The 288,358-nt window shown below is 33.5% G+C and overlaps 12 protein-coding genes across 14 annotated transcripts; 7 read left to right on the top strand and 5 right to left on the bottom strand.

Annotated features, from left to right (window-relative positions):
- Positions 1–16,672: 16,672 nt before the first annotated feature.
- LOC147065231 (uncharacterized) lies at positions 16,673–37,646 on the bottom strand. Its single transcript, XM_085956382.1, has 11 exons — positions 37,243–37,646; positions 35,578–35,728; positions 34,239–34,453; positions 32,730–32,829; positions 31,839–32,036; positions 28,378–28,539; positions 25,759–25,847; positions 24,044–24,129; positions 22,066–22,158; positions 18,333–18,451; positions 16,673–16,919 (listed from the first exon to the last, which is right to left on the bottom strand). Exons 1-11 carry the CDS (start codon positions 37,354–37,356, stop codon positions 16,699–16,701), a joined length of 1,548 nt encoding a protein of 515 aa, XP_085812508.1. The 5' UTR covers positions 37,357–37,646; the 3' UTR covers positions 16,673–16,698.
- A 12,703-nt stretch (positions 37,647–50,349) lies between these two features.
- LOC147065232 (uncharacterized) lies at positions 50,350–57,318 on the top strand. The gene is made up of 6 exons (XM_085956386.1): positions 50,350–50,742; positions 51,257–51,406; positions 53,356–53,518; positions 55,158–55,445; positions 56,519–56,606; positions 56,982–57,318. Exons 1-6 carry the CDS (start codon positions 50,470–50,472, stop codon positions 57,166–57,168), a joined length of 1,149 nt encoding a protein of 382 aa, XP_085812512.1. The 5' UTR covers positions 50,350–50,469; the 3' UTR covers positions 57,169–57,318.
- A 5,715-nt stretch (positions 57,319–63,033) lies between these two features.
- LOC147065233 (protein SGT1 homolog) lies at positions 63,034–74,717 on the bottom strand. The gene is made up of 7 exons (XM_085956389.1): positions 74,530–74,717; positions 72,336–72,467; positions 70,514–70,724; positions 69,534–69,634; positions 68,935–69,039; positions 64,088–64,453; positions 63,034–63,088 (listed from the first exon to the last, which is right to left on the bottom strand). The coding sequence occupies exons 1-6, from the start codon at positions 74,572–74,574 to the stop codon at positions 64,346–64,348; spliced, it is 702 nt and encodes a 233-aa protein (XP_085812515.1). The 5' UTR covers positions 74,575–74,717; the 3' UTR covers positions 63,034–63,088; positions 64,088–64,345.
- Positions 74,718–79,059: 4,342 nt separating this feature from the next.
- NitFhit (ntrilase and fragile histidine triad fusion protein NitFhit) lies at positions 79,060–93,578 on the top strand. Its single transcript, XM_085956378.1, has 9 exons — positions 79,060–79,209; positions 80,357–80,638; positions 82,434–82,592; positions 83,181–83,509; positions 83,717–83,941; positions 84,847–85,068; positions 85,185–85,299; positions 86,066–86,143; positions 92,472–93,578. Exons 1-9 carry the CDS (start codon positions 79,183–79,185, stop codon positions 92,649–92,651), a joined length of 1,617 nt encoding a protein of 538 aa, XP_085812504.1. The 5' UTR covers positions 79,060–79,182; the 3' UTR covers positions 92,652–93,578.
- LOC147065235 (uncharacterized) lies at positions 87,015–91,644 on the top strand. Its single transcript, XM_085956375.1, has 3 exons — positions 87,015–87,287; positions 88,425–88,952; positions 89,119–91,644. Exon 3 carries the CDS (start codon positions 89,328–89,330, stop codon positions 90,957–90,959), a length of 1,632 nt encoding a protein of 543 aa, XP_085812501.1. The 5' UTR covers positions 87,015–87,287; positions 88,425–88,952; positions 89,119–89,327; the 3' UTR covers positions 90,960–91,644.
- A 4,360-nt stretch (positions 93,579–97,938) lies between the features above and the next one.
- ifc (delta4-sphingolipid-FADS-like protein ifc) lies at positions 97,939–127,565 on the bottom strand. 2 transcript variants are annotated; one of them, XM_085956388.1, is made up of 8 exons: positions 127,122–127,565; positions 120,200–120,376; positions 109,673–109,812; positions 108,713–108,926; positions 108,211–108,276; positions 107,926–108,071; positions 106,402–106,577; positions 97,939–98,734 (listed from the first exon to the last, which is right to left on the bottom strand). In XM_085956388.1, the coding sequence occupies exons 1-7, from the start codon at positions 127,201–127,203 to the stop codon at positions 106,437–106,439; spliced, it is 966 nt and encodes a 321-aa protein (XP_085812514.1). In that variant the 5' UTR covers positions 127,204–127,565; the 3' UTR covers positions 97,939–98,734; positions 106,402–106,436. The 2 variants fall into 2 exon arrangements, with proteins under 2 accessions (XP_085812514.1, XP_085812513.1); XM_085956387.1 differs by lacking the exon at positions 97,939–98,734 and having other exon boundaries at positions 104,308–106,577.
- Positions 126,945–179,348, top strand: LOC147065237 (uncharacterized). Its single transcript, XM_085956351.1, has 31 exons — positions 126,945–126,991; positions 132,527–132,620; positions 133,008–133,154; positions 134,351–134,471; positions 135,741–135,848; positions 135,977–136,115; positions 137,044–137,136; positions 138,614–138,720; positions 139,695–139,826; positions 140,097–140,232; positions 141,428–141,622; positions 147,895–147,972; positions 149,782–149,953; positions 150,404–150,555; positions 151,292–151,448; positions 153,877–154,053; positions 155,904–156,070; positions 156,900–157,065; positions 160,880–161,052; positions 161,391–161,598; positions 163,004–163,135; positions 163,841–163,963; positions 167,214–167,320; positions 168,066–168,221; positions 169,655–169,762; positions 170,684–172,290; positions 172,458–172,685; positions 174,074–174,269; positions 175,180–175,280; positions 175,613–175,786; positions 179,145–179,348. Exons 2-31 carry the CDS (start codon positions 132,566–132,568, stop codon positions 179,224–179,226), a joined length of 5,697 nt encoding a protein of 1,898 aa, XP_085812477.1. The 5' UTR covers positions 126,945–126,991; positions 132,527–132,565; the 3' UTR covers positions 179,227–179,348.
- Positions 179,349–183,976: 4,628 nt separating this feature from the next.
- LOC147065238 (phospholipase DDHD1-like) lies at positions 183,977–199,056 on the bottom strand. Its single transcript, XM_085956361.1, has 12 exons — positions 198,483–199,056; positions 196,428–196,726; positions 194,887–195,056; positions 194,561–194,636; positions 193,051–193,181; positions 191,734–191,868; positions 191,462–191,603; positions 189,466–189,676; positions 188,634–188,801; positions 187,330–187,511; positions 186,659–186,768; positions 183,977–186,016 (listed from the first exon to the last, which is right to left on the bottom strand). Exons 1-12 carry the CDS (start codon positions 198,798–198,800, stop codon positions 185,376–185,378), a joined length of 2,583 nt encoding a protein of 860 aa, XP_085812487.1. The 5' UTR covers positions 198,801–199,056; the 3' UTR covers positions 183,977–185,375.
- Positions 199,057–199,330: 274 nt separating this feature from the next.
- On the top strand, positions 199,331–212,157 carry LOC147065239 (uncharacterized). Its single transcript, XM_085956852.1, has 9 exons — positions 199,331–199,555; positions 200,327–200,672; positions 202,683–202,918; positions 204,028–204,149; positions 205,532–205,625; positions 207,647–207,792; positions 208,489–208,638; positions 208,895–209,535; positions 211,973–212,157. Exons 1-8 carry the CDS (start codon positions 199,519–199,521, stop codon positions 209,057–209,059), a joined length of 1,296 nt encoding a protein of 431 aa, XP_085812978.1. The 5' UTR covers positions 199,331–199,518; the 3' UTR covers positions 209,060–209,535; positions 211,973–212,157.
- Positions 212,158–216,280: 4,123 nt separating this feature from the next.
- On the bottom strand, positions 216,281–223,909 carry LOC147065240 (uncharacterized). Its single transcript, XM_085956395.1, has 2 exons — positions 223,427–223,909; positions 216,281–217,568 (listed from the first exon to the last, which is right to left on the bottom strand). Exons 1-2 carry the CDS (start codon positions 223,775–223,777, stop codon positions 217,407–217,409), a joined length of 513 nt encoding a protein of 170 aa, XP_085812521.1. The 5' UTR covers positions 223,778–223,909; the 3' UTR covers positions 216,281–217,406.
- Positions 223,910–224,097: 188 nt separating this feature from the next.
- Positions 224,098–236,792, top strand: LOC147065241 (tumor protein p63-regulated gene 1-like protein). 2 transcript variants are annotated; one of them, XM_085956384.1, is made up of 6 exons: positions 224,098–224,479; positions 226,900–227,083; positions 227,741–227,917; positions 228,566–228,739; positions 232,129–232,262; positions 233,904–236,792. In XM_085956384.1, the coding sequence occupies exons 1-6, from the start codon at positions 224,203–224,205 to the stop codon at positions 234,116–234,118; spliced, it is 1,161 nt and encodes a 386-aa protein (XP_085812510.1). In that variant the 5' UTR covers positions 224,098–224,202; the 3' UTR covers positions 234,119–236,792. The 2 variants fall into 2 exon arrangements, with proteins under 2 accessions (XP_085812510.1, XP_085812511.1); XM_085956385.1 differs by lacking the exon at positions 228,566–228,739 and having other exon boundaries at positions 224,129–224,479; positions 233,904–234,209.
- A 19,020-nt stretch (positions 236,793–255,812) lies between these two features.
- LOC147065242 (facilitated trehalose transporter Tret1-like) lies at positions 255,813–274,074 on the top strand. Its single transcript, XM_085956381.1, has 8 exons — positions 255,813–256,071; positions 258,481–258,710; positions 264,742–265,065; positions 265,375–265,489; positions 267,730–267,867; positions 269,863–270,080; positions 270,589–270,771; positions 272,570–274,074. Exons 1-8 carry the CDS (start codon positions 255,996–255,998, stop codon positions 272,843–272,845), a joined length of 1,560 nt encoding a protein of 519 aa, XP_085812507.1. The 5' UTR covers positions 255,813–255,995; the 3' UTR covers positions 272,846–274,074.
- Positions 274,075–288,358: the final 14,284 nt, after the last annotated feature.

A 288,358-nucleotide genomic window follows, 5' to 3' on the forward strand; every position in this document is an offset into this window, starting at 1 on the left:
TTAAAAACGTGGTATATAAAAAGTTCTTTTTATCTTGTAATTATTTTAAGTTTCAAATCGTCTGCAAGTTTGTTATATTGTATCTAAGTATATCCTTATCTATCTTTTTATGTGTATTCGGCGATCTTAAACAGAGAATAATATACCAACAACACAACCACAGACCCTTCTAAACCAATCCGCCTCGCGCTCTCACTCTCAATCGCGCGATCACGAGGCCCTGCGTTTGGATGTGAAGCATCAGCAGTTTTCCGCTCTGGTAATGTCTCAGAAGCAGATCTCTCTCAAGTGAGCTTTGACTGATGATGATGATTAATGATTTTACTCTAATACAAAGTTTAGTGCGTGATAGAGAATTAATAAAAAGTAAAGGAATTTAATACCATACTTATAACAAAAAAACGAAGCTTATCAATACGGACAGCAAAATTGTATATACAAACCAAAATATAGGTACCAACAATCTTAAATTGAAATTGATACGAAACCTATTATCAAACAGTGGTATTTTTTTTAGCTAAATACGTGGAGGTTTATGGCGCTGACAGATTCGGAGGCATTTTGAGGAAAATTTTACCTATGCGATAAACCGCCATGACAATATGGACTATAATGGGTATTGTTACAATACACAAATGTTTCGATTATTTTTTTTTTTAATTAATATCCTGATATTTTGTAATCAAGTGACAACATCGTATATCTACTTCATGTACATACTTCACTCTACTTCATTTATGCACCTAAAATGTAAAGTAATGCAATTACACTAAACACGTCCCCACCTGTAGTTAACAAATAAGAAATAATATGTACAGGTAGGTGTAACCTACGTTTAAGAATATATTATATTGTTAGATATACACCAGCTGCCTGTGTACATTATTCAGTTCGTGCAAATTCGCACGCTTTTCCGTAAGTAATAGATACTATTTATTACCAAAGTATTGTTTTATCTTATTATGCCAATATTTTAGCTAGCATATTGTTAAATTTGTACATATAACATCTCCACGTTATTGCCAAAGTTAAGTAAATTTTACTTTGGAAATACCTACCAGTCAGATAAGATCAATAAATTCTCGAAGTGAGGCAGAATGATTTTACGGAACGACATTAATATGTTCATTTCAAAATCACCATGCTACGATTGCCTTTTTCGGAATGATTGTTTTAATTTCAGAGCGTTATAGCGCCTGTCCTGTACCCGTGCATGGATTTACTGGTAGCAATAGTGCGTATTTTAAACTATCGTGACAATAACTGTTTACGCGTAAAAGAGCTGACTGTCTCTCCAATCTCATTCTTCAAGAGTAAACAAGACGCGATTTGTTGTCATTATGATTGACAGATAGTGAAAATCGGTTATCCCACCGCCATCTTTAGGTTGATAAAGCCTGATCATAACTTTTTGCACATGCAACGAGCGGTCCACTTCCATACTATTTATTAATAATGACAGGTCATCCATAGAGAACGGGAGGGGTGGAAAGGTAGGACCAGTCGTGAAATGTATCGGCTTTCCTCTTCAGTCGGCAATGGTTATCCTCAAAATGAGTATAGTTTGTTTTTTTGCCGGCAGTTTTGCCACTATCGTTCTACCGCGCAAGCGCAGATCTAAACGATCCCTACTGTCGCATGAAAATTCAGAAGCTTCCAATTTTTTTAATAGGTATATTTTTAATAAAAGCTAATAATATTTTTTGCAACTGCAGGATAATACCGACATGTTTATCCATACATCTTCTTGTTATGGCCGCGATAATACTTACTGTCAACAGTAAATCCTTGCACGTGTAAACGGGGTTAATGGGGTTAATATATTTCATAAACAACGGAGGTAACAATTATTGCAGTGACGTCCCGTGAGGGTAGGCAGATTGAGCGTCACCTGGGGGCGGCAGTTACTCGAAGGGCGGCAAATCGAGGAGAATCATTATGTATATCTAGAAATAGCTACCTAAACTTAGTAATAACGGAAATATCTTTCCGTTAAAAAAAGCCAGCTCACTGTTTGGAAACAAAATGTAGGTAATTAATCTAATATTTTTGCCAGTCACTCTCGAGTTTTGGAAGTTGACAGGTGTATTTTTAATGAAACCGTGGACTCGCAATATTATCTATTGAAGCAGAGATGGCATTTAAATTAGATTTAGTGGTAAGTAGGCACCTATATATTTTGTTAGTACTTAATGTATCTATACAGTACATTTTGGCGCTGCCTAGGGGCGGCATTTTGTCAAGGGGCGTCACTGAATTATTGTATAGTCTGTTCAGGGCCGTGTCAAGCGGGGGTGTTGGGCTGTGCTAATACCGGGCGGCTGGCTTCAATGGATGGCAAAATATCCGAAAAATATTAAAAAATAATATCTAACTGACCACTTGTTAGGTTGAAATATTGTCACTACCTACGTTATGTTGTGTGGACGAAGGGCGGCACTCAGCAAAGGATCATAAATCAAAAATTTATAATAATTTATATTTTAAAATAAATAGGTACCTACCTACTTGATAGTAACCAAAGAGGTTAATCTCTTTGATAGTAATTTTATTTAGGAGCTTCATGTTGTGATTTTACTTCTTATGACCTATGACTTATAACCGAATTGAATGGGTTCATTCAAATATGTTAAAATGTAGATCGTAAATTATCTCTATGAATTTAATTGCTCGAGAGAAAATAATGCTAAGTGACGGCCGATTTTCCGAAAAAGAAAATCGTGTCTCATACAACCAAATAATACAATGTATAATTTAATATAGCGAATATGAAATATGATTTTTTTAGAAAACTAGTATCTTACTAGTATCTCTGATCAGGGCTCGAAATGGACCGGAGCGCACCAGAGTGCCATTCCGGCTCGTGGAAAAAATATTTTGGCCATCTGAGATAGGCCGTAGAATAAAAAATATTACACACTTATTTTTTTAAATATACATAAAATTTGAATGTGAATGTGAATATGTAAATATCTTCAGAAAATTGTCTAGCGCTCCGGTTCGTAAACTTTCCCATTTCGAGCGCTGTCTCTGATCAAATAATATTACTCCCATAGTTCTCAATTTATTTAAGTACGATGTTGACCCAATAACTGTCTATATTATATTATTATATAACGACCTATATAAGTTTCTATAAAATTTTATTCAGTTCTGAATTATGATGTTCAGTGAAATTTTATCATAAGAGAATTAATAAACCCTTTCGTAAAAATTAAACTATTTTGAAAACATTTAATAAAACAATGGTCGATAAAATTTTGGTGGGAATTATTATGTTTATGTACTTACCTAAATACAATTGTCTGCAGACAGGAGTACGCGATGTGATAGCGGTCGTGAAACAGATGAAATGGCAATAGGCTAGCATGTATATACTCATAAAGTTCGGTGGATCTACGTGGCAGCGAAAAACTGAGGACCGAAAAGAGTGACTGAAGCTAGGGGAGGCCTTCATCCAGCGTGGAATGACCTCAAATTATGATGATGATGATGGCCTAAATACTGGATTAAAGTTGACTTTTAGTGTCTGAGATTTGAATTCGTTTAGTGGTTTAAAACTTCAATAGTGTGAAGATTGGGCGTTGTAGTCGTATCATACTTGGAAAGTCCCCAATAGATTTCAAACTAAAGTAGGGTATACTCGAGACAATGAGGTGATCTTTGATAACCCATCTGCTTTGTTAAAACTTATCGTTTGCAAGACATACCCACTGAAACGCAACTTCAACGACATCCTAAAAGCTGAAGTTTTGTTTTGACGTTTTGCAGTGACGATTCCGTCACGATGAAGAAGACAAACTATGAATCACAATGACGTGTTATGTAGGTCAGGTTAGGTTAGACCGAAGTGAATTTTGATTCAATATACCGCTAAGCTATTTGAGGTGCAATGCTGTCATATTCAAATTTTAAATTTATTTATGTGTAGATTCTGTATCAAAAACGATCGTCGTTATAAAATTATGTTGGTAAATGTGCCGCAGATGCCGTCATGAGATTTTATAACTATCTTTTCAGACCAACCCAAAACTAACCTAACCTAACCCGACTTAATATTACCTAATATAACTTTAGTTTGTGATAATGATGCATCAAAATGTGTGAAAATTTCAAATTTTAAATTAACAATTATTGTATCGAAAAGCCGATGCACCGATAGAAAAGGGTATTTATTACATTGTCTATATGGAATAAACTGTTTTCGTAAAAAAAAAATATAGAAACTCATGACGGCACTTGCGGCACAATTACCAATTTATGTTGTATTATTTCAAGTGAAAAAAGATTGGATTTCTAATTCTACCCGTAATATGAGATGCGTTTGGAAATATGCACAGTTTTAAATTGCAACAATACAATAAAATGACTAATAACTGTAGAATTTATAAATTTGATAGGTAAACTGAATATTAATTATTATTTTTGACTATCGAATCTATGTACTAAGTACTTAAGATAGTAGAAGGTAGAAGTGATACATCAATGAAACGGCAAATAATTTTCAACTATAGGCGCGACGAAATTTTGAACTCGCTGGCATTCAGAGAGCGAACGAAGAGGTGTGAATACGTCAATTTATACGAATACGTGAAAACAGGCGACGGGGGTATTAATTCTTAAATCGTGTAAAGATGACTAAAAACGTTACCCATTTACTTGAAAAAGAAAACATGTCAATGAATATATTATTATTGTTACTAATAGAACAATAATAAAGTGCCCACCACCACCTGTCATATATGCACAACCGTGGATATGCACGGCCGCTTCCTATGACGCTTTAAACGTGTCTGAAAGAAGTGATTTTAAGTGCTCATTCCGTCCCGAGACGGAGCCGCCCGGGACTGATGCTGCAACCATGCACCGTAGTGCTTAAAGAAGAAAGTTAAGAAAGAAATAGAACAATAAACAGAACATTAAATGGACGCATGTTGGATTTATATGACAAATTATATTTCGTTCGGCATGCGTCATTAGCACCCGCGACCCGCAATCCGCGCATCGCCGAGCCACGATCTTTTTAGACCATTCCTCAAGTGAGGTATAGCCTTAATAATATTTGAAAGACAAAAACCTTACTTACAAACACCTAAGAACAATAATTAAAACTGCGTGAATGTATCACAATTTTTCAAACACACAACAATAACACGATTTAAAAATTAATCATTAACGATTTTTATTATTAAATATTTTAATCAAATAATCAGTTTTTAAAATTCCACATTAATTATATAAATTATAAAAAAACACGGGCCACTTTCACAGTTTAAATAATATTTCATATTATATAAAACATGATTTAAAACTTTGGACTGCGATGTTTTAATTAAAACAATTTTAAAATACGTTGACTGCAGTTTTTGTCCACAGCAACTCAGCGATCCTCATACGAAGGTAAATAAGGACCGACTGAATGAAAAGTCTCAATTTAGTTGCATGTTGCATAAACTTTTTGATTCTTAAGTAGGTAGGCAATAGTTTATCTGTGTTTTAACTTAACGTAGATAATTTATAGCAGCGCTTCTCAAAGTACTGTCAGTTAGAACTCAATGGCCGCGGTCTGGACGATGGTGATAGGTAAGTATAATAGATGGTAACTAGGGAATACAAAACTTATATCTCTTGAAAATGATCGTTTATCGTGGAATATTTTATTCTCAGAAAAAAAATAGTTTGATTTTGGACGTCATATTTTCCTTCTACAGAAATCGTCATATTATAATACCAGCGCATCTATTCTATACACAAAACTGCTTTCGGCCGCTACGGCAGCTATCTAGGGTAGGTTTTTATCGAAGTATTATCATTTATTATAACAATTACACAATTACAACACCTCTTTTGGCTGTGGTAAATTTAAAAGCGAGATAGACAGTTTTGACTGTTTAGACGGCTAACTTATTATAATACAAACCTACCCTAGATAACTGCCGTAGCGGCCGAAAGCAGTCTTGTGTATAGAATAGATGCGCAGATCACTACCCTCCAATTACGATGTGACGTCATATTATATGGACGACCCCATTTAAGATTATCAGATTAGCCGATGACACAAATAATTATTATGGAGATGCATGTATGCAGGGTCGGTGCTGGGGAATGCGAAGCCCGATTCTAGAATGTTGGCGAGACTCTTTTTAGAGCGAGATAGACAGTTTTGACTGTTTAGACGGCTAACTTATTGTAACAATTATAATACTTCAATACAAATATGTAATAAATACTATCACTTTATCACTTTAGCGGTCGATAGTCGCCTTGTATATAGAATAGACCCGTAGTTTTCATTAACTCTGTGTTCCCTAGTATTTACCCAACATTAATTACGTGCATTTCCTATAATACCGATAGAGACTGAAATATTAAATATATAATTAGTTTTGATGCGTGATTTTTAAAAATATAACAGCTAGAAATAATGAGCATTATTTAAAAATCATATTATATAAATTAGTATATTTTGTTGCCCAGTTTTTATGAAAATATCAACCTTCCTTCAAAGAAAATTGTGAATATGCATCTAAATAATATGTTAATAATATGTAATTTTACCACCTGCTGTTTTTAGAATACCTACTGTTTCTCATAACCAGTTGAAATATATTAGATTAGAGTTCGAGACAATACTTCAGTTTGTGAAGCCCTGATCTAGTCTATCAGTTACGACAGTGATAGAAGTAGGTAGGGTTGGCAATCGACCAACAATAAACTTTATTAATCGTTTTTAGCCTTATAAATTCAATAATAATCCAAAAAATGAATAAGTAATAGGCATCTATCTATGTATGTATTTACAACTTTTATTTTTGACTAATTAATGACACGAATTGTTGAATTAAAAACAGTATTATCGTTAAATAATTTAAAAATAAATCTCAATATGTGACTTTTTGTCAAAATGAGACGATTCCTTACAATCGAAACCTTAACCTAGATCTGACACTGCACAGTTTGGAAAACATACCCAACCACCGGTTTTTGTGTGAAGGACTAGTCTGACTTTGAGAGCTGATGAATAACAGGAATGTATATTATTTAAGTACCTCTAAATAACACTGATAGTTAATATATTTGATGTGAGATTTTTTTATAATTCAATTTGAAACGAGAAAGAGCGAATCAATATGTCAAGCAATCTAGGATCTGATTTTGACAGCTGAAAAGTGGACCACCCGTTGCTTCTGCAAAAAGTTATGCTCAGGCTTTATTAATCTAAAGATGGCGGTGGTGTAGACACATCCTCAAAATTACTTGGACTGACAGGGTGACAAATATTGAGATCCTCAAATTAATAGGAAATGACTGAGTCTGCGTAGTATCAAAACCAGAGAACTACAGTACCTACTTCAGTCATATTATGAAAGGACAAATAATAAAAGCACACCATTCCCAAGTCGTTATCCAAGGAAAGATTAACAGGCAATATAACTAACGTGATCATACGTCCCGTTTTTGGGTACCTACTACCAGTACTACCTAGCCTATCCCGTTGTCCCCAACAACAGTTTCAGGACGCCAAAATGTCCCGTTTTCATAAAGAGAGCCGATCTACGGTAAAAAAACGGTAACCAAAAAAGGCGCGAAAAATAAAAAAAAAACGATAGAAAAGCACCGGTAGAAAGGGTCTTTTCTCTTATTTAAGAAAAACACAGTTGCAAGTCGCAGTTCTTAAAGCAATGTTACGAGTAATTATCAAAGTCCAGTCACGAATTTCATTATTATTTGAAATCAAAACCAAATATACTTACATTGTTCTTCAGAAAAATATAAGACCACATAAATTATTTATTTTCACATGTTCATAATTATGATTAATAAATAAAAACTATGAAGAAATATGCATTTTATTGAATACACACGACCTATTACCCAAAAATTAGTAATGTCCCGTTTTGAGGACAAAATAAATGGTCACGTTAAATATAATAGAGGACGACGCAACATTTCGTGACTAAAGACCCGCCCATTTAGTACGAGTGCAGCTAACCTAACCTAACTATTCCGAACCTGATGACGGCCGTCCCTCCATAGGGGATGGAATGATAAGAAAAATAATCGTAAATTCATCGTTCACAAAAATATCTCGTGGGTGGAGTCCGTAAGAAAGTGCCTACAATGGATGAGAGAGAAAGGAATAAATTATTAAATATTAAATAATAAGAACTGAAATACCTAGCTGGTAAGGAGAAGCAGGCAACCGATCTCGAGTGCGGAAGAATACGGGATAAACTTAAACACGTCTCAAGAATACGTCGTGCATTGAATACTAACAACTGCTCTCAGTTTATGCATTGACGCGCATTTAATAATAGTGTATAAGCGTGGTTCATTTTCGTAGGACACTCACAACATTCAAAACCCTGCGTCAAAATGTAGTGTATTGAATATAGCCTATCGGAATTCTGTTTATTAATCTGTTCTGTGAGAATAATAATACTCGAATATTTTGATTTAGATCATGCAATGAAAAGTAGGATGTAGACTGGTGACCTATGGCAAATGTGCTGGTATTTTGATACTACGGCCCATCGGTCAGGGGGGTGGAGGGATGATTTCTAGGTGGTTGCTGAAATTAAATTCTGATTAAAAGTAACATTTTTTTCAAACCCTTTTTTGAAATATTTTTCTATAAACAGTAAAAAAAGTGTGGTGCTATTTTGTTTCACATTAATATTTTAAAAATTCAAGATTATGCGATATGTGCTAGGTAGAATGGTGTCAGATTTTTCTGGCACTGTATGCGACTTATAAGTTAGCGTTGGTATAGTTACTTTCAAATGACACTAATGCCATTCCAAAGAGATTTCGTCGTGGCCGTAATGCCAGAAGACCTTCCTCTACCTTTTTTAAATTTGTATTTAATAACGCCTATCTGTAGTGGATAAAAAAATACTTGATTCATTTGTTTTGGAATGTTTTATTTTATCCAGAACAAAGCCGTTGAAGAAAATGTTCTCTATATAGGTACCTACATGGAGTTGAAAAGGGGTTATTCTAATGATTAAATTAGCTGCAAGTCATTTCGCAATGTAGATGCATCTGTAGTAAAACTTCACACAATCAAAAATGCTTATCGTTTTAGAGAAGTATAATTGTTGATGTATAGCCGTCTAATATAACAACATAATTAAATATTATAAGTAATAATATAAGAATAAAATAAATACGTGTTTAACTCTGGCACTGGCTGCGCGACGTGGTTAAATACTAATTACTGTTCTATGTTCACTTGTGTGTACGGCGTGACACCAGTGAGTACTCGAAGGTCTGTTCTAACGCGCTCATATAAAATGTAATCTGTCAACTCTGTATATTATTATTCATGAAGTTGTAAATAGAAGAATAAATAAAGTTAATCATATATATAAAAGTACGTTGATAATTTACGATCCTTAAACGATCCACTATTCCCAACAATAATTGACTGACATTATTCAGATTATTTAAATGAACAATCATATTGAACCGTCTATGTCACACTTACATACAATGACGTATCTTACATAATAACAAAACGTCAACGGTGTCACAATGTCGGTTGAAAGTAAAGAGCTTCTCAACTAAGGGTCTTGCCTTTTCTCATCGAGAATTGACCGTAATACATTATATCGAAGTAGGAATCACGCACACTCTAGAACCCAACCAAGGTCTTCAGAAGTTGCTCCTGGGACACTTTCGACACAAATTTGAAGAGCGCCTAACATTCGTTATGCCACGGTATACGCCTGCATAACGGATGTGTAGACGTGGCGAGTGGTGGAGGGAAAAGCAAGGCTATTAATACAATGAAACTAAAAATGTTTAGGTATCACCATCAAGTGATGTAATAGAAAAGTTGACAATTAATTCTATCCTATTTACATTCAGATATATTATATAAGTAAAACTACTTGATTCAACCCTATATATTAATAATGAGATAACATTTCTACATCATTTTTTTTTAATAATTTTGTTTATATAAACAATAAACAATGCTATCAAATGAGCTTTTTTTAAAATTGGGTCTCCTGTTATCAAAGAAAAATATGTGTAAATGTAGTTAATTGTTTTGTTTATAATAATTATTATTTTTGTTTGTTAAATATTTTTACATACATCCATACAAATTACTGACACAATAATACTGTACTAGTCTTACTGGTTAGCAATATTATTTTAAAATACAATACTTTACAGTTAATTAATTTGTTCTAGGTATTATCAGAAGTTTGAAATCTTTTGAGATGCAGGTAGGCTGTTGTGATTCGACATAACTAGTCCACAATAAACATTGTCAGTCTTACTTATTTGTTTTCATAGAACTAATAATATAAATTACAGATGTTGTTGGTTAGTTTTTAAAATTCAATTAAACCTTTCCTAGACCAAACTATAAGCCGGCTCGCACATCTAAGCTTGTCTCGTCTGCAACTTGTCAAACACGTTGATGTGACATCATAGTTATTCACAAAACACACGTTGCCAAATGTAGCTCCGCACATTAGGTGGCCATACACAGCGAGTTTGACTTCCACGTTGAGCCTACCACAGACAATAACTGTATGTTAGTGGGCGCATCACAGATCAGTTCAAACTACCCCATTTAAATCTTTAGAACTGTTTACGGACGTGTCCATATAAGGTGGCCATAGCGTAGCAGATTTATCTACCAAATGGCCACCATAAGTGTTGACCGGCAGGTTCAACCTGCTACTCAACCTTGCCGTGTATGCGACTTTTCAGTCTAGTGCTGTTAGCAACAAATTGCATGTGTCTCGGGCTGCAGGTTGAAGCCACCAGTACGCATATGGCATAAGCACACGCTACGCATTGGTTATTCCTATACAGGCTCGTCAGTTGCAGTAGCCCATACATATCCACGCTTTGAGAGGTTACGCGTGACTGTTGCCAGGCGCCTATGTGTGCGGTCTTCATATGCAACATAGGTGCGACGTTCTTAGACGGTTTGGAAGGAACTGTATACTTCGGCCATATTATCTTCGACAACACAAACATCGGCCCCTCCAAACTAACCCGCCCCACACTACACTCGGTCTTAATCGAGCATATCAAGAGGCCTTACGTTTGGCTGTGAAGCATCAGCAGTTTTTTACGCCTGGGAATGTCTCAGGAGCAGATGCCCAAGCCCGCTCTCAAGTGAGCTTTGGCTGAGTTAACTGAAAGACATAATTTAATAAAAAGTGCCATGTGATAGAAAGGCAAGGAGACTTAACAGCAATAAATGAATTTAATGATATATAAGATACAAGGGGAAATACAATTTACTACAATGTATAGTGAGCTGTTGAGTAGGTAAAAAAAGATTGCCTTAATCATGCAACCTAAATAGTGGGCCATGTCGAAGGAAATGAATAAATTAACTGTAATTTAATATTAACCAAGGATGTTTTTAATTACTTTCAAGATTTCGTTCCCGAGGAAAAATCAAATGGAGTTAGGTTCCATCAAACCGAAATTGAAACCTTGATTTAGGGGTTCAGTTACTGTTTTTTAAAAAACTAAAATACGGTATCGGTTAATTATGGATATTTAATTTTAATTTTAAATAAGCCTCAAAAAATAGATGTCTATATTATTCAAAGATATCCTTACCAGCTGAATAATGGTGCATACAACATAATAAGTATGTATTTAATAACACGAGTAAAAAAAAAAATTGAAAAACAATAGGTATTTTTAATTAAACCTGTCATTTTTAAGGGATTCGGTTCAGTATTTTCAAAATTTGGAATCGGTAGTTCTCATTCCGGTTCCACAGTAATTATGCGGTTTTCGAAGTTCGTTCCGGTTCCATTTCTAGCTCTGTTACCAACCTTCAATAGAAAAACTAGTGACATCCTGTAACTTTAACACTATGTAATAATATTATCAATTTTCCGTTAATAGTTATCTATTTACTAATATAACTTTTTGCCTGTAATCAGTTACGGAAGTTCATGAGTTTACTGTGTTTATGATAATAACCAACATAAAAATATAAATATTAATCAAATAATTATTGTATTATTATAAAAACGAACTTAAGATATTATTTAAATTAGGTCATACAATAAATAAATGCATTCTTAACAATGCTTTCAAATAATTATTATATTGATTAAAATAAAACACAGTATATCCACATTGAACTGCTAATTAAAACCTCAATGAAAATGAAGATGGATTATCCCTTTTTCTGTCTCCGAATAACTTGATTTATCTAAATCAGGCAGTGGGGCATCATCGAGAGTTTGTAATTGCTCTGATGTGATGATGACGTACATTGGAGTTATTATGGCCCAATTAAAAGAGACATGTTAAATCGGATCATTGGGAGTTTTATTCGAATGTGTGAATTTCGATCGTAGTGCTAGTTATTGCTCATTTTTCGAATGAAATATGTTAAACTATTTGTGGAAAATGATTGTTTCATATTGAAAGGAATGGTAATACATTAATCAATTTGAAAAACATATGTAATCGAAAGTATTCATTTATTGTCAACAGGTTACTGCAATCCATTTGAAGTTAAGCAATAACTAGTACTGTCAGGTGCGCACACAAAAAGGGGGGGGGGGGGGGTTTTGGCCCCACCCATCCCCAGAAACAGAAAAAAATACAAATTATTTAGCTAAATGGAATATTACTTCTTTATTGAAACCTAACGACTGAGGATCGTGACCGGAATAATTTGGCTGTTGAACAGCCTTCTCCGGCATTCTACGACATGCAAGACCTGTGGACACTGGAAGACCCACAGAACTCATTTATTGCAACCATCTGAGCCATCCAATGTTTGATTTAATATTCCGATGCGACATGTCTAAATGCGCGGACGACACAAACGGACATTAAAAATTCTAATAATTATGACCGTTAAGCAATACGTATTCGATAACGACTTGTGGTTGCGACAGCTCGCAATAACTCTTAGGTGAACACCCTTAGTTATACCTGCAGGTCAGGTGTTTATTGATTGAAGCGACTAGAATCTAAAGGTAAATATGGAAGTCAGTGGCACCTTTTTGGCACATGACGAAACTATTGACTAAATTTTCGCTGCGGCAGCGTGACAGTAGGCGACATACACGTCAATGTGGGTTCCGCTTTAGTCACATGACGAGCTACAGTTGAACCGCTTAACCATCGATGTGCACAGATCCAATTTTTTTCAAGAAATATGGAGGGTTAATGTGATTATTGTCTATGGTTGCTATCATCGATTGTCAGCAATCACACTTGTTGTATCGTGTTCTCCAATATGTCGCACCATACACGCTTTCTTATTTCATACCAAAACTATCAAACGTTACAGAAATGTAGTTAGTTGATTTATATGTCTACTCAGGACAACAGATAATATATATTATATATTATATAGATATGTTGGGATGATATTGTCTGTAGAATGGAGAGTTTTCCCGAAAAATGTCTTCAAACCTCCTGGCATAGTTACCTCACCGCAAGAGTAAAAGTATTAGTGTCTAGATAAGGAACCCTAAATGTCAGGCCTTTGTTGGTTTCCTATTTTATAACATTATACATTATTCGAGTTGCTACTATCATTCTACTCCGCCTGTAGCCATAGGATTCACCTAGGTTGCTGCTGGTCCCAAGCCCGGATGAAGGAGGAGGGTTCATCGTAGGGCTAATCACCCTACATGGTAAAAACAACCGATTACGAACACCAACACAGGAGCCTCCGAACACAGGACCTCTATCAATGAAAGACCCCGGCTACAAAAAGATGGGGAGGGCTGGAGACTGGAGAGGAGCAGCCAGGGAAAGGAGCGTGTGGAGGACAATAATTGTAGAGGAGGCCAAATCCTGCCCCGGGATGTAGTGCCGAGAAAGAAGAAGAAGACTATCATTCTACTGCGCATGCCGCGTGAATTGCTACTGAAGCCGCTAAACTTCTTTAATTCATGCATATAGTTTTTGGCGATGCTTTTGAAACTGTGGATTTATTTGTTTATCTAGGTTCCCTTGTTTCAAATACTAATAACACAAGCGACGAAATAAAACGCCGGATCACCCTCACCAACAGGTGCTATTTTGGTCTCCAAAAGCTTCTAAAGAACAAAGCACTCTCAAGGAAAACCAAAACAACATTATCTACGCCCGTAACATATAGATCAAAATGCTGGGCTCTCAGCAAACCAAATAAGAGAAATATGGATATCTTTGAGAGCAGAGCTGCGGCTGTTCAAAAGTGGCATTTGGAGGTCAAATTATAACGAGGAGCTGTACACACTCTATGGGGGCGAAACGATCACATGGCATATGAAAATGCAGAGACTGCGGTAGATCGGCCACGTGCATAGAATGCCGGAGGATATACCGACGATGCGGGTTATTTATGCAACCCTCGATAGCAAGAGAAAACCTGGACGGCTGAAACTGAGATGGCTGGACTGCGCCACGGAAGATTTAAAAATGCTCAATCAAAGCAACTGGAGTGTGTCGGCGCTGGATCATCCAGGATGGAGGAACTTTTTGTAGGAGGCCAAGACCCGCCAAGGATTGTAGTCCCATAAAAAGTGTTACAGTTTGCATGACAATAAGTGTTTACATTTGCCTTTTATTTTTATGGTTGCAACAATACTGCCGTACTAGGCACAGAGGCCGTATCTGCATTTTAGGCAAGTGGGAGATCTGAGCTTTCATATTATTTTACTTTTCCTGCTAATACTGGGGAACTTTTTATTTATTTTATTTGCCTATAATAGTTAATTTTGGTTTAAGATTTGTTTACATACCTTGAAAATTTGATTTATGTTATTATTATTATTATTAATATGTATTGATATTAGCCATATATATGTCAGATACGGCTAATATGCCTTAGTAAATGATAGTTACAACCAAATCGCTTAGTATTTATCGAGTTTATTTCTCAAACTCCGTAGATACGGCTATTAAAACCCTTGATTTCTCCGTAACTATAGCAGTTACGGCTTGGATTTATTCACCGATCTTATACAAAAACTCTGCAGAATCCAAATATCTAAAAACATGAAAATACCTAAATACGTCAGTTACGGCCTCTGTGCTTAGTACGGCAGAATATGTACTGCCAGCAGTAAATCCACACATGTGTAAAAGGGCTATAAGTACAAATAGAATGTTAGCTAGTGATTTTTATGAAAAAAAAATTGCAAAAGTGATGGGTGTATAATCAAAATAAAACAAAAAAACAGAGAGAAAAATAATGTATTTTATCTATTGTCGAAAAGAGATACAATTATTTGTGATGTTAAAAATATGATATCTTTTCAATGCTTAACGGCCCACGTGCTTGTTGTAGGTAAAAATTGAGTTTTTATTGTATTTTAAAACCATGATCCTGGACACTCCTTAAACGTTGTAGATAATCTATTTATATAATTTTAAAGCCTTATTATCCTTTATAGTTATTTTAAACATTTGATGACTGCATAAAGTATTTTTGTTACATAAAATAGTATTCTTTTAAACCTCTCGCTCTAATGTTTTAAAATATAGTCATATTTCGGTACATAACTGTGCAGTGGTGTTAAGATTTTTTACATTTATTAATTTTTAAACGCATTTATAAAACTATTAGTATAATTTATTACGAGATAATTTTTGTAAAATATCCACGATAAAAAATTATATTGATAATCTCTGTGATCCCAAATTTGACAAGAATTAGGCATTTTATTATTCAAAAAATCGGCAAGATTAACACATTTGAAGATAATTCTAAAGATATTTATTATAAGCTATGTCTTTGACCATTCAAGTGTGATAAACATCTTGTGAATAATGATTGCTTTATAATAATTATTGACCAAAGAATAAGGTAGTGTTTTTTTGAAATACGCCATTTCTTTTGTCATTCCCCAGTAGTTAAGCTACAACATACGGCCGTAGCCATAAATTGACAAACTATAATTGAAGTAGGGAGTAAAATGATATTGACGCGCGTGTTTGAACATGTACCGTTTAAAAAAAAATTAAAAAAAATTCGGTTAGGTACATGTTCAAACACGCACGTTAACATAATTTTACTCCCTACTTTAATTATAGTTTGTCAATTAATGGCTACGGCCGTATGTTGTAGCTTAACCACTAGGGAATGACAAAAGAAATGGCGTATTTCAAAAAAACACTACCTTATTCTTAGGTCAATAATTATTATAAAGCAATCATTATTCATAAGATGTTTATCACACTTTAATGGTCAAAGACATAGCTTATAATAAATATCTTTAGAATCATCTTCAAATGTGTTAATCTTGCCGATTTTTTGAATAATAATATGCCTAATTCTTGTCAAATTTGGGATCACAGAGATTATCAATATAATTTTTTATCGTGAATATTTTACAAAAATTATCTCGTAATAAATTATACTAATGGTTTTATAAATGCGTTTAAAAATTAATAAATGTAAAAAATCTTAACACCACTGCACAGTTAGGTACCGAAATATGACTATATTCTAAAACATTAGAGCGAGAGGTTTAAAAGAATACTATTTTATGTAACAAAAATACTTTATGCAGTCATAAAATGTTTAAAATAACTATAAAGGATAATAAGGCTTTAAAATTATATAAATAGATTATCTACAACGTTTAAGGAGTGTCCAGGATCATGGTTTGAAAATAAAATAAAAACTCAATTTTGACCTTCGACGAGCATGTCCCCCCTTAAACGATCGCTGACAATTATTTACAATGTTTATTTTTTAGTCAATTTCTTTTTGCCTCGTTTCGACAGTTGCAAACCATCTGAAACATTCCCCTTTGCGTCAGTTTTTGTTGACTGATCGGTGAGAGTAGAAGTGCCAGCATTTCCTTGTAAAGAAACATCAGCTTTATGAAACTTTCTTATATGTCTCGATAAGCCTTGAGACCAATTGAATTTTTTCTTGCATACATCGCATGAGAATTTTTTGTCAGCTGAAAAAAAAAGAGAAATAATAAGAAACAATGAGAAATAAAAATGAATAAAATAAGAAAAACTGTGAGAGTATGAATAATTGTGAAAAACTAATATTTAGCATATGAAATAATAAATAAATGAAGTGACCAAATTGTTATTTGAAAGTTGCCACCTCACAAAAATATTATTATCTATCAGCGATTTCCGAATACATAATCGAACACAGGTAAAATAAAATTGTGATTGTAAAGACAACTTACGGAGAAATTATGTAAATTACCTTAACATGAAGCGCTTGTTAGATTATAGATATATACTAAAATACAAAATAATGAAAGAATATGGTAGTAACTTGATTACCTATTCAATTAAACAGTGATGTAAGTATCCTGAAAATCAAAAGTGGACGATCTATAGATTGTCCAGACTTTTAATGATTATTATTTAACTTATGATGCTTTTTCTGTCATTACTAATTATCTCATTTTCTGCAAAGCATTGTTGGTTGATATTTATAGGTGAATATCCAAATTCCGATGTGATAGGTGGTGTCCGGTGTTAACCAAATTTACCAAGGACGTTCTTGCATTTGCGAATATTTATTAAATTATTATTTTTTTTATTCAATACTAAATCCGTGTATGGAGTAAATATGAAGTCTAAAAAACATAAATTCTCAGGGCAGCTATTTGTATGGTTGGCTTTCTGTGGTAAATCAGATTATATGTTTTTGATTCTCAACAAACTAAAATTTAAAAGTATTCCTAATTCATCACAGAAAGCCAAACGTTCAAATTATTATTTATTATTTATAAAGTTGGTCACCCTTCCAGTGTCGGAATTTGAAAATACCTCAAATAACATAGGTACATGTCGGAATCGATTCGCTCATGGAAGGATCAGTAACTTAATGGATCAGACCACAAACCTGAACAGTGAAATATGTGAGTTTGAATCCCACATTGTTTCCAACATATTTTTAGGGTTTTTTCAAATCACTATCAAAGGTTTTTTATAAAAACCATATTTTAAAGCAACATAATTGTGATCTTCCAAATCTTTATTTTTGGCCATGAGAGACTAGCTTATTTAAGTTTACTTTGAACTCTGGGAGAGCGGCTGTAAAATCTTGCATTACACCCATTGCAATACCTAAGCCGGAGAACGATTAATAATGGTACTGCCATTATTTAATTTAACTATTTGTATTTAAGAATTTAAGCGGTGTGTTTTTTTGTATTAAATGTGTTTCATTATTTTCAATTTTAAAGAGACATCTTTCAAGCTGGCCGAGTATCAGGAATAGACTCCGAAAAATTATGACAATCCTAACCATCTATCATCAAAATTTAGCACAGAACGCCATAAATATTTGTCGTATTGTCTGGACAATCGAGATGCTACATTGAAAAAATCAATCATTTACTTACTTCGATGAAGCGAAGTGTGCTTGTCGATATTGGACACCCACGTCTTGCAGACTTCACATTTCTGTTGATCGGCCGATCTCTTGTCATGTAGCCGTTTATGCCGCTTAAGGTGACCTTTGCTGTAACATAAAAAATACACTACCTAAGTCATTTCAATCCAAGTTACTAACAAAAACACCCAATGGTGAAGATGGGTTGCAGATTCGTGAGGCAAATTATCTATCCTTACACCATCAATAATTGATCTAATTTTCCTATTAGTTGAAGTATGAAGATTGAACTAATATTATAATAAGTTTATCAGTGACCAAATTGAGTTGATTGACTTCAAAGTTAAATATGCAATTGTAAATTCTACATAACAGTTGACAGCATCCTGTAAATATTATCTTATTCTTAAATGATCCATTATTACTATACGAGGAACGAATATTATATTGTCTTATGTTTATTAACCGGATGGCTGCCAATGACGTCTTAAGACGCGAATTTTTCCGTGAACGGAACGCCGCTCATACAAAAATGACATCTTTAGACGTCCCGCTTTAAGCGGGATTTTACTAACGTAAATCAATTATTTTAAACATACAAATATGTTGAACACACAACGACATATATTGGGAATATCGTCACATACAATTGAAACCTAATTCTTTTTTACCACTTGAAACATAAATTGATTTTTCTTTTTAATTTTTGCAATAAAATTCGCAGCGTGCAAGGTATCGCCATACATACACCTACCGGCAGTAAAAAGGTTAATGTTTTTAGTGCTTAAAAGACGACAGTTCAAAATATTTATACACAGTTGCATTGAAAACTATAATGACATTTTAAACACCATGTTCATGATATACTTTGGATGGTCAGATTTGGGGAATGTGAATACGGGATATTTTTAGATGAAACAGTCATTAGAATCATTATGATATGTAACTGACATCTATGTTATCCAGTCAGCAGTCAATGTGGTTCAATTTTTTTTTTTACTTTTTTCATTTTTGAAGTAGTAACATTTTTAATATAGTTGAGGTTTTTCGTCTTATTTGTTGCAAATTGTGGAAGAAAAATAGACTTTGTAGATATATAGCTTGCAACATTTACATATCCACACATTTTGAAATAATATTCTCAATAACATGTTATGAATATAGATTATTATCGATAATTATGTAAACTTGGGACATTTAAGTGCTTTGACCATCTTTATTGGGACAGTGAGGCAAAACGTATAAAAACTAGACATGTCCTGTAAATACCTGCCCACACAGAAATGCTTATAAAAGGATATAATATTATCCACCTCTTGGTATATGTGGATACTAATATTATTATAGTACCACTCATATAAGAAAAAAATATTTATTTGAAAATATTTATTTTCATTATAAAAGATTATCATATATATCAATAATGAATATTTTGTAAGCTACATAAAACAATATTTTAACATTTTTGCATTGACAAAAATAACTTTAGAGCATACATAAGTGAAATGGCAAATAATTTTCAACAGTAGGTGGAACGAAATTTCGCACTCGTCGCCAATCGGAGACTGACAGCGAGGCGTGAGCACTTCAATTTATTTTGTGATGGCGTCGGAGGAATATATTCTTAAATCGTGTAAAGATGACTAAAAAACGTTCCGCATGTACTTGAAAAAGAAAACATGTCAATGAATATATTATTATTATTACGAATATAATAATAAGCATAAAATTAAAAGGACGCATGTTGAATTTTTATGACAAATTATATTTCGTTCGGCTCGCGTCATTTGCACAATCCGTGCATCGCCTAGTCACGATCTTTTTAGACCATGCCTCAGCTGAAGTATAGCCTTAATATAAAGTCTTATCTAAAAATATCAAATCATTTTTTTTAATATTATGTAGCTAAATAAATTTAAAAAAAAATAACACCGAATTTAAAAAAAGAATAGCCTGGAAAAAATTTTAAACTACCAGACAGCTTTTGTTTTCTTTTCAGTGGAACATCATTATTCAATAGGTACTTCGACCTGTTTTGGATGCCAAAATTTTCATTCAGTTTTAATTTTAATTTATATTTTTACTTTCATTCCAAATTATTGTGAAAAAAATGGGTGTCTCAAAGAGAAATCCAAAACCATCTTCACACAAGAAAAGAAATCAAAAAAAACGAACACAACCAAAATTGAAGAAAACTATGAAAGCTGGCAGAACGATCGAATTGAAAGGAATATCCCCAAAAAGTGTAGAAATAATTAAATTTCTTATTAAAAAATGTCAAAGAAAAACTGTTTCTGCAGCTGTTATAAAAATACCAGAAAACTAAATCCAAAAAAGCTGTTTTTAACTGTGCCTATTAGCTAAATAATATTATGTACAATCAAGTCCCATAAAACTACCTAAGCTGCTGAAAGTTACCAAATTAATTGTGAAGAAAGTGGGAGATTGAAACAAATTGAAGACACAAGAATATCCAGAAAAATACATGTACTTACTACCCTGAACCAGAATTTACCCAACCAAAATTAATTATTAGTCCATTAGCCTAATGCAATCTTAAATAATACCTGTTAACGCATTTTGTGTGTTTTATAAAATTGATTTGTCAACAAAGTTATAATAGGGCATTTCATATTTTCTATGATTAAAATTATTTGAGATTACATTTTTTGTTTTTTGATTGAAACAAATGAATTTGATTATGTCATGACATGTCACACCCATAACACATCTTTGAATATTTTGATGTTAACCTATAAATTAATTACATGTTCTCCCTGTATACCAGTCTCTCTCAAAGTGGGCGATAACGCCCCCTTGTGGGCGCTGAAGGCTTTCAGAGGGGCAGTAGAAGGCTCAAAGAAAATTAGGGGGCGTTAAGGAAATCGAGAGGGGCGACGGCAGACAAATTCTATCTATAAAAATCCAACGGAATCTAGACACGACTACCTACTCGAATGCTTGGAGTCCCGTATAGACGGTTAAATTAGAGTCGCTTATGCATGTAATAATGTGGATGCAGCTTTATATTTCGTGTACGTAGTCTATGGTTAAGTTAACTAAATAAAATTGTCTGTGATTTCCGATATTTTTTTTCATACAAAAATCATACAAACTCGTTGAAATGCATCAGATTCATCCTTCACATTAGATAAGTTTTAAATTCAAAGCCTTCTTTTAATGTTCATAAAAACACTTCTAAATATGATTAAGTATGAGTTTTATTTCATCTCATTGAAACATTCTTTGATCTCAGAATCTAATAAGATATGGGTCACACCCTATCTATCCTATCCATATAATAATGCATGTTTTAAAATTATATTTGCAATAACTGTTTTTAAGATACGCAACAGATGGTAATGTAAAAAGGTAAGTTAAAAATATGGGAGGCACTAGATTTTTTTTAAATCTCAAAGTGGGCGGCGGTCGAAATAAGTTTGAGAACCTGTGTTTTATACAAACAAAACCTAGGACAATGAGAATAAGCTAAACTCAATAAACTGTAATGTAATGTAATAAAATTCAGTTAACTAATGGTTTTACAATACTCTCTGAAGCGCTTTCTAAATTGAGAAAAAAATTGAATAAGTGCAATAAATATTTTATTTGATCATTAATAATGTTGATTTGCATGAGAAAAGAAAGAGCTTCATAATGACATAGGTATGTAAATATCTTTCCCTAATTCCAGTTCCATTAATAAATAATCTTAACAATAATTATATAGAAGCATAGCTTACCAGTAAAAACTTTTATCGCAGCATTCACAGATATGCGGCCTCAATCCAAAATGGCGATTTTTGTGAACATTCAAACCGTCCAATTGCGTGAAACTTTAAAACAAATGAAACATCATGTTAATGAAAATTCAACCTCTTATACATATTGTGGGGTTGACGGCAAAACCTCAGGATTTGGAGCTTATTAATAAGGTTTATTTACGTCCTGAGCTATAGAATGTGGAAGCCGAACTATATAATGATCCAAATATGAAAAGACTAACTGTCAAAGCTGCACAAACGGCTGGATCTGGAGCAATGTGAGCAATTGAAGAGTTGAACACCCTGAATAAATGCTTTTAACTCCTGTATGAGTCTCCAGTTGCCAAAAATTGCAGAGTAATAATCGGTAGTACCAATTGTAGTAATCGGTCTTGCTTTCTTCATAACTGTACGTAAATAATGTATTTTTCTTCGCACTAATCATTTTTAACAAATACCTACTCAAAGTCAATTTTTGACATTCTTGTAAAGTTTTTTAATAAATAATTATCAATAACTAATTCCTGGTTTATATTCCTTATTGTTTCACGTTTGTTTAAGTAGGACCGGACCTCAAATCCTTCTTCGATTGTTGATTTGTTTATGTGATTTTTTAGGACGATATAAATGTTGCAGAAATTTCATTGTCGGCCGTTTTTGCTTTGTCTCAAGTCACGTGTACGCACAAAATACATTGGCCTCACTTCCCCAACACTAATGTTGGGTCATACATAGCCCAGCAACAGGGCAATAGTTGTACCATTTTTTTTTGGCAATTGTATCGGTAACCTGCAATTTTTGATGCTCGTTTACGAGCCCTTAAACACAGTTTTCATTAATAAACAAAAATCTTAAAAGAAACTTCTATTGTTACCATAAAAAACCACCATGTAATTATAAAATGAATATTGAATATCAGTACTTATATAATAATTATGTAAGTATATATTTTTGCGTCTTGATAAAATATAAAAATATACAAATTCAATGTCACCATAAACCCAATTTAATTTTTTTCTAATAAATGGTTTTACCATGGACAGTATACATGGGCTTTGGTAGCTATGAGAAACATAAGCAATCTCTACCAGTACTGAGTACGTATAAGGTTATTTCAGGAGGAATCGTGAATATTTTGGAATGTGGATTTATGGACTACTTCAAGTAACAAATCTGAAATAAACATTCGACCAATTTTAAAAAGGTGTGTAGGTACTTATTAACAGCTGTCCATGGTGCAATTTAAAAATCCTTTTTTACACAAATGTTACAGGGGATTGCAGGTAACTTGGTTATTATAAAAATTAACACATCTAATATGCAATGTATATAGCAGTGGAGAAAGGTGGAGGTAGGCTGTTAAGATCCGACATAAATGGTGCAAACTGAACTTTGTCAGTTAAATGTATTTGTTTTCGTTAAACTAAGACTACAATCTGTAGATAGTGTTTGTTAGTTATTAAAATTCAATTAAACCCTGTCTAATCCAAGTCATAGCTAATTGTCAAAAAATATTATTTATCTATAAAATATCTAAAATTATTCCATTAAACCATACATAATTTTAGATATTTTGGTAGAAAAAAGAATATTTTTTTATCGATTATGGTTTGATTTAGGCAAGGCTCAATGAATTTTAAAAAACTCACTAATACAATTTGTAATAATATTTATTCTTAATTCAACGAAAACAAATAAGTATGACTGAAAAAGTGTGCAATATTTTTGTCGGATCGCCCATAGGATACCTAAACTATTATGGTTTGGTTTATGAAGGGATTAATTGAATTTTAAAAACTAACCAACACCATCTGCAAATTGTATTAATAATTCAATGAAAATAAATACGCATGACTTGATAAAGTTTAGTGTGCACTATTTATGTTGAATCTTAGCAGCCTATCTCCACCCCTCGCCACTGGTATATAAAATAAAAACATAAAATGTTATGTCTCACCTCTTTTGACAGATGTCACATTCATATGGTTTCTCTCCAGTGTGTACCCGCATGTGGACTGCTAAACTACTAGTACTTGAGAAATTCTGAAAATAATATTAAAAAGAAAACACAAAATATAATATTTGTATGTAATACCTAAAAGTCTGGAAGTCACATTATTATCATTTTTTTAGTTAAGTATACAGAATTAAAAGATTTAAATGTTTTTTCGGACAGGCAACAACCTGAATGATAAAAATAATATATCTACTAGGCTTGACACATCACTGAACAAATCTAGTCATCTTGTGGTACCCAAATGGTAGAAAACATCCTGACCAAAATACTTGAGTACGGCAAACTAATGCACAGAACCAAGAGGAATGGAAACGGCATGTAGAGGGCTTCATCCAGCAATAGATAGATTCAGACTGACGAAGATATTAATAATATCTAATCTTAATATAGTAAAATATGATCCTGCAATATATCCTTGATTAAATTGTGTTCTGTCCCTTTGATTATAATAATGGAATGCAACAGTTTGATCTACACATAATTATTAATCTAATAACAAAAACCAATAAGTCTTACATATAGTCAAACAAAAAACATGTACATATTCTATGTGCAATTTCACACAATATGTAGAACGCAAAAATCTTATAAAAAAATATACATATTGATAACAGAAACTGATTATTTAAAGTGATTGATATAAATAAATTTTGATATCTACATAATATGTACAATTTTATTTTATATATATTTATTGCAAAAAGGGATTTATCTTGTTCTAATTCAAAAAATATTTTAGTGTTAAAATAGACCAGTTAAGCGGCGATTACATTTTGATCACGTCACATGCTGAAATATTTTGAATGATGACTATCTCTATAAATTCTATGATGGATAGTACCAACTCTAATGTATTAGTATTTTGAATTATTATTCATTAGTCATGGTAATTTCAATTAACCTAACAGTTTCTACATGTGCGTACGTTAAAATTACTTGCGATATTGCATCCATAGATAATATTTTGAACAGAACCCAACCTGCAGATCATTGATAATAGTCATAAACACAAAATCCAGAGAGATAACCACTAAAAACAAAGAACACGCGATTTTGACGTGAGTCGAAAATATGTAGGCCTGCAGAAAATAGAAAAAAACGTTCACTGACTAGTGCGGTTCATGATGTAGCGCAATACGCATGAGGTGACCTCATTATTGTTCTGGCGATTTTGCTAACTGACAATGTTTGTTTAAAGGCTCAAAATGTGCTACAGGATGAGAAGATCAGTCTGATAACATTTTAAATACCAAGAAAAATGACTTTACATTTTTCCCATAGCGCCAGCTTACTGTGACAGCATGTAACGTGATGATAATGTATTTAAAGTATTACGCTCAATACATAAAAACATCGTTTACCACTAGTACTGAACTGTAAACTTATCGGTTTTTGTAATGAGACATCTCATATCATCGGTTTATTTTATAAACATCCTCATATTTACAAGGCTTGTAATTTTTACAGTTGCATAGAGACAAATTGCGATATTTTTGTGGATTGGTTATGAAATAATCTGATTTATTCGACAATACTAGTGTATTCAATAAAAATCATGTTTTTATCAAAATAGGATATAATATGAGTTTCACAAAATAGATCGACGATATGTATAGAGTCGGTTCCATTGATAAACAATTGATAAATTGGTTTACCTTCTCACAAATTTTGCACTTGTATCTCTTCTCTTTAGTATGAGTTTTGTGATGATCGGTCAAGTATACCTTACATGCAAAAGCTCGCCCTAAAAATAATCAAATCAATCGATTAGATATCATAATAATTTTTAGCCTGATTAAAATAGGTAAAACAGACATGTTCATTGAAGAAAACCTTATTCTATCAAGTATTATTGAAGAAAACCTTATTCTATTCTCGAGTAAAACGGTATTTTTAAACGATCAGTTTTGCTATCCAATCAGTCTCCGTTTCCATCGAGTTATCAGATAAACTGAAACGAAAACGGAGACAAGACAGGATGGATTTCCTATCAGTTTTCGTATCCGTTTTTAGAGTTTCCAGTTAAATTGATGTGTAAATTACTATGTTGCCATATTTTTCATGCTACTTTTCTAATTTGGATTGAAATATTATAATTTATTTAAATATAGGAACTGCATTACACCAAGTTTAGAAAGTAATTATAAAAATAATATTCATCTTCAGTGGATAAAAAATACGTAAATATATACTGCCGTTTTCAAACAGACCTGGCAACTGAAACCTCGACTGAATAGACAACCGATCGTCTAAATACACTGCCATTTTAAAACTGAACGGACCAAAACGGAAACCTAGACTGAACAGACAACAGAACTGACGTTTAAAAGGACCTTATTACATATTATACAAGATGCATGCTGTTATATTTAGGTTTTTAGAATAGAAACAACGTGCTGGGCTGTCAAGACGAAAAAGTAAAGAGAGTTTATTTACTTTCATAGACAACACAAGTCAATAAGCTTACATCTCTACATCATAGGTGGCGCTAGTGATAAGTAAAGACATGGTATTTTGAGCATATTATAACACATGCTAACAGATCTATCCTCCAAGTGAAACTTTTAATATGATTTACCTAATGAGATTTTAAACATTTCACCGTGCTTATAGAGACGTCTTAAGGCGAAGTCTTCATTGAGCCTTTTTTAAAGAGGCACCTAGCGGAAAAATACGAAGCTTGCAATTTGAGACATTTTTTTGATAATTTACAATTTCAACTGTAATAATGTATAAATATGTATTTGAAAACATTAAAAATAAAAATATTTTTTATTTTAAGTCAAAGACAAACTTGCAATTTTAAAAAATGTAATAAAATGTGAATTTGTTCTATCGGTCCGCACCCTATTATTACATATATTTTATGGTCATATTTATTATTAATATTTAGTTTATTAAGTTTTCTAAGCATCACCTAAGCGATTTTTGACAAATTCATAGTTTTAATATTTTTTATATCTATTTTAAAAAACATCGATTTTTATAAAAAATATAAATGTGTATAACTTGAAATCCTTTTTATTTATATCAAATCAATTATTTTTATAAATATAAATAAAATATTTATATTAATATAAATAAAAAGGATTTCAAGTTATACACATTTATATTTTTTATAAAAATCGATGTTTTTTAAAATAGATATAAAAAATATTAAAACTATGAATTTGTCAAAAATCGCTTAGGTGATGCTTAGAAAACTTAATAAACTAAATTTTAATAATAAATATGACCATAAAATACATGTAATAATAGGGTGCGGATCGATAGAACAAATTCACATTTTATTACATTTTTTACAATTGTAAGTTTGTCTTTGACTTAAAATAAAAAATATTTTTATTTTTAATGTTTTCAGATACATATTTATTCATTAATACAGTTGAAATTGTAAATTATCAAAAAAATGTCTCAAATTGCAAGCTTCGTATTTTTCCGCTAGGTGCCTCTTTAAAAAAGGCTCAGTAAAGACTTCGCCTTAACAAGTGAATATCGTAAAATCCACATTCAGTAGTGGCCAAAGACATTGAAAAAACCTTAATATAGAGATGGAGCCTAAGTGAATGAAATTGAAGCAAAAAAAGGACCCCTGTTCCACTCAAGAAGTTAACTACAAGTGACTTCGTATTGCAGGCTCATTTGCAGAGAACTTGTTATTTTATAGATAGAAGAATATTTTTTATCTATTATGGTATGGTATATGCAGGGTTAATTGAATTTCAAAATGTAACCAATACCATCGGCAATTTATATTCTTATTTCAATGAAAACAAATAAGCATGTATGACTGACAAACTTTAGTGTGTACTATTTACAACAGATCTCCACAGTCTATCCCCACTCTTCGCCAATGGGGTAAACATGTAGCGTCTCGCTAACTTAATAATTACTCAGTCCATCGAAGAGCTTGATAGAAGGCACACACATTACAGACTCACTCACACACGTCAAATTACATCTTTATTTAATCAACCCAAATAAACCTAATACCAAAAGGACTGGGACACCAATCCCACACACATACAAGTGATTATCATGTGCGCATGATCAAAGACCCAAATTATCAGGATCGTAAAGGTCTATTTGTGTTGTCTGTGTCGAGCTGTCTCTCCTTTTAGACATACTCTTTGGATTGCACACGTTGTGTTGCACTGAAGACCGCAAACCGTTGACATCCTGGCAGACGAGAAGATGGCTGGGACTCAACTTCAAAAAAATCTGACCAGAACAGATCAGACAGTCTACAATTAGAACATGAAGAAGTTACTAACCGCAAAAACTGCAAATGAATGGCTTTTCTTTGGTGTGCATGGTGATATGTATGGTAAGCTTTCCCTTCTGAGTGAAACTCTTTGGACAATGAGGACATGCGTGCGGTTTGATGCCTGTGTGGGTTCGACTGTGATTCGTTAGATGTGATTTGTGACGAAAACCTGCAAAACGCACAATGACATATTATATAAATCAGTATCTTCATTTATTAATTAAGTTATTTTCAACCTTGGAACCCTTTCATATTTTAATAATCTTTGAGACTCCTTTACTTGAGGTTGAATGGATACTATCCATGGCTTTATCCAACTGGCTTCCTCTTAGGTATGCTTGCATACTGTAGTTTCAACACTTCTAGACAATATTTATATTAAATATTATATAATACTAGCTGACCCGGCAAACGTTGTTCTGCCATATAAATTATTTCTAGTGAATATTTTGGTTGTTAAATAAAAAATACCGAATTTATCGTAAGTGTGTGGGGATGGGATCGATGACAGAAAGAGGAATGGAGCGCTGTAAACGATGACTGCCGATAAAAACAAAAAAACACCAACCATTCATTTTCTCAATTCAAAATGAGTAATGATGTTCATAATGAATGAATTATCTGTGACAGGATCTCGTTGTTTAATGTCTATGCAATATCCGTCTTGTCCCTTCCAGAAAATTAGCGGATATTGGAGAGCGTCGTATAAATGGTGTGCGTCAGCGATGAACTTCAGATTATTGTTTCTTCTTCGAATCACGATTTCTCGCGTCGTTGTGCGGTCGCCAAGCATGATTCCAGCAATGTCGTCAACAACAGGCGCATTGAATCGACGCACATGCTCTCCAGCTGGTGTTTTATCAGGATTGATAACAATAGCGTGATTGTCACTTTGCAATTCGTGCATGTGTGCTTTGAAGAATTTCAATAATTCATTGTGCTCATTCAATATGGCGTCCAGTTCGCCGACGATGCGCCTGGCATTAGGCAAATTGAGGTTATTGTAGCCGCAACGTGCATCCACACGATTGTTGTCCTCACCGCCCATGAAGTAGATTTGTAAAAAAATATGTGGTTTGTTTGGCATTGGCAGCAATGAGACTACTTTGTGGTATACTTGGCCTTTGATTTTGAACGTAGAATGGAATTGTTGACCATTTGCCGCAGTATTGTGAACTATTTCTGTTGCTCTGAACGAAGTCATTTGGAAGCATGAATTGAATGTGCGAATGGACTTCAGGAACAGGTTTAAATCTGGAACCGTGCCGATGAGCAAGCCGTTCAATGGTTCTGGTGGTGTCTCAATTTCTGGTAGTTGCACTTTTCCTGAAGCGCAACACATCCCGGCTGACCCATGTTTGAATTTGAGCGCATGACAATGGGGACATTCTTTGTCCATAGCACCAATAAGCACTTTCGGATGAGCGGAATATTCAATATCTGGCTCGTACTCGAATGCGAAACGAAGGAACGAAGCGGATGTAAATGCTCGATGTACTTATTGGCGTTGTCAGTCATTTGCTCTGCGTTTGTTAACTACGAACCGGCACGCTTGGCTCCGTTCCAATTGTCGTTGTTGATTTCGTTCAGCTCGTGCCTCTTGTGATTGAGATGCACGAAATTGTGACATGCTCACACGCACGTTTTTGTTATCTAGTTGGATTTGTCCGTCTGTTCTTTCTGCTCTACTATTTCGCATGTTTGTTGCTTTATTCGTTCGACGGCCCAAATGGCCCCCCTTGCGTCTTGCTGGCATTGTGCACTGTAATACACGCACACAAAAATAGATAAATTAAAATAAATCGTACAAAATTTTGCACGCACTGCGTTGTGATATGCCGAAGGAAATGTCAAAATGACGCGATGCTTCTCTTGAATTCTTCTCGGACGTAGCGCCATCTGTCATTCAACACCATAAATAATTTCGTTCTGTTTGAAATATGAACGACGGTTAAATTTGTTCATACAAAAATAATAAAATCGCGATTAAAAAATGGGAGGGTGGGGGTAGGAGGGTGAAAATTTGGGGTTATAGGTATTTTTTGATGCCAAATAATAAAAAAAATACAAAAAAAAATTGTCAAATAAATAAAAGAAAAAAAATTCTGGATAGAGATACCCTAATCACCTAGCGGTATGAAATATACTTGTTGACCTATTCTCATACCTAACAAATATACATAAAAAAATTCATAAAAATCGGTCGAACCATTTCGGAGGAGTGCGACCACAAACATCGTGACACGAGATTTTTATATATATAGAGATGAACAAAAATTCGAATTATGAAATATGAAATGTATGGGAGGAAAAATACTAAAATTTTGAAAAAAAATAAAAATTGATTTTCATTAATTTCGTTTACAATCATAGATGTGCCTACAAAATTTCCGATACAATTCTTTCAAATTAAAATCTGTGCAAATACCATGCGTTATTAATCCATTAATTGAAGTTACCAAGTAATATAGGTAGGTATTTACCACGATATGTTGAGCTAGAATTGTAAAAAAAATACGATTGACGAAAACACAATTGTTTGACATTGGTTCTCTAGTAAAACTATGTGAAAAACCAATAAACAATCAACAATTAAATACCTACAGCCCGGAAACATGTGAGTTATTGTTTTCCCTTTGAGTGGAGTGAGGTTGTGATAATGATGTTAATGGGTCATATATCAACGATATTATATTGCAAGTATATTCATACATGCTTTTTATATTTTCATGACTAAATTCCTATGGGCCTATAGTGCAATTAGAGTTCGGTTTCGGGATTTTCCCGACAGGAATTCTCGAGAAATTTTCGAGATTTTCCATCCGGAATCTCGAGAATTAAATTTTTCAACATTTCGGAAAATCACGGATCTCGAGAATCTTTTCTCGTGATGCGGAATTTCTTTATTATCAAATATTAATTGAAAAAACGATTTTCTATATGAAAAAATAAGCAATTTATGATGTTTTAAAAAAAAGTCTTTCATAATTTACAATGACTGAAATTGACTCATGAAATAGTGTACTTCATTATGATTTATTAAATATTTTTATATGCCAGGACTCTGAAATCATTTTGTATTATGAAATTCGAATTAAAGGTATGGTTTTATATGAAAATAATGTTCAAGGGACTTTTTTTCACAATTCGAATTATCAGTGTTCTTATTAACGAGGTTTTACTGTACCTATTATTTAATTTGAATGTTTTGCCTGGCATGTACCCCTTCAAACAGAAAGAAACACTTACCAATATTTTTTCTTGGAATAATACAAAAGATCATTTGAGATCAAGATCTAAAAGTACTAAGTAATACACTACATAAATTAAATCCAACTGTTTTAATACAAAATTTTCATACCACTCCCTCTTGGGCCAGTCAAACTCTTTGGATAAAAATGATTCTACCACCAGAATTGAAACAATTCAAATGAATATGGCATGGCTTCAGTGAAAAATGTAACTTACTGCTCCCGCATTCGTGACACGTGTACGGCTTTTCCCCCGTGTGCATCCTAGTGTGCACCTGGAGTGTGCTTTTGATGGCAAAGGTGGCGGGACAGTACTCGCATTTGTAGGGCCTTTCACCCGTATGTACTCGCAGGTGCAGTTTATAGCATGACAGCGTCGGACACACCCTGCCGCAGTCTTCACATTTGAATGGACCTGAAACAGATCCATATGTTATAATAATGCATATGGTTCTAGGACAATAACCCCCTGAACAAACACCTCCTGGACAAAAATCTAGTACTAAATACAGTTGTGAAAAAATTTTCAAGTGTTCAAAAGTGATTATGAACAGTCCTCATACAACTTCCGATGATCAACTATTACCCTCGTAAATTGATAATGCATAAAATCCATAAACATCATTTGAAAGTTCAGTGTGATGATGGTGTCAACAAAGATACTTGGCTCTTTGATGTCCCAAATAGATGTATGGAAACGGAGAATTCTTGATCTTCGGGTTGCTTGAGGTAACCAGAACCAGTTTCATAAATTTATATTAGTAGGCCCTAGACTAGTTTGTGTCATGCGATAATCATTTTGATCAGACCGAAATCAATAGAACATGTGATGTAGCTTATCGTAATATGTATATAATACAAAGATGTTGAAGAAACCCTTTTTCTAGATAGATGGAACCTAAATGTATGAAAGTGAAGATAAAGAGAGTACCGATCAACTAATTTTCATACGAATTCCCAACACATTGTTACATTGAAAAATGGCAATGACAAACTGAAATACACTTTAACAATTTTGAAAGGGAAATGACACAATGACTTAATCTGGAAGAAGAATTTCTTCAACATATCAAATATGTCCTATATTATGTCTTGTGAAGATACATACCTTTCTCTACAACTTTCTTTTTTGGTTTGGTCTCTGCAAGAAGTGGTGAAGTGGAATCAGGATGGGTGTCATCATTGTCTATTGTAAATAGTGTTGTATCCTGTAAATAATATTGCAGACTTGTATTAGTAGGTGTTGGTAGTAGAAATTTTGCCACTTTACCACACAATTTTTTTTTTGACGGGGCAGGAGAGGAGCGCAGGTCAAGCAGTTTATACCGCTGGAGGCTTGGTTAAGCTACTCGGCTATCTTTTTTGTTATTGGTGTTATCGATCTAAATTTTCTATTGTACTTAATTCTAATTGTATACGGTCAGTTTTTAAATTGATATGTAAAAGAAAAAATATGTCATTGTTTTACTTTCTGAGATAATGACAGGCAAACACTTCAATTCTTCACTACTAACATGGGCAGTCTGGGAGGGTATGCTGAGCAATGTCATTTAAACCCATCGCAAATTTCACACATTGCTTCCTAAGAGCATTTTGCCTTAGGGCCTGTGCATAGTCAAATAATGTAAATAAGAAAGTTTACACATTACTTGAAATCAAAATGCGCCCAAGTAAGATTCCATAATATTCATTCCATAGATCACGTATTTTCATATTATGGCTATGAACATAGCCCTTAGGCTCAGATGCATAGAATGTTGACGTTACGTAAATCAAAGTGTAGATGAATGACAATCATAAATCAAAATGGAATGACAGATGCAAAAATCTTAATTAACAAGGCAATGTTGCTATCAGCGTTAAAAATAATGGTGTCTGTTGACGAAATAGATGTCAGTCTGATGTCGACACATGAAGCGCCTAGTTTCAAAAACCCCTAAAATGGTTTTTGAAATTTTTTGAGTTAGATATCTATTTAGACAGATATTTTTGTTAGCTATATGATGGCCAAAAATTGATTTTTAAAAAACACCAAAAACCGTCAATACGTATAATCATAAATAATGACCAATTTCAAAACCCGCTAAAATGGTAGAGTGTGGTGTTCAAATACCTCTAAAATGGAAAGCCAAAGTACTCTTTAGAATATAACGAATTAAAAATAAATACATAAGGTTCATAGATTTAATAGATATGGTTTTTTTCTCATTTTTTTCAAAACTACATGAAATCGTTTTAGGGGCTTTTGAAAGTAGGCGCTTCACATGTCGATGCCTTGAATAACATAATAATACATATTTAATAATTCATTCATTCATGTTTGCATAGATAATCGGTAGTCCAAATAATTTTACTTTGTCAGAAATAAGTAATGACAATATAAGTTTATTTCATTTCTGGTTAAAAAATGTAATTATATGACAGTCAGACTTCAATCTTTTGCCGATAGTGGTGCAACTGACACATGCATACCTGTTGTATAGCAATCACTAGTCACTCGAATATTGGGAGATTAGTGAAATTCTATGGGGCCTTAGAGTTGCATAAACAATGACTTGCTATAACATGAAATGTAGATACAAAATATAAATGAGTAAATAAACAGCATAGTTTTTACCTGTTTTGTGTAACGTGTTCTTTTCTTTTTATCGATTTCATCTTTTTGTTTATATTTCTTGCTCGATTCGGACAAAATTTCAGTGCTTTCCGATTCTAAACCATCTTTAATGTCACTATCCTGCGATGTGTTGTCGAAGCTAGTACCATAATCATGGTCATCATTCTCCCCTTCAATTTTTATTGCCAGCATAGATGGCGAAGACCCGATCCCATCTTGAACACAAAATACAAATTTATTCTGTCCATGATATCTAAAGATATGAAATCGTATTTTCATTTTGAACAACTTCAATATCGGTAATAGTTATATTGTGTAAAGGGCCGTCCATATATGACGTCACGCTTGGGGAGTCAAAGAAAATGTGAAGTCAGAAAGTAAACAAAAAATATAAAACGATCTGAAAACACAATATTGGGGATCGGGGATTTAACGATAAAAATCTTTTTTAACATTTAGGGGGGGGTGTCAAAAATGTTAAGTTTATGTGACGAGATATGACGATGGGGGAGGGTTAAAAATAGCAAAAATCGTGTGACGTCATATGCGGCATATACTAAGAACAACGTTACGTACAAGAACAACATACAAGATATGTATCATCTATGAAGTTGAGTGTTCTAGTCGTCAAGACTTGTTGTGTAATTGGTCATCAGAGAGATATATATAGAATTACTTAGTAATAGAAATAAACACTTGAAAATCTTTAGTTATAATGGTATTTTATTATTAATCCATGGTCAGTCCCAGGTAACCTTAGTGAAATATAATAATTATGGAATTACAGTACGACAGCCGACCAGCTTAAACATCAGCGTATAGAGTCGTGGGTCCCAATTTCGAATCCTGGGTCTGGCAAATACACATATTGTTTTTCAATTTGTGTTTGAATTAGAGTATGAACCTGGTAGGTCCATACATCCACTTTTCGTAAAAACAAAATCTGTTAATACAAACCTCCACTCTGGAGGCCCATATGATTTTATTAGGATCGCACACGATAAAGTAGAAAAAAATAGTAATAAAATGATAACCAAAAATTTTGGAGTGTTTGCTATTTTTAATCATTTCATCAAGAATTCAGAACGGCCAGAAAAATTAATAACAAGAACATACATAATTTGAAAACATCTCATGCATATACCTACTATAAAAAAAACTTTTTTTAGAAGAAAATACGAAACCCGACAGGACTTGAACCTGTAACCGCTGGCAGTGGATATATGCATGAGATGTTTTCAAATTATGTATGTTCAATATATAAAATGTTACAATCTTAAATCTTGTGAATTATTCGTTGAATAAAAGAGATAGTTTATTAATAACAACAATTAATTACCATTGATATCTTCCTTTTTGATAGATAATGTTATCATTTGTCTCATTTCAAAATCACTTGTCTCACAGATAGTTTTAAATTCATAAGCTGACTCCAGCTTAGCGATGCAGCTGTCACAGATGAAAGATGGAAGGTCATCATCAAGATGTATCTGTAGAAAATATTCTTTTCATTCATAATCGTTCTTAACCACTTTGATGATCCTAACTGAGCTCGCTTAAACAAACTCTACATAACCATTACAATTTAATCATTCATTAAACATAATTTGGAGAACTTTTAAAATATACCTATTCAAAAAATAATGTACGGTGTGGGACTCCAACCTGCATCAATCAGATCCTGGCCAATATACTTTGACAATTAAGTAACGTGTAAAATACTAAATATGCAGAAATTTACAAAAACTATACATCCGAGGTGTGATCACAATTTCCGATAATATTGGCGATCATTTTTTGTAAGATTTTTTAATTGTTAATTTATTGATGATGTGATATCTTGAGTTTTTAATAAAATAAAGTAAAATTCATATACAGATAACAATATGTATGTCTGCCCACAATGGACGAGTGGCTTAAGTGTCGGCTTATAATGTCATAGGTCCCAGGTTCAAATCCTGGGTTTGGCAAATACACATATTGTTTTTCAATTTGTGTTTGGAGTCAGAGTATGGACCTTGGTTGAGCAAGTGGCTAACATGCATTTCTATTAAGTCTATTAAATAGTCTAGTAAATCTATTAAGTAATACAGACCTCCACTGTGGAGGCCCATATTATGGATTATTAGAATCTTCTTTTCTTCTTTCAACTATGTCCGATCCTAATGGGATCATATGGGCCTCCACAGAGTAGAGGTTTGTATTTGACAGATTTTGTTTTTTATGAGAAATGGATGTCAGCCACTTGCTCAACCTATTAGGTCCATACCCTGACACACACAAATTGAAAAACAATATGTGTACTTGCCAGACCCAGGATATGAACCTGGGACCCACGGCATTATAGTCCAACGCTTAAGCCGCGCGGCCACCATGGGCTTAGTCATTAGGATCAGACATGGTTTAAAAAAATTTTTTTTTTAGATAATATGGATAGTATGGAATTAATAGGTTAAGCAAGTGGCTAACATCCATTTCTCATAATAATAATTGAAATGAATTGCAGACAGAAGTGTGCATTTTTGCTATGTATACACACGGCTGCAGTGCCCAAGGCCAAGGTTACACAACGTGATAGGTGGGGGATCTTTTGTTTCAGTCAATCAGGGGTGGGTATTGTTGGTCATTTTGCTTTTAGGCTTGAATGTTACAGTCACCTGTTGCTGACATATTTCGTTGTCACTGTTTATATAATATCTACGTTTTTTTTATTATTTTTTTGGTTATAAGACCTGCGTAAATAATATTTAAAGAAAAACATTGTCACTTCAAGCGAAAAGGGACATTCTCAAAAGATGAAAGAACACAGTAACATAATTATGCTCCAAACCAGTTTGTATAACGTTTAATGAAAAATAAATTTATTGTTTTTTAACTAAGTTACATTATTTGATTGTGCATTGAGGTAAATGACGATAACTTAAATAATCGATGATTATGACATACGATAAAATATCTAACTTAAAGGTTAAAGTTTAACCCAACTAAAAAAAAGATGTCAAACCTGAAGATTTGTGCAAGCCATTATTTTTTCGGCGTAGTTTAAAGATGCACCGAGATCGAATAATGATGTATTGGCGTTTTTTCCTACACAAACTCGGCAAACAGTAGGAAACATTACTGAGTATCAATTTATTTTAGCAACCGCTTAATAAATCGATTTTTCACATCCTTCCGTTATTGAACAACCGCGCTGTCATTTTCACCATTCACTTTATCACTATGCTTTGTCTAACATCATATCATAGTAAGCAACCGTTTGTTATAAATACTGTCGCAGTTACCGACATTCAATTTTGTTTAACTGTATCGATTTCTGACAGTAATGATTTTTATGTACCTATGATAGCCAATTATTATAATTTGACTTTTCCAGCTCACAGCTGACTTTGACGTCCGCAAAAACATAATATTGCCATATATAATAATACATATTTTAAAGTTTTGTAAGCATACTGGTGAGTGAACATGCCATCATCTACTCTCGGCGTTTCTCGAATTCTCCATTATTTTTCCTGAGAAACAAAAAGCCTAGGTATTCATTTTCAACAGATGACAACGCGTACTACCTATACTTTTTCCCCAAATACTATAATTTTGGAGACTCTCTCAGTTTTGCCAACCGTACAATTTTGATTTCGCGAAAAATGTAAAATCCTATAATTTTACGCCAAATACGCCAAAATACTATGATTTTAAACGATTCTAGACGATAAGTGTTCTTGTAATATATTTTATACAGAAATACTATAATTTTTATGCCTTTGTTCTGTCAGCATAGAAAAGGATGGCAGCACTGGGCTCTATACTATAGGTTCGTATCATTCAACCTGTATTGAACAAATCAAATGGCACATTGGGTTTGTTGGATTTGAGACGGTTTGGTAGAATGTCCACGGAAACGCTTTTCTGACGTTTGACAGATCGTTATTAGTCTATGAACGGTCCAAATCGGTTTAACGTTTCATATCAAACCATTTCTGATGGTCTGAGAACGGTTTGATTTTCAATGATACCTACACTGAACCAAACGTCAAATCTCAAACCATTTCCGGTGTATTTTTTTACCCATACAATTTGTACGTGTATTGTCTATGGTTTAGTTTGATTTGTTTGATTCAAATTAAATGATACGAACCTATAATTCCACTTTGAAAATATGGCAACACTGATCTAGAATAGGATCAATCTGAATTGCTGGCCACAGACGTACAGTTTTCGTAACAGGTTGAATATGCCAGTTAATACGTAATGGCGGCCATACAGTTATCTTTGGTAGATAATCTGCTGCGCCCATAAGCTGGCCATATACGTACAGTTTTCGTAACAGGTTGAACATGGCACAGACAATAACTGTTCAATAACATGTACAATACTAATCATGCCGAAATTTACTAACAACTATACGTCCGAGGTGTGATCTCAAATTTCAATAATATTGGCGATCATTTTTTGTAAATTTTAATTAAGAAGATTTTTATATTGTTAATTTAAAATGAGTTTTTAATAAAATAAAGTAAAATTCTTATACATATAACAACACGTATGTGTGCCCACGAGGGCCGAGCAGCTTACGCGTCGGCTTATAATGTCGTGAGTCCCAGGTTCAAATCAAACCTGCGTTTGGCAAATACTTACATATTATATTGTTTTTCAATTTGCGTTTGGTGTCACAGTATGGACCTTGGTTGAGCAAGTGGCTAACATCGATTTCTATTAAGTCTATTAAATAGTCTAGTAAATCTATTAAGTAATACAAACCTCCACTGTGGAGGCTCATAATAATATGATCAAATTAGGATCAGACATGGTTTAATTTTTTTTTTTTAGATAATATGGATGGTATGGAATTAATAGGTTAACCAAGTGGCTAATATCCATTTCTACACAGGATAATAACTGAAATGAATAATTGCAGACGGAAGTTGCGTTTTTTTCTATTCATACACATGTGAGCAGTGCCCAAGGCCAATGTTACACGTGATCGATGAGGGAGCTTTTATTTCAGTCAATTAGGGGTGGGTATTGTTTGTCATTTTGCTTTTAGGCTTGAATGTTACAGTCGTACTTGAATGTTATAGTACAGTTGCTGACATATTTCGTTGTCACTGTTTATATAATATCTACGTTTTTTTTGGTTATAAGACTCGCGTAAATAATATTTAGAGAAAAACATTGTCACTTTAAGAGACAAGGGACATTCTCGAAAGATGAAAGAACACAGTAACATTGGTAATTAATTATGCTCCAAACCAGATTGTATAACTTTTAATGAAAAATAAATTTATTGTTTTTTAACTAAGTTACATTATTTGATTGCGCATTGAGGTAAATAATGATAACTTAAATAATCGATGATTATGACATACGACAGTGGTGCACCCAGGATTTATTATTGGGGGGGGGGGGGTTGGCCAAGGAGGAGAATGTAAATTAGTCCCATAGGCTCTTTTTCTTCTTCATATAAATATTTTTACATATTTTCACAATACACGGCGATATATTTGTACAGTTTCTCCTAGTTTTTATTAAATTGGAGGCATAGTGGCGGTAACCGTTGAGCGTGTCATCAGCGACTGGCGGATTGGAAGTGAACAGCGACCATGCTGGACATGTGTACCTAGTATGCTAAAAGATTACTTAAATAATATAGGCTGTGCTACCCGCTTGGTCTAGAGCAGTGTTTCCCAAAGTGTGGTACGCGTACCCCCTGGGGTACTGGAAGAGTTTGGTGGGGGTATGCGCTGCACCGGGTTATGGCTACGCCTGGTGTAACTATCATTAATACAATATCCATGCTAGAAGGTTTATCGCATGCATCGCATATCGCATTTATTATGAATGAATTTTATTTTTCGTTTATTATTATTTTGTTTATGTACTACAAAAGGAATATATAAATATATTTTGATTGTTATTAAAGTACTTATATGTATTTTTCTTTCACGAGGAGTATTCAGTGTTACGAAAATTATAGAAGGGGTACACAGATGTCGAAAGTTTGGGGAACACTGGTCTAGAGCTACAATATTTATGCCGAATTCCACCGAAAAAAATGTTCTTTTGATTTACACCACCACCGTAGTGGGTATAGTCGTTCTTTTCGCCGAATGTTTATCGTAGATTTTTGGTCTTTCAATATTGAGGTTCCAACATATTAATCGAAAATGGACAAAAAAGTATTATTGCATTTAAATTATACACAACCTACTCAATACAACACAGCCTACTATCTCGTTTATCGGTCTTTTGTCTATTGCACTCGGTATACCTACACCATGGCCCCCACATCCTGAAACGGGCCCTCAGGCTAGGGCAGTGGTTGGCAAACTGCGGCTCTTTGGCCCCTTGAGTGCGGCTCTGCCACAGATGCTCTCTGCCATATTTGACATGGCTACAAAGAAGAAGCAAAGAAAATGGAAGAGGATAACCGTAAATGTAATGTTGAATAGACCGAGACTTCGCGTTTATTCAAAACTTAAATGGCTTACCGACCTGTATTTATGTGTCGGGAAAAATTGGCGCTTTGAAATTTAGAAAGATACAACTAAAAACTCGTAATTTTGCGCTAAATATTCTGTCGATGATGCAAGGAAGAAAGCAGCTGAGGAGAAAAGTCAATAAAAAAAAAGTTCTGTATTTAATTAGGTACTGAATAAAATCTGTCAACAATGTTAATATTGCAAGTTTTGTGGTTAGTAAAAAGATTTCCAAGAGAGGAAATCAAGAGTAAATTAAGAAATCGATTTATTGATGAGAACCTGGAATCGTGCTTAAAATTAAATCAACAACATATGAACCTGACTTACCCAAACTTTACAAGGAGATGCAAGGTCATTATTCACATTGAGTTTGTCAGTCATTGTGATGATTCAATTTTATGGATACCTACCTGACTTACAATTTAATTTTTATTTATAAATAAGATCATTATTACGTATGATATTCAGTTTTATTCAGTATACCTACCTATAATTTAATTAGGACTTAAAACTTTAACCAAAGTTTATTAAGTAAATTAGCAGTGTACCTACATACTACCTACCGTCGTGACCCCGAACATCGCCTAGTTTTAGTGGGATTTTGCGTAATATCATAAAAATTAAAATGTTTTCGTAACTAGTAATTATATCCAATGAAGTATTGCGTTGTCAATTTTGTACAAGTGACATGAAATTTCACATTTTGTAGGAAAAACATTAATTTTTGATCATTGAAAGACACCAGGCGAAGCATGGTGTACTTACCCGAACTTCGCCCAGCGTTGTATTTTTCAAATGTAGCCATATATATAAATAAAGGAAAAGATTTAATAGTAAATAGATGTGTTCAAAACAATATGAACCATAGTGATGGGTGTATAAGGTTCAATTTAGCAAGATATTGGTAGTAGGCGAAGTACCGAACCTGTTCTGGCGTGTTTTCATACATTAGATAAACTTCTGTCAGGGTTGTCAATAAAACTAATGTGGAATAATTTTAATAGTTATTTATGAATTTTTTCCAAAATGAAATCAAAAAATCAAAATTCCTCTGGGATGTGATTTCGGTTCGCTTAGAACCAAAACAATATCGGTTTTATTAATTTGACAAATATCATCTACCACCGGCCAGCCATATCTGTTTCTTCCTTTATTTCTCAAAAATTTTATCGTATAAGCTTCATTTATTTTTTTAATCACTTGCCCAATATAAAAGCGATCCGATTTATGGACAGGAAATTTGACCAATAGGTCCATTTATTCGCCACTGGTGAAATAAATGTTCCGCTTTATAAACCACATACGGTGGCAAGCAAACACCACCTGCAGATATGGCAAACATCACAGAAATTGATCATTTTGTGTAATTCACTACACGTTCTGGATATTTAATACCGCGGCGAAAAATGCACTTGGACGCACCCGGGTCATCCACCAAATTGGTTTCATCATAATTTAATATATTTTCCAGTGGTACATCTTTCAATGTCTCTTTCAAGTTTTTGAAATACATTTCGATTTCACTTGAATTTTTTTCGGCGCGTGATCTTTTTATATTTTGAGTGGATCGTGTTGTTAAATTAACTTTTTTACGTTTAAGAAAAGAATATGCCCATTTTTTCCCTGGCGGATTGCCATCAAATAAAAATTGTCGCCCATTGGACAATAGGTATCGATGCACCACAAGTCTTAAGTCCAGCAGAGTCAGTGGACAACCGTAATCCCCAGCAGCAATTAAAAGTTTCACAATTTTGTCTTCTTCTTCCTGAGTAAGACGGGTTGGAGAACCAACTGGTTTTACATGTTTACCATGTAGCCTATCCAGCAATGTTCTTCTTGGAATGCCAAATTGTTTTTCCGCTTGATACGACGATAACTTTTTATTTCGCATTAATTCTAATGCAATATTCATCATCTCCTCGTCGTGTTTGGTGGTGTAATTTCTTTTTTTATTAGACATTTTCTTCGCAAGGAATATTTTATCTGAAACAAAAAATATACTTATGTAGTTAATAAGTAATATTTGTTGACAAGATCATTCAGACATATTATTTTAATACAGATATTTCAAAAACATAATTCATGGAATTTAAATAATAAAAAGTACACATGGTGGTGCCAACCCTACGCGTAGGCGAAGCTGGGATCACTTTGGCGGGAAAAGGCTCGAGTCTCTTATTAATTCAAATTAAATGCCTATAATCAAAGATAGAGTTAAATGTTTTCAATTTATAAATATAAAACTTCACCTATAGAATACAAAAATAATAACTTACCTTCAACAGATTCTTTTTACAGACAAATTTTTGTAAGACAATTCGTAACTCGACACTCCCGCATCACAAACAAACGTGTTTTCCTGACACATCCACATGAAGTTAGATTCAAATTTTGGCACAAATATTACCACTATAAAAAAATATATCTTTGGAAAGATAGTAGGAATGCCATTGTCAAAGAAAGAAGGGTAATTTTTAGGTTTAACTAAAATAGGCGATGTAAGGTACTGCAGGCGAAGCTCGGGGTCACGACGGTACGTATATAATTTAAGTTTAAGAAATTTGGCTCTCAAAAGAAATCTCAATCGTTGTACTGTTGATATTTGGCTCTATTGATTAATGAGTTTGCCGACCACTGGGCTAGGGTATTTGAAGGGCCCCCTATCCACCGCTTAGATTAAAGGCAGTGTGAACTACTACATTAACGTTTTTCAAATTGTGTTTTAGTTCAAATTGAGGGTACTTATACAGTGAATTATTGGCGATTTTCAATACATCTACTTTAATAATAGAGCTGTCGAGTATCGACACATAATAATCAGAAAATATATTGGACAATTATATAAATTAAAATGTTCATAGTCATGAAGTATAATAGCAACGCAGGCGACATTTTTTTACTAATAAAGCTAATTTATGATGTGTGTTTATCTCACTTATCTGGTCAACCCGAAACGCCAGGCCCCCCACAGCCCGGGCCCCCAGGTTAGAGCCCTGTCAACCCTCCCCAGCCATGACCTATACCACTCCGGAATTCGGGTGGACACCGAGAATTTCATTAGGGAACGGGTTTCTAAAAAAACCTGACATTAGTGTTTCGAAATTTTTGTGTTAGAAATTAAAATCTAAGAAATTTTAGTAAAAAGGGTGCTGGAGAATTACAAATCATTTTTTGCCGTGTTGTTTGTCTAAGCCCAATGTATAGTTTATTGGCTTTCGATTTCAATGTGTAAAATCATTCTGATGATTTTCATATTTTGGAGGGGGCCAAGGCCCCCTGCCCCCCCCCCCCCTGGGTGCGCCACTGACATACGATAAAATATCTAACTTAAAGATTAAAGTTTAACCTAACTAAAAAAAAGACGTCAAACCTGAAGATTTGTGCAATCACCGGATCGGGACCGCACTGTCATTTTCACCATTCACTTTATCACTTTGCTTCGTCTAACCTCATATCAGAGTAAGCAACCGTTTGTTATAAATACTGTCGCAGTTACCGACATTCAATTTTGTTTAACTGTATCGATTTCTGACAGTAATGATTTTTATGTATGATTGCCAATAATTATTACTAGCTGAGCCAGCTGGCGGTCGCCACTCTGTCTTGCAAGGTTTTGCAGACGGCTTGGCGATGTTGGATTTTAATATAATTGTGAAGTATGCATAGATGGCGCCATAGTTTTCCCTTCGGGATAGGTTTATTATTCATGACAGTTTGACATTTCGCTGATTTGTCATTTTTACGATTTGCAAATCGTCACTGCCAATATAAATTTGGACTCATATGCGTAGTCTATTCAGGAATCTGGCCTTCAGAATATCGTCTAACACCGCCTTAGGCTGCTATGCCTAGCAGAACACCTGGCAACCACCGTTGGCTACCACTGACATTTTAATTTTAATACAAGGTATGTGCAGTTAAATATGCTAAATAAGTATACATCTCAATCATTCGAATATAAAGCAATATATTATGTGATTATCATAAACAACGATCCAATATGGGTAGGTATATAAAATCACAAATTTAAAAAATATAGCAATTTATATGACCAAGTAGAGTAGAATTAGATTGGGATAACCTTCATCCAGCAGTGGATTGATCTTGGTTGATGATGATAATGACGATATTACGAACGGGTAAATATAATTGCAACAATTTTGACAAATATAGCAATCATTTAACCGCTAGTAGTAGAATCAGGTTGCGGAACCCTTCCAGCAGTGGACTGATCCTGGTTGATGATGATGATGATTAGGATGACGATAAGAATATGTAGATAAATAACATTAGCATTTTTAATAAATATAGAAATTCAATACTGTCAAGAATACAATCAACGTAGAGAGGACTTCATCCAGCAGTGGACTTATTGAGGCTCGTGATAATAATGGCATTATATATAGATAGGTAGATAATAATGTCACTGATAAATATAGCAATTCAAATGACAGAAAGAAATAGAATCAGGCTAGGGAACCCTTCATCCAGCAATCGATTGATCCTAGTTGATGATGATGATGATAACGATATCAATATATAGATAAATATAATATCACCGATTTTGATAAATACAGCAATTCAAATGACATAAAGCAATAGAATCAGGTTAGCGAGGCCTTTATCCAGCAGTAGATTGGTTCAGGTCGATGTTGCTAACGAAGATAGAAATAGGCATAATATCACAAATTTGTTTAACCGTTAGTAGTAGAATCAGGTTGCGGAACCCTTCATCCAGCAGTGGATTGATCCTGGTTGATGATGATTTAAATAATATGTGTATTATAACACCAATTATTGTTTAATGCCTTTTAAATATTTTTGGGTTATAATGAGCTAATTGAATGTATATAAGTTTCATTGGTTCAAAAAAATTTTCATTCAACAGCCGTACAAAAAAAAGTGACATCAAATTTTGAAATGTTATTCCTTGGTATCGTTAAAACGCCGATATGTCGTGCGCCCGCGTTTTAATGAAATGATCAGTTTTAATCGGAATTCGTATAAATGTTATTGTTTATTTGAATAATTATAGTTATCTATGGGTACTTGTTATAAATGTGAGTTATTATAATATAGTACTGTGCCTTTTGAAATCATTATGAGACGTAAATAATATCACCTGTCGTTTTTTACATAAACAACAAATGACGGATGGTAGTTTTTAAAAGTAATTTTTTTGTGACTGTATTTATAAAATTGTGCTCGCTTCGAATTATAGTCACTCGAATGCATCGGATAAGTAAATATGTGGTGAGTCAATTGAAATAATGTGGTTTAGTATATATAGCGTGATAAATACGTAGTGTCAAAAGACTAGATTTCCATCAGAGGTGTAGAAACTTAACTTAAAACAAAGAACTTAATTCATAAAAATTTTAATAAATCAGTTCTAATATGTTTATCGGTTAATCTTATTATGATTAGTTTGTGAAAATTGATTGTATATATCGGTTAAAACGCATTTTAAATTTAAAGCGGCCATCTTTGGTGAGTTGGTTTGAGTGTTGCAAACATTGTGAAAAAATAAATTCCCAATCAGTTGTCAATAAAGTGGCGTGTCGCTGGAAAATGTATCGGGAAATGAAGAAAAATCACCGACTTTGGTGGAATTTAACCAAGCGGCTGTCAACTATGGAAAACCGATTTTAAACGATCCGAGAACCGATTTATTTTTAACCCATCGGACATGACGAATACGGCACACAATCGCTCACCAAAACCCGGGAAAGCTGTAGGATAATAATATATAGGAGACTAGCTGAGCCAGCTGGTGGTCGCCAGTCTGTCTCGCTAGGTCTTGCAGACGGCTTGCCGGTGTTGGATTTTAATATAATTGTGAAGTGTGCATAGATAGCGCCATAGTTTTCCTTTCGGGATGGGTTTTTTTATTAACGTCAGACAGTTTGACATTTCGCTGATTTGTCATTTTCACGATTTACAAATCGTTACTGCCAATATAAATTTGGACTCATATGCGTAGTCTATTCAGGAGTCTGGCCTTCACAATATCGTCTAACACCGCCTTAGGCTGCTATGCCTAGCAGAACGGCTGGCAATCGCCAATTGCTACCACTGACATTTTAATTTTAACACAATATATGTGTAGGTATGTGCAGTTAAATATGCTAAATAAGTATACATCTCAATCATTCGAATATAAAGCAATATATTATGTGATTATCATAAATAGCGATCCAATATAACGTGATATTAATCTCCTTCGGGTCCCATTGAGTTATAATAGAAGAAGGTTAGCAGTGTAAAAAATAAATTTAAACATTATTTTGTTTCATTGTCTATGAAAAATAAATGCTTGCAGCCATAGAATAATATTTAAAAAATCAAAAATTGAATTAAAAATTAACTTTAAACAATATAGTTTCCCGGTGCGGGACATTCATATCGAGACAAATGTTGATAAACAATGAAGCAATACATATTATATCTGAGAGGAATAGAACAATTCTGATAGGAATAGGAATTTATAAGACCTAAAGATGTGGAATCAGCTTAAAGAGGCCTTCATCCAGCAGTGGCTTGATACAGGTTGATGACGATATAAATGGGTAGGTATATAAAACCACAAATTTAAAAAATATAGCAATTTATATGACCAAGTAGAGTAGAATTAGGTTGAGATAACCTTCATCCAGCTGTGGATTGATCTTGGTTGATGATGATAATGACGATATTATGAATGAGTAAATATAAAATCAACAATTTTGATAAATATAGCAATCGTTTAACCGCTAGTAGTAGAATCAGGTTGCGGAACCCTTCATCCAGCAGTGGATTGATCCTGGTTGGTGATGATGATGATGATTATGATGACGATATGAATAAATAGATAAATAACATTAGCATTTTTAATAAATATAGAAATTCAATACTGTCAAGAATACAATCAACGTAGTGAGGCCTTCATCCAGCAGTGGATTTATTTAGGCTCGTGATAATAATGGCATTATATATAGATAGGTAGATAATAATGTCACTGATAAATATAGCAATTCAAATGACAGAAAGGAATAGAATCAGGCTAGGGAGGCCTTTATCCAGCAGTGGATTGGTTCAGGTCGATGTTGATAAGGATGATAGAAATAGGTATAATATCACAAATTCGTTAAACCGCTAGTAGTAGAATGAGGTTGCGGAATCCTTCATCCAGCAGTGGATTGATCCTAGTTGATGATGATGATGATAACGATATGAATATGTAGATAAATATAATATCACCGATTTTGATAAAATACAGCAATTCAAATGACAGAAAGGAATAGAATCAGGCTAAGGAACCCTTCATCCAGCAGTGGATTGATCTTGGTTAATGATGATGATGATAACAATATGAATATGTAGATAAATATTATATCACCGATTTTGATAAATACAGCAATCCAAATGACAGAAAGGAGTAGAATCAAGCTAGGGAGGCTTTTATCCAGCAGTGGATTGATCCTGGTTGATAATGATTTAAATAATATGTATAACACCAATTATTGTTGAATACCTTTTAAATATTTTTGGGTTATATGAGCTAATTGTATGTATATAAGTTTCATTGGTTTAAAAAATTATCATTTAACAGCCATAAAAAAATGTTACGTTATCAAATTTTGAAATAATATTCTATGGTTGATCCAGTGTTGCCATGTCTACTGAAATTTCAGTAGATCAACTGATATTTTTTGCCAATATACTGAATTTTTGATTTTTTTTTGAAATTCAAGAAATCTACTGATATTTGTGTTTCTCCATAATTGTAAATTAACTGATGATTCTTTTAATAATAAACTTGAAATGATTTACGCATGACCTTTTTTGATGTTATACACTTCTAAATTGACATAAAAAGCATTGTAACTCTACCCAAGAGCGCCATTTTACCCATAAATATCATCATTGTTTACAATAAATTAATATTATTAGTTATTGTTATTCTTATTTGTTTTAAATCATATCTAATAAACCACATTTTTCAAAATCTACTGATATTTTATGAAATCTACTGAATTTTTTTTCAAAATCTACTGAAATTTTAAATTTTGACTTGGCAGCACTGGGTTGATCGCATAGTCGGTGTTGCCATGTCTATCTACTGAATTTTTAAATTTTGACTTGGCAGCACTGGGTTGATCGCATAGTACCAGTGTTGCCAACCGTACTATAATTATAGTACAATACTATAATTTTGATTTGGCGAAAAATGGAAAATACTATAGTTTTACGCCAAATATGCCAAAATACTATAATTTTAAGGGATTCAAGACTAAAAATGTTCTTGTACTATATTTTTTTCAGAAATACTATAATTTTTACGCCTTTGTACTATAATCACCATAGAAAAAGATGGCAACACTGCATAGTACTGAAATGCGCGCGGATAACCGGATAATAAAATGAACAGTTTTATTGGAAATTTGTATAAATGTTATTACGAATAAACGATTTTAATGTGTTCAGTTATTATAACAGGATACATTTTTAAGTCACGAAAGTTAACAAAGTGTCAGTGGAATCGTGAGAAGTCATGAATGATAAAAGTGTATATAGATTATTATTATTATGACATCAGCTACCTATATCCTGCCTAATAATATGAAATATCATTTCCTTTTGTTTTAAAGAACAGTGTTAAAAATGACGATTGTTTGTCATACTCGTTTATAGAGACATTAAAAATATAATGATTATTAAGTAATTAACGTAAATAATGATTACAATTACAATAATTGGTCGATACGGATATTTTTAGGTTATAGGGGTATAATTTTTGAGACGACCTTATGAATAAATTTGCGAATGAAATGTCTCGGGAACATTAATAAATAAAATAAAATATGTCTATAAAATATAATATAAATCTGTCGATTCGTTTAAGAAAAGTTTGTCAAAAACGTATTTTAATTTAAAATTGGGGATGATATTAAATCAGTGTTGCAAGTAAGTGATTTTTTTCCCAATCTAGTGCCCGGTCAATAAAGTCGCATGTCGCTCGAAAATGTATTGGGAAGTAAATAAAAATCACCGAAATCGACTGTAAATAAAATTAATCCAGCGGGTGTCAACTGTGAAATTATGATATTAAACGATTCGAGAACGGATTATTTTTTTGAACCCATCGGACATCACAAATAAGACATACAATCGCTCGCTAAAACCCGGGAAAGCTGTAGGATCATAGACTAATTGTAGGATAATAATATATAGGAGATAATTTTACTTTTCCCAGCTCACAGCTGACTTTGACGTCCGCGAAAACATAATATTGCCATATATAATAGTACGTATTTTAAAGTATACTTTGTAAGCATACTTGGATAAATATTACATATATCTCTAAATATCTGCAATAGCCTTTTCCGATCATTTTTTAGTTTTTATAATAAAAATAGGTATTACATCTTCGTTTAAAAATAACTCTATTTCAAATAGATTTCAGTTTACGGTTACGAATGCTAGGACTGAAAAGAATACATCGTATGGTACAGATATTATTAAAAGGTGCAGACGTACACATAAATATTATAAAAATTTAAATCTATTTTTATCTATTATGTCCGTGACTTTTGACAAAACGTCTATTTTTGGAATATAAATTGCGTCATATGCAAACACTTTACAATCGTTCGCGTAACTTATCAATTGCATATTATTATAAAAATATATATTGATAAAACCGAAACAGTATACATTTTATTTGAAATATTTTTATTTATCATATTGATAAATAATGAAATGAAAGGATGGCCAAACGAATCACGTCTTTCTTTAGCAGCCTCCGAGGATCTGCAGAAACTAACCTAAAAAATGGGAAAGTTGAAATTGCGGCTCAAATAGAAGATTTGAAGAGTCGTATTCCATCGATCAAAGATGGGATGAACGCTGTGAGGTCGGTGCCGCTGAAATTGCCAGATGAAATGGTACAAAACAAAGTTAGAGAACTAATAACGCGATATGAAAAATTTACTGGAGTTGACGAGATTATGGTGCTGCAGAAGACTGTTGTCGAAGCACAAGTTAGTAATATCCTTCTTTAATAGCTGCTGTCATATCTTAAGTTCTCCCTGTTCCCATAAGATTTCAGACTACCTCCTCAATTTATATTATAAACTTTCTGTCAGGAATGTTCAACCTGTCAACCTCGTATAAGTTCACTTTAGTACCTGTCGTGTACGTACTGGGCTGGCCTTTGACTATTTGGTGTCTGGACAAATTATATTTTGGTACTCCCATCCCATAGGATATGTACTGTATGTCCGTTTACTATAGGGGACCCTCCTCAACCCGTGGGGATGCAAGCAACCCCTGATTTTTTCTTAGATTAGAATTAGAATTTATTAAAAAAAGTTGATAAATAACGATTGACATGTTATTTGGTGTTCTACTCAGATAGGATTAAGTAAAATATATTTTACTGAATGGAATAAATAAGTACCTCCCGGTCATAAGTTTACGATCGCCTATCACTCGTATCAATGTCTAAAATAATATCTACTCCGTTTCTAAATGTGTTTAAACTATCTTTTATAGGAAAAGTTCATAGCAGCCCAAGAGCAGCGTCGCGAAGCTGGTCACAAATTGATGAGCATCCAAAGACGGCTCAAAGAACTCCACGATGAAATGCAAAGCACACCCAAAGGAGATGAAAAATATCTAAAGCTAGTCACCGATGAACATAAGGTAACATACTAGTCATCTCTCCCACGGTTCAATGCCAAAACCCCCACTGCTTCCTTCAATTCAAATTCAAATGTATTTATTTTACACATAAAGAACATGACAAATTATAAATTCAAAGCATTCACGACATAACATAAAGTAAGTGTTACTAATTTTCAAATAACAATACAGGGTAAGTAATATGAGTAAATAATAAGTTCAATAATGGAATAATAAAAATAAAAGTACATGGAAGCACACAGAGTGAACTAGGTTGATAGACCCTATCTTAAAAACTTATAAAACATTTTATTCGACCATGTCTGATCCTAATAAGATCATATATGGGCCTCCACAAAGTGGAGATTTGTTTTAACAAATTTAATTTTTTTACGAGAAATGGATGTCAGGCACTTGCTCAACCTATTAGGTCCATACTCTGACTCATACACAAATTGAAAAACAATATGTGTACTTGCCAGACCCAGGATTCGAACCTGGGACCCACGACGCTTAAGCCGCGCGACTCCATCCACCTTAATTCACCCTCAATAACCGAAGCGATCTGATTAAACATAGTTATTGATTGCCCTCCCAATTGGCATTACTAATGGCAGGGTAGTTTTGCACCTTGGGAATACAAACAACGGATGCCCCCGATTTCTAAGATAATTATCAAAGACACACAACAAATACTACCAAGAATGGCAGAGTTTCCATTATAAAACTGTAAGTCGGAAGAAATATGTAACTAAATAAAGATCCCTTCTAAAGTTTAAGCTATAGTATGTCAGCATACCTAAGAGAAAGTCAGTCGGATAGAGCCATGGATAATATCAATGTAAAAGCCAGCAGCATGGAAGTCTAGTACTGCTGCAAGGTGAGGGAGGGTTTTTTTTTTTTTAGAATTATTAATAACCATATCCTTGCTTTTTCGTACAAGGTGGTTGTTAGTAATTTTGAACAATCACAAACACCCAGGCTTTGAGAAAAACACATAAATGTTTTTGTCATGACCGGGAATCGAACCCAGAACTCTCGGGTGGAAGGCCAGCGCCTTATCCACTGCACCACGAGAGCCGCCGGTGAGGGAGGGTTAACCAGTAGCATAGTCCTTTGTGAATCTTGTATGGCTAATTAAATTTGTAGCTCACGATGGACAAATTGTAACTTGTCCAGTGTAAGTTGTAGGTCTCTCGTGGTGCGAATTCTCATATTGTTTGGATTCAGAGCACGGACCTAATATGTTGAGCAAGTGACTAGAGTCTGTATTCTATAAACTGGCGTAAACGTCACACAGCAAGCCCTGTGCCATCGCATTCAACTGTTGCAAGTTTTCAATGGGAGGGAACGAGATGGATACTGAAGCAGGGCGGAAACCGGCACGCCAGCTTATAGAAGACAGTCTCTAGCATCCATGTCTCATAAAGAAAACTCTTCGAGGCGGACTATAGACCCTTTAAATTTTTTTTTTGCATAATCGAATTACTTCATTTAATTATCTGTAATTAAGAAAACATTATTTACTTCTGTAGTGATTGTTACTTGTGACCTGAATTGTGTCAGCCTCTTCAGGCCTGTACAAAGTATATAAATGAATACCTAGGTAAAAAATATGTTAACAAATGTTAAATATGTACTTATATTACATCGGGGGTGTATCTTGTAAAAGCCATAAATCCCTTTTTGGTCAAAAATTTGATTTTTATTGAAAAACACTAGTATTAGGTATCGAATATCTACCTCTGTGTAAAATTCCTGCTCCCAAAACACATATAATTATTTAAAAAATGAATCCATAGAAACATTTTGAATAAACAGTTTTTTCTTTATTTAATTTCAAACTTAATTAACAAAACTTATTATACGGTTTTTACTGTCTCCTGAAAAAGATGTTGATTATTTTGTTCAGTAGGTATTGATACCATTGTCTGTTGGAATGATGTGTTCTTTTTTTGATTTACTCATAGATAATTGTAGAGGAACAATTTTTGCGGAAAGATTTCTCTATAATAGAGAGAGAAGAGAGGGAGCAGTTCAGCACAATGTCGGCTGCCGTAAAACTTAGTCATGAAAGAGAACGGGCTCATGCTGATAGAAACAAATACTGGTACGTCGTTGCGTCACTTATAGGTGAGTAGAAAAGGCTGTCTTTTAACAATTTATGGGTATAAGTATTATATTCAATTCATTTAGTTTAAATTCTGTCATAACTATTTTCAAGAGGTTAGCGTTTACTTGGTGTAAATTAGAGTAGATAATTTATAAAATTTATCTTCTTTACCACGATACTTTCCCTTAAAATAAAAACATGTGTTGCACTCACATACATAGTAAGCTTTATCAATCATAAATACCAAACTTTTACATTCATATAATTTTATAATTAAGGTGCTGAAGATTAAACAAATACAAGTGCACCGGTTACCATGTTGAGTAAATCTACTTCAAAGATAATTATTATACGATTGTAAATTCTAAATACTTACCTGTTTTCAACATTATGTAAGTAAATGAGGTATTGTTCTCGATTGATTCATTATTTGTTAGGAAAAAAAGCTTCATGTATATAATGTGATAAAGGGAGAGTTGATATAATTTACAACTTACAATTTTATTAATAGAGGAGGTAGGATTTTTTAATGGAAAATTGTGAGTAGTGAGGGTGAAAAGCAATTAGGATTTAAAATGTTGTTAATAAAATAATGTGTTCTTGCTGTGAATATTTTTTTTTTCTTCTATGAATTTAAACTATTCATTACAACAGCGGTTTCCAACCTGGGAGGCGCGCCTCCCAGGGGAGGCGCGATCTATTGCCAGGGGAGGCGCCAAAATTTTTTAATAAATTAATTTTTATACCATAATATCTACAAATAAATAAAACTTCATATCTTAACGTAACAGTGAAAATTCAGTGCATGAATGTTTATTTTAATATATAATACATAATACATATATTTAAATCCTATTAAAAAATATTTGGAGCGGAGAAATTTAAAAATGGCGCTTTTGCAAACGCTCTGTTTCGGTAATGCACAAAACGACCGCTGGTTGCATGAAAACAATAACCTCAAATTTAAATGTCACTCGTAGCTAAAGTGTCAACTGAAGCGTGTAGGCAGGGTGTGATATTGTTTTTTTTAATTGTTTTTGACGTGATTTCTTTAATATAATATAACAATAATACATGTCTCCACTTTTAAATGATTTCTACGCCAGATATATTGAAGCAAACAAAAATCTATTTCCTGAGTTCTTGGTTAGTTTGCTAATGCATTTTTCATATTATTTTATTATTAGTAAAAAAAGTCGCCTGCGGCGCTGCTTTGTTTCGGGGCTATTAAATATTTTAAATATATGGGTGAAAGATCCTGGCCTGTGGGCCCTATTCAGAATGTGGAGCCCATGATAGAATCCATTAATTTTTGTCAATGAACGATGATGAATTTGGTTGACTTCTATTAAAATTGATTGTGGTAATAAACAAGCTCATTCGTCGCATGAAAAAAAAAATTATTAAAAAATTAATTTAATATAAGTAAGTAGTAAAAACTTGTGTGTTAAAAAAGTGTCTGTATTATTAAATGAAATAAAGGGGGGGGAGGCGCCAAGATTAGATTTTTTTTAAAGGGAGGCGTAGTAACATAAAGGTTGGAGACCACTGCATTACAAGCTTATCCACGCAATATTTGTGAAGTTTTTGCAAGATGCATAGGCAGGATTATTCCGATAGTAATATTACGATGAAATAATAAATAAATTTAATAAACAGGTACTGCAATTGGAGTCCTCGGCTCTACAATGAACAATAGAATAAAGATGGCGGAGTTTCGCGATATGCTAACTGAACAAATGGAACGATCAAACAACGTGCTGATGACAGTTGGGGCGGGTGAGAAGCAATTGCGTAACATTCAGCCAGGACTGTACGCACAGTCTGCCGCATCTGCAGCAGCAGCAGCAGCAACAACAGCTCAAGAATCGGCAGCTAAAATGCAACAGTTAAGAGATCTGGAGACAAGGGTTGCAGCTTTGGCCCATAACCAAGGAACGATATTAGGTAAAAATAATGATAACATATTTGATTTTTCTAATATGCTAAAATTTCAAAGATCTTCGTTTCGCAGCACCCATAACATATGCAGACTATTTCACGATGCCCTGTAAAAATTATGTTCCGAGCAGCTGATTGACCACATTAATAAGAACACTGATAATTCGAAATTCAAAATAAAAGTCCCTTGAACATTATTTTCATAATTAGACTGTGTTTAGGAAATATGGCGTAACCCTCACAGAACAAATTTTACAGGAGGAGCAAAATACGTTTTTTTGAATGATTTTGGTTTAATTCGAAATGATTTCAAGAGTCCTGGCGCATAAAAATATTCAATAAATCGTAGTAGAGTACACTATTTATTTTCATGAGCAGTCAATGAAAATTGTGACATACTTTTCTTAAAACATAAATTACTTATTTTATGAAGGTAATAGAAATAATCCTGACATTTTATGACCCCATTGACACACACAGCAGTATGTCACCAGAGGCACAACTGCAACTCACATGTTTCAGGGCTGTAGGTATTTAATTGTTGATTGTCTATTCACATAGTTTTACGAGAGAACCAATGCCAAACAATTGTGTTGACAAATTAGAAAATTAAAAAATATTTCATATTTTTCTATAATTCTAGCTACTTGGTAACTTCAATTAATGGATTAATGACGCATGGTATTTGCACAGATTTTAATTTGAAAGAATTGTATCGGAAATTTGGTAAGCACATCTATGATCGTTTTTCCCCCATACATTTCATATTTCGTAATTCGAATTTTTTTTCAATTTTCGGTTCCGTAGAATTCGTATTAACGAGGTTTTACTGTACAAATCATTGTGCGTAATAGTTATGTATTAGTTTAATAACCAACAAAAAAATATTTTTCATACCTCTTCCACGGGTTGTATTTTTTAAATCAAAGACGATTTTGTCCGTTAAGGTATGTTTGCCTGTTCTCCGACTGATAACCAACAAAAATACAAATTGTGAATATTTATTCATGATGCTCTTCTACCAAGAACTTGCATCAATGAAATTGGCGGTATCTAATAATTTATTAATTTTGTTACAGAACACATAAGGCATGTGGACAAGTCACTCGATGTTCAATTCAGAGAAACAAAACGCCTTATCGTAGCAGCGACTGCATCAAGTGCCAGGTACCTTTAATAAATCATTACATTTTTTAGCATTTCACACTAGATACACAATCAAGTTAATGTCTTTTAAAGCTAGCTCTTTTTTCTTCAATTGCCATTAGTAAGTCAATGGTCGAGAAAGATGGATACATAATGTTGCCTTAAAGTTAAGTACACTCCCATATAGGCAACTAATACTGACAAATCACATTGCTCTGCAAAATATGATAACAAAATTGTTCTAGTCACAAAATTGAATATGAAACATTCCTTAGAAAACAAAATTCACTAATAATTAAATTATCACTTTGACACCATAATCGAATTCAATTTTTAATAATATTTAATCTATGTTGTTGAACTGGCGATACTAATTATTCTTCTTTTCTTCTACAGATCGGATAAAGCATTGCAAGAAGCGATTGCTGTGACATCGCATATTTTGATGGAGCCTTCCCAAGATGCCACCGTTCTCCAAAGGATGGGCTGGTCCAATCCGGAGAACGAAGAAAAAGTAAAAATGGCCATATTTGTTGGACTAGTGACTATCTTTCTCTTGGGGGTTTTATCCAAATTAAATTAAGCAACAATGTTACATAATTTTTAGACAACAGAACATGTTATGAGTTCAAATCATTGACTATTTCTAAAATATTACACTCGTATGTGATCTTATTCTTGCAGTGGCTTTGATTTTAATGATTACTTTATTGCATTGACACAATATGCAAATACTATGGTCTCTTATTTGAAAAATATTGCCAATGCAAGGATTGTCTTTCTGATATCCGAAATTATGATTTCTTAAATAACATAATCCAATTGAAATTAGCAATGATGTACTTAAAGAGAAGGCAAACTAAATTATTTATTAATTTATTATTATATAATGTAATGAATCGTTTTTTATTTCATGATATTCTCCCTTTGAAAATTAAAATACCATGCGACATAAATATCTGTGTAAGAAAGGGGCAACGAGTCTAGAATATTGAAAAATTAATTAAATATGCCAAATTAATTAAAATAAATTAACCATTGTGTGGAAAGCGAATGGGTCGAATTAACACTTTTGAATTAGTAAATTTTACATAGAAACATAGTTCTCATACAAAGCTGGACAAAACTCAACCTTTTAGACATATCTCCTTTTTCCTTTCGGTCACAGATACTAAACAAAAGAGAATTTAAAATGTTTTAACATACAAACTTCCTCATGTATTTCAGGTGACTTCATTCCGAAATCAGTTTATCTGAATGTGTGCACTAATTAAAATTTGGATTTACCATTATCCAATTTTAAAATGGTCACAAAAATAAATAATTATTGGACCACATTATACTTTTGTAGATCAAACAATGTTTTTAATAACTTTTGTATTTACCCACGGGAGGCCTAGTTGGGTTAATCATCAGCAATAATTCCAAGAAAAGATACAATGTTGAGTTCTACGCTTTGTATGAAGATTAGAATGCAGTGCAATCAATAAAAATCGGGAGACTGTTGGTTTGGTCATATGCACCGTATGAACTGGCAAAAAGAGTAATCACAAACTGGCAGTTAATGAGTAATGATGAACAATTAGACGCAGAGGAGGAAGGTCAAAAATTCACTTGTTAGATGGCCAACCAATGACTGCCATTAACTTGGGGTACTGAACTGGTAAGTGGCCACAATGGATAGGGACAGATGGAGAAAAAGCCAGGACATACCCCAGGTTGTCGCGCTTATGATAATTGTGATCTAAATTGGTAGAATGGCTGTCTCTAAACCTATGGGTCACGGATTGGATCGTTTTTACAAGATGTCTGATTCACTGGAAGAGCCCAAAGCATTGGGTGAATGGTTAAAAACCGTTCCTCAGATAAAAGCCAGCGTCACACAGTCTGCAGATCCCCATACATGATCCGCTCAGGAGCGAACATACCTAGTTATTTTTTTTTTTTTATGTATGAAGTCGTCACAATGTCTTTTATTGGTTTTATTAGAAGTTTCTTTGGATATGTCGGTTGATCTACAAATGCATAATGATTTCTTTGAAATGTCCGTAGAGAAATATGCTGACACCATTTTGATTATATCGGTATATATATTATGATATACATAATGTTTATAGGCACTCTTTATTGTGCGAAACCTTCATGATTACTTTTTGATAATCATTTGTATTATTTTATTTATTTGTACATATTATATAATTTAGCAATAATTCTTTTAGTGGTGAATTTATGAATAGAAATAATTTAGGTTACGGTTTCAATAACTGGAAGTTCTGTTGAAAATATAGAAATATATATATATATATATTATAACATATAGAAAATATAGCTTGCTTACTTTGGAAATAATATCACTAGAATAACAGTAGTTTTTAATTATTTTAACTTTGTTTATTATCTGTCGGATGTTCAGCTATATTTGGGCTACAAAAATTAATAGGATTTTTTCTTTGAATATTGAATCAATGTACCTAAATTATTTTATTCATTGCAAAAGACATTTATGTTGGTTGTGCTTCTTAATAATATTTGTTTGTTGGATTCAACATTAATATATTTCACGTAATAAAGAAAATCTAAACATTTCATGTGATCATGCTATATGTGCAGGCGGCCCTTGACTTTTGAACGTTCTAGTTTCACACAATTCGCTATTTCGTACATATATTAAAATTTGGATTGTTGTTGATAATGCAAAAATTGTATTCTTATTATTGTCGCTCCTCTATCCTCTGCTCCCCGTCACCTTCTCAAATATGTAAAAGGGTGGTATTCAACTGTCTCTTGACAAGTTTATAAAGAAAACACCTCATTGCTAATACGTCTCGTCAACTTTATTATACATGTTTATGTTTTTTTTACATCCCTCTACTTTCGAACACATTTTCAGAAACGAATTACGTGTGAAAGTCGTGGACCGCCTGTAGAGGCGTTTATCATTTTATCTGTCATATGTTTCTAGGTATGTTGTATTGAATAATTTCTTTCAATGACAATATTTGTCATAATTTGTTAGAGACCATGAATCATGTTATGATACATTCACAGTACAAAGCATAATTATTACAAATTTAATATATTAGACAAAAAATATATTTTTGATGGCAATAAAATATGTATAAAGATTGTTGCAACTGTCTAGGCTACATTTACATAGTCATATTCACTGTTTACAAAGATCATGCTTTTCCTTGTATATCGGTGTCTCATAAAATTTGGGAAAGATAAAACATACTTACATAATATTATGTAATTACATAATAACTTTGTTGTCATTCTTCAGTTATTTTTATTTAAATTTCATATCTATACCATTGTGTATTGAACTCTTGATCAATGAAGAATAAAATATTATATTTTTTATAAAATGAGTTTATCACATAGCGTATAATATAACACGTGTCATAATTAGAACATTATATGTGCTGAATACCAAGAAATAAACTCATTCTATAAATTACCAAGTAGATACATAATTCGATACACCAGTTCAATAGGGGAGCAACTCATAAAACCTTGTTCCGAGATAGTGGCGTTTGAATTTTTTGCAGTAATTCTTATTTTAATTTTAAAGCCTTGATTTCGATGAAAGTGTATGTTTTTTTGTATTTGATTTAGTGGAATTCATCAATGCACAATGAAATTGTACATTTTAATAACGAATTAATTTGATTATATAATGGAATTACTGATTAATCTTAGAAAGGATTATTCGATTTTATGACACATTGAAGAAATTTTTAATTATTTTTTTTGCTGAATTATAAAGAGAAGACCTTTCTACATCAAATGGCATTCTTAACTCAAAACCTTTAAATTTTGAGTTGTTCCCCTATTGAACTGGTGTATCGATATGTAATGAATCTCTCAAAAAGAAAACATATTGTATTCCAAAATGCCCTTCTGCCTATAAAAGGGGCATCACACTCAACTGCAAGAGGATTGATTGTTAGCTATTCTCTCAAGTATATTGCTGTATGTGCTGGATTCAAACACACATATCGATAAGAAAATCTGACTCAGCCGCAGGATTTTAATGTGCAACGCATGGAATAAGGGTAAGTATTGTAGCGTCTACTCCACAGTTGGTGCTTCACCTGTCTATGGTTATTTAAAAAAATAAACCAAATATTAAGTATATAACGTAAACTTTCAATAGGTAGTTTTCTTAATTTGCATTATGAAAATGTTAGGTAACTTATATAACACGTAATAATTCTATATTTTCACATGCAAAGCCAACTATGTATTAATATTATTACATAATTATTTATGTTAAGGATTGTTGAAATTTGAATTGATACCAAATTTATCAGTGTAGATATTATCATTACACATTATATATAAATTAACAAATATGTTTATGAATCAAGGAAAGAGTCGATTTCCTTCCTGATAACATTTACATCAGTCATGGACAACTTGTAACTCGCGGGCCAAATCTTGCCCTTTGACTGTTTTCATTTGTCTCCATGTATGTTTATAATTATATAATTAATGTTAATTTTTATATTGTTAAATATTATTGCCCTTGCCTTATCGCATTCTTGTTATCTGTGGTAGTTTTGCACTACCAGTCATATATCTAAAAAGATTGCTCATGCCTGAATTACATAATATCTGTAGTAAGGATGGCAAAGAACGATATGTCCATTTTTCTAAATTGTTCAGGAGAGCAATTATAAATTTCGAAAGAAAGACAATAAATGGATATATCACATATTGACACAGTTTTTGATATCTTATAGATTTCACTGAGATGAATCTGGAAATCATGTTTTGCCATCTTACTAGAGTGATACATATTATGTAATTATAGTAAAATCTCATTAATTCGGAATTGAATCACAAAATATAAACAAAATGTTTATTATCAATTATAATAAAAATAAATATTGAAAATCCGACATTAAGTACATAATCAAGTAAATCAATTCAAATTTTGTGGTTATTTGATGATGTTAAAACTTCGGATTATCTGTGTTCGAATTACTGAGGTTTTACTTGTTTTTATTGTTTACGACTTTTACAGGCTACCATTACACATAGCATTAGGACATTTTTCTGTAACTTATTAATTATACTGTATTAATTTCTTATCATGTTTATGACTGAATGTTATTTTTAGTTGAATATATAGAACAATTTTTACTTATCGAATCATTATTACTGGGATTATATGAATGTTCCAAGCAAATTAAAGAATTTTTTAAGAGCATTGGTATTTATTGTTACTTCCTTCTGTCTCATCAATAATAATTGCTATACTGAAGCCCATAAGTATGTAATTATCTAAAGTGGAACTGACCTACACTGCCTCAAGATAAGTTAAATATGCACAAAAGATGAGATAAGATACGTCATACGATTCTTTGGATCTTGAATTTGACACACACAATCGAACTCGGTTATTACGATCACGGACATAGCGAGATCTCGGATGTAATGAGGAAACATTCGTTGACATTTTAGTTTATGATTACGATCGTGAATGATTTCTTTGGATCTTGAATTTGACACACATACAGTCGAACTCGGTTATTACGATCACGGACATAGCGAGATCTCGAATGTAATGAGGAAACATTTGTTGACATTTTAGTTTATAATTTTCTCCATACATTTATTCACTTTTATAACGAGCTACTTATCAGATAGACAGCAAAAATTTTCTTAAAACTATTAATGTGTCGATCGTTTAAAAACATTTTCGACCCTAAGCAATAAAATCCGACCGTAGACCAATGCCGCCGAGATCGGATTACGTTTATGACACTAGTTAATTGTCCCCAATTGGTGTTTTCGCCGACAATATTGAAAAAGTATCCACGCATATGGTTGAAATTTCATGTAAAAAATCCAAGCTGAAGTCAGTAGGTACCTACCAGCATTCATTACAGCGAACAACTTCTTTTGTAGTTTATGAATGCCATGCTTGTTTCGGGGAAAAATTCTAATTGTGTATTTTTGTTGTGTGACCGCTCATTTAAAAATACCTATTCTCTGATATAATGAGTAATGCTCATAATGAGCAAATTTAGTCGGTCCCATCTTCCTCGTAATAACCAAGTTTGACTGTATTTCAAATGAAAAACAATAGCATACTTATTTTGTATAATATATATGTATTTGCACATGTTATGTAACATGTAAAAAACCGATACTTTTTTCGGTTCGGTTCCAGTTTTTGTTCCGACAAAAATAATGGTTTTTCTGATTTTCGGCTCGAAGCCATGTGCAAAAAAAGAAAGAGGTCCAGTCATCTGGATACACAATTATGTGCAATAATTATTTCTTTTTGCATATCATGTTGGTAGATGAGTATCTATCATTATATTTGGACTTATATGTATATGTCAATGGTAAGGGGTGGAGGTAGGCTGTTAAAATTTAACATAAAAATGGTATAATATGTAGATGGTAGGAAAATGTGAAAAAATACAAAGAAAACATTCAGGTAAATGAAGGTTTATTAAAAATAATAAAAAACTGGTTTATTAACTCTTTTACTCCCAGCTGATTTAGCCTAGCATATGCGAAAACTCCCAAGCGTTTTTTGACAACAAATCGTCGATTTAGTTTTTTTTAAATAACTAATTCTACACATGTTTTAAAAATTTGAAACTTTTTTTGTGTGTTCTCAATGGTGTATAAAGCAATAATAAGTAATAATATTGATAGTTTACATCAATAAAACAAAAGAAAAAAATAATGTATCAATATTTATTTAGAAATGAACGGATAAAACTATGTTTGAACAACAAAACAAGTGTGACAACATTTTTTTATTTATAATTGATTTATCAAATTTTATAATATAATCTATCCTTATGTAGTAACAGAAAAAAAAATAAACAAATTATTATTTATCTATGAAATAGAATTTTTATAAAGTAATCAAAAAAAAATCGTATAGTGTCCAAGGTATTCAAGAATATTATTCAATTCACGAAATCGCAAGAGAATTCGATATAGTATCGACGACTAACTGATATGAAATGAAGTAATTTCAAAAAATAAGTCTCAAAGCACTAAATCATTTATAATAATATTTATATTCATGTATTTTTTCACCATCTTACGAAAAGTACAGTGGCATCCATTGTTAGTTCAAAAATTACAAACTTCATTTTGTAATGTGATATATGAATCATAAAACAACTAAAAGAAATATCAGAATTTAAAATGTGTCATAAAAATAATGTTTTATTATTTTTATGACCCTCTTTGGTCTCAAGTTCGACAGCAGAGCAATTATGACTTGTGAGTTAATAGGGTGTGACATAATTATAAATAAAGCCGACACTAAAATAAATGTTACTCACACTCAACACACAGTGAATACAATGATTCGTCCACACGAGACGAAATATGACGGGAAAAAATTTGGAATAAATCGTAAATTTGGTTCCAAACTTTCGGCCGATGGATCGGCCCAGATGGAGTTTTCGCATAGGTATGGTGGGCCGAAATATCGGCCCCGTGGGAGTAAAAGGGTTAACATTACTCACAATAAATTTTGAATTTATAGCATGATAATAAGACTGATTATTATTAAATTGTTTTAAAATTAATTATGTATCAGAGTACATTATAGGAGTATGCAAATAGCTTATATGAATGTTACGTTATTCAATTGCGCAGGTTAAAAACAAAACATAATTACTTATTGCGCAAGAGCGTGGATATGAATTATCAAAATGTAATGTATGTATATTAACTTAAACTCTAATGCCGCAAAAAGTAATATTAACATGCGGTTAGCTGTCCCACTTTTTCCATTCCATACCGTCGGGAGGTTTAATGTCCACCTTGTCTTTGGAAACCTCTCCCCAGTTTGTGCTGAGGACGGTTCCGCCTGATTCAACCTGAAATATTTACCAATATGTATAACAATTTTATTAAAACTGAGAAAACCCTTTCATCAATCCATTACTGTACAATAAACTGTTACAGATTTGTCAGTGACTGGCCAAGTAAAGAAGGTGTTAACCTATTCCTCGCGAGCGTCATGTAGAGATGCCGGTAAACGCCGTATACGTAAGCCGCGAGCGTCGCCTGGAGGTGACAGTATGTTTCTACTGTTGTATTTTCGTTATTTGGTAAGCAACAGAGACGAAATTTGTTTTACGAACTTGCTTCATTATTATTCTACTGACATCTGTTGATTTCTGTCATCCAAACATTATGAAATAGTTCGTAATATAGCAAAGACGCGACCCATATCGACTTCCTTCAAAATACAAATAATCAGTTTTGTCGATTCAAATATCTCCGCTAGTTGTTTGCGCAATATGCGCAGGCGCGCGATGTCATTTCCGACTTCGGCTTTGTTTGGAATAGTGCGGTGATAGTATTTTAACAGTGTGTGTCTGGTTTCATACGGTTATCGATACCATTCAGTTTCGGTTTTTATAAAATTACTTTGAATACGCGATTTTGTGATTAACTCATTCGACGCGGATGACACGGCTGCCGTGTCCCCGTTAAGCGGCCGATCGATCCAATTAACATGTTATTTAAATACGGTAATTAAAAAGTAATTAAAAGTTACGCAGCGATTGTGTTAAGTGTTATTATTTTAATCATAATATTGGAGATTTTATGCATTTTACCCATTGAAATTAGTGTAAAATGTGATTTAGTAGTATTTTAAATTTCAATAATATAATTTCAAGTTCACAGATTCTTCATATATATTTTTATGTACATTTGTAATAGTGACAATAAGTTCGTGTAGGTAATTCATTGTGTAGTGAAATATTTAAAGTTAATTTTTGTACATTGCGATCAAAATGTCCGCGTGGTAGTGTATCCGATGAGGAAGCCCAAGAATCCATTGAATACTTGGATTCCGATTATGAGATGGAAACTGATGATGAAGGAGAAACAGGGCTGGCAGAACCACACAATATTGACGACCCTTCTGATGTTGACCATGATGTGGGAGAGGCTTCCACTTCCACCTCTGGACATGAAGCACCAGAGGCTCCACGTCAATCGTGGACCGCGGGACCATTTGTGCCAATTGTGTATGACTTTGACAGTTTTAACACTGGTGTTAATCCAAGTGTAGGCTTGATTGAAAATTCAAGTGAAATGGAGTTTTTCACACACTTTTTAAATGAAGACATAATGGGTAAAATAGTGAACTTTACCAACGGCTATCACGACCATCTGACCAACACACAAGTCCCAACACCTAACGCGCGAATTCATAACTGGTATGATACTTCCATAAGTGAATTGTACATATTTTACGCTGTTACCCTATTGATGACAAGAAACCGCCGTCTTACAATAGAGGAACACTGGAGCACCGACCCTTTGTTAAATGCAAAAATTTTTAGCCAAACGATGGTCAGAGATCGTTATGAGCTAATTTTGCAAATGCTTCACTACTCTGACAGTGAAACCCCTGCCGGTGATAGACTTTACAAAATTAGAACACTTCTCGACCACTGCAGAAATTTGTTCAAAGACTCGATGTTGCCGAATGAAAACCTCTGTATAGATGAAAGTATTATAGTATTTAAAGGACGACTTATATTTAAGCAGTTTATACCTTCAAAAAGACATAGGTTTGGGATTAAGTTATTTGTGATGTTGAAACTGGATATATTTTAGATTTTATAATTTATTGTGGCGACGGAACGGAAATTACCGATAGTGAAAATTTGGGTGTGTCTGGGGCTGTTGTGACCACATTGATGAGGGACTATTTTGGTAAAGGCCATAAACTATTTTGCGACAATTGGTACAGCAGCCCAGAATTATTTGAACATTTATTTAAACAAAAAACAAATGCGTGCGGGACAGTTCGCAGCAATCGGAAGCAAATGCCGAAAATTCAAAAATTAAAAAAGGGTGAAATAAAATCTTTAAACCGACACTGTCATGTTACATTTCACGTGACATGTCTACTTTTCAAACGCAGATATTAAATAACAAAATTTGGCACAACCTTGTTAAAAAGTGTGTGTCAACCCTTGTTTCCAAGACAATGACGGTTAAAAATAGGCCAATCGGGTTCATTCCCGCTTTTTTGAAAGCGTCATGTCAACAAATAAATTATTTCCGCCCGCAAGATCCTCACTCCAAGTTTAGATTCAGTGCCGAACGGATGTCACCGGTTAAAGTATAGAGACAGTTTCAACGTAAGATGACGCCTTCTTCTTTCGGACGAGAAGGTAGGAGATAAGTCGGCAGGTTCCAGCCATTATAACATAAAGCTAAGTAATTATTACATCTTAAAAGATATTCTTATGTTCCATACCAAGTAAACGCTTCTCAAAGTTGTATTAAAAATCTGTATTTGTTTTAGTATGTTTTTAAGTTTCAATGTAAATTGTTTTTGTGTAATTAAATAACACTTTTCACGATTAGCTGTGTTCTTATTTTTATACTGTTATATTTAATTTGTAATTACACATCTTTCAAGGCGCCCAAAAATTATAATTTAATATTTCAACGAGTTTACAAATGACATTTTATTTGAGGTAGATAAGTGATTTATAAAGCATTCTTTACACAGGGTTAAGTTGGCAGAAGGCCGAATCTTATAAGCTGTGAGATTAATAGTATTAAATATTTCATGTTTTATTGATTGAATTAGTTGGCACTCAATGTTTAATAATTGTGCATTACAATTATTAAACTTCTTTTACTATTATCATTATAACGTTACTATAACTATTTTACTCTTTTCCCATTTTTCTAATATGACAACACCCTTTGCTTGTGTTGAAATGGCATGACAAAAGGGAGGTACACATGATAACTACCATGCACGACGACTCAATGGTGCCCACACATAAAACCAATAGAGCCACGAGACTACCCATTATAAAACCGAAGTGCGTTGTCGATTACAACAAAAACATGGGCTCTGTCGATAAAGTTGACATGATGTTGAGTAGTCTGTCGTGCATGCGAAAAACAATTAAGTGGTACAAAAAAGTTGGTTTCCACATCATTGATTTATTTTTATTAAATGCTAGTATTATTTACACAGTCATAACCGGTAAAAAAACTTCTTTGGCCGATTTTCAGATTAAAGTAATTCGTCAATTAATAGAAAAATATAGTAGTGCCTCAAAACCTTCAACATCATTAAATGTACCTTCTTCCAGTAATGATCCAAAAAGAATGTTAAAAACAGAACTTTTAAAACATTTGCCTCGTCAAGTTCCCCCAACTGAGAAAAAAGTCAAAGCATTTAGGCGGTGTCGGGTATGTTCCCAATCTACCATTAAAAATACAAAAAGAAAAATGACAAATATTATGTGTCGAGAATGTGATGTAGCTTTGTGCCCTCAGCCCTGTTTTTACGATTACCATGAAACTATTAAATTTTAAATTCTTGTCCGATAAAATTTTATGTTAAGCGTTTTGAAATAATCCCTCAATAATAAATAAAGTGATTTCGTAATATTTTTTATGTGCTCTGTAAAATATTAATTTGTTCTGTGTTTGAAGTGGGGTTCCCACGTATCGTGCCCTAATAAACTTGTCATCGGCGCAAGTGTCCATGCCACTTGAAGTACGACAGTGGCCGCCTGGTATGTACCTATGCATGGTTTTTTTTACTACGGGACGTGTTTGTTCAAGCTCTGTCGCCTCATTTAAGTCGTATTTGTTTATTTTTAGATGTCGTAAAATTATTAGGAATGTATATTTATCGGTTCAATCGCTTCTCGGATTTTTAATGACAGTTTTTAATGAGTTATGATAAGATTTATGATTTGTAAAAATCACGCCGCCGACGAATGATATACATTGGGGCGACCATTGGCGCGACGAAAAGGTTAACACACTCAATTAAAAGCTGCATTTAATAAAATTTAAGACCGGTAAGAATGGATACAGATACTGCCATTAGCTATCCTTTATGCCTCAATTACATTGAGCTACTTTACGAGCTGTTTGTTGGCGAATTTAAAAGCGGGCGATTCAGCTACTGCGATTGTGATGATGACACACAAAACTTTCCATTCGCTGAGAAGCCAACAAGCTAGCGACTATTTTGACAGAACGTAGTTCGTTTTTTACCGAGAGGTCGCTACCACGCTCTACTGCGCAGACGCAGTGGGCTCACACGCCGGCGTGTAGCGTGTAAAGTTGACCGGCTTTCAACTTTTCTCAGTAGATTCTTTACAATCTGCTTGTTAGCTTGTTCGATGACGACATTGTGCGACTTTACAGGCAGATTGTAAATTCGCCAACAAGCAGCTCAATGTCATTGACGCATTAAGTACTAAAATGTGTGTTATGTCATTTGAAATATTCATTCAAACATATAATTTTTATTATTCATTTGAGATATATATTTTCATGAATTAATGCTTACAAAACTTTTATTCATAGCTTTCCTGACTTCATCGCTTCCTTTGCCATAGATCTGTTCAAATAATTCTTTAAGTGCCGCTTCTCCTTCAGGTTTCTCCTCAGCTTCCTGCAAATGAAAACCTTCAGTATGACAACTGAGCCAAGCCACGTAACAATTTTAATTTACCCAACACATAATTACAATTCAAATACATAATCATTAAAATAAGTCTCTACGCTTCTACAGAAACAAATATGTTCCAAGGCATTCGCAACCTGTTGTAATTTTTATTATTGTGAACTGATTCAGATAGTAAAATAATAACGAATGAATACTTTATGAATTGCAGTCAATAACATACAAAATAAAGACAACGTCCACATAATTCAGCGACAAGTGACAGCGTGAAAAGGCACCTTCACTCGACCACACTGTATTTTATCAACGTTACCACACGATCACTCCATTGAAAAAATTACCTATCCCCTCCACAAAATAGCTAACGTTTCTGGTGACATTACTGCACTTAACCTATTTCCACTTTGTTTTTTGTTACATTTTTCTGAGATTAATTTTTTGGGGGTGCACATCCTATTATATTTATCAATCAAAAGCTATACCTGTTTAATGAGATCTTTTTCTATTTTGCCCCAATCCCTTCCGGGACACGAAGTCGGATATTTGGTGGCACTAGGAGATGGTCCTGACGCATCGATAACAGCTACAAATAAAATTCAAAAAACCAAACATTGTACAACAATATGTCACTAGATGAAGAAACAGTGATTAGTATTGCCGTATAATAGGTGAAAATATTGGGTACATCCAACAATTAGAAATGGCATGCATCCAATGCTGTTGGGAGGATAATTGAAAAAGCAAAATCTATGAGGTCGGACTAATAATTATTAGTCCGTCATCAATTATTGATGTTGACAATCAAGCCACTAAGATAGCGCTTAAGTTTCTTTACTGAATACATTTTTATTGTATGTTCTTTACTTGAAGGTATGCAGTATTTCAACTGCTTCAACGAAGGTAGTAGCCATAAAATGATAATGGTTATCGTGGGAATGGGACGATTTGGCGCCACTGGACGACAGACAACTGGGCACTGCACGGATGAATGAAATGTGTGAAAAAATACACATACGTTACAATTTGATCCAGCAAGTAGACAAACAGGTCAAGGAAAGTATTTACCTGCAACCACAGCAAGGTTTATGATTATTGCTAAGTCTCATGATGAAAAATATCACACAAACCTTCTATAAAATGACCAAACGATTAAGAATACATATTGCCCAATATTTGGTATTGATCAACATTGCTAACAATTATCAACTGTATTGCATGATCTTGTTGATTATTATATTGAAAGTTTGTATAATATGTTGTCCCAATCAATTTGTAGCCTGTTGATATGTGTCTAATAATTATTGCACAATATCGCCGAAATTCATCATGATATTGGAATGTGCAATCACACCGTAGACATGAATCTTTACAATAATCATAATACTCATTCATTTGTTACGACATCTAATTGTCGTGGTGTCCAGTTGGTGGGGGTGAATCATCCTAGAACTGTTATAATTACCTTGCGGTATAGCTTTAATAACATCAGCTTCTCTAACGGCTCTTTCGCCTTCTAGTTCATTCCACCTCAGTCCATCTCTTTTCTTCAGCTTGACCTCAATTTTGGAAGCGGAGACGGAGTGAGTACACATATCGGGGACTATTTCATGTCTCAGCTCAAGCTCAAGGCTATATTCGGATACTGAATCTGGTAAAGGCGATGAAAGGGATACCTGTAAAAAAGTTACATTTTTTTATATGTGATCTATTCGCTATGCTTGACCAATTTGTTAATTATCGTATAAACATGATTGGAAGTCTCAGATGGCAATGATTTTCAATAGTTTCCCTTTTTTCTCAATGCTGCTCGCGTACCCAGCTTTCCAGAGGGTCACCCACAAGTTTACAATAATAATTAGTCTTCAAAAGACTAGAAAAAGTGTAATCTTTGACCGTATACTTACAGAGACTAGAAATGTGATGATAACGATCTCATAATATATGAGGCGTCTAATTCTAAAAAGCGATAAGTCCACATTTGGTCAAAATCGAGAAAAAAATACGCACGTATTCTTTGTATAATTTTACACAATATATATTGATCTATAAATTCCAAAACGCGACATAACCCTACGAAAAAAAATATTTTAAGTTTCGATTTATTACAAAATTAAGTCCGTGTTTCATATTATTTAAAGCTTGGTTGACTTCGCGCATGTTTACGTCAACCAATAAGGGAACGTTCAATATTGAAAAGGGCGTCTCCCATGCTGCAACATCTGGTAAACTCATGACAGTGCCACGGAAATACGTACCTTATGCGGAGTAAATTAAAAAGTGAGATACAAATAGCGCTAGGTCCAATTTTATTTTGCCTGTATTTATTACATTTAAGAGTTTATCGGCTAAAATAAATTGCCATATGGTTCTAATTTTGACATAGAATACGACGGAAAAAATAATCTCACGTTAAAACAGATAATTGAAGCTTGAAACATAAAAAGTTGTTTCCCGAAAATATTGAATTGTGGACTTGTCGCTTTTTGTAATTAGACGCCTCATGTAAAACATAGACAAAGTAAAAGGAAGTGTGTGATTAATTATCCTCACGTTAAATTTTATTAAATTATCATTCTTAAGGTCCTTTTCAACCCATTTAAAAATGCCTTCGTGCGCACATGACAGAGGGTTGTAGGTTACTTGGCTTTTATAAAAGGAGGTCATAGATGATGAAAGGTTTACACCCCATGCGCATGATGGTGTAGGATATCAACACTACCTATAATCAGTAGTCTGTAGTAAGTTAGCAATACGGATGCGTATCTTGTGTTACCCTCATCCGACCACAAGTCAATTACAAAATCCAATAGAAAATTTTCAATAACTATATTAACACTTTACCTACCGATATATTTCAGTCAAATTTTAAATATCTACTGTCACTAATCTATCAAACACAGCTATTACTGTAATCTCTCTATCTTTGAGACATGCCATGTCAGAATAATAGAGCAACCAATGCCCTCTGATGGTTGCACCAATTCATGAGTTCCACCTACACAGGTGTTGCGTTGAGAAGGCTGTTCGACACTCAAATCATCCAGGTCACGATCATCAGTCATGAGGTCCTGACAAAGAAGAAGAATTAATATTCCATTCAAGTTAAAATATTTTTTCATCCCCTGTGTGTGCGCCTGATATCGATGATCGCACTACCGAAAAGGTAAGTGCATCATAATGTCTCTTTCAATTATTAGAGATTGTTCAGGTTTAATCCCTAATTTCAGCCACAATTCTTCATTTGCAGCACCACCCTATTTAATAACGAACATATTATATCTTACGGATGTTGTTGTATAGCTAGTCTTCACCCGATCCTTGGGAGCATTCTTGAGCAAGACGGTGATGATGACATGGGAGTCAGTCTGGTACCAATCGTGTTTTATCTTTGGTTTTACTATCTGCACGGGAGATGCCTGAAAAATATTTATCCATTGTAGGAGGTACTTGTTATTAAAAAGCATACTGCGTAATTGCTAGTGCAAACAACTTGGTTCTAGACGTTTATTCTGGATACAGCGGCAAACATTTTGAAAATAGCCGATATACTAGATTATTTGTTAGTTTAGGTTAGGTTATTCTAACAAATAATCCAGTATATCAGCTATTTTCAAAATGTGTTTGCCGCTGTATCCAGAATAACCGACTTGTACCAACAACTTTTTTCTAATCAACAATCTGGGGTAACACTGCTTGTCTGTACATTAACCCTTAGAATGCTACACAATGATATATCGTTGTTTTTGATAATGGCCAGAAATGCTAACAACGATCGTCGTTTTACTTTTGATCCCTGAAATGTTAAGTCAATTTGGGAACATACTACTCCACCAGTGGTACGAAACATTGTTTTATCTATTTAGTTTTATTGTTGTGTAATATAACCTGATTCATATATGTTTTGTGCCTGGGTAGGTTTAGAACTTATAACTATTATATTTTTCACCTTTTTACAATAAAAACAACTCCAAATACAAATTTCAGTTTACCATATAAAAATGTGTTTACAGTCAAATTCTTGGTGGAAGGACAATGTTTTATTTTATTTTATGCATATGAAATAATGGGAAAGACTTTTACTCAACTCAGTGTTTAAAGTAGAGTGGATTTGTGCTATATAAAAACAGTTTCATTTATAAAAAAATAATGAAATAAAATCATTTGCAATACATATTTTAAATGTCCCAATAAACAAACACCATGAAGACCTTTTTCACATATCACGCATATTGTACGCGATCTTTTAACGAGGCCACCATGCAAAATTTTTCTTTTCAGCCGGGTAGTTTCCTAATTCCACTACTTTGTATTATCCCTCGTGTGGGATAACCGATTGTTTCCAATAAATGATAAAAATCAAAACTCTGTGTGCGGATCGTGCATTTCACTCGCTCTCGCAATCGCCCATATGATAGAGCGAAAAAGAGATATGTCAATTACTTGCCTCGTTATCTATTCAAAACGATAAATTAATTACGAAACGTGTTTTTATAATATTCCGATTTCGCAGAATCAATTAGAGTGGTAAGGTGACTAAAAATAATACAATACTTTAATTTATCGACAATTATTGGTAGCAATCCTCGGCCGGATTTTGCACAACATCGTAGCAGCCAAAGGGTTAAGGAACATTGTCGCGTTCTATCCTATAAATCTTCTAAATTCAAAGCCAGTTTCTTTTGAGACAGTAAAAACCACGAAACAAATCAATAAATAAAATTCAGATAGGCTATACCTATATAGGCTACAGGTATTTCAGTTCCCATTAATTGTGTTCCCTGGTAAAAAAAACTATCTAATTTTCGTTTTAAATAGGAGTTAGGAATACAAAAAATGAAAACACAGAACAAACTGTATCAGTTCAGATCTATATTGTAATTTGGTTGTTAAATGTTGTATATTGTATTTAGAAAACATAATGGTGCAAAAATGTTTATCTCAAAGTGGTAATGGCGATAAGCTAGACATTTTTAAGACAATAATTTTGTTGCATACTAAAAAACGTGTGTTGACATATTTAGTACACATTTTTTTCTAATCTATTTAACGTTTCAGATCTTGTTCTCTTGATCTTTGTTCATGTTTGTATGATTTCATATCAATTTGATGTAGACATTGGATACTTAAATAAAAATACATTTTGCTTTATTAACAAATCATAATATGTACCATATCTTCGCTAGTAACCAAGTGGGCAGCGATTCATCAACTGTTTTTTTCCTAGATTATAAGCATAGGTACTAGGTATTCACATAAATTAAATTTCAATTCTTACAAAATGGAAGGAAATTGAAAAAATGTATAACACTTTTACCGCCTTACTGTTTTAGACCCTTCGTATACGAGATAAGCGAAATGAAATCTAGGCATTCGCTGTAAAAAAGCACATAATGGTTTTAAATGTTATCGAAGACATCATTACAAAGCATAAAACAAATGAAGATGCTAAAAATATTTCTCAACATAACCTAAAAATACCTCAGGTGAGACGGGATTTGTGGTACCATCAGGTGAGCTCGCCATTGTATTAATTTGATTTAAAAAAACACGAGAATTAACCACAGTTTTTATTCCAATAGCCTAGTATTGTAATTTAGGTAAACACTCATTTTCTTCTATCAAAAACAAACAGATACAACAATCTGCCAAAACGACTAGATTTTTCTAATCGTTGGTAGCCCTGGTTTTTAGAATCATTGGAAGTGGCAGCAGTGTTGCCATCTTTTCAACATGGAATGATAGTACAGAGCCTCCAAAATTATAGTATTTGGGGAAAAAATATAGTACACGTCGTCTTCATTCTGTTAAAAATGTATAGGTTTTTTGATTCTCAGAAAAAAAATAACGGAGAATTTGAGAAACTCCGAGACCTCTTTTTATTTAGGTACCTCTTCCGTCCAAAATGCTTACCGAATAATTCAAGAAATTTCATTTTAAACCAAAGTCAAGGGTTTTTTTACGTTTTTCGAGCAATTTTTTTCCAAGTTCTCCAAATCTTATGTTGTAAAATTATTGTACTTTGCACCAATTTATCGAACGGAAATATCGAAATTTTAGTAGGTACGAGGGTGGGTCAATAAGTCCTTAGAAAAGCCGACAGGTGGCGCGACTAGTACTGTAAGCGGTTTGTTTTCATGCAGCGGCACTACCGATTCAGTATGCTGCGAAGTTTCAATCAGATTGGTCGGTTTGTTGTGTGTTTCTCGTACATTTAAAAAAAAAATTTGCTTGTGGAAAATGGAAAAATGGAAAATGGAGAAAATTGAGTTTAGAGCTGTTATTAAACATTTTAATATAAAAGGGTTAACAGCAAACGAAATAAAAAATGAGTTGGATTTAGTTCACGGCATATCTGCTCCTTCACTTGCAACTATTTATAACTGGTTAAATGAATTTAAACGTGGTCGTACATCAACAAAGGATGAACCACGCTCAGGACGTCCTGTAGAGGTGACTACACCAGAAATGATCAATAAAATCCACGATATGGTGTTAAGTGACCGAAGATTAAAGTTGAGTGAGATAATTGAGGTTACAGGGATCTCAAAAGGTAGCGTCATTTCTATTTTACATGACAAATTGGGCATGAAAAATATTTCTGCAAGATGGGTGCCGCGTTTGCTCACAGTCGACAATAAACGCAATAGGGTGGTGGCCTCTAAAGCCCTGTTGTCGCTCATGCAACGCAATCCGGATGAATTTTTTCGTCGCTTTGTGACTGTAGATGAAACATGGATACACCACTATACTCCCGAGACGAAAGAACAGTCAAAGCAGTGGATTGCGAAGGCAAACCATGTCCAAAGAAGGCGAAAACCGTAAAATCAGCTGGTAAGGTTATGGCTACTGTATTTTGGGATGCACGTGAAATTATTTTCGTTGACTATTTGGAAAAAGGAAAAACAATAACAGGGGATTATTATGCATCTTTATTGGACCAGCTAAAAAACAAAATTGAAGAAAAACGGCCTCATTTAAACAGGAAAAAAATCCTCTTTCATCAGGACAATGCCCGTGTTCACACATGTTTACGATCAATGGCTAAAATTGAAGAAATTAAGTTCGAATTGGTCGACCACCCACCGTATTCGCCAGATTTAGCCCCCAGTGACTTTTTCCTTTTCCCAAACTTAAAAAAATGGCTAAGTGGACAACATTTTTTTTCAAATGAAGAAGTCATCGATCGGACAAATGCTTATTTTGAGGACCTTCCGAAAACTTATTTTTCTGACGGTTTAAAAAAAATTGAGAAACGTCTAACCAAGTGTATTGAGCTCCAAGGAGATTATGTTGAGAAATAAAAAAAAAATACAAAAATAAAAACTGTTTTAATGCTTTTTTCTAAGGAATTATTGACCCACCCTCGTACCTACATTTTACATATTTTTTCCGATATTAAAAATTATAGTATTTTGGGCGTACCTACTACCTACCTATACCCATTGATATACTATGCCTATACCTGTTTTATATCGTACACAGTACGCTGAACAAAATTATAGTACGGTTGATCTAGATCTCTAGATCTATCAATACCTTGATCGCCAGAAAGGCACCCGGACGGGACGATATCACAAATTACATGTTGAAACGACTTCCTGAGAAGGCGCGGATACATAATGCTAAGATCTTCAATGCATGTCTTCTACGTGGATACTTTCCAAAGACCTGGAAAACGGCTCACGTTGTCGCTATAGCAAAACCCAAGAAGGACCACTCTTTGGCTATAAACTACAGACCTATAAGTCTACTAGATGGCATAAGCAAACTTTTCGAGAAAGTGATCCTTCGACGCTTTCTCCCATCCCACAATCAAGTCCTCCTGGACACCAATATGGTTTCAGGAAGGGCCTATTAACGACCCTATAACTCTCCAGAATTACCGGGATTGTGATGGCCGATATGAGGCAGCGCAGGACCACTGGCATGGTCCTGTTGATCCTCGAAAAGGCATTTGACACGGTCTGGCATGAATCACTACCTGAGCGGTCGAGCGCTTTTTGCAGTGGTCAAGCGGGAGAATTCATCTCACCGCACTATCGATTCAGGGGTACCACAGGGTAGTTTGATGGGGCCCAGGCCCTTCAATCATTTCATAACTGATATGCCAAACCCCACCAATAGCACACTGGCGCTATAGGCAGATCTGATGACACAGCCATCCTTTCCACCAGCCGCCAGACTGACATGGCGATTAGGAACTTAGAAAGGGGCACTCGACAGCTATCTGATTATTTCAGTCGCTGGAGACTTAAAGTTAACGCGGAGAAGACGGAAGCGATTCTCTTCTCGCGGAGCCAAAAATCCTACAAAGGAAAAATTACTGTTTGTTACATCCCCTGTTCACTCAGTAACACTGTGAAATATCTCGGGGTATACCTACCTTTACCATAGATTGAACTGGACACCTCACTTATTAGAAGCCAGGCAAAAAGCCTTTATGGCGATGGGGGTTCTTAGACCCATCTTCAACCGTAGAAGTTGTCTCTCAGAAGAAAACAAAAAGGCACTATATAGCATGGTTATTAAACCAACCATGTTGTATGCTTCCCCAATTTGGACTACTGACATCACCAAATCCAATTTAAAGATTCTGCAAACAATAGAGAACAGATGCCTTCGAATCGTCTACGAAACAAACAAACACGTCAATATAAAACACGATAGAATCGACATTGCCGAAACCATAACTGCATATAGAGAGACCTTCTTGAATAGACTGACAGAAGGGCCTCATAAGAAACCTACACTATTTGCCAACAAAATGCAAAATTTTAAGTACAAGCGCAAGGAAGCTAGGCTTTGTCATATAAGATGCCGCCTGACTCTCCAAATCCTGATGATCCACCCCCTCCTCACTCAATTACAGGTACCTCTTCTACAGCGGATGCGGCCGGCAGTTAGTACTCTGACCCCGCCGGATCCTTTCCAGGGTCTAGCGGTAGAAGTAAAAGAATGTTTGGAAGCCCTAAGAGTTAAACTAGGTACCTAGCTTTAGAATGTACATCAGAATAAGACTCGAGCTCAAAGCCCAGGTGAGAGCTAAACTTGCAGAAAACAGAAAACGGGGTATAGGTACCCCCTAGGGATTGGGTGAACATCTTTGATGTTATAAAATGATCCACACAAGATCATAAATTTAAGCCGAACATCCCGCTAAAGGATGAACTTTTTGTTTGTTGGACCCATAAGGACAATATTCGGAAGAGGGTTTTTCTTAACTGTTTTCCCTCGAAAGACTTGTTCGAAAAGCGAAGGTAAATGTAAATTCAACAGCTCAAAACTTAGCTAGATTACATGTGGGAAAGGGCATTAATGTACTTACAAAACCCAACCCTAGAAATTATAGTCAGGAAACCGAGGTCTGCCTCTCAGACCTCACAAGGTCTCAATTAAAACGTTAAAAGAAAAGGTAGGAAAAAAAGAGTGGCAGCAGTGCTCCCATCCGTACTATAATTATAGTACAATATCATAGTTTTGATTTTGTAAATAACTATAGTACCTACATAGCAAAGACATTGCACATCTAATCTCTTTGCTACATAGTCATTTTTCAATTTTTCAGTATTTAGTATTAATTTACAAATTTCCATTTTACGCGAACCAAAATCATAGTAGGTACAATACGTAGTTGGCCATACTGCTACCAAGATATTGTACTATTTTCACTGCAATACAATAAAATCACATCCAGAACATCGATGTTTTGATACACTTGATTACAATAATAATTGAATATTTTTTATTAGATGAGAAATATCCGGTAAACATATTTAATACCACCATACCTACATAAAAGCAGCAAAAGTATTTTCATTCCATAAATTGAGTGAGAAAAGTGATGCGAAAAACTTAACTATGTTCATATTTTAACCCACAACCAGTTTTGGTACTATGTAAATATTATTTTATTTACCTAAACTGTTATAAACATGAAAGTTTTAACAGTGCCGCGCGGGATGGACGTTACTACAAGATGTTAAGCAAAAGAAATAAAAATATTAAATTGAGATTACTGCACAACTCCACAAATACTAGATTCTAGTAATGTGATGATACTATATTGTCAGCTGTCAAATCGGTCAAGGGCCAAAATAAAATAATTCAAAAGCTTATTGACGACTTGTCTACATGATTTGCGGTGCCAATAATATGCTGGTAATTTTATTTTAAATTTGATAATATAATGGTATTTCGCTACATTAGGTTGTCTATCTTATCTGTGAATAAAATTAAACGAATATCGTCTTCTGAATTATTTTACAAAGCAGGAAAATCAAAATACACATTGAGTGAATTTTTTCCAATCAGCAATAATTATAATATTATATTTTAATTTTGTTGTTTTTTTATTCTCATGAAACATATATACTTTTGGGTCGTCCACTGTACGTATTATGGCTTTTAGATATTTGATTATCACACCTTAAGCCGCTTTGACACGGTCCAAGTACGGATCCAAGTACACTTGGATCGAGTGCCATCCAAGTGACAGCTTCATACTATTTATTCCTATCCAAGTGCACTCGTATGAGACATCTTCATACTAATTATTCCTATCCAAGCTACTTGGACCGCGTCCTACTCATCTAAGTTAACTTGGATAGGAATAAATAGTATGAAGCTGTCACTTGGATGAGAAATCTTCGGTACTAATTATTCCTATCCAAGCTACTTGGACCGCGTCCTACTCATCTAAGTTAACTTGGATAGGAATAAATAGTATGAAGCTGTCACTTGGATGAGAAATCTTCGGTACTAATTATTCCTATCCAAGCTACTTGGACCGCGTCCTACTCATCCAAGTTAACTTGGATAGGAATAAATAGTATGAAGCTGTCACTTGGATGAGACATCTTCATACTAATTATTCCTATCCAAGTCTACTTGGACCGTGTCAACGCGGCTTTATCACTCTTATCAATCAATTCATTATTTAAACTGCTTTGCAAATTAGGCAGGTAGGTAATGAAAAAATTCTATTTGCTGGTAAATTTATTCACTCATGCGAATTAAATGATCCAAATTCATTTATGAACTATTGCTGCTAGGTTAAATAATTATTCTAATGTAAATTAAAAGGAATGTATGAAATGCTAAAAAATACTTTTTATGAAAGTTTTATTTAATCTTCCGAATAAAATTAGGTGTAATTTTAGGTTTTGTTTATGCGGATATTTATTGTATTAAAGAGATAAGCCGATTGAAACATTTATTATTATTTTTAAACTACGATGCAATCACAAAACAAAATAAGTGGAATGCACTTAAACACAATATTAATATGTTTTTGTTTTTTTTTCAGCAATATTCATGTAGAAGTTCAATTCTAAAACCTTTAACATCAAACTACTGCTTATTACGAATTGAACTAATTCAGAGAAATTTGTCTCCACCATATCGCATAAGGGTTGCCAGTCAATACCCGAATAATATCTCCAACAAAAGAAATTATAGCGATACAAAAATGGAATCAGGAAACAAAAGACGAATAGCAGTTTGCCAGATGACATCAACCAATGATAGACAGAGAAATATGTCAGTTGTATCTGGATTGGTTGAGAACGCCTGCAAGGAAAATGTTCAAGTTGGTACTTATTTATGGTTAATTCATGTTAATAAATAAATAAATGGTGAATTCGTGGATGAAAAAGGTTGTAATATTATAGCGGTGGTGAAGCTATGACATGTGAAAGAATTATTGTATATGAAATCAATTACATAATTATATACCATATAGTTATACAGTCGAACCTGGTTATTACGAGGAAGATGGGACCGACTGAATTTGCTCATTATAAGCATTTTTCGCGCCACATTCTATTTAAGCATAGAACATAAAAAATCTGAAAACCATCGTAAAAATCCCCGAAATAAGCATGGCATTCATAAACTACAAAAGAAGTTGTTTATTGTATGAGCCGCCGGCTCTGGTAGGTACCTACTGACTTCACAAAGCATGGATTTTTTACATGCAATTTCAAACATATGCGTAGAAAATTTTTTAATGTTGTCGGTGAAAACACCAATTAGGTACTTAGACACTTAACTAGTATCATAAACGTAATGTGATCCCGGCGGCATACTGCCCGGTCGATATTTATTGCTTAGGGTCGAAAATGTTTTTAAACGATCCGACACATTAACAGTTTAAAAAAAATCTTGGACGATATTTTTCCTCGGTATACCCAATAAGTGGCTCGTTATAAAAGTGAATAAATGTATGGAGAAAATCCTAAACTAAAATGTCAACGAATATATTTTCTCATTACATCCGAGATCTCGCTATTTCCGTGATCGTTATAACTGAGTTCGACTGTAGTTATATAATATATAAAGAAAAAAAATGTTGCTTAGGCTTCATCACACATTTAATACTGGACACCAATTCTATATTATGACGAACAATGATTTTGTAATACGAGTATCTTATTTACATTTTTTTGTTAATTTTTTTTATTCTGGATTACTTTTTAGGGCTATGGGGTGCATGCTAATAAAATATAAATTTATGTATATTTGAAAGGATACATCAATGTTCCTAATGTGTACATAATTCTGTTTCTGATTTATAATATTTCCTCAATAATACATGTTTGCACGCCATTCATTATTATTATTTGTCATGTTTTTGGCACGGAAACATAAAAAGGTTTGCCATCGCTGTTATAGTAGTTATCTTAAAAAAAATTTGCTCGTTTGGGAAATCAGATCAGAGTGTATTTTTGGCGTGTGACATGTAACACAATTTATTTTTTCACACGAAAAAAACGCACTCGATTGGATTCGAACCACCGATTGTTCAGTTATCAACCGAACGCACTACCTTTACGCCACAGTATGATACTGCAATCGTGACGATTATACAGTATAATATTATACTTAGTTTAAAATTGTTCCGTTGCCTAGGCAGCGATTTTATTATTGTCAACTATTTTGCAATTCCTTACGTAAACAAACGATTAAACGTCAGATTGACATTTGGTTCTAAAAACAACGAGAAACCATTGTATAATTTAGTAATATATGTTAAAGTGTATAGAAATAAACCAAAGGCGTTCCAATAAGCGGTCATTTTTCTTGAGTGTGTAATTTAACAAGATAATTAAGAGCTAGTCAAAGAATCTAGTTTATCACAAGTTTTGTTTTTGTTTTGTTACGCCAAAGAAGTATAACTTCTAATGCGTGTACATAAGTACACACATCGATTTTTTTAATTTATACAATCAATATTGTAAACTGTACACCATCTGTCTTGATTTGTAAAATATAAACCATTCTCTACCCAACTTTGATTATTGGTCTCGTCCCACTTTCAAGCCGTAAAAATGCGTTGCGAATAAAATAAATCGTAATTTTACTAGTCATCATGATTGTTTCAGATGATCTTCTTCCCGGAGGCATGTGATTTTTTATGTGAAAGCAAAAAAGAAATGCTAGAATATTCGGCACCAATAGTCGGCGGGAGTATAGTGAACCAATACAGAGAGCTTGCCAAAAAACATAATGTATGGTTGTCTATGGGTGGCATTCATGAAAAGGTAACATATTAAAAATACTTACTTTTATACACGAAAGTTCATGGAGTTAGTTATATCTTTGATTTTTTTTTACCCATAAATCCGTACCTATAATAATATAATGATTCTGCTCTAATCTGTTATTTTTCTTATATCGACTGCTTAATTTACAAACCAGCTAACTACACTTTTGACCAAAAATGAGATTTTGATGTCATTTTGTTATAAAGCATGTTTTCTATGCTCACACAAAATTTCAAATTTCTAAACCTATAAATAAATGTGTTATCGTTTTTCACACAAAACAACCAACTGCAGGTGCCAAATTTCCAATATCATAAATGGAACAACTCCGCTCTTTATATAAATTTTCTTTAATATAAAAGGGAAGCTAAGATAGTGTATTAATTCATAGTGCAGCTTATTTGTAAAAAAAAATTTAACAAGTGTATTTTTGGAATTGTTAAATTCCGCTCGATAGTTAAATTAAGTTTTTTCTCCTTGAACAATTTGCCGAAATGCAGTTAGCCAGTTTGCAGATTAAGCAGTCGATATGTCATTTAAACTCCTTTAGTCCTCAGCCCCTCATATTATTGTATCGATTGATAGGACGCTTCGGCCGATAACAAAATGTTCAACACCCACATTGTGATATCGTCGGACGGCCATATTGTCCAATCCTACCGCAAACTCCATCTCTTCGATGTGGATATTCCCGAGAAAGGCGTTAGGTTGAAGGAGTCGGACCTCGTAAGCTGTGGCAATCATTTCGTACGGCCGTTTGAAACTCCGGCTGGAAGTTTGGGGCTCGGTGTATGTTATGATCTTCGATTCCCTGAGATGTCTGCTCAGCTGGCAGCACTGGGAGCCGATGTATTGACATTCCCGTCAGCATTCACATACGTTACAGGGAAGGCACATTGGGAAATATTGTTGAGGTTGGTAAAAATGTGTCGATAAATAATACAATTCATTTCTTTCAAAGAGCAAAAGCATATCATCACACCCAAACGTAGAGTCCGTGCCCCCCATAAGAGATGGGCTGACAAGGCTCTAAAGCGTGAAGGAAGCCCAGCATGGCGTGTCAACGAGCTAAGTGAGATAAACACATATCACAAAATTTCTCAACTTCAATGTTATTTCAGGTGTCGTGCCATTGAGAATCAATGCTTTGTAATTGCTGCGGCACAGGTGGGACAGCACAACACAAAGCGCAAGTCATGGGGACACGCCATGGCCATAAGTCCATGGGGTGAAATTCTTGCCACTTGTGGCTCCGACGATTCACAGCCGGTCTTTGCTGTCGCTGAATTTGATTACAATCAGTTGAAAGAAGTCAGAAGGAACATGCCCGTTTCCCAACATAAAAGGTAAATAATTATGTTTTTCCAATAATTAAATCATCTGTTTATAAGGCAAATACGTATTACAATGACACCAAAAATAACTTTCCTGAATTGATTTTGTATGTAATTTTCAAGATATTCTATTTAGGTCGTTGAGTACTTAATTTTATTTTTTGTATTAATTATAAAATATATTCAATAGAATTGTAGGCAAGCCGATATGATCAATGTAAAAGGCTTTCCAGACGGTCCAATTTTGTTGCGATTGAATGTAAAATGTCATCTGTAGATGTGTCTGGTGACATGAATCTGTCGGTGATATAGAGTTGCCATGCCATCTAACAGTCAGATGGCCCAACCATAGCAGGTTGTGTGTAGCATTGTAAGGTGGTTTTCCGTCAGGTATAAAAGTTAGTGCAAGTAGGTACATTTCGATATGTAAGAGACACATTTTAAGGTTTTATTAAAACAATCCTTAAATGGGGATATGTACGTTCTGTTTAGGAAGTTAGAATCAACTGACTAAATCAATTGGCTTGTGGCAGCACACAATTTTTTTTATGTCACATTTTCTAGGACACCCTATCTAACCCTTTCATCAAAAATCATCAGGCCCCCTCCCTCCCTTAAGGTGTGACATCATATAGATGACCCCCTCACTTTCATTGTGGTATCATTATATTATCTAACCGTTTCTCAACTATTTTATGAATTTCAATACAATACGCTTTGTTCAAAAATAAATGTGTAACAAATCCCATCATCCCAATTTTATCAATTCTGGATGTTTAGGAATATTTAGATGAATATGCCGCAGCCCTAAGATATAGGACTTACAGTATACAGTGTGTAGACTGGCAACGGGTCAACTTCTCAACTGGCAGTACGTACATATTATAATAACAATGATTTATATGTTTAATTTGCAGAGATGACATTTATAAAATATTCTCATACGGTGTGCGGCAACATCAGATCCCTGAGCATGTAACCTTGGAAACGGGTGACAACTTTAGCGAAGTGGAAAAGGTGCAATCGAGAACAGAAGATAGTTCTGATAGCGAAGCCTACTACAATTTTGCCCAACATAAAATTAGAATGTCTAACATTTTCTACGAGACTGAACTGACCTACGCCTTTGTAAATATTAGGTGAGAAAATGACATCTGATCACGTGTTTGGTAGATTTATTACAAAGATAAATTACTTATTCTTACTAAGTATTTTTGTAGATATACTTTTAAATATGATCATTTTACATTTGCAGATGTGTTGTGCCCGGTCATGTTTTAATCGCACCGAAAAGAATTGCCAAGAGAACGGAAGATCTCACTCTTGAAGAGACCAATGACTTCTTCCAGGTTACCATCAAAGTGCAAAAGGTATAAAATATTGTTGTTTTTTTTTATATTTAGTAGATAGATTGTTTTTCTGCTAATAGCATCAATTGAGCAGCTGGGTAGATGAGTGGTGTGAAAAATGCATTTTAATCAGAGCTGTTAGAACCCTCAATTTGGTTCCATCAAATCAACAATCGGAACCCCAGTTCCAGTAATACCTCCGGACCATGCCCGATCCTAATAGGATCATATGGACCTCCACGGAGTGGAGGTTTGTATTGACAGATTTTGTTTTTACGATAAATGGATGTCAGCCACTTGCTCAACCTATTAGGTCCATACCCTGACTCATACACAAATTGAAAAACAATATGTGTGTGTACATGCCAGGCCCAGGATTCGAACCTGGGACCCACGGCGTAATAAACCAACGCTTAAACCGTGCGGCCACCGTGGGTGGGTAAGTATGTATTAATCGTTTTTTCAATTAATATTTGATAAAAAAATCCCGAATCCCGAGAAAAGATTGTCAAGATCCGGGATTTCCCGAGATGTTATATATTTCTATTCTCGAGATTCGGGATTGAAAATTTCTCGAGAATTTCCGAAACCCAACTCTACTTAGCCTCCTTTTCTATACGGATCCTCAATTATTAAGCTTGGCTTACTGGACAGATTTTCATGAATTTGTTTTGAAACAATCTTGCATTTGATCTTTTTCTTCACATTGATTTCCTCTCATCCTCGGATTGCAAGTGTGTATAAATAATTTAAGTTTATTTGAAATATAAATATCGTTTTCGTTTAGGTGATGGAGAGAGTGTTCAAAGCCAAATCGTCTACTGTCACAATTCAAGATGGACCGGAGGCTGGGCAGACTGTGGAGGTATTTATTCGATGATAATAAACTATTTTCTGTGGCAGACCACTCAATTATTTCCTCAAAATCAATTGGGATATATTTTCTTTATTTTAAAACACATTTGGACTTCATAAACTGCCAATGATTTTGGGCATAATTAGAGGAATACATTTAAACATGTTGTATTGGCTCTACATTCCAACGTGGGTTTTGGCTACGTCACAAATAGGTTTCGTAACATATTCTTTTTATGAGAAATGGATGTTAGCCAATTGGTCAATAAATAATTAATATGATATTAAAAGACAACATGTGAATTTACCTGACGCAGGATTTTGCCGCCTGCGATGCTACCACTCGTCCATTATACGTGAACTTTATGTAGGTATCATTAAATTGATGACGATTCCAAAGCATTTTTAGTATGAATTAGTGGCCATAAAAAAATATTCTGTATAACGTCGCTTAAGAAACAACACCGCGGAAGTCAATTAATAAAAATTTTCAGGGGAAACAAAAAACGTCTCAAAATTGAAAATTAATACCTTTTAACTTATTTTTTTTGTGTTTAGTTAAAAAAAATCATTTTTTCATTCAAAAAGAATTTTTCCATAGAAGGAACACGGTGTAGGATTTTTTTACCTACCGAATGTTATTCAAAACTCAAAACCGCCAAATGGGGACTTACGCGGTGTTGTTTCTTAAACAACGATAACGTTCATTGAAAGATGCCAGCTACAAATAAGATGACAGTTTAGTTATAATGTACGTAATAATATGGAATACTATTGTTTGCGATTGTTCATCTAAATATTGACGCTTATAATGGTAATTCAAGATGTTTTTACCTGAGTACTGCCCTGGCAACTAAATCTCAGATCACAAGAATGTGATGTGAGGCGCCGAGTGCCAAAGGAGCTTAAGCGCCAACTTTACGATTTTTGACATTTGAATGTAGGTTTTTTCTTTATATCGATATGTATCATGCCACAAAGTCTTATCGCTGAAATAATTATAGATATTTTACAATCGAGATTTATTTTCTGTGGCAACACTGTTTTGGTTGTTATGCTGGCACGCCACAGAAGCTTATCCGCCATTCTTCTATGGAGAGTGCGAAACCGAAACAGGTGTCAGATTTGTCTAGTTCAATAATACGTTATAACCAGTGGCGGCTGGCCTTATAGGTCAAAAAGTCAATGACCTCCCAAAAATAAATATCTTATAATCTATATACATTAAATAATGTCAATTGTCTCCTATATATTATTATCTTACGCCTTTTCCCGTTTTGGCGAGCGATTGTAACGTGACGCACACTAATGTATATGTACATGTATCTAACCACCATAAACACACACGTATCTCAACTCTCACAGTCATTCGCTGCTCGGTCAGTTTCATAAATGCCGAGATTCATATTTTTTAATAATATTTCTTTCTCTCTCATTTGTCATATGTGAGACAGAAAGAAAGCACAAAACACGCCTTTTTTTCATATTGTTTTATCGCTTGCATACACAAAATTTTGGTCATTGCTGGAAACGAGATGGCTATACTATTTTCAATATGTAAAATGAAACAGAATGATATAAAACATCTAAACAAATATTTAAAGAGTTTTGTTCTGTGGTACAAGGTCTTATTTGAGCGGTAAACCTTTTTATTCTTATTTGTTATCGCTTATTATTTCAAACTGACCATTGTTCTCTGAAAGTTTCATATGTTATTAATTGTAGTTCAGTTTAAATCCAACCTTTGAGTAAAACCCATCGACTGCATTTTCTGTATTAAACCATTGTATACAAGTTACCGATTAAAATGTAATCTGCTATATTAATCATAAAGTTACCTTCTAATAAGAACAGTGGAAATATAAAAAGTGTTTATATATAAATGATCCCGCCATTCCATGACACTAGGTATTATAACTGAGATTTTATTAAATATGTTTGATTGTTTTAATCGTATGTACTTAAATAGTATTAAGTACAACAGTTATTAGGTGTATAATTGTACACACAACGTTTGGTTTTTGACCTAATTTACAAAAAAATATAACGTGTTGGGTGCAATTTCGGTTAACGATGAGTTGACAACTTGTTACTTGGACAAATTGAAAAATGGAAACTTTTTTAAGGGTAAGTAACCTACCTATAACAATTTCTAGCACTTCTTTTATAATGTATAAAAAGCTAATTTGCAATATGTCTTCTAAGTATACAACGAAAAGGCAAATTAAAATAATATATTCAAAATTGACCTACTCCGTTTTCAGGCTTAAAGCCGCCAATGGTTATAACAGTGAATAAAACTAAAAATGAGCTCAAGAAGGGCTAGAAAAATAGTTTCGATGTGTGTTGGACCTGTAAACGAGGAAAATCACGGTAAGTTTAACATGTTTTATTGGATTTTCTTTCACATACACTGTTGTTTAAAATATTTTAGGTTACTTTTGAAGTATGGTTATTAACATCATTTTAGTAATTATTTCCACCAAACTTATACTTCCATGAAGGAAAATAACTCTTATTTCTAATTTCATCTTGTTTTATATCCAATTTCAATTGATTTACACTAAAAAAAGTATTAAAAAAATCACCCGAATCCTTGACAAAAAATGATTGTGCTAAATTTGAATAATGATTTTGTTATTTTGGCCAGTTTGGAGTAATGATTTGATTTAGTATTATTAATAATATTGAGTAGAAAGACGGTTTTTACAACAAAAACAATCCAAAAGTTTTGAAATCCATTGCTGTAATGGCAAAAATGTATTTTGTGGCGGTTAGGTTTCTGTGGCATACTGTTTTTTGATAATGAGGTTCTTATGGTACGTTTACATTTGACACTAATATCGTCATATTTATGTATGACACCATATTCACTTAAGTGTAAACAGTAAGTATATTTGTATCTGCCACTTATTTTGCGTGTGTCGACTCTCACCTACCACTTATTCAATCTACTTATATACGCAAATGTAAACACCGCGTTAGGTTTGTTTGGCATACATCTTTTGTGGTGAGTGGGACTCTTTGGCATGGAGTTTTGCAATAAATAGGTGGTTAAGTTTATTTGGCATGCATTTTTTTTCGATTTTTTGTGTTCATAGTTTTAATTTGTAATTTTTCCAGATGCTGCTGGAGATGATGGAGTTAATGATCATCATAAAACTACTGCGAATGCTTCAAACAACTCAGAGTTGATGGAAGCACTTCAACAAGATCTTGTTTTCGAAGCAGAAGTCTGGGATGAAACGATTGCAACCCGTATTGGAGAAGATATTGAAACTGTTGAAGTGACTGTGACCGAGGAAGCACTTCAAACCGAGATCATACTTGCAGTAGAAGCCGTAGATGGAATAAATGCAGCTTGCAACGGAGAAGATATTGATATGCTTAGTCAAGATTCAAACAATCAATTCGATCCTGAATCGAGAAGATTTGTATCAAGAAAACGTGTCAAGGATGTGGATGGCTGGAAAAAAAACATTCGGAAGAATTTAAGAGACTCTGGTAAAAGTTATGTATCAGTTCGGGGTAAAAATGTGTCTGCTAAAGAATTTCGATTCTATGAGTGTACTTGTTCCAGGAAATGCCAGGAATCTTTCCCATTCGAAGAGAGAAGTCGATTGCATGATTTGTTTTACAAATTAAAAAACTGGTCACTTCAAACAGCTTTCATACGAGGAAGTATAAAAATTGTAAATATCAAAAGGAGACGACAATCAAAAGATGGAGATCAACATAGAAGAAATGTTACACGATCCTATTATTTTACGCATTCTGATGGTCGTGATATTGAAGTTTGTAAAATGGTTTTCAAATTTACATTAAGAATTTCTGATACCCGCATAGCTAATGCAATAAAAAAAACGAACGTGCCAGAAGACTTAAGAGGGAAACATGCACCTCATAATAAAACAAACACCGCTGATACAAATATTATAAAGACTTTCATTGAAAAGTTTCCATCGTATACTTCTCACTACAGCCGAAATAAAAATCCAAATAGGCGATATTTATCTCCTCATCTGAACATATCGATTATGTATGATGAATACAAAAGATATTGCAAAGAAGATCTCACTCCTATTTCACCATGCAGCCTTTACATGTTTCGACATGTATTTAGTACTATGTTTAATTTGCACTTCCATGCACCATTAAAAGACACATGCAAAACATGTGATAATTTGACAAATCAAATAAAACATGCAGATGCTCTAACAACTAGCCTATTATCTCTCCAAGAAGATCTTCAGAAACACCAAGAGATTGCAGATTACACCAGAAACATGATGGCCACCGATGCTGATAAGAGCAAGTCTGATAGCAATGTGCATGTAATTGCTTTTGATTTGATGAAGACGTTGGCCACACCAAATCTCACTGTTGGAATTGCCTACTACAAAAGGTTGCTGTGGACCTATAATCTAGGGATTCATAACTTGGGTACAGGGGAAGGGTATATGTATATATGGAATGAATCTGTAGCATCAAGAGGACCAGAAGAGATTGCGTCATGTCTTCTCAGTTATATAAAAGACTATGTGAGAAGTAAAACAATAATCATGTACAGTGATCAATGTGCGGGTCAAAACAAAAACATTGAAATGGTGTCTATTATGGACTACGTTGTTAATAATCCATCAATTATTGTTGATAAAATTGAACATAAATTTCTTGTCTCCGGTCATTCTTACATGGCATGTGATCAGGATTTCGGCTTAATTGAGAAGCAGAAAAAATTCTTCCCACACATATACGAACCTAGGGATTGGATAACTGTGGTAAAAGCTGCAAAAAAAGAAAGCCCTTTTTTACTCATGAAATGACCAGCAATAATATTTTTTCATCTTCTGATCTTGAAAGAAGGATAACCAACAGAAAAAAGTCAGTAGATGGTGAAAAAGTGGAATGGCGTAAAATGACGTCAATCGTCTTAGAAAAGGGCAACGATTTAGTGATGAAATATAGTTATGATTATAATTGTGACTCCGAGGACTGCACTTTTAAACAAGTTAATTTAAAAAAAAGAATTCCTGGTCCAATGCCGGATTCATTATCATGCCTGTATCCACGTGGAAGACCCGTCGATATGGCTAAAATTAAAGATTTAAAGGATCTGATGCCATATATTCCGCTAGTTAACCAGGTGTTTTACGAGTCGTTGAAATCCAGTTTGGAAAACACTGATAATATTGATATTACCGATGAGAGTGATGATGACTGATTTCTTTTATAATTAATGTTTTTAGTGTTCCTACTACTTTTTATACTTTTAAACTTCCAATACTACTTTTTAAACATTTCTGCTAATTGCTATAATTATTTTTATACTTAAAAATACATATTTTTAAAATTGTTCCAATCTTATCTCCTATTTTTTCCAAAATTATGGGTAGCATACTGCTCAAGTGCCACCTTGTATAAGGAAAATTTTATGCCAAACAAACTCATGTAACAATCATAACAAATTTGACCATTTTTCAGGATTTATTTAGCTTAATAAAATTTGTTTATACCAAAATGTGTTTTTATTGCTATCCAAACCTTTACATTAAAAATTTTTTTTAAAAGGATTTATTTTTTTAAATTAATTCCATTATTTGAGTTTGTAAATGTTAATGCCACAGAAGCTTATGCAACAAAAAAAAGTATCAAGTGTCACATTTTTTCATTTTTCTATATGCCAAAGGGGCTCAAACACCATTTTTTTTGGAATCCAATAGGTATTTTTCATTAAATTTTATTGTAAATAATACTTTGATTTTTTAAAAATTGCTTTGTTTCGAAAATAATTGTCCATTTCAACATTCAAGTTTAAAATTAAAAAAATAAATTAGTTGAAAACTTGTCGGCCATTTTGTAGCACTTTTGTTAAATGGCGCTTGAGCTCCTTTGGCGCTCGGCGCCTCATGTATGCTACAAATGAATCTGTAACTAATTTAATCATTAAGAACCGTTTTTCAGCTTCAATTTCATGTATTCCATCTCCATAGTACAATGCAGGAAACTTGAGTGTAGAGAAATCTGGGATAAACTGAAAAATGTGTTATATATGGAATATTATTTTCAATATAGACGTCTGTATCATGCAATAAAGTTTGTCATGTAAAGACAACGCGCATTTAACATTGGTAATATTTGAGAACATTCAGGGGGTTTTGTATTTCCCTAATTAATGACTTGACCCTCATTAAGTCATAAACCATAACAACCATCAAACTTTTGGTCTATGGCGACTGGCTTTCGCATTTTATTTATCTGTTTTGTGGTACAATGTTTTGTTCAACATCTGTGGTAAATAAACTTTTGGTCCTACATTTACATGTTTATTGTTTCAGCACGTCCACTGTCATGTGATGCCTCGACACAAGGGTGATTTCAAAGATGTAGACTTGATTTATTTGGAGCTTGCTAAGCACGATGCAAGACCCGGCCATGGGACCGCCGTCCTCAAGCCGCCGAGGTCAAATCAACAGATGAAGGAAGAAGCGGACATGCTCAGGGAACACTTTCTGTGATAACTTTCGGATTATATAAATATAATATGGATATCTGTTAAGTTTGAATTAGGTTAACTTTAAAATAAGCAATTTATTGTGTTCAAACCAGAACTGTTAGAACCCTAGATTTTTTTAAAAGTTTTGTTTCACTGGAAAAATCCAATGGGGTTACATCAAATCAAAACCTTGTTCACAAAACAAAAGTTCCTAGATGTCTAGGTGTAAGATATTTTTACTACATACATGGATACACGGAAGTAAAAAATATGAATGGACTATTGGCACGTATAATATTTATTTATTATTAGAACTGGTTCCTAACACTTTTAAGAGGCTCCATTTCTGGTTCGAGATCAAGGGTTCCGTTTCCAATATAATTAAGATATTTTAAGGGTTCTACGGTTCGGTTCAGATTCCATGTCCAGCTCTGGTTACTCAATAAAATAGTCTTATACTACTGCAAAAGACAAACTCTACTATAATTTTTCTAGAACTTATGTTGTGTAGCTCAAGTCTTTTACAATTAACTATAAATATATTTTCAATGATAACTATTTCTTTTGGCAGCCATATTGGAGACAAAACTTCTACCGGCAGTAATTACATGTTAATACGGGTAAAATTCCAAAACTCCGTGAGAAGTGTGCTGTTGAAAATTGCTATATTTTTTGTACTGTTGTCCAAATAATGACGAATCATTGTTAAACTTTTAACATTGATACATAGAATCGATAATTACCTTTTATAAAATTATTTTATTCTGAAATCAATTTATTAACATAAACTGCTGTGAATATGTACAAATTTTTCTTACTTATCAATAAAGCAATGTGTATATATTTTAAATAACATGGGTCATATAAGGGAAAGGATAGTTTCCTTATTGTTACATTAAAAAATGATTTTGTTATACAAATATGTATATTTTAATAAAAAAATACTTCCAAAATGTTGTCTTTTATTCCCATTACTTAGCTGGCCTTACTCAGGTCCATGGTTAACTGCACAACCGTTCTCCAGAATCTCTTATCACGAGCTACCTCTCCAGTTGGTCACACTCAGTCTCTCTTAATTTTTATTTCCTTAGTCTAAATAAAAGCTATTAATAAAATTCAACCCACGGTGAAATAGTACCAAAATGTTGTGGCTTACTTGTACAAACCCTGCATTATGCGTAATTCGCACGTTTGATAAAGAGCAATCTGAATGGAATCAAGTTCGAAGATTGTATGCATGTAAAATCACCACTAACATGTTGGCGTATTAAATAAACCAATCCTAAAGTGACAATATTATAATATGTAGGTATCTCTGTTCAGAGGAAGGTAGGGGATACGAGGGCAGTTCCATAAGTTCGCGGAATGGGATAGAAAGAAAAGTATGTTATATATATTTTTATTTTTCAATATAATCTCCTCGGACTTGAATGCACTTCTTATATATATCGATTAATTTTCCTAAACCTTCATAAAAATAATTTTACGATTCGCCTTCACTTCACTTCACTTCCTTTCCGCGTAAGTCTTTCTTGAGATTTGCAAACAGGTAAATAATCACTAGGTACCAGATCAGGACTGTAAGGTGGGTGAGGCATTTTTTGGAGGCCGCATTTCCTGAAAGCAGCCATTGTAATTTGAGGCTTGTGAACAGGTAGGTGCGTTGCAATGAAGTAAGAGCACACCTTTTGTTAATTTGCCCCTCCTTTTTACTTTAATAGATTATTTTAAGCGACTTAAAATATTAGTGTAGTACTGTCCTGTGATGTTAGTGCCTTTTGGTTTATAATCTATTAACAGGATTCCTTGTAAATCCCAAAACAATGTTGCCGTCACCTTCCCAGTCGATGGTACGTCCTTAAACTTCTTAGGGGCTCTTTTTTTATGCCAATGCATGGACTGCTGTTTTGACTCAGGGTCATGATGAACCCACTCTTGATTGGTGCCAGACAGCTTTAAAAACTGGTTAGAACATTCCACATGGTAACTTTTTTGATGAGGCATAAGCATTCGTGGCACCCATCTTGCGCTTACCTTTGACATCCCAAGATTTTCGTGTATAATTCTGGAAATTGTTGTTTTGGGTAGATTGAACCTTTCTGAGACTTCGACTAGTTTTAACTGACCATTTTCCAAAAGGGCATCTTCGATTTCAATACATTTCATGTGTAGTGACGTCATTTGGCCTTTCACAACGGTCATCATCTTCTAATGACTCTCCACCTTGTTTAAATAAATGTGACCATTTGTAAATCATGGTTTTACCACAACAAAGAGTGCCATAAACCAATTTCATTTCATTTTGGATGGTTTCCACACTTTTTCCCTGATTTGTGGGGAATTTAATTAAGGTAAATGTACCAGTAGTTGACCATGTACCAGTAGTTGACCTTTTTTCAATAAAATGCCCAAAATAAGAAACGTAGACACGGGATTGCTCTAAATTGTAAAGTTGAGACAAGTGAAGCCATCTGTGGTCGGATTGAAGAACTAACACATCACCATATGTCATAGGAGCGTCATAGCAGCTATTTGAAAACAACACATCACGCCGTAAGCATTTTATTTTTAATTTCTTAAGTAAATTGTTAAGGATATCAGTGGATGTAAGCATATGGCAATTTAATATTTTTAACTTCATAATATCAAGTTAATGGATTACGGGCAGTCATAATATTGAAGTATCGATATCATTTGTAATTTTTAAGTTATATTTACAAGGAAGCAAGTTTGTGGGGGGGTCAACTACTCAAACTTTTTTTTATACTTTTTCAGTAGTTGACCTAGGTGGTCAACTACTAGATAAATTAAATAAAATTATTTCACTTAGTTTTGAACAATTTTTACATTCATAAGTATGGAACGATGATTATTTATTAATTAGAAGTGTCTAGGGTGGTTCTGTCCAGTAGATGACCTAGGCGTCAACTTTTTTTTTTGGTTTGTGTATTTTTTCTTCGGAAAACAAAAATTTCTTGAATTATAGCCCTGAATATATAGCAACTGAATGAAGCAGGCCAACAATAGCCGACAACCTACGAGAAATAGCGACGCGATAAAAAAAATGCATGATTTACTTTGGTCATTATAACATACCCATATAATTAATAATGTTAACGTTAGTTTTGCCGCAAATTGTTTATCAGCCTACCTCACCATACTTTTTTATATAACCTGCCTGCTTCACCATACTTTCATATAACCTGCCGCCCCTAGGGGAGCAGGGTCTTAGCCAAAAAAGGAATAGAGACAGTGTACCAGCAGGTAAATGCCGAAGATAAAGAATGCATAACATAGTAACAGGGGAGTGTCGGTGGGGCTGTCACACCAACGACAGTCCTCTACAAGTACAAAAGAATTCCTCAAGAAATTTCCGAAAATGTGGACTTTGTCCATGGAGCCCTTAAGCTGTAACAGTACCAGGAGAATCGTAAAGTGTGCCTTCAATGGTTACATCAGAGGAACCCAAGCGGTATTTAGAGAGAGTTCCTGAGTAAAAACATTGATGAGGAAAATCTTGAATCATTCCGCAAAAACAACGAACCTGATAAAGATGATAAGTCACTGTTCGCACTGTGACGAAAAATAAAAAATGAGTTGGAAAATATCACTCCACCTGACCCGGTCAGACTGATCGATGAGGCATTGCAAGAAGAGGAATCCGATGATATGATGTCTTTGGCCGCCTGGAATACTATAATTATTATGATGTTTCATCTCCAATCGCTAGGGCACCTGTGGCTGGTCTAACGACTTGTGATAGTGATTCGTCTCCAATCGCCAGTGTACCCAAGGCTGGTATAAGGATTTGTAATGATACTTCGTCTCCAATCGCCAGTGAACCCGTGGCTGGTCCATCAAATATTCGTAGTCCATTCAAGAGACCTTTTTTCTTCCCCAGTTAAGGGGAAGAAAAATTCAAGAAGAAAGCAAAAAAGGGAAAAAACCCCCGCCCCACTTGCCAGGAGTATTTCCTAAACAAAAAGAGGAAGAAAAAAGAAATGGAACGGTTGAAAAAAGAACAAGCTGCAGAGAGGCAAAGAAAGAAAGAACTAAATGAGCAAGCAAAGGAAGAAAAAAAATGGGGGAATTGAAAGCAGTCAAGAAGAAAATGCGTTTTTCTTCTGAGTCTTCTAACCCAAGTGTTGACATTTCAGACTCAGCGGAGAGTGAATGGCATAAGTCTAGTGATGAAAGCTTTAAGCCTAAAACTCGATGGCTGCCCGTTATGAAAGTCATTAATGAACATTATATTATAATACTTCCCGGGGAAAATCGTCCATATTTCTTAAGTAAAAGCTACTATTTCATCGATGCAAAAGTACGGGAGACTATAGAAATGGCCAGATCGACCCGATGTACTTAGCCATGAATGGAAGGCGGTAGTATCCCACATAAATGACCCGACACAAGTAAGCAAAACTCGTAATGTTTATTTAGTTCCAGAATTGGACTTTATTTGGAATATCTAAGGATTTTTATGTTAAGTTTTATTTTGGTAAGTACTGAGCCTATGCATTACTATGCAGTATGTATGTACTTAGTTGCTAAAATAAATATATTTTTGTATTTTTAGTTTGAAGTAACTAATTTTGCACCTTTTGTTACCCGAACATAGCTGATGATTGGCTGTCAAACAAAATCCTCTCCTATGTAACTTGTTACTGAACCGGCCATTGCTACCAAGTTGATTCAAGTAGCTATGGGCTAGAGTGGTCTGACAGGAAGCCCTGAGGCAACTCTGATGACAGATTTGCCATAAAGCCTTCTGATTAGACATGGTCAACTACTGAAACATATAGTGGTCAACTACTGGAACTTTCAATTTTTTGGATGGTCAACTACTGGAACAAAAACATGGTCTTGAAAAATTGAACACAATTTTTTTGTAACAGACCCTTTCTTAATTTTTGTCTTGTCATATTAATTAAGACATTTGATCCATTATGAGTAGACTTGCTTTGCCAACATTCGGTGTAATGCTAAACATTAATCGTTATTTTTGTTGAATTTTTTTCTTAAATGGTCAACTACTGGTACGTTTACCTTACTGCACGGAGCTCAATATTTGACATTTTTTAAATTATCATCGATTTTCATTTGCTCTTGAATATTGGAAGTGATTTAATAAAACAATCAACTTGAAATTGCACATGTATACCTAAAAAGGATTACCTAACATTAAAAAATAATTTTAACCCCAATACTACTTTCATCACCATTCCGCAAACCTATGGAACTCCCCTTGTACATACTTCACCAGGACATAATTCATTCATAATTTCAAAATAAAACAAATACATTATAGTAAAAGGATTTCAAAATATATATTTTCGACATAATGCTTTTTCATTTTTGATAATCATATTAACAACAATGATTTGAATATCAATTTAAATATCGTTAGAATATTATATGACAAAATACAATGTTACACAAACTCTTACAAATTACCGCAATCATTTTTACACATTCGTATAACAAAATAGATAAATGGCATAGGCCACCCTAGACATTTATATTTCGTATGGTTACAACATTAAGAAATTAATACATATGGAATAATGTAACTCTATTACCTAAATAATTAAATAATATTTTAATACATCACAATAAATTACTATTAACCATGAATAAGTACACCAGCGGGTCTATTCTATACAAAAGGCTGCTTTTGTCCGCTAAAACCGCTAACTAGGGTATGTTTGTATCAAATTATTAACACGTATTGTAACAATTATAATTAGCCGGTATTAATTGTTGCAATAAATGATATATTTTAACGGCATGCCCCCTGCCTGTGCTAAAATTTAGAGCATGAGCGATAGAGAGACAGTTTCGACTGATTAACTGATTACAATACAATTACAATTATAATATTTCAATATAAAATGTATGTAACAAATACTAACACATTATCACGTTAGCGGTCGATAGTCGCCTTTTGTATAGAATAAACCCGCAGATTATTATTACATAATATGTAATTATAACATGCAATGACTTTACCATAAATTGATAATTTCTGAATATTTTAAATAATAAATTCTATATCCAATAATATATATTATGCCTTCTTTATACACCAGAGACTCCTCGATTATCCTGTAAAATGGTAAAATAAAAAAAATTAAAAACTGCTATGAAGAAATCCGGAAGTAAAAGATTTATTATTTTTTTGATTATTGGAATTTATTGTTATCCAGACAATCAAAATCCCCAATTATTTGAGACAGTCGAGATTCTACTGTACCTAATTATAATTCGAATCATTCAGTTAAAAGTTCAGATTTTAAAAGATAATATACAAAAAACTGTATTTAATTTTGAAATTGAAGATGTTTTTTTTATAAATACCATGTTCGATCCTAAGATTATATGGACCGTAATTCCGAGAAATAGATGTTAGCCACTTAGTCCACCTATTAGGTCCATACACCAAACACACATTGAAAAACATGTGAATTTTTCCAGATTCAGTATTCGAATCGGGACTCTCAACATTATAAGCCGACGCGTTAACCGCTCGGCCATCATGGGATCAGTTTACTACAGTAAAGCCCCGTAATTACGAACACGATTAATTCGAAGTTTGTCATAAATCAAAATTTTCGCAAAAATTCATATCTATTATTTATAACGATTTCGAAGAATTTTACATAATTGGAACAAAAAAAAACTACTGTTATTTTGTAATTCGATTTTTCTGTCCTGTCGATTTCGAATTAACGAGGTTTTACTGTATGTATATTCAATATGAATTATGCAATAATATTATTATTTTTTTAATTAAAGGAGTCAAGAATCAATTACTAATAGCTAAAATTTATTCCTTCTAATATTGTAGTTTGTTGAACACCAGTTCAAATAATATGATTCTAAATAAAAAAAACTCACTAAGTTGGTTGTCAACATCATTAAGATCTCTTCAACACCATTGCCATAAAGTTTAGTATTCTCTGGTAGTCATTTTAAAACACAAAAGGTCAAAGAAAATTATTTTTTAAACATACGCGGTTGAAGTTAGTTCACCACAAGCAAAGGTATTACAACCTATCCATGGTTAATACAGAAACATTTTGAACTAAATGCAGATTGACAATCCATATTATCATATTATGAAATGAAGTTTAAAACATCTATATAACATAGATTTACATTATTTATCTATATAAGATAATTATATCTTTGTAGTTATCACAATGATAGCTAATGCATAGAATAGACAATATGGTTATGCGTTGTATTATCAAGAGTGTCTATCATTTGAACATTATTTCATTAAAAAGATATACCATAGATCAATAAAAAAATGTCAGTAGAATTTTAGTTATCTGGATTTATTGTAGATTGAAAAAATCCGGGTAATGATTAATCTGAATAAACTAAATAAACCAAAAAAAAATAAAATTTTTGAAAAAATATTTTTTCATAAGATTCATTGGAAAATTCCCTATTCATCCAGGCCTTTTTTTGGTATAATCTGTATAATCAAGTTTATACGGAATTACTTCTTTAGTAATCGGACCGCATTATATAATTGAGGAGTTGGATAGAAGAGGGAGTAAGTGCTGAATGATAATTTTAAGAAAAATGTGTTTAACAGTATGTCTTTAAACCACCAGTAATTATCAAATCAAAATGAATTCCTGACAACATGGAAAAGAAAGAATCGCAACACACACATCTTACAGCAAAACATCCTAATTTCCTCATCAATTCAGCTTCTCAATATTAATGTAGTTCAAAGAACGTTTTTGTGAAACATAGTTTAGTGTGGTAGCGTTTCATTTAACCTCTCAAAAAAACATTAATGTTTACTTTGTTAATGCTTATTCGAATATATAAAATTATATCTTATATTGAAACACTAGAATAGCATTGAGAAAATAAAGAAAATTTTCACTACAAACTTATCTGAATAATTATTAACTTGTCTCACCGTTTTTTGTCAATATTCAAAAAGAAACTTGACATCTTTGAACTTTTGATATTATTAATAACTAATTAACTACAATACTTAATTGTAAATAAATACAATACATTTTGTAAACGATTAATGATTTTTTCAAAAGCGTAAAGTAATGTTACATACCTTTACATGAGATTCTATCAAAAAACCTGTTTCAAACAATATAAATTAAAAATTTTCAACAATTTTCTCAAGAGTACGTATTTAACTAAATTTTGATAGATTTAGATATAATGCAATAATTTAAAATACTATACCATTTTGTTGAAATCATCAATTTGATGAGGTCCTAAAAATAAACATTTAAAACTTCATAAAGTTTTCTGAAAAGTTGTAAATAAAGCTGAATTTTTAACTAGAATAAGCTTGTAGGTTTTGTGTGACACGACTTGTTGATTTTCGACTATACAAAAAATTGGGTTCAAATTCGAAAACATGTGAGGCATTTGTAACATTTATAATACTTTGATATTATCAAGAAATATTAATAAATAACGTAACAGTAAAGATGCTTCAATATAACTCTATGAGGTATTATACTATATATATCAAATTTGCCATAGTACAAGACTTTTATTTGAAATATTTTATCTGCCAAAATAAATAAAATATTTCAATAGGTATTCGTATAAGATATTGTAATTTAAGACACAAAAATCGGTAGAAATTAAATTAGTATTATAGTATGACCAGAATGCCCTGGCAATATGCCTCACATTACAGAGGAGCCAAAAAACTGAAAGAAGCATTTATGTAATGTAAATGTTCTTTATCAATTGTAATCAGTTGATGTAATTATTGTAGTATAAATCTTTTTTACGATCAATCTCCACCTTAATTGTTTATAATGCAGATAAGAATGAGACAAATATAAGATATTCATTACATTTATTGAGCATCTACAATCAACTGCAATAGTTGTGTGACATAGATTGGCTATCTATACATGCAAAATCGGACATTCGTGGGGTGTTACTGCCAAAAGTTGGTAAGTTTTAAAATAATTTTATGGAGTAATTGCAATTTGAAGTTTGACATGCCCTCTAAAATCAGGCGAAATGTTATTATTTTTGTGCTTTATGTGCATGTTTTATATATCGGATGACCTTGATTTTTTTTTCTAGCATACATTAAATTTATATATAGACGCATAATCCGTTAACTCTAAACATCTAAATTATCGACTTACCAACTTTTGGTAGCAATAACTACAATATGAAGTCACTGCAGTGTTTCACATTAATAACTCTTGTAGCTTTTTGAAATATTAATAATAGATACTTCTAATTTGCTGAATACTATTTGTTTGTCCTAATAATACGACGAATATATTCATTTGGTCTACTTTCAACAAAGGAACAATTGGAATTAATTACTTTACAAGATATAAAATAAAAAAATTTATTACTTAAATAATTAACATCCATTAATTAAAGACTGGGAGAAAGAGCAGTCTGGAACTGAATTAACGATTTTGTGACACATACATACAGTAATGTTTTGCTTGATTGACCAAGCCTCACTGTTTTGAACATTTTAATGTGGTCTCTATTGAAATAATAAAGAAAAGCAATTGATATATTGAGTCAAGAATAACACAAACGAAGAAACGCATACTGAGCGTAATTTGAAAAGTTCACGCCAATAAAGAGATTCTAATAATAATTTTATTCATTCGTTTCATTACAATCTCTAATAATTATGGCATTTATTCTAATTTCAACAAAAAAATGTTATCTACAATGTTGCAGTCGGAACTTTGTATACAAAAGTTAATTGCTTGCACATAGCGAAGCAACAGCAATGTAATATATCTACATACTTATTTGTAGAGTCAAAAATGGTAAGTCATTTACAATCACTTAACTTTGTATAGAAACATCATAAAAAACTTGTCTGACCCTAAATGCAGAAATATTGTATTAAGATGTTTACCGTGGTAATAAACATAGCGTATACTCTCCAAAAGGAATTCATAGAAGTGTCCAGCAATCACTGAAGCTTAGTACAGACCTATATAAATTTACTCGCAAACAAATAAACAATGTATAAAAACTGTTTACATAAATTTTACTCATACAAATCCCCAAATTTTATATTCGGCCCATGGAAAAAAAAATGTTGCGTATGGCAATTTTTGCAGGAAATTCTTTACTATTTCATTGGAAGTAGTCTTGAGGTTTTGTGGAGGGTTATGATTAAAGTGCACAAATTTTTACGACGTAAACTGTTAAAACTACATTTTATTTGATAGCAATATTTACGGGTGTGGACATGCGTTAAGTTTTAACTACTGTTTGTGTACGTGCATTTGTGTAGTGGAAAAAGTTTACAAAGAATTAATTCAGTCCGTCTCCGGATAAGTAGTATTATTCTAAAATCTGTGTTTTGAGATAATAACGTTTAAACACGACGCACCACAATAAAAATTATATATGTGTTGCACGTGTCACCGCTGTAATATTTCTAGTTCCATCTGTTATCGAGGTTAAATAATAATTTTTCAAGTATTCGAACTGTTTTACCAAAAACTAGTATTGCGATGACGCTCTTTTTCCGGAGAAGGGCTCAGTTGTATAATTTGTTTGAGAGAATGTATACGTCGGTCTGTACTAGGCTTAATACAAGCTAATAAATGCTAGATAAAAAAAAATTATAGCATAAACATTCTGCAACAAAAATAATTTATTTAAACAATACACAATATTTATTATATTTTTTCATAAGTGTATTATTTTCATTATAGAAGCTAAGTTGGCAAAATACCTTATCAGTTAGTTATATGAAAATATTACAAAGCTACTATTATAATAAGTCTCAACTACTAAGGTTTTATAAAATTATAAATATATTAATAGTACATAACAAAGGCACTTAGGCAATATCTAATAAGATGATAATCTAATAATATCATTGATCGAAGGTTCGCTGTTGATCTTCATTTTTAAATCAGACGATAAGTAACACGTTTCAATAAAATGTAATGCCTTTAAGATAACTTACTATTTTATGATATTATTTCTATTAAAACTAAATGTTTTAATAGCAACGACTTTCGTACATTAATGTTTATACATTTTACACCATTAAATAAAACTAATTTTATAGACAATTATGATACTTATCATCGGATTCAATCATAGACAATCTGTTATGGTGTTAAACTTCTAATTGTCAATTTATTGCCAAGCCATGACGCTGCCATAATGCTAAGCTGTAGTTATCTACGTCACAATATTATGCTGCTATCGTAATATTAAATTAGACACACACAAATATTATTTTAATAACATACTATATCTGACAACAATAAATTATCTATTTTCTCATTTAAAATTGGCAATGACATTAAAAGTATGTACATTTATGGCTTGGCACCCTTCAATTATTGATACAGTAATAATGGTCATTCTAGCATGTCATATTTTTATACACTGAAACAGCCATACAATGAAATAAAAACAAAAAATAGGTACAGTATTATACATAAATAAATGACAGCTTTTGCTAGAACTAAATGACTGATAAGTTAAAACCCTGCTCGATTGAAGACGAAATCTTCAAAATGGCGGATAAAACTTCGCTATTCAACAATATGTAGGAATTAGTTAAACTGGTTTAAAAAAAGATACAAAAAATAAAGCATTTCTTTTCAATTTATTATAATAAACATAGAATTTATTATTTTTAATGATAAATGATAATTGTATATTAAAATATTGAAAGTAGAATTTTAGCAATGCAAAGCAAAGCATGACTTAGTATAGGCTCTTACAAAATTTCACCATAAAGTTTTTACTAATATAATCAGTGCAGAGGGATTTGACGAATTTTAAGTCAGGTTGAATGGGATAGTCGTAGTAGGATAATGTGGTGATTAGATTTTCAAGACAAGTACATAGTAAAACCTCGATCATTCGAATTTAACCCAGCCAACAACAATAACTTTAGAAAACAAAATTAAAAAAAAACCTCAGAATTTTTTTGAAATAATTTACACGAATCATAGATGGATCAATAGCTTAAATGATGGAGCAGCACTGATCCGGAAAGTGAAATAATATGTGAGTTTGAGTCCCACTTGGTCCATCTTTTTTCTGAGGTTTTTCAAAATCATGATAAACCATCATCGTGTCAGTTGTTTTTAATATTCATGATTACTGATGATTAAAAATGCGCATTCTGAAGTAGCACAAGTTTTAGGGTTTTATCCTTGGTCATACTTATGTAAATAAATGGACTCATGCATTACTTTGAATGGAAAAGTACCTTATATCAACGCATTTCCATTTCAAATAACACAACACATAAGCCTACTTATTTACATAGGTATGACTATACATTATCGCCCTTGCACACATAGTGTGCAAGGGCGATAATGTATAGTCATACCTATGTAAATAAAATAAAATAATTATATTTCTAAGTAATAGGCACAACATTCTGTAATTCTTAATTTGATTATATTAACAAATTTTGGTCCTTTCGAATTTAGAATCAACGAGGTTTTACTCTGTGTTGTTAATATACTGACAAACTGTAAGTAAGAGATTGTTTCAAATTGATAACTATTGGCTACTAGTAGTTTCTATACAATTAATATTAAACAAGGAGGAATGAATGAGATATTATATGATACTATTTGATTGAAAGATACATAAATTTTCTAGTCAACAAATATAGCCGATTATTGTGTTGAGTTTGGTGATACTCTAAACGTGTCTTGTGGCCAACAACCTACTCACTGAAAACTTTGTATTCCTTGACTGTAGACCGATTATTGTTTAACTGATATTTATTATTATTGATTGTGTTATTTTTGTACGATTTATAAGGGACAAAAGCCACAATACAACAGAAAGCGAAATGATAATAAGTCGACAGTCCAAAGACACTGTATTAAGCCGTTTACCATGAAGATGGAGCCGTAACTGAGGCGGAGTCACACATAAATTTCAGGTTCAATTGTGCACTGAGATTGCATTAGTGTGAAGTCTAAAAAATAAACCATCAGTATTTAGATAACCATGCAAAATCGCAAAAAATGTTACAATGACATATCATCGACAGCAGGCGGCCATTTTTGTCAATGTACGTATAAAGATAGTATCAATTGTGAGAATATTAATTATTCCAAGTAACCAATTCAAAAATGCTAAAAACCTACTGGAATCACTATTGAGATGGCAATACAAACTTTTTTAATTACTCCTTCTCTATATTAATCTGTTTGCCACAGTAGCAATATAAAGTTTCCAGCTGTTGTTACTCTTTTGTCACTCAATGATTTACTTTCCGTAAAGGTAAGATATAGTATCAAAGTATATTTGAGGTAGTGAGGATTAAACAAATACAAGTGAAATATCATGAAAAAACATGATTCAGAACTTTAACTGCTTCCTATGAAAAGATATGTATAATCATTTCATTTCCATACCAACCGTGTATAATTAGATTGTTTTGGCCAGACATCTTCCTTCAAACACTAATAAATGTAAATAAATATCAATATCCTTTCGTGGAATAGTAATAAAGGATGATTTAAAAATGGGATCTCATTTACAGGATATTTAAAATAGTTATGAAGAATTTATAATTGAATATTTAACTTCGACGTTGATTTATTTAATGTGGTCACTAGCGCCCTTGTATTCGTTCAATCCTCGGTTTCCCTCATTTATATCCATTGAAATAAAATAAATATCTATCTTGAAGTCTGAAAAAACTTTCACAATCGCTCAAACAATCATTATAACACAACGAACATTTCAATATTATCATTTTAAACTTTAAGTCTCACCAGTTTGTTGAATAATGAAAAAAATACGCTAGCAATTAAGAATCTAATCCTCTACTTTTTCTCTTCATCCTCGCATAGGGACCAACGTCCGGGTCGGTGATGAAGTCATAGAGAACAGACGACCAAGAATTATGCTGCGGCAGATCGTCGTAGAATTCGCTGGCTATTCGTTTTACCTGTGCCAATAAGAAATATATAGAAATTATTTTAGTATATTGAGAATAAAAGTGAGATAATGGCATTGAATACAAAATATTATAATTGCTACTAGGGATGTCATATTCGATTTAATTTCAACTTAAAAGGTTTAAGGCCTTATACACAATCGTATTTATGCATATAACTGATATTCAGGGGCATCACAAAAATAATGCAATAAATCAAAAGTCAAATGAATGACTCGCCTAGTAGGATAATTTATACAAAACTGATAACTGTTAAACAAATGCGCCATGTGTTTGTTTCGTACACATCAAAACTGTATGAACGCATCTGTTCTATACACAAGGCTGCTATCGGCGGCTATCGAAGCTAGTTTACCATATTTATGTATTGAGGTATTATAATTGTTACAATAAGTTAGTTGTGATTGTTACAATAAGTGCTATGTTTTAACATCACCTCTCTTGGCTGTGTTAACTTTTAAAGTGAGATAGACAGTTTTGACAGTTTACACGGCTAACTTATTGTAACAATTATAATACCTCAATACATAAATATGATAAACTACCCTCAATAGCCGTCGATAGCAGCCTTGTATATAGAATAGATGCGCAAGTACCGATTATTAGAAGGCCAAACTATTGCAACATTTCTTAATGAAAAAATACTTCTATAATTTTATGTACTTATGTATTTTAATGTACTTTAGTAAGATGTGGTCGATAGAGTGAAATATGGATATAGTTTTAATTTCTTGCAAAAATTAATAATATTGAGGAATTTTCAGTTTATAGAATTTGGTGTTATTTTATACAAACTATTGAACAATTTTATAGTCACAACAATTCATTATTTATTCAATGTTTATGTAATGTGTGACGGAGAAAAATAATAAGTACCCATGTGGGGACTAAGTGTGATTTTACTTGTGCATGCAAAATGATTATCACACTTGATTCTCCATTTTGTGCAATTTACTATGCATTTTGACTGAAATATCGCAATGGTCGATTTTGCTTATGCGATAACATAATCGATAACAACAATTATCTACAGAAACACCCCCACCAAAAAGGATCAATAATTTGCATGCATTTAGTATGTAGGTACACACAAGACTTGTGAACAATGAATACAAAGAACGTATTGCCGTTCTAATAATAAATAAAAATAATACTGGGGACACAATATCCGCCGTGCATGCATTTATTCAAATAAATCACTAGTACAGCAACCGTTTAATTATTTAAAGTTTATTTCAATTATTGATTCAATTTATATTGTGCACTTTCATACTTTCACCGCACCTAGTATGAAAACAGATTTTTTTAAAAAATATGTTAAGATGGAAAGATTTTTTACCTCTGGCAATAAGCTACCGGGAACATAGGGAAAATCGTGATGTTCATTGTGGTAACCCACATTGAATGTAATCCAATTTAGAGGCCCGTAATACGAATACGTCTCGTAACCTTTCTTGAACATGTAGTGCTCCGATATAAAGTGACCTGTAAAATAAAATATTACTGTCTTATCAATGACGTTTCCAATGCGGAAGAGAAACATAATAAATACTCAATGTATTTCAAAGTGCATAATTCTATAGAATAGGAAAAGTAGAAAATACGTTTGAATTAAAATAATTACCCGCCACTGGATGTAGGCCCATTGCCATTACAGATCCGAAAATAAGATAACACAGAACACGGCCACCTATAACATAAAAACAAAAGCATTATTTTAAAAACAAAAAGGTAGATGACAGCGACATCTGTTATATTATTTTATTAATACATCATAAATATGTATCTGTTTTTCTAAAGTATTAAAAGATGGCAGTAATGATAAATCAATATAGACAGCTAGGAGAAAGTTAATTGAAATCAAATCAATTTTAATCAGGTACTGGGTACAATCGTTAATAATAATAATAATAATTGGTACAAACCATATTACCTCATTAAATTTTACATTGCCAATAATAATTAGACAATAAGTTTAATATTCAATTGTCATTCAGATTGATTACAATATAATAAGTAAATCAATATTCCATATATTATGATATAACGATTGTGCAATATATTACACTAAAAGTATTGCATAAAGGTGTTGTAATAATCTAAAAATCATATGTTGAAAGACTCACCGCAGAAATACCAAACGATGGTGTCGAAAATGAGCTGTATGACCAAATTGACGTACTCCCACTTCGAAGGCACTTTGGGATAAGTGATCAACGGTCTGAAGGCGTAGAAAAATGGCTGCAGGATCACCCAACAGAATTTGCCGAACGTAGTGCAGAATAATTTGGCTTCGATCAACGTCGGTAGATCCGTATCTTTTTCTTCATCACCTTGATACTGTAAAAACAAAAACAACGCTGACTTGAGTATAAAGATTTTTTTACATGCATAGTCTACGTGGGCGTTCTACCTTAGCGTTTTTCTTGCCAGATCTAGCATTTTTTAATAGGCATCTAGCTTGCAAAAAATGCATGTAGCTCATGGCGTTTTTATTAGCTTTTTGTTGCCTTCAACAGCTTTAAATGTGCTGAAAATAAGCTAGGTATTTAGTTTATTTTTTCAGACATTCAATGAAGGTCGGTACTTGAGAAATAAAACAACAAAATGAAAAAATGAAAGCATTCTTGGCGTTATAGTGATAAAATGGTATCAGATATTATAATTTAATGTATGCTTAGGCATGTAGCATCGGAATGACGATTAACAGGGATTCCATTCTCTGGTATAATCTAATTATTGCTTATCGTAGGTTGTTAGATTAATTAATTATTTTTTTTATCAATTTTGAAAGGAGTATATGGGAAAATGTGGTGTGATTTTTACTAGTAAACCCATTTTTTTTTTTCAATTTTTGGTTTTTGCCCGATAGGCAAAATAGGTATTGTTTTGTTGGCAACACTGGTTCTACCGCTGGATTGATAAACTCGTCAACTTAATAGATTAGTAAAGTTATCTCTAACAAATTACTGTAGGCAATAATTTTAGCTGGAAAGTTAATAAAACATAAAAATTTATGTTGACATCTTTCAATGGTATGGGAGAAATCGAAGAAATTTATGTGGTTAATTGAAAACAGTTTTTACCCTATGGTGTTCGAGGTGGTATTTCTTAAAGCTGATTGAGATTGGGATTCCTATTGGCAGGTTGGCGAAGAATCCAAACAGTCGATTGTGCATCGGCCGCGAGATGCCAAACGCAAGCCCGTGTGATATTTCGTGTATAGCTGCAAAAATACAAACAAACATTATGAATGAGTGAGGTGGTGAGCCTTGAACTAACTGTATGACATAAAGCAGATCTTTCCAGGTCAGTGTGCCGCAAGATATTGTTGGGTACAATAAAATTAAAGCATCTACTCAAAGTCGCACGATTCATTGCATTTATTTCATGCATCAGGTTACCAGGCGAACTGGCCCCAGTAGTTTTTTTGTATAGGATACAATATGCCATATATTATAATCTACGCCTACTTACAAAACTCGGCTTCTCACCAAAAACACAATATTTCCACAATTTTATTTTATCTTTCTCTATGGATGTTACATACAAAACTGCCTAAACGAATATTTGATGGCTATTTCATTCCGGTAACTAAAAGGTTTCTACTAATGAATGCATCTCCCATTGTTCAACGGATCATCACATTATCATTGACATAAAAAAATGATTTGGGGGGGTTCCATTTTGGAAAAATATACATATTTTTTTAATGATAATTAAGGCGGCGGTAGGGGGTGAGGTTTCACATTTACCCTGCCTACTACTTATAGTTTCACTCGGCTTCAACTGGCAACCCCCCCCACTTTTCCAGATACATTCCTCATACCCAGACATTTCGCTTTTTGACCAGGGTGCTCATCTACAAATTATTGCAATCTGTCGCATCCACAAGTGGTTATCGAATGAGCATGTCTAATGAGAATGTCTAATGGTCATAATTATTAGGATCACTAGTGTCCGTTTTGTCACAATATTAAAGCAAACATTGGATGCCTCAGATGGTTTTGCCAATTCATGACGCAAGCCTTGCGTGTCGTAGAATTACAAGAAGGGTCAACCCATTGAGACAACTATTTTTTTTTTTTTTTCGACCATGTCCGATCCTGATAGGATCATATGGGCCTCCACAGAGGAGGTTTGTATTGACAGATTTTGTTTTTTACGAGAAATGGATGTCAGCCACTTGCTCAACGTATTAGGTCCATACCCTGACACACACAAATTGAAAAAGAGACAACTATTCGACAGCAAAAACTCGCACTCATCCGAGTCGCAATTCTCAGAAAAAGGTATCATATTCTATTCACCGCAATAATTTGTATTTTTTCAGTCCTGAAAACCCCCCCTTGTGTATGTGCTTGCATTATCACTAAGTTCCCAAACACATGAACCCAACAACAATTTGAAGTTACATTTAGAAAAAATAATATACTAAACAGAAATCAATTTAATAGCTGATTGTAATATGCAGCATTGCATGTTTCCATCAAAGACTGTATTTGAAATAGTGTAGACACAAACACATGTTAAATAAATACGATCAATAATCATCTATTGGTTGTTTTATGTACTACAATATATAATTGATGGAAATAGCATGACATTATTATTGAGTATAACAATTGGATGCATGCATGATAAGCTATTATATACAATGAGCAATTGTTTACGTAAATGTGAAATTGAAAGTCAAATAGTTAGGATAATAAACAATTTATATTCAATGAATACACAATATTTAAGAACTGTGGGTGTTTATTTAAGATTTGTAAAGTGTTCCATCGCAGGAAAAGTTTGGGAACCCTAAATCAACCAACATCCTATTAATGAGGTCTTGTTCTCAAATGATCCATTATTAGTGTCGGTTCAGACACGGCGGATTGGACTGCGCGATTTGACCCGCACGGAGTCATTTTGTACTAGCTTCTATATCCGCTAGTCAACCGCAAAAAAATGGATCCCGGCGGAATCCGAAAGCTAGTACAAATTGACTCCGCGTGGTTAAAACCGCACAGTCCAATTCGCGCGGAATCAGCTGTGTTTGAACCTAGCCTTAGAATTCCAGGGAAAAATATTCATGATTCCTAATATTGCTAATTGCTTTGAAAATATTCATTAAATATTTAATATATTATAAGTATTTACTTAAACACAAATCTTCATGGAAAGTAAGAAATAAAATATTTATAACTTAGTTTTTTTTAATTATTATTATTTGTTTCTTTATTAAACACCACAACAGGCCGTGAGACCCAATAATAGTGGTAAAACTCCCAGGCTTCAGGAATTTACATATTAGATTATGTAAATATATTAACTTATCATACAAAGCGACCACAAAATATTTGAATCTGTTTTCACTTATAAATGGACATGTGTTGATGTGAAAACTACTACTTAACAACTCATTTTTTACTTATATGTCACTTGTACTCCATTAATCCTAATAATTTATTCATTTTACTATGGAAGAATACCCCTTGGTGCTTTATTTCTTTTTCAGCTAGGGCCGAAATACACCGTTTTAGATCTCAACCATTCATTTCCAGATAATCAATCATTGGCTGTCAACGATGATTTATCGATGACATGTATTTGGAGTGGCTATATATTATTACTAATTTGATAAATATAGTATATTATATAAAAATAAAATACAGGGTAACACCGTATCTGATAAACAATGCAAATAACAGCTAATACACTCCTCGAGGGATAAGTAAGTAGTAATTAGCTGGATACAAACAAAACACTCAACGTAAATACTCATGTGTTACTGATTTCATGTCATCTTATCACTCAATCACGTTGTCTAGTTACACAACTAATAATTTGAATAACTATTACTAACAAATCGATTTCCATCTCATGATTTCGCAAGTCCTCTGAATAGCGATTGAACAAATGGTTAACACACAACCCTCAGCAAAAAAGTAATAGGTCGGGCTAGATATTGTGAACCAGTATGCCATACCGTCAATAAATTTATTATTGCCTTATGACAAAGAGATACATTTCTGCATTAAAACAATGTTTTCAAACAAACTGAAATAATTAGTACCTAATATTAGTATATACCTATACCAGTGGCGAATGGTGGAGGTAGGCTGTTAAGATCTGCCATAAACAGTGCATACTAAACTTTGTCAGTCATATGTATTAATTTTAAGCTAACACTATCTGCAATTTGTAGTTTTAGTTCAATGAAAACAAATACTTATGACTGACAAAGTTTAATATCGTCTGCTTAATCTGCAAACTAGCCAACTGCACTGTTGATCAAAAATGAGATTTTGATGACATTTTGTTATAAAGCATATTTCCTATGCTCACACAAAATTTCAAACTCCTAAACTTATAAATAAATACGTTATCGTTCTTCAAACAAAACAGCCAACTGCAGGTGCCAAATTTCCAAGATCATAAATGGAACAACTCCGCCCTTTATATAATTTTTCCTTATATATATATAAGTATATTGTTATAATTGTTAAATTCCGTTCGATAGTTAAATTATTATATTTTTTCTCCTTCCTGAACAATTTGCCCAAACGGAATTTGCCGGTTTGCAGATTAAGCAGTCAATATGCACTATTTATGAAAATATTAGGTATACATAAATGCATTATTCAATCGTACGGGGGGGGGGAGGGGCAATAAGAAACGCAATCCTATAGGATACGATGAATCGGCATCGATACAGAAAAGGGGTGACAGTACATTCACTCATTATTAATACCTCACCCCTACTATATCACTAGCGGTGATTTTTTTCAAAAGTATCCATTGTGGCATCAACTCACACAAGGCTTTCAAGCTGAATACACGCATATATGTATTTGTGTATTGTGTATAATGATACACAATACATTCAAACATTTACGCTGTAGATGTGTATGAGATTGGGATGGCCGGCGAAATGACCGCCGCTCGCCTTTGATTGTATTGACGTCCTGTCCTAACAATGTCATTTAATAGAGATGGTATTGTCAAAAAAGTATTAGAGATGGGTGAACGAAATACAAAAAAATATTATTATATAATAAAACTTGTTTACTACTTTTTATACATTTAGGTAGGTACTTACTTACATATTTAATTAATTTCTACAGTATATCGATTTGTTTGTAATAAAATAAATATGTTGTATAGTTAGAAGAAACCGCTGATGAAACAAATGTTTGTTTTCTTTAGTCATTTTCATTTAATTGTAATCAGGTACCATCCCCTTGAGCCCTTAAGGTAGAGCGGTCACTGTGTATATCTGCTCCGTTTGTAATGAATGTGGATTATATAGTATGTTTCAAAGATTTGGATAGTTTAATATTTGAAAATAAACAGCATGCACATTACGAAATATATTAATTACGCACTATCTATAAAGTTTATGAGTTTATTCATTGCCTTTCAGTGAAGAAGGAAGGAGACTTCACTAATCTGCCGATACAATTGCCAATTATATTAGTGGGGTAGTTAGAAAATATGGGACTGCAAAATTTGTCAATGGTTTCGGGTCGGGGTTCTTAAGATTCGAAACCAAGGGTTTCGGTTACCAGCTCTAATTTCAACTAGCATAGTATACTAATAATTTGGTGCTATCACCGTACATATCATCAGTAATGCAACTGTTTGAATGTTTCTCACCAAAACGTTTAGAGCTCATTCATTTCACAGAGTTTAGTTTAGTACAGTTTCTGAGACAGCGAGAGGCCGGTAGTAGAAATAGAATTTGTTCGCTGACGGATTGCATCTGTAATATCATTATTTCGATTCACAAATAAGCTGAGGTACTTAAACGAAACATGACCATCAACATCATTCTAAATAAATTAAATAGCATGACAGTTGTTTGACTTGACAGCTCTGAGTCATTTACCTCTTGAAAAAATGTATTACTTCAATAAACTGTTGCAAAAGTCAATTGATCATAGCAACGGTCGTAGAATGATCAATAAAATCAACTCAACTGAAGTGGAACAATGATTATTCAATGGAAAAAGATATAAACGACCAACGTTAGCACTCGAATGATATCTGTTTGATATGGTTGCAATAGCTCACGTAATTGCATGATGCAGTACTGCTACATCACTGCGTGAAACAGTAGTGAAGGGTGGAGGTAGACTAGGCTGTTAAGATCCGACATAAATAGTGCACATAAAACTTTGGGTACTGTTCGGTTAACCCTTTATAGGACAACTTTTTTTTTCAAAGATATGTGCTTAATTATTTTTTTTATGTATTCTATATTCATTTTGATGAACAGAAAAAATATTTTTTTTTTGAAAAATATATAGTTTTTTCGTAATTATCGATTTCCCAGCGGTCAGTTTTCTGACCGGTGTCCATTTAGGTAAAAAAAAAATTTGTTCTCGGATTTTTTTTTAATAATAAAAACTGAGGTTTTTTAGAAAAAAAATATAATTTCATTTATTTCTGTAACATTAATAATTACTTTATTAATTTTATAGAAGTTTCTCAAAATAATAAACATTTCTAAGGTCTTGTTGGCTTTTTCTCTTGTTCAGATAATTGGTACGGCATAAAACACGGTATGCAAAGGGATACTTTGCAATTTGTTACTGAGCTTCGTATCACTTTCAGCGTAGTGCTGCAATAACCACATCTACGAAGTGTACATTTTTCAGGATAATGATTTGAATTGATATCGTCAGGAAATGGAGGTCGCCCAACCCTTTTTCGTGAAGTAAAAGATCCTATCAGCTGATCAGCCAACTTGTTTCTAAAGTGAAGATGTGTAATAGGTTTTTTTTTCATTATTCAACACAGCTTGGTATTCTGTAATTCCTTCAAATAATCTCAGGAATGCGTCTTCACCCACGTCTTCAAGGTCTTTCGCACTAAAACCTCCGCTTCTCCCATTTTCCATACTCAGACAATAAAAAAAAAAAAAATCTGCAATATAGGCTTCTATTTATACATATAACATTCCATAACTATTTTATTTCATTCTGAGATATGTATTTCAAAAAATTATTACAGTTTGAATGAAAACAAAAACAATTATTTTTACCTGCGTTTTTTATGGAAATCATTTTTTCAAAGAATGACACATATCATCAAATAACTCGATAGCGACTAATTATCCACAAAAAATAACTAGTAATTGTGAAAGTTCACTATATTGTTATATGAAATTACATGTATTGTGGTTTACAAATTATTTTTAGTGTCTATATTATGTAAATCAAAAAGGGTCCAAAATATACAATTTGAGGTTAGATTCTCGACATGCCACTCAATAATTTGATATTATTTTACTATAACACATACAATTTATAGGTGAAATACAAAAAACTATATATTTTTATGTATAGTATAAATGTACATACTTTGTTTTCAGTAAACAAGTCACAATTTTTAAAGAACAAGAACTTAAAAACACTGTTGTTGAAAAACTGGCAGCTATCATGTCGCTAAATGGACACCGGTCAGATAACTGACCGGGACACATTTTTCGTAATCTACTCAATATGTGCAAACTTCAGGGCGATTGGTCAGATTCAAGACCTCTGTGCGTTATCTGAGAATGATTAAAACCCATAAGGGTGATTATAACTTTTAAAATTATAGAAATATAGACCTTAATGTTGCCGGTCTCAAAACTATCCGTTTTTCGCTTATGACCTATAAAGGGTTAAAGCGGATACAGCGGAAAACGCATTTTGAAAATAGCCGATAAACTGGATTATTTGTTAGTTTGGGATAGTTTAGGTTAGGTTAGGTTAGGTTAGGTTTGGTTAGGTTAACCTAACAAATAATCCAGTTTATCGGCCGTATAACGTATTTTTTATATTATTATGTGTGTATGTATTAGACTACAATGTGTAGATTAGTGTTTTGTTAGTTTTTAAAATTCAATTATACCCTGCCTAATCCAAGCCATAGTAGATAATAGACAAAAAATTAGAATTCAAAAAATATTTGTTTGATGGAAGAATATTTTTTTATTAATTATGGTTTGGTATAGGCAGAGCTTAATGAATTCAAAAAAAAACTAACCAACATCATCTATAATAAGTATTCTTAACAAGGTTATGGTTTTTAAGACGGTATAAGCAGTATTAACAGTGTAACAGCTTAAGTGTCGGCCTAGGTCTGGCAAATACACACATTGTATTTAAATTTGTGTTTGAGTATGGACCTAATAGGTTGAGCAAGTGGCTGACATCCATTTCTCGTAAAAACAAAATCTGTTAATACAAACCTCCACTCTGTGGAGGCCCATATGATCTTATTAGGATCGGACATGGTCAAAATAAGTAGCATACACTGTTTCTCATTAGATGTCTTTTTACTGTTAAATATTTTCTGCCTACCTATAAGTAATTATACCTAATTATTTACTCATCAACAGCAGATATATACATTATAACGGCAATGATTGTAATTCCATACCTATGTAAACGTTCAAATTAATGTTTGTAGCCATATGAAAAAAAAAAATGCTTCAATTTCATATACATATTTAGGCTCCATCTTTATAGAAGGTTTTCCCTACACTTACATATTTATATAAGAATATTTACCATTTCATTCTAACAGGATATACAGAAGAATTTTGAGTATTAAATTGATATAAATCGATTAATTTCCATTTTATTGAGATATGATGGAAATATGGTATGATAACATCGTTAACTAAGGCACTCGTAGCATAGACTAAGATAAGAATGGGAAATCAATCTAATCCTTATATGACCTACAAATAATGATAAAACATATTATCTAGACACCCATTTGATAATACTATTAATTAATTATCAAGAGGAAATACATACTCAGAACATAACTTCTTAGAACTTGTTAGCCTGCTTGTACATATAGCTCAACTCACCCTTCATTCATGGAATTTAGTTGACATCTACAAAACATATGTTACACACTCAATGCACTGACACATACAGAGTCAATAAAGCATAGTCTAAAGGCCTAGTTACACCAGCAGACTCGCAGACCCAACCAGATTCAACGATCTTGTCGTGAGCAATCGTCAACTTTAAATAACAATTACATGGAACGATTCAGCTACCAACTCAATCGTGTTGATGCTTAATTTGATTGGTTCATAATATACGCTCAGTTGCTAGTATTGACAATTATAAGTAAACCAAAGAATATCGAATTATTTATTTTTATTATTCAACGAATAATTCACAAGATTTAAGAATGTAACATTGATTTTATTGAACATACATAATTTTGAAAACACTTCTGAGAAAATGATTACCAATTAAAAAAATATTACCAATAGAAAAAATCTTTTTTCAAAAAGATATGACACCCAGCAGGAATCGAATCTGCGTCACTCAGGTTTCATGCCCATGCACATAGACGACTATGCTATAGGTATCATATCTAATTGCGACAACTTTTAACTAATGGCTCTTATAATTCTCTCCAAAGTGCTTTCCAAATTGAGTTACTATTGGCGATCGGCTTTGGAATTTTTAAATCAAAGTAGGTATTACTTTAATTACTAACCGACGTCACGGATCACTCCAAGATTATTTTATGTTGTACCTTACTTAAACTTGCTAATGATTTAATTACTTAACTATTTTTTTTATTCAATGAATAATTCACAAGATTTAAGAATGTAACATTCTTTTTATTGAGCATACATAATTTTGAAAACACTTTTGAGTAAAATAAAAATAAAAAGTTAGGCAGTCTTCATTATGTATATGTCAAATTTGTGTTGTTATTTCAAATGAAAGATACAACATGACACGTGCGCCTTTAGAGTTAATGCTCACTAGATATGTTGTAAATTATTTTCCTCTCCATAAAGCTTATTCACATTACTGGTGGGAAAAATATGGCAATAAGGAGAAGAATACAACTGTAGCTAATAAAGGAAATTTACACTTGACCTTTTACATTGTCTCATGTTATCACTGTCTCGACAGTCAGCTGTTTATGCTTTATTGCCAATAAAGATAAATCCTCTGAGTACATAATATGTAATCTTATCACAATGTTAAATACTTAATAAATCCTTTATGTACAATGTAATTTGATATTATCTCTCCTAAAAATGTATTAGATACAATAATTTTATTTAAAACACTAGTAGGTATATTAATTTAAGGTAGGTTAATATATATTTACTTAAATGAGGTGAAGACAGTATTAATCATATTTAATATTTCTATCACATTATAATATTATGATTATGCAATATCATGAGTCTGATTATTATTATTTATTATTATTATTAACTATTGTCGAACAAGAACTTCTTGTCCACGTATTAAAACTGTGAAGTAACAATCCTTTCCAGTGAAACTAATCGCACTTCTATTTCCAAATGAGCAACGCCCCCAAATTGATCATTTCATTTTACGCTCTGTGGTGTACGGATCTATCAATTTACGTAAATTAAAGCTTTTTATAATAAAAATATGTCTAAAACGGTCAGGAGTGATGTTAGAATTATTATTAGTAAAAGTTTGGTTTATTGCGAAGAAGAAAAGGAGTCGCATTTAAAAAGAGAGCCGATACATTATTTAAACACGCCTGCCATGCCCGCGTCGTCGCCATGACAGGTACGTCAGTGAGAAGTCTTCTATATGGGACCACAGCAACTTCCTGTTATTGTCGATTTCTTGTTGTCGGACTATAGAATAATTACAAATGAATATACGCACTTGAACGGCCTGCACAAGCAGACTAGACTAAACCAACAAAATTGCATTTCCAACCGCGTAGATCGATGCAAAGTTTAATAGAGCCAAGATGACACATAATACAATAATAAACCTTCATAAAAGACATAGAAATAAATTAATACTTTATGAGATTATTAGCAAGTGCAAGTACGTTAGGACTAAAATTTGGAGAGATTCCTGTCGCTGCATAAGAATCAAAGTAATGTGAAGCTTCAATTGCATGAATACTAAGTTAATTTAATCATAATTAGATAGGACGATAAAGGTGGCTAAATTGTTAAAGCAGTGGCCGAATTGGTGTCATAGAGGTTTTTCTGAATTATGATAGTGATTTTGAATTTGCGCTAAGTAAAATAAGTAATATTAGGTGCATCTATCAATTTGAAATATATCGATGGACAATGTTTCAATAATAAATGTCGAAAGGGTGTTTCTCAATTTTCGGATGAAAAAAATGATAAAGCGGAACCGCACACCGGCCCAATGAGCTTATTGTCTATGGTTGCTATTGTCATTTGTGTATCGATAACGTTTGTTCATCACCTTCTCTCGCTCGGCTCCCCATCTAAACTCTCTTGTTTCCTGCTCAAACCATCGACCCTTAGTACGGTTCATTCATATTATAATCACTGACCATCAGCATTTACGTAGTCTGTACGATTTGATAGGCCGGTAGCAACATGCACAAATTCAGCGTCTTTTGACAGAACGCCATCAGTAACTATTTGAACTATAATAGCCATAAGCAACTATCTTGTTAAGTGCTTTCCAACAATATTGTGACCACTGTGTGCATTGGTGTAAAGTTACACATTTTGTGTTGTTTTGCAGCAATCACAACCAAGTCAGATTAGTAAAGACACAGGTAAATACGACGTTAGAATCAAATAATTAAATTTAGAAGGCAAAACTTACCTAACATAAGTGAATGGTTAATGACACCTCCAAAAAAATAGGCAACGACCATGGTCAACGGCCAGCTCCGCTCCCTCATCACAAACATCATCACAAATTGGATGAGCACCATTCCCGTGACCACCCATTTGAAGTGAGTGTCGTAACCAAAAAGTTTCTTGATCTGCGGGTATTTTGCTGTGGAAGAAAGATAAAAAGTATTAATTGTCATTACTTTAATAATGTATTACGTATAATAAAAAGTTATGCAGAATTGAGGATCAGAGTATCAGAGGAGTACAAGTACACCGATGACCAAGTTGAGTGTATCGACTACAGAAATAAATATGCGACAGTTCTTACTGTTCTTAATATTCTGTAAATGAGGTATACTCTCAAAATGATCCATTATTACAGTAGAAACTTGATAAAACAGACTAATGCGGGTGAGGGGGTGTCTGTTAAAGCCAAAAGTCCATTATATAAAAACATAAAAAAAATCCAGATTATTCGATATATCCAGACACATTCGTTGTGGAGTGACGTTAATGTTCGATGTCGATGCGCTTGCTTTAAGTAATCCTGCTTCAAAAAAAATATCATGTTTGTATGCACTTTTGAAGTCTGCTGTTTTTTTAAATACAACTTTTTCACATTTGACCGGACATTTTGTCCGTTCTACTGTACTAAGGAAAGATAAAGAAAATATTATAGATATGCCAACAGAAATATTTCACTCTCTGAGTCAGGTTTATGGTCTGGATCTGGAAAAAATAATATATACCTATATAAATTTGACAATGTGATTCAAACCGAAGACTCATAGATAGAACTAGAGGTAAGAATTTTAAGCTACAAATACGTTACCATCACGCAGTGGCGAAGGGTGGAGGTAGGCTGTTAAGATCCACCATAAATAGTGCACACTATACTTTGTCAGTCATACGTATTTGTTTTCATTGAAATAAGACTACAATTTTATTTACAGATGGTGTTGGTTAGTTTTTAAAATTAAATTAAATCCTGCGAAACCAAGCATAATAGTCAAAAAATACTCTTCAATCTATAAGATATTTTATAGATAGAATAATTTTTTTATCTATTATAGTTTGGTTTAGGCAGGGCTTAATAAGTTTAAATAAAATGAACCAACATTATGAGTGACATGTATTCTCAATCCAACTAAAACTAATAAGAATGAATGAAAAAGTGTGCACAATTTTGTCGCATCACCCAAAGTATACCAAAACTATGGTTTGGTTAGGCAAACTTTACTTGATTTTTAAAAAGTAACTAACACCATCTGCAAATTATAGTCATAGTTCAATAAAACGAATAGTATGAAAACAAAGTTTAATATGCATTATTTATGACGTATCTTAACAGCCTACTTTCACTCTTCGCTACTGCTATCACGTCACATGAGCTTAATGGTCAGTTCGGACCACAAACAGAAGTGTGCAATATCATTTTTCTCGGTAACAGAACTATACTGAAGTCACCACGAACATGATGCGTGATCTCATGTATCTTTGTTTTTACTGGTTTGGAAAGGAGCTACAAACGAAAGGTAATTTTATTGACACAATGTTTTTGTTAGTTTCTATTATTGAATATTAGCGTGAGAGCTCACGTGACGTGATGATGATGTGTTTCTAGCTGTATCCTCTATTCCAAAGCTGACAACATAATATACCCACCTATTCAATACAGTGTATTGCTCACACTATTACGTATACATGGCATTTAAAAGGAAATGATCACCCAATAAAAATTTAATTGGATGCTCACAGAACAAGACAGCTATTCATGAGTAGTAGTAAGATTTCATTCCTAAGTATCATATTTCCAATGTGTTTAAACCAAAAAGTTTACAATATAATTACAGGCAGATCAGTGTTGCCATCTTTTTCTATGCTGATTATAGGACAAAGAAATATTATAAATAAATATTCGTATTGAATCCTTTAAAATTATAGTATTTTGGTATATTTGGCGTAAAATTATAGTATTGTACTATAATTATAGTACGGTTGGCATCACTGAGGCAGATACAGAAACTTTTTGTATTCCAATACTTGATGACCATTTCACAACATTTTTTATGTGGTTGAATCGGTAGGTATTAGTCACATATTCGAAGTAAATTAAGATTCTAGTTTAGTTATCGACAGATAATATCATTAAAGACGCGTTTTGTTCGCGGTGTTGAATTTGATTCGAATTCCTAAAAATAATACGATCTGGCAATGTTCTCAGAGCAGTCAACTGTCTGCGTTTAAGGTGACAATTATTGCAATTTTAAAATATATAAAATTGAACGTGGCATATTTGGATCAAGCAATTCCCAGGCCATGATAATGCATTCTTTGACAAGTCACACGTACGCATTATCATGATGGTGACACCACCTACATGATAATATTTATAAAAATACACTGATAAGACATATTACTTAGATATTTACTAATAATATTTAATCAACAATCGGTGAAAGATAACGGAAGTTTTACATTCAAACGTCTATAGATAGCGTCTAACACCTGGGTTTTATGTGGAGTACACCTGGAATACTAAACTTTGAGTTCTTTGATTGAATACAGCTGATGATGATAGTGTTTATATGTTTATTTTGACTTGATATAAAATTATTTAATTATATCTGAGGTAAACATCATGTTCACTTACTCACTTATTCAGACAGTAAATTATCACTTCGACAATATGAATTAAATAAATATGTATTTAAAGAACAGACAATCTATGCAGTTGCATAATAAAAGTATAAGGGCACTTTGATAAGTACGGTAAGGCTAGTAAGTATCATTATTAACGCCATTCACTCATGGATTTCTGAATTTCAATGTAGTATGAAACTAAAGGAAAGAAATGTTTGGACTGTAATGAAGTGATCATTATTGAAAATGGGTTTAATAGTATTCAAATATTATTGAACTACTTAGGTGTCGGATTAAAAAAAGATTATCTTCAGAAATAAATAAAATTTCACTGAACAGTTTTAATTTTCATTTACCTTACTTATCAAATCACCCTCATAAAATCGTTTTTTTTTTTTTATTATAGCAAAGTAACTAAGTACTTAAATAAATAGAGGTGTTTTTTAATGAAATAGCGCCTGTACACGTGCATGGATTTACTGGCAGCAATAGTGTGTATTTTAAACTATCGTGACAATAACTGTTTACAGGTAAAAGTGCTGACTGTCTCTCCAATCTCATTCTTCAAGAGTGACTGAGACGCAATGTTGTCATTTTATGGTACTATTTGACAGGTCGTGAAAATCGGTTAACCTCAAAATGAGTCTTTCCGCGGTGTAGTTCGTATTTTTGAGGGCAAGTTCGCCACTATCGTTCTACTGCGCAGGCGCAGATCGAAAAAATCCCAACTGTCACATGAAAATTCAGAAGCTTTCGAACTTTTTTGATTCATGCATGCATTCTTGCAACTGCAGGATAATAAATATGTTTACACATACATTTTCTTGTAATGGCCGCGATAATAGATACTGTTAAACGGGGTATCACACCGGAAACACATGCACATTGGGCGATTTTCGACATGTTGCAGTCAATAATGAAGACAAGTGCTAAATAAAATGGGTATTTAAGTAAGTTTTTTAAAATCTTATTCACCTCCCCATCATACAACTTCTGAAGCACATCTCTCAATATCTTGATGGGTAGGTATCAAAAATTTCATAACTGAAGACCTAATGATCGATTTTGTAATAGATGACAAAGCGACATAAATAAACAACATTTTCATTGATATTGAGTTTTATCGCAGTTTTGTGTATTTAATAAAAATAGTTGATTCAGTTTCCGTATTATCTACAAATGCTTTCTATATGCAATATAAGTAGTTAATCCAGCTTCTTTATTCCTATTGGGTTTCGTAAGTATTAAGTTCAAAGCTGTGTGTATTATTGTTGTTTTTTGTAATAGAATCCTTTTGAAGAATTTTTGCATTTTCACTCACATCTATATTTTAAAAAAAATGTAATGTAGTAGTAAGTACATAAGGCACCTAATAATTACATATTTTTTAAATGTTTTCACACCAGTTTTAACATTTATAATAAGTATTACTACTTATAAATTATTTATTGTTTAAGTCATTGGACGCTGAAGATGCACCTGGCACGTAACGATCAGGCTGATCAGGCGATCGATGTAATTAGCATGCATTTTAAATGTGATAATTAAAAAGTAATTATCTACTCAGCAGTCAATGTGAGTAGTAACTATTATAAAAAAGATTTACCAAACTAATGAACTGTACTTAAGTAATATAACTACCTTTAAACGGGAGATTTATAAAACTGTATTCAATTAGTTGTCTAAAATCTTAACCCAATGCTTACGGGCCCTTTTAATTAATTTTGTAATTAACGTGTTAATTTGCATTTGAAAAGCAATTAGCAAAAAGACAATTTTGTGCGGCCCGTAAGCATTGGGTTAATATTCTGTTTATGTCAATCTTTCTTCAATCTTCTTTCTTCATCAATATTCTTACTGAATTAAGTAGGTATGAAAAACTAAATAAAAATAATATTAAGTAGAACCAAAAAATTATGTTGGTAAAAATAAGATTTTAAAATGCGATGCAGAACATCTCGATAAACTTGGCCATCCAGAGTTGCTAATTTAGCCTGACTCAGGTAGTTAAGTGTGTCTTAACAGTATTTTAAATGGTTTCGTTCTAGGCTACTGCTTTTTTCCCGTAGATTTACTACCTGCTATATGACATATTATTATGTATGGGTTCTGTATGCGATGCAATCCAAGATGCCGAAATTGGACTCCTAAACTTAGGCGCATATCTTATATCGTCTGGAAACGTGCATAGATTTACTGGCAACAATATTGTGTAAATTAAACAATCGCGACATTACTTAACTGTTTATAGACAAAAATGCTGACTGTCTAGCCCAGGGGTAGGCAAACTCTTGGACCAAAAGAGTCAAATATGAGTATCACAACGGTTAATTTTTTTTTCGAGAGCCATAGATATATTTTTATAAATATGATTTATTTCAATGAATGTTATTGTTTATTTATCAAGTGAAGAAGATTTTGCGAATAAAACTAACGCAAATATAAGTTTTTTTATTGTTGAAATTATAAATATATTTTTTTACAGAAAATGAGTTACATACCATTTTCATGCATTCCTTAAAACTAATGTGAACAATGACCGTCCTTGCATTTCTTTGGAGAGTGTCTGTATGTTTGGTGTGTAACTTGTAGTTTTCAATTTTAGGCGCGACTCCAAATTCTCATCGGTTATTTGGCTTCTCCAAATGCTATTTATATTGTTCATATTTGAAAATGATTGTTCACATACATATCATGTAGACTCGAATATGAGTTCGGAAAGCTATACCATGTATTAAAATCGTAGTATCTACCTTATTATGTAGATCTTTTAGAGCGCTCTGCTGAGATGTGAAATTAAATTGCATTTTTCTCTCTCCAAATCCTCAATTTTGGTGGCAAGACCTACAAATTAGGAGCTACATAACTCTTTGTTTGTTAAATCCACAAAAAAAATCTATTTCAAAAGTGCTCGTGTCAATATGAAATGGAGACAAAATTAATTTGTCGACTATTGGAATGGGCGGATTTAAAACGACAACAATCATACTTTTTTTGTAAAAAATATGAATTGGGAATTTGGCAAAGAGCCACACGCCAATACCCAAAGAGCCGCATGTGGCTCGCGAGCCGCGGTTTGCCGACCCCTGGTCTAGCCAATTGAATTCTTAAGTGTTAGCGAATGCATTTGTTGTTGTTGTTGTCACGTGGTGTTATTTGACAGGTTCAGACAGATTGTAAAAATCGGTAAACGTCAAAATGCTCTGCGCGGTGTACTTTGTATTTTTTTCGTCAGGTTAGCCACTATATTTTCTACTGCGCATGCGCAGATATCGCACAACTTGCAACAATCGTGTGAAAATTGAGAATATGTGTTTATACATACATTTTCTTGTTATGGCCGCGATAATACATACAGCGAGCAGTAAATTCATGCACGCGTCAACGGGCTATAAGTATGGTTCTGCATCATGCTCTTAGGAGGTATGCATAAGGCCAATATCTGATGAAACGCAAACCGCATAAAAGTGAAAAAAGGCAACAAAAAATTTCATGATCACTTCAGAATTGGACTGACTAATTGAGTGTATCACATTTTAAAATCCTTGGTAAGAGTATAACTATTTCAGATCTAGATTTGGTTATAGTGCAGCAGATGCACGCATGAGCTTTTATATATATTTTTTTTACGAAAAGTTTATTCCATGTAGAAAATTATATTAAATACCTTTTCCTACCGGCGCAGATGCTTTTCGATTCAATACTTAATTGTTAATTTAAAATTTGATATTTCAATACATTTTGATGCATCATTATCACACACTAAGATTATGTTAGGTTAGATTAGGTTGGGGTGGGTAGGTTAGGTCAGGTTAAGTCTAAAAATAAAGTTATAAAAGCTCATGCGGGAATATGCGGCACTATTACCCTGGATTTTTAAGTTAAAATAACAACGACATATTTTTCTATATTCGCGTGATTCAATATATCTATCAGTCTGATTACAATAATAACCTATGACATTCAAAACGAAATGTCAAAACAGCAATAAGTAAGAACCTTTACAATAAAACGGTTGATACGTGGGCGTGTATATAGCAGTGGAAATGTTTATTATAATAAAATTTAAATATAGAATTTAATAAAACAGACCAAGTTCAATAATTATGTCAACCTTCAGTGTTTAATTAAGTAGGTAAGTACCTACTAGACATTTTCTATTGTCACAGAATGGCAATAAACTTCCAGATTTCAGCAGACAGTACCGAAATGAATGGATCACAAATGAGAGATAAACTTGCACAATTCATGTTTAATTAACCCACCTAATATCTGCTCCCGTCTTGAAGCGTGAGGTTCTTCGGTGTACACCCATTCAAAATCAGTTCTAGACACATGGGCACCCATTTTAAACTATTTATCACAATTTAAATAATCACAAAAAATATTAAGATATATTATCACTACAATACACTATCATTTGTCGCCGTAATACGGAGAAATCACGACAAGCCGGCTTATTATTTTCTGACAGAACGTATCGGCGCGCTGAACATCTTTATACTGACGGCTACAAGTTAGATTGAACACAATATAAAATACATTTAATATTACTTCATTATTCTGTTCATCGATTGGCGTATCAATAAAATGCGTCCCCCTCGCGGTGTTGATAATATTTATAATTCAAAATGATAAAAATTATTTTGCGGAACTACAAATAAAAATGCCCTTTGATAGGATACATAAAAAGCCGCACGTTTTGACATAAGGCTGGGCGTACGCCTGTTTTTGAGGGTTGCAAGGTTACAAGTCGAAAGATTTTTTGTATTTTTCTATAACTTCTAAGAAATATAATATGAAAACATTACAAACTTGTCGGTTTGAGCTTTTGATTTGAGGTTTTGCATTATTGTGGTGAAACTTGTATGATCTCGAGATACATAATAATATAATATTACCTACCTATATCTGTATTATTATTATTATTGAGAAACAAGACAGGCCTCCTAGAGGAAAATTAATTGTTCCTTATTTTAAGGTGAGTCGGGATAAGTGTGACATATAATTCATTGAGATGAATTTCAACGTGGTTCATGATGAATAGGTGTGTTTTAAACAGTTGAGAAACTTTACCGTAGGATCTACAAAAGCATTACAATTAATATGTACAGAAGGAACCTACTATATATCTTACTATAATACGACATTTTAATATTTTTTGATCACTAGTCAGTTTGTTACACTTACCCCAATATTGGGGTAAGTGTAACTAAATTCATCTTTATTCCAAAAGTACTTCAAAACCATAATGTACTATATGCATAGAAAGGTAATATTTCATTTAATTGATATTGAGTCTTGAGTTAAAACTACAGTATAGAATTTCAACAAAATGGACTAAAACATTTTTTTGGGGTAAGTGTGTCATACTAATGTATGAAGCGCTAGTGATGTCCCGAAAGAAAAACGACGTATTTTTTATTAATTAACGTACCTAGGTAGTTGACGGAAATCCGATGACACTAACGAGTTTACTTTTTGAAGGATCATGGGAAAAACTTGTTATGTCAAGTTGACAGTCAACATTATATATCCATTGTGGACAATCCTTTAAATTCAGGTTGATGATTGTTCTGTTTAATAAGACAAGTTATAGTACCAATTGATTACAAAAGGATCGCAAACTTTTTTTCAAACATATTGTACGGCTTGCGGTTTTAAGCGTGGATCATGCTTTTGTCTTGACCACCCGGCCGGATTCGTTACCTACGAAAACATCGCACGGGCAGCGGTAACGAAAACAAAAAATAAAGTCACGAAAGTAGCGCGGCGCGGGCTGGAGTGGCTTCAGTCGGCCGCCGTTGGCCGCGAACGGCGCTTCGGGAATAACGTGTGACCCAGGCCCCGCAATTTATTTTATTTTCCTTCGAATTTGGACAACCAGCATTCAGAGAATCAGTGGGCAAAGCATGTTCCATGTTTAATAATTTTAGTCGTTAGGGTTTAAGTAACCATCATCTTTAAATAATAACTTATTTCTTTTAATAAAACCTATAAAAAATTATATTATATTAATTATTATCACATGTTAGATAAGCACTTATTTTAAAAACTTGTGTATTAAATTGAAACACATGCACTCTTCCGAGTACCTACCTACTTAACTAACATAAAACTATACCTAACAATAAAATTATGAACATTTTATTTCAATTGAGAACATTTTTTCGATCGATATAAATAATGCGTCGTGTCCCATCACTAGTTAAAATAATGACTATGCGAATTCATAGAAAATATATGGGGGAAGTGTGACACAAAACAAAGGCGCACTTACCCCATGTGTTTACTTTCGTGGGGAAAGTGTGTCTACTCGATTAAAGCTTTAAAATGCTTACCAATAAGTAAAACGATAACAACACGTGAAGTAGGGTATCAAAACACATATACTCACCAAATTTTACAACCATAATTTGCAGATTTCCGTATTTTAAAAAATAGTTTAGTAACAGCTACCATCTCACTCGTCGACTTCAAAATGTCGTCTGGAGAATAATCTATGTAGTCACCTCAAAAAACATGGTATCGACACTATTTCTGATTATTTTTATAAATCGGTGACTTTGCTATCACCTTTCCATAGATGGCATCATCCAATTTGTAGTAGATACTGAGATATCTTAGTAGCTACACTTACCTCAAAGTTACACTTACCTTGACTCACCTTACTTAAATCATTAATGAATCATCTTATTAATTAATTGAGGAATTTAAGTCGGTAAAAAATTGTCGATATTGAAATAATCCTTAAAGAGACAATTCTTTCCATTTTGGTAACACTATAAACAATGTCACGATCGTGTGACTGCAATACCACATAACACAAAAACTATCACACTGAAAATAAATGTCAGGTTTCCAGGAATGGAATTTATAAAAATATATCTCGATGTTTATATCATCTTGAAACTAACCCATTTAATATTAAAATTTAATTTTTGAATTGTATTTTAAAAGATTATTATTTTATGTAGTGTGAAATCTCTTAGTATAATAGTTTCGGGGTATTGCAGGAATACATCTGTTCACTATTCTATTGGTCCACATTCAAATAAAGCGTCAATGACATTGAGCTACTTTACGAGCTGCTTGTTGGCGAATTTACAATCTGCCTGTAGAGTCGCCTAGTGTCATCATCGAACAAGCTAGCAAGCAGATTGTAAACAATCTACCGAGAAAAGTTGAAGGCCGGCCAACTTTACACGCTACACGCCGGCGTGTGGGCCTACTGCCTCTGCGCAGTAGAGCTTAGTAGCGACCTCCCGGTAAAAAAACGAATTACATAATCTCAAAATAGTCGCTAGCTTGTTGGCTTCTCAGCGAATGGAAAGTTTTGTGTGTCATCATCACAATGGCAGTAACTGAATCGCCCGCTTTTAAATTCGCCAACAAACAGCTTGTAAAGTAGCTCAATGTAATTGACAATTAACGGTATGGCGGGTGTTTACCATGATAGTAAGTCAGTTTACCATAAATGTAAAACAAATTATTGTAATAATAGGCTGTAACAAACATCCAAAATAAACTACAATAAAAAATTACAATCAATTTACTGCAGCAGATAAAAAAATACAACTCAATATAATGTTTTGTATCTGCCTACGTAGGTACCTACCTAATTAGTAGGTAGGTATCACTATGGTTTTAACTAAACTTTATCATGTTTTTGCATTGTCGGACCCTTTCCTGATACAGAGACTATAATAATTATTACGTCACCTTACATGCAGGCATGCAAGTTTGATTACCTACCTACTCATAGTGCTCTCTCCGTTATAGCGAAGTCAATTTCTGTGAATACAGATTATCTTCTTCTTATTGTGCCATCTCCTAGCGGAGGTCGGCCACCATCAAGGCGATCTTATCTTTGTCGTCTGCTACCCGGAACAGTTCAGTGGAGCTGCACTCGTAAATTATATTAATAACTCGCAGATTATAATAATATTTAAATTATGAAATTCTACACAAATAAAATATCACATTCAAGTATCCCCGTAATTCGCCCAATTTTGGCGTCAGCTTTTTGCCTGACTGACAATTAATTTCCTAGAAGTACTTTCTGCTTCAGCTCCTCGACCAAACTAAATAGCCACATTTTTTTTTTTTTCATGACATTTACTAATAATTATATTATGTTATTGTAAATTATAATATAATTAGAAATAGACAACAAAAATCCAACCTACACACAATAAATTTAATATTTGAAAAATATGTATTTATCATTGTTTATTATTTTATTCTTATCAGATTCGTTTGTTTTCCATTTGACATAATCCATCAAATTTCATGTGACAAGATAAATCCCAAATTTAGCCTTAATTTACGCATTATAGGCAATTCCAACTGCCAATTTTAAATCCAAATGTCTTACTATTAAATTTAAAAAGATGAATAATTTTAAACACACAACAAAGATGCAAGCATTAAACAATGTTGAAGAAAATCCAATAAAGACGGGTGGAAGATTTGTAAGCTATATAAAATACAAAATTCCAATAAATTAATTAAAATATAATAAATTCATACATACTACAAAACTCTTACATATAGTTTTGTATTCGTACATGACATGAACTTAATATTGGTCAGTCGAAAATCATCAATGTATAGAATAGAATTTTTAAGCATTAGAATTCCATGTTAATAACGTTTCATTGTTCGGATTGCAGAACACAAATCTATATTGGATTTTATTATCTATTGTTTCAACTAATTATGTAGCTATGAGAGTCAAATCCAATTAAAGTCCAAAATTATCGTAAATAGGTTTTCGGCTGTTTTCGGATAGGTCTTAATTTTTTCAATATTTTTAATTCTGAAGATTAATTCATATTTTAGAAGGAGAGATAATTTCATCTATATGAAAATCTGATTTAAAAAAAGCCTAGTTGCAATTAATAAGATGACGACAAAGTCCTGGATTATTGTTTCAACTCCACAAGTTGAACTCTAAACTAACAATCTAAATTCTTTGAGTGGTGGTATTTTCGTATTAAAAATCAGTGACTAAAAAAAGTTTGATAATTCCATTTATCCATTATCAATATTACCTACTTTATTAATTAGTAGGTATAATAATTTCGTAACAAACATTATTACATATTAAAAAAAGATTTTTGTTTTGCCATTTTCTGAAAAACAGTAAAGTGGGACTTTCTTTCTACGTAATAACCTATTTAAACTGTAATATTGACGGAAGCTTTTTTAAGTGACGAAGCTGTCAGTTATTTAATGTATGTGTCAATAGAATTAGTGACCAGATGGATACTAACTATAAAATTGAAACGTTTGATTTCCTGTGATTTCGAAATATTTGCATTTTGATCAATGTTTTGACTGTTTCCATGATACCTAAGCACAAAATATGGTTCATTTTTGTCTTTTTGTCTGTCCATTTCTTTGTTCAATTATTATGATAACTCAAAAAATATTGATGAGACTTGTTGGTGGGTACCTACTCTCGATATTTTGACGGATTTCGAAGGTACCTACAACATTTGAAACTAATGAATTTCCAACAATGTTTAATCACGAGTAGGTAAAGTGGTTAGATAGCAGCGGTAGATTGGTGAGGTGGGGTATAGGTAGAGAGTAGAAATAACCGTCCAGGATGATCGCTAGAATGAAATATTTTTTTATTAAACTTACCATTAATAATTTCCAGTCATGGCTGGAATTTCTGCATCCAGGAAAGTGCAGGTTGATGCTTATGGCGGATTCTCACATGCACCAATTGAGGTTACAGAACAAAGCTAAAAGTAAGTATTATCTATTGATGTGCTATCTATATTATTTCATGCACAATTTTCGCATATTTCCCGTATACTTAAATGTTTGAAATTTGGTACACAAATGTCGTAACAATACGTTTTATTAAAATTTGGAACAAACATGAAATCCCCATACAACTGTATTTAAAAAAACTATCCTTTTGTTAATGATCCCATTGATCTGAAATTTTCACTAATACATTGACGGATGGAAATATAAGAAACATTGGCGTTGGCGATCAGTATTTTTGAAATAATGGAACTTAAACATTGCATTAGTGTGCGTAATCATTTTGCACTTATTGGGAAGGGAAGGTAGGGGCACTGCCGGAAATGTTGGGTGGGAGTAAATAGTTTTTGAATGTATTTTTTTAGATGCAACATCAGCTGCATGTTGTGTGATGTGCTGTTGCGTTCGCCAGGAAACGAGAGTCAGCCAATGGAGTACACGGACTTTGGATCAGATCTATCAACTCGGGCAGGGCTATTACAAGAGAAGTATTAGATTACTCTGTCTGGCAGGTGAGTTCCGCACACTAATCTATAACAACTAAAAATTATATAAAATACCTGCATTGTGGAACTTAGTTTTCTAAGAAAGTATAATATTTGTGTATCTATGAATCTTTTGTACACATTGTAGGCAAAAATTGTCAGTGGAGTGAACCTCGCGAATGTGTGACTTAAAACCATCATAATTGACTAGAAAACCTCTGAAATATAAATTATCGGCAATGGTCGGGAATGAATTCGAGAAAACTATGCTCTTCTAGCAATATTAACAATTTTTATCATTTTTCATCGGGTATCATTTTTGTAGTGGCAATCAAGTATTTTTTTTTTGAATAAAAATCGTCGCTGTGTTTTAAATACCTCCTATGTGGTTTGAGTCATATTCTGCGATAATCGGTAAAAAATGTTTTAAAAAAATTTTCCATTTTTTGTGGATCCTAATCATAAATTAAAATTGGATAATCATATTTTTTTTATAATATATTTATTATTATATTTATTACATAGGATTAATTCTATATGCACCGTGTTGAAGACGTAGAATCATGTGTTAACATGCCGTGTTCACATAAGATTATTTTAATACTGATCTATTGCTGCGGACACCCACATACGATTAATTACGGAAGACGATTTTGGATGCTCTCACATAGTATTAATTGAATATTGATTTTATTTGGTGAATTAATTTTTTTTTGATATTGCCATAAGTGATAATATAATATATATCATGGTACAGAAAAAAATGCGCATCACGTGGTATCAATAACTCATTTTTGTCAAAATCACCACATAGGTTTAAAAGATTTAATATACAGCAATGAAATACCAATTACATAAAAACTCTGATAATAGAAAGTGTGTCAAACTAAAATATACCTTGGGCCTGTCTGGGACATGAATCTGGCACCCTACGCATCCCAAGCAAAAAGAAATATAATTATAATTTAAATTAATAATAATTAACACCGATGGTAGAAATGTGTTAATAAATTTATACCTACTTAATTGTTTATTTTATTTTTTATTAAATTAAGACGGTCTTTTGTTCATCTTTTCGTCACCTGCTTTAAAGAGGATTCACTTTGACCGTGCGTGCCCAGCATGTACACACTTTTTCTGCTTTCTGTTATTTTAACATTGAATTATAATATGAAATTGGATATAATAATAATAACCTTTTGTTTTTATGGTCATCACGTAAGGTGGAAGTTATATAGGAATAGAATCTCTCATCTCTACATTCTTTATCGGAGATTATAAATATACAATCAATTTGGAAGAAGTATCAAGAGGGAGTGAGAGTGATATCAATTCTCTTCAAAGGTGATTATACAAATTTTCTCTAGTGATTGTTATTGTGATAATATTAAAATGTCATTGGTTATATATTTCTAAACAAAATATATATATTGATTTAAAATTACTTTGTATGAAGAAAACATAATGATGCAATTTGTGCGGTTATAAAGCTCCACTAAGAAGCATACAAAAATAATGGCCGTAAAGACTCAACTTATACAAATTATCATTTACAATATACGCTGAGTCTAATATATCTTCATTACTCACATGATTAATGGAGAGTACACAGAAGATGAAAGTACAAATGACAGCAAAATTTCAAATTAACAGGGCGCCATCACTACAACAGATACAAACATAAATTTGCTTTGTAAGCAAAGTTTAAAGCATACGTGGAAATTGTTCTGAGAATAATTCGAATTTGTATTAGAGGTAAACCAAAGCAACATAGGGCAAACAGGGGCGGGCGGCTCTCGTAGTCCACTGCGTTAGGCGCTGGCCTATCATTCGGGGGCTCCGGGTACGATCCCGGTGAGATCACAATTTATATGATTTTCTCAAAGCTTTGTTTATGATTGCTTCACTTAAATTACTAACTCCACTACTCTCATTAAGCCTCATGGCCTGTTGTAGTGTTTAAAAAAGAATACGTCATATTTCTTTTTTTTATAAGTAGGTATATATAATAATAATAATAAAATTAAATAATAAACATGTTTATATTATGTATCTCGAGAATATCCATTTGATTTTAAATTCTTTTAAATTTTAACACTGTTTTTAAGCTCGATGGCATTCTTGTAAGAATTTTATTGCTATTTTCATCAGTGAATATTTATTTGTTAAATGTTTTAAACTGACATACCAGCAAGTGTTTTTGAGAACATAACCTGATTTAGAGAAATGTTTTTTTCTGGAGATAAGCTGTATCTCCACCTTTTTTAATACCATATCATTTTTAATTTGGTTTGATTTTGAATGTATAAAACAGTGTTAAAATACACGCCTAAAAACATAGAATACCGACCATCTTTTCTAGAATGAATCACTTATTTACAGAATATTGAAAATTAATATTATAATATATTATAAAGATGTAGATATTATAAAGATAGTGTCGCAAATATGAGTATTGTCGATTTATTATGAGGAATTAATTTTCCGAACTGTCACACCCCAAGATATAGTTATTGGTATCTAGAGTTTACAATCGGATATATAACTATGAAGTTAGTGTACTAATTGCTTATTTTTTTAATAAAATGTCATTCATATTGTTGTTATATCTAGCTGTTTGATGGATGCATTATCAAGACCTGGAAGTAATATTATCACTATAGGAGAACAATGTTTTGGATTTTGGTCGGCAGATGGCGTTTATCTTTATACACCTTCTGGGTGAGATCTCATTTTAAATATTTCTCTGTATAATTAATTCTTTTTTAGTTTCTGCACTACCTTTATGGGTGAATTACTTTTTAAATATTATTATATGGCTAACATTTAATTGTACATTAATGTTTCAGAGAATCGCCAGCGTGTCTGTTTAGGTACAATACGGCTGACCATTTGGTTGACGACTTTATTGTAAACATTTTGGGGCCGAATAGAAAAAGAAGAAAATTCTCGATCGTAAAACTAAGCATCATTAACAAGGCACAAATGGTATGTCAAAAATTTTAGTTATTTCTTAGGATATTTACGATGCATTTATTTGGACTGTACTGAACTGAATTGAACTGATGTTCTGAACAAATCAATCTACAAGGAAATATTATAAGACGATATTCGTAATATCTTCTTTTGTGGTACATTTTTAAAATGACACTTGTATGGGAACTCCTCATCTAGTAGTATATCAATGGTACAAATAGATATTTTTTCAAAATAATCTCAAATCAGATATACTAGGTATTCTAGGTATTAGGTACATTGTATGGCTGGGAACTTTGCTTCCAATATTTATATAGGTAAGTGTACGAATTTAATACCTATTGGTCAAAATTGGATGAAGGCTAATGTAGGTAATAATATTAAAAAGTGATAGGTATTAATAATTACTATTTTTGGCATGTAAAGTATTGTGCTGACGATTGTTATATAGGTAACTTCTACAAAATCGTTTGCTATTGATTGGCTTTAAAATTACAGCTTGCTTCTAAGTATTTTTAAAATTGACTAAGAATAAAATTTATAATGACGCTAGATTTTACTTGGCTTGCTTATAGAATTAATGTAGGTAAAAAAAAATGCAGGATTTTATTTATATTAAGGGGTAGACTGATTCTATTAAATTTTGTAGAACTTGCAAAAGGGTGACTATAAATTTTCATACATCTAAGCTTACGAGCTAGAAATTTGTCTCGCAGTCGATCTGTTCATGTTTGCATGAATCAGCCCAATGATGATTCAAGCCTCATGGCCTTGGATCCTCTGAGGATGCCATGGTTTAGGCGGTATCAATAGGTACAAATATTTTATTTGTGACTACCCAATAGAAAACCCAACACCACACCACATATGCTCCCATAGGGAGCAGTACCGGATATATAGAAATAGATTCATAAATTAATATTATCTTCTCTGTCCGTAGGCTCGATACCCAAAGTACACGTTTGAATTGCAGTACATCAAACAACACTGTGATGAAATGAGACGACTTGTTGATGAAATAATTTGCAGAAAGGTTTTTATTGTTTTTTCTTATTCTTCTTTGTCCATGTCCGGTTCTTAGCTGGAGCATATGGACACCATGCGTCTGTTCCAAAAATCCTTGTCGCTTACCAGTCTTATTGCATCACATCAGCGGAATCCTCAGCTCAGACGCCAGGTGTAATGTTGCATCATCATAATATTATTAGATGTGATTGCATGCTCCATTTTACGAGGGTAGTCCCAGAAGTACTCAACCTGACATATAGATGGCAGTTGTTGTTTGAAAATAATGACTATGCTCGAAAATGTCAACCTTATAAAGCTTAAGTTTGAAGTTTGATGACACTACGTTGTTCGGTAATTATTTGACAGCCATCAATAGTGAACGCTCCAAGAGAATTTGTAAAATAGGAAACAATTGGTCATCGTTATGTGATACTTACTATACTTTCATTTGAAATGCTTCAGTCCAACCAATATCAATGCGGAGCTTGATTCTACTAGATTCTACTCGATTCTAACAAAGTCACATAGATACCCAATATCTCAAAGCTCAGTATAACAAGGTTGCTTGGAATCATTTGTTTCCATAATAATGTACTTATAGTCTGGTGGTATATAACTAAATTATAATAATTGTACATTTTGTATAAAAGCATGGAATTTGGAATGAAGGATAGGAATATACTAAGACTTATTTTTAAGATATTAACCTGCTTCAAGATTTACCCAGGAATACCAAGCCATTAATTCAAAAATTGGTGGAGAAAAATTAAATTTTCTTTAATTTATTACCATGTGATTTTATTGATTTTCAATTTGGACATTATTGTATGGTACTGAGTTATAATTTGAAGTTAAATTTAACATTTTGTAATAATTTTATTATTGAAAGCCCATAAAAACCAAGATGATGGTAAAAACTTAAATTTTCTATAACTTCTGTCTGATTAATTTACTTTCAATTTAGACATGTCATTGTATTTTATAGTGAAGAATACTTATCTGGAAGATATTTGAATATTTGAAGCCCATATAATACCAAAATTGCAGCTAAAAATCACATTTAAAATTTATTTAGACTGATTCGATTGATTATTTTTTAGCAGTTATTATATTATTAAGTGCACAAAAATGTTTTACACTTTTTATACCTTTTCTATACCTCACAATATTACTATGGCAGTATCTGACATGCTGCATATTTTTAACAACACACGTTGAATGTGGAGCGAAGCTCTTACTACAATCGCTGTAATACCGATAATTTGTGGCTTAGTATTTCATAATTATTCTACTAGATGTCACTGTCTGTTTATTTTTTTAGATTATGCAAATCAATCGACAGTGGCTAGTAATTTGAGTTTAAAGTCAGGCGAGATAACTCGCGAAATTTGTAGGTGCGGCCTGTCAATCACGGCCACAAAGAGCGAGATAACTCGCTGAAGGCATAGAACCGGATAATATAATTGTATAATATTTTAATATTTAATATTTTTTTGAACTAGATTCCTGACGGAAAATCGACCAATGATGATGGCGACGCTTGTAGCAAGATAAAAGAGAACTTTCCTCATTTTCAACCTGGCGAGGATGACCGCCAAGATTACAACAGGTCTGTATTATATTAACATGGCAATGTTGAATCGCTGGTTAGGATCGGATATGGTAAAAAAAGGTTGAATAGGTCTGAGGTAATAAATTTCTTTTCAATTATTGATATTTAAATAAAAAAGCTTCTCAAATGCTTTTGGAAGGGTGAGCATCCCACTTTGATTATACAGTAAGCTCCCGATTATCCATACATGAATTTAATTTTAAAAAAAATTGCTCATTTTCGTAAACATGAGCCTCGAGTCTTAGGAAAATTCGAACTGATATTAGAAAATCATTAAAAAATTCCTGCAAACAACCCAAAGTCACAGATTTTCTTAATAAATTGTGAGTAAAATGGTCACATAGTTATCAAATTTTATGTGTATTTTATAAAAATAAGTATGTTCGATTTTTTGTTATATGGCTAGATATCTAGCTCAGACAGTCAAATAATTTTTTCCACGAGACGGAGCGATAACATTACCGATTTCACGAACCGGAACGGCGCTCCGGTCATTTCGAGCCCTGATAATAATATGTAGTATTTTAAAAAGAAAAAACCATAATTCGGATTATCCATGTTTTTCGTTTATCCATGGCACCTCTCCCCACCATTAGCTCGGATAATTGGAAATCTACTGTAGTTGCAAACCAGATACATCCAACCAGCACATGCTACACAGTGTGTGCAGATAATGACTTCACTTTAAATTCACTGAAAATGATATAATATCTCTCAAAATGTCAATTTCTATAAGAATATGCTCGATTCAAATTGAAGAGATTTCGGGAGAAATTAAATTTCCCAGAAATAATTTCTGTTACCGAACTAAGCTAATCCAAGAATGTTGACAGGTATCACGGCCACCTGGTAATGTTTTCTAGATGTAAATATTATTATTTAATTAGAAATATATGGCTTTAACCAGTTTTCGTTATATTTCTACCGATAATATTAATATTATAATATTCTAGATATATTTTTTATTTCAGTGTGGTGGAATCTCTCAAACATTTTGATAAAAAAAAGAGGTCTGAAGATTCTAAAAATTTTAAATTCCTTACAAAGATAGACGACAAAGGAGGCTTAGTTCTTATGGGTACTACGAATCTCGACAGCGACAGGTGATTTATTAATATTATTGCCATATTAGAACTCAATTATAATGGTGAGAGTGCAAGCTCAAGATTATGCCATGTCCGGCGCGGCGCCTCTTATCATGTCACACCTGCAGGGTAAAGATCACTGTTATATTATCAATTGAGAGTGAGATTGGGTCTGCTGTGACGGCAGAATTGGGTGAAATGTCCCAGCCATGGCATGCACCGCTTCTTACTCACCAATCTATTTATTTAGATTGAAATAATAATATTAATGCTTTATTGTGTTTTAAGGTATTTAAAAAGTATGGGCTGTCAAGGCATGCATGTTGCATTGAATGCATTGAAAATGTTGGAGTCGAAAAAAGCAAGCCTATGGGATGCTAACACGGTGGATTGTTGTTTAGATAAGGGTCACAGTGATTACATGGTATGGTATACCTCAATATTGTCAGTAGTGTATATTTTAATATTGTCAAGTCAAGGAGGGACTCTCGTAAATTGGAGTGTCTGTTAAGGTTCTCTGAATAGGTAACGGGCAAGTATTCCAAAGGTCTTGCGTCTGATTACCGAAGAAATGAAAATAATAATTGAAGGGATGTGGATTAAATGAATACAAGCGACATATAAGTAAAAAATGAGTGAAGACACATTTTCGCATCACCACACACCTATTTATACGTGAAAAGGAATCAAACATGTAGGTAACAGTTTTGTGTGAGCGTGTTACCGCCTAAAGCATGGCATTCTCAGAGGATCCAATTTCATGAGGCCAGAACGATTATCCAGACATATTACGACAGCCAAGTGCGAATTCCCAGAAATACGCTCTAAATTTATTTATTTTATAATTAATATCATTCATTCGGGTTCTGTCCATCGAGCCGCGGCCTCATCTGCCATACTATCATAGGTCCGGGAGGGATACCAGATCCTATGTCAGACCCTGCCACCTCTTTCCGAGATGACAAGTGGTTATAACCATTTTATTCCTAACAATGAATTACACACCATAAACTGTGTATAATGTTTAATTTTTTTGCTGCTTAAATTCTTACAAACGAAAATCGTACATTGCCCACTTTCAGTTTGGGCAATCCCGATATAAAATCTCATTGGCTCCATACTGATCAGTCGATTCCTCATTTTTGCTACATACCACACTAATACACGCCGACCAATGAATGCTTTACGGACCATCAGAAATTGTTTATGCATCAAATCTATGTGAACTTAGCTAAAGGCCTATCCTATTTATGCTATGTAAATCAATGGTATAAATAGTTGATATTATTTATATAGCAACATATACAGTTTGAATCTTTTGCCTGACATATGCCCCTTCAGACACTTGTAAACATTTATAATATCAATATTGATTCAGAACAGCAAAATAGTGGATCATTTGAGAACCAAACTTCATTAATTTACAGAATGTAAAATTATTATAATTGCATATTTAACTTTGAAGTCAATTCACTCAACTTGGTTACCAATGAACTTGGATCCTTTTATTTCCTCTGGCTATTCATTATTATTACATGAATGTATTCAAGGGTTCAATATTAATGGTATTTTTAATCGAAAAGTCAATTTTTATAACGTCATTATATATTTTATATCAGGCATATTGCAAGACTGCCCTGGTGTCCGGCCAGTGTCCTACAATTCGTGACATTCTGGAGGGAGGCAGATACAACAACGGTGAGTCAGATTGGCACCAGCAGTGTCGCATGTCTTCACTGGGCTGGGGAAGGATAAATGACGTCTCTGGCCTGCTAGAAGACCTCTTTGAATTGGGAGACAAAGGAATTTTGCAGGTCAATAAAGTTCTCATTGTTTTAATTTGTAACCATTATAAGTTATATTATTACGCAACTTTCTTTTACATGTCCGATCCTAAGAAGATTATACGGGCCTCCTGGGTGGAGGTTGTACCTACTAACAGATTTTTGTTTTTAAGAGAAATAATTAATGTTAGCCACTTTCTCAACCTATTAGGTCCATACTCTGGCCCAAACACTCATTAAAAACAATATATGAATTGGCCATAACCGGGATTCGAATTAGGGATCCATGAAATTATAACCCAACGCGGTAATCGCTCGGCCAACATGGGCCCAACTATCATAATTTAGCAAGCAGTAAATAGGTACCTAGGTACTTCTTGAATTGTCACTTAATTCATCTTATTTATTACAAATTCATGACTGATGATTGTGACCTAGATGATTTGGCCGTCTGACAGCTTTCTCTATGGCTTGGCTTCATTTATCTTGGCATTCAGAGGCATTGGAAAACCCATGGCATTCTTGAGTTGGTGAAGCTCTTGAATACTGAAGTTTTTCCAGATTGTTCCTGTAGGCAATATGACCAAAAAAATAGAGAGTCCAGTGAAGGCAAACCGAGGAGAGTCTGCCTCGACTCTGGAGTTTCGTGATTATGGAATAATTAGCAGGAGACTCTTAGCATCTAGCTCTAGTACCAAATTTCAAAAGCGTCTAGCCTCTGCCTTTCTATTTCTTTCAAACCTTATGGTACGTTTACATCTGACACTTATACCGTTATACTTATTTTATGTGTCGGACATAAAATTTCATTTACTGTTTACACCTGCATGGATCTGACATAAAATTCTGGTATACTTCTCGTTGAAATAAAGTCTCGACACTTTATTCAATGGCAACATTGGAATAAATATATGCGGTGTTTACATATGATATTGTAATTTATTCGGACACTTATTTTGTATACTTCTCAAAAACGTTATGTCAGTTGTCAATATGGGAATGTTAAAAAAGAAAGTAGCGAGTGTTATTATTTTAAGTCTTTTGGCAACAAAAAGGAGGAAAAAATGGTTTAGATGGGTGCGGGAATGGATTCAGCGACGAGAAGAACTAGGTGCCTTCCGTTTAATGTCAGAGTTTAAAATCGAAGATCCAACTCAATTTGTGAACTTTAGTTTGCAAGATTGGACCTTTTGCCAAAAAACAAGACACACAATTCAGAAATGCGTAGAAGAACGATTAACAGTAACATTGCGATATCTAGCTCTTGATCGTCATTGCATATTCAATATAATATTATCGTACCTAATACGAGTGCAGGTGTGGGCCAAAATGAATTAGGTAATACCATTTGAAGCGCATTTTTTCTTCACAGAGTGCATCAGAATTAATCGTATGTGCCGAGAACAAGCGATATTTTATTTTCGAACAAAATCCATAGAACACGGCACATCCGATTTATTTCTCATTGTCTATGATTTTTGACAGATCGCTACAGTACATTTATTAACGTAAACGTTGGGCATACATTCATGGTGTACCTATGATTATTGATTGTCCGTTGTTTTAATGGTACGTTTACATTTGACACTAATATCGTCATATTTATGTATGACACCATATTCACTTAAGTGTAAACAGTAAGTATATTTGTATCTGCCACTTATTTTGCGTGTGTCGACTCTCACCTACCACTTATTCAATCTACTTATATACGCAAATGTAAACACCGCGTATTCGACAAGTTCGAACTTGGAGCGATATATCACCGAAGTTGGACCACCGTCTACTTTTATGTCAAGTACCTGACACAATATTCGTAGTTTGACGGGTACCTAGTGAATTGCATATGTATATTTCTAAAACAACGGACAATCAATAATAATAGGTAAACCATGAATGTATGCCCAACGTTTACGTTAATAAATGTACTGTAGCGATCTGTCAAAAATCATAGACAATGAGAAATAAATCGGATGTGCCGTGTTCTATGGATTTTGTTCGAAAATAAAATATCGCTTGTTCTCGGCACATACGATTAATTCTGATGCACTCTGTGAAGAAAAAATGCGCTTCAAATGGTATTACCTAATTCATTTTGGCCCACACCTGCACTCGTATTAGGTACGATAATATTATATTGAATATGCAATGACGATCAAGTGCTAGATATCGCAATGTTACTGTTAATCGTTCTTCTACGCATTTCTGAATTGTGTGTCTTGTTTTTTGGCAAAAGGTCCAATCTTGCAAACTAAAGTTCACAAATTGAGTTGGATCTTCGATTTTAAACTCTGACATTAAACGGAAGGCACCTAGTTCTTCTCGTCGCTGAATCCATTCCCGCACCCATCTAGACCATTTTTTCCTCCTTTTTGTTGCCAAAAGACTTAAAATAATAACACTCGCTGCTTTCTTTTTTAACATTCCCATATTGACAACTGACATAACGTTTTTGAGAAGTATACAAAATAAGTGTCCGAATAAATTACAATATCATATGTAAACACCGCATATATTTATTCCAATGTTGCCATTGAATAAAGTGTCGAGACTTTATTTCAACGAGAAGTATACCAGAATTTTATGTCAGATCCATGCAGGTGTAAACAGTAAATGAAATTTTATGTCCGACACATAAAATAAGTATACGGGTATAAGTGTCAGATGTAAACGTACCATTAGAAATATACATATCGTCGTGGTAAATGCAATAGGTCGTATGTCAAAGATACCAAACTTTTCAGGAGAGACAAAAAACTATCCCATCTTAACCCCATTGCACCGATTTTTTTTACAAATTTATTTACTTAGTTGAATTTGTTCCCTGTTAAGACTGTTATCATCATTTTGACGTAAGATGAATATTTAGAAAGTTAGGTTGACATACAACTATTTGATCGTCAATTTTGGCCACTTTTGTTGACATAAGTCAAATTATTATGTAAACATACCTAAATTGAAAACACTAAAATTAGGTATTTATAATGAAACAAAATATAATATTATATCAATATAGACATATTATTATACACTTGTACATAAACGTTTAAAAAGTAAGCTTAGACTAATGAAAAAGTTTTTTTTATATTATAAATTGGAGATCTGTTTAAAAATCTCTGTTTAATTAGGCACTTGTATAGAAATGATTTCAATGTTTAAAAGAAAAGATTAATAGTTAATACCTATTCTAAATAATACACAATATTTTTTTAAGAGATTTATTTAAAAATATCATAGTTTAATTAAGTATTTGCATAAAACAGAGCAGGTAAATAAATACCTACTTAAAAAAAAAAGATAACAGTTTTAAAAGAATACTTTTTTTAGAAAAGTATTTTTTTTATTTAAACGGTAGGTAATTTTATTTTGTTTTTTTCCAAAAATTTGTGAATAGGAAGCTGCGTTGTTCATCACTGATTGTATCGCACTTAAAGGCTGTTTTTGGTCCATCCTTTTGAGCATGATTTCACTATGCCCACCACAACGTGGACCGGACCTATGGTCTTAGATTCTTTTTTAGACGTCTGTCTATACTTGCCAGACTCCTCACACTTCTCAAAACCCGCATAAGACTTGCCTAGCAATCGCAGTTGAGAGTTTTTTTTTGCCTCTTCCACTCTTTACAATTATTGCTTTGCCCGTTTCGTTTTCTTTGATTGACTTGCTCAGTAGGTTCGTCACCATGGGTGTGAGACTGCATAGCAAACTCCTCTAAGTCTCCTGATGAGCTTGATTGATTTGATTCAGGTTGATACAGAGCTTCAGTCACTACTGATGTCAGATATTAAATGTTCAGGACCACTTAGATGTTCAGTCATCGTCATATCACAATCTATATTTTATCTCGGGACTGATTGTGTTGATACAATGTTCTCTGCTATCTTTATGTCTGAAGGTTGCCTAAATAATGATTCTGCTTGTTCTAAAATTGGAGTTTCGACAGTCAAAGTATTATTAACCTCAGCAAAATCGAGTTCTATTTCTGAACCAATATTTTGAAAAGTGACTTTAAATGGATGCTCTAAGACTAAGAGTTCAAGTTCCGCTGCATTCCCAGGTTCAACTTGTAACGTCATATCGTCAGTGGTTCCTACGACTCCACAGGTTATTTGAGGTCCTGAAGAAAATAATGATTTTTAAATATCATCTCCACTCCACATCTTATTGTTTTGTGGCGTCATAATCTTATTTATTCTTACCATCTGGTGAAGTAATGTTGCTGACTGCAAAAGATACCAAATACCGCCCACGACTTCCATTAATCATTTTGATAGTTTTTTACTAAATAATTTTTAACTAAATAAACAGTGTCGTATTAAAATTGTCAATCGTGATTGGCGAACAAATAATTACTTCGGCAATAAATAAATGAGACAAAAAATCATCATCATCATCAGGGGCGCGACAACCCCGTGTGGGTCTTGGCCTCCTCCAACAGCTTCCTCCACCTGTCCCTATCCAGTGTGGCCGCTTGTGGAGCTCAGCATTATATCTTTTCCTCCAATTGGTGCCGTCCCTGATCGGTCTATATATAGGTACGTCGGAGAATTTTTCTTTAGTTTGAGACAAAAAGTAATGTTAGATTATCTGTAGAAAGAATCTTGAAAATTTTACTAAATCTGACAACAATAATGTAATTATAAAGTAGATTTTAAAAAACAGTGATTGGTGAATTACTTAGATCGTATTATTTGACGAATTCTTTAGTATAAAGTCAAGAACGAGGAATAAAAACAAACAAAAAGATGACTATCATTATGATGAGCTCTGAGATACGACTGTTTGGCGTGACCAATATCAATGACGTGTCGGTTCGTCTTTTTGCAAGAGCTGGGATGGTCGACTTCTTATTGGTCTAACGGCATAAGACCTATTGGAGGTAGTGTAGATGACTGAGCTGGTCACTATGGTGCAATAAAACAAAATTGAGATTTTTTTGACATACAACCTATTGCATTTACCACGACGATATGCAATTCACTAGGTACCTGTCAAACTACGAATATTGTGTCAGGTACTTGACATAAAAGTAGACGGTGGTCCAACTTCGGTGATATATCGCTCCAAGTTCGAACTTGTCGAAAACGCGGTGTTTACATTTGCGTATATAAGTAGATTGAATAAGTGGTAGGTGAGAGTCGACACAAGCAAAATAAGTGGCAGATACAAATATACTTACTGTTTACACTTAAGTGAATATTGTGTCATACATAAATATGACGATATTAGTGTCAAATGTAAACGTACCATTAGAAGCATATAATATACAAATTGGGAAGACAAGAGACTTACTAGACACATTTTAGTTGTTTTGATAATGATTTTGCGCTTCCAATTTGGTAGTAGTTTCAAGCATTTTTTACCATATTCTCCTTGTGATATATTCGCTTACAATCTCTACATATTTCAGTAACAGACTAGGTTACGTCGTAGTATTATCATGATGTATGACCAATAAACAGCTTCATCTTGGATAAGTTTATCATTAGACCCATCGGTTCACATTCTTTTTCAACCCGATGGAGTAAGATGGCAATATGTTTTGTTGATTTTGCCATGAGCAGTGTGTCATCCGCATACTCAATGAACAAAATGTATAAAAGTTTCATCCCTATTGCATTAATTGGATTAGAGGGAGTCAAGTGACAAAAAAGATTGGCAAACCTTTCACATAAATGATAAAACAGTAAAGATAGATTTTTGAATTACTAAAACACAGATTGTATCCATATCTACAACTTTTTTACAAACACTCGATGATAACGAGCTCCCACTACCTGTTATTTAGTTAAACCAATTATGAGGAGACTTATACACCGTTTACACGTGCATGGATTTACTGCTGACAGTACGTATTATAGCGGCCATAACAAGAAAATGCACTTGTAAATGCGTATTATCGTTAAAGTTGGAAGATTGCATGCTGCGTAGTAGAACGATAGTGGCAAACTTGCCGAGACAAAAACGAACTACACCGCGCAGGTAATTTTTGATGTCACAACCTGTCAAATAGCACCATACAATGACAACATCGCGTATCGCTTACGCTTGAAGAATGAGAATGACGAGACAGTCAGCACTTTTACGTGTAAAAAGTTATTATCGCGATAGTTTAAAAGACTATTGTATAGTGTGGTGCAATTAAATCCATGCACGTGTATAGGCGCTATTAAACTGATAGTCTACCTTAATTTTTGTTCTTATAAAGCAGTGTTTTGTCTCTCATATTAAATTTTAATTCAGTCACATTGGATGCTTTAACAGTACAATAACGATATATGTACATATATTTGGATTTTTAGGTACCTGGCACGGTGGAAATGGCTGTGTGGCAAGAAGATTCCAACTATTATGTTTTTCAATCGTCTTCACTCAATAATGTGAGTTTTATAATGTATTCGAATATTTAAATTGAAGCAATATTACTTAATTTTTTTTGAAAAATATATAATCCAACGATAATGATTATTATGACATTTACATAAATAAATATCCATGGATAATGAGCAATGGTATAGATCCACCAGTATAAGTTGTCAGTTGGCGCCAGATTTTTGACATACCATTTTTAATATTTTTTGTATTGTTCTAAGTTCTAAATTTGAACACCTGACGATTTATGATGGTATGATGGTATGGCGGATCTTAACAGCCTACCTCCAACTTTCGCCACTGTTAATAATATGGATACTAGAAAAAAAATTCAAGGTCATTCGATATTATAGAACAGGGTTGGCGAACCTTTTTACGTACGCATGCCAAAATTTTCCAAATAATATTTTTCGACTGTCTGACGTGCCAAGCAGTTTTTCATGGTGAAAAAGTTTTTTAAAGTTTTCTAAAAAGATATTCATTGTTCAATGAATTTAAAATTTACAATTGAGTTCTTGATATTCTATCTTTCACCGTATTTATAGCCGAAGGCATATCTTTTGTTCTTTGAATTTTTTTCCCTTGTTTTCAAATTAGTCAAAAAGACTTCTTTCATATTATATTCTCCATCACTGAACGGTTTTGTGGCAAAATAACAAGCAGTTATTATATTTGAATGACTGCCGATAATTAATTTCATAAGGTTTGTTGATTGAATATTTTTATTTTTAATTCCTCTTATTAATCATTATTCTTGAAAATGATTTGCCTGCAATTTTTTATAGAATGTGATTTGTCATATTATTTATGCATGAATTTCGTCGTTTCCGTTTGCGCATCGATTGGTAAGCATAATATTATGAAAAACCGAAGAAAATACGCATGGGTATGTCGTGATTATTTTTAAATATTGTATAAGTAAGCAAGTGTTTAGGTATATATTTATTTGTAAAGCTTTAAAATTTTTTGTTTTTAATTATATATTATAAAATAGTAATATCTTTTCTTTTCAAAATGGAACATTCGCGTGCCATGTAAAATAATCTCGCGTGCCATAGGTTTGCCATCCCAGTTATAGAACATGTACATACAGCATAAAGAAATTACCATTATGCATGACATTAGAGGGCATTTATCATACTTTAAAGTGCAATTACTCCATAACATGATTTCGAGACTCACCAACTTTTGACAGTAACACCACGAATTTATCTTCTTTCACTGATAACCTCTTCTCATACGAATGATGTGAACATATGAATACGTGTATTAAATAAGGCTCTAAGTACCGAAAAGTAGTATTGCCTGTAGTTACAAAATACCGAGTCATTGCAGTAAAATTTCATGAAGAAGACCTTTTGAAAAATGTAGTTTTACAGTGTGAAGCAATCATGGCAGATTCTATAATTTTAGGTATTAAGAACTCGCAAGTGTCAACACAGCATCGTCAGCTATTTTATATTGAATGCCGTTAACCACTGCAGTGCTACTTACACCATTATAAATAAAACACGCCAACGGACTTACAACGTCGACAAGTTTAATTATTTTGCTGTGTTTTTTTGACTTGCTTGAGGCACTTAGACTATAGTTGAAGTTATTGGCGTTGGTATGTAGAATATTTTTCTATAAATATGTCAGTTTTTATTAATTTGGTACTTAGCGCCTTAATTAATACACGTATTCATATTACTTCTAGTTTTTTTCCAATCCTAGAGAAACTAATGATATTATTTTGTCTATCATCACTCTTCTCTTGCAGATGTGATTACCCTGTTAAATGTTTATTTTATATATTATATTATTTTGTTCATAAGAATGAGGAAGAAGTACCGAGTCCTGCCCGGCTGCTGTGCTTCCCGACGCGGGACAGTTTGGTGACTCATTTGAAGCATAATATCCACCCGGAGTTAGTATCGGCAGATTTTGCCGTCTACAAGGTGCAATTCTTCGACAACGAAGTCGACGAGAGAGTCTCAGAAATATCCGGTATTGATTAATGTATTTTTTAGTCATAATTTCACTAAAAAACCGAGAAGATGGTGTCCTTGTAAACAAAAAAAAACTATCTAACATTAGATAAACAGACTTATTTCAAAATTTGTAAATCTCATTCGAAATGACTGTACTCCTTTAACATGCAGAGAAGAATAGTGGACCCTGGGTCTTCAGATAAATGGATCCAAAACTAAAATCACGATTAAAGACTGAAGCAGTCAGTTGTAGAATAATAAAGCACTTCAAGGTCTGGAGATTGTTGATGATTTCAATTGGCTCTCACATTACAAGCACCGGAAGTTATAAAAATGAGATCAATCCCACAACAGACTCAGCAAAGGGAGCTATGACATCATTGCGGTTTCCTAGTTTCTCGCCGTGGGCTATCTTTGTCATATTGTATTGTCTTCTTGTCTGGTAAAGTTCTAAGATTGTCAACAGATTCTGAATGGACCGTATGTGCCTCCCATCCCAGTCCAAAGCACAATAAAATGAGCAATACGCACGGCATGGCAAGTGCTATGGCCATTGTCACGCTGGTCTTTGATCATTCTGCACCCGCTTCCACATGGACGCCTAGCTTCATTGATAAGGTTATATCTTATAATATCAATTAATTAAATCTTTCTTTAGTATTCGCACGATCTTAAAATATGACTGAATTATTTTAGTTTTTTTAGCCTTAGGATAAGCTAGAATAACTTTTATAATTTTGAAAACACTTCTGAGAAAATATAATTATTATAACCAATAGAAAAATCTTTTTAAAAAAGTAAGACAATCGAACCTGCATCTCTCGGGTATCGTGCCCTATTGATTATAATATATTTTCTCGTTTGTGTGTTTTCAAAATTATGTATGTTCAATAATTAGAATGTTACATTCTTAAAACTTGTGAATTATTCGTTGAATAAAAAAAGTAATTAATTAGAATAACTTTGTTTAAATTTATTACACACGGGAGCTTTTTATCCATTTTGGGAGAGCAGACATGGTTTTGAACCTTTCAGAACCTGCAGTATTTTGCCTGAAAAAATAGTAATGAAAAAGCCTAAATATGAAGTCTCAATTTTTATTATGATGAAAATAATAATAAATATTTAAATAATTTTATTTACATCATCGCATTTCTCAACAGCCTCACTAATACAATATTCATGTTACGTACGTTGGTTAATTTTGAGATAAGATAATTATACAGTGCAAAAGTGTGGAAGGAGACTTTTTAGTTCCCTAAATGACAGGTAAGGCACATGAGTCAGAAGATTTGTACAATTAATACATACAATAAACATAGCTTAAAGTTTTATATTTGTGATTGATCAACAGATGGTGCTATGCGGAAGAAGACTTTTTGAAAAGACGTTGTCTTGTCACGAAAAAGAGTTCAATAAATCCATTCTTGTTTCACTGGGAACTGTTTCTCCCAGGTTTTCCATCTCTAATGAAGAATTTGCGGAAACACAAGTGCTTCAAGTAGTAATGGGTAAATCATTAAAATTTGTGGCGAAAATATGCGTTGTGTAGTAAGAAGTTGTCTTCGTCCCTCGTTTTGGAATATTTAATTTATGAGTAATAATTACCACTGAAAGCCACTTTCTACCATACGTACCTACGTCATATGCTTGTAACAACTAGCAGGGGCATTGGTAAACAAGTGTTTCTTACTGTTGTATTGGATTTTTACCTCAGTTAATAAATCAACCGGTCAAGGCACAGGTGTCGTATGTTTTGAAAAGATTAATTTCACAGTTGATCCACAAAATTCATCAAAACTACACAATTATCATAATATAATATACAGTCGAACTTGGTTATTACGATCACGGACTTAGCGAGATCTCGGATGTAACGAGGAAACATTCGTTGACGTTTTAGTTTATGATTTTGTCCATACATTTATTCACTTTTATAACGAGCTACTTATCGGATATACCGAGCAAAAGTATCGTCAAAAATTTTCTTAAAACTGTTAATGTGTCGATCGTTTAAAAACATTTTCGACCCAAAGCAATAAAATCCGACCGTAGACCAATTCCGCCGGGATTGGATTACGTTTATAACACTATTTAAGTGTCTAAGTACCTAATTGGTGTTTTTGCCGACAAAATTGAAAAAGTATCCACGCATATGGTAGAAATTTCATGTAAAAAATTCAAGCTGAAGTCAGAAGGTACCTACCAGCGTTCATTACAATAAACAACTTCTTTTGTAGTTTATGAATGCCATGCTTGTTTCGGGGAAAAATTCTAATTGTGTATTTTTGTTTGAATTGCGACTTTTTGTGTTATGTGATCGCTTATTTAACGCTATACTCTGATATAACGAGTAACGCTTATAATGAGCAAATTCAGTCTGTCCCATCTTCCTGGTAATAACCAAGTTCGACTGTAATAATGCTTGTGCAATTTCACGGCAATTCCCAAACATTAGATTATTATTTTGCCAACAGGAAATAAGTTACCCATAAAAATATAAGAATAATAATGGATCACGTAGCAATTTGTAGTCGGGCTGTCCCGATCACAAAATTTATTTCAAATGCATAAAAATATTCTTCCACTACATCTGCCTAAGAATATATTTCAAGGAAACCTTCTTGAGTAGAGGTAGACTCTAAACCAGGGGCGGGCAAACTTTTTGGATGGAGGGCCAAATTCAAGAATTCAAAATGAGCGGCGGGCCGCAAGTAAAATACCATTTTTAGATATACACTATTTATTATCACGAAAAATAAACATTACAAAAAAATTAATGAGAAGAATGAAAGTGTTGTACATTTTTTCAAATTCAGGTGTTAATTTTGTGGTTGGTATTTTCAAAACTGCTTATAAATGGGCATCGGAGATATTTGATCGTAAAGAATTTTTATTAAGGTTCATGATCGAAAATGTTTGTTCACATATATAGGTTGATTCAAAAACAACGAACATTTTCCTTGCATAATCTTTGAGTTGTTCGAATTTGTCTGAATTAAGGGCATTGTAAAATTTGGATATATCTTCACGACGATGCAATTCTCTTAAATCAGTGTCACACTGCAGACCAATAATCTCAAGTTGTAGCTCTGTCAGTACACTATCAATATCTATTGAAAATGGATAGCGTACTGTTGCTAAACTTGTCTCAATTTTTCGGAAGTCACCAAATCTTTGTAAAAAATCGTCATTTAGAGCTTTAATAATTTTACCATATTCTTCAAATTTATATTCTGGTATATTCAGCAACTTCAAAGTTGGAAAGTGGTCCACGTTCTTATTCGATATTTGTCGAAGGAACAACTTGAGTTTTAATTGAAATCCATTCAAACTCTTCACCATATCGTGGGCATATATTTTTTTTTCCTTGCAACGCAGAGTTAAAAGTATTTAAATGTGTCACGATGTTCAACATAGAAAATAGTGGTTACATAGTGTGAGACGAGACGCAAGGAAGACATACTGAGATAAATTTTAATCTATTGTCAATATTTTTTTAAAAAATATAAAAAAGTTATTCGTTATCAGAAGTAGAATTAATGATGGCGGGCCGCAAAAAAATACCCGGCGGGCCACATGCGGCCCGCGGGCCGCAGTTTGCCCTCCCCTGCTCTAAACATATGATAGTAACGGCAAAAAAAGGATTGCTAATTTACATACAAATGCTGATGAGACACAGATTAGCACTTTCATAAACCTGGTACTCGTTTCAGCGATTTTTTATAGTAAATCCACAGGGAAGAAGTTTCAACATCTTTGATGTATAAATACCTATTACAAATTTAATTATTTTTGCAAGTATTAAAAGTATTTCTACATCGCAGTTAGGTCAGGTTAAGACAACCATATTACACCGAGAGTAAAGCTGTATAGAAATTTATGATATAGGTAGCTTATGTATTTAGATGAATTATTTTGTTGAACATAATGTTGCAGGTCATTTATTTGACAAAGGGAAGACTCGGGGCGCTTGCAGTCTACTTGAAGGTATTACGAACTTCTTCAAAGAATACAAGTACGGGGTGATCTCCGTCCACTACAGGAAGTTGGCCATTTGGAAGAGTGCCGACGACTGTATCTACTGCATCGACTGTGGACATGACTGGCTTGAAGGTTTACATATATTTATTCATGCTCTCGTGTAAATACAATAATTTGAGTACATCATAATATGAGAAATATTTAACCTATTTCTGATTCAAGACAAATTATTTTATCGCATCCATAGTAAAATTTCATAATTCAACAAATAATAATAATTAGCTATATAGTCACAAAAATATCATGCGTAGATTACACATATATCAGTCTGGGTTAGTATAGCTACTTTTCACGATACCTGACTACATCAGTGGTCTAGAGCAGGGGTCGGCAAACTTTTGGACCAAAGGAGCCAAATATGAGTGGCACAACGGTTAAAAAAAAATTCGAGAGCCATACGTATATTTTTGTAAATATGTTTTATTTAAATGAATTAATTACATTTTATAATTGCTTATTTATTAAGCGAAGAAGATTTCCCGAATAAAACTAACGTAAATATATGTTTTTATTGTTGAAATTATAAATATAATTTTTACAGAATATGAATTACACGCATTCCTTAAAACTAATGTGAACAATGACCTTCTGATAATGAGTTTTTGTATGTTTGGTATGTAACTTGTAGTTTTTAATTTAAGGTGCGACTCCAAATTCTCATCGGTTATTTGGCTTCTCTAAATGCTATTTATATTGTTCATATTTGAAAATTATTGTTCGTGAGTTAGGAAAGCTAGTCCATGTATTAAAAATCGTAGTATCTACCTTAGGTAGATCTTTTAGAGCGCTCCACTTGTGTTGTGAAATTAAATTGCATTTCTCTCTCTCCAAATCCTCAATTTTGGTGGCAAGACCTACGAATTTGGAGCTCTATAACTCTTTGCTTGTCAAATCCACCAATAAAATTGTATTTCAAAAGTGCTTGTTTCAATATGAAATTTAATTTGCCGACTTTTAGAATGGGCGGATTTAAAACAACAATTTTTGCATCAACCATCATGGAGAAAAAATTAGTCTCGCGATAATGTCATTATAAATAATATAACAAGTGTACAAATCAATGATAAAAAATTAAAATTGTGAATTTTGCAAAAGCTTTTGTAAAAACTGTAAATTGGGATTTTAATAGTTTGAATAAGGTCCATTCTTGCACATTCAATAAATACTAAAATAATATTAGAGAAAAGTATTTTACCACGTTTTTATTAGCTCGTATTCTTGTTTGTCCAGTACAAATTTTTTCTTGTTTGTCCAAGATTTGTATTGGACGATTGAAGATTTTTAACTAACTTCCCGACTAGCTAGACATTTGAAACTTTTAGAATATATCGGAACACGATGACAATGCATTTTTTAATACTTTGAGCCATCTTTAAGCAGAATTAAATTCATTTTCAGTTAATTCTGTTTTGTATGGAAAGTTAGTTCGGAAAAAATTCGTAAAAAGTAAAACACTATTATTGGTTGCTAAGGGGGTCCTAGCAACTAAATTATTAATATATACGTGCGTTACTATGGAAATCAATATATAATGTCAAAATGACATTTCAGTATTCTATATTTATTCAGTAATTCTATCAAGTACAAAAAAAAGTATTTATTGTATTAAAGAATTGTCAAGTTTATAAGATTCAACAGAAAATTTAAAAACGTGGTATATAAAAAGTTCATCTTGTAATTATTTCATTATAAAACATGATTTTATATTGCATATCAGTTTTCATTGGTGATCTGTTGGCAATTGGAAACACTAATTTCAAGGCAGACATATAAAATCTTGTTCCATTGTCATTTTATAATATAAATTTTTATTTTAATTTTAATTTTAGCATTTTTTTAATGAAAAATAATAGATTTTGGGATAGTAATAATGTAATATGAAACAACCGCATTCAGGATCTCTTCATATCTATGTCATTTAGAGCCTGATACGAAATTCTGCGTGGGTCGCTTTGCAAATGAGTCAAGTCTGGCAGACCGAATTGAGGAAGACTTGCCGCCTTCTTCCAAGAACCACTTTATCATCAGCGCTGTTAATATCAACCTCGTAAAGCTTCTGCCAGACAAAACTTTCCCCCTTGTGTTGCAAGTAAGAGTTTTGTTAATCATTGTCTATTGTCTCTGATTTTAAAATGAATAAACTGTCGTTTGAAACTTGTCGAACTGAAGTTTGCAGTAAATATTGTAGAATACAACCAACTTCTCTAAATAATATGGTATTTTGATAATTATTATACTTTATATATATATGAGCAAACTAATTCCTATTGCGGACTATAGAATATTGACTGATCAAAATCCGTAGTTTAGCTGAATTGCATATGGATAGTATGGGTAACCGGCAAGCCAAACTATACCACACACTGTTGGCTTTGGGAGAGGATAGCAGTTGCTACCAGTATTGGACTAACTCATATAATAATTAACATTGAATATGCTTACCATAAAATCACAGTTGCATTTGTAATAATGGTATGGCTGTGAAACTGCATTAAGAAAGGCAACGAATCTAAAATAAACACTTAGTGAAGAAAACCTAAGTCGTCGCAGTCATGATCTATTCTGGGTCGGAACCGTTTCCTCGTATCAAGCCTATCAGGCACCATTAGCGAGGGGTGCAAAACTAGTCAATGCACTCCCCAAAGACAGACATTGAATTGAGTGAAATTTTATTATACTGTATAAAATTGTAAGTAGGTATATGTTTTTTTATTTTTCTTCTTCTCTCTTGTGAGGGTAATATTTGTTAGAATTTTATTTAGATTTCATGTTGTGAACGTCTTGAATTTTGATATTTTATGTCCACAATGTTTTGTTTTCTTAAATAAATAAATAAAACCATCGGAAATTCTTCGTGTTTTGTCCCGATATGGTGGTCCCAATGAAATATTAAAAAATATTGAGTTGTATTTTTGCAGAAAGATTTCTTTTGGGTAGTGCCGAATGAAGAGGCAGTGTTGTACGGTGGAAAATGCATATCGACTGGTCGTGGAGAAGGACTGTCGTCAGCCATTTTGTTCTCATGTGCCTGCAGACTTGTCCCCCCCATGAGATTCACTGTCCACCATCTTGATTGCATTGCTGGTGATTATATATTTTTTTTATCTCATAAATATTAGCATAACATGGAGACTCATATAACATGTCGTCGCTATAGGATTTGTTTCCCGAATAGACCAAATGTCAATTTTACAGGAGACGAAAAACAAATTTCATTGTCGTATATTTTAATATTAGTAGATGTATCAATCATTCTTTCTATACTGTATGATTGCAACATTATCTAAGAATAGATTTCAAGAATAATATACTGGTATAAATCATTAAATGCACAGAAAATGCGTTTTATTTACAAGTACTCACTGTGGATATTCGGGAAATTTTTAGCGCTCCCTCAGAATAATGGATATTCGGGACAAAACCTGGACGTTCGGGATTTAAGACCGTAGAGTATTGCTGCACGGCCCACAGATTACTGAGTGGTCAAAAAGTACGCGCCTCAAATGTTATATTTATTTACACGATAATTGTTAATAATTACCTCTACTATTTAAATACTTAATGATCGCAATTACCCAAGTTCGTATGTAATAATAACATGCAGCAATCGCTTTTTCGATTTTTTTTCGGATTAAGTAATAAAATAGTTTTTAAGTAATTAACTATTTTTTTATTGAACGAATAATTCACAAGATTTAAGAATGTAGCATTCTAATAATTGAACATAATTACATATTTTTTTTAAATCACTTCTGAGAAAATATATTATAAGGTATCTACTACTTCAATTACTAACTGACGTCACGGTCATTTCTTGAATATTTTATGATGGTACTTACTCGTACTTGCTAACAATTTTATATTAATACTTTTTCCAAGAAAAAAAAAATCTATTTATATATATCTGTATATTATTATCTCTATATATATAAAAATCTCGTGTCACGATGTTTGTGGTCGAACTCCTCCGAAATGGCTCGACCGATTTTTATGAATTTTTTTATGTATATTTGTTAGGTATGAGAATAGGTCAACAAGTATATTTCATACCGCTAGGTGATTAGGGTATCTCTATCCAGAAAAATTTTCTTTTATTTTTTTGACAATTTTTTTTTTGTATTTTTTTATTATTTGGCATAAAAAAATACCTATAACCTCAAATTTTCACTTTCCTACCCCCATCCTCCCATTTTTTAATCGCGATTTTATTATTTTTGTATGAACAAATTTAACCGTTGTTCGTATTTCAAACAGAACGAAATTATTTATGTTGTTGAATGACAGAAGGCACTACGTCCGAGAAGAATTCAAGAGAAGCGTCGCGTCATTTTGACATTTCATTCGGCAAATCACAACGCAGTGCGTGCAAAATTTTGTACGATTTATTTAAATTTATCTATTTTTATGTGCGTGTATTACAGTGCACAATGCCAGCAAGACGCAAGGGGGGCCATTTGGGCCGTCGAACGAATAAAGCAACAAACATGCGAAATAGTAGAGTAGAAAGAACAGACGAACAAATCCAACAAGATAACAAAAACGTGCGTGTAAGCATGTCGCGATTGCGTGCATCTCAATCACAAGAGGCACGAGCTGAACGAAATCAACAACGACAATTGGAACGGAGCCAAGCGCGCCGGTTCGTAGTTAACACACGCAGAGCAAATGACCGACAACGCCAACAAGTACATCGAACATTTACATCCGCTTCGTTCCTTCGTCTCGCATTCGAGTACGAGCCAGATATTGAATATTCCGCTCATCCGAAAGTGCTGATTGGTGCTATGGACAAAGAATGTCCCCATTGTCATGCGCTCAAATTCAAACATGAGTCAGCCGGGATGTGTTGCGCATCAGGAAAAGTGCAACTACCAGAAATTGAGATACCACCAGAACCATTGAACAGCTTGCTCATTGGCACGGTTCCAGATTCAAACCTGTTCCTGAAGTCCATTCGCACATTCAATTCATGCTTCCAAAGCAACTTCTAGCAAGCTTCGTCCGGAGCAACAGAAATAGTTCACAATACTGCGGCAAATGGTCAACAATTCCATTCTACGTTCAAAATCAAAGGTCAAGTATACCACAAAGTAGGCTCATTGCTGCTAATGCCAAACGAACCACATACATTTTTACAAATCTACTTCATGGGCGCGCGGCGGTGAGGACATCAATCATGTGGATGCACGTTGCGGCTACAATAGCCTCAATTTGCCTAATGCCAGGCGCATCGTCGGCGAACTGGACGCCCTGTTGAATGAGCACAATGAATTATTGAAATTCTTCAAAGCACACATGCACGAATTGCAAAGTGACAATCACGCTATTGTCATCAATCCTGATAAAATACCAGCTGGAGAGCACGTACGTCGATTCAATGCGACTGTTGTTGACGACATTGCTGGAATCATGGTTGGCGACCGCACATCGACGCGAGAAATCGTGATTCGAAGAAGAAACAATAATCTGGAGTTCATCGCTGACACACACCGTTCATACGACGCTCTCCAATATCCGCTAATTTTCTGGAAGGGACAAGACGGATATTGCATAAAAATTAAACAACGAGATCCTGTCACAGGTAATTCATTCATTATGAACATCATTACTCATTTTGAATTGAGAAAAATGAATGGTTGATGTTTTTTTGTTTTTATCGGCGGTCATCGTCTACAGTGCTCTATTCCTCTTTCTGTCATAGATCCCATCCCCACACACTTACGATACATTCGTTACTTTTTATTTAACAACCAAAATATTCACTAGAAATAATTTATATGGCAGAACAACGTTTGCCTGGTCAGCTAGTATATATATATATATTTCTATAATTGACAATTATACTTATTACAAACCACCAAATAAATATTATATATTTACTATTGTAAGGAATAACAACACAAAATAATAGCATGTATAAATTAATTACCATTGGCTGCTAATATTAGGTAGGTACCAATATCCTTAGTATATAATATCGACTAAATAAATAGTTACTAACATACATATTAAATTAAATTAACTATCAGCGCATTCAAAAATAAATAATAGCATCGCCTTTATTTTCATAGAAATACCTAGATTAAAAGTAAAATAAAGACAAACAATATTTGATTAATAATAATTTGAAATAATAATTATTTTTTACGTCATAGTAGTTGCCGGGTCATACTGTAGAATTCATATAACCGTTGGGATTTTGTGTCATTTATCAAAACAAAATGCAGTTATTTAGGTTAAAATACTCACTTCCACAACTCTACTGTAAGTTCAAGGCGAACTGGTGATGTATCAGCTATGAATGATCTCTTCAAATTTGATGAATTCACTATTAAAACAATAGTAACGTTAAAAACAATATCAATAAGACGAAATTTGAAATAAGTCTCCGGACGGCCGAAAAATATGAAAGTGGGCGTGATTGTTTTAGAGCTAGACAGCGTGAATGGGGAAGCGAGATGCACGGCGTGAGCGCGGTTTGATTGGCTAAAGTCATATTCGGGAAATAAACACTCAGCCAGAGATATATTTCGACTGAAATTAACTTGGATATTCAGGTACGAATAGTTGGACATTCGGGAGAACACCACGGAGTAATTGTAACTTAACATGGCGTATTCGGGTTTTTTAAAAAAATATCTCTGTTCCTAGATAAAAATATATTGCTTTTATAAATGATTTCGGTAGAGTTCGATAAAAGAAATTGAACTGCATTAAAATGTCGATTTCTACAAAAATGGATATTCGGGAAACAAATCCTATAGCGACGATGTCTTGCCTTGCTGAAATTTTCAAAAGTTGTTATATCGTTTGCGCATCATTATTCATTTAGTTATCATTTCTGTTAAGCCCATGTAGGTTAAAACAAAAATATTATTATAGTATTGCATTTTCTTAGATGAGACACCTAAATTCACCAAAAGTCTATACACGGAGCTTGCGAGTAATGATTCAGACCACTTTGGAAATGTTCTGCTGAAGAGGAAAGTCAATTTGGGAGTTCATAGCTTCACCATAGAAATGGAGCAAGCCGTCACCGTTCAATTGTTGGAAAAGGTGGACAAAGATGAGGTTGGTTGATGTCTTTTGTACTTACGTCTGGTCCTATAAGGATCGAACATGGTCAAAAGAAAAAAAAGAATAAGTGTCTTTTTGGTAGATAAAACTGGTTATAAAGAAGAGCATCACTGATTTCAAAAGTCATCGCACGCCACTGGTGTCTAGCGAGTCTATCCTATCTTAATTCATGCATTTTTCATGTCAGTCTATATTATATTTTTTGCGCACACATGCGATACAAAATTAAAGAGAATATTGCTTTCATTTCTCCATATTCAGCAACTCTTTTTGTGATTTTCAATTCACTCTCTCGCTTTCTTTAAAGTTAATAGATAGACATGTTTTTTCAGAAGGCCGACATAGGACTTCCCAGGTTCGCCTCTTTTGCAGAGAAGTTAGAGAAAGGGCTACGGAGAATGTTTGTTAAAAGGCGTGTGCAGAGTTTGCTAATGTCCTTTTGTGACATTCGAACAGTTGCCATCTGGAGAGCGAGTCCGTTTGGGCCAATTGCCGCCTTTATGTGTGTACCTCAACAGGATATAGTAACGGCGTATAGAGGTTATTAAATTTGAATTGTATATAAATATTTATACAGATTTAAAATTTTATGTTTTTTTGCAATTGAAGGCAATTTTTGTATGACGTTACCGCCATTTTTGTAAGCAAAAAATTACTCTTTTTAGCCATATCACACTCTCGCCGAGATGTTTTTACACAAAGGTGTCCGAGCACGAAAATGTGGATACGGCATTAGAGTTTGTATGATAACTAGTGATCAGAGTGGTCCTTTCTTTGAACGTTTTTGTTTAGGCTATCTCTGTATAAGAAAGTTTTCTTCAACATTTTTGGTAGAGAGTTTATATTCGCTACTGGATGAATGACTCTCTTTGCTGTCTATTCCTTATTCCATAGGCTCTTACTGCCTGGCTCTTGGTCTTCTTTACGGTCTTTTCAAATCCTTTGTATACCACTGGATGATCTGTTCTTTGAGCGATGTCGCCTGTCTACCTCCACTTCAAGATCTTTGTAACTTCCACAATTTGTATTATGTCCAACACTTTTGTTTGCATCCTTAACCATTTATTTCTTTTTCGATCTCTGTGCAACATACCCAACATGCATCTCTCCATACCGCGATGTGTAACTCTAAATTTAGTTTCATATCCGTACTTTAATACTAAATTATGTAAATCAACTATTTTTTTTATTCAACGAATAATTCACAAGATTTAAGAATGTAACATTCTAATTATTGAATATACATAATTAATTTATATCTTACTTTTTTCTAAAAGATTTTTTCTATTAGTTATAATATATTTTCTTAGAAGTGTTTTCAAAATTATGTATGAATTACATTAGTTAAATACATATTTAAATTATAACTAACGGGTATCCGTCTCTCATCAGCGGGCTTTACCCCCTAGCTGTCTTCGGCCACCTTGTGTATATGTCGTTGTTGAGGTGTGACAATATTTTTGTTGAATATTGTTTATGATATCTTCTGTTCATATATTATATCAGACTGCATAGTTTAGTAAAACCCTCATTATTCCATATAGCATCAAAATTAAAATATATTTAATAAACTTATAGAAACTTCCAATGTAACATGTCTTGTGTTAAGAAGACTAATCCCTCCAATGTATGTAATAATCATATCAGAGCTTTACCAATACTCGATGATGATTAGTTTCCTACTACTTGTTATTTAGATTAATCAGGTTATTTAAAGACTTTTTACGACTCTTTATTTTTGTGCTTTATGTTTCTCCTGTAAAATTAAAGTTTTGTGTTTCATTGGAGGATTTAACAGTTCAGTAATGATATAGTAGTTGATTCACTTTAGATGCCTGACATACCTGTCAAAATGTCCGAATCAAAGCTGTAACATAGTGATTTATGGTATCTTTGGCGTAGTAGCAGTCATCAATAATCAACTGATAACATATGTGTATTATAGGTCGTCGCCGGTCTTCCAGCATCGTTTTTGCAAGTGATGTAATGGCTGAATCCACAAAAGATCCAGTAAAGAGCCGAGAGGTTGATTGTCTGTTACTCTATCCTACTCTTCATCACTTGTCTATGCATCTAAGTAAGTTTACTAATATTAACATTAACGTATTATACGAACTGGGATTTATTAAATAACCATTTTTGGTGTATTAAATCTAAACTAAATATAGTTCATTTTATCATCACTTTTGTGTTTGGACAACTATTGACAACTATTCTCTTTTGAGTGCAAGCATAGAGTTTTTAGCACTGATTCTTTGATTTTACTGAAATGTTTTTAATCAAATGAATGAAAAAAAATTAGCACAGAAATATGTGTTACTACCTTGATAGATTTGTTTCAATCATTTTGCGAAGGAGAAAATATTGCAGTTATATTTTAAATAGTAATAGTTTGCAATGTGATTTCTAAATAAATCAGAAAACAAAATATGTTTACAAATTTTTGAATTTTAATGATGAGTAGGTATAAAAAAAATATATGATTCCCACTTTTATTTCTTGAATATTTTGATGCAAACTTTTGATATCTCGTTTCGATCTTTAAATAAAGATCTGAAGATTAGATAATTAATTAAATAATATTTAGTTTAGTAATAGTAGTAAGGTCCGGAAGTTTCCGACTATTTTAAGGACAAAGAGATTATTCTTTTAGTGGTATAGAAAAGTTAATTAACCATCCTAAAAACGTAAAACTGTCTCAAAACCCTGAGGTTTTTTTGCATCTCACTAAAGTTTATTCTTATTACATTGGTACCTTATTTATAATACATTTTCATTTCAGTTAGAATATTATCACAGAAACTCAAGTTTCACGAAGTTAACATCTCTGCGCTCCGGATTATAATGCAGCCACCGAATCAATCGGTTTTCGTCCAGTATGGATTGGCTAATATTTTTCACCAAGGTTCGTTGATACAGTTTAAAATCATTGTCATATGATACTTACTAAGTAGTTAAAATAAAGAAATATACTTGTCATATTAAGCTAACGGGAGAAGCCAAATAACTTCTCGCAGAATCATGGTTTGAAGTGAACCGATTAGTTTCTAAACTGGATTATTGTTTCTATGGCAAAAGCAGGGCTTTAAAAAAAAAAAAACAAATGTGCCGGAACTCACTTATTGCCAAACTTCTTACCTACTAAAGAAAATTATATTCAAATATCATTTAAAGCAACTTTTCCTATGCCACGAAGCGCATAAAAAATTAAACATACAAACAAATACAAATAAACAACTAAAGTTGTAAAAAATAAAATTGTAAAATGATCAAATATAAAGTATATAGTGATTTACATGGCCAGGATCATTAGTGGGCCCCCTCCTCTACCTATCAATAAGGTTAAGGGCAGTGTAACGCTCTATAGTAGCGTTTTTCAAATAGTGTTCAAGGTAAAATTAAGGGTATTCAGTGTATTAACAATCATTAACCAAAAAATGCAATTACACAACCACATATTTTTAAATTTTAATACGCCTGAAGGAAATAGCACCGCAGTCGATTTTTTTACGATTAGAGCACATTTGTGATGTGCGTTAATCTCACTTATCTGGTCGATCCCCCAGGCTAGAGCCCTGTCAGCCCCCTTTTGTGGGGGCCATAGTGATTTCCAAAGTTCAGCCCAATTCTCGTCTGGCAAATCGTCTCGTTTCCTTTTCTTAGTGTTAGAGTCTATGGCCGAATGTCTTCCACTGAGTAACCACCGATCAATGTATTTTGAAGAATCGAAAAGTGTCAAAGGTGGTCCGACGGGTTAGATGAATAAAAGTGCCGAAAATATTTTGGTCTTTAACAAAGCTCTTATTGGGGTAATCGTTAGATACATTTGCGAAAATTCGCATTCACATTCACTTGAAGAAATGGTAATAGAATTCAATGCATACTATATCAAACGCAATAGTTTTTCAGGATATGTCTTTTCATTATGAAATGATTCAGGAAAATTAACTTGTACTATGTAAGTGTGAACATTGTTTCATCTAATTGCTTTTGAAACATTAAAAATACCGTGAAAAAAGGTGCCGGAACGCCGTTCCACCGCGTTACAAACCCTGAACCAAAAAGCCCTGGGCAAAAGTATTATGATTTTTGCCTTGCGAATAGTTTAAAATAAATAAATTTCTTGATAAAAACTAATGAATTATTATTAACCATAAAAACATTATGTTATTATGAAATGAAGATTGAAAATTAATACTTTATTATATGTTTTTGCTTCCTGATTTACGATATGAATTTGATGATATCAAAAGTTGAGTTTCACATTTTTTCCTGTTACTTAAGAGGTTTTGCCAAGGACACAACAATATGTAATTGGTTAACATCAAATAGTAGTTACGAAGCACTTAAAGAAATATTTTTATAAATGGAATGGGCGCATTAACAGATCAAGCGATATTATGCGTAGTTTCGACTAGTATCTACCTAAATTTCAACAAGCAAAACTACAAAACCACATATCTTTGAGAGAGGTTTAAATTGAACTGCATTGCATGAGAAAAGATGAGACTGGAAAGCTTTAGTGTTACAGAAAAATCACTTGATCTATTAATTCAGGTCTAAGATAATTCGGCGACAATAGAAATTTCGGCACTTCACAGATGAATGAAATGCACAGATATTATGTTAGGTCTAGAACAGTGGTTCTCACGTGAAATTTAACTGTGGCCGCACAATTGACATTGACAGTTAATGGAAACGTCTGGTGGCCGTACCAAATTTCTTTTTTTTGAATGAAAAAATTAAAGCTGAATTTTATTTACTAAAAAATGGATCAATTATTTATTTATAGACAAGTCCATTTAATAAAAGACATTTGAACATTTTAGTACTCCTTCAATACTCCTTTTTCCAATGCAAGCCGCATGTCTGCTTCTAAGTTTAAATCTGTCAACTGGCTTCGATATTTGTTCTTTATGAAGTGCATTACACTGAATGATTTTTCACAGTATACAGTAGAGTAGTAAAATCGACAATATTAATAAAGCAATTGTTGTCCAACGTATAATTTCGACCAAAATTTTTCAACCGTGGTATCTATTATTAAAATGGTTTTTAAGTACATGGTCATGACTCATTTCCAATAACGCATATTTAACGGTAGCCAGTAGTAGTAGTAGGTATGAAATTTTCTACTAAACGCACTATTTCACACATGATCTCATCACAAGAACGCATTATGGATCATTTGAGCGTGGAAAGAAATTTAAGACAAGTCATGACGTGTATTCAACCAATTTCATAATTTTTGAAATATAATTTTGTAAAGCGCTGGTGGCCGCAGATAAATCCTCTAGTGGCCGCACATGAGAACCCCTGGTCTAGAACCAGTAAGTAGACATGTAAATCTAATATTATATTTTAAAATAGCTGTTACACTAAAACAAGGTTCATTGTTGTTGCAACGCCTCACATTTACATTTCAATCTTGCACTTAACAGCAGTGAAATTGTATTTATTGGTCAATATGTTTTCATTTAGGATAGGTTTTTAGTTAAATTCATTTAGGTTTGATGCATACCCAATTTCTAATAGTTCATATAGCAATTCAAGCTGTTCATTGGTATTAAGTGGTATGCAGCCAATGAGGACGTCAGCTGATTAGAATGAAGCAGTTTTTCGCCAATAGAATTTTATATCACTATCATGCTGTCCAAACTGAACATCTCCATGAGGCCAATATAAAAATTTAAACCTCGTTTGTACAATTCCACAATCTTGTTGATGAATGTTATCAATATCAAATATTGTACAATCTCCTTGATTATATTGTCGTTAAATTGAAGGTTTGTATAATTTGTTGTGCCAATTATTAATGTTCGTTGAAACATATTGCACAAGTTGTGGAATATTGATTTGTTTCTAACAGTTATTGCGCAACCTTGGTGTGGTTCAGTGTAATATTGGAATGTAAAAGCACACCATCGACATGAGTCATTGCAACAATTATAAACGTCACTTTATTATGGATTGGTATTATATTATATTAGACTTACTGGTTCAAATTAAAACACATGTGTATTTTCTTCATGCATTTCATTCATAAATGCGGTTTCTAGTTTGCCGTAAAGTTTGCGGCGGCGAATTGTCTTCAAGCAGTCTTGGGTTGATAATTCTTTATCCATACAATTATTAATATTTAAATTGATATTTAGAAGAATACTACGATGGAAGTGAGAAGTCAATTGGAAAAAACTACCGTAGACTTGGTCGGGGGATTTGGGCTCTCACTGGAAAAACAATGCCACCCACTGCCGAGAATGTAATTACCAATTCAATATTTTATCCGCTCAGTTATTAAATAGAGCTAGGAATAAGAAGAAAGAAGGGGGGGGGGTTAACCCATGATCTGGATTCAAATAAAATCAATATATTCTGAACATAACTTCAATTTATGAGTGAATTTGTGGTATACACAAGATGTATACAATAATGTTAGATTCTTATTATTAAATATTAAGTAATACCATCACCTCGACTGAAAAACAAAGCCGGTGGCCTTAACTTGAAAATCTAAAATACCATAGTTATGAAAAATAATTTGCATGGGCGAATCAATAACTCAAAGGATAAGAGCACTCATCTAAACAGTGAAATATGTGACTTTGAATCTCACACGGTTCAATTTTTTTCATGAATTTTTTTCTAAAGCTTACTCTTAAGTATTAATAACGTCAGAAAACAAAAATACATACATGTACATTTTGTAGAACATAATAAATGTTCGAATAGTTTTAATATTAGAAAATGTTTGGAAACAATACTAGATTACTAGTTCCACGCTACTGCATATTAAGCTACTAATCCCATCACACTAAAGTGTATAAATAAAACAATTGACCTAGAGACCGATAACTATTACTTGAGGCATGATCTAGGTGCTAGAGCTGAGATGTGAGTATAGCCAGTGTCTTGTGAGCTATTGGTTCTCCAAACAGCCGTGCCTCAAGTTATAGTTGTTGGTCGTTATTTATAAATTGCGTATAACAATGTATTTTTTTTTCCAGGAAAATATGGATGCGCTTAGCGGTTTAGTGAACCACCATTTAAATCAATCGACGCTTTGGAATGAGTACACGTTTAATGGGGTGGCTAAAATGGCCCAGCAAATCATTATCACTCATCAACCTGGCAAAAACACGTTTTGTTATGGTGATAATCAGGTATGTGACATAATAGATTATTGTCTACTAAATTCAATATCATACAACAAATTTTTTTTTATCAACAGTGAACGAATTGAATGTGTGGCTCATTATAAATATTTAGGGAACACGGGTCAAAGAGAACTGGGGCCAGGAAATAAAAACAAGAATTGTTAACTCCTTAACAATCGAGATGCTCCTTAGCAATCGAGATCTTATCCTAGATCTGAGAATGCATATGATTCACTGCATCTATTCTATGGGGGCATGGACGCTGAACTGAGAGATGTCATGGAGAGTTGAGGCTGTATAATTGCATCCTCAGAATTTCTTGGACTGACATCAGACAATTGTGAAAGGATCGAGATGTTCTGCATAGTATTAAAACCAGAAAACTACAGTCAGTATCTTGGTCACATTATGACAGTTCCCAACTTAAAGGAAAAATCAACGTTAAATGTAGCAGCATGTATACAAGTAAACCCCCGGTCATCGCGGGGGATACGTTCTGGACATGGTCGCGATAAGCAACATTTCACGATCAACAGGGGGATTCCCTTGTTTGGCCTCTCTACGTTTACATATTGTGCAAAATTTGCAATTACAGCCACGTTTTACAGCACTCACTCGCTCTTAGTCTTCGCCATTCTCTTCTAGCAACTCCATGCATTGATTGTGAAGGGAAACGGGCTTTTCAATGGTTTTAACACTTAACTTTCGCACGGGAACAGGTTCGGAGACGTCATTTTCTAGGGACGTATGGTGGTCCGTTTCCTGTAGCTCTTCATTAGTTACGGGTTCGCCGTGTGATTTTAATAATGTCTGAATATCATCTACATCAACACCTTCGATGCCTCTGGTTATGGCTATATGACTAATCTCTTCGATGATATTTTGAATATCATTTTCATAATTGCAGTGAACTTCAACAATTTCACTGAACAACCTTTTCCAAACACCCTTCATACACGACTGGGTGACTTCATTCCACGCTTCGTCGATGTTTCTGATAGCTTTCATAATATTAAATTGTTTCCACCAAACCCGCATGGCATCTCTATCACCTCCATCAGTTTCTTCAATGAGTTGAGAGAAGAAGAGTTAGACGATCCTTGGATGCTTTAAATCCAGAAGCAGTATTCTCCTCTATGGAAATAAACGTACGTGTTGGCATTCGTTTCCAATAGAGTCCCGTCTCATCTACATTAAAAATTAAATTTGGTGAATAATTTCCCCTTTCCATAATTTCCAGTTTTAAAAAAAGATCGGGATATAACGAATTCGCACTCGCCGGGGTCGCGATGAACTTACCTGTATTAGTTAAAACTTACATAATATTTCTGCCGTCAGATTCTTCGTGGGTATTTGAAGCATCGCTATAATATCGCTACACTAATTGGATATTAGGTACCTATGCCGACTAATCATAGGTTTATTTATTTTATTTGTAGGTGACAGGTAATGTGCTGGAAAACCAAATTGTAGGAGACAGTAAAGCCACTTATGATGACGTTGATGTCCTCAATATCTCCAAAGGTCTCGAAATATTTTTCGGCCAAGTATGTGGATCATTTTATTATTATATTTTTTAATTAAATTGAATATATAACTTACTTATGTACTTCACCCTGACTAGTTCCAGTATATCTATAGGGCAACCTCAGTGCGTAGATTTCTCTTTCTGTGTGACTCCAGAATGAGAGACGATTGGTCATGACGATGCGATCCATGCAACTGTACAGCGAGGTACCAGAGATTCGCAATCTTGGACAACATTTTCAGTACATGTCACAGTCACATGCCGCACATGTTCATAAGCATGCCCGTTATTAAGAATTGACATATCGCTCATGAACTCTGGAGTGTCTGTGACGAGCTCGTACCAGTGTAGCATTAAGATTCAATTAAAAAACCGAATCACTTGCGTTTTGGGTAGATTACTATAATTGAGGTGCTAAGGATTAAAAAAGTACAATTGACATATTATAATAAAAAAATACCTGTTTATATGTGAAAGAGGATTCAAAAATTGAACTGCTTTATTTGAAAACATTTGAGTATATCCCATGGATACACTTTATTAAATGTGATTATTATTACTATATACATAGTATGAATGTTTTGGCTTGACTAGTCTTTTTTCAAATATTGAAAACATTATAAACAAGAATAAATAAATAAATTACAATATTTTTTTGTGGAATTGTAAATAAGGGTTATTTGAGAATCAAATCTCGAAAAAACGGTCATGCAGAATTCATAATTTTACTTTGGAATTGATTTTCTCAACTTGATCACTGGTGCACTTGTATTTATTTAATCGTCAGCTGCTCAATTATGTTTATATTATTTTACTGCTTCATAGTCGCAAATAAGTCATAATAGTGCTTAGTTAATCCGATTAATTAAATAAAACAGCAGAATATTTTTTAGATTCGTAATAAACAATAATAAACCATTTAGTGTTTTCTTTTTCACAGCCTGAGTGGGATTATGGCTTACTAAATTCTAGAGGACACACATTCGGGATATGGAAACTGGATCCAGCGCAGAACCCAAACAATCAACATGGCGCCAAAAGAAAATCACTACAATTTGAAGATGAACAAATAACTGACTCGGAAGCAAAGGAATTACTTTCTTGCGAAACTACTAAATTGTGTGAAAAGGGTACTGAAGTGAAAACAAAAAAACATAAGTCTGATGTGAGTTTTATCGATGAATATTTTGTACACATAGGAAGTAATCATGACCTTATTGAGAAGATTGAGGATGATGAGGATGACGATGTTGTTAAAAAGAGAAAACGTAAACACAAAAAGGGTAAAAAGGCCAAAGGAAGAAAGGCTAAGGGCAGAAAGGGTAAAGGCAAAAAGGGTAAAGGGAAAAAGCGAAAAGCTAAAATGGGAAAAGGTAAAAAGGGTAAAGGTAAAAAGGGAAAAGGTAAAAAGGGAAATGGTAAAAAGGGAAAAGGCAAAAAAGTAAAGAAGGCTGCAGGTGCCAGAAAAAAGGGAAAGAAGACTAGTCCAACAAAAAAAGGTAAAGGAGAGAACGAAGAGAGAGGTGAACCTTCAGTTTCACCCGCTTTGGAGGTCAAGAATGATGATTTTAAAGATAATCATGAGGTGAAGGAATCATTGTTTGAAAGTAGAAATATAGATGATGTTGAAACTGCAATAGGAGAGGAAAAATCAAATGAAAATGGCCATGAGAGAGAGAGTCAAGAAACCAATTTGAACGATGAGCTCCAAATAAGCGAGGGTGTTGATATTGATCATATAGAAGAAGAAAACGAGGTCTCTGATAAAATTGATAAAGATGTTCCGATTACTGAGACTACAGAAGAAAATGAAGTAAATGTCACAGCTACTGGTGAAGTTGATAACATTCCAACAGATGATACGGATTTGAATGAAAATGAACAAAAATCGGATAATGACGATGCAAGTAAAAATATTAAAACCGTCACTATTCACGATGAGCTCAATAGAGATGGATTGAATTCAATGTCGGATATGCCAATTTCAAAACAAGATACAAAAAATAATGATTCAATTGAGAGTAGAACAGATAACAATTTAGCCACCGATATAAATGAATTAAGTAATAAAATAGCTGATGGTCCATTATTAGATGAAACAAATGTTGAAATGGGAGAAATAATGGATAATGTGCAAGAAAATAGCAGTGCAATTAGTTTTACAAACAGCCAGTTAGATGGCAATAATTTAGCACAGATTGAATCAGAACCCGCTGTCGTAAATGAAATAATATATACTGCTACATTAGAGGAGAGAGATTCAATAGAAAAGATTGTTCAGGAACTTATCGAAGAAGTCTTAAATATAAATGAAAACGAATCATCCGAAGAAATTAAAGCATTAAATGACGATACCGCAGAAGAGGCGCCTATTGAAGAATTTGAAGGTGACAATTGCTTGATATTTTTTTGGGATCCACGTGGAGTCAGTTTTGGAAAGATAACTGAGTCATCGCGCGTTCCACTTGTCATCTGCTTTGATTCCACTAAAAAGTTTGAAGAGTTCTTTTTGAAGACTGTCGATAAAATTGGTATCGGATCACACAGGTGAGTAATTTTGCAATAACTAAACTAAACCTTTTATAATAATATTATAACTGTTATTACACATGGTTCTTGTTGATCTTTTTAAGCTCTGTTGATTTTTGATTTATTTACTTGGTTATTGTATTAATCAACAACTAACAGAATAATAATAGCATATTTTTAAATAGATTCACTATATCCGGAGTCAAGATAAATGATAATATCAATAAGGAACAACCAGTAGGGACAATCACAACACAGAAAGAAGAAAGTGTCGCAACGAATAGGCAAGAAAAGAAAAAAAGGAAAAGATCATCGTATTCTTATTCCACAGCCTGTGATGAAAGATTGGCGACAGCGTATGTTTATCCTGGTGGTGGAAAGGCTATATTGTGGCCGACAACTAATATGAGAAGGTACGGTAATAAGAAGATATCATTTTTCTTAAATACATCGTTTTTACAACGTTTTTATTAGCTCGTATTCTTATTTGTCCGGTGGTTGTTTGTCTGGTACAAATCTTGCAATCGATGCTTCCCGACTAGATAGACATTTGAAAGTTTTAGAATATAACAGAACACAATGCCAATGCATTCTTTTAATACTTTTAGCCATCTTTAAGCAGAATTGAATTCATTTTCAGTTAATTCAGTTTTGTATGGAAATGAGATACCCGGGGTTCCAGGGGCTAGCTCAGGTGTCCATCGAACCCCGGATTCACAAAAAAAAAGGAACGATATATTTATGTTTGTGGTTAAATAAAACACTAAGACTTTCTTGTGCGTAACTTGGTATTAGGTATATATTTTAATCTTGAGTTTGACAAGGTTATTTTGTAGTTTTTTTTACAGTTACAGTCGTCAGTCCGTATCGTTTGAAAACCAGACGCTCACTCCCTTTTTTTTCTTTTTTAAACTTCGCGTACCCACGCCATTCTACAAAAAGGACTCTCGTGATTAGCCAAATTTTATCGCGTGATGTTTTTTTGATTTGACGAATCACGAGGACCACCCCGGCGCAGGCGCGTGGAAACTTCAACGTTGCCGGCAAAATTTATTAGATTTGAATAAGTACTTATATTTAGTCTTAAAATTATCGCTTTCATCCATCATCATTTATACTTTTTAAATTAAATTAAATGTATCTTAATTACACCTCCGCCCAATATGTGATTTTCACACACCGGACGAAGGCCTTTACTTATGAATAAAAAAATACTTACGTGGTTGAGCAAGGAATCAGATTAGATGTTTTACGAAGCCGTTTCTAGAGGTCAGGGTTACGTTTCGACTTGATAGCTACTAAATGATTATTTTACACCGGGAGAAGCCCGCCTGTAACAGGGGTGTATCAGAAAGTTATTTCAGAAAAATCTGTAAAAAGTAAAAGACTATTATTGGTTGCTAAGGCGGTGGTCCTAGCAACTAAATTATTAATATATACGTGCGTTACTATGGAAATCAAAATGAAATGTCAAAATGACATTTCAGTATTCTATATTTGTTTGTTTTTATTTACTTCATATCAAGTACAAGTTTGAGCATATTGAGCATAATAATTCAAGAGAAAATTTAAAAACATTGTAAATAAAAAGTTCTTTTTATCTTGTAATTATTTTGAAAATCATCATGGAATAAAAATAATAAAACCGATCATTGCAGAATGCAAATTTAATATTGAAAGAAGAAATTAAATATTTTGTATGTTTAATAATATGACGTTATATTGTATCCATAATATTTAATTCGAAATTCGATTTTTTTAAAATATTTGAAAGGTTTTATTGTATTGATTTTGTTTACAGATCAAAATTGAATCCTCTGCAATGGTCTTCGGCTTGGTGCGTGTCAATTCTGATGTTGACTCGCCTAATCAAGATTGACATGTTGTCTTGGGACTCGGAGACGATGGATGATGCGAGCGCCATCGCTTTAGAAATCAGAGATGAGTCGGTTATTAGAGAAGGAAAGAAGTGCAAAAATATTATGTTGCCCGACCAGGTCAGATTTGAACATCACATCACGCTTGTTTAAATTGTATTTTCATTCAATAGGCAATACATCTACCATGATCAATCAGGGGACCGCCAAAATAGTACGATCTGAATTGAGAGAAAATAATGGTAAACGTTGCCACACTTCACAAGATAGCTATATATCCTGATTATATAAAAAAAAGAAAAACCTACTCTTTTTTTAGCATACGTATGGCTAGTTGTAATCAAAGCGGTTGTGTAGTTGGGTAAACTAGCCGACGAATGTGTAAACAGCACACATGTCTTAGTACATATGAACTGTGCATGATGATGCATATGTAAATTACACATCATCATTCATCAGCTCGAATACGTTAGCTACATAACAGGCGGCATTGAATATGTTCAGTAGGTCACAAAGTTGACAACTTTGTGTTTTTTGTTGTGGCGGGTGCGGCGCAGATTGAAATAAATTTTGAGATGTTTCCAAAGATTTATTAAACCAATTATTACTTTCACATGTGACATACACTGTTACCTGTTTGACAATGTTGATGTTGAATAAATTACTAAAAATATAAACAATACATTGGAGAATGTTATGATTTTGAAAACAATCAATTCAGTCCTTAAAAATCATTTTTGGGGTCTAATGGGCGAAATGCAAATTTTAAAAGAGTTACATTTAATTAACATTGTTTTAAATTCAATCTATCTGTGCGTGTTCACATTTTTGACAATATATTATGTATTATTATTATATCATTGTAATATTTATAAAGAGTGGGCCCTACACTTGGAGTGTATCTGGAGTATATAATTATATGGTTTAAATAATAATCATTTCTAAGCAGTTATTTCACAGGAACACAAAGGAAATGTAAGATAACAATAAGTATTTAATTGTATTCTATAAAATCCATTATGATTGACAGGTGGTTAACGTATTTATCATTGAGAAGAAATGTGTTCACTTTGATCTACAACTTTTAGCCACTACTGATATGACATGTGAAAAATCCTTCCACGAATTTCGGTAAGTTTCATTTAACCTTAACCCAATCCAACCTAACACAATGTCAATAATAATGTCTCCTCCTTTGAAAGACATTATGCATTTCCTTCTCCCATCCACTTCTCCAGTCCTGGGCCAATGTCATCCGTGTTCACGGTATCAGAAAATATTCTTATATCTGTCACTACTCTAGTTATTTAAAATCATTTTAATGTATTCAAAGTCTTGATACATACCAGTACACATTTGGTCAGGCCTCTTAGCAACATTGCATCCCAATTTTCATTTCAAAAAGATAAACAAGATAGAAAATTTAATGCATAAAAATTTTTTGGCTTATGTGATCTTTGCAGAGTTATATTGGAGCAATCAGTATGTAGAGAAGCATCTTTAACTCTGATATGGTCTTCCATCGGTGGATGTTCGGCGGCCTTCTCTTGCCGATCGAAAAAAACCTATTTCTTGGCTATCCACTGTCCTTCTCCGTGCATCCTTTCTTACACCTCTCCAGAAAATTTGGTTATTGGGTATGTACAAAGTAATATCAACCATATAATATCTGTACCTCAGAGGCAGACGGATGCAAATCCAAATACCCAATTGTTCAGGAGAGCCAAAAAACAATTTTTATTTTAAATGAATACTCATAACTTCTAAGAAAATATACATAGAATGATCATTATTTTTTTTATTCTAATTCAATTAAAGTTCTAATTCTAAAATTCTAATACATTGAATATGTAAGAAAGGAATAAATATAATACAATTTTATATCTAAAAAAAATTAAATAAAAACGTAGTGTGGATTTGCATCCTTCTGCCTCTAAAGATATTTTGTTAAATGTGGATTTGTATCTTATTTACCTAGCCAAAATAAAACAATTTATAAGTTAAAAAAATTTATAGGTATAAATATAACAAAACTTTTTAAAATTTTTATTATGTCATCATCATCATCACCAGCCTGAATCTATTCACTGCTGGATGAAAGCCTCGCTAATCTCCAAGCTGATTCCACTTCTCTCGTTCCTGTGCGTTGCGTTGCCAAGTTTTTCCGCAGAACTTTATCATTTCATCGATCCAGCGGACTCTAGGTCTACATTGCGGATGTTTTTTACCTCTTGGATACCACTGGATGACTAAATTTGTCCAACGATTGTCCTTTCTTCGAGCCATGTTCCAGCCCATTTCCATTTGAGGTTTTTAGCAAACTCTATCACATCATTAGTCCTTGTCTGTTCCCTTATCCACTCATTCCTTTTTTTGTGCTTTTGCGTTATGCCCAGCATGCACCTTTCCATACCACGTTGTGCTACTCTAAGTTTCTGGATCTCTCTTTTACTTAGGCTCAATGTTTCACACGCATGTGGTTACGGGAAGTACACACTGGTTGAACACTTTGCACTTTAGGCATTTTCGAAGAAATTATTCAGGCGGCCAAAAGCACTCCAGCCTAGCTTTACTCTGCGAACAATTTCATCAAATATACATCCATCTATAGCAGTGGCGAAGGGTGGAGGTAGGCTGTTAAGATCCGCCATAAGCAGTGCACATTAAACTTTTTCACACATACATATTTGTTTTCATTGAAATAAGACTACAATTTACAGATAGTCTTTTAAAATTCAATTAAACCCTGAGAAACCAAGCCATAATAGATAATAGTCAAAAAATACATGTCTATCTATAAAATATCTAAAATTATGCAATTAAATCATACATAACTTTGAATATTTTATAAATAGAATAATATTTTTTATTTATTATAGTTTGGTTAGGCAGGGCTTAATGAATTAAAAAAATTAACCAACAATATGTGTAATATGTATTTGTAATACAATGAAAACAAATAACTATGAATGAAAAAGTGTGCACAATTTTGTCGTATTGCCCAAATTAGACCAAAACTATTATGGTTTCGTTTAGACCGGGTTTAATTGATTTTTAAAAACTAACTAACACCATCTGTAAATTGTAGTCTTAGTTCAATAAAAACAAATACATATGACTAAAAAAGTGTAGTGTGCATTATTTATAGCGAATCTTAACAGCCTACCTCCACCCTTCGCCACTGATCTATAGACACCTATTGTGCCAGATAAATGTAGTTTTCACCTGTTCGAGCTGAATGCCATTGATGAGGATCTCTTTGATACATTTATTTTCAAGCCTACTTTGTTGCTTACTCCAGCGAGTTACTGCATTCTGCTTTGGAGGCCTTCTGAGTCTTGCAAACTACTATTTATTGTTATCGGCAAAGCGTAGAGGACTCACGTATTCTCCATTTATGGGGACCCGTGTCATTCCAGTCAAGTTGTCTAAATAAGTCTTCAAATGTAGCTGTAAATAGTTTAGGTGAGATTGTATCACCTTGTCGGACTCCTTTGCTGATAGGAAATGTGCGATGGTTTATGGAGATGTTGTTGAGCTACTGTATATATTATTGAAAATATTTATATAGCGCCTGGGGATTCCTTGATTTCTGAGTGCATCGAGTATTGAAAATTTCTTTATGGAATCGAACGCTTTCTCATAGTCTATAAAACCCATGGATAGCGGCAGCTTGTATTCCTGTTACCGCTCTGATTTCTCTGATCACTTGGATAATATGGTCCATAGTGCTGTATCCTCCTCTAAAGCTCGTTCTCCTGGCTGGTTCTCGTCTAGTACATATTGCAGACGGTTTGAGAGAATTTTATCTTAGTGGATTATTGGATTTGCATCCTTCTGCTTCTAAGGTAGGTATGGCATTTGCATCTTTATGCTATGCATATCTTGGACTAGGACTTTCATCTCTCTACCACTAATAGATAAAGCCTTTAGCATGACGATTCTTAAAAAAACTTATTTTCCCCAAAAACGGAGTTGCATCCGTCTGCCTCTGAGGTACAGATATATTGTATGATATTATGTACTGTCACAGACATTATTATGCGCTGATTCATTTTACAACTGAATGTTTGTGGTTTTGATCATTTTTGTCCAACCATGTCGACAGTTATGTGAAATTGTATAGCCAATGTAGTCCAGTGGCATAATTCAGAATATCCGATGAATTATGTAGGTACTTTTGTATAAAGAGTAATATTTAAGGTATTAAGCAACTGCAAAGTTTACCCAGGAGTCCCTAAATTCTAAGATGGTAGCCGACATATCTATAATTTATAACTGTTTAATCTGATTGATTTTTATAACACATATTTTATGGTGCTGAATCTAATTCAAAGTTAAACTTGATATTTTGGAATCAGAAGCCTATAAAATACCAAAACAGCACAGCGTCCAAAATGTCAATTGTCTATAATTATAGTCTGAATTGATTGATTTTCATATTAATACTATCGACCGAAGGTATTTGATGGAATTTGAATTTAAGTTTTGTACTATTCCATTTGAGTCGTTTTTGCGACCCGGTCCGACTGAGTCAGTGTGTATTTGCCTTTTGGTGAGTATACACAATGCCTGAAGATGCCGAAAGGCGAAACCCGGGTCGCAAAAACGACTCAAATGTAATGGTACAAAACTTAAATCCATTAGAATTTTGATTTATTTTCAGTTTAGAGATGTAATAATTCGATGTTAAACTTGACATTTTACACATAGAAATTTTCATAGACAATGTAAATTTTAGCTGCCATCTTGGTATTTTATGGGCTTCCTGGGTAAATTTTGAAATGGGTCAATTTGTTAAAAATGATTACTCTCGGATATGTCTATTCATCATGTTAAAGTTCATATTTTATACAAAAGTGTACAATTCTTTTGCTATGACGCTGGACTAATGCGAAATGTTTCACTTTATGTGATTGTTATTTTACTGTGTTCGTATGTTTGTGTGTGTTGCACAACAGCTGATATTCAATAATTGTAATGTGATTTTTTCAGGTATTTTTCAATGGCAGCTGGCAATTCGAAAGCTCCTCGTAATATTCTACTTTATAATATGGATCTGAGTATATGCCGTTAAACCCACACAGTAACGTATTTTGAGAAATTTTTCTGGTTAAGTATAATCAGTATATACTAAGTTAATAATATATTATTATAAAACTCAAACCATATTAAAAATTTGATAAAAATAAAAGTCATTTAGTAATTCATATAAATTTTATTTAATAGCATTTACTTGGAATTAAAAAAAAACAATTTGTACAACATTTTATTGCTAACGTTTTTGGAAACGACATTTGGACGATAGCTCGACGAGTATTACAATATTAAATATTCACAAACTCAATTTTATCACAATTCGTTAACGTTAAAATTATGACACTAATTTCAATAATATTCTGATTTGCAAGTCATATTATTTGGCTGACACACTCGCAGAGAGTGATACAAAATAATCGTCCTATTTACATATTTACCAAACATGTACAAATTTTCCTCTTATCAATTCAAAACAAAATAATGCACGATATCTTCAAAAGATGTAACGTATACATAATATAGTAACATGATAGATTAGACACCACAGACACAGTGAATAACACATCTTAAGAATATAACTTTGCTTGTTAACAAACTGACTGAAAAATATTGCACTATCAAAAAAGAAAATAAATAATCATTATTTTTCTGCTCATAAGAGCATACAGAACTAGATAGTGGAGATATCTTAACAGACTTTTCACGCAGACTAATTGTTGGTCATTCGCTTAACCCATCGACTCCATGTGTTGCATTAAAAAAACCACATATGATTTTTATCCAACCGCGAGAAAGCGAGCATAATCCATAGATCGACAAACTTAATTAATCCAACTTCTGTAGTGTGAAACTAAGAAAAACATAAAATATGACAAAAATTCGTTGAGGGGTGCAGATAAGTAATACACACAGTGTTGACACGCAAAGGTGAATAATTAAACATGTTGAGATTATGAAGTTACAAATGGAAATATGGCTTAAATGGTTAACATGTCTTTCCAGTCATGAACTGTTACAACAAATTCGCTGTGGAAGTAGCCCTTAATTATATTACCGCACCGCACTTTAATAATATATTATTCAGTAGTAAACGGCACTTTATTTACTCATATGACAAAGATAAACCAAGCTTTGATTTCAATTAGAAGAAAGATGGCATGGAACCTTTTCTTGTTTATCATTGTATGTAAGTATAGCAACAGTTGGCCAACACAGCCAAAATTATTCAAATAGCCCTCCAATCTTTCTCACACTAATTCCCATACAAAATAACTATAGAGTAACTTTAAGCATAGGTATACGCACATATTGATAAATACATAATTATGTACATACATTATTATTGTCTTTAAATTTTGACATTTTAAACATAAGGCATTAAAACATTTTCGTCACCGCAATAATTTTCCTTTCCTCAAATCTAATGATAAAATTATCCATTATTTTATGTTATCCAAAGACAAATGGGTTTTATTGGTAAATTTATTTTATAATACTTACTGCCAATTCATGAAACATTTTAGAAATATGGGGAAAAATTGTGCAGATTAAAATGTCTCACTCACAGGTATAATATTGTTAAACACTGCCAAAGATACCGATATGATATGATATACACTAGTCTGTATTCTATAAACTGGCGTACACGGCACACGGAAAGCATTGTGCTATCGCGTTCAACTGTTGCAAGTTTCCAATGGGAGGGAACGAGATGAATGCTGAAGCGGGGGGAAACCGGCACGCCAGCTTATAAAAGACGGACTCTAGTATCTTGCCTCTGTGTAAAATTCTTGTACCCATAATATGATTAATTATTATTGCAAAAATCAATCCAAAAAACCTCCTAATACATGTCATACAATGGAAAATCTGCAAATCTCGGAAATACCAGGAAAGTTGTTTTTGATTTACGAGCTTTACAACATAAAACAGCAATACCCGAACGAAGACATTAAAAATGCGTCACATTAAATAGCGCATATATAAGTAATACAATTGACATTACATAATCTACATTTTTCAGATAATACAAGCCATAATTTTATTAGGAATTCCAGTTAGTCAGAATTCTGTATGCTGATGTCATAGTTTACACCTACTACGAAGTGTGGTATGTAAATTGCAGCACGTATCGAAGGCAGGATATGGTCCATGTGAGGCGGGCCCGAGGAAGTAAAAATTGAAGGGTGTATAGCATTTAAATAACGATAACAATATTCCAGGCACATATTTCTTACCGATTCAGCTTAAAAATTAAATACATAACAATTCAAACGCTCTTTGCACACCAGAGCAAATCATTAAGGTCTCACTTCAGAGCGTCTACACCAGAACTGGTAAATTTAGTATAATATTGTCACTGTTATTACTTCAAAGCTCATAGTATTATATTATACATGGGATTCTATAGTTACGCTACAGGCATGTGTAATTTAATTTATGTCCATGAACTAAGTCCAATTCTAATTAGATACTAATCATCTATGGGCAAACATTAGCAAACTAGAAAGTGCAATAGGATTAGGGTATTGAATGTTTTTAGATAAGCAGGTAATGTATACGTGGCTGGCTAATAGCTACTCGCTAAGCGGTGAAGTGAGCCCTTTATTGTCATTGCATTATGGACAACATACTAAAAAATAACATTGCATTGATGGTGAAGTGACCTATTATTCCACACATATTAAAAAATCTTTTGTTCGATTAAATATTTTACAATAGTGAAGACGTCTAAATGATGTTTTGATATTTCTTAGTTGAAAGATATTATTATCTACAGTAGTTATTGCGTAATTATTTTTTAATCTCTGAAATTTTCATAATATTTAGATTTGATCAGTTCACCACTAATGCGACAATAAATACATACATAATATGGTTCATTTACTACTGGACTAGCATATCCATGAAAGGTAAAGTTTCATTACAATCGTAAGAAAACTATTTATTTATTCAAGTAAATAATAGACAACATTGATGAATATAACATTCTTAAATAAATCATGGGGTTGCTGCCAAAAGTTGGTAAATCGATAATTTAGGAATTTAGAGTTTACAATGGATTATGTGTCTATATATAAATCTTATGTATGCTAGAAAAATTCTAACTCATCCGATATATGGAACATGCGCATAAAGTACAAAGAAATTAGCATTATACCTGATTTTATAGGGCATGTCAAACTTTCAAATTGCATTTACTCCATAACATGATTTCGAGACTTACCAACTTTAGGCAGTAATGCCACGAATACAATATAATCGTTCATAAAACATCAGAAACAAACCCGTTAAAAACACCGAATGGGCACTGTACTTTGCGGCCGGAATCCAGTTGTTATGTTGGTTACCTCTCATTTGGCGCAAATATTTTTGAAGTGATACTTTTTAAAGTATGGTGCAACAAATTTGAAGGTAGGGTGAACCCAACTGATGTATAATAAGCCATCTTAGTTGATTCGAAAATCAAAAAACGCGCACAGTCAGCCTCAAGCCGCCAACCTTTCAGTTGACAGCCAAGTGCGCTACCAATTGCTACACCAAGAGGACGAGGTGGATCACTTTGATTTTGACGACGACAAGAAGAATTTCGTGCACAGTTACAATGAAGTGGCAACGACAATGTCGAAGATAATAAAAATGGAAAGTAAAACAAATAGTTTTGCTTTTGTTATGTGCGTTCGTCACGCTCAGTTTTTTAATAGGTATGTTTCTGATGTGTTATTAATTACTTATATTTAATGGTAAAAAATGAAATATGTTTACATTTAAAAATATCCTATTACATAATAATTCGTGGGGTTACTGGGTTACTGCCAAAAGTTGGTATGTCTCGAAATCATGTTATGGTGTAATTTCAATTTGAAGATTGACATGGCCTCTAAAATTAGGCATATTGCTGATTTTTTTGTGCTTTATGTTCATGTCTCGTACATAGGATAACTTTGTAATTTTTTTTCTAACATACATATTTACATATAGACACATAATCCGTTGTTAACTTAATACCTCAATTATTGACTTAACAACTTTTGGCAGCAACCCCACAATATACCTATGTATTGTTTTGTACTAATTTGTAATATTGATATTATTTCATTGTTTTGGATTTTTTAAAACTGATTTTGATTTACTAAGTATATAAATTGTATTTAGTGTACATAATAATAGTTATTGTTGATGTTAAACTAGCTGACTAAATTTGGTTCAAGAACGTACTGAAATAAAAAAAAATAATAGATACTTACTTCCTACAATTTTAAAAACTTTATCACACGGCATCTGTAGTTTACCAAGAATATGATAAACTCGCCTATATATACATCAAACATTCCATCACACAAAACAGGTAATAATATATAACAATGGAAATTCATTAACCCTAGATACCTACTTTATTCTATTTATACTAAGATCTAAAAAAATAATAAGGAATAAGTATTTATTAAAGAGAGATTCTTAACTTGTTAAGTAATTAGAGTCAAGGCAATATTTTTATGCCTATAATAGAAAGAGGTTATAAATATTATTAAGTAAAGAGAAAAGTATGACTATTATCTAAAGAAGATCATTTGAGCCACTGGAATATTTTGTTCGTTAATCAATTTTGAATCAAAACTGACAATTGTTAATAAGTAGAATTGAGTTTCAACTATCTAATAATTATCGAAACGTGAATGTTGAATTACAATGAGAAATATACATTACTATTTTGAATACAGTAAAAAACCTCAAAATTCAAACATAGCTTGAATTTAGTTATAATTTGTTTTTTTTTTATCTTGTTTAACTTTCATACTGAATGGATTCAATTTCTATTCAAAATTATTCTCAATTATTTAAAAAATCGAATAAAAATATAACATGATTGAAATTCTTTGATTCATGAAAACTTTTTTCAATCTTTATTCAAAAGAAACTAAGATAAGCTCCCAGTTTCAAGGACGAATTATAATGGCTTTCCTGTATTTTAATGAGGTTTTTTTTTTGAAATTGCAGCCATTTGATATAGAATTATATAATGTGACATCTCCCCAAAATATTCTATCCTAAGTGTACGGCCTGAGTGGACAGCGTTCGGCGGAGCGTGAGCAGCGTCCGCAACTCAAACGAGGCCGTACACTTACTTTGGAGTATCGTTTTATTTTGGAGTATATGTAAATCATCTTTAGATTGGTAGTCACAGATTGCCAGATTGTGCTAATTTTGAATGCAGCCATTTTCATATTCAATAATATTATATAACCAATGAACCGACAAGTTTGACTGCAAACATAAGTTTTATAAAATTTATGGAAAAGAGATTCCCTTATAGGTAACCAACGCATGTCAGAAGTGTGTCCAAATTACTATTTCTAATTTAAATAAACCGTGCTAAACACTATTATATTAAATTATACAGTTCGTACATTAAAAGTAAGATCACAGCCTCACATATTCTTCCGAAAATCTTAAATTCAAAAAAATCACAAGTAATTTGGTAAACATTATACAAATTTTTATCAACAATCATAATAATGTGAAGAAAAATCATTCTTCTTCTATATGTGGAACGTTATTTACCCCTCTGGAACTATAATATCACCATGAATTGAAGATATATTTGAAAGAGAATAAATAGCCAATTTGTATTGACGACTGTAAAATTTAATAAAAATAATCGACCATGTTTTTTTCTCTTTGTATTAATAATTATATGACTAAAATGGAATAACTTAGGTGTCCTATGATATGACTGCATGGATATTATATTTTATAGTTATCAATACAAATAAACATTAGGGTTTTTTTTACCTGGAAATAATTTCCCTAAAAGGAAAACTTTACGTAATATCATAGTGTTAGTATTCAGTAAAGACAACACTCATCCATCCCTTTGTTGCATGCACTAAAACTTAGCAACCGATGTAAATATGACAAAAATTGTTCCTGTGTCTTAAATTTGATTTATTTCGTGTTATCGAAAAATAGCACTATGTATACATATTACTATACCCTATAACACATATGTAAAGTCTGCTTTTATGGTAATTATGTTCAGGTAAGGGCTTATTTTCTCTATATGACTAGACTATTATTGATGGTTTTCCAGATTGCTATCCTCACTTGAGTACATTAAATCCGGTTTTCTCTGATTAAATTCTCATCAGAAACGGACTGCTTCCTAGAGTTAAGATCGTGTCCTAGTCAGGAATTATTATGTAAACTTGAAGACCTGTTCAATTTCTGATTATCGACGTTGCTATTGTCCGGTTTGACTTTATCCGAATTGAGATGCGTCAAAATGAAATAGGCGATATCATAATTGTGCCAGTAGCTGGTATGCGAAGTAATCGCTGACAGATAATTGTTCGTGATACCGGTATCTCGAACCGTATAATCTATCCTGTACGGCAAGTTATCTTCGGGATCTTTATTATTATCACCATTTTTATGGTCATCATCTGTAGCTGCGGGTTCATCTTTATATATATCCGCTTTCGATGTTCTTCTTTCTTCATTCTTTAAAGCTTTAGATTCTTCTTTCTTCTCATTGGAAGCTATATCTTTCAAAACTTTCTTATAATCTAACGACGGTATCATAAATTCTACATTATCTGAGTTCACATCGTTTTGATAACTTGCCGCTAAGTTATTGTCCAGCACGTCTCTCTTGTAAATATCACTTTCAGTGTAACTGGAAGCCTTTGCGGTAGTCGCTTTGCTCGTTGAGGGACCGTCATTAAGATCTACGCTGTTGTTTTGTTGAGAGTTATTGACGGCGATCGGCGAGCCTGTTTCGGAACGCTGCCATGGATGCTTCACATAAGACCATATGCGCCAAGGACCTTTAATAAAAAAGATATACAATTTATGTAATGACTCTGCAACAGATATAATTTGCATAGAAACACATACAAGTCTAATGTGTTACCGCCCATCTCCATTAGTGTTATATTTCCAAGTGCCAATTTACTTACATTGTTGACAATTAATTATCCAATGTGATGTTTCATGCACCTGTGTTTAAGATTATATCCGTAGTGTTCAATACATAGACTAAAGTCTTGTGTTTGAATAAAAACCATCTGACCATGTGGTAAATTTAGTTCTTAAATATACCTGTCCCATAAACATACACTCCCGCTAGACTCTCTGTAACTCTTTGGAAGATAATCTGAAGTCCTTAGGTTACAATAGATATTATGTGGTCATGTGAAAACTGGTCCTAACTCGTTTTTTTATTATATGTCATTTGTACTCATTAAATCCTTAGTACTTCAATACATCTTAATTATATTACTCTATGCAAAAAGAGTAAGATAGAATATTTCGAGAAGATTATTTCCACATGATCAGTGATTTTACTGCTGTGCTGTGTACTAACTTTTGACAAAATTTACAAGTTAGTACACAGTAAGTACCTATGCAAAGCATCAAATATCGGATATTCTATGTCAGAAGTGTTAAATTAAATGAAAAGCTGTTACCTTTAGCCGGTGAAGCTTGTGACGTTGGACTGGCGGGTGGCGCTGCGTGGTATGGCTGAATCCCAACGGGAGGACGCGATGCGTGCCACTGGGAAATCAGTGGCTCCATTCTGAATAAAACAAAATTGTTTAAATGTAGTCATCATCTTCTCTCAATCAATCAAGATTTAAAAAATCTACAGTGGATTTAGAAGTGTATATTATACATAATGTATTTTGTATTTACAGCAGTGCCACTATTAACAAAACAAAACAAAAAAATCGATTGATTCATGGGAACTTAATTCTTACGAAATTATTACAAATGATTCTTAGGAAATATCATATAAGCAATTAAACATAGATGGTAAATCTATTTATAAAGACTGGAACTAGTTAATTAATATTGTCCTGATTCCTTTTATGTTATTTTTAAACATAATAACATTTGTTACATACTTTATAAAGCAAAATATCATAACTGTATTTTTAATGCTCTATTCATATTTATGGCTGATGGCTACAGTTTCATGATAGTAATTATTTAAACTTTTTCATTACTACATTTTTATTTCCAAGTCAAATTCGAAACACATACAATGAATATTTTTTCAAAAGAGGATTTTTTGCAATGACAACCCAAATGTCATAATATATTATCTCATTAATGTTAGATGATTCTCATAACATACCGGTAGGCAACTGGATCGGAAAGGTGAAAGATGTTATAGAGCTTGGGGTGGAAGTCAGGCGGCAGAACTCGATGCAAGGAGGGCTCCGGGTGACGCATCGCCAAGAAGACGCTAAGCGGAGAGCCGAGACAAAACAACTGGCCCAGTTGGAATGTCAACGCTTGACGACCGCTGCCTGACGACTGGAAACAGAAAGTTAGGACAGATGTATTAGATTTATGATCCTTTGAGACAATGGCTTATAATAGAGTGAAGCCTAGCAGTGAAAGAAACCAATTTAGACAATCAGGTAAATTAACGGCCTTTACACAATCTTGTGCATTTACAAAAAAACTCATTTTACAAGAGTGTAGTTGAGCGGATGAAACTTGTGATATATTCCACTGTTTTGATACCGTAAAATTACAAAACATATTTATTTTAAATAGTTTTTTAGGTCTATTTGAAATATAGCATCTAGATCAGTCATGCGGCCACCAGAGGATTTTGCTGCGGCCACCAGCGCTTTACAGAACAATATTTCAAAAATTTATTTATAAAATAATGAAATTACTACAAATGAGATTAACATCATTTACAGTATTTAATTTAATTCACTGAGCTAACGTTAAACATGCGTTATTGGAAATGAGTCATGACCAAGTACTTAAAAACCATTTTAATAATACCACGGTTGAAAAACTTAGGTCGAAGTTATACGTTGACCAAGAATCAAGTCAATTCAAAGAATTGGCAGCAATTGCTTTATTAATATTGTTTGTAGGTTTTTCCTACTACTGTATACTGTGAAAGATCATTCTGTTTAATGCACTTCATAAAAAACAAATATCGAAGCCAGTTGACAGATGTATTGAGGAATTCCCATTTGCATTATTTTTAAATAAATAGATGTACTAAAATTTTCAAATATTTTTTATTAAATGGACTTGTCTATAAATAAATTGATCCATTTTTTTAGTAAATAGCCTAAATTTTTGTAATCACAACAAAAGTGTAATATAGTGTGGCCACCAGACGTTTGCATAGAATTGTCAATGTCAATTGTGATCATTGTGGTCAATAGATCATATTTATGCAAAAGAACAGCAGAATTGCGGAAAGTATTAAATTGGGTCATCAAAATATTGATTATTATGTAAGAAAGTTTCCATTTCAAATTTAGTGCACCATAATGTCGACGGAGGAGGTGAGGACTAAAGGGGTCCGAGTATATAGATATGTGGTTGTGTGAAAACTTCTATCTCGCGATTTTACTTGTATGTCATCTAAACTTTGATTTATACGGTGAATAAAGTAATACTTACAGAATCAGCACATTTGTCACAGCCAATATGATAATTGGTAATAATGTCATAGAGAATAACACAGCCAAGAGAATGAGCGACTGCGCTGAACCCGCCCGTATAAGTCGGGTTGCGAGCCATAAACATGGTGTGCAGGCGATTTAATTCTTTGCGGAGGTCCTCTTGTACCTGATGACAAAACAAATGTTGCACATAATTATATTCTTTTTAAATTCGTGAACGCTTATAATAACAATATGTAGGATTACAAGATAGTGCACGTTTATTAAAGACGCTGATCAATAAAAAAGAAGACACCTAAGATAATTGGTAAAGTTTTTACCCTATAACAAAAATACTACCATATTTATCGGTACACTGGTGGCTTCTTGGAATAAAAGCCCTAAGCTAGCTTAGCTTTTTTTGTAATAAATTTTATTTTTGAACTCATTTTGGGACGCAAACACCAAAATAAGTTTGCATAATTTCAAGAGCAATACGGAATTATATAATATAATCTTATTAATCATCCACAGAACTGCTTTACGGTAACCGCCTATCATGGCACCTTATGAAGGGTCAAATAACAATATATATGTATTTGAGAACTGATGTTTGCAGCGAATACTGAGTGTGCAGTGTTTTCTTTAAGCCGATCTAATACCCGGTGTCTTAGAATGGCATTAAATACTATCCACAGAGTGTATACGACAGAACTATGGAATAATTGTATGACTTTGGTAGAAGCAAGAATAGGAGTAATAGAGATTCGTGGAGGCGCAGGTTTCCATATGCTCTAAGGAGCAAACATGGACCAAGAAATAATATAAAAATACTATGTTTAGGCACTAACCTGTCTGCCATAGAGCTGGCTAGTATAATACATGACGTCCATGGCTGCATCGTTGATGGCTCTGCGTAAGGCGGGCGCTCCAGGTGGCGCAGCGGCGGCTAAGATAGCGGCTGCAGCACCTCTCTCGCCCGCACGCCATCGCGCTGGAAATAACTCCGCCCGCCCGCTGATGTTGTATTGAACTCTCAACCAATCACATGAAGCTCTTAACCTAGTTAACAAAGAGGATTGGTTTATAAAATTTATACTAACCATGAATACAATATTAACATACAAGTGTATTTATAGCGGCTTGCGTTCTCTTGGCTGCTATAATAATATTTTCAAAACTGACTGTATTGTGCCTAAGGTCGGTATGTATAGACCTAAGGCTGAGATGTATAGAATATTGAGTAACCTTAAATTCAAATATGCCAAGCATACATCGAGGGCTTAGTGTCAAACAACACTATCTACAAAAGTGCAACTTTACAGGAGAGCCAAAAAACGTTATTTTAGATTCTTGTAACTCAACGAGGGAAATGTTTATTTAAAACCTATTGTTAATATTTTATAATTTATTGTGTATTGTACATTTATCTTGCTTATGATGATGTTAAAATTTATAGGGATAGTTTTAAAAAAATATGAAAACAAGGGTAACTTATGTAGTTAGCGTTAAACTTTGCTGACGATTTAATAAGAAATTAGAAAAAAATTGACATAACGTTGTTTGACTATCATGTAGCCGTAAATGTAAAATAACGTTATCTCAAAAAAAAAAAAAAAACACTTGTAGATAACGTTGTCTGACTTTAAGCACTCGACATGGATCAACACAATATGGCAGCTGCGAAAGTAGTGAGTTAGGCAATGTGGCATTCCATAATCACAATTGTTTTTATTGCCATTTTTAAAAATTTCTATTGCTCGGTAGTTAATCAAATATTTTTTAATTGACATACACTGGTAAAAGTATGAAAACTGTGTAATATAAATTGCATATTTATAAAATAATAGTAAATATAAACTTAAAACAATTTTATGGTTACTTTATCAGTGTTTAAATTGTAAATGAATGCACAGTGATAATTATACTAGGTAAATTGTGTAAATTTTCATTTATTGATGGAAAAATAGTGTGTTTATGAAAGTACATGTCAACAATCTTGATAAAATAATAAAACGAATAAAATATGTTCTGCTGGTCTTTCATATTTGCATATTATATAATGGGTAGTTACTTAAAACTAAAGTAAATGACGTTATACCCCGTTTACACGTGCATGGATTTACTGCTGACAATATAATATATTATCGCGGCCATAAACATGTAAACACGTATTATCGTGCAAGTTGCAAGATTGCATGCATGAATTAAAAGAGTTCAGAAGCTTCTGAATTTTCTTGCGATAGTTGGAACATGTATGACGTATACGCATGCAAAGTAGAACGATAGTGGCGAACCTGCCGGATAAAATACAGAGCATTTTTGATGTTTACTAATTTTCACAACCTATTAAATAGCTCGAGACAATGACAAAAATGCGTAGAACGAGGTTGGCGAGACAGTCAGCACTATTACGTGTAAACAGTTATTATCGGAGTAGTTTAACTTACACACCATTGGTGCCAAACACTGTTAATTTAATTTTTGTTTAAAATATGACACCTGTCAGTTTTGTAGGTTATCTGAAATAAGCAAGACACATACATAGTCCGAAGAAGAAATAATTGTGGACAAATCTAGTTATCCAGCGGTCATCCGAAAGGTAGACCTAGAGCCCACTGAATCGATGAGATAATGAAGTTTTACAGAAATATATGGCAATGCAATGCACAGAACCGAGAAGAATGGGATCAGCTTGGAGAGACATTGATCCAGACTGACGATGATGATAAGGTATTTACACATTTGCTAGTTATCACTGAACTCAAATATCACATAAACGTTACTATTAGTAGAACACACTAAATGGCCATTGTAAGAATTGGGTTGGTTAATTTTTCAACTCACGCATTGGTATTCCTGATAATTCTTCCAGCGTCCATCTTCTGTCCGATGCCATGTATGACAAACACCACATGTGTAATATCGGGAGGTCTCTCTGATACAGATGCCCTCGTCCTGTATCCTCGACGTAGTCTGTAGCCAGTTGCTGGAGAATCAAAACAAAAAGTAATATAATATTCAATTGGCATTCTTTTAAATGGTTAGGTAATAACAAATATTCTTTTATTTTAGAAAAAAGAAAGAAGACAAAATATTCATGTAAATCTTGTACTTACATTGATAGAATCCAAGTTTTTGTGTGACACTTCTGACCAGCTGCCTTGGGGCTCCTCCCCAATAAAGATATACTTCACAACTTGACATCCATTCCACGTGGAACTGCTGGAAATGCTCAGAGTGGACTGCCACACCTTCAGATTGTGGAAAACATCTATTAATTCAGATATATCAAAAAAAATATGTTAACACTAGAGAAAATGTTTACCTTGGTTTTTAAAACCAGCTATCAACATAAAAAGTTACTATAATGCTACTAGGTAGTGATAAACCACCACACTTCAGGTCTAGCTCAGTTTCAGTTGTTTTTGAAGGTGGGTATCATAATTTTTGGTTAGTAATTAGTAAACTGTCACTTTTATCTTTAGTATGGTTTTTAGGATTTGGGGTGGACAAAGTAATACACCGGAATTTGTTTTATAAACGTCAGGGTATATTTAAGTGGATGTTATATAATTGTTACGTTTTTTTATAATTTGTTTTACGGAGGACAAGATTTGTGCGTTTCTTGTTTGGCTGTTTTCCGAACACTGCCGCCATCTTGTCTTCCGCTTTCAACGGTTTTTTTTCAAGGCGACGTTGCAATATCTCCAACGGTCAAAATTATGGCATTGTTGCCAGCAGATATTCAACATTATTTAATTATTTTCTAACAACTCTTTTTCTTCTCCTTGCACTATCTAACATTCCTCCCTCTCAGTCACAATACAAGTTATTTTTCCCATTCATTCTTTATACATGGTATTACAATTTATTGGCGGTTTTTTTTCTATACATTCTACTGACATGTTTCATACATTATTGTTAGCGACAGTTGGTCACTTTTTATACTGTTTAAGTGGCGAAGCCCAATTGCATTCGTCGTCTCGCATACTTTCTTACTTATTCACACCTGGTCTTCCATGAACCGTGTCCTCAGTCTCAAAGACACGGGTCGTGGGACTTATTTCTGGAAAGAAACGTCCCTCTGGGTGGTCAAGGGTGCGGCTCGGTGCAGTTTATTTGACTACGAGGCAAAGGGCGTGTTCAGGCCACTCTACACCCCTAAAAGGTACTCCAAGTATAAGACCCGAAGTCCGAGGTCGTGACAATTGGTATGTGGCACAGCTGCTCAATGATTTTCCGACTGAATTTTACAAACCTACATAGTTATCGTTTAGGTTAACATAAGGTGTGGTGCAATATAATTTTCATGTAGTGCTGACATACAATCATTGCCATATTGGAATTAACTTTCTTCATTGTAGGCATAACACGACATAATAAAACAAATTTCAAATCAGGTAAAAAACAAAAGGGAGAATTAAATTGTTAACCTGGTGGCACGGCTTGCTTCTCCACACCCTCGGTGGCTTTCTGGCCAAATAATCGAAGGTGCTCCACTTCTAAAACTTCACCGTGTCGCCCTTCCAACGGTTGCCAACTGCCATCGTAAAAATAAAGACCCCTGAAACATATTATTATGAACAACAATATATTATAATATATTTCCAAACTTACTAGTATACCCATATCAATCCAAGCTTTCCGTAGATTAAGATGTCACCTAGAAATTGGCCAGTAGGCAAAAATACTAAATTAATATTTGGAATCGCAATATCTACCAAAATTTTCAAACATCAGTATTTTTAAATCCTGGGACAATTATTAGACAAAATAAAGTGAAATTTTACCTAAACAAATTGTTGTATATTCTGTCACCAGTTCTCGATTGATAATTCAATACCTAATAATATTATTATTATGAGCACTGAGTTGCCAATTATAAATTTTCTCTTCAGAATATTTTTTTAATTTTTTCGGACTACTAATTGATTTTTTGTTATAAAATTTTAATAAACCAAAATGACACAAATGGTCATGTATATGGACATAATAAATGTATGAACATTTATATTTTTTTCATTATTCGTCATTTACATGTCATTTTACGAACAATTATTTTATTGATGATAATAGCATTGTATTTTTTTCTCAAAATTCATATAAAACTGAAAATCATTATTGCGAACCCTAACTACAAACAACTATAATTCGAGGTGCAGTGGTTTGAAGAGCTAATAGGTCACACCGGCAATATTCACTTTGCGACATAAGAGACACATAATATCGTCGGTGTTTTGTAAAAAGGGCGAATCAACCATTTTGACGAAATCGAGATTTTAATGAAAATACAATATGTACCCCCCTAGCTTTGTTGTGTAAAAACGGCGAATTTTTATCTCCACAGGAAAGTACTTAAAAACGATAATCGACTAAAATTAAATTAATTAAAATTACAAAATAAAAAGCAAATGTGACATATTAGGCCTTTTAAAATATTATATAATAATACCTATTATAATGACAGTATTCTTTCTAAGCTTTATTATAAACTTGTTAGATCTTTATAATCATCTACAGGTAAAAAACAAATAAACGTCAAAAGTTAAAAATCCTCCTCCTGTAAAGTAGCATTTTGGTTAATTCGCCCTTTTTACAAAACACCGACGATATTATAATTCGCAACCCTAATACTACAACGTTCTAAGTGTTCATCCTTGACAAAATGAACCCAACAATGAAGTAGTATTCTAAGCTGCCTCATTGTTACTTTTGTTTCACAAAAAACAAACACTTGTAGTTCTCCACTCACGAATTGTCAGGATCTAGCACTGACGTAATAATTAATAATCACATTAATACAAATCTCATCACCCGTAAGTTTTTTGATAGGTCTGCAGATTTAACATGCTAATTGATAAAATAGAACATGTGGAAGCCAACCGAGTTTAGTAATTAGTATTGTAAGTGTATGAATAAAAATATATGTACAAATCCACAAACCTAGTGATGACACATTTCTCTCCTGGCCAATAAATCGATTCACAGCTCATCTTCTTTAAATCTACCTCGTACATTCCTACAAAGGGTTAGTGCATTAAGGATTAAGGCATAGTTACTTTTTAGTCATACAATATTCAAGCTAGTCTACCGAAAAAAATAATTTATAAAAATAGGTAACTGATTTTGTCATTTGAATACTGTGTTTCTGTCACCAAATAAAATAAGACAAACCAATAAATTATAATTTTTTTCTTGTGTGCTTTATTACAGTTAGAGTTTAAGCATCAAAATCCTTGATTAAAAAACCCAACATTAGTTATAGTCACCTCCTCGTACGACGATTCTATCGGCGTCCAGCGACGCATCCTCGTCAAAACTCTCAGCATTTGAAGAATTCGGCGAGTCACTTTTGCTGCTGCCATCTTTGAAGGGCGCACTACACGATTGCTGCTTGTCAACGGAAGCTACTTGTTCTGTTGTAAAACCATTGACATGTCTGGAAATGAGTGAAAATGGTTTTATCACCATACTTTGTGTGTTATAAATTTCAAAGATGTGTTAAGTTAGTTTTTACAAATTATATATTGACATTTCTAATAAATAGTATTAATCTTATTGCCTATAATATATTAAGTAAAATACAGAAATTAAGATAACTATTATAAATACAATATTTTTTCCGACCATGTCCGATCCTAATAGGATCATATGGGCCTCCACAGAGTGGAGGTTTGTGTTAAAGGATTTTTGTTTTTTACGAGAAATTGATGTCAGTCACTTGCTCAACCTGTTAGGTCCATACCCTGACTCACACACAAATTGAAAAAAAAAAAAAAAATATGATAACAAAAAAAGAATAAATATGAAAAAAATATAATTGTGTAGGTATTTAAAAATTACTATCACAACTAAAACAGCATTTCAAATATTTTTGCTATTTTGGGTTTAAAAATATCGAAGAAAATAGATTTAGATTAGATCATGCCGAAATTTTCTGAATTATGTATCTGCGGTGTTAGTAATTTTTAACCGCACACTTTGATTAGTTTGTACAGCACATTGGCCAGAATCCGATGGATGATACATTTTAACATTTTAAGCACCAAGAAAAATGACATCACACACTTTTTTCCCGTAGCGGCAGCTTTCTGTGACGTCACGTGTCGTGTAACATAATATAATCACAACTTAAGGTGTTCTAAATTATGTATGTTCAATAACGAATGCTACTCTATTTTATGTATTATTCATAGAATAAAAAATAGTTTAATTAACAATAATTATTATTATCAAGTGCATGTATGTTCGTTAAAACTAAAATTTTGAGAGATCCTGACTGTCTAGGAATCAAGATTAGTACCTATTGCCTAATACCTCGTTATAAGATCATAAAAGGAAGTCACCAATATTAACAGAACTGCAGATAACATTTTTAATACATTATTGTTCTAATTTAATAAAACGCATTTTTTTTTGTAGTACTTATTCCACTTTGACGAAACCGGTCCTAATCTATTGATTAAAAGTGGAATAAGTACTACAAAAAAAAATTGCGTTTTATTAAATTAGAACAATAATACAATGCAGTTCCACCATGAATTGAAAGTTAACAAAATAAAAGAAATTTTTAATACATGAAAATTTGAAAATAATTACACTGACAAGAATCCGATGGATGCAGGTTCAAGTTTTGCTCAGCACAAATATTCTTTTATTACTTAGATATCTTTCTGAGCGGTTCCGAATTATGTAGATAATTATGTTCAGTAACGGGTGCTACATTCTTAAACCTTAGGTATTGTTCATTGAATTGAAAAAATAGTTTAATTAGGTACACGATATGTTTAACAATAACATTTTAACATACATTTTTATATCTGAATCATCATCCTTTCTGCTTTTCTTAATGGGGGATATACAAAGATCGTCTTTGGCAGTGTCGACAGGTAATGGCACAACCGTGTCTTCGCTCATGAAGGCATTTTGATCATTATTGAATGACACTTTGTGCAATGTGACCGCATCAGATTCGCCCGTATCGGACTCTGGATTTAATTGACAATCCGCCGAGTATGTCTCTCTGTATTTATTCTCTATGAGGAGCGAGTCGTAGCCATTGAACTCACTCCATACTTTGTCATCTAGAGGTTTGTAGAACCATCGGACCTGGATAAAAAATATATATATGTAAAAGCACAATCTACAGTACACTCTCAGTAATCCGCCGCTCGATTATCCGACAACTACTAATAATTCGTCGTTATTTTTACTAGTTGAAAGCACAAAATCAAGCTCTATAATTCGCCGGTATTCGATTGTCAAATTCAGTAGTCCGCCGCGTAGAAGTTACAACGCAGATGAGACGGGGTAAATTTTGGAAACTTCTTCTTAAAACATACGTTCATCGCGAAGAAAGTAATGTACCAGGGAGGAAAGTGCCAAAGGACCGCATCACAATTATGCTGTGCTCCAATGCAACCGGGACACACAAACTGAAGCTGTTGGCCATAGGGAAAGCCAGGAATCCTAAGCCATTCAAGAATATCTGCCTCACTGAAGAACTGGTTGTGTCAAGTGATTTACTATATTTAGAAAATAAACTTGGTTTATAAATATGTATAATTTAGTAAATACTTGATTTTAATTATAAATAAAACCGTAATTTTCTAGTACAAATTTCTCAAAAAAAATTTAATTTTTACCATATTTTGTATATATGCACTATAATCCGCCGCTATCACTAATTGGACACTTGTCTGGTTTTTGGGATGGCGGATTACTGAGAGAGTAATGTACTTTCAAGTAGAGAGACAGAGACATACTTATTAATTAATTCTGTACTTCAAATAATAATTATATGATGTTGTTTGATTATTAACGAAATAATGAAATCAGCTTTATAATAATCTGAAATTTTAGAAAAACAGTACCTAAGAACTAAGATTACATACTTAATAATATTATATTTTATTTCAAAGGTTTGTGATAAAAACATAAATACAAAACACTGAATATTTTTTCAGTTCCATCATATGGATAAATTTTTTTGATAACTACCTGACACGTTAACTAGGTACTGTTAGGGCTGTCAAACAAGTATTGATATTTTTTGACTGATACTTCAGTACTTTCTTTCGATAGCAATTTTGCGATTATTTTCAGAAAAAGATCCCTTGCAGATAAGCATTATAGCACCTGTGCACGTTACTTGCACCAATAGTGTGTATTTTAAACTATCACGATAATAACTGTTTACACGTAAAAGTGTTCGACTGACTCACCAATCTCATTCTTCAAGAGTAAGCGAGACACGATATTGTCATTTTATGGTACTATTTAGACTGGTCGAGAAAATCGGTTAACAACAAAATAAGTCTCTGTGAGGTGAAGTTTTTTTATCGGCAGCTTCACTACTATCATTCTACTGCGTAGGCGCAGATATTGCATGGTCCAATTGTCGCGTGAAAATTCATAAGCTTCTGAACTTTTTCATATACATATTTTGATTCATACTAAGTAATAGGTATTTATTAAAATTAAGGAATTATCATTCAATAAAAATACCATACAGTGCAAAAAAGAGACAAACGTTAAAATCATTTACGCTTGTAACGCAAAAATTTCATTTTAGTACTGCAAATATTCATTCAATTGTGTTTTTATCGGTTTTTGTAAAGACAACTTACATTAGAAGTAGAATAACAATTTCTGTTAATTTTATACTGATTTATTAAGAACTAGGCAGTGTCTATATGTAATACTTATTTAGTTCACAATAATATATTATATCACATGAAAATCACATAAAAGTTAATCCTGCAACCCTGGGGATTCTAACATTTTTAATCCCAGTCTGTAGGATCAACAAATTTAGTGGGATCTCAGTATTCTGGATTCCTAAATTGCACAACCTAATAAGTACCTCTTCAGCGGTAAGCTGCTCCACAGTCGATGAGCTAAGCTCTAATCCAAGAGGTTCCCAAGCCGGACTCATATTGCTTTCACTGGTAGTGCTCACAAATAATACTTCATCCTCTTCCGGAAGACTAGTGGGAGGAAATTCAAATTCATCCAACTGATTTTCATCTTTCATTTGCGACCTATTCGGAGTCCTATCTTCGCTCGAAACATTCACAAAACCACTAATATTAGTCGTCACATTGTTATATTTTTGCATTAACTCTGAATTTGTTAAATCCGTGGCTGAATAAAACCGGGAAAAAAGCTTTTGGTAGTTCATGCTTCAATTGTTTTTCGAACGCTACTACTATGTTCGAACAAAGAAATTGGAAAATTAATAAGGAGCCAAACAAAATGACGACTAATCTAATTATGTTTCACGTGCAGGGAATAGTCTTTACTATTTCAGTTCTTAGTACACGTGCACTCATTGAACTCTGTAATGGTTTATGTATTAATAAGGTGGTACTTTTGTTTATTGACGTTTAGCGGAATGTCAAAAATGTACCTGTCAAAAGATACCATAGACACGATTTAAAATTTATGGATCAACTTGTGACTAGAGTTGCCAGTATCGCAAGTTTTTGCGAACTTCATTTAGAGAAAATCTACGATACAACTTTATAATAATTATATTATGATGTGATTTAAAATATGTTCAGATGTTAATTAGGTATAGGTACCTAGGTACATTTTTTTGTTGTTTCATTTTGTTTGTATGAAAACTAATAATTATCTAAATATTCTAAAAGCCGTTGTTTATGGTTTAAATTCTGCGATGACTTTGTTTATTATTTATGAGCTATTTTTGGATGAATATTCTCTATGCTATTATGCTATTTTAGGTATTGCTTGGTATTACAAAAGTTTATTTATATATAAAATTAAATTAACAACTAACTAATTGCGCAACCGAATCGCTTTGCATAAACTCTCAAAAGTATACCATACCTTTATCCATTTTGAAAATTTTACGTAACATAATTTAAATCGTAACCATGATGGACACCGAAAACAAAAAACAAAAAGCCGAAGGTAAGCTATGTGTCAAACCATTATTTGCTTTGCCAATTTCTACGACTATTCAGCTCTTTATATTAATTCAAGCACGTAAAAGAGTAATTCCTAAATTCATTTTATTTATCGCAGCTTTCGATTCGTGAAAATAAATGGTTTACGTACAGATAACAAATATAATATTCCATCGCCCAATCTAACCTTACTAACATGACATTGGTTTTGGCGGCAAAGATTATTTACTAATTCCGAGGCAATTTCAAGAGTAAAAATTCCCAAAGAAACTTTTCATGAAAAGCCGTGTTAAATTTAAAAAAAAAATGGGCATTACCAAATTCGCATACGTATTTACTATTGCTTTCAAATGTCTTATAACAATTTTATTAGTACCTACCGAAGAACATTGATTCAAAGACTTCAGACGAAGACAACATGGTAATACTGAAATGTGAAAACAATTGCCAAGAATGGTGGCTGTAAATTATGATTTATATCCGCCATGTTTCATTGCACCAATGTGAAGAATATTAATTTTTCTTTAACCACACTTAAAACATTGCAGAATCGTTATTAAATATTTGCTCCATTCAAGTGAATTAATGAAGCAACTAACATACTTCATTGAATCTACAATTGATGCTGGCGAAATGGCAATAGGCGAAATGGATGTTAGTCACCTCCTCAAATTATTAGGTCCATGCTCTGGGTCAAAACACATTATAAAACAACATGTGAATGACCTTATAAGAGGACACATTACCAGTTAATTAATTTTTTTTTACCTTTCAGAATCTCTAGAAGTGACTGGTGTGTCGAGGAGTGGCCGTGTTCGTAAAAAGAGTTCGAAACTGACTGACTTTGAATCACCCGATGATATCGACTCGCGTAGAGCTGTCCGGGCGCCTCCCTCTGCTCACAAGGCCAGTACTCGGCCCCCACTGCAGTCACATGGGCATGTCCCACCCTCCAATGTGCACCAGCATCCCCAGTCACACCATGGTGGTGCACACATGGGTCGGACAGATGATGCAGATGACTCGCACCATCCGGGAAACAGCGAAGAAGATGCTGAGGGAATGGGCGGGTCGGGTAGCGATTCAGATTTCTACGATGCTACCCTCGATAACCAAGACAGGTGAGAGCAAAGAGTTTAGGTGTCGGATGCTTAGTCAATGTTAATGCAGTGTCGCAATCATACTAATGCAGTGGTTTCCAAACTTTATGTTACTACGCCTCCCTTTTAAAAAAATCTAATCTTGGCGCCTCCCCAATTTTATTACCATTTTACATAGTTAAAAATGTACAAATACAAAAATGAAAAACAAAATATAAAAAAAAACAAGGTTGTTATAATTTAAATTAATTTGTTTTTCATGCGATGAATGTGCTTGTTAGTACAAAGTGCTCTTTTTCTACTAAACGGGATCAATATTTGGATTTCATTGCAGCTAATGCAGAAAATCTCGTTTCGCATAAATATGATGTTACGAATGTTCAGTACTTTACTTACAACTAGCATTGCTTTTCTTGACAAAGTATTATATTATTCTTCACTCAAATTTAACTAAAATTGAACTAGGGTTTTTTGTTTCAATGAATTATCGCATGATAATTCTACCAATTTTTCCTTTTCAATCCAAATTCATTATCGTTCGTTGACAAATGGATTCTATCATGGGCCCCACATCCTGAAGCGGGCTCACCTACCTATCGCTGAGGTAATGGCGGTGTGGTGCTTTAAAGTAGTGTTTCCTAAATTACACACGGGACTTATAGTTTAAGTATATCAATCATAAATATAACACAGCAAAATGCAACGCAAAATCACCTCAATCAACACAGCAAAATTAAACTATTTAATAGCCCTAAAATAAAGTAGCGCCTGTAGGCGACTTTTTTTACTATTACAAAATTATATTATAAAATTAGTCTCCATATCTCCAGACAGGTTTACAAACAACCTTTTATAGGATTGTTTTTTTTTTTATGTAGTGTATAACTAGCGGCCATTTTATAAACTATGCATTTGCAAACTGCAAACCTCCGGCTACATTAATTGTGTTAAACTTTTCGCGCCTCCCAGTTTGGAAATAACTGTACTAATGCATTGGTAGGAAATTTGAATGAATTTGGTGGGTATAATTGTTTATTTAAACATCTCGCGTTTAATTTTGTAAATTCAAATATACCACCTTTTGCACATGGTACTTACGTATAGCAGAGAGAGGCGATTCGGTTGAAGTGATGGCTTGTGAGGCCCGGCTAACGAGATAGGTATTATACGACCATTTGCTAGTTGATCGACGTTTGCCTCGCTCTGAACTATTCTATGTTTTAAAAATGTAACTAACTCATTTGTGGGGGGTGGCATAAGGGCCTTTATCAACTCATTATAATTGTCAAACTGTATTACTAAAATAAAAAAAATATGATTACGTGGGACCTTCTGTTTTTAAATAATAACCTAACCTAATCTCAAGAAATGTCCCTTGATCTTCTGTCTTCCATTTAAAGGTAATCTAAATGCATGTGCATCTGATAATTGTTCACATATAAATATGTGTCAATTTGTAGAATATTAATTTATCTATGGCTATTAATTGAAAAATATTAAAACTGTTTAAGAATCACAATCAAGTGATGCAATACAAAAAGTTTATACAAATCTCTCTAGATCAGGCGTTGGTGAACTGAGGAAATGAAGGTTCAATAAACATTTAAATTAAAATGCACAAGAAATATATTATATAACTACTGTCGAAAAACATCTTCTTGGCTACGTGTTAAAACTGTGAACTAATAAGCTCCTCCCATTTTTAATCGCACTTCCATTATAAATGAACAAGCTCTTCCCATTTAGTCGACGACAGCGCCTTCCGGCTTATGCCTAAATCTTCTTGTTGGACAGTAGTGAAGTGATTGTTATTTGTAGCAACCATTGCATACATTGGTTATAAGTTATGACATAAATCGGGCTAGGATTCCGACCACATCCCACCCCATCAGTATTGACTCGGCAGTCAGTAACACAGCACGTTTTCATTATGAATCCTCGAGAGTTCTGGAGGACATGGTTCCGGTTGTATTAATTTGGTTCTAAAACAATTTTTAAAAATTTATTAAGTACGAGTATAATAAATTTCAGTATGGAATCGATGGACACAGACGATGGCAATCATTCAGATGCCGACATGCCCCTCGACTCATCAGGTGATGTAAACAGATTGTCACAATCAGGTTCCGATGGTAGACATCACCCCAGCGAGTTGGACAGTCGACCCTCGCATTCGCTTTATATGATGGAGAAGAGCAACAAAAAGAAACTCCTCGTTAAAGACGGCAAAGTGGTTGGCAGAGCTAAGGCGCAGCGGAAAGATAAAGGTAAATTATTGGCAATGAATAAACTATTGCTTGAGAGAATTCTATTCAAAATACCATCCTAATCCTGTCCACAATATAAGAATATCTTATTGCGCATTGGCATACTGAAGTGAAGTATCTAAGTAATATCTCGACAGAACATCGTACATCTAAAGCTAGCTGTTTGAGCAATGTCACTAATGACAGCGACATAATGGTACTAATGTTCTCAGAGCTGTAATGTCGTTCTTCGCACCTCAACACATTTGGTTGAGTACTGCACTACATCACTCAGCTCTTTGCAATAGTTCATCCGTTTCTGTGTTCCATTCTAGTGTACATCTTGGCGATCCTGGTCGTTCACAGAGCATTCAGATCACTGTGAAGGATACTCACTCCACCCCTTTTTCCTATGTTTGCACTTACACCCCACTCACTGATACAGTCCACTACTTCTATTCTCTATCTTTGTCTTGTATGTTTATTCATGGCAGGTGCTGCGAGCAACCAATTTTTTATGGCGCATGCAAATAACTGACTCCAGATCAATGGCCTTCTTAGTTCTTAACTGGCCACTGTGGTTTCGCGACCAAGCTCTGTCAGCGTGGCCTAATAGACAATATATAGAAGCAAATCTCAAATACTAAAATAGTCTTTCCAATTAAAATTACAAGGATATTATGTTTGTAATTGAACAGACTTTATTTCTACTTATGATGTATTCTGTAATATATATATATAATATATATATATATTTACTTGACACTAATGAACGCAGTATGTTGAAAATAAAAGAGCTCCTGTGAATGAGCCTAGACATCTGGGTCCATTCGTACAAATTTTATTATATCTAAACGAACAAATACAAATGAATGTGGGAAAAAATAAGCTATATCTGCGTATCAAAAGGGTCGTTATCAATTGCAAATCTATGATCATGTCGTTACAGCATCAAACATTATATGTAAGTACTTAGTTGAAAATGAAATCTACTTACATTGCAATAAGGGTGATTATTATAGATGTTCATTCAATACTGAGATTTTGTATGCGAGGGAGTATTCTGATTATTCAATGATTTTATCTAATAGCATGTTATAACTAACAAGTTAAATATTCCATTATTTCAGGTAAAAGTCGCATCACAGCGTACATGATGTGGTCACGTGACGTCAGGAATGATCTCATTCGGAAGTATCCCGAGATGGACTTCTCTGCCATTTCTAAAAGACTCGGTGAAATGTGGGCTAATGTTAGTATACTTACCTAATATAATCATTAAATCTGTAGTTTCGGGGTAAAATTGCTGAAATCAGTTTGGTTGCAACTGAGATAATCGGTTTTGAAATAAATCACAAAGTTCAAAATACTCTTGCTTAGAAGTTAATTGGTGTATGTTTTTAATAAGTAATTTTACTTGGAGTTAAAAATGGTTTTATCAATTACATATAAGCTATTTTTACAAATAATTAAAATATCTATTTATTTTGCTTATGTGATGAAATCTATGATACACAAGAGCACAATAATAGTGAATTTACAACATTAATAGTTGTACGAGAATTATTCTTTACACACATTAGCATTAAAATCTTAATTTCGTAAAAACGCTACTTATAAACTTTTACCCTGTATCCACAGAAAAGTCATTCACAAGAACGTATTTATCATAGACTCGTTGGCAACATGTCAGAGTGCTGGTCGTAGCATGAAAGAACTGTACTGATAAGGGGTGCACCTATACGTTTACAACTTAAAATTTCAATGATTACGGTGCATGTGTTAAAATAAATTGAATATTAATTTTCAATTGAATTTAGAAATTTCCGACGTAATCGACGAAATAAAAGCGTAATACTGGAAATTAAATGTATTAAAATGAGATGGAACTGCAGAAACTACACCCAAATTGCCCGAAAACGTGAATTCCGATCACGTAACGTCAAGGTTCTACTGTGTACCTCGAAAAACATTATAGAGACATGAAAATTTGCATGGCGATAGCCATGTTTAGTATGTAACATTAAATTAATATTTCAAATGATTATTAATTGCAATCAGCTCAAAAAACGTAATTTAATACTCCCTTTCAAATTATACAGTTAAATAACAGGTAATTAATTTTTTCAGTGAGATGTTCGAGAGATTTTTTTCTTTGGTCAATAGATTTAAATAAGTTGAATTCGTGAACATGAAAGATAGCTCACTAATATTATATAGTCCATTCTGGTTATTTTTGAGTAAGCTAGGTTCAAACATAATATTTGAGTATTTCTAGTTCTGTAAGAGTCATGATTGCAATTCTGAAGTGTTATTTTGAGTACATTTAAGTTATTATGTAAGGGGAATCATACTTACAGAATGAGAAATACTCAAATATTATGTTTGAACCTAGATAACTCAAAAATAAGCAGAATGGACTTGGTTCACTATGCTTGTGAACCACTCATATGTTGTGGAAAACGGTAGAAGAGCCTCTACTGTATTCAACAATATATTGCAGCACACTTCCCAATTGAACCAGTATGCCGGTTGGGAAGCTCTGTCGTAGATGTCCATGACAAGGTGTTGACTGAGATATAGTGGTAGCCTTATAGTCCTATTTATTTTAATCTTGTTCTTATGGTGTTACAGGTAAACTATCTCGAGCGGTACGTTTGGAAGCGTAAAGCTAAACGTTTGTCCGCCAAGAAACTTGAGCAGACTCCTGTCAAAGCTGTATCACATGGTAATTAATTTTATTCAAAGATGTGTAGTGTATGGCGACACCTCGGTTAAAGACAGGTCTGGCTAGGCATTTAAACATGAAATTTTATTACATTAATACTATCGACCACTAGACAGAATTTGAATTAAAATTTTTATTGATTTGAGTTTTTTACTATTCCATTAGTCTTTTTTTGCGTACCAGGTTTCGCCTTTTAGAATCTTCAGGCACTGTGTGCACCAGTGGCGAATGGTGGAGATAGGCTGTTAAGATCCACCATAAATAGTGCACACTAAACTTTGTCAGTCATACGTATTTGTTTTCACTGAAATAAGACTACAATTTGCAGATGGTGTTGGTTAGTTTTTTAGTCTTTAAAATTCAATTAAACCCTGCGAGAGCCTAGTCATAATAGATAATAGTCAAAAAATACTCGTCTATCTATAATATATCTAAAATTATGCAATTAAATCATATGAGGCGTCTAATTCCAAAAAGCGATAAGTCCACATTTGATCATAATCGAGAAAAAAATATGCACGCATTCTTTGTATAATTTTACATATTGTATAAATTCCAAAACGCGACAACCCTACGAAAAAAATATTTTAAGTCTCGATTTATTACAAAAAGTGCCAAGTCCATGTTTCATATTATTTAAAGCTTGGTTGATTTCCCGCGTGTTTAAGTCAACCAATAAGGGATCGTTCAATATTGAAAAGGGTGTCTCCCATGCTGTAGCATCTGGTAAACTCATGACTGTGCCACGGAAATATGTGCCTTATGCGGGATAAATTAAAAAGTGAGGTACAAGTAGCGCTACGTCCAATTTTATTTTGCGTATATTTATTGCATTTAAGAGTTTATCGGCTGAAACAAATTGCCATTTGGTTCTAATTTCGACATAGAATATAACGGAAAAAATAATCTCTCGTTAAAACAAATAATTGAAGCTTGAAACATAAAAACATTGTTTCCCGAAAATATTGAATTGTGGACTTGTCGCTTTTTTAATTAGACGCCTCATATAACTATAATATTTTTCACCTATTATCGTTTGGTTTGGGCAGGGTTTAAGAAATTTTGAACAATGAACTGACAATATGTGTAATATGTACCTATTCTTAATCCAACGGATTAATGAAAAAGTATGTACAATTTTGTTGTATCGTCCAAAATATAACCAAAACTATTATGGTTTGGTTAGGCAAGGTTTAATTGATTTTTAAAAACTAACCAATACCATCTGTAAATTGTAGTCTTAGTTCAATAAAAACAAATACGTATGACTAACAAAGTTTAATGTGCACTTTTTATGGCAGATCTTAACAGCCTACCCTACCCTTCGCTACTGGTGTATGGCGACAACTCAGTTAAAGACCGATCTGGCTAGACATTTAAACATGAAATTTCATTTCATGCATTTTCGTTAACACGTTTTACTGAAGACTGAAGAAAAAACCTTCTCTAGAAGATACTATAGAGCCTAAATAATATATGAAAGTGAAGCTGAAAAAGAATGCTGACTAATGATTAAATAGTGTTAGAGTCTGTCTTCTATAAGCTGGCATGCGGTTTCCCCCCCGCTTCAGCAGTCAGCACTGCATTCCCTCTCATTGAAAACTTGCAACAGTCGAACGCGATGACACAATGCTTTTCATTTACGAAGGATGTGACATGAACGCCAGCTTATAGAATACAGACTCTAGTAACTGCACACTATTATCGCCTGCATCTGTCAAAAACTGAAGCATTTTAACACAATTTTAAATTCATTTTTATCAGGAAATTCTTTGAATCATTAAACATACAGATATTGCCAAGATAAATCCTGAGACTTGATTCTGTTATATTGTATGGTAGTGGTGTTCAAAGGGTAATTCCATCGCGTGCTACAGGCTGTTTTTTTCCACTGTCTTTTCAATCCGATGTGACATTTTCACATATTGAAAAAATTATATACTCACTTTAAAAACAGTTGAGATGTTTGTTGATGTGCTAATTGTATTGATTTTATTATTATTGTTCCTAATTGTCTTCAGCTTCTCAACATACGGTGAAAGGTCAACAATCCGCAAACCACAATGCATCAAATGTGACCCCGCCTAACCAGCATGGACACGGACAGCACTCGTCAAGAAGCAGACACCAATCACACAACAAGCAAGCAGGTCACACGGTCAATTCGGTAAGTCATCATGCATTTGTTGCATTGCTGTGATGGAAGTATAATCCTAATTTAGCTTGAATCTTTGCGTCCAGGATATCTCCCCACGCCTGCACTGCCTTTATGGTGGATTTTACTTCAACAGTTGTCATGCAACTCCTGGGTGCTAGCATCCACACGATCCACATTCAATGTATTGTGTACCTCCAATAAAGTATTAATCAAAAACCTAACTTCTACTTCTAGTACTAGAGTATATGAAAAGGTTGGGGTTTACAGGAATCCTTATCGCTCTTTTTGCATCTTGCATCTCATAGAGTCCTGTGGGACAGTATTGAAGCAAGTTCGGTTGCCTTGAAGAAACGCAATCCAATGTCGCGTCTTCACTGTGGATGATACGAGAGACTGCATAGTCCATTTTCTTATTTTCTTGATACTGACAGAGTCATAGTCAAAGACACCCAGTGTATGTATTTAGTAAGGTACCATGACTGCTGTAAATCATAAAGCTGCACTGTCACAATATGTACAAGCATAGAACAGATGGAATTTGGGCCTGACTGAGGACAAATATTGTCAATAAAAAATTACAAACATCTCACTTATTCAAAAAAAAAAAAAAAAAATACTTACAATTAACTATAAAAGGAACCTTAGTAACTTAGTAACTATCTAAGTCTATGGACAAAAAACAATCTCATTAATCTTATTTTTCAGTCATCAAATGTTTCCGGAGGGGCAGGCAGCGGAGGAGGAAGCGGCGGCATGTACAGAGTGGTGGGGGTAGGTCCTGCGGAGGTAGGGGCACATCTTCGATTACTTGGTGAAAGTTTGGCCATCATCGGGGAACGACTCAAGGAACATGAGGTTAACCAAATACTTGATTCATAATGTTATTACAAACAAAATAGATACAGAATGTATTAATAGATAATTATAATACTTTACGTTTTATTAATTATGGTAGTCATTCATGACACTTCTAACGTGCTATTGTTTGGCTTACCTACTTTTTGGATAAACCGTTAAATCTATTTTCCTTCAAAGTAACAATGATCATAAATTTTAAGTAACATTAATTATTTTTTCCATACATTTAAGCATTGTTTTTGTTCTTTTGCAGGGTCAAATAGCAGTTTCCGGCTCCGTATCAGTTCTCCTGGATACACTGCTGTGTTCTCTCGCTCCGCTAGTTTGCTTGACGGCCCACATACCCTCCATCGCTCCACCACTGCACATCTTACAGGACACTCTCGATAACATCGCCTACATCATGCCTGGACTCTAAATTGTCCACAAACTTTCTGTGTTCAGTGGAACTACACCTGATGAAATTACATGTCTCAATTGACATCTGAAATGACAGCAGTGAGGACTGTTTCAGTGAATTTATAAGTGTATAATATCAGTTCATCCATGAGTTAATTCGCGAGCCATTTATATTACGCGGCTGCAATGTTTACTCAAATATTATGTTGCAGATGGTCGCAAAAGATTATGGATGTCCTTTGTAAATGAATCTTTTACAGTAATAAAGACAGACCTGAAAACAGTCAAAATTGAGACGAAAACTTTCTATAGGTATCGGTCATACATACCTATAATTTTACAAATATGGCTTTATACCGCAAAAATAATGTTAATAAGTTTTATTTATGTTTTACACCTGATTTAACTATGTATGTACGTCAATTTGTCATGTTTGCTCAATTAAAAGCTTGTTAGAGAGAACATCGCTCGGCTCCATAAGTATTATTTCAAACCATACCGAAATCTACCAGTATATACTAAAAAATTCTGTACCTCAGAGCCAGTGTATTTGTACTATGTGCGATTTTGTTAAAAATTAGTTATCTACAGATTTTGTACATTAAGGCTATATTTCAGTTGAGGCATGGTCTAAATAGATCGTGGCTAGGCGATGCGCGGATTGTGCAAATGACGCGTGCCGAACGAAATATAATTTGTCATAAAAATTCAACATGCATCCATTTAATGTTATGTTTAATGTTATATTATTAATAATAATATTTAGTATATTTATTGACATGTTTTCTTTTTCAAGTACATATGTAAAGTTTTTTAGTCATCTTTACACAATTTAAGAATATATTCCTCCGACGCCATGACAAAACAAATTGACATGCGCACACCTCGACTGTCGGTCTCCGATTGGCGACAAGTGAAAATGAGAAAACTAGTTGAAAATTATTTGCCGTTTCACTGATGTATGCTCTTAAGTATTATCACTTTCAGAGTCAATTCACTTTTTGAGTACAAGATAACCTTGATATAACGGACAAAATATCCGGTCAAATGTGAAAATTGTTAAAAACATTTTGTTAATGTTATATGTTTAAATCCAAGTATCATCGCTTGTAAACAATGTTCTCCGCATGATAATTATGTCATACCTCTCGCACTCAAATTCGAGTCACAATGCCGTCCTGCTCGTAGACTGGATGTAGCACAAACATTTTTGCAATGCGGGTCGCTGTGACAACACAGCAGTTTAATTTGTTGACTCGAAATGAATGGATGCATTTGTTATGATCTTGGAAAACGAGGATGGAAGTGAAGATGGCGAGGAAGAAGGAACAACACGCCAAAATAAAGTTATCATTTATTGACTATTAGTCAGATAACGAAATTCCGGTATATTACACGGATTTTCGTAATAGAGTTCGACAGACTTTGAAAGTGCAAACATAATTTGATTCTTTTTTCAAAGTAGGATTACTGAAAGCATGCGCGTCGATATCGAACATTAACATCACTTCACAATGCGTGTGTCTGGATATATCATCCAAAGATGTATAAATAGGATTTTGTTAGTGTTTTTATATAACGGACTGTCGGCTTTAACGGACACCCCCTCACCCACATTAGTCCATTATATCGAGGTTCTACTGTATATTCATTACGAAAACCTGAAATTTCTGAAACCAAGCAAGCTGAAAGTCCACTCAAGCAACTGAAAAATCCTAAATTATGTTTTCCAGAAAGTGTTCTTTTTGGATATATTATGATACATTGGCTTAGAGGTACAGAATTAATCTTTACAACACATCATCATTCTATTTTGTAAATCGTTTAAATCTAAAAGTAGTTTTCAGGAGGCAGTAAAAACTGTTTGACTTTTGTTTCAATTATTTATGAAGTTTGCAAAATTTTTTTGTTGTATGGACACAAATAACGAGGTTTTTGGGGTTTGATTTTTGAAATGATTTGATGTATTATTGGTGCAAGAATCTTATACGGCTGCAGATATTCGATAATACCAACGTATTCATTAAACTCATTTTCGACCAAGATGGGATTTACGAGTTTCACAAGATTGGCTGATTAAAAACCAAGTACTTATATTTACAATATCAATTGGGTCCGTTTGAGTGTTGGATTGAGAATGCTGTGGACAGGGTTGGCACAAAACTGAATTGACTTGACTGATGATAATTGCTAAATTATGGCCGCAAGCCTGAGAGTCACTGTCTCTTCTATCCTTTACCAGTAAAAATTTGCACAATCGCACAGTTTTACTGACAGTGGTTTTGTTTTAACTACCAGGATTGTAAAATAGAGCACACGTTTATTACAAGCTGTCAGCTGTCTACGTTATTTCTATGCAGTGGATTTCAGCTTTCTGTAATTTATTTTGTATTATATTATGCTGGTTTTCTTTAACCCCACATAGACAGACGGAATATTATTTTTTGCATACTGTAAAAGCTGAAACAACGATATTAATATTGTAAAACATGTTTAATAGGTGAAGTGTTTCCCAAACTGTGGTATGTGAAATATTTAAAATGGTACAAATATTTTTTTTTTGTGTAAAGAAAGTTTTAGCAGAATTAGAATTAGTCTACTTCATTTTCGTTAGACATCCCATATTATCCAACCACAATACCGCCAAAGTCCCTAATTAAACTTGTAAAAAATGAGGTGCTCCGGTAAAACCTATGTCTATAGGGGTGTACAAGGTTATTATAATGGTTTTGAAACAATGTCATTTTTGTTAATTCTATTTCGAGTTGTTTACGTTGACAGTGGTTTTGGACTATCAACCCATCTTCAGAACGGTCGACTATATACGACTATAATAGTTATAGTCGACCATTCCAAAGATGGATTTATAGCCTGTTACAGCTGTCAACGTCAATGAATTAAAGTATGAACAAAAATAACTTTGTTTCAAAACCATTATAATGGAGTTCTATCACGTAAACACCAGTTCAATTAATAATATAGCATATTGTAGGTTTGGGAAACATTGTTACATATAGCCAATTGAAAACAATCTGCTTAAGATTTTCAACGATTATTTTTTTTGCAATAGATGTATTTTATTTTAATATGACTGAATATAAATATTGTTGTAAGCCAAATTGTCTTTTATTTACCAATTTATTTGTTTGTCCCGATATTTTAGTCTGGTCAGTCTGGTTAGTATGGTCAGGCTGACATACTGCTGCCTACAAACATCTTGATTTTGTCAGATGATTCTTATTTTCTGGACGGAACGCATGCATCCATGCACCCCATTATCGAAAAATCCAAAATTTGGGAAACATTTGGAAAATTATATTATATAGATACAGTGTCTCCCAATTAATTTTAATCATGAAACCGTTTTATATTTCAGACGGTAACAACCCGTTAAATAGTTTAGTAAAAAGATGTAGCGCAAGCAAAAAAATTCTTTGCTGCTAATTTTTTCTTTATGCTCTGATTCTGCAAGAAAATCAGTAAGGTTGGTGTTAAAAAAATATATTTTGTTCCTCAATCTAAAATTGGAATCAGACGGTGTCCTCGGGCTGATAAACATATCATCATTTAATTTAATGAATATTTTGACAATAGGCAAATTTAAGTAACTACGAAATGTTCAAACATGCAAACAACCTTTGCCGCAGTTCAAATTTTCTAATGAGGATTTTACCCCCTTATATTATTTTTTCGGATTTCTGAATGCAAATGCACGGCCGAGTGGTGATAATCTATACATTCTATACCAGCGCCCGGCAACCTATGCCACGAGCTATGCAAGGATTTTTGGTGTTACGCCTCGAAAATGACAGTTTATTAAAATTTTCAGTACTTTAAAAACTGTATCTTAATAATATTATGATACACTTTTGAACATTGAGTATGTTGATTTAGAGTTAATCGAATTAAACAATAAAATAAAACAAAAGAAATTTGGAAAGTAAACTTCTAAACTGTCAGAGATGAAATTATGAAAAACGATAATTATCTTGACATGATAACCAAAATGTGGAATGAACTCCCAGACAGATTTCATTCTATGAAAAAAGTTGCATTCGCTCTTTTAAGTATTTTCGGTACAACGTACATACTACTGACACCCCGGAAGTCCGGGTAGGGAGGGGAGTCGGGGCCGCACAGCCCGATCCGACCTCCGCATTCAATTCTCCGGTCGACCTGACGTTAATGACGCCCTTGGTAGCGCGCCGTCGGTCGATACGTGTGAGTCACACAACCAGCTTCCACCCCTCGACTAGCTCAGTGATGGTAAATTGTTCAGGGCGGTCAATCGAAGCTGGGTTTGGTTTGGTAGAGCACGTTCAGCGTAAGGTAGTCTTGACAGTTGGGTTAAGATGTAGGATTAACAGTTGATGATGGTAGATATTCAAAATGAAACACACGTTGTTCGTAGCACAAATCTTAGAAGAAAGTTTTATTTTTACAATTAAGGTTCACAAAAAAGGTTACTCACACAACACAACACACAGGTACACAATATCAATACACATAAATAATTTGCAACAGCCCTAAATTTGTTAATGATGGGCGCCGTGGGCTGCGGCAACTTAAGGTTAAGAATCTATGTATGACTTGATTTGTAGCACTAGCGAATTCTACACTACAACGTAGCACGCGAACTCTGAGATTATTTGACAATTCAGCGAAAATTATAACACTTGGCGTGGCGTGCGTTGGACACCGTGTCCAGTCCAACCTCTTTGACTAACTGCCTGCTAGATTGGTCACCTACCGCGTGCCGCCTTCACCAAGGTATTTCCCAGAGAGGGTTTGTCCGCAAGTTAACCCGGCCAAATGCCCTATGCCCTGCAGCGATCGACTTCGCATTCGGCAGGGGTATAAAATGCTGGGCTGGCCTTAGTCTTTCACGAGATTTTACATACAGCGGATCACAAACAAAAAATAAAATAATACCTATTACATTTAAAATATTTTTCAGAAGAACACTTTCGCAAGGAAATTCCGCGATACATAATTCGAGATACTTGTCAACCTTAATCACCATAGATACACAAATTTAATTATACTTTCACATGGCAATATTGCGTAACACGGTTGGAAAGGAAAAATACCATCTGCTATGGAATCCACCACAGATATTATTCCCCGGCGAACAAGTCGACAGAATCTATGATCGGGAATAGACTTAATTCCTGACAGTCATCGTGTTCAATTTCACTTTTCACCAACAGTGTTACTAATTTTGAAATACCTACAATAATAGTTATTGCTATAATTGATACAGAAGGGCCGTCGGCTTCAATTGGAAGTTATTAAAATTAACATCGGTAATCAACAACGAAATTCACGGAAAGAATGTAATCTATAATAATCATTAAATTATTAGTTAGTTGCAAAATATATCAAAACCAAATGTAAATACCTCCCACGGTGGCAACATAATAAAACAATTCACTTGTAAAGTTTTGCACCCCTTGGTTACACCTGGCGTTTTATTTACCTGCACTTCTTAATGCAATGGAAACATGGACTTTGATCTAACCGCTACCCCAGGTATTCTTCCAAATTAACCTGCTTTCTCTTGCCTTAATAACGACCCAAGGTTTACTAAGTACGGTTCAAAATTTTGTAAAAAATAAAGATTACATTTCCGTGCCGTCGAAATGTTATACCTACCTAACTTACCCTTTCGCGTTACGGTATTGTTTTAAAAACAAAAATTATTTGTCTAGGTATCCTTTAGATACGTACTTCTTATGTTTCGTTTTGTTAACTAATAAAAGTACAGAGCACTTTATTTGATTGAGCGGCGATAGACGGACATTTGGCTTAGCGGACTATAAGAAACATGAATGTGGCATCCATAGCTTCGCTCGTAATTTACCCTAAAGGGGTCCTCCATACACGTAGAAACGTGGAGGTATCACTACTGTGAGCAAACATTCTCAGTTACGAAATATATTATAAACCCGTATCGAAATTGTGTAACTGAAGAAAATTCGGAAATATGCATAAAATTAAAAACTTCAAACTATGAACCAAATATTGAGGTGTTAGTTTCCAAAATTGAACCTCAAGGGAGTCACTAATGTTTAAATATTGTAATTTTTATGATGTTTTCATGTAGCGTGTATTATTATAGTCAAATAAATTGCCATACAATTTACTAGTTTTATTTCAGTGGCACGCTGAGTGTGAGTGTCCAGTACTTTGAATTACCTTTTTTGTGGCACGCTAATGCATTTGGGTTCCTGACCGCTGTTCTATACCATCACACATAATTTTTAAATTATTGTGACAGTAATCGTCGACTAAAAATAAAATTAATAAACTGTTCTAGTCCATTTCGTCTAGTAAATTTTTAAAGTGTGATTGAAACACTTTTAACTAGTCTTTAAACCCTCGATCTTAGGATGGATGTATATGGGATGGATTTTGGTTGATTACACCATAGGGTCCAGCCCATATGAATTGAATCATGAAAATGTTAAAAGTGTGAACATGATTTTGAAGAGGAACTACAATTTTTATTTCTTTAACCAGTTTACATGTAAGTTGTTTTCAAAATAACCATTTCACGGAGGAATTTCACGTGACCTCGTATTTGATTAGTTTTTGTACACTCACGGCCTGCTGCAAGGGTGAGAAAGAGAAGTTGTGAATTCCCATGCTTTAAGCTGAGGTGTAGTTTTCTCTTTCTGTTGCACAGTAGGATAATGGTTTAATGGGTGCTCAAACGAAGACAAAAATATGTCATTTTCATGACAAATGTGAAATTGAGTATATCTTTGTGATCATGAAAGACAAATATGTTTGTTCAAGTTGAAGAATGACAATAGTAGAGACCACCAGTTCTGATCTGGATAGTAGATCACAGACTGTAAAGTGAGCATGCCAATCAGTGTTAGTTGTTGCGACCGCTACGCGGGTCGGGCCTATGGAATCTCACAGACCATAAAAATTTACATGACAGTGTGCCTAAATTGATATTATTACAATCATAATATGATGTACATAATTATTATTTTTATTGTGATGTAATGAATATGTCTTGAACTGTGACACTTCGTTCTTGGCCAGTAAAATCCTGCCATCTTTAAGTAAATTATTGGCGTATTAATTAGAAATGAGAGGACATCTCAAACACATGCCTTGAATTTAAATACATAATACATGGAAAAACTACATGTATATATTATGAATTTACCACATTTAGTCAGTTATCACTACATTATGTAAAATAAAACGCCAACGTAAAATTGATAACATATTATTTATTGCACGTAAAATGGTAACAAATATTACACCTATAATATACATTACAACTATCTCCCAACTAGTTCCCGCTACCTGTTGAACATTTTATAACTAGGATATCAGTAAGATGCGACAATGATGGCAACCGCAATAAACTAGAAATATTACAATTTTTTCATTCTCAATGGCAGGGTTGCGCCAAAGGTGGTTCATGAGTCAATATTTCAAAATATATTGTGCATTAATTCGTTGATTTGCAATTCTTTGGTAAGTGCTGGCCATACGTACACACTTCATAAATTTTAAAAAGATTCAGTTTAAGTAAATGATTTATTTAATACATTGACTGCTGACTAGATAATTAGTAATTAATTACCATATTTAAATAGCATGCTAATTACATCTAATTGCCACTTGATCGTTACGTGCTAGGCGTGTCGTTAGCGTCCAATGTATTTTTTTTCATAAAATTATCAAAAATTACTTTTTGGGTATTTTACGGGCGATCTGGGTGGTGCGCATCCTCTACACCCGGTTGGTGAGGGCCTGTACGATGGTATGAAAAAAATCTACACTATATTCTCCAATTAAAATTAAAATAAGCAACCGTAAACCAAACCATATTAAGCATAACTAAGAATCTATAAATTAGGATTATTTACATAGTGAAGGCAAGTACACGTTTTCAGTCCGGTATGTCTTACTAATTTGGTAACCCTATTGCAAACCATTGGATTTATTATTACATAATATTATCATTTTAACAATTGCAAGCAGCTAACTTAAAACCGAGTACAGTAAAACCTCGTTAATTCGAAACTTACAGAACCAGTAGACAAAAATATTTAAAGATATAAAATATAAAATACCAAGGCAAAATAAACATTAGGAAAATTTCTAATTTCTTTAATGTTTATCAATCTTAATTGATTAAGATTTTAATATACATTGTAAATTGTGTGCCAGGTGTAATTTATAGAATAAGTTAATATGTCCATACAATATTTTTTCGTACTTACAAATTGGTAAAATTTATATTGAAATTATGTCAGTGGTATCTCAAGTGATATCCGATTTTTCGTAATAGGTTTACCATATTATTTGATTGTCCAAAAAGCAGACAGGTATATTTATCCCGGAGGCCAAATCATTTGCCTGCCGCCCAAAATGTGAATGTGGAAATGAAGAACACTTTGAGCGCCATCCCGACCGTTATTGACGACAAGACGATAGCCTCCCGGTAGCTTTTTTTGGGCAAGGTTCTTGGCTGTGAGCATCAGGTGAGAAAGAATCTGGAACAGAATTATGAATGATGAAAATTTATTGATGAAAACCAACGTTATAGTGACAAAGAAGCTATTTTAATTTCATATTATATGCTATTGACAGTTGTTCCGGGTAGGTACACATCGCGACCCGAGAACTACAGGGTTCTAAGTGAACAACTGCAGCAAAAAAGTTATGGGCTGTTGAAGTTTTGAACGCTTGTATTTTGTTAATTATGAATGTTTTCAAATATTTTTTTGATTGAATATATTAATGATGGTACTGCTATGTTGTAACTGTCAATAAAACTACGTTAAAACAAGTTTTTAATGGTTAATTTTATATATCATAAATTCAGTTAGAACTTTGTCCACCTGAAACTCAAACGACTCGCCTTTACTACAAGGTTCTAACTGAAATTTGTATGGAAATCCTGGTGATCCAGGACACATAGTTTCACTTTTTCATGTTAAAATAAATAAAACTCTTGAAAGTTATCTAATATAATATTTTTTCCGGAGAAAATGTATGAAAATTGTTGGGAAAATGGGAAATTCGGAAAAACTTAAATAATTTTTTGTAATTTAAAATGAAAATTATGTTGAAAATAAATTTAATAAAAATACAAAACTATTGTTGACACAACAAGCCCAATGTTTATTGTTCAATTTCAACTGGCTTGTTGTCTTCGTCTACATCAGATACATTTATTGTAATTGTGTATACAAGATTGTTGTTACTAATGGCTGAGGGAATGTTGTGTAAAAATTCTTGTATCAAATTATTCGCCTCAGCTTTAGAATAAACTTCAAGCCAGCAAGAGGCATATTTTTCAGTTCCATCATAGCATCATAATGATATTGTATAATTATTAATATACTAATTCTTTATAGTGTGGGAATTCTTAGGAATAGGGATTTTAGAATACAACATAATCATTTCTTCACCTCATCTACTGAGATCTGAAACATCTCAAAAATTTATATCACTTCCAGGAAGACTTTTAAACCTAAAACATTAAATCAATGAATGAAATAGCCTTAAAACACTCTCAATATTTAGACATTATTATAGATTGTGAATATGTAACTGTAACGTCGTTTGTAACGAAATTTTAAAAAAATAACGATAATATATAATTAAACCTCACTTACGTTTCATAATATTATAATTCATCTATTAGTGAGTTCACAATTTACTGTTGATATCAAATATCACGAAACATTTTTTTGAGGTTATGTACGAGGGTGGGTCAATAATTCCTTAGAAAAAAGCATTAAAACAGTTTTTATTTTTGTATTTTTTTTTTATTTCTCAACATAATCTCCTTGGAGCTCAATACACTTGGTTAGACGTTTCTCAATTTTTTTTAAACCGTCAGAAAAATAAGTTTTCCGAAGGTCCTCAAAATAAGCATTTGTCCGATCGATGACTTCTTCATTTGAAAAAAAAACGTTGTCCACTTAGCCATTTTTTTAAGTTTGGGAAAAGGAAAAAGTCATTGGGGGCTAAATCTGGCGAATACGGTGGGTGGTCGACCAATTCGAACTTCAATTCTTCAATTTTAGCCATTGATCGTAAACATGTGTGAACACGGGCATTGTCCTGATGAAAGAGGATTTTTTTCCTGTTTAAATGAGGCCGTTTTCTTCAATTTCGTTTTTTAGCTGGTCCAATAAAGATGCATAATAATCCCCTGTTATTATTTTTCCTTTTTCCAAATAATCAACGAAAATAATTCCACGTGCATCCCAAAATACAGTAGCCATAACCTTACCAGCTGATTTTATGGTTTTCGCCTTCTTTGGACATGGTTCGCCTTTCGCAATCCACTGCTTTGACTGTTCTTTCGTCTCGGAGTATAGTGGTGTATCCATGTTTCATCTACAGTCACAAAGCGACGAAAAAAATCATCCGGATTGCGTTGCATGAGCGACAACAGGGCTTTAGAGGCCACCACCCTATTGCGTTTATTGTCGACTGTGAGCAAACGCGGCACCCATCTTGCAGAAACTTTTTTCATGCCCAATTTTTCATGTAAAATAGAAATGACGCTACCTTTTGAGATCCCTGTAACCTCAATTATCTCACTCAACTTTAATCTTCGGTCACTTAACACCATATCGTGGATTTTATTGATTATTTCTGGTGTAGTCACCTCTACAGGACGTCCTGAGCGTGGTTCATCCTTTGTTGATGTACAACCACGTTTAAATTCATTTAACCAGTTATAAATAGTTGCAAGTGAAGGAGCAGATATGCCGTGAACTAAATCCAACTCATTTTTTATTTCCTTTGCTGTTAACCCTTTTATATTAAAAAGTTTAATAACAGCTCTAAACTCAATTTTCTCCATTTTTGTAAACAAGCAAATTTTTTTTTTAAATGTACGAAAATAAAAAACAACAACCCGACCAATCTGATTGAAACTTCGCAGCATACTGAATCGGTAGTGCCGCTGCATGAAAACAAACCGCTTACAGTACTAGTCGCGCCACCTGTCGGCTTTTCTAAGGACTTATTGACCCACCCTCGTATCTCGAAGCTATAGTAGTTTATGTAAATACTCGTGGTTTATTGTTAAAAACACTGCATGAAGTATATAATAATAAATTTAAAATACAAAACAACAAGATTTTACTCTTCATATTGCAATTTAAACCATTTTAACAACTTTAAATGTATTCACAACCACGAAATGTCAAAACAGATAGAACTTCGTAGAACGACGGATCTTTTTGATTATGATAGAACTCTATAGTACCACAGATATTTTGTAAAGTGCACATAGAACTCGGTAGTATTGGGGTTTAATGAAAAAATATAAGAAATATTGACCTCATATTGATATAGTATGTAGATAATATGACTTGGAAGACTGCCTCATTATTACTTTAGTTTGGCCAAAAATCGACACTTAGAACCTTGTAGTTCTCGGGTCGCGACATGTATCCAATAATTTGTACATTGGTACATTTTCATAATACAACAAAAAATATTGGCACTGAATGGGATTTGACCCCCATAACAATCATATTCCAGACGCTGTGCTTTACCATTGAAACTACCGATGCACTCAGCAATTACGGTGAAAAATTATATATTCAATAAAGAATGGTACATTCTTAAATTTTGTGTATGCATTTGAATAAAAACATCGTTAAATTAGAAATTCAGGCCTGTTTTTCATTATTCACGATTGTGAGAACCTACTGTATCCTTTAATAGGTATGATAAAAAATTGCAATATAGTATGTGATCAATAATAAAATACATTAAAAAATTAGCAAATAACTTCTTTTTACACCACATTACAACTATTGCAGCAATGTACTATAGCGCCTGTACACGTGCATGGATTTAAGGTAAATGTACCAATTTCCGTCACTGCTCCAATTATCGGCAATTTTAGAATAAATTCCAAAAAATAAGAATGGCAGGACTTCTATGGCTGTAAGAATGTGTTATCCGAAATCCACATTTCTCATGAGATAGAAAGAGATAAAGTTTTTGCTTCATGCTTGTAAGTACTTTCTGAAATTGGATTGTTTCCTGCCACACGTCGAGTGATTTAGATGAACTGGGATATTTGAGGCAAAAGCTTGACAAGTAAGTAAACATTTCGAATATCTAGTGTTAAGCATTTTCAAACGTTTTTTAAACTGAAGTATTAGATGTAAGGTTATATTTTAATATTTAATTTGTTTTTTTGCTAAAGTGTAAAATATTTTGTAATATAGTAATATATAATAGTATTGTAAAAAATCAAGTAAATTTTGCTGCCGGTAATTGGCACCGATACGATTTGCACTTGTTCTTATTATCGGCAAAAAGCTGATAATAGGTACAAGCAAACAAATTTTTAAAAGCGCGTTATTTTTTGATAGAAATTAAATAATTTAATATTTTAAAATCTTTTTAAATTATTTAAATATTAATTAACCTCCTGGCTAATTTTCGGCACACCAAATTTATATCAGGAGAATCAGAAATAGTCTTTTAAAATTGAATAATAACTTTAAAAATTCGGTGTGCCGATAATTAGCACATAATGTGCCGGTAATAAGAGATATCGATCATTATGCAAAAATATTAAATACTGTTATTAAATTATTTTTAATTACACAAGTAGCAGAGATTTTAGAAAGAAATACTTTTCCTTCTTAATTTTAAACTTTTTAAAATAAGATATAAATTATAGTTTACTTTATTAAATACGATTACAATGTATGCCGATAATAAGCACGAAGGGTGCCGATAATTGAAACATTTTTATTTTAAGGATGAAGAAGGTGCGAAAATTATACAGCCGGCAATCGCTTCAAGATGCAATTGAAGCTGTTAAAGGAGGAATGGCCACAATGGCAGCTACCAAATAATTCGGAGTGCCCAGATCCACAATCCAGGATAAGGTTCTAGGCAAATCATCATTGGACAGAAAGAGTGGACCACCAACAATATTGACCGTAAAAGAGCAGCAACTTATTGTTGAATGGATTCACCATATGGGAAAAATTGGCTTTCCAGTAACGAAATAACCCCAACTAATAGAGAGTGTAGCTTTATTACTGAAAGAGCTACAAAAGGCAAATTGCTTCACTGGTGGCATACCTGGAAGACATTGGTGCAAACTGTTTTTGAAGAGGCATCCAACTATAACAACAAGGGTCTCCCAACATTTTTTCATCCCATTAAAAGCTTATGGAAGACTTCGATCTTCAATTGGAAAATACAAAATAACAATTCAAAACTGCTGCGAGAAGATGCTCCATTACTCAAAACTTGTTTGGATCAAACAAAGAAGGAAACCATCAAAAACGGATTTAAAACAGGACTATACCCTACTAAGTATATATTATATTGTAGCAAAGTATGAATGAAGAAAAATATAAATCTTACTTACAAAGTAATTGTTGTACCTATATTTTTTAAGTTAAGTTTATTAACTTTATAGAAATTTCCTGTATAAGTTAAGTTGTGCCGATAATACGAACATAGGCTGCCGGAAATTAGTACCTAAATTTAATTCAGGTGCCGATAATAGGACCAATTGGCCTTATGTTGTTAAAACATAAAAAAAATAATATTAAACTTAAAATATTGTTGATATTGAACTTTTTTATTGTTAACAATATTTGTAAATATAAATACAAAAAAAGAAACATACAAATATATTTAAGCTGAGCCTATTATTTTAATCCCATGACCACATTTTCCTACTGGTGCCGATAATTGGTACATTTACCTTACTCGCACCAATAGTGTGTATTTTAAAACTATCGCGATAATAACTGTTTACACGTAAAAGTGCTGACTGTCTCGCCGATCTCATTCTTCAAGAGTAAGTGTACGTCCTGAGTGGCACCATTCGGCGCAGCGTTGAGCGGCGTGCGCAACTCAAACATATAAACGTATAACCAAAAAAGACATTGTCTACGAACATTTTCACACACGGTTATTGTTTGAGTTACGCACAACGCTCGACTCTGCGCCGGACACTGTCTAAGGGAGATGTGATGTTGTCATTGTAAGGTGCTATTTGCACGTCATAAAAATCAATAAAAATGCAAGTAGTTCGTTTTTTTCCCTATAGGTTTACCACTATCGTTCTACTGCGCAGGTGCAGATATCACACAGTCCAATTGTCGCGTGAAAATTCAGAAGCTTCCGAACTTTTTTGATCGATGCATGCAATCTTGCAACTTGCACAATAATACGTGTTTACATGTGCATTTTTTTGTTATGGCCGCGATAATACGTACTGTCAGCAGTAAATCCATGCATGTGCAAACGGGGGGGTATTGGATTACTCAGATTATCAAGATCATCAAATTGAAGTAAAATGTTTAGTTTAATTTAGTTGAAGGAAATGGATAGTACTTACTTCCGAATCATCTGCTGTGAATGCGTCTAGGCAAGACAATCGTTTCTTTGGAATGACTAGAAAATGGACGGGTGCTTGCGGAGAAACATCGTTAAAAGCCATGCATTTGTCGTCCTCGAAAATTATATCAGCTTTTAATTCTTTCGATAGTATTTTATCGAAAATAGTTTCTTCCGTGTTCTTACATTGCGCCGCTTTCTTAGCTTTGGATACCTCGTCACTAAACAACCTCCTAATAAGGATATATTCGGTATTTGGAAACGGTGGCGGCAATGTATTGAATCCCGAAATGTCGTACACGTTTACAGGTTTTGGTCGATATTTTAAAATCTTCGTTATTAATTTAAACATTTTTTGTGTATTGTAGCTTCACTTTGGATTTATATCATGCTTATATACACATTGAAATCAAATATTTTTATTATTATTATTGGAGGTTATAAAAGTTTGACAGCTGTCAGCCTAAAATGTCGCCAGAAGAATATATTTTTGAAATAAAATTAAATATACCTTCAATACCTATTCTAAACAATGATGTAAAAACAATATAGTTTTTTACATTACATTTATCAATATTATAACTACTAAAATAAAATTGTTCTATTTCAATAACCTAATAATGCAGGTAGTTCAAGTAATCATTTACTATTCTTCTTTTATGTAATGGCAGCATTAATTAACTGTCAACAGGTCAAAGCGCAGTTTGACATTTCGTTGGCGATAACATAAAAGCGATAATCACTAAATATCATAAATATTTATACAGAAACGTCAAAATGAACAGCTTAATTGAAGACGACTATGACAATGTCAAAGAGTTTCAAGGCGGAACGCTCCAGTTGAACACAGTGCCAGGTCAATTGCAAAACAGGACTGGATTTCAGAATGACGATTCTAGCCGTTCTTCGGGAGTCGCGCGACTTAATTTGTCTTCGTCTACAACGGCAAGCAACTCGGGCAGCAATGAAAGGAGAGGCCAGTTGGATAACGAGCCTGCCATTCTATCAGGCGCCGATGTCGTTTCGCCTATTACATCGTCATCATCTGCCAGTGGTAAGTGAATAATTCTGAAAGCTGTAAACATATTTTTTTTTTTGGTTTGTACAATCCAATGTGGGTTTCGGACACCTCCCGTGTCTTGACATATTTTTACGACACGTAGATGTTAGTCCATGCTCTGGATTAAAAAACAACTTGCGAAAATGTCAGATGCGGGATTAAAACCTGCAAATCACAGCTTCAGAAGTGGACATTTTACCTACTATTCGTACATGACAGGTGCTAATACCGTTCAATAACTTTAAATAAATTGATGAATAATATTTTATATTTCCTTTTCAAACAAAATGGTAATGGTGCTGCAGATGAACACATGACCTTTTATACCTTTCTATTTAGACCAAACCTAGCTTCATCTAACTTTAGTGTGTGATAATGATGTATCGAAATGTATAAAAATATCAAACTGTAAATTAGCAATTATTGACCGAAAAGCATCTCCCCGACAGAAAATGGTATTTCATATAATTGTCTGTATGAGATAAACTGTTTACTTACGCCAAAAAAAAAATGATAAATGTTCATGCGTTGATCTGCGGCACTATAACCAAAAAAAATTTGATATAATCTGAAACAATTATTATTAACACAACTACATTCGACAATAAGCTAAAATGAACAAAGCCAATTTTTTCATGGATTACATGTTGTGTGAGGTTTTCGTTTGCTATTTTTCTTTATTTCATTTGGCTACACAGCGTTAGGTCTCAAATGACCACAACCACAACAACGATATTACCGAGGTTTGAATCCAAAATGCCACAATAGTGTCACAAGTCTTCACTTTACCATGAATTTTGTGTCCAGCCCATAACAAATGTTTCACTTCAATACTCTCGGTTGTAAATTTCACAATGTCCCGGAGAATTGGCTTCAAAGTCAATGGGTTGTATAAAGTGCCATCCCGTGAGGGTAGGCAGGTCATGCTTTGCTTAGGGACTCAATAAAAGGTGGCGAATGAAGGAACGAGTACATATATTATAACTTTTTAAAGCAGTGGTGGTTTTCCACAAAGCAGATGATTCGGTCACTCCGTTAGAGAGTACCAATATCTTAGTTTAAAAAATAGCAAAAGTATAAAAAAATTCAGTCAAGATAATTATTGTTGTACCTATCATAACATTCTATGGCGGTTTATCATACAGGGAAAAATCAGAAGGGGCCTCCAAAATTGTCAATGCCTCAGACCCGCAGGTACCCAAAACTACTGCTGATTGAGAGGATTCATGGAAATGCTCTAAGCGTCTTAATCTAATCTAATCTTCCGTATATGATATGGTGAATATCATTTTTTAGACATTTTTGTTGCAGTAATTGTCTGTTTAATATAGCCGAAAATAAATATAAAATTGGTAAGTAGGTATCTTAATGAATTTGCCTACGATTTGAAACTAAAAATTAAAGGGGACAGTATTTTGTAAGTCTAAGCCGTCTATTATGACGTCATACGATTTTGGGTATTTTTTGATCCCCCCCCATCATCACATTTCATCTTTCATCACATAACCTTTTACTCCTTTGTCTATATTACGTCACATTTTTGACACTCTCGTAAACATTAAAAATAGAAAAAAATGTTTTTTTTTTTTTTTTAATATTTATCCTTAAATCTCCGATCGCCAATATCGTGTTTTCAGATCCTTTTATATTTTTTTGTTTACTTTGTGACGTCACAAATCATCACATTATATCAGCGTGATATCATATATTATATGGACAGCCCCTATTGGGGCACTTTGCCTAGTGACTTACGCATAGCCAGCAACCTGAATTATTAAATTAACGGTATATTAAATAAAACCATTGAATATCGTGGGTATTCTGCGAAAAAGCACTAAGTCAAAATTTTGCTGTTTTGACTTAATGATGAAGTAATCTTATTAAGAGTACGCTCTATAGTCTACAAAAACACACACAGTCATATCTATAAAACTGGTGAAGATAATTTATGTTATAAGTAAAAAAGACATACATCAATTCAGAGAAAAGGCACTAAAAGGACTTAGTGCATTTGCTTCTCTCATTCTCAGGATATATTCACAAAATTCTGCGTGCGAAACTGCACTAAGTCATACTCAAAGCAATATCGCGGAAAGGAATTTGCCTTTTATATGTATAAAACAAGTTAAGACCGCCCAAACTTTCAAACTCGATTATCTCAAAACTAGTATTTTTGACTTAATGCTTATTCGCAGAATACCCACGATATGTTGTGTGTAATCAAGTTTGATAATACCATGTAGAAATTGTTATAAATAATTCTTTACAATCATATTAGAGAGGTTTTTACCTTTTGTTTTTTCCTTTTATTTCCTATCTAATAGATTAATTGTTAGAATTCCCACGAGAGTAGACAGACTGTCGAAGATATATGATATAATCAAAGTCTTTCTATTCCTGTTTTTATTTCTCAGACAGGGGTGGAGCGCGTCAGACCCATTTACTTCCTCAATATCACATTCCATTTGCGTTTGACAATGCACAGGACTTCTTCACGTACAGAACTGGACTGGTGGAGGCCGCTATTGACGAGTGCAATTCTACTTTGATATTCCCAAATCAGGATGGAAGAATTTTGGGGTCTTGGCTTCTAACAGAGTAAGAGATTACAACATACACTTCTTCATAATAGGTCTTCAATCAACGTCTCTTAGTGAAAACTCACTATGTACTTTGTTTATTAAACTTACACATTCACCTCAAAACCAGACCTATATAGAAAAAAATACGGTGCCAGACAGCACTTGAACCTGCATTCATCGAATTCTGGCCAATGTGCTTTACCGTTTTATCCACTGCACCATATTATCTAATTACAATGATACTAGCACCATATTTTTATGAAAAATATTTCTAATATTATCAAATTATGTATGTTATATGTAATAAAGAATATTACATTCTTAAATCTTGTGGAATTATTTGTTGAATAAAAAAAAATTGTTTATCTCTTGCCATGTAAATTAAGGCTGCTGACCACTTGTGTGTGTGACAGGTCCCGTCTTGAAGTTGGGATTGTTTTAAGCTGCAGGGCAGGTGTTCATTATCGGACTGCCTGTATGTGGGGATTGGTTGCGCGAAAATAATGGAGTCCCACTGTAGAAAAATAAATCGCGGTACGGTAATTAGTAGGGGAAAGCAGCAGTCACACACATGACTCTGGGAAATATGTGTAAGATGAATGTATACGGGGAATGTGTGGTAAGGCACTATTCAAATTCATATCAATAAATGCATTGTGCGATTTTATTTCAGAATAAGCCTATGGGACTACGAAAAGGAGAGACTTGTAACGCTGACCGACAAAGCTTTGATAAGTGTCAAGTATGATTTTATTGCATTGCGGCAACTTGACTTCCGTAAAGTCCCTCTGGAGAGCATCGATACTGTGGTTATCGGTGATCTGGTTTATCCTCCTGCTTCCATTGTGCCGTAAGTTTACGCCAAACTCTTTCTTAATTCAGCTAATGTGGCAGATTGAATTTCTAGTACTTATCTGACCAGTTTACTCTTCGGGTTTCGGGTTACTGCAATGTTTTTTGGTGATTGTATATTTTATAAAAGAAAGTTTTGAAATTGGTAGGTATTGGTGAATTTTTAATTCATTTTATTGTAATATAATTATATCATAGTATTTATTATTATGTCCAATTCAAGAAATTGCTGAGTAGTTTTAACTTCAAATGAAAATAACATGATGATACGCTGCGCTGCGATGATGAGTAAAAATGATGTACAGGTTATCCTGATATGATCGGGTACCAGGTAAAAGATGAATCACAGAGAGGCTTCTCAATATGGAATTGAAATGTTACACAATATTACGCATGTTTACAGAACAGATTTAGAACATGTGTAGATATTTAGAGAATATAAACAATCACAAATTGAAAAGTGAAAAAAGATAATCTTGTTTTAATTTGTCTTTAATTTTTTAACTGTCAATTTACACACTAAAAACTTTGCCAGAAATCTCATCATATTGTGTTTTAATACCAAAGTCTAAATTAAACTTTTCGAATGTGTAAAATATCATGTTACGCTTTAATCATTGATTTGTACGTTGTTGTGCCATATCAGTCGGCTGAATGGCCTCGCAAACGGAGTGTCGACAGTTGTCCGCGACTGCATCTGGGACCGCTTCAACAAAAACACCCCACCGGCACCGCCTCCTCAGCAAACCGACTCTCAGGATGAAGGATGCACTCCGAAAGGAAGATTCGGACCTATCAATTTCAAGCAATTTGAATCTAGGTACAATTTTATGGAAAGACTTCAAGCGGTCCTTGTTTTGCATCGTTTTTATTTTAACCTTTTTTATTTGCTGCTTATTAATGTGATATTAATAACCTAGGTACATATTTATTATATTTAGCACATTTTTGTTTTTAGCATTTTATTGAACTGCAACTTTTTTAGCACATTTGTATTTTTTTAGCAATTTATTGAACTGTATTTTTTTTAAACCAGAATCAAAGAAGTTTGCATATGAATTATTTCCTTTCTCTTAACCTAATCTCAATTAACTTTCGTTTTTTTTATTGCCTTGTAGTCGTAGTCTTCATTCCAGCACCAGTTTGATCCATTTGCTCCTTAGCATCAATGTAATATGGCTTTGTCATTTCCAATATCCAGTTTATATATGTTATTGGCCATTGCATTTTAAATTGCTTATAGTTCTTACATATTATATATTATTTTTACATTGTTTTTACCTTCTCTAGTCCGGAGCATATTCCTCCACAATGTTGGAGGTAACCAAACAGACCTTTTCTTTACAAAGATTAGTTGTAAATTTTTGGCTCAATTTATATTTAGACAGGAGAAAGGGAGTTCAAAAACAGAATTCAAACTTAAGTCGGCTCGCACATTGGAACTCGTCTCGCCTAAAAACATATCGAATACGTCGATGTGACGTCATCGTTATTTAACGAAACAACATAACACGTGTTGCCAAATGGAGCTTCGCAGATCGATCGAATGCAACTGTTTCGTCTGAAAAAAACATCTGGCTGTTGCATTCGACATGTTGCATCCTTCTCGGGCTCCAGTCGGAGGGTCGAAGTCACAAAGAAACACATGCGAATTGGTCATTCCTATACCGGCTCGCCGATCGCCGCATTGAAATATCAATACGTTTCGAAGGCTACGCGTGACTGTCGCTAGATAGATGTGCGAGGTTGTGTCATGCAACACTGGCCGCCTGTTCTCGGAAGCTTTGATTTATGGCGGTAAGGCACACGAGGCAATTTGTGATGTGCGAGCCAGCTAAACCCTTCAGATTTATACAGTATAAAGCTGCCAATTAGACGTAGCAGGCGGAATTTGTATATATATAATTACCCATTTACATTATATTATGTACTAACCGCTGTGCTGTAGCCTACAGCAGTGTTTCTCAACCCTTTTACACCTGTGGACCACTGAAAATAGGAGAAACGTTTTGCGGACTACTAACGCAGAAATAAAAAATGTTATTTGTATGGTAACGTATAATAACATCTGATCATGGTTGATTTCGTCATGTAAAACCATTAATCTATTATATAAACAAAAACACAGTGTACAAACACTTGCAGGTGCACGGGTTTTGAAGATTTTATTGGAATTGTTAGCATATGCATTCGGATGCCAAAAATTCGCGGACCACCAGTTGAGAAACACTGCGGCAGACCATCCGCTTCTAAAGTCATTTGTAACAGGTTGTTGTTTTTTTAGTGTGTGTTAGATTCAGAGTTATGATGTAATGATATGAAGTTAAGATAAGGGTTGAGTGAATGGTTAACAAAAATTCTCTCTAAAGCTGTCTGTTTGATATCTTCAACTCTGTGTATCTACATGCTCTTATTAATAATATATTTCATTTCTTTTTTTAGCATTTACCTATCAAAATTGTAAAAAACATACACGTAATCTAAGGCTTTGATATATTGTTTGCATTATAGTTTATTATCTGAATTTCTTCGTAAAATGGATTAACATTTTCATCTGTTTATGTTTATCTTATCAGTAAGTATGTAGTATGTTAGTAGCACGAATTCAAACTCATGTCTCGAATGTTTTAAGCAATTTTCCAAATGAATGTGGCAATATGAAATAAATGATAAATTTTTGATCATTGTTTTTTAATTACATAATATACATATAAGTAATTACTCACTGACATTCTACTGATGTGATCCAATGAAATATAAATATCGATCAAGTTGTTAAACATTGACGATATTGTAAATTCAACTGTAAATATGCAAATACCTAATCTTTAAATGTCTATAAAATCAAACTGTTATATAAACTTATAAGCTTATGTGATACCAACCTGATTTATTGTCGAACAAGAACTTCTTGTCTACGTGTTAAAACTGTAAACTAACAATCCCCTCCAGTGCAGCTAGTGTTACTTTCGTTTTCAAATGAGGAACACCCTAAATTTAAAAAAATGCTGCCGTGGTGTACGGATCTATCAATTTACGTAATTTGAAGCTTTTTATAATAAAACTATATCTAATCAGGAGTGATGTAAAAATTATTATTAGTAAACTTTTGGTTTATTGCGGAGAAGAGAAGATGAGCAGATACATTATTTAAACACGCTTTTAGCACGCGTTGCCGCCATGACAGGTACGTTACTGAGAAGTCTTCTATATGCGACTACAGTGACTTCTTGTTATCGTCAATTTCTTGTTGTCGGACAGTACATTATTTTAGGCCCCATTTTTTCTACCATAATAAGGAGATCTTATATTACCTTGTTAATTCAAAATTCAAAAGACTAAAATTTCGATAAGAATGAATTACAAATTATAAAGTTTAGGTGCTTCTTTAATAAATCAATTTTAACAATACAAAAAACTAATTTAAATTAACAGTTAATCATGACTAATGACGCAGACGATGGTTGAGCGGCTAACGTGTCGGCTTATAATGTCGTGGGTCCCCAGTTCGAATCCTCGGTCTGGCACACACATTATTGTTTTTCAATATGTGGATCTAATAGGTTGCTAATATCCATTTCCCGTAAAAACAAAAATCTGTTAATACACACCTCCACGCTGTGGAGGGCCTTATGATTTTCTTAGAATCACACATGGTCAAAAAATAAATAAATAATAAAGTGGCCTGGTTGAAAGAGTGACTGTTTTTGAAACTTCAGGGCTAATTCCCACAGCTGGGTACAAAAATGCATATTGTTTTTCAAGGTCTTGTATTTAATTCAGTGCAAGGACCGAATACTTTGAGCGAACGAATAACAGTCTGTTAATATAACCTCCACTGTATGGTAGTCCATATGTTCTGTTCAGGAGCGAACATGATTATTTACTGTATGATGACAAAATTCTTAAAATTAAAAAACCATAATTTTTGTTTGATTTAGATAATTTACAAGTGTTCACTTGTATCAACAAAAAAAACTAACAATGAATTTTAAATCAATGGTATTAATGGAAAATTGGTAAATAATAATTCAAATTACATGCAAATTTTGAATTATTCAGTTTCTATTGTATGCTTTTCCACATTCAATACTGAAATCCAAAATAATCATCAAATGTACAAGTCCCCGAGTCATATTTTCACACATATTTTAGCCTAATAAACTGTTGGATTCAATCAACTAATGTATTGATTTAAACTATTTTTAGAAATAGAAATATGAGGGGAGTCAGAGCAATGTGGAACCGAGGCAAGCCGCTGTCCTTTGTAAAGAAGTGGAATCCCTTCGACAACGATGTCCCGATGAACACATTCTCCTCTCATCCACTGTTCTGGCATAAAGGTATAACTGCTGTTTATAATTTTATTAATTATTGATTAATTAAAAACATCCATTATCTATAACAGTAGTCAGTGTATGTGTAGAGATACATTTTGTTGTTCAAACATATCGGAAATCTTTGGCATTAGTGAGTGAGCAGAGAAAACTTCCCTACCCCTAGTATTCTTCCACTCATCCGCCATAGCCGCCCAGATTGATGAACGTTTCTCCGTTTTCGTTTTCCTTAACAAAATGTAGCTACTCTACCACAATTTGGGAAATACTAACTTATAGTGCCTGTACACATGCTTGGATTTACTGGCAACGATAGTGGTTTTTTAAACTATCGTGACAATAACTGTTTGTGACAATAAATGCTGACTGTCTCTCCAATCTCATTCTTCAAGAGTAAGCGAGACGCGATGTTGTCATTTTATGGTACCATTTTACAGGTCGTAAAAATCGGTTAACCTCAAAATGAGTCTCACGCAGTGTAGTTCGATTTTTTGCCAGTAGGTTCGCCACTATCGTTCTACTGTGCAGGCAGTACTGTCGCATGAAAATTCAGAAGCTTCCTAACTTTTTTGAGTCATGCAAGCAATCTTGCAACTGCAGGATAATGCATGTTTACACATACATTTTCTTGTTATGGTCGCGATAATACTTACTGTCAGCAGTAAATCCATGCATGTGTAAAGGGGGTATTACTATAATACACCCGATCCTCTTTTTGCACGGTATCGAAATAACACGGTTTAAAAAAGTACCGATTATTTTTTATTTAATTTCTTTTATTTTGTTAACTGTCAATTCATGGTGGAACTGTATTGTATTGTTGTTTTTATTTAATAAAACGCAATTTTTTATAGTACTTATTCCACTTTTAATTAATATATTAGGACCGGTTTCGTCCACCTCAGTGGGACATTTTCAAGTTGAAAACGTCCCACTGAGGCGGACGAAACCGGTCCTAATATATTAATTAAAAGTGGAATAAATACTATAAAAAATTGCGTTTTATTAAATAAAAACAACAATTTTTTATTTACACTGATTTTTTTGCATTAACTTTTTTTTATATATAATGACACTAGTCAGTCACTTCGGGTTCGATATGAGAGACGCGTCGCGTGCTTCGGCGTCAGCATCATTAAATATTTCCAGCGATGAGAGTGATTTTTCGCCAGCGAAAAACAGCAGTAAACGGGCACGTTTATTGTCAAGTAGCGACACTGAAAATATTTCTCTGCTAAATTTAATTTTAATCGAAAACTATGTATTTTTATATTTATAAATAATATAAATAATAAATAAATTCGATTTATTTTTGAGTTCCAAGATTTTCATATTTTGAGTTGATTTTAGTAATGGAACCTATTTACCATTTTTGTGTGGGCACCTTATCTTTTTTTACACGGTAGTCTTTGGAACGTATCCCCCGTGCAAAAAGAGGATCGGGTGTACCTATTTAATTCAGTCATATCTGATCTTATCTGTAAAACAGACATTTTCAACTGATACATTATTCGTCAGTTTAAAATGACAATCAAAATCGATCTATATAAAAATTTTTATTTACCGTTTCTAAAATTTTTTGTGATAGCTATCCAAATGAAGGATTAGCAGCTAGCAAAACTGATTATAATTATTTTATGGATTTAGATGTCCCGGAGGAAACTTCCAAAGACTTATACGACTCGGAAAACTTTGCGCGGAAGTTAGTCTGTGCAGTGGAAGCGATGCAGGAGTTAAGAGAAGCGCCGTGTCAAGTCCACCACTCACCCATCGTCCTGCCCAGCTACGTCGGACTCACTTCTCTCGTCCACAATAAGAACTCCCTAGGCTTCTTTAAAGTCAGAGGAAAATTTAGCTTTTAATTGATTTTGATCTTGCCTAACATAACTGGACGTAGTAATGATTGTAGATTGATCGACGAATGCAAAAAAAAAATTAATTATGAATCATGTTCCTTACTTTATATTGCATGTGTACGTAAATCTGGATTTTCCCCCTTAAAACCCGTGTGTATGTGCACAGGTTAGAGGGAACACCTGGTTTTAGATTAATCATTATTGCGCCGTTTCCTACACGTGAATGGAAAATTATTATCTCTGTTTCGGAAAAGTGTCGCTTGATCGATAATTACATGACTACATACAATTATAAATAAATTGAGAATGTCAATTTATGTGTAATATGTTAATTAAAATTGTTATTCGTTTTGATAAAACAATTCCTAACATGTATTAAGAATCTTAGATATAAACATAACTGTTCATATTGACCGACCACAACTTCTTGGCCTGTCATGTGGTATTGTGAACCATGTTGTGATCTCAGGCGTCATATTGGTAGTTATCTTGATCGATCTGAATGTTATATTGGTCATTTATATACCTACTTAATCAAACAGTCAATGCTATATCATGACGTCAAATCACTCATTAGTATTTATACATGAGCCAAAAACTCATAACATAAAATTGCTATATATATTAGACCTTGAAAAAATCTTGGATATGGTCAGATTTGAACATGTCTTATGTGACCAGGTAGTTTAGTGGTTGGAGTTGTTGCCCAAAAAGCGAAAGACGTGTGTTAGAAACTTAATCAGTCCAAAGAAAATTTGGATTTTTGTAATATTATGTATATTCCGTCTTTAATAAGAAATAAAATTGTTATTTTTTCAATTCAAATTTTAATTGTTATTTCCATGCTGTACTGTGTCACATTGATAACTGTGATGGGTTAAATCTAACCATAAGCTTTCTATCATGTTTCACAGTCTGTTGAAGTTCGGTACTCGAGACTGGGTTCCATCCTCCCAGACCCCCCCCCCATAGGTTAAATTCAGTTCTAATGTCAAAGGGCCTTTGAGTTACATAGTCAAAGGTGTGGCTTTTACAATAAAGCTACTTCTAGGTTTAAGCTCAATTTTATTTAAGCATTAGTTATTACTCAGTCATGACTGAAAATTCCAATGCATGTTTTATTTAATTCTTAAAAATGGTACAAAATTTATATGTTAATTTATTGTAATAATTAATAAGTGGCGCTGTTCCGCCTTGTGTTGTAAACCTCAGTTCGGTTCAGGATGCAGGTAAATCTTGAAATAATTTTTATTAATTATTAATGAATTACTTTTTTTTCAAATTGGTTCTACAATCCGTTGTGGATCTTGGCCGGTTATATGTAAATTGTATGTAAAATAGTTCACAGTGGCACAGTTCGCTGTAAGCTTTCTTATTGGAAAGAGATGACCGTATATTATACGGTCTCCAATATTATTAGATTTAATATGAACATCAATTCAATTTTCATAGCTGATTTTGGCAAAATTCAAGAATGAAAACCTAACCTTACCTAACCTAACAAATAATCTAGTATATCGGCTATTTTCAAAATTTATTTGCCGCTGGCTTTCTGTAAACCGACAAGAACCATGTTTTATTCAGACATGAATTTTATGTCAGTACTATATGATCCAAAGCGGTTGGATGGTGTTTAATATACGACCATATATTACCAATACAAAATTTCATGGTGAAGTGTGATACGGTGAACTGCATATGTACAAATTTCCGGACACAATAGTAAACAACAAAACAATATTGAATTCATCTTTTTACACATTACTACATTACTCATTTTCAGAAATATGAAACAAATAATATTATTCTCTAGGATTGAAGGAGGAAGGATATTACTTAGGTTGTATATTTTTGGGTATTAATTAAGTTGGTAATTTATCCTTAACAAAAGAGTGCTTGAAAAAACGTATTTTATCTTTTATTGATTTTATGTATTGTTCAAATAATTTGGACTATATAATTATAGAAGGAGCCTTATACTTATCTGTTATGACATTTGAATTTATTTAGCACACGCATTGAGCATACTTAAGTTGGTAAACTGAGTGTAGTTGTACACGGTTTTTCACACATTTTACAGGATTTTTCAATTAAATAATAATGCTCAAGTGTAATATTAATTATTGGCTACATATCTACAGAATACGTTTTCGTATGCCTGCAAATTGACAAATAAATGTCAGCAGTTATGTGAAGTCCCTTGCAAATGAACCTCAAATGCTAACTCACTTGTATCTAACTTAATCAGTGGACCAGAGGTCCTTCCTTTTTACCACGTTTTTATTAGCTCATATTCTTGTTTATCCGGTACAGATTTTTTCTTGTGCAGTACAAATTTTTTCTTGTTTGTCCAAGGTTTTTAACTAACTTCCCGACTAGCTAGACATTTGAAACTTTTAGAATATATCAGAACACAACGGGGATGCATTTTTTAAATACTTTTGGCCATCTTTAAGCAGAATTGATTTCATTTTCAGTTAATTCTGTTTTGTATGTTACGGAAAAAAATTGTTAAAAGTAATATTTACTACTCACTATTATTGGTTGCTAAGTGGGTCCTAGCAACTAAATTATTATTATATACGTGCGTTACTATGGAAATCAATATGAATTTATGTCAAAATGTCATTTCAGTATTCTATATTTATTAATACATAGAATTGCCAAGTTTATATGATTCAACAGAAAATTTAAAAAACGTGTTATATAAAAAAGTTCTTTTTATCTTGTAATTATTTTGCTTCAATTTCACACAGTTAAGCTCCTTCTTTATAGAAGGTTTGTCAACATCTTTGGTGTTGTTACTTTTTGGTTTTGTAACTATGTATGTTTTTGTAACAATGGATGCCTTTTTTGACAAATTTCAATACCAATCTTCATACTAATTTGTAATGTGTTTTGTAATGGATTATTGTGATAGCCTAAGTTAATGTTATACCTAGTTTGTTCCTGAATTTTATTTTAAAATGTAGTAGGTAGTTATTATTAATTGTTTAATGTTTAATTGAATATAGTATAATATAGTATACCACGACATTATGATATGTATCAGTATTGAATGAAATATTTTATTTTTTCTATTCAAAAATTTACTACTTATGTGTTTTTACTGTTTCTTCAATAAAATGTGAAGATAAGATTAAATCAAAAACTTTATTCAATTAATACAGGGGTTCTTAACCTATGGTTTATGTCCCAGAATTGAGTCAATTGGTATATTGAACGGGTTGTGAAATATTTTAATATCAACATGTTACAAATGTACAAACCTTTTTTGATGTCCTTTTCAGTATTGGCATTATTTTGGTTTAAATTATTATCAGACATTTTGTATAACTATTAATAGAATACGATTGGCCGGTTGTTTCCAAAGGATATATTCTCAAATATTATTGGTATGAATACAATAATATAATTTTGTATGAAGCTTTTGACAATACTAATAATTTACGACAGTATTTTTGATGTAACAATGTGCTTTGCTAAAGTTTTAATAACTGTTTGAATTCTCATTTTTAGTAAATGAACTACTGTATGTACCTACTACAGCCCTTTGCAATAACATACACATATGAGTTCAACTCTAAATTATAAAAAAAACCAAATAGCGAAGAAGGCTTGCAGCCTGATGATGACATAATGTGTAGCTTACTAATATAACACTGAGTTTCGATGAGGTTTCAAAAAATTTTCAAATGTAACATTCGTATTAGTAAGATCTAATGTTGTTTTATATGATCAAAATATAAGATTTATTTAATTATTATCTTTATGTATTATTGCATCGATCTTTTCTCCAGTCACGAAGCTAAAACTAATACCATAATCTCAGTCACGGCTCAACCTCAGCCAAACCTCAGGTTAAAAAGCTCTGAATTAATGCACACTAGGTACTCCATATTATTATAATATAAGATTTCTTGGCTCTAGCTTTGAGTTATGCATGAAGTACATTTCTTGAATCGCTTTGAATAATGAAATAAATGGAAAGTTGTGCTGAGGAGACTACATTAGTAACACATTTTAGTATTACTTTCACATGGAGATTTGATTCCAAATGTGATCTCATCTAAGTTCCATTATATTAGAACAGTGGTCGGCAAACTGCGGCTCGCGAGCCACATGCGGCTCTTTGGCCCCTTGAATGTGGCTCTGCCACAAAATGACCACGTACGGGCAAAAACAGTGAAAGATAGAGCAATCAAAATGTCTTCGAATATAACCAACCAGTAAGTCGAAGATCTTAAATTTGTTTCAGCTTTATCAATAGCAGTTGACGAGTCTTCTGACAAAAATGATACAGCGCAAGATTCACTTTTTGTATGATTTATTTCATCAACAAGTCCTAAAGAAGAACTTTTATGATTATTATCACTTAAGCCTTTCGCTGCGAGCCATTTTCGCGGGAATTTATTTTCAGTCAACTGATCTGTTAAAACGGTCACTACAGCTAAAACAGATCGATTCCAAAATTAAAAAATAGATTACTAGATGAACTATATATCAGTTATTCCAAATGCACCAAGAAATAAACTATATTCGTGACATTCTCACTAAAATAAATCGAAGAAAATGAAGACGCTAAAAAAATCCAAGCTTTCAATCAAAGCAATTCAAAATGGCGGCCGTCCACTCTTCACATACACGGTTTCAATACATACTACCGAGCAATTCGCCGCGTTAGTATTTGTTATGCACAGGGCTGTGTTGAGCTGCCGGAGTTAGACAGATTTATTACTAAATCACTTGTGGAATAATCAGTGGGTTATCGCATTTAGTAAGTCGTAAACTCAAATTTTATTACCGTTTCAAATTCCAAACCTATATTTATTTTTGTCGCCATAAAATAATGTTGTCATCATGACACTTATTACCATTAGGATGTTTTGGAGAATAAAACACTAAAAATAATTACTGCACTGCTAAAATACTATTATGATATAATTTATGAGGCGCCGTCGGCGTTTTCATTGTACAAAGGGCCTGTCGAATGTGAATTGAGCTAACACAGTTTCGTGGCACATAAAAAGTAAAAATTATTACCCATTATAATAATGTAAATATCAAATATAGAATAATGAACAAAGCCATACAAATTTACTGGAGAGCTGTGCGTTGATAAAATATTTTCCAGCATTATTTCTTCGATAATATTATGTGGTAGTGACATTTTGGTGGGTGAAATAATTATTTCACATATATTTATAATGACAAAAAATACTAAAAACCAATCGTCAAAATGTTTCTATCGAGATCACAAATCACTAAGAAAAAATACATAACACTAACGTAATCGTAATAATTAATTAAATGGTAAATAAAAATATTATCGATGCACACTTTTCGATGCAAGACCAGTGTTTTGTTTTGATAACCCTGGTGACACATCGAGTACACCCGTCTTCGCAATGGCGCGCGATTCAAATGACTGAATAACGAGTGTTCTTTTCAAAAATATATTTCCTTGTGTTTTACTTGACATTTTTATGATCTGTTGCCTGATATGTCTAGCTAAAGGTTTCAACTAATTTTTAAAGCATATTATCCACAAGTGTCTCTTCTAGTTTGGTCAAAAATACAAGATAAAGTCTATGGCATGTTTACATGCCATACGCAGTCTAAGGGTTAAAGGTCAAACACGTGAAGAGGATATTGCAATTAATGCTGTAATTGAGTGCATGGAAAAACATCATATTCCACTCAATAAAATTGTGTCAATTTCAACAGATGGGGCGAAAAGTATGACCGGCGTAATAAAAGAGGTTGTTGCTATTTTGAAAGAAAAAATTGATCACGAGATACCTACTTGCTTACTATTGCATACCTACCTATATAGTTTGAGCTTAAGAAAAGTATATAGGTTTAAGTTTTGAAAAGTATATAGGTTTGAGTTTTGGCTTAAAAGAAATCTCAAACGTTATTGATATTTAGCTTTGTTGACAAATCAGTTTGCCGTCCACTGTATTAGAACCACTATTAATTCACTAAACATTCAATTATCATCACATTTTTTAGGTTTCTTATAAATTTGATTTTGTCGGATTCTCACCGCCCAGATAATTCTTTTTTATTAATTTTTTTTTAAATATTCTATATAAACCGTTTATTTATAGTCAGTATTATTCTTTGTAGAGGTTTTATAATCTTTTGATATGTGACCTTTATCAGTGTTTTATTACTTAATTAAATTTGAAAATCTGAAGTTGGCAACATAAGGGAACAAAAAATAAATATTTTTAAGTTTATTGAAATATAAACTAGCTGCTCATTGCTCGACGGTTGCATACACCAGAGACATCAGCTATACTTTTATTATACTATATTTTCTTTTTATCTGTATTCCAACATTGTAACCCAACTACTTACCACCTCTAATGAACGCCATCATACATTATTTCTGATTTCAAACTTCAACGTCTCCAAATAGTTGGAAAACTATTTCTCTTGGCATATTGTAAGGCAGAAAACATTCAATATGTACCTGCTTAAAATACTTGAACTAATATTTAAAACAATACTCTCGAAGGATTACAAACAAAGTCACTTTATGACAGTTATGTCAAAATACAGTATAGCCATGTTATAAAATATATCCCCGAATTTTGGGGATTAATGTTGTTAAATTAAATGTTCTTTTGAATACATTGTATTTGTTGTAATCGAATTTTCATATATTTAAAATACAATCTTTTGCCAGTCTGACTATAATGAAAGCTGATAATGAAATTGATATTATTTGGAAAAAAGTCTATAAAACGGTTTTCCCCCTCTCATAAATGAAAACACTCTTTATGCATGACTGAAGTGATATCCTGTGAAAAATGTTATTGCGGTACTACTATTATTTAAACATTGCATCAGCGTTCTTTGTGACAGAGTCAACCATTCGATTATCCTTTGAAATAAGTATATCAAATATGTATAATAAAAAACATGCTTAGCATAATAATTTAGATATAACCAATACGTAATATAATATATGTATATAAGTAAATAAATACTGTTTTATCATAACATTCCATAGGATTATGTAGCTTTAAAATATATTCAACAACTGTTATATCTGTTTTTCCATATCATTTTAATGTAGATAATTTTCTAGGTGAGTAATCTAAAACCATATCTTTGATTAATGTGTGTTAAATACCATATTCAATGGAGACTTTCTGTTAAACTGAGAAATATTACCAATTGGAACGGACTATGTATGTAATTTATGAGTCAGGCCATATTTAAAAGAGATTAACTGTTATGAGAGCCATCTGCCAGAGAAACTTTCAATTTAAGGCGATACTTCATAAACGGCAAATAATTATCAACTATAGGCGTGACGAAATTTTGGACTCGCTGGCAGTCTGAGAGCGAACGTCGAGGTGTAAATACGTCAATTTGTTTCGTGATGGCGACGGGGGTATTAATTCTTAAATCGTGTAAAGATGACTAAAAACGTTACCCACTTACTTTAAAAAAAAAACATGTCAATGAATATATTATTATTGTTACTAATAGAACAATAAACAGAACATTAAATGGACGTATGTTGGATTTATATGACAAATTATATTTCGGTCGGCATGCGTCATTTGCACCCGCGACCCGCAATCCGCGCATCGCCTAGCCACAATCTTTTTAGACCATGCCTCAACTGAGGTATAGCCTTAATATACTTTTTCTGATTCCTATACTGGTTCAAGCATATTCTTTGATTTTCATTCAATAACAGTAAATATTGTTTTAATTATACAAATATATCTTCTGACTTACAGTCTTGAGTGAGAAATGTGTAGAGATAATATTATCACAGTAGTGAATCATCTGTCACCTGCTAATCTATTGTCATTTTATAATTGGAAGCAAATAGTTAGGTAATAATTGCATCAGAAATTACCCAATGAAATTTTGTTTTCTCTAGTGCGCATGCGCATTACCAAAATATGTAAATATTTTGTTAAAATGCGGATATGAGAAGTTGCTACTTACCCTATCCCTAATTTACTAATTTACCCTGTTGTGCGAGGTTACATGTAAATTGTACATATTACATTTCACCGTAGCGCAGTTCGCCGTGAGCTTTCTTATCGGAAAGAGGTGACCGTATTCTATACGGTCATCTCTATAGCACCGAGATGAAAAAATTACGCATTGTTCGTGTAGCATTGCAGACAATAATATCCCTAATTTTATTAGATCCTAACCTTACAAATAATCCAGTATATCGGCTAATTTCAAAATTTGTTTGCCGCAAGCTTCCTGTAAATCGACAAGATGTTTTATTTATACATGAATTTTATCTCAGTATTATACGACCCAAAGAGGTTGGATGGTCTTTAATATACAACCATATATTTCCGATACAACATTTCACGGTGAAGTGTGATACAGCGAACTGCATATGTACAAATTTCCAGACACGGTTGGGCGATTGGTGATACTCGCTAATCCCAGCACGGTGCACTCAGAACGGTGGGTACACTGAATAAACCTGTATAACTCCTAACAATGGTGGGATTAGATCAAATATTTTTTGAACAGACCTCATATAGCGTAACTTTGTCATCCTCTTCTGAATATTTCGATTGCATCTGATATTAAACCAGTTGTACATTGTGTGATAAATGAACTGTCGTGTCTAGGGATTGCAATAGCGGTATTTGAAAACCGGTATTCAATTATTTATTGATACCAAAATACCTGTTTCAAAAATCCAAAATACCGGTATTTACACGTACTTATATTTTTTTCAAAAATTAATTTAATGTTATCTTTTCATTACTTTCTACTATATTGTATATTAAATTTAGTGTACAAGTTTTATGCTGCCAAAACGCAAGTATATTGAGTGAAACTAACAAACATTAAATAACATTAAAACGAAATCCGTTAAATATACTTATATAATTGTCACGATGAATTAACATATTTCGAAAAATAAAACATTCATGGCAAATATTTCCAATTATTCTATAACAATTGATCCAACGTTGATAGTACATACAACTAACGTTGGATTTCAGATAGATTTTTCTGTACCCAGACTTTTGTAGAAATTAGCAGTTCTAAAATATTATGATTTATACCTACATATTTAAAAAGGTCAACACAATAAATGTAGGTACGTAGATTGCTATAAAATAGTGTTTGGAATAGATTATAAATAGTTATATTCATTGATGAGTACTTGTTTGTTTCTATAATATGGGTTGACGAATACCGGTATTAGATAATAAATAACGGTATTGATGTATTCATTCGGTATTGCAATCCCTAGTCGTGTCGCTACATAATTTATTATCTGTGACTTTTCTACAATTGCGTCGTTTCAGTCAGGGAATAGCCTAAAATTATTCATTAGTTGAATAATTACAATAAATGAATCTCTACAAAAAAAAATATGTAGCTATTATACTGTAAAAGTTGAAATACTTATAAATTCAACAACAAATTTGTAGAATTAATTCACAATGGATTTTTTTTAAATAAGCGTCAATTAATACGTAATAAAATCATACTTAAAATGAAGTATATTCGACATTAATTATGGCACTAATGTTTTAGACTGTTAAACTATATCAAAATTAAATTATGAATTTTCTGCTCAGCCACCAAAACCAATTCTGATCATTATTACAATATGTTTAATAAGTATAATGATATAGTGTGTTGTTTCGTTTTAATTAAAAGTTTATCAGATTTTAAATTTTAATGACTAGTTCTAACTGGTTTAAAAAATAATGATCCATATTCATTACTTTATTACAAATAATAATATGTAGAGTCAATTCAGTTTATTATAAGGAAGGAGTCGAGTCATCCATGAATATTCTCACATAATTTCCAGTATTTTTGTCTTCCAGTGGCGAAGGTTGGAAGGTAGGCTGTGAAGATTCAACATAAATAGTGAACAACAAACTTTTTCAGTCATATTTATTCATTTTCATCGAACTAAGAATACAAATTGCAGATTGTTTTTAAAATTCGATTACACCCTGCCATATCTATAAAATATCTAAAATTATGTATGATTTAATGGCATAAATTTAGATACCAATACCATACCGTCTGCAATTTGTATTCTTAGTTCAATGAAGACAAATAAGTATGACTGACAAAGTTTAGTATGCGCTATTCATGCCAAATCTCTACGGCCTACCTCCACCCTTCGCTACTGTTGCCTTCACCCGTTGTGAAGTGGTGATTTTACTTATGTGATGATCGTATTCGAATGAAATGTGTACATTCAAATGGTAGTTAATTTAGGTACAGTGAAACCCCGATTCTACGATTTTCAAGGGACCCTAGAAAAAAAACGGTAAATGCGGGATATACAATTTTTTTTTTTAAAAAACTCGTTTTTCTCCTGGATTTTTTCGACGTCTTGAATTATTTTCAGTTTCTCAGCTAGTTAGCTAGTTCTAGTTTTCTTCATGGGGGGCATTTTAGTTGCGACTTGTGCGAAAAATTGTGATACACGATGCGAGGCAAACCTGAGCGAACCTGTGCAAACGAAGCGATGCGACTGAAAGGTCTGTAATAGTATGTATCATACATAATTCTACGAAAGCGAAATGAAAAATATTCAAAAAAAACGGTCAATCGGGATAATATTTGTGACGGGACCATAATATTTAGACAATATATCGAGGAAAACGATAAATCAGGGAACGGTTAATGCGGGATTATTTAACATTGTTCTTATGGGTGTTTGGCGGGACTTTCAAAAATGAACGATTTATGCGAGAACGGTAGATCAGGGTTCCACTGTACATGCAGTGTACTAGGCACACAAACACATACATGTGTTTTCAGGTCCTTACCCTCCTCCAAAATGGAAAAAATACAAATTATTTAGATGAATGGAATATCACTTATTTTTCATCCTTTACCCGGAAAAGTGTGGGGGTCTAGTAGTTATAAGTAGTAGGTGGGATAAATATGGAAAAATCAATGGAAAATTATTATGGACATTTTTTTTAATCTTTTTCGTTCCCGTTTTCGTTTCGTTTTTTCCCAAACCATTTCTGAATGCAATTACTCATGGAATCATGTAACAATAATTATAGTAAACTGCAGTTTTCATTCTCAAATAAAAAATTGATCATTTTTTTTTTTTTTTTGTTAAATTCCTGGGAAGTTATCAATGGAATTAGTTAATAGTAGGTGTGTAATCAATTATTCTCTTCAATATAATGTAATCAATTTGTATCTTTAACATTTCATTGTAAAATGTATCATCAAAATAGACGTAATTACTCATTTTTTAATACAGTTAATAGTCTTTATTGACATCAAATTCTACATATTATATCCTTAAATTATTAAATATGGCATACACTGCTTTATAAGATATTCTGTTATCAAATAATAATAATTATAATATTATAAATGTGATTATAATATTGCCTTTAAAAAAGCAAAACATATTAAGTATAGATAATTAATGTATGTTTCAAATTTGCCTATTTTGAGATAAGTGTTTTACAACCTCGTATTATGCAAGGATATTATTTTACGATTTTATTTAGTGCCCACCGTAAAACTAATCTGCCAAATCTAGTCAATAACTTACTATGTGCCTAATCCATGTTTTTAGTTATTTTAAAGTGCAGTATGTTATCAATCTGGATTTGAATAAAGTTTTCTTTTTGTTTCAATTGTTGTTTTATTTGTACAGTCGAACTCGGTTATTACAATCTCGGAGATAGCAAGATCTCAGATGTAATGAGGAAAAATTAAGGATATTTAAAAACATTTCTACCCTAAGCAATAAAATCCGATTGGACAGAATGCCGCCAGGGTCGGATTACGTTTTAGACATTAGTTAAGTGTCTAAGTACCTACCTAATTGGTGTTTCGATGACAATAATAAAAAAGTATCATGAAAATTCAGAAGCTTCCAAACTTTTTAAATTCATGTATGCAATCTTGCAACTTAATACGTTAAATTGTGAACCCTTAGTATAAGCATACATTGTAGTAATAATTTCTATACCCTATTGTTGTCTGCAGGTCAAGCAAAGAGGTTATAAACCTCGAATAGATTATTAATATGTCTCGACAATTATTGCAATATCGAGTTACAAAATCCTATTATTAAATTATTTATTTCGCATTGCTTTGAATATAGCATGGTGCAACATTGTAGAAAATACAATGTCAGCAAACCAATCCATTGTAATCAAAGTCATGCACCTCGCTCGAGTTAGCATTTTTAATAATAAAATTTACAATAACTATCTCTCAATACAAAGTAAAGTAAAGGATGCAACATTGTAGCCACTCTCGCAACCAGAGTAACCTGGATCAATTTCATAAGAAAATACCAATATACTGACCTCAGCTGAAGCTCAATTAAGCAACGCCCGGCGGTCATCGCCTGTGGCGAAGTAATCGCATAATATACTTTCTTTGTTCTCAAATAGTATAAAGTAGCGATCCAGAGTCCCCTCGATAACATACATATTCAAATCTTTCATACAGTAACATCTCACGTCCATCGAGTTTGATAATTTATCATAACGCTTCGTCATAATCTAAATTGTAATCGTAACTTAACTTATCAATCACTACTGTAAACTTGTCTGTAATAATTTTATCATTTATTGTGGGGATAAATATATCGGGTACTTACTTTCATCACACATCAACCTTCTTATTATTGGAGTCAATCAACCTACCCTTCCATCATCATCCCTTACAATAAATCCATGCATGTATAAACAGGGTATAACTGTTGTAATCAATCGCATCCATTACTGGCCGCATTTATAAATTTATATTCATAATAAAATTGTATTACACTCTAATCGTTTTTAAAATAAATACCTTTCCGCTGTCAAGTTCTTGTTGATTATTGGATTCGTCATCCATCAGTCATAGTAATAAATAGAATGTTATATATTGCATTGAAAGACAGAGACAGCATGCTTGATTTAGGTAATTGACTTCTTATACTACTACTACCTCACCAAGTTCGATCCTGAGTGGATCATATGGGCTTCCACAGAGAGAAGATTTTATTAACAGATTTATTTTTTACGAGAAATGGTTGTTGGCCACTTGCTCAACCTACTAGGTCCATACTCTGACTGCAAAGACAAATAGAAAAAATAATATGTGTATTTGCCAGACCCAGGATTTCGAACTTGGGACCCACGACATTATAAGTTGACACTTAAGCCTCTCAGCCATCGTGGGCGTATGGAATACATAATTTGAAAACATTTCAGTAGAAAACTTCATTTCTAGAAAAAAATACGACACCCGATGGGCTTGAACCTGTAACCGTTGGATTCGCGTCAGTGTGATTTTCCAATTAAGCTACGGGCATCCTACTTAATAACGACAATTTTAACTAATAGTTCTTACATGAAATGCTTATCAAATTGCGTTACAACGTTAAGTATCGGTTTTTGTATATTAAATTAAGGTAGGTATCAATTAATTCCTTAATTAATAAACAGCAACATCACGGATTACTCCATTGTTTAGTTTTATAACGTACTTGGACTTGCTAATAATTTAATAAACTATTTTCTTTTTATTTAAACATGAAACTGAAAATTATAAAGCAGGTTCAATGACTGTTTTTTTAAAGAATATAAATTTAAATTTATTTTTATGTTAGATTAATAATGCTGAACTATTATATGCATTGCCCCCACATCCTAAAGCGGGCCCCCAGGCCAGGATCTATGGCGGACCTATCGGTAGGTTAAGGGCAGTGTGATTTTTTACAGTAGTGTTCCTCAAGTGGTTTCCATGGAACCCCAGGGTTAAGGGTATTCCGTGTATTTTTACAGATTTTTAAATAAATCCAGTTGATTTACTCAGATGTCGGCACTCAGAAAATTATGAAGCACTGATCGCGACCTCATTTTGTGGTACCTAAGTTATTATGGAACCCTTCGCCATATATTCGCTTAAGTCAGGAAAGATACATAAAATAATTATATAACAAAATTCTACGCGTGAATTATCATTTAATTATATCAATCATCATACATCACATCAAATTACATCGCGCATATATCTATAAATATATCTATTATACATATTTTTAAATGTTAATAATTACTAAGGAAAATAGCGCCGCAGGCGACTTATTTTACCATTCAAGCAAATTTGTGGTATGTGTTTTTCTCATTTAACTGGTTGGCTTGCCACGTTGGGCCCCCTCTAAGCCCGGACCTCCAGACTAGAGCCCTGTCAGCCCCCCCTTGTGGGGGCCATGATCATGTGTATAGTATTGACCTCATTCTGACCAACTCAACAAGGTATTCATCGTCATCTCCAGAGAAATTGTTCAATATTCTTTTTATTATATGCAGAAGCATGTGCGATCCTCTTCTGTCATGATCTGTCTAGACTATTCCCAACCATGCCTTGGCAGACAGACCATCACATGTTCTGCAGTTTCTTCGGCGCAACATTTGCAGTTTGAAGAATTATTGGAGTTTGTGAATGAAGGAACACGTGCGATCAGTGGCGGCCGGTGGTTTCCAAAATTGCTTTCATTGGGGGTGCACTAAAAATTTTCTTACCTTATTTAAAAAGCATATCAATTCAGCGTTGTTTCTGTTTAGCGAACACCTCAATCACTTCTCATTAAAGTCTTGAACTGTTTGTAAAAGTTTTTTCTCAATGCTTAACACAGGTAGACATGTTAAGTCAGTCTTGATTCATGGTAAGTATTTCTGAAAGACGATTTAATTCTTTTAATGGTTGAAAAACACTTTTCAATTTCCACAGATGTCATCGGACCATCCTTTTTTTATTCTGACTCTTATTATTATTATTGATAAAGTCTACGTTTACCGACATCATTTTAAAACACATACACTTCCCTGATTAAACAATAAGTAGGTATATATATTGTTATGAATTTATTTTTATGAACAAAACTATCGAAATAACGTGACAAAACACCCAAAAAAGCCGACTATCCGACGACGACAGAAATCATACTGAATTGTATGTAAGAAATAATATTTGAAGAAAATATTAAAAAAACAAAATGAGTAACTATCGATTGTTTCGAATAGGTAGGTACGTATTTTTCGACTCTCGATAAATCGTCAGTTTCTTCGTCTACAAAAAGCAATAAAACTCCAGCAAAATGCCTGCATTGTTAAAAATATGACATGTTAATAATTCACTTACTTTGAGAAAGAACATGGTAACTAAGATTTTAATTTTTTATAAATTATATTCAAATATTTGCAAATATAGAACTCCAAAATATTTATGTTGATAATCAATTTGTATTCAATATCAGCCTATTTTCAATGAATTTATATGAGATTTAAATAAAATAAATCTATTTTTTTATCAATCCTGCTAAATCTCAGTTACTACATTTTTCCACGTAACTTTTGAGCTGCGTCCCTAATGGTCATAAAATTTTGTGTATTCGTGAGTTATTTATCGTTTTCACGTGTCGGCTTGAACTGTTATTACCCAATGTAATATGAACGCCAAACTAAGATCCATATTTGTGTGTTCACGATGAGGCGCACGAATTCGGTGACTGTTCACTGAGTATATGCTTTTGGTATAAATTTACATGGATTAAATTACGATAAATGAGTGATGACTTATGAATAGCATTGTTGCACATTGAGTGATGTTTAGGAAAAAGCAGTGCAGCGCACATGCATGGTGTTAGAGGAACCGCCACTGCGTGCGATGATCACATGTAATAATATTGTTTCCATTTTAATAATAGTAAAATTAGTTTCATTGGAATGAAGACATTCAATTCATTCATTCAACAATCATCACATAAGTGAAATGCCAACATTAATGGTGTAAAATTGTAAATGCTGAAACACCTAGGTACCGAATTAAAAAATATATGTAGGGTAAATAAGTGTAGTTATTATGCTATGATGTTAGTAATTCGAACTGTTTTATTAGGTAATTTAGCGGTCATGGTCATATTTCCTCTATCTTCATACTACAAGCTTACCGCATAGTATTCATTTCAAAGAGTACAAATTTAATAATAATTGCATATCCTGATTCGTCAATTTCAAATCAATGCTCTATTGCAGGCATGTCCAACTTTAAGTAGGCTGTGATCTACTATCCGGCAAACAATAACACATGTCTTTGACAAATTCGTTGTGAAAATGATAAGTTTTGGTCTTCTTTTGGGCACTCATTAAACTATTATCCTAATGTGAAAGAGCCTACTGCACGACGGTAACAGAAACTACGCCTCAGTATAGAGCATGGGGATTCACATCTTTTCTTTCTCTCATTCTTGCGGCTGGCTGTGAGTGTACAAATATGAATCAAATAATACAGAGTCATGCGGCTTCAATGACATTAATATGGACGAATCATCTGGAAAAGAAAATGACACTCACTTTATTGTCGGGTCTGCCGAATGACCTAATCTGCTCTAACGCCATTACAATAAAGGTGATATTGCTATAAATTCCTGATGCTTTTTGTTGGGTCTGCCGAATGATTTGGTTCGAACGGGTTCGCTCAAATGAATATTGACATTAGAAACACTGCTCTAACGCCATTACAATAAAGGTCATATTGCTATAAATTCCCGATGCGTGATATCGCATAATGAAATTGCGTGACGTCTACCTATACATCCGAATTTGCTTGCTAGCTACTGTATTGAGTGCGTCGTCCATTAATAATGTCATTGTGCGGCTTCCTCAAGGTTAATTTGAAAACGACTTTCACGTAAGCTGGTTAAATAAATCAAAATAGGAATAGTTAATGCTTCCTCTTCAAAATCTCTATGAAATCATTAGATATATTACAACTGAATGTATGTGCTTTTTACATTTTTACCACTCAATTCTCATGGGTGGTGCAATTAACTAAAAACTTCTCGCGATTACGATTGACGTGTTGGACATGCCTGTTCTATTGTAAAATCGATGCATTGTCACGGATCACTTCATTATTTAGTTTTATAACATACTTAGACTTGCTAATAATTTAATAAACATACCGACACCTCCTATGTAGAGTATTGTAACTTCAAAATTACAACTTTACAGGAGAGCGGTTTAAAGATACAAAAACTTGGTGTAAGTCGACCTTTTGAATGTTTTGCACCAACTTTAGGATGTCCATTATCAATTATAAATAGATTTGTTTTGCATTAAAGGATACCTAATATTTTTTGTGGTTTATCAGAAAATGCAGTTACAACATTTTACTGCGGAAAAGAATTTGTTCGAAATATTGTATAAAGCACATGCAATAGTTTACGGCGGAACCTCTTACATGCATTTAGTTGTATGTGATACTTATTATAATTTACGTCGTCATAGTTTTGGTGAAATATATTGTATATGTTAAATACAATTATTCACCTAGGATTTTTTGCGTATTTAAAATCATAATTCAGTAATAACAATAATTAAAAGTTATGGTATGGGTCGTCAGATAGGTAGGTTGGAAAAAATACTCTCTATATGAAATTACCTTTATTGTCATTTCATAAAACATAAAATAAATTTAAGACTTTCATGACGTGATAAAAATTAAACATACAAAAAAATAGAGAAGAAACAATTTCAATCAAAAATCCAATTCAAGGAAGTATGTAAATATTGAAATAAAATTAAAAGCAAAAAAGAAAAAGAAAAATTACAATCACTTCAGACCAACGTTCTTACGAATTCTTGGTTAAATAATATATCAAATATTAAAGTAAAATCAGACAAGGGAATAACAATGGGTGATTAGGTGGAAGGGGGCACTTTAGGTATTCTAACCTGAAGTGCACCCTACGTGAACTATATTTTTAGTTTGGAATTAATTTTCAATTATATGATGCGAAAAAAGAAGCATGCAAAATTTAAAACATATAACCGAAAAGAGATTTTTTACACTGACATATTGATTATTAAACTAATTTTATTTTCATCCTACAAAAACACAATTTGCTATAGGTGTTCGTATTCACAAATAATAAAATCAATCTTCCTCGGAAACTGCTGGTGGAATTTCAGTGGTAGGGATTAACAGGTATAAAATTACTAAAAACTCAAGATAACGCTCAGGAATGATTCTACTGTTGCACATATGCAGTAAATCATCTGTCTTAGCTTTTGGAATTGTCAATATTTGTGAATAAAGAACCTTTACCGAAAATTAAGTTTCTCGTTGCGTGTGCTAGGTGTTACTTTTCACGGCCATGGTCGAGTAGATGGTGCTGGACAAGTCGCACTTGTAATTAATCTTAAACGGATCATTGTGATTTATATTAATTTGTATTAGTCCATATATGATATTTTAATAGAGCTCTGAAATCAAACATGTCTACGTGATTGATCTCTACCACATCCTCTGGTTTTCCTTCTTGTTTTGCCCACCCAACTAGACAGTACCGTTCTGGAGGTGCAAACATTTGTTTGTTTTTCGAACATCTTTCAATCAGGGCTTGAATGTAGTCCTCTTCATTTTCCGTATGTCCCCTTTCCATTACGCTTTACATTAACATTGTATTTATGGACCACATACAGTCGTGTTAAAGTCATAAACAATGCGATTTCTGTTCTGGCCTATATTGTTAGAACAAAACCTGAATTCTTTTGCTCATTGAGCACAATATTTGGTTACAAAATTAAGTAAACAACTCGAGTCCTCATTTGCACCTCGTTTGCCTTCAGCCTCCTGCCATATGTATCATGTAGCCACCTTTTGTGTGAATTGAAAAACTGTGAAATTGAAAACTGATAATTTACGTTTATAATAAAATATACTCAAATTTCCGTGAAGGGCATTCAAAACTTTTTGGAAGTCAAAATTCGCAGATACAATTTTGCCGTTTGATGATTGAACATCATGTTTATCAAATAATTTTAACTGATGAGCAAGGTTCTTGCCATAAACTGGGAGTTGCTCCGTGGATGCTACTCATACTTGTAAGTTTTTGAAAATATGACATTGGTCACACTAGTCCTTTTTAGGGACATAGTGACACAACACAATTTATACTTTTCATTGTTTATGAATAATTGAGACTGCCTTTCTGTTCGAGCTTTATGTGTGTATATTATGGGTTCATACCATTCATTATATAGTTTAAACAAAGGGGTAAAATCCAGGTCGCCATCTAAGTAAAGTTTGCTTGATCACTGTCGAACATAGTCTGATTCGACCGGTTGGATGGACTTAACATGGTCGGAAACACTGGTATTCATATCATCAGTTAATACAACATTGTTATTTTTGTGTCGACTTCGTTGATCAGGTGTTAAAACGCCAGTTTCATTATCCACCTTGTCCAAAGCTGTGAATACGAATTGGTCACAAATAGAGAATGTAGCTAGAAACTTTATTTGCAGACTTTAACCAGCTCCATGATATTTTCATTTTGATATTTCGTCAGATGATATTTAATGGTAAAACTTCGCCACGACTGAGTTTCAGTAAAAACTCTGCATTGCTTTTCATTTATCGCTAATTTAGCAACCACTTTTATTTCCATCACCCGAAACCTTAACCATTAAAATTGAGGTTTTTTTTAAAACAAAATGATTATAAGCATTATAAATCTCATAGTTTATGGTAACAGTACCTCTTGAGGTGATTTTTCACAAAAATAGCTCTATATTTTATAAAATATCCAATTAATTTTACTGTTAATCTTTTCGAGAGAATGTAGTCTGTTTGTATCAGCAACGCTGTCACTAGTCTCATCATCGTCACAAATAATGTCTAAAAGTTCCATTATCATATTTTAATCAGCACCTGCAGGCAGTGGTGACTCTGTAAAAAGCAAAACAACTAAATAAACATGAATTTATAAAAATTATCACGCGTATAATGTTGCAACTAAAATTGTATGTCGCCGTATAAAATGATAAGTACTACATACAATTTATTTTACTAATATAAGCACGACGTAAATTACCATAAGTGATAGATACAATATTTTTTTTCAGTTTTTTCCGACGTAAAATATGGTAAATATTACATACAATAATAGTTACAAGCAAAGAAACAACGTAGACAATGGTAAGTATAACTTACGATAATTTTAGTTGTCGTACGAGAAAAAGATTAAAAATATTAATTTACCTTGAATCCTAAATTCACAGTTTCCCTGGGTAGAATTTATTTCGTCCATTGTTGTTTTACTTTTATTATCCGTTTCTATAATATTATACGCTGTACTATTAATTGTCCCATCTGGCCTAATCACACATTTTTGTGCACGCATAGATTTTCTATCAATTTTTGTATTCTTGACACTAAAGTCCTGTAGGGGCGGGCATATTGCGCAATATTCATTGACATTGTCTAGATCTCTTCATTACCAAACCATACAAAAAATACAATATAACCGAAAGTTCACAGTGGTAGCGGTGTGTCACCTCCCGTCCGAAGTGAAGTATCGTAATTAGCAGTAACAATACACCCGCGCGGCAAGATCTCCGTGCGTTTCCCACATATAGTGTTGCTAAATACGTTACCATACTTCACGTCGGAAAAATTTCAAGAAATTTGAGATACAATAATATGCAATGCTTGAAAATCGCACTTATAATACGAATTTTGAAATTCTGTAAATGGCATCATATGTAATACATACTATGGATACGAAAAATGAAAAAAAGTGAAAAACGTCATTTTGTTGGTTACAATATTATACGTAGGAGGTGTCGACATAACTTGAAAATACCTCAGATATATAATATACAATATACATACCCACCAGAAAAAATCATATTTGAAAAAAATATGAAACTCGATAGGATTTGAACCCGTATAACCATTGGTCTCACGCCAATCTGTGCATTAACCAATTATGCTACGAGCCTCCTATCTAATTACGACAAACTAGTAGGTCATGCATGAAATGCTTATCAAATTGCGTTATTATTGACTATCGGTTTTTGTGTATTAAATCAAGGAATATTAATTACCTCAATAATTATTAACCGATGCCTGGCTCGAGCCAAATATTTTAGTTATAACGTCTACTTTAACTTGCTAACAATTTTTAATAAACTATTTCTTTTATTCGATGAATAATTCAAAAGATTTTGAGAATGTAATATTCTATATATTGAACATACATAACTTGAAAACAAGCGTCGGTTAGTAATTAAGATATTTAATATTCCTTGATTTAAAACACAAATATCTGAGGTGTTTTCAAGTTATGTATAAACTATTTTCTTTTTATATAATAAATAAGATCAAGATTTGAGAATGTAACATTCTATATAATTCATGACTGCGATCGCGATTGACGGGTTGGACATGCCTGTTCTATTGTAAAACCGATGCATTGGCATCTACAAAATCTTAATAAAACAATAAATTATGTGGAGTTAATTGCATGTTTATTAAAATTCAGCTAAGAATAATTAATGTTTTATGAATAATTTTAAACAGATAAGCGAAAAAATGCTAATGTTAATCCTATTATTTTAACATTGTGTTTTATTTTTTATATACCTATAGACAATGTATTTAAATTTAAATAACACGTTTTTTTATAGTTCATGCTTATTCATAGAGTACCTACATTCTGTTTCCCATATTGATTTGGCCTTATATTGACCAATAACAACTTCCTCAAATAATATATTATTATTTATTTTTATCTACATCTTTTAAATCATTTAAAATATAATTATAATAATTATATTTTAAATGAACTCAATTAAATATTCTTAAGTGATACCTACCAAGTTTCTATTCTTTTAGTTTATGATTGTTTACTATGTAAGACTGTTCAGTGAAATAGTGTTGTGTGCGTTAAAACTCTTGTAAATTCTTCAAAAGTCAAATTGAACGGCTGTACAATATCAACTAACTATAGGTTACTTGTTGTATGCCCAACAGATACTGTCAATTAAATATATGTTAATATTATTGTATTGTAAGAATGAGTCACTTAAATGTCGATAGGATAAAATCGGATCAATCCAGTTTACAAAATCAAGTGATAGCTGCAATTATAGGTAAGTTTCATTGTAATAAGAATTATTGTTTGGACTTAAATATGTAATAATGATAATTTTGTAGTATATTTTTGCATTAAACATTACATGTGTATGTGGATTTTAACCAAACTGGAACATGTCCTATTATAATAATAATATCACCATGTTTGATCATCTGTTTATTGTTGGAACACATTTTGTTTACATTAGAACCTTACAAATCATTTTCAAATCTGTTGAGAAAAAAAACTTCTATCATGAAATTATATTTTAGTCTTACGATGAATGCAGCAGAGGCGAGGGGTGAAGGTAGGCTTTTGGTAGGATTCGACATAAATATGATATGATCACATGGGCCTCCACAGAGTAGAGGTTTGTACTAACAGATTTTGTTTTTTTACGAGAAATGGATGTCAGCCACTTGCTCAACCTATTAGACCCATACCCTGACTCACACACAAATTGAAAAACAATATGTGTACTTGCCAGACCCATGATTCGAACCTGGGACCCACGCCATTATAGTCCAACGCTTAAGCTGCGCGACCACCGTGGGTTAATAGTGGGCACTAATCTTTGTCAGTCATACATATTTGTTTTCATTGAACTAAAAATACAATCTATTTGCAGATGGTGCTAGTTAGTTTTTAAAATTCAATCAAACCCTACCTAATCCAAGCAATGGTAGATAACAGTCAAAAAATATCTAAAACTATCCCTACTTTTAAATATTTTATAGATAGAAGAATATTTTTTATCGATTATGGTAGTATGGTATCTATACGATTATTTTATCCACCCTTTGCAACTGGAATGCAGTGTGAGCTAGCTGGCAATTGAGGTGCTGAGATTTGAATGAATACAAGTGCACCGGTGACTGATTTGAGTAAATTTACTTCAATGTTAAATAATTAGTATGCGATACTTTTGGTAGAAAATATGAATTTTTTAATTATCAAACTGGTATTTTGACTATCTATCGGTAAACATACGAGTACATAATAATGACAGCGAACAATTGATTTTGTCAATGAATTATTTTGAATCAAAAGTAAAACATCGCCTTGACTGAGACACATGTGTTTAGGGATTGCAATACCGAATGAATATCAATACCAGTATTTCAGTATTTCTTATTGAATACCGGTTTGTCAAAAAATATAGAAAAAAAAAATACCTACATATCAATAATAAGATTATAGTTATTAAAATCTATTAAAAATAACATTTTATAGCAACCTAATGTACCTGATGACCTTTATAAATATGTATACCTAGAACATAGTATTTTAGAACTGCTAATTTTTACAAATACTATAAGTACCAGGTACAGGAAAATCTCGCTCAAATTCAATTTTGTTGGATGTATTATCAACGTTGGATCAATAATTATAGAATAATTGATATTTGCCACGAATGTTTTCTTTTTCGAAATATGTTAATTCATCGTGACAATTCTATACTGGAGTATATTTGAGGGATTTTGTTTTATTCTTATTTGTCCGGTGGTTGCTTTTCCGGTACAAATCTTGCGATCGCTTTCCGTTCTATTAACTTCCCGACTAGCTAGACATTTGAAACTTTTAGAATATATCAGAACACAATGCCAATGCGTTTTTTTTAATACTTTTAGCCATCTTTAAGTAGAATTGAATTCATTTTCAGTTAATTCTGTTTTGTATGAAAAGTTATTTCGGAGGAAATCCGTAATCCAATCTACTAATATTGGTTGCTAGGGGGTCTGGGGTCCTAGCAACAAAATTATTAATATATACGTGCGTTACTATGGAAATCAATATGAATGTTAAAATGACATTTCAGTATTATTTCTATCAAGTACAAATTTTTTTGATCGTTTAAGCTAGTCAAGTCAAGTTAATATGATTCAACAGAAAATTTAAAAACATTGTATATAAAAAGTTCTTTTTATCTTGTAATTATTATTATTTAACTTTTATTCGTGTCAGGCAATAATATATTTGCGTTTTGGTAGCATTAATCTTATACACTAAATTGAATATACAATAATATTATATTATAGTAGTAAGTAATGTAAAAATAACATTAAATTGATTTTTGATAAACATAAACATGTATGCTTTCGTAATACCGAAAATACCGGTATTTTCGATTTTTGAAATCAGTATTTCGGTATCGATAAATAATTGAATACCGGTATTTCCCTATGTGATTTAGGAATCCCTATGTGATTTAGTATGTAAATTTACAAAAAACTAAAAAATAATTACAAAAATATTATGTAAACCTATTTTGTTTAATTTATCTGACTCAACCATTTTTTTCAAGATTTTTCCATAATATGATGTTACCCACTTGTAGAAGGTTTGCCAACCTTGCTCTAGAACTCACCAACTCAATCAAAAGGGTACAAACACATTGTTAATATCATTCTGATATCGTTTCCAGCAAACTTAGGTACCCTTTCATTTGGCGCTTCAATCGGGTGGCTGTCTCCAGTGCTTGATGAGATCACGTCGGATGATTCTCCACTGGGAGCCCCCATGAGTCCTGCTCAGGTATCCTTCGCAGGGGGGATCTTCTGTCTCGGTGGTCTTGCGGGACTTCCCATGTTTACCATCATCGCCAGCAAACATGGAAGGAAGGCTGCTGCCTACTGTATTGGTTTACCACTTGTTGTATGTAGTAATATAATTTTTAACAGAATCATTTTTTTCTTCTTCTATTAATATACTTACATAATTATCACCACGCAAACCTATTAGAAAAAAAAAAAAGAAAAATATTAGTGATGGGTGGCAATCAAACTTGTTTCCATCGGTTTACAGCCAATATATTTGACCAATATGGCATTTTTGACCAATTAAGCGGCTGTCAATTAAGTGAAATCTTCATAGAATTAAACAATAAATATTTTTATTTTTAAAAAAATTAAAGATTTATTTCTATACAGTAGCCAGGAGAATTAAGCCAGGTAAATTATCAAAAAAAATCTCAAATTGCAAGCTTCGTATTTTTCCGTTAGGTGCCTCTTTTCGCCTCATAGTATAAGCATCCCCCTTAAGCGGAATTGTTCGTTGAATATTTTCAGTACCTAGATAGTAAATCGATTTTGCCTGTAGCCCACTTTCAAATTTGCAATGTCTGACAGCTAGGGTTTGTGAAATCCTTGGGAATATCGTTCTGTTTTGTTGAAATGTTAAAAAACACATTCCGGTTCGTGAATTAATAATAAAGTAATTAAATTCATTTATTTTACATTTTCAACATCCTCATGATCTGTGGATACATTGTATATTATTACTAAACTAAAAACAATATTTTTGGATGTAGTTTTATAGCGCCTGTACACATGCATGGAATTACTGTCGGTAATTGTGCTTATTTTAAACTGTCATGACAATAACTGCTTACACGTTATCACCGGCCTTCTGCGCGCTCTGAAGCGGAGATGGCAGGCCGTGATAACGTCAAGGTCAAAGCGGGGGTGGGGGACAGAAACGCACGGGGTATTTGGTCAAGGCTGGTTTATTTCATCGTATTGCAGGGTAGTCGTTACAGATACGATACAGGTTATTGTCGTCGTTGGCGGTCGGTTGGTAATTGACGGGCTGCAACGTGGTGTCGCGGCTGGGCTGCTGATTGATTGCTTGGCATCCGAGGCGAGTCAGTGCTTGCGGCGTGGCGATCTGCCGATGTCAGATGTGGTCTTTTTTGGCGGGCTGTCCGGAATGCTGGCTTGGCTTCGCGTCCGAGGCGAGCGAAGGCGAGAAGAGATTTCGCGGTCGATGCTGCTGGTTCGGCGGTTGATGTAAGAGAGATCCTCGCTGGTCGACGTATCAGGCAAGAGAGAGCTTTCGCGCCCATCCAGATCCAACTGCCAGATTTGCGGCGTCCTGTTTTATCCGTCGGTCGGGAAGCTCCCTGTTTTACCGACGGATTGACTAGTGGCGGCGCGAGCGGCCGTTTTTGATAGACCGCGTCTGTTTTGGCGGGAATTTGACGAATTTGAATTTCAAGGAGACGGGTTCCGCTCGGCCGAGGGTTGCGATCACCGCGAAGAGTGGACGTAGGCTGTGGTATTTTGGGAAATATGATGGTTCGGTCCGCCCTTTGAGGTAGTCTCCTGTGGGAGATTTCCATCTGGTATCAAACGACCTCTCCGGGAAACGACCGAACCGTCGTCTTTTCCATCAGCCTACCGTCGCTTGTCCTTGGGGGCCGGTTCACCTCTGTGCGGCTTTGACGCGTCCGATGGTCTTGGCGTGCTTGAGGCTCTTTCGTGTCAAAACTGCTGAGGTTTCCACTTCCACATGGTGGTTCCCTCGAATCGACCAGCTCATCGCATCCTTGGGCCGTCGAAGAGTGAGGTGGGACCTGTTGCGCCTGCTAGTCGCCGCCATTGTGTGACTAGAGACCAGGGCACCAATCTCAGCTTCCTCGTGAGGTTTTCGCGGAGGTGTCAGACATGTCAGTCAGGGACACTCCGTGATAGCACCGGTTCCAAGAATAGACGTCTGGTGATGGGGTCTGGTGTTGGAAGTGGGACCTTGAGTGTCGTCTTCTCGCACGTCCAAGGCGTCGAAGCGGTTTGGCCATAGGTGTCGTAGTTTTAAGGCGGGCGTGACATCCTCGCTGGCGTCGGATGTTTGTCAATTAATGCTGGGGGTCTTGCTGTGTCCCTGGAATCTTGGCTTCCGCTTCAGTCTTCTTGGTCCCTCAGGTTGCAGATCCGATGTAGCCTTGGGCCGTCGGCGATTGAGGCGGTGTCTGATGTATCTGCTGGTCACCGCCGGTTGGGCAACCAGAGACCAGGCGACCAACCTCGGTCTGCCGTAAGGTATATCACGAAGGTGCTGGGCGTCGCGCCGGGGCACTCCGTGATAATGCCGGTGCCAAATGGTAAGCGGCTGGTTATGGGGTTTGGTACTGAAGCTTGACCTTGGGTCTTTGCGAGGAGTGTCGTCTTCCAGTGCGTTAAGACTCGCTAGGCTTGATAAGGCTAGTGGTTATGCTAGGCGAGACATCCGCGCTGGTGGCAGATGATTCGCCTGGGTTTGAGGTACGAGCGCCGTTGGCTGGCACCTCGCTGTGCTGGGTGACGTCGGTCACGAAGAGCGTCGGCGTCGGTAGCCGGGGCATCTCTGTGTAGCGTCGCGACGCCGTTGGCCATGACATCTTACGTATTCCTCCGTGGGCCAGGGTCGACGGATGATACCGCTGGTCGGAGGAACATAACGATGCTGCTGTCACGTCTTGCGATGGAGCCGATGTCGATGATGCTGTTGTCGGGCGCCACTGGGGTGCTGATGTCCAGTGTTCGGGACCACGCGGCTTTTGCGCGGCCCCCAGCATTGTCTGGCTATGCTTTCTACATCGAATGAATTCGTGAGAGTACGTTCCGCGCGATCTCGTGCGTCATTTCCGCTGCGAGAAACGCATCGCCGCGTGTCTCGATGTCGCGATTGCACGCGCGAAACAAGGTCAATTTGACATTGTAAATACCGGCCGTGTGTTTCTCCCCCGGTAGAGTGAGTACTCGCAAATGTCACTGCTTGAGGAAGTTCACAGTTGTACTCACTCTGCTGGCGTATCTCAGGGTCGATGCTGGCTCCGGTGGACACAATCCTGCCCACAAGCCCCACGTTGGGCGCCAACTTATCACCGGCCTTCTGCGCGCTCTGAAGCGGAGATGGCAGGCCGTGATAACGTCAAGGTCAAAGCGGGGGTGGGGGACAGAAACGCACGGGGTATTTGGTCAAGGCTGGTTTATTTCATCGTATTGCAGGGTAGTCGTTACAGATACGATACAGGTTATTGTCGTCGTTGGCGGTCGGTTGGTAATTGACGGGCTGCAACGTGGTGTCGCGGCTGGGCTGCTGATTGATTGCTTGGCATCCGAGGCGAGTCAGTGCTTGCGGCGTGGCGATCTGCCGATGTCAGATGTGGTCTTTTTTGGCGGGCTGTCCGGAATGCTGGCTTGGCTTCGCGTCCGAGGCGAGCGAAGGCGAGAAGAGATTTCGCGGTCGATGCTGCTGGTTCGGCGGTTGATGTAAGAGAGATCCTCGCTGGTCGACGTATCAGGCAAGAGAGAGCTTTCGCGCCCATCCAGATCCAACTGCCAGATTCGCGGCGTCCTGTTTTATCCGTCGGTCGGGAAGCTCCCTGTTTTACCGACGGATTGACTAGTGGCGGCGCGAGCGGCCGTTTTTGATAGACCGCGTCTGTTTTGGCGGGAATTTGACGAATTTGAATTTCAAGGAGACGGGTTCCGCTCGGCCGAGGGTTGCGATCACCGCGAAGAGTGGACGTAGGCTGTGGTATTTTGGGAAATATGATGGTTCGGTCCGCCCTTTGAGGTAGTCTCCTGTGGGAGATTTCCATCTGGTATCAACGTAAAAGTGCTGACTGACTCTCCAATCTCATTCTTCAAGAGTAAGCGGGACGCGAGGTTGTCATTTTATACTACTATCTGACAGGTCATATTGAAAATCGGAGAAAATAGTTCGTTTTTTTACCGACATGTTCTCTATCTCCCTTCTTCTTGTTCTCTATCGCTCTACCGCGCAGGCGCAGATCGAAAATAATCTTACTTGCGCGGAAATAAATCATCACAATTTGGAATCTTCCAATCTTGTTTGATTTATGCATGCAATCTTGCCAACTGTAGGATAATACATGTCTCCCCATACATTTTCTTACTGCGCACAGTACATCCATGCACGTGTAAACGGGGTATAATTCTGCAAAATTATTTTAATTAAAATCACATTTATAGGGTGTTCATCCAAAATTTTCGAATGCGATTTTACGCCAGATATATAATACGCCCGTATAATTGCGTTCATCCAAATTTAGTACATAAGCATCTCGCCGAACCCGAACACCTAATGCCCCTCTACTCAGTGTTGCCATCTTTTCAAAGTGGAATTATAGTACAGAGCCTCCAAAATTATAGTATTTGGAGAAAAGGTATAGTACGCGTTATCATCTGTTGAAAATGTATAGGGTTTTTGTTTCTCTCAGAAAAAAAATAACGGAGAATTTGAGCAACTCCGAGACCCTTTTTCATTTAGGTACCTCTTCCGACCAAAAATGCTTGACGAAGAATTCAAGAAATTTCATTTTAAACCAAAGTCAAGGGTTTTTTTACGTTTTTCGAGCAATTGTTTTCCAAGTTCTCCAAATCTTCTTATATTGTGAAATTATAGTACTTTTCACCAATCTATCGAACGAAAATATCAAAATTTTAGTACTTTAAACATACTTTTTCCGATATTCAAAATTATAGTATTTTGGGAGTACTATACCTGTTTTATATCGTACATAGTACGCGGACCAGCGATGCCAACCGTACTATAATTATAGTACAATACTATAATTTTAATTCCGCAAAAAATGGAAAATACTATAATTTTACGGCAAATATACCAAAATACTATAATTTTAAAGGATTCTAGACGAAAAATGTTCCTGTACTATATATTTTTCAGAAATACTATAATTTTTTTGCCATTGTACTATAATCAGCATAGAAAAAGATGGCAACACTGACGCGGACCAAAATTATAGTACAAATACTATAATTATAGTACGGTTGGCAACACTGCCTCTACTATAAGTTTAGCGAAACCGATTGCTAAATTCGGCAGAGTCCATTTTTGACAGATCGCAACTGACAGCCCGCGTTTGTTGATAATTGTCATAGGTTCTTGTTTTCTTCCGTATTTCATTATGATTCAGTGTATTATTTTGATTATTGTCTAATGGTACTATCTATTTTACAATTGATTCTATAATTGGTGCTTATTTTATTCAATCATGAATGCTTTATTTATAGGTAGTAAACTTTGCTTTCGTAGATAAAGCTAATCTACAATGCCGCAAATTTCGTAAAAGAGGCGACGCTTTCAAATTTAAGAGTCTCGTTAGTAAATACACATCAGACGCAGATTCATGAAATCAAAGTAATATAATATTTTGAACAACTCAATTCACATGATTATGCTGGAATCGATTTATGCATAATAATTATATGGTAGGTAGGTATACTATCACGATAACCATTTACTTTCATTTGTTTATATTGTAATGATTATTTATTCAATAACGTTTATTCGGCATTCGGATTATCCGGCCATAATGTAGTATTAATCGAAAAATAAAAGAAATAATATGAAAGTAAATGTAATAGCGAGTTCAAAATATATGGACCACTAGGGATATCTAGCGGCAAAATGTGAGAAATTGTCATTTATTTGACAGTTAAGTGCCCATAGACATCAAAAACTGACCATAGAGAAAATTTTTTTTTCTGTTTTAATATAAGGAATACTTGTTTCAAATAGGCGCGCATGTACAAACACCGTTATTTGAATAGAGCATAATGGAACACGGCGGCGCCCGTATATACAAATCCGAAGCTAAGTGGGTGAACACTCGACAAGTTTTATTACGGCAATAAACGGTTTCGGCGTAAGGTGAGACCGTCATAAACCATTCGGTTCGGCTTATTTCCATGGAAACCCTATTAGACTTAATATTGGAAAAAAAAATTAGCACACTAATATTCTTGGAAAATTATCGAGCGTACATAAATCCATTTCCATTTTGACCGCTCCGTCGTGCAAATAATCGGTAATACACTGTACTTTCAGCTGCATGCAGGAATTGTCTGAAGTTAAAATAAATAACATTATCACTTTTCAGATAGGACTATTTTTGAAATTATGCGCGACCTCAGTGATTGTAATGCTGGTTGGACGATTTATGTGCGGCGTTGGTGGAGGAGGCGGTCTTTCGCTGCCCACTCTGCTGGTGGGTGAATGCTGCACACCACACATCCGTGGCCTACTCGCCACTCTGTTGGTTGTCTTCTATTCGCTTGGTTTGATCACGGCATTCGTGCTAGGAGCATATCTGCCATTTAGAATCTTCACCGGTGTTCTTATGGTAATGCCAATAGTTTTTTTAATTTGCTTTTGGTTTATTCCTGAGACACCGGTGTACCTTCTCAAGATCGGAAAAGAAGAGGTTAGTTGTTTTGTTTTATATTTTCCCCATTCAGGTAAAAGTGCCAATATATTATAATAAAAAAATACTCATTATAGCACAAGGTCACTAAGTGAGATGAAATTCTGTACCAGACTAATTCAAAAAAAAAAATCTCAAAAACTTCATTCATTCATCTCAAAATTATTTTTCTGTTGATAGAGACTTTTGTCTGAATGGCAATGATGTCATGTACCATAATAACTTTTGATCCAAGATCGTGTACTTAAACTTAAGCCATACACAGACAATAATACTAGTAGTGATGGCAATTATGTTTTATATTTTCAGGAAGCCGCTAAAGCGATTGCTTGGTTTCAAAAAATCCCTGCTAGCGGAGGAGGTGTTCGAGCTGAACTTATGAGGATATCAAGACAGCTCAGAGGAGCAGAACCCCTCAATATCGGTACATAAAATCTCTAATCATTAACTCTAAAAATGAAATCTCGATACTTAGGAATTATGTAACGATTACATGTCACATACTTACCTATCTAGCGCTACAGATCATTCACACTCATGGCCGACTGCACAATCGTCACCTCTATTCCAAGCCTTCTTTTTCCAGTAATTCGAAGTCAGTTCATAAACTACCCTGCTTCAGAACTTTGGTGCATGATGATGGCTTTTACAATTCTATTTATTAATCTGTTCTGTGGATTTAATATTTAAGATATTTTATAGAAAGAAACATATTTTTTATCTAATGTCTATTAATGGTTTACTTTAGGCAGGGTTTAATTGAATTTTAAAAACTAACCAACACCATCCACAATTTGTATTCTTAGTTCAATGAAAAATAAATATGACTGACAAAGTTTAGTGTACACTATCTAAGTCGGATCTCCGCAACCCAGTGGCGCACCCAGGGGGTGGGCCAAGGGGCCCTGGCACCCCCCAAACATGAAAATTATCAGAATGATTTTAAACATTGAAATTTAAAGCCAATAAACTATACCTTTGGGCTTAGACAAATAAAAACACGGCAAAAAATGATTTGTAATACTCCAGCACCCCTTTTAGAAAAAATTCTTAGATTTTAATTTCTAACACAACACTAATGTCAGGTTTTTTAGAAACCCAATCCTTAATGGAACTGTCAAAAAAATCTCGGTGTCCACCCGAATTCCGGAGTGGTGTAGGTCATGGCTGGGGAGGGCTGACAGGGTTCTAGCCTGGGGGCCCGGGCTGTGGGGGGCCCGGCGTGTCGGGTTGACCAGATAAGTGAGATAAACACACATCATAAATTAGCTTTAATAGTAAAAAATGTCGCCTGCGGCGCTATTATACTTCATGATCATGAACATTTTCAATTACTTATATAATTGTGCAATATATTTTTTGATTATTATGTGTCGATACTCGACAGCTCCATTATTAAAGTTATTAAAAATCGCCAATAATTCACTGTATAAGTACCCTTAATTTGAACTAAAACACAATTTGAAAAACGTTAATGTAGTGTTTCACACTGCCTTTAATCTAAGCGGTAGGTAGGGGGCACGCCAAATATCCTAGCCTGAGGGCCCGTATCAGGATGTGGGGACCATGGTGTAGGTACACCGAGTGGAATAGACAAAAGACCGATAAACGAGAAATTAGTCTGTGAAGAAGAAAAAGGGCCTATGAATCTAATTTACATTCTCCTCCTTGGGCCCCCTCCAATATTAAATCCTGGGTGCGCTACTGCCGCAACCTAACTGCACTCTTTCGGCATTAGTATGTAGTTATGTAAGTTTCATTTGAAAAAAAAATTCCGCTATCCCATTTTTTGGCTATAAATGTGCACCTGGTGACAGTAAGATTGAGGTTTGTTAATATTTGCCTAGTTGTGCCACTCCACTAAAATGTTCTGGGTAAGCAGATGATAAATCGAATCTTAACCTGATGGTTGCCGACCCCCGATTGTGGATGGCACAAGAAAAAACAGAAGTAAATAGTAGGTAGATAGGTATTTTTTAAGGTTCCTCAACAGTAAAATATGATTTACGTAACTGCTACTATCTGAGATTTGAATATTTCTATGGAATTGTTGGAAAACATGGAATATTCAGAACAAAATGATTTTTTAGGCAATGAAAGGTTATATGATAACTCTCACATAGAAAAATTGTTTATACTATTCAGTTGAGAGCTCTCTTAGATGAAATAAATGTCAAATAATTGGCCAAAATGGTATTTTAATGTAAAATGTATACATTTTTCCAAACTGCCTTGCGTAATAATAGCACCTGTACACGTACATGGATTTACTTGCATTAATAGCCTGTATTTTAAACTATCACGATAATAAACGTTTACACGTAAAAGTGCTGACTGTCTTGCCAATCTCATTCTTCAAGAGTAAGCGAGACACGATGTTGGCATTTTCAAATGGTTTAACCTCAAAATTAGTCTCTGCGCAGCGTAGTTGGTTTTTTTATTGGAAGGTTCGCCACTATCGTTCTACTGCGTAGGCGCAGATATCGAACAAATCCAACTGTATTATTTGATTCATGAATGCAAGCTTGCAACTTGCATGTTAATACATTTATATACGTGCATTTTCTTGTTATGGCCCCGATAATACATACCGTCAGGTGTAAATCCATGCAAGTGTAAACGGAGTATGATGTCAGCGATATTTTTATTATTACATTATTTCAGGATTCGAACCAACAAAAAAAGCACTGGCCACTGAATTGGAATGGATTCAGTTTAAGAAGCCGGAAAATGAACAAAAGATGCTATCTACATATTCAGGAAACGCAGTAAATGATAGACCGGGATCATGGAAACTTCTATGTAAGCATTTCACATCAGCCTGTAACCAATTTTATTTTATTTATTTCAACAGGTTTAATATTGATTAGCACTTTCTAGAATAGGCCAAGACCTGTTGTGGATTGTAGAGCCAAGAAACTTGATGATATTTGAGGTTGCTTAATCATGTGGTCTTTTACTGATGCGTGTACTGCCTCGTATCGTTGGCCAGTTAAATCTGAATGCACCGGTACGTTCACGCTTTACCTCAGAAACAAAAAGGTGGACGTCATTGTGCACTCAGATGGCAATGGAATTAACTGTATATGAGAAAACAAGTTAGTTATGAGGGCGGGGGGGGTTTGATATGCTCATAACAAAGAGAATGAAATGTTCCGAGATGATATTATACTAATAAATAATCAAAATGAGGATCAAAAATGTGATATAATTTTGACAGGTGGGTAAAATATTTTGTGACAAAATGTGGTAATGAGAGGAGGGGGGATTAAAAATACCCTAAAAGTGTGATATCATTTATGAATACCCGCCAACTTTACTGGCAAATGGAAATAACCGCTCTGACTCCATATCACCATAAGAAGTCAATAATTCTTGACTGGTCATGAGGGCTTCTCTGGCTGTTTGGTCTTGTAGATTAGTTTACATTAGTGAAATCGGCACTTTTGTTAGTTAAGTGGTGATTGCACTAATGTGATGATCGCATTGTGGGTAAACGGCGCATTTGTTCAAGGTATTCTGCCATTTGAATGTATGCACTGCGATCATTGTATAAGTAAAATCACACCATTACTTCAGTTTTCTTTGCTCTTCTCTTCTAGCGTTTTTAAAAAATAAATTTTGAAACCTAAATCTTGGATAGGTGCTCTTAAGATATTCCCAGCCCTGAAAACTGTGGATGCCTCTCATTATTACTGCGTCTCGTGATACGCCCTGATTAAAACCGGGTGTGGTATGGGGTGGATTATATCCCCTTTTATTGTTTGAAAAACAAACTAGTCATTATTATCAACTTTGAAGTAAGTTTCTAAGCAGAGTATGTGGGCTTCTACGAGTGGACATGCAGTCAGCTACTTCACTTGGTCGCTGGAGGCTACTCAAAACCACTAGTTTTTCAGGTTATCCGATCCGCGCCGAACAATATGTAAAAAAAAACTGCAGAATGAGTCTCAAACATACTGTCGAGAGCCGTTACTTTATCTGTAGTCTCTGGATAATTGACTGGTTCGTCCTGTGCTTTGTCCAAGAAATACAAAGTATTCTGCGACAACACCACATTTTGAAGGCATCAATTCATATCTGAATTCCTATCTGAATGCAGAACTATTCTAACTCACATTTGAAATATTTCAGAAGGGAGAAACAAGGTTGAAACAACTTATGTCAATCATTTATTATTTGTATGGACTATTGATGAAAAAAATGATATATAAATTTATCTATATGTATAAATAATAAATAACTTAAGAGTGTACATAAGCGAAACGGCAAATAATTTTCAACTATAGGTGCGACGAAATTTCGGACTGGCTGCCAATCGGAGAGCGAGAGTCGAGCTGTGAACACATCAATTTGTTTTGTGACGGCGTCGGGGGAATTAATTCTTAAATCGTGTAAAGATGACTAAAAAACATTACCCATTCACTTGAAAAAGAAAACATGTCAATGAATATATTATTATTATTACAAATAGAACAATAAACATAACACTAAATGGACGCATGTTGAATTTTTATGACAAATTGTTTTGTTCTTCACGCGTTGTTTGCACGTTGTCGCGATCGTTTTAGACCATGCCCCAGCTGAAGTATAGCCTTAAGTAGGCTGTTTCAAAGATCACTTCTGTAAAATATTTCAAGGCACATATAAATAGGCAATTATTGCCATCGCTCTCTTCAATTATGTATACTAATTGATACAGTACTAATCACTATAGAAGCTTTTATGTAATGAGTGAAGTTATGTACATATATCGGTTTAACAAGATTACTAATGAAGTGTCGGCTTTAATTACAGTTACAGAATCCGTGTCTAGGAAGGGACTCCTATTGTGTATATACCTAATCATATCGCAAACCTTGATGGGATTGTTCGTGTTGGATTCATATTCAGCGATAATATTTGAGAAGGCGGAGACTGGAATGTCCAGCGATGCCTGCGCTATCATCTATGCTGTTATTCTTCTTATAGGAACCACTTTAGGATCCCTCCTAATGGACAAATTAGGAAGACGGGTAATTATCACGGTTCTAAAATGACACCAGAATATCTCTAAAATGATATTCTTATATCTTGTGATTTATTCATTGAATAAAGTGCAAGTACATTAATGCTAAATTTTGGAGAGATCTTGACGTCGTCTAGAAATTATTGCTTTTTTTCACAATCCAATTACATAGATCTTTCTTAGAATCAAATACAGAATTTACAACATTATCTTCTGAGAGCAATCAATTTCATATGTAGTTCTTTAGTAACTTCAGAGACATTAACTTTGATAAGGTTGAAATACTGATTTGAGTTTAATGTTATGATTCTCAAAGTCACTGCACCTGTTGTTGTATTCACCAATTAATACATCTATGATAGCAAAGTTTGGATTCGTTAAAAGGCCGCCGTTAACATCTTCATTCAGTTTGTCTATGTATACGGCTTCTAGCCTTTAACATATTTCCATAAAATTGCATCTTGCAATACCTGGAATTACATCAATATATTATAGAATGATTGTTTACATTGCAGCCTCTACAAATCATTTTATCGGTAATGGTGTGCGTCGGCCAGGGGATTCTGGCGTGGTGCTTCCAGGAACCCTCTGCACCAAAATGGTTTCCTTTCATCGGCCTCGTCATCGGGGTAATCTCTTTCAATGCCGGACCGGGAATGATGCACTATGTCTTCGCCTCTGAGGTTTTTGCCAATGAAGTAAGAATCTTTTTTGATTCAACATTGATCGATTCATTAAGTATTTAATATATTATGTTTGATAATAGATAGACGAGTATTTTTTGACTATTATCTATTGCTTGGTTTTGCAGGGTTTAATTGAATTTTTAAAACTCACCAACACCATATTCTGTAAATTGTAGTCTTATTTTAATTAAAACAAATACGTATGTATGACTGACAAAGCTTAGAATGCACTATTTATGACGGATCTTAACAGCCTACCTCCACCCTTCGCCACTGGGTAGCATACAGCCGTTTTAAATATTAATGTAAAATTAATAATTTTTCCTGTAAAAGATTTCTGTATCTACCACATTAGCGTGAAGTAGATAATTTTGACAGAAAATAAGTCAAAGTTGGAGCTGCGTTGAACTAGAGCGATGCAATAGACTCGATGTAAGTGCTGTCAGGAATGGAAACCGATTCAATAATCAAAAATCACTCTGTGTAATTCGTGCGCACTAGAAGAGATCGCATTTTCACTTGTTCAAATTTAAATTAGTTCATTATAGGTGTAAGTATAGTTTTAAATCTGTATCCGTAATGTTTTTTATTTAATGTTATTTATGTCAATTTATTTTGTCAAATAAATTTTTGTATCCATTGTTAGTTGTCGTAATAGATTTTTGGGTCGGGGTTGGGAAGTACACACGGTGGTAACCCAAAGATCTATTACGATTAAAAACAACCATGAAAGTCTCAAACATTATATTGTTAGTTGTGTCAAAGAAATTTCATTTAGAGTTTTTATTTTTAACAAACGGGGGTTTGTTTTAGAACTGTGTTCAATACTTGATCAAAAGATAATTTGTATTTTTTTTCTAATAAAATATTGTGTGTGTTATGTATTTTTGATAAATCTTATAGTCCGGTAGCCGGGGCCGATAAAAAAGACCTTGTTATGCAAAAGGTACGGTTCTTCTAGTTTTTGGGTATGTTTTAAAGTTTGTGGTCCTAACGGAATGGCACTGTAGCGCGCTATGTATTAATTATATAAAAATATATTTCAAAGAAAAGCTGTAGAGAATTATGTTTTCTACAGAATTGATAATGACTATTTTTATTGTTGTACCTAGTAGTGAAGAGATATTGTGAAAAAACTGATTTTGTGCACCATTTTTCCAAGGACCCCCCCAAACTCTAAACCATATTATCCAAAAATCAGATCAACCGTACCTTTGTGCATGGTAAAACTACGCTGCTATTATAGTGGAATAACATATTCTTGAAATTTGTCTGTCATTTCTTCTAGTGCACACGACTTTCATAGGATAAATATAATTACTGCCACCATTATTATTTCCGACTGCTCTTAAATGAAGCCTATTGCATCGTTTTCTCTCGCTTAGCGTCACTCTAACTACGTCATAATATTATTATGTTCTGTCAAAACTATCAAACGTCACACTTATGTCATATGTTTATACTGGCCTATTGTGTGATTGAAATATGTGTTGTATTAAATAATTTTTATTTGTGATGATTAAGTGATGCATTCTATAAAAAAACTTTTATAACTTAAAACTTTAATCAACGACCTTTGAAACTGTTGTTTTAGCTTCACTTGAATAATCTCCTATATATTATTATCCTACAGCTTTGCCCGTTTTTGCGAGCGATTGTGTGCCTTATTCGTTATGTCCGATGGGTTCAAACGTCAAGCTGGCGAGAGCCAGCTGGCTCAGCTAGTAATATATAAAAGCTCTAATAACATAATATTATAAGGGAACTTTTTTGAGTGTCTGTATTAATTTTAATATTTATTTGTCTGTAGATCCGTGACACTGCAACTAGTGTGGTGATAGGATTCATATGGATAACAAGCTACATGCTCCTTCAAATTTTCCCGCTGGCAATTGAAGCGTTCCAGATCCACAATATATTTTATTTCTTTTCCTTTGCGTCTCTGATCAGTGCTATTATTACGTGGTTTGTGCTGCCGGAGACGAAAGGCTACACTCAAGAGGAGATCATGCGGAGACTTGCCGGCTTAAAGCCATCGAAAATCCTTTTGGCCGATGAAAGGATGATTGAAATGCCAGATATTTGAGAAGAATCAAAAGTAGTACTACGATTAATAATTATGATGATGCTGATGTATTATTTTCAATGTTAAAGATATTTTTTCATGAACATAATCTTGGGATTGCTGCGAAAAGTTGGTAAGTCAATAATTTAGGTATTTAGGGTTACCAATGGATTAATTGTCTATGCTAATATGTATGCTAGAAGGAATCGAAGGTCACCCGATTTATAGAACATGCAAATAAAGCATAAAGAAATTAGCATTATGCCTGATTTTAGAGGGCAAGTCAAACTTCCATTGCAATTACTCCATAAAATGATTTTGAGACTTACCAACTTTTAGCAGTAAACCCACGATTATATGAAATATTTTATTGGTGTTGTAATATATACATAAACATTAATTTAAGGCATAGGGTGAAATGACAGGTACTGTTGGTGTAGAAGGAACTATAATAATATATGAATTTTAATACGTTTCTTTGAATATAATATACTAAGTGTTTCGTATCTAAATTATTGAAACAAAAATAAATATTTTTTTTAATTAAAAGATAAGCCTGCAATTTAATTAAAAAAAACTATAATAGTATAAGGTTTCATTGAAATCTTTCATCTTATTTTTATAATAATTGTTTTTATTCCTGAGTATACATTTTTGGTTTCATTTTGAAAATGGAATCCATGCTATTTTTTTACCACGTATTCTTGTTTGTTCGGTGGTTGTTTATCCAGTACAAATCTTGCGATCGATTTTTAACTAACTTCCCGACTAGCTAGACATTTGAAACTTTTAGAATATATCAGAACACGATGCCAATGCATTCTTTTAATACTTTTAGCCATCTTTAAGTAGAATTGAATTCATTTTCAGTTAATTCTGTTTTGTATGAAAATTTATTTCGGAAGAAATCCGTAATCCAATCCACTATTATTGGTTGCTAAGGGGGGGGGGGGTCCTAGCAACTAAATTATTAATATATATGTGCGTTACTATGGAAATCAAAATGAAATTTCAGTATTCTATATTTGTTTGTTGAAATGAAAATTATTTGTTGACAATAATTGCCTTATTTGTCCTAAATTATTAATACATAGAATTGCCAAGTTTATAATATGATTCAACAGAAAATTTTAAAATTACAAGATAAAAAGTTCTTTTTATCTTGTAATTATTTTGTTTGGAGGCTAGGGGAAATATTTGAACCAGTCTGTAATAAACTTTATTATAAAAATAAATATGTTTGTCGAGAGCCCGGCCTAGTTAAATCATTTATTATCATTTACCACTCCACTCCCTTGAAATGAAATCATGACTCAAAGCTACCTGCAGACTATTGATAGGTAACCAGACGTCGAAAGATTATTGATTTTTTTATAATATTAAAGAAAGTATCAGGATGGCAGGAAGAGGATATGAAATTTGTCAACGTCAACAATAGCATGTGATAACAGTCTATTTACGTTATCATGTTTGTTTGCAATATAACATTTTTCTAACAATATTTCACTTAAGTAGGTATGTGCTTATTTATTTATACACAATTGTATAGAATCTTGTTGACGTATTGGACGTGTAATAAAACAGAAAACGTAATTTCTTGACTTATGTGGTTTTACACAATGGACATAGAGCAAAGTTATCTTTGGTAAATATTATATTTCTTATATAATATAATATTAAAGATTTCAGGTAGGTATGTAGTGTTAAAGCTGGGGGGGGGGGGGTGGCGAATCCAATAAACAATAACTTATACGTAATAAGGTATCTAACAATTCCACGATGGCCGCGCGGCTTAAGCGTTGTGGGTCCAAGGTTCGAATCCTGGATCTGGCAAGTACACATATTGTTTTTCAATTTGTGTATGAGTCAGAGTATGGACCCGATAGGTTGAGCAAGTGGCTGACATCCATTTCTCGTAAAAACAAAATCTGTTAATACAAACCTCTACTCTATGGAGGCCCATATGATCCTATTAGGATCGGACATCGTCGAAGAAGAAGAAGAATAAGGTAGAGAGATATTTATTTAAAAAGGATGATTACTGCATAGTACATTAATATTAGGAATAATTAATTGATCGAATGAGTGTTTCGCTTACCAGGCGAGAGTTTTAATAAATTTTGCTAATAGTCTAGTCGTTGGCCTACAATTTTAGATTTTGATTTTTTTTAGGATAACAGATAAATAGTTATATTGGCCTCTGACATTCCCAGATAACATTCTTTAGATAAAAGAGTGTCGACTGAGAAAACATCTTTAACTAAGTAGATTAAAAAAATATTACAAAATAATTAAAACATTACATACAATATCGTTTATTTACTATTATGACAAGTAATTTTTAGTGTTATTTGCCTAGATTTTTAATAAATTATAGATACATCTTTTATTATTTTCTAAAACAAATACATTGAAACAAAATACTATTTATTGGTTGCTAATGCGTCGATGACATTGAGCTACTTTACAAGCTGTTTGTTGGCGAATTTAAAAGCGGGCGAGTGCGATTGTGATGATGACACACAAAACTTTCCACTCGCTCAGAAGTCATAAGCTAACGACTATTTTGACAGGACGTAGTTCGTTTTTTTACCGGGCGGTTGCCACTATCACAGACGCAGATTGGCCCACACGAAGTGAGTAGCGTGTAAAGTAGCCCGGCTTTCAACTTTTCTCGATAGATTGTTTACAATCTGCTTGTTAGCTTGTTCGATGATGACACTGGGCGAGTTTACAAGCAGATTATAAATTCGCCAACAAGCAGCTTGTAAAGTTGCTCAATGTCATCGAGCCTTAAAGGAGTCCTAGCAACTAAATTGTTATATCCGTGTATGGCGTGAATATGTTGTTAAGTCTAAAAAGATCAGTTCTCAGGGCAGCTATTTGAATGTTTGGTTTTCTGAAGTAATCAGATTGTTTGGATGTTTTTAATTTTTAGTAAAATGTTTGTAAATTCTCAACAAACTCAAATTTAAAAACATTCCTGAATTACAACAGAAAACCAACCTTCCAAATAGCTGCCCTGAGAATTGATGTTTTTAGACTTATCAACATATTCACGCCATACACGGATAGAATTGCTATATAATATGAAATATCAAAATGACATTTCAGTTCTTTGATGAAAATTAGTAGCAGGACCGAACTTAGATTTACAGATGCCAATTTATTAATACTTTATATAAAATAATAAAATTTAATTTTTAGTGTAATATTTATTGTTTTATTTTACATGAAGACATGAATGTAAGTATATTATGGCAGGTTTTTGCTGATGTAGAAGTATCAACAGCCTCAATCAGTGTTTCCCAACTGCCAGTTCCAGTCAGCAATTAGTATTGTCGCCTATTTTAAAATGCATATTATGCCAAAAATTCCAAGCAAATCGTCATTCAACAAATTAAATATACAATATTATTATTCTTCTAATACCACTCTGGTGTTCAGACATAAAATAAAAACATTGTCTCAGTTTTGTATATAACCAGAATCATTTAAATTATTGTCCAGATTTTCGACTACATATTCACGTGAGAAGACCTCTTTGACCATGTCAGTGATAAAAACTAAACAGAGAAACCGAATGAATGTCAATCAAGTACTTTGGCTCTCTGAAATAACACTGAAGCTAGGATTATCAACTATTTTAACTAATGTGCAGCAGCAGATTTCGCACTATTATTAACAATAAATTTGTTTACAGATCGGTTTCTGTTGATTTCTGTTAGCAATAAAATTATCATGGTATATATTCACAATCAGACTGTTATATCTGTTATTTCCATAAGTTATAATACAAAATTTAAAAACTAATAAACAAAATACTATTATTGCTGTAGATGTCAAGGGAATCTAGTCACAAGTTTGGCAAAAATGAGTTAAGTGCACGAAATCATTTTAAAACCATCAAAGATGCCGTGGTCAATGGATTTAGGCGACAAACCTCTTGTAAACTGTACATTTTAAGATTCAGTGGTTAAGAGATATAACACAGATAACTCCTAAAATACCATTTTTTTTGAGTTATTCATTCAAAATAATAAAAAGATAACATTACAAAGTATATTATTCTATATTCTTAGTTTCACCGTTCTATTTTTAAAAATAAAAAATCTTTGTGCGCCAATTTCTCAGCCTATGATTGTGTAGACTGGCTCCCTTGACATCAATGGCAATAATATAAATAATAGAAACCCCAGAGATTTTCAAAAATTATATAATTTCTATAATACAGAATCTATATATTCAATAATTATGTACTGAATAAAAAATATTTCTCCTACTTTAACTGGTCTACAGGTGTGATAAGGTTGGAAAACATTGGTTTAAATTTAATAACAGCCACGGCAACATTATCCTTGACATTAATGAAAAGTTGGTCATGTCGATACAATGTAGAAAAACTCTTTAACAATGAATGATTCATCAACCATAATATTGTGATTGTTGCCACAATCAGACCTCACATAATGAAGGGATAAGTGGAAAGAGACATAAAGAATACAAAAACCAGGAATGGTACAGGTCCTAATGAAATTCCTAGAGAAATTTTGAAGCTATTGAAAGAAAATGGAAAACAGGTTTTGGTCAGATTATTTAATTCTATCCACGACCAAGGAGTCACAACATTAATTATCACAATACTTAAAAAACTAATACCAGAAAATGTAATGAATATTATATGATTAGTTTACGCCGGCTCGCACATCACAACTCGCCTCGTGTGCCTGACCGCCATAAATCAAAACTTCCGAGAACGGGCGGCCAGTGTTGCATGACACAACCTCGCACACCTATCTAGCGACAGTCGTGCGTTGCCTTCGAAACGTATTGATATTTCATGCAGTGATTGGCCAGCGGGTATAGGAATAACCAATTCGTAGGTGTTTCTTTGTGACTTCGACCCTCCGACTCGGAGCCCAAGAAGGATGCAACATGTCGATTGCAACAGCCAGATGTTTTTTTCAGACGAAACAGTTGCATTCGATCAATATGCGAAGCTCCATTTGGCAACATGTGATATGTTTTTAGGCGAGACAAGTTCTGATATGCGAGCTGGCTAATGAGTTATATACTGAATGTACAGGCGATCCTCGACTTTAATGGTTTACGCAAGGTTTAATTGAATTTTAAAAACTAACTAACACTATCTGCAAATTTATTGCAGTCTTAGTTCAATGAAAACAAAATTTTGTGTAAACTATTTATGTTGGATCGTAACAGCCTATCTCCACCCTTCGCCATTGGTAGAAGGTAGGTATTTAAAACAGACATTATAATTCATTTGTACTAATTTTTTTAAGATACACTCAAATAGTATTTATTTGGATACTTATCTTTTAAAAGTATGTTATTGGTTTATTTTTCAATCGACTAATAAATTCCTTGTGATCAGCATCTTTTTCGAAAAGGTGTACTCATTTCTAGCCATGGTTTTCCCACAGAGAATAATTTTCATTTAAATACACTAAATTAACAAGAAAAAATAGATAACACATAGGTTTTTTATGTCTGAATGCGGCCCTGTTTGGAAAAATCGCAAGATTGACTTGTAGCTAACTTAATAAGTAACCAGTGGTTCTTTTTTTGCTTAATTTTCCTACATTTACACTGTTATTTGTCATTTTTAGGTAGGCAGCTAAATAACAATAAAAATATTTAAGTAAACTGATTAAATCCGCCCCTGGTTACAGTTTAAGGTAGTTAAATTTTATTTAAAAACCAGTTCCGTGTAATAGTGTTGTAAGTTCAACGATCATCGTATAATATCAATTAATTTAATTTTTAATTACATATTATTATGTTAATATAATTGTATTGTAAAAATGAGTCTCCTAAGTGTTGATAGGATAAAAACAGACCATCCCAGTTTACAAAATCAAGTAATTGCAGCAATTATCGGTAGGTAATTCATTTTCAGTGATATTATTGTATTTATTGTAAAGTGATTCTTCTTTTTTACAAAATATACATGCAATAGAGAAGTGTGATGACAATTTTAAAGTAATGAAGGATATCTTTTTTTATATTTTTTCATTTAACATTTGCATGTGTATGTGGATTTAAAAAAAAACATAAACATCTCTTTCAAACTATTATAAAAGGTATCTTGTTTGATTAGGTGCCTGTTTTTAATTGGAACACTTTTGTTTACATTAAAACATCACCGAGTGACAACACATCACTATTAGTTATTCGTTTACAATCAAATATTAGAAGAAAATTTCCATAATGAATAAATTATGTTGTCTTTTTCGTTTATTCCAATGGGATTAAGTGATATCTCGGTGATAGGTACTTAATTAATAATTGATTCAATAAGATTTGGTATCGAATTCGTACAGGCAGAAGTCACTAACTCCAGTTTTGACGAAATTGAGATTTTAATGTCATTATATAGAAAGAGTAATGCTGCTTGACTGGCATAAGTCACGATTTAAGATTATTGAACATTTAAAAAAATAAAAGTAATGAATAACCCAAAAAATAAAGATTTTACAACCATTTTAAGAACACCTAAAACACAAAACATTGATTATCTCAGAACTGTGTATTTGGAGTTAGTGATTTCTGCCTGTACGCCCACGGTATATACTTACTTACTTTGCTCTGTCAGTATCTGAGCAAATTTAATGGTAAAGGGATGGTAAAGGATCATCCATTATGTCACATCCTTTGGGGAAAAGGGTCTGATACAATGTGATGATCTATGACGAAGGGCTTGGGATTGTAGACAATGTGATCATAATAAAACTACAATAGTATTTATTTATAAATATTAAAACTACAATAGTATATATTTGGACAATTAATGAAAATTTGGTAATGCATTCGTCGCCACTATTAAATATAATTTAAACACACGAATAATACAATTATACTAATAATATTTTAATTGATTGATAATGTCAATCTCGAACACTGTCATTTTGATAAATTTTGATATCCTTTAAAAAACCCACTTAGGGTTTTCAAAGTATTAATTATATTACAATTAATAATAAATGTACAAATTCAAAATATTGCTGGAACGAGTAAGAGAATGTATTCTGTCTCTATATACACACGTGTAGTATTTAAGCAAGGGCAAGCGGCCTATTTGAATAGTCTTGATAATGGTGTTACAACCGAAATAGCTATCGACAAACCTTTTTTAAAAACCTGTAGAATTTAATATTAATTATATTTTCATTTCTTGTAAAATGGAATTCTACCAAGTAAATGCTGACTCAATTAATACTTAATTAAGTAGTTTCTTAAAAGCATACCAACCAGAGGATAATTTTATATCTATTATTGAAATATAGTGCTATTCTTGAGTATTTCACAAATTATTGCACTGTCCGTTTTGACCCATTACGGGCCATAGGTTAGCAGGTAGCGCCCTGATTGCCAAAAATAGTTTCATGTAAGTTGTTCCAAATAGAAATCTACTATCAATAGTCAGTCTATTGACTACTTTAGTTGACTTCTTGAAATACAGCATACAAATGAAATCATTTGTAGCTAACTTAATCAGTGGACCAGTGGGTCAATTCTGTACACAAGACGGTAGTTTATCATATTTATGTATTGGAGCGGTTAATTGTAACAATAAGTTAACCGTCTAAACTGTCAAAAAGTGCTATGCTCTCGGCTGTGTTAACTTTTAGAGTGAGATAGACAGTTTTGACAGTTTAGACGGCTAACTTATTGTAACATTTATAATACCTCAATAGAAAATATGATAAAATACCATCGATAGCCACCTTGTGTATAGAATAGACCCACAGAGGTCCTTTTTTTACTTCAATTTCATATATTTAGTCTCCATCTCTATAGAAGAAGGTTTTTTTACACTGACATTATTGGTCTAGACGTAGCTTATTAAATTTAATTATTATTTTTTGAAAGTCAACCCCATTTATAAGTCTAGAACTCATTTACTCTGGGATACAAATACATAATTAGGTACATATAATATTGTTTGCTGTTGTTTCCAGTTAACTTAGGTACACTTTCGTTTGGTGCAGCAGTCGGCTGGCTGTCTCCAGTGCTTGTTCAGATCACAGGCGATGATTCTCCGCTGGGAGCCCCCATGACTCCCGGTCAAGTGGCCTTTGCGGGAGGGGTCTTCAGTCTCGGAGGTCTTGCAGGACTTCCTATTTTCACCCTCATCGCCAGTAAATATGGGAGGAAGGCGGCGGCCTACTGTATTGGTTTACCACTTGCTGTACGTATGGTCCATTCATATTAAGGTTTTTCTTGGAAATAATTCCCCAAAGGCATGACTTCACATATGCATAGTGCTAGTTCTCAGTAATGACATACCAAAAATCAACACTCGTAACTGCTGTGCTATGGTGAAAATATTATATTAATGTAACTTTTTATAATAGAAAATTACATGAGAAAAAGTCAACTGATAGTATGATACTGGTTTTAACATTATGTTTGTGTGTGTGTGTTTTTTTTAAATACGTGTGTAATCAATCGTACAAACATATATGTGTTGTTTGTGTAAAATGACACTGCTCTACTTAGGTCCAAAAAATATTTAATCCTGCCTTTTTTATTACTTTTCAGATAGGACTACTGTTTAAATTATGTGCGAGCTCAGTGGTGATGGTGCTGATGGGGCGGTTTATCTGCGGGATCGGTGGAGGAGGTGGTATGTCACTCCCCACCCTGTTGGTAGGAGAATGCTGCACCCCACACATCCGCGGTCTACTCGCTACCCTCGTGGTTGTCTTCTATTCGTTTGGCTTGATCACGTCATTCGTGCTTGGAGCGTATCTGCCATTTAGAATTTTCACCGGTGTACTTACGGTAATGCCGATTATTTTTTTAATTTGCTTTTGGTTTATTCCTGAGACACCGGCATACCTTCTCAAAATCGGAAAAGAAGAGGTTAGTTTTTTTTTGTTTTATATCGTCACCGTTCAAGTAAAAATCACTATTGACAGAAGTGCTAAATAATATTATACTATTGAATGAAGAGGAATTTTGTTTTGGGCCGGATTTAAAATACTATATCAGCTTTCAAGATCAAAACAAAATAAAATAAACTGTAATGTAACTGTTGAATTCACTGCCGTGAAGCTACTTAATCGGTGTTTGCCTTTTGTAATGTTGCAATAATCAATCCAGCTAGGTACTTTTCGGGAGGTGGGTTCAATAATTGTATTCACTTCTCAGATTGTAGATTATGATTATCATCACAAGCATTTATAGAGATTCATGACGTGGGGTGAAACTACAACACCATGAAATTGTTGATACAACCTACATGGCATTAGATTGCTAATTTGTATTATGTTTTCAGGAAGCCGCTAAAGCAATCGCTTGGTTTCAAAAAATTCCTGCTAATGGAGGAAGTGTTCGAGCTGAACTTATGAGGATATCAAGACAGCTGAGAGGAGCAGAACCTCTCAATATCGGTACATTAAATCTATAGTAAATAACTTTACTAAGTCAAATAAGTACATATATGTTACTAGATTTCAAAAACAGCCAAGTCCATAATAGATGAATAGGAGAAAAACAGCTTTTTGTTTTCTCAAATACACAGTCACAAGGGTGAAAGTTTATATTATTTCTAGTATAGAATATTTAAAATTAATAAATTCTACATTTTCATAATGCAGAAATGTTAGAAAGCAGTAGTTCTTCAGCAATTTACAAAAAAGTCAAAAATACCTAAAGGTGGACTTGGCTGATTTTGAAATGTAGCGACACAATTATACTTTAAGAAAGATGCCTTTCCAACTGAAGCCGTCAAAGCCCACACTGATACCGCACAACCAAATTTATTTATATGTTTATTTATTATCTATTTATCTATTTATTCAGAAAAAAGGATTGTAACCAAATAGTTAGACACTGATACCGCCTAAAGCATGACATCCTCAGAGGATCCGAGTCTTGGAGCCCTGAACCATCATCGGGCGGATTCATGGAGACATGCACAGGTTGATTATGAGAATGAGCAATTTCTAGCCCATAAGCAATTTATAGTCACCCTTTTTAGAACTTCACCAACAGAGTTAAATAGAATCATCTAGGCCTTAATATGTATAAAATCATGCATTTTTTTATACATTAATTCTAGAAGCCAGCCTAATAAAACCTAGTCATTATAGTTATATGATTCAACAATTAACATAGAAGCAGCTGTCATTGTAAAGCCACTAAATATCAAATGAATCTATAGTTATATAACTTAGAACAATCGTCAGCACAACATTTAAGATAAAATAATAATTAATAGACGTTTGAGTTTCGCACGCCGCTCAACGCTCCGCCGAACTCGTCCACCCTGGACGGGGCCTAATATTTAATGTTATAAATGTCGATATACATTATTTTTCTTGCATTGTTTCAGAATTTGAACCAACTAAAGAAGAATTGGCCACTGAATTGGAATGGATTCAGCTTAAAAAACCAGAATATGAACAAAAAATGCTATCAAAATATTCAGGACACACTTTATCTGATAGACCGGGATCATGGAAACTTCTATGTAAGTATTTTATGGCCATATAATTTATAGCCTGTCTTTATAATGGATTTTAAATTGATCAAATTGCTTGAAAATTGTTAATTCAGTCTGTTTCTTTCAAAGAACTAGCACGCGGATGTACAGTTCTGTCATTTTTGAGTAAATCAGATTTGATAGATTTAAATCGATTGAAACATGAATGTGAAATGGCCATATTATGTACATACTTATTCCAGTCATATTAGGTCAAAGTAACCCTATACCTTGCATATGCATAGTGCCCAGTAATAATATACCAAAAATCAACCTCATGCTGTGTTACAATCGCCATCTTGGAAAATTGTGCATGGTTTTATGTTTTCCAGTCATATCTTATTAGCGGATGGAAAAATTATCTTTATAAAAAAAAAAATCAGTGTGCGGCAAATCTTAGGTAGTCACTCCTAAAACATTCCCATACCTAAATAAATGCAGATATAGCTCTCATCACCTATTGCGCCTCATGACATGCCTCATTAAGACTGGGTGTGGTATTGAATGGGTTCTGTTATATTGCACTCTATCGTTTAAAAAACAAACTAGCTATCACTAATCCCCAGGGTGGGAAGGGGCATAGAAATAGACCATCATATTACAGCTCGAAACATATTCTGCCTATTGTAACATAATGGAAAAAACAACATATTTTTCCATGACAATTTAAAAAATGTTAAAAAATGACTAGTAGCTTTTTATTGTTCCTAATTTATTTATGAATAAAATATCAATGTAATTTTTAATAAAGTTTTCTTGACATTTAATTGTATATTAAATACTTATATAGTTTTAATGTTTTTTTTTAAATTCAAAAAACACATGTATAATATGAAGCGTCTAATTCCAAAAAGCGATAAGTCCACATTTGGTCAAAATCGAGAAAAAAATACGCACGTATTCTTTGTATAATTTTACACAATATGTATTGATCTATAAATTCCAAAACGCGACATAACCCTACGAAAAAAAATATTTTAAGTCTCGATTTATTACAAAAAGCGCCAAGTCCGTTTTTCATATTATTTAAAGCTTGGTTGATTTCGCGCGTGTTTAAGTCAACCAATAAGGGAACGTTCAATATTGAAAAGGGCGTCTCCCATGGTGTAGCATCTGGTAAACTAATGACAGTGCCACGGAAATATGTGCCTTATGCGGGATAATTAAAAGTACAAGTAGCGCTAAGTCCAATTTTATTTTGCCTATATTTATTTCATTTAAGAGTTTATCGGCTGAAACAAATTGCCATTTCGTTCTAATTTCGACATAGAATACAACGGAAAAAAAAATCTCACGTTAAAACAAATAATTGAAGCTAGAAACATAAAAACGTTGTTTCCCGAAAATATTGAATTGTGGACTTGTCGCTTTTTGTAATTAGACGCTTCATATATTCTTTTTAACACTACAATAGGCCTAGAGACCCAATGACAGTAGTGTATTTTGTAATAGAAGTGAAACAATCACAAACACCCAGGCTTTGAGAAAATCACATAAATATATTGTGTCCTTACAGGGATTACAGGGACAGGCCAGCGCCTTACGCACTGCACCATGAGAGCCACACCTGTATCAGTCATTTTTGATATTTTGACGCACTTAATTGAGTTTTCATTTATAAACTGATCTTTTATTATACTGGCATTATTTATTCATTTAAACCTCGGCAGAACGTCAGTTTTCCTTTATATTTGAACACTGCTGTCAGAGAGGGAATAAATTCATTATGAAAACTGTTTACTAACTTAATATTTTACGGTCGAGTGAAGTTTTTGAGACCTTTGATTATTAAATATGCAATTTTATGTGAGATCGGATGGACAGAATTTGTGATTATATACATACATCATTTTAAAAGGATCACTAATAAAGTCTCGACTTTAATTACAGTTACATCACCCGTGTCTCGGAAAGGATTACTACTGTGTTTTTTCCTCTTCGTATCTCTAGTCTCGATGGGATTGGACGTCTTAGATTCATATTCAACGTTGATCTTCGAGAAAGCGGAGACTGGTCTGTCCAGCGAAGTCTGCGCCATCATCTACGCTGTTATTCTTCTTGTGGGAACCACTTTAGGATCCCTGTTAGTGGACAAAATAGGAAGACGGGTAATTATTACGATTCCGATAAGAATGGCGATTGTTTATAGACAGACGGTGGTTTTTTTTTTAATTCACATAGATAAATCAAAATATTCAATTCTGTTGTTGAACAATTTAACAATGAGCAGATTGCGATTTTTTTTATTGAACGCAAATTACATTGGGCGAATTTAATTATTGTTAAAGATATTATTTTCAACTGATCTTACTTGAAGCCTATTTTGCATCATTATATCTCTCATGGCATCGCTCCAACTAGGTATGTCATATTTTCTGTCAAAACTATCTAACTTCACACTTATTTGGTATGTTTTTAATGTAAGGTACATACTAACTAAAGTGACTCAAAAGAACTGAAGGAAATGTGAATACGTGTATTAAATAAGGCTCTAAGTACCAAAAAGTAGTATTGCCTGTAGTTACAAAATACCGAGTCATTGCAGTAAAATTTCATGAAGCAGACCTTTTGAAAAATGTAGTTTTACAGTGTGAAGCAATCACGGCAGCTTCTATAATTTTAGGTATTAAGAACTCGCAAGTGTCAACACACCATCGTCAGCTATTTTATATTGAATGCTGTTGACCACTGCAGTGCTACATACACCATTATAAATAAAACACGCCAACGGACTTACAACGTCGACAGGTTTAATTATTTTGCTGTATTTTTTTGACTTGCTTGAGGCACTTAGACTATAGTTGAAGTTATTGGTGTTGGTATGTAGAACATTTTTCTATAAAAATGTCAGTTTTTATGGTTTTGGTACTTAGCGCCTTAATTAATACACGTATTCATGTATAGTCATATCCTTCAATTTTCTTCTTGAGGAAACTGTGTGTTGACAAGTGGGGGAAAGCATGTTTGTGGTGGGTGGTAATAAGGAAAGTTTTAACTCATAATTTGAGTTTTCAATCATGTATCTTTTCAATCGGATTGATTAATTTTTTATTTTTATTTTCTTTCGACTGATAATTTTTCTTTTACAAATTGGGACATATTTATAATTATCTTCTCCGGCGTTGTAAGCTGATTAATTAATTCCCTTCTTGCGTCACCTGTCACTTTCAGCAAGCCTGTCGGGATGACAAGCATGATAATACGAGAGGGATGGAGTTTCAGTACCATATTGCAAACACTTGTTCCCCCAGTTACATTTTTATTTTTCTATAAACAAAGTACCTAAATCAATGTCGGTTCTTCAAACTTTAGGGTCATAGCGCTCACACATATTCTAAAGACAAGAGTGTGACATAACATATTACTATAACTAAACTGCAATAAACTGCAAACTATCACATTCTTCGTGCCTCCAAAGCCATTTAATTATCGTGCCCAGACAGGATTCCGAGACCTGTATCTTTTGTTTTTAATTTCGATTTACGTCTCACTAACATTTGTTGAGCGCTGATATTGTGTACTATCACCAAATGAAGACATCAGAGTGCTACGACAGTACAATTTTGGTTTCAACCAGTTTAAACAGTGAAATTTCAACATGCCTACAATAATGGCATATGGGATAAACAGTAACATGTTATTTACAAAAGGACGCCTACCCGGTGACGTGCTTTCTCCTTACATCATAATACTCTATCCTTATTTATCCATGGAGCTAGAAGCCTTTGCATATTTAGCATAGAAGACACTGACTTTATTATTAGGCATTCAGCCATCTCTTCCTCTGCAGTTCGGGCTTTGACGTCTGCTCACCGAGAGAAATAATTTGTCTAGTTCAATAATTTTTGTATCTATTTTATGACAAATGACCGAATAAATTATAGTGGCCCGGCCAAATGTCAACTTTTCACTTTTTAATAATCCGTATCTTCAAAACGTTTGCCAACTTTCGGATTGCCGATACTGAGCGTATCAATACAATCAAAAAAAAAAATGTTAATAATGATTCCTTTATCCCTATGGCACTTTTAACTAAGTTTTATAACAGTGTTCTTCCAATTAGGTCAATGACCATATAATTAATGTTTACATTGCAGCCTCTCCAAATCATTTCATCGGTAGTGGTGTGCTTTGGCCAAGGGATTCTAGCGTGGTGTTTCCAGGAACCCTCAACACCAAAATGGCTTCCTTTCTTCGGCCTCTTCATTGGAGTCATCGCATTCAATGCTGGACCAGGAATTATCCCATTTATCATCGCCTCGGAGGTTTTTGACAATGAAGTACGGTCATGTTTTATAATGATTTAATTTTTAATTACTTGCTTGAAAGTTGATATTGAAAAGCCTTTTAACTCCCATATTCAATATAAAATATGATAAATTTGATTATTACAGCCTTTGAACACAAGAGTATAGGTTGTAAATATACAACGCAGCTTATGTTTATGTAGTTATACTGCAAAAATTGTTACATTATATTATTATGTATCAATGCCTCTGTTGTCTGGCACTGATATAATGTAATATAAAATATCATGGGTATTCTGCGAAAAAGCACTAAGTCAAAATTTTGCTGTTTTGACTTAATGATGAGGTAATCTTATTAAGAGTACGCTCTATAGTCTACAAAAACACACACAGTCATATCTATAAAACTGGCGAAGATAATTTATGTTATATTCAAAAAGACATACATCTATTCAGAGAAAAGGCACTAAAGGGACTAAGTGCATTTGCTTCTCTCATTCTCAGGATTCACAAAATTCTGCGTGCGAAACTGCACTAAGTCATACTCAAAGCAATATCGCAGAAAGGAATTTGCCTTTTATATATGTTACACCGAATGTGCGAAGTTGACTATTACATGAAATGGGCAAAATTTTGGCTAATTCATGTAATAGTCAAGCCTGTTGCCTTATTCATGAATTAGGTAATTTTTCTGCTGAGTACATGAATTCGCCACGGTATGGAATTCTTGAACTGTCAACATGACAGAAGAAAAAGTAAATTTAATACGGATGG

This window comes from Rhyacophila brunnea, unplaced genomic scaffold (genome assembly GCF_057557595.1).
Source record: "Rhyacophila brunnea isolate RB1 unplaced genomic scaffold, BYU_Rbru_1.0 scaffold_6, whole genome shotgun sequence".
NCBI classification, from domain to species: Eukaryota; Metazoa; Arthropoda; class Insecta; order Trichoptera; family Rhyacophilidae; genus Rhyacophila; species Rhyacophila brunnea.

Coding starts and splice junctions, on each gene's coding strand:
- LOC147065231 (XM_085956382.1), bottom strand. CDS start 37,356: ATGTTTCCTACTGTTTGCCGAGTTTGTGTAGGAAAAAACGCCAATACA. Junction 18,452..22,065: donor TGCGATAAAAGTTTTTACTG/GTAAGCTATGCT, acceptor TTTATGTTACAG/CAAAGGTCACCTTAAGCGGC. Junction 16,920..18,332: donor GCACACTTCGCTTCATCGAA/GTAAGTAAATGA, acceptor TTTTTTTTTCAG/CTGACAAAAAATTCTCATGC.
- LOC147065232 (XM_085956386.1), top strand. CDS start 50,470: ATGGCCAAACGAATCACGTCTTTCTTTAGCAGCCTCCGAGGATCTGCA. Junction 50,743..51,256: donor AGACTGTTGTCGAAGCACAA/GTTAGTAATATC, acceptor TATCTTTTATAG/GAAAAGTTCATAGCAGCCCA. Junction 53,519..55,157: donor CGTCGTTGCGTCACTTATAG/GTGAGTAGAAAA, acceptor TTTAATAAACAG/GTACTGCAATTGGAGTCCTC.
- LOC147065233 (XM_085956389.1), bottom strand. CDS start 74,574: ATGGCGAGCTCACCTGATGGTACCACAAATCCCGTCTCACCTGAG. Junction 69,635..70,513: donor TATTAAAGCTATACCGCAAG/GTAATTATAACA, acceptor TTTTATTTGTAG/CTGTTATCGATGCGTCAGGA. Junction 69,040..69,533: donor AAAAAGATCTCATTAAACAG/GTATAGCTTTTG, acceptor TTTCATTTGCAG/GAAGCTGAGGAGAAACCTGA.
- NitFhit (XM_085956378.1), top strand. CDS start 79,183: ATGATTTGCGGTGCCAATAATATGCTG. Junction 85,300..86,065: donor TTACCATCAAAGTGCAAAAG/GTATAAAATATT, acceptor GTTTTCGTTTAG/GTGATGGAGAGAGTGTTCAA. Junction 86,144..92,471: donor AGGCTGGGCAGACTGTGGAG/GTATTTATTCGA, acceptor TTATTGTTTCAG/CACGTCCACTGTCATGTGAT.
- LOC147065235 (XM_085956375.1), top strand. CDS start 89,328: ATGGAAGCACTTCAACAAGATCTTGTTTTCGAAGCAGAAGTCTGGGAT.
- ifc (XM_085956388.1), bottom strand. CDS start 127,203: ATGGGTGCCCATGTGTCTAGAACTGATTTTGAATGGGTGTACACCGAA. Junction 108,927..109,672: donor ACCACCTCGAACACCATAGG/GTAAAAACTGTT, acceptor TTGTTTTTACAG/TATCAAGGTGATGAAGAAAA. Junction 108,277..108,712: donor CATCGTTTGGTATTTCTGCG/GTGAGTCTTTCA, acceptor TTTATGTTATAG/GTGGCCGTGTTCTGTGTTAT.
- LOC147065237 (XM_085956351.1), top strand. CDS start 132,566: ATGCTTATGGCGGATTCTCACATGCACCAATTGAGGTTACAGAACAAA. Junction 135,849..135,976: donor TATCTTTATACACCTTCTGG/GTGAGATCTCAT, acceptor TTAATGTTTCAG/AGAATCGCCAGCGTGTCTGT. Junction 156,071..156,899: donor CTTTCCCCCTTGTGTTGCAA/GTAAGAGTTTTG, acceptor GTATTTTTGCAG/AAAGATTTCTTTTGGGTAGT.
- LOC147065238 (XM_085956361.1), bottom strand. CDS start 198,800: ATGAACTACCAAAAGCTTTTTTCCCGGTTTTATTCAGCCACGGATTTA. Junction 195,057..196,427: donor GATGATTCAGATATAAAAAT/GTATGTTAAAAT, acceptor ACTCATTTCCAG/ACATGTCAATGGTTTTACAA. Junction 194,637..194,886: donor TAGAATCGTCGTACGAGGAG/GTGACTATAACT, acceptor AACCCTTTGTAG/GAATGTACGAGGTAGATTTA.
- LOC147065239 (XM_085956852.1), top strand. CDS start 199,519: ATGATGGACACCGAAAACAAAAAACAAAAAGCCGAAG. Junction 202,919..204,027: donor GGCGCAGCGGAAAGATAAAG/GTAAATTATTGG, acceptor CCATTATTTCAG/GTAAAAGTCGCATCACAGCG. Junction 205,626..207,646: donor TGTCAAAGCTGTATCACATG/GTAATTAATTTT, acceptor AATTGTCTTCAG/CTTCTCAACATACGGTGAAA.
- LOC147065240 (XM_085956395.1), bottom strand. CDS start 223,777: ATGTTTAAATTAATAACGAAGATTTTAAAATATCGACCAAAACCTGTA. Junction 217,569..223,426: donor TCACAGCAGATGATTCGGAA/GTAAGTACTATC, acceptor ATTCTGTTCCAG/ATTCTTTCTCACCTGATGCT.
- LOC147065241 (XM_085956384.1), top strand. CDS start 224,203: ATGAACAGCTTAATTGAAGACGACTATGACAATGTCAAAGAGTTTCAA. Junction 224,480..226,899: donor ATCGTCATCATCTGCCAGTG/GTAAGTGAATAA, acceptor TTTATTTCTCAG/ACAGGGGTGGAGCGCGTCAG. Junction 232,263..233,903: donor TCCACTGTTCTGGCATAAAG/GTATAACTGCTG, acceptor TTATGGATTTAG/ATGTCCCGGAGGAAACTTCC.
- LOC147065242 (XM_085956381.1), top strand. CDS start 255,996: ATGAGTCACTTAAATGTCGATAGGATAAAATCGGATCAATCCAGTTTA. Junction 258,711..264,741: donor GTATTGGTTTACCACTTGTT/GTATGTAGTAAT, acceptor ATCACTTTTCAG/ATAGGACTATTTTTGAAATT. Junction 270,772..272,569: donor CTGAGGTTTTTGCCAATGAA/GTAAGAATCTTT, acceptor ATTTGTCTGTAG/ATCCGTGACACTGCAACTAG.